This window comes from Pholcus phalangioides, unplaced genomic scaffold (assembly GCF_987345545.1).
Source record: "Pholcus phalangioides strain wild (caught in Gottingen) unplaced genomic scaffold, Ppha-v1.0 ptg000009l_1, whole genome shotgun sequence".
In the NCBI taxonomy this organism is placed as follows: Eukaryota; Metazoa; Arthropoda; class Arachnida; order Araneae; family Pholcidae; genus Pholcus; species Pholcus phalangioides.
The window spans coordinates 11273518-11546040 of record NW_028301602.1 but is presented as its reverse complement, the minus strand read 5'-3'; the positions used below and the strand labels follow the sequence as shown (position 1 = coordinate 11546040).

General features: G+C 37.0%; 9 protein-coding genes across 11 annotated transcripts; all 9 read left to right on the top strand.

Moving 5' to 3' along the window:
* Positions 1-7592: 7592 nt before the first annotated feature.
* Positions 7593-21130, top strand: LOC149081759 (uncharacterized). Its single transcript, XM_089236850.1, has 7 exons — positions 7593-7669; positions 8196-8366; positions 9629-9722; positions 12653-12837; positions 14873-15237; positions 16942-17146; positions 20925-21130. Exons 1-7 carry the CDS (start codon positions 7648-7650, stop codon positions 20960-20962), a joined length of 1080 nt encoding a protein of 359 aa, XP_089092976.1. The 5' UTR covers positions 7593-7647; the 3' UTR covers positions 20963-21130.
* Positions 21131-46292: 25162 nt separating this feature from the next.
* Positions 46293-67100, top strand: LOC149081758 (sodium/potassium-transporting ATPase subunit beta-like). Its single transcript, XM_089237184.1, has 6 exons — positions 46293-46469; positions 48994-49134; positions 57916-58035; positions 58181-58356; positions 63964-64080; positions 66734-67100. Exons 1-6 carry the CDS (start codon positions 46349-46351, stop codon positions 66974-66976), a joined length of 918 nt encoding a protein of 305 aa, XP_089093310.1. The 5' UTR covers positions 46293-46348; the 3' UTR covers positions 66977-67100.
* An 8175-nt stretch (positions 67101-75275) lies between these two features.
* Gyg (glycogenin 1) lies at positions 75276-87908 on the top strand. Of its 2 annotated transcripts, none has more exons than XM_089237182.1 (7): positions 75276-75676; positions 80735-80876; positions 84294-84468; positions 84567-84729; positions 86024-86150; positions 86326-86500; positions 86702-87908. In XM_089237182.1, coding segments are annotated over exons 1-7 (1584 nt in total). In that variant the 5' UTR covers positions 75276-75675; the 3' UTR covers positions 87503-87908. The 2 variants fall into 2 exon arrangements, with proteins under 2 accessions (XP_089093308.1, XP_089093307.1); XM_089237181.1 differs by lacking the exon at positions 75276-75676 and adding an exon at positions 77300-77476.
* Positions 87909-94963: 7055 nt separating this feature from the next.
* On the top strand, positions 94964-133881 carry LOC149081756 (uncharacterized). Its single transcript, XM_089235833.1, has 29 exons — positions 94964-95106; positions 96006-96102; positions 96290-96342; positions 97494-97590; positions 98868-98984; positions 100706-100794; positions 100896-101041; positions 101152-101267; positions 103056-103212; positions 104285-104454; positions 104562-104650; positions 106279-106422; positions 106524-106686; positions 107669-107749; positions 107844-107950; positions 116724-116807; positions 119654-119750; positions 121011-121063; positions 122250-122346; positions 123443-123559; positions 124698-124786; positions 126102-126247; positions 126424-126539; positions 126641-126815; positions 128905-129068; positions 130085-130173; positions 130293-130436; positions 130767-130929; positions 133583-133881. The coding sequence occupies exons 1-29, from the start codon at positions 94979-94981 to the stop codon at positions 133676-133678; spliced, it is 3384 nt and encodes a 1127-aa protein (XP_089091959.1). The 5' UTR covers positions 94964-94978; the 3' UTR covers positions 133679-133881.
* Positions 133882-139526: 5645 nt separating this feature from the next.
* LOC149081755 (uncharacterized) lies at positions 139527-150647 on the top strand. The gene is made up of 2 exons (XM_089237180.1): positions 139527-139790; positions 149169-150647. Exons 1-2 carry the CDS (start codon positions 139649-139651, stop codon positions 149747-149749), a joined length of 723 nt encoding a protein of 240 aa, XP_089093306.1. The 5' UTR covers positions 139527-139648; the 3' UTR covers positions 149750-150647.
* Positions 150648-157633: 6986 nt separating this feature from the next.
* On the top strand, positions 157634-200211 carry LOC149081754 (uncharacterized). The gene is made up of 28 exons (XM_089235800.1): positions 157634-157833; positions 160240-160336; positions 162025-162077; positions 162182-162278; positions 162397-162513; positions 166154-166242; positions 166351-166496; positions 166611-166726; positions 166855-167029; positions 168898-169061; positions 179619-179707; positions 179803-179946; positions 180092-180254; positions 183018-183110; positions 185992-186092; positions 186838-186934; positions 187085-187137; positions 188847-188943; positions 189111-189227; positions 194693-194781; positions 194900-195045; positions 195134-195249; positions 195367-195547; positions 196552-196715; positions 198541-198629; positions 198756-198899; positions 199026-199188; positions 199990-200211. Exons 1-28 carry the CDS (start codon positions 157769-157771, stop codon positions 200083-200085), a joined length of 3261 nt encoding a protein of 1086 aa, XP_089091926.1. The 5' UTR covers positions 157634-157768; the 3' UTR covers positions 200086-200211.
* Positions 200212-202499: 2288 nt separating this feature from the next.
* Positions 202500-237748, top strand: LOC149081752 (uncharacterized). The gene is made up of 28 exons (XM_089235795.1): positions 202500-202625; positions 204424-204520; positions 207022-207074; positions 207376-207472; positions 207625-207741; positions 209160-209248; positions 211141-211286; positions 211414-211529; positions 211629-211791; positions 212083-212246; positions 213282-213370; positions 213916-214059; positions 214303-214465; positions 217805-217909; positions 220588-220685; positions 222337-222433; positions 222634-222686; positions 223896-223992; positions 226692-226808; positions 227190-227278; positions 227381-227526; positions 227675-227790; positions 227941-228118; positions 228958-229121; positions 231782-231870; positions 231976-232119; positions 232257-232419; positions 237305-237748. The coding sequence occupies exons 1-28, from the start codon at positions 202561-202563 to the stop codon at positions 237395-237397; spliced, it is 3252 nt and encodes a 1083-aa protein (XP_089091921.1). The 5' UTR covers positions 202500-202560; the 3' UTR covers positions 237398-237748.
* Positions 233656-235382, top strand: LOC149081753 (uncharacterized). The gene has a single exon (XM_089236942.1). The coding sequence runs from the start codon at positions 233656-233658 to the stop codon at positions 235024-235026; it is 1371 nt and encodes a 456-aa protein (XP_089093068.1). The 3' UTR covers positions 235027-235382.
* Positions 237749-256482: 18734 nt separating the features above from the next.
* Positions 256483-271536, top strand: LOC149081751 (cytochrome P450 3A41-like). Of its 2 annotated transcripts, XM_089237177.1 has the most exons (14): positions 256483-256723; positions 258036-258132; positions 258488-258540; positions 260403-260499; positions 262001-262117; positions 264992-265080; positions 265190-265335; positions 265873-265988; positions 266285-266459; positions 268228-268391; positions 268511-268599; positions 270303-270446; positions 270608-270770; positions 271344-271536. In XM_089237177.1, exons 1-14 carry the CDS (start codon positions 256659-256661, stop codon positions 271431-271433), a joined length of 1605 nt encoding a protein of 534 aa, XP_089093303.1. In that variant the 5' UTR covers positions 256483-256658; the 3' UTR covers positions 271434-271536. The 2 variants fall into 2 exon arrangements, with proteins under 2 accessions (XP_089093303.1, XP_089093305.1); XM_089237179.1 differs by lacking the exons at positions 270608-270770; positions 271344-271536 and having other exon boundaries at positions 256535-256723; positions 270303-270450.
* The last annotated feature ends 987 nt before the right edge of the window (positions 271537-272523 follow it).

Below are 272523 nucleotides of genomic sequence, written 5' to 3'. Positions count from 1 at the left end.
GTAAGATAGTATGGTTCTGCGGTACAGAAATAATGATCCATCTCCTTTCCATTATAATGAATTGTTCATACCGTCTGGTCAATTTTACTGCTTTTCCTGAAGCAACAGATTTTAATTAGCGAAACAACTCGTATTTTTGTAAGATTTATAGACATTTTTGAAAACTTCTATAGCCTTATTAAGCTCAGGTTTCTTTTTTCTTACGGAGCGTTGCTTTTTCGCCAGAGGAATTTGCCATAGGAATCAGTAAGCTTACCGTATTTGCTCGAGAAAAATACGTGAAATTTTTATTCGAAAATACGGGACATTGTCAACAATCGCCAAAAAATGATGCTAGAAGTAAGCAAAGTCACCAGCTCGTGATAAAATCACAGAAAAGTCGACAATCGAGGAAAATGAAGCAACACTTCAAATTGCAGTGAATTTAAAGAAACATGACAATATGTGAAATAAATATCCTAGTTTGGAGTCATAACTATCGTAGTGTAATTTCTGAGTTTGGAAGATAATTTTAATAGTTGATTTGAAGAATAAAAGTAGAAAAAATCATTGAAAATACGTGAGAAACCAGGACATTTTTGCAAAAAAGTTGGGACAGCCAGAAAAACAAAAAATCGGGACTGTCCCGATTTCTAACGAATCAGCACATGCTGGAATGAGTGAGTGCATGTTTGGCCCTAACATGTTTATGTTGTAGAGTTGTGCTTGTTTTTTGTTGTAGAGTTGTGCTTGTTTTTTGTTCGTGCTGCCATCTGTCTTCCATTTTTGAAGTAAAGATGAGAATGCTTCAATTTTCATGTTATGTCAGTATCGTGTGTGTTAGTGCTGCCATCTATATTTTGAATTGTAAGTGAAGTGTAATGATTGAATATTTGTACTGTTGTAGGCCTGTTGCCCTCTGAGGCGAAACATAAAAACGAGGAGATCGGTTCGCATTCGCACCTTGAAATTAGGAACCACGGGAAGCTAACTTGGGCTGACATTAGTGTTCTGAGAGTTACTGTCGAACGAGCGAGCGAGAGCAATTGTATTTTGGGAAAGAAGAAATATTTTGTGTGACCACGAGAATCGAAAAAAAATATTTTCTGGGAAGATCATGATGAGAAAACTTATGTTCTTGGAAGACCGCGTGAATTATAAAATTATGTTCTGGTTAGACCATGAGAATCGTCCAAATAACGTTTTTGAAAGAGCACGAGAATCTTGAAAACTGTTTTAGAAAAACTACGAGATTAACGAAACTCAAGTTCTGGGAAAAACTACGAGAATCTCTCGAAAATCTTGTTTTGTTAATGCCACGGGAATTGAGAAAATTATGTTTTGAGAAGACCACGAGAACCACCAAAATTGTTTCTAGAAAGACGAAAACAAGTTCTGGAAAGACTACGTTAACCACGGAAATTTTGTGATGGGAAGGGGGGGAGAACACGAGAATAATGAAAATAATGTTCTGGGAAGACCACGAATAAATTAAGAGAATTTGCATATTTTATCGAATTTCAAGAAAAGAACTGAACTGAATGTAAAACCACTGCTTCCAGACAAAAATGCAAATCTTGTACGTCAAATACGTAAGTGTACACGTGTGTGTAGGCGGAGCCAGTAGAGAAACAGGCTTTATAAGCGCGCGTAAGTTAAGACGCATTTCGTTCGCTAGCACACCTCGGCGAATTTCTTGATGTCATTTCGCAGCAATCGGTTAATTTCAAATTGTAACAGTAAAAATGAGTAACCACCAACGTTTAGATGATGGAATGAGGTGGCGAATTGTGGGGAGGCTAGAAGCAGGCCAATCTCAAGTCCAGATTTGTAGAGAGTTCAATTTAACGCCCAGCGTCGTGTGTAACTCATGGAAACAGTTCCAGGATACAGGATCCATCGAAAGAAAGCCTGGGCTTCGTCGTCCAAGAGCCCCGACGGCCAGAGAAGATCGCCATTTGTCGATTATAGCGAGGCGTAACAGGAGTGCTATAGCTTCTCAGCTCTGTCGTGACGACCAAATGAGTTGTGCCGGAAGTGTGAATATTTAACAGCAGGGCTGGATGAAATCACAGGCGCCAGATTACCATGGAGACTGGAAAGTTGGGATTGGCGCCTAAAATTTCTTATATGTGGTTACTAAATTGAAGTCAAGACAACACAAAATTTTTGGAATTCATATAAGCGTAATCTATCAACATGCAAGCCCCCCCCCTTCCCGTGACATGAGTCGTCTCAAGGTTATTCGAGGCAATGCTGCTTTCTCTTGATATCTTTCCTTTTGTAGTATGACAGTAAGGCTGAGTAAACATTGCTTCGCAATACACGCGTTGACACATTAGGTTTTACTTTTATGTCTATTTTTTAAAAGAAAATTGGTTGATTTAGCAATTCACATGACAAAGCATAACACACCACACGCGATAACATGAAATTTTCCTCCTATATGACTGTTACATCTCCCATTTCTAATGTGTGTGTTATACGTACAAAGCAGGGTTTAAGCTACGGTCGCATTTTTCGCAAAATACGAAAGTAGTAGCCGCCACTTTCGCAAAAAATGCGTACAGGAGGTACGAAACGAGAAGACATCCATCAATCATTAGCATTTCAGCATTTTTCTAAAGCTTTTGCCCCCCATTTTCGCTAAAGGAATTTATCTTAAACCCTGGTGCGAAGATCTTTTTCTCCCATAAACAGGGGTTTCCAAATGCCTTTAATAGATTAGGGCTTAATTCCACAAAGCATTCAGCTCAACACGCAATAGATACAAATTTGTTATGGATCAGTATTCTATAGCAGTGGTTCTCAACCTGGGGTCATATGGCCCCCTTGCGGTCTTAGGCTATTCTAGGGGGGCCACGTGAGAAAATCAGAAGAAAGGTGATCCACGACAGGTGGTGAAGGGAGTCAGAGAGCTGTAAAGAGAAAAGCTTTAAAATTGAAACATGGTTGAAAAATATTACTACTTTCAGAATTCATCAGATCCGTCCATACAACCAGGAACATCTTAACCCTTGGGTCTATGTGGGGCACGACCCGGGTCTTCATGTCTATAATGGAGGGAGGGGGACTGCACTATATATGAGATCTGGTACTATGATTTTCATATGTAAGCTGTTACTTCCAGCTAAGTATGGAGGGCCGCCAGAGAGAGAGCAACGGTTGATGTGTTGAGAGGGTCGATTTATCGTGCATGTTCGTTGGATCGTCCTGTATTTTACACAGACCGTTTTTTGCAATATAATTTGACTCCTGGGAGAGATTATAATCCACCATTTGAATCCGTGCCTAGCCAGGATTCCAGAGATTGATCTCATTTATTAAAATTTCATTCATAATAAAAAAAATAGAAAGTACCTCACTCTTGGATAAGGGTAGAGGGGGCCCTGGATAGGACAGGGGAGCCACGAGAAAAAAATGTGATCCATAGGGGGCCATGAGCTGAAAAAGGTTAAGAAACACTGTTCTATAGAACAATAAAAAACTCTTGGTATTGAGGACTATCTAATAAATAACTGCCAAATTTGTTTCAATAATTTTAGTCCAATTGGGTTTTGGCAACCATAGTCAGACTGAACCCAAATCAAGCCATTTGCATTAACCCATTGAAAAATTGCAGTTATTGTAATCTTAATCAACTTGAAACGTGGCAACACGTAGTTTTAGATTGCCCAACCTATGCATCATACAGGCGGCGTTATTTCAAACACAATGTAAATTTAAATATAAAAAATATTTTGACCTTGAACAATGTGTTAAGGGAACATTTTTTACGAGATGTTCACTGTCTGCAATCCCTGTACGGAAACCACTTAAATTGAATTGAGGAAGACACTGGTATTCTCTTCGAATGTTCTGTCTTATTGGCTTCTCTCTGCATGAGATAATCCTTGTCATTTGGAACAATACTTAGTTTTTCTTTCCTTTTGTGCATTAAACCAGTGTTGTTACTAATATGTATGCTATTACTGATGTATGTATTATTTTGTGATGAGCTATGTTCAAACAATTAAAATTGATTGATAAACAGGGGTTTGTCCAGACATTTTTTGTAGGGTCCTGTTTGTGAAAAAAATTTCCCTTATTTTTACGAGTCATTAATTCTCTGAAAGTAATTTTTGTGGGAAGCGGAGTAATCTAGCTGAAATAATCAAAAAATTGAATGCAAATTTATAGTTTCTATTTTGTGAAGGGTCCGTTTTCTACAATTTTCTAGGAAGACTACGGAAATCTCCAAAAATATTTCCTGGGAAGATCACGAGAATCGCATAAAATGTTTAGGAAGACGATGTGAATCGAATGAAATATTTTCTGGGAAGATCACGAGAATGACAAAAACTATGTTGCAGGAAGGCCACGCGAATCGGGAAAATAATGTTCTGGGAGGATCACACGAAAATCGTGAAATTGTACCAGGTGCACCACGAGAATCACAAAAATTATGTTCTGGGAAGGCAACGAGAATCACAAAAAATTATGTTCTGAGAAGACCACGAGAATCGCGAAAAATGTTTTGGAAGACCATGAGATCCGCATAAAATATTTTCTGGAAGAAGAGGATTAATTGACGAAAATTTATGCCCTGGAAGACCTCGGTAATCTCAAAAATATGGTCTGGGGAGATCACGAGAATGATAAAAATATGTTGTACGAATGTTCCACGTGAATCACAAAAAATAGTTTCTGGGAAGAAAGGATTACTGACGAAAATTGTTAGGGGAAGACCACGAGAATGTCGAAAATTATATTCTGGGAAGACCACGTTAATGTTGTAAACTGTTGTTAGAAGACCACGTTTGTTGTGGCAATTGTGTTCTGAGAAGACCGCAAGAATCACCAAAGCTTTCTGGGAATTGCACGAGAATCGCGAGAATTTCGGTCAGGAAGACCACAGTGATCGCAAAAAAGTTTTCTGGGAGGATCACGAGACGAAAAAAAATTGTAGTACGACCACGGGAATCGCAAAATTAATGTTCTGGAAAGATCACGGGAATCACGAAAAAGTTTTTCTGGGAAAATCAGTATATGTTTAAAAATCACGTTGTCGAAGATCACGAGATTAAAATTGGCGAAAAATATGCTCTAGGAGGACTTAGAGGACGATGTACGTGGTTTTTCAAATCGAAATGATACATGGGTTTATTTTCAAATTTTACCGTTGTAATAGGATTGGAACGGATGTTCGTTCTCTCGTTCTAATGTGATGTTTTGAACTACTATACTAGGACAAACTGTTTCTCCGAATTTGCTGCCTTCGACTATGGTTCGCTTATCCCACAAGTAAACACGCTTCTGGTAGATACAAACACTTTCCGGCAGGCATCACAGAGTAATAATACTATAGAGTGCGCGCGAGGGGTTACAATGTGAAGCAAAGATCCGGAGTCACGTGACTCCAGTCGAAAGGCTGGTCAGGGAATCTCGCTGGCAATGCTTTCCTTATGGCTACTCGTATGACGATCTACACGCGCTGTCTTATTTTTGATTAGAATGGCCAACGCTTGCGCAGCTTTCGGATGTTCTGAGCGGTTTAGGAAAGGGGGACCAGTATCCTTTCACAAGGGAATACTTTTTTGCTTATTCCCCCTTCTTATAAATTAAAAATTGGAATATTAAATTGACGATGCAATGGATTTCTGACGTAATCTCAGTTTTTAACGACTCCATTTTGGATTTAATTCAATTAAAGTTCCAAGTTTTGGTAAAATTCAAATGTCATGAATCATTATTAAATGTTTTAATAGAATTTTTGGCAATAAATGATTGAAATTGTGAGTTTTATGAAGTTTTAACTGAAATATACGTCTCCGCAAGATTTGGCGAGATTTGGCGAGCTAGTGAGTTCATTCGACTTTTGCTCAACTTGGAAGAAAATATGCTTTTCAGGAGGAGAAATTTATGAAAAATATTCTATTTAAATAGAATGTGAGGAAAACTCCCCCCCCCCTCTAGACAATTGCAGTTTTGCATAAAAGTGCATAACTACCTCTAAAAATAATAGTATTTTTACCCCTCTTCACACCTGAGATAAAACTATTACAGAAAAGAAATTTTTTTATTCATTAATTTATGTTTGTTGTATGTGAAATTGCCGCTTCAAACAAGAAAATTAATTATTCAATTGATTTTTTGAGTCAATATCTGTACTAAGACCTGAAGTCATATATTGTGTACCTCAGATGTTATCTTGAAAAAGAATCATTCTAAAAACGATTTAATACCTTAAATTAAGATTAACATATGCATACTTTTGGAGCGAAGAGATTACATATGTCATATATATATATGTCACATATATATATATATATATATATATATATGTGACATGTGTAAATATTATATTATATATATGAAATATTATATCCTAAAATATTATATATATATATATACACACACACTTTAAATTATTACATATATACTCTACATGGAATTTTAATTCTTATAATTTAGAGAAATTGATGATGAGATTCTGTAATTTTCTTGAGTAAAATCTATTTTAATCCTGAAATATTATGTAAGTGTTTACAGTTTTGTGTGATGAGGTTATAAAAGGTTTTTCAGGAATGTTAGAAATGAAACTTTTTCTTATTGTTTGAATATTATTTCATGACTGAATATGGTATGAGTGTGAATGTGTTACATTACATAACATAATATGATGCATTATAATTAATTATACATTAATTATGAGTATATAGAGTAATTGTAATGTTCTGGAAAGATATATTTTTGTTTTAATAACCCCTCGTATAAATAAATTTTCGAAATTAAAAGCGACAAAGTGAATGAAGAGAATATTTAAAAATATAAATGAATTAGGCTTTACAACATATACGTTGTTCCGTTTTCCAATATTTGTTTATTTTATAGAATTTATTTTTTCAAATCTGATACTCCCTAAATATTTCACATAAAAATGAGTGAAATTCATTGAAAAAATGAAGGAAAGTTTTCATCAACTTGATCGAATTGAGTCAAATTTCGTTACAGCAACATCCTAGCTTCTGCGAAAACGCGCCAAATGTAATAGCGCAGAACCTGTTCTTTCCCCGACAATACTGCTCATCTTTTCTTCACGTTCGACAAGTTTTATGAATAGCGTGCGCGGTCTATTTATATCTTAAGTCTATGGCAGGCATCAATCTGTTAGAAATTTCTCGGAGGAATGTTTAGGAGGAGCTGTTTGGTTGTCGTAGGTTTAATCTAGTTATGATCTTATGTCTCTCGGTGGTACTTAATTTCTTACTTGCCATGCACTATGTTCCTAGTCTGCGTCCGAGAGGGGAAATAACAGGGTTCCAGCCAGTGGTCCCGAGATGAACGTCAATTTTTCTTTGTTTTTACACTAGAAATGTACTACAGTGGGGAGAGGGGGGGGGGCATCTAATATTAGATTAATAGCAGTCGTTAAAATAAATGCTGATTTTTTTAAAGCTTTCAGTCTTTAAACTTTACCACTTACGTATATACATTTTTTTATACAAAAACTCAAAACAGCAAAAATATTAATACAACGGGCAACCACCTTTGTCTTAGTATGTCGTGGACTTTAGATAACGAAGACAACCGGCTGAAAATGCCGGGGCACAGGTGCTAATTTTCTCACATGCATTCATTTGCAGTTAGCACTTCACCAGCGTAAAGATAAGCTAACCGTCAACTGGGATGGACGTTGTTAGAACTATAAGTAAGAATAATTTATTTTTCAACAATTCATGTGAAAATTAAAAATGTTATACATAACGTACTTATTTGTATAATATAATTATATACTGGAGATATACAGTACTGTATTAATACATACTGTATATAATACTACAGTCGAATCCCGTTTTAACGAATACCGTTATAGCGAAAATCTCGTTTTAACGAACACTTTTCTGATCTTCCAGATAAGTTTACATAGGAACAATGCTAAGTAACCTGGAATTCCTTTATAACGAAATTTCGTTATAACGAAGTGATTCTTCCGTTCTCTTGGCGTTCGTTATAACGGGATTCGACAGTATATATGTAATATACAGGTCACACAATTTAAGTAAAAAAAATGGAATATAATTCCATATAATACAATTCAGAAAAAAAATAATCAAAAGTAAAGGTATCTTCTCTTATCTTCATTATTCCAGTAATTATGTGTTATATATTTATATGTGTTTTCAGTACAGTGTGTTATATTGTTTATTAGAAGCCAGTGTCTTTTGAATTTGTAGGTTCTTATACATTGAAAATGCAAATTTTGTTGGTGATATTGCTATCAATCGGAGCCGGCTTTTCACTAGGAGTCAAAATCAGATACGCGTCTAGGTTCGAATGCGACAGACATTCGCTCGACGCATTACATCACGAGAAATACATTCCGGAACTGAATAATATTTTAGATGGTAAGTCTTTCTTTCTCTCTCTCTATATATATATATATATTTCTCTCTCTCTCTCTCTCTTCTTAGCCAAGGCAAGAAGAAATATGAACATTCTGCAATATGAAAATTTCAATACAAAAATAAAACATACATTATATTTAAAAAACATTTCCTTTTTATAATAATATGGTGTGGCAATCTCTCGATCCTTAGAGATATAAATTTTTTGATTGATCTTCAGAACCTTGTAAGCGACAAAGATCTGAACTTTGTGGACTCCTAAACGTGTTTGTTAGACTAAATTTCTTAAAAAGAAAGAAAAAAAAAAAAGAGTTAAATTTTCCCCAGACACTTTCCTCTAGCAATCTTAAATAATTTATATCTCTTAGAAGATTTCGTAACCTTGGGTCTTTGTTCGTTTGTTTGCGTTACGGTCCCCTACGGACCCATAGTAAACTTTATCACAGCGTTCCAGTCAAATCCCAATCTGCTGAAGTTATTTTCTTTTAAATGCTATAGGTCTAGGATGCCCTCGATTTTCTTGGGCCAAAGATGGTCTTCAGACGTTTTCTATGTAGAAGATGATTCATCGCTGTCTTACTTTCATGAGAAAATATTGGTTTACAAATTATATTAAACAAATCAGTTGCGCTAAGACTCGCTGCGTTTTAGTATGAACTGTTTACCGGTTTTATAGAAAATAAAATAGCCCATAAAATACGGGCAGGGTTCAATGCAAAAGAATTGTTAAGAATAAGGACACATTACAAAATAAGAAAGAGCAAATAATTCTTTGCCTGATAGAATCGCAAAAGAGCAACGGAAAAGGCAAATATACGGAAAAATACGAAATTCCTAACGCGATTCGACAAGTTGTGGGGCGCCGTCCTCAGATAATAAATATGGCTACTATCACGTTGACCGGGGATTCTACTTGGGTTGGTTACAAAATCTTAACAGCTCAGCGAAAAACACGTCTGTACAAGTTAAACGTCGTGGTAGCAACTGGGAGTTACGATTTGGTAACCAAACCAAGTGGAATCTGCTATTAACGTGATAGTGGTTATGTTTATCCTTTGAAGACGGCACCCATAGTGTGTCGAAATACATTAGAAATTTCGTATTTTTCCCGTGTATTTTCCTTTTTCATTGTTCTCATTTTGTGGCATGACAAAACTATGAATTAAAAAACACAAATGGGAAAAATGATAAAAACTACTATTATATAAGTCCGAAGATAAACTCATTTATCAAACTTTTTGTTTTTTTACTTCTCTTCGTAGACAGTACGGAATTCGTGACTCAAGTTACAAAGAGGACATCTGAAGCAATGATTGCTTTATTGGCTAATCTTCCCGATAGAGACACTTCTGACAAGTATAGAAAATATTATAATTTATATTTTTAATTGCTTTTCTTAACAATTAATCAGCTTTTCTCATTTATTTTCAATGCACATGTAGTCTGATGCCAACATGGATAAATGAAGAATAACGTGCTCACCAGTGCTGTTTTTATGAACACGTGTGATATTTGTGAAAAAGCCATATATACAGGATGATTATAATGAAAGTTCCCTTACTCTGTGTGAATAGTCAAAAACTACTCATTCGAATATAGCCAAATTTTCAGGATATCTTAATGAGACAATAAGAGAGAGAGAGAGAGAGAGAGAGAGAGAGAGAGAGAGAGAGAGAGGGAGGGAGGGAGGGAGGGAGGGAGAGAATGATGCAATAAAAAATTGCTAAAATTTTGACCACCAGGTGAATAAGTGGTGCTTTTTTATTGAATTGTCCTTTTTTCCATGGTCCATATAGTATATAGTGTATATACCAAGTTTCAATGGAATACTTCACCTAGAACGGGCGCAACATAGGTTTGAGTAGTTTCAGTATACTACAGGATCTTCATAATTACAGTTCCATTTTGAAATGACCATAAAAAGGGAAAACTACTGAACAAAATGTTATCAAACTCTGTAATAGTTTACAGGAGGTCATGGGATTCAACAATTTTGAATGGCGCTGTATGTAATGTTGTTAAACAAAATAAAACACGAAGACATCGGTTTAAAATGTTTTTAATCTTTTCTAAAACGTGTTACAAAGCATGTTTAATGTGGCCTCCTGTGTGTGCCTTCCATTGTTGCCTCCTCTACTGCTAATGCAACAGCCTCCTCGGTTTCCACAGAAACAGGCTTCCTTCCCCGCCCAGGTGCAACAGATAACAAACCTGGACCTCACACTTTGCCATCACATTCCTCAAACCTTGAGATGTCATTGGCTCTCGGTGTATTCGGCTTACGGTACGATACTTTTGCAAAGCACGCCGCTCATTGCTGTCGCATTCATAATAACACTTAACGAGAAAAGCACGGTCTTGCGTGGACACAGACATCGTCGACTCGTAACATTGAAAGCTCTGACGAGGGGGCTAAATTTTATAGCTGAAAAATCAAACGACGTGTAAAGTGCATTTGCATACTTCTAATTTGCACTCCTCCTGCCGTAAACCATATAGCCATTGCGATTTTGAATAACCCCACAAACAGTTTCGTTTTAGAAACGATTAAAAACATTTTAAACCGATATGTTCATGTCTTATTTCGTTTAACAATATTGCATACAGCGCCATTCCCCGCTGGTGGTGAGTTTTTGAGCATTTTTTTTGGCGAAAAATTGAATTCCATGACCTCCTGTATTAATAATTTTTATAACATTTTGTCCAGTTTAGTTTTCCTTTTATGGCCATTTCAAAGTGGAACTTTGATTATAAAGACCCTGTACTTCACCAAACACCAACTCTGGCTATATCGCTATATTGTAATTTACTGCCATTAATGAGATGGGTTGAAAATGAAGGCACTGTCTATCGGAGGTCGTCTGAAGTTTGTTTGGGAAAATATCTTACTTATATCCTCCCTCGGGTTTGAATCCGGGACCGAGGCAGCAACCTTCACGATGGTAGACGTGCATCTTACCACCGCGTCACTCGGGCAGTTTCAGTATACTGACACTGCTAAGACTTCAAAACGTTATGTCAGCGTTTCTCAACCTTTATGAACCCAAGGACAAGTGACATATCTCAGATCATTCGGCGGCATCCAACTTGCAGAATGGCTTGTGTGACCACGTACCCCATATTTTACGGGACATACCCGTATTTTTGTCCACTCCGACTTTATAGAATTGTTCCTTTTTTTTTCAACGAAGCTTATTCCAATTTTTAATCATTACTTAAAATGGTGAATGAAGATAACTTTCATAACTTATAACTTGTACTATGATAATTATGCTATGCATGTGATCGATGATGAGAGAGATATGTATGTGAGATGAGTATGATCAACGTTTTTTTCGTGAACTACGTTCCAGTAGTCCTTCATTTTCAACTCATTCATAATTTTCAGACATTTCAGCAACGACTGGTGATTTTGCCAGCTTGTGGCTATGTTTAAGAAAACAATTGGCAAAATCCCACATTTTGCCGTATTTCAGATCAGTTTCCAGTATTTGTCTCAATGGAAATGGTTCCTAGTCACGATGTGACTGTTTCTTCATGAAATTTCATTTTAGTTAATTGCTATTTGCTTTAGTCCTTTATTTCCCCATTCTTCAGCAATTTTAGTAATAATTAGCGAATCTGTCGTAAATTGCATATTTTAGCTACACTTTACTCCATATTTACCATTGCAATGGACAGTGATTTTCCCCTCAATTAGATATGGTTACTCTAACTGCGAAAGTCTAATTCATATTTGAACCCATAAGAATATTACTAAATTCAATAAAATTTATTGATAGAATAGTACCAAAATCAACAAGAACATTTTTTTCAGTTATAATTAAAATTATCAAGTCTGCCTGCGGACCACCTCTGGTCCGAGGACCAGAGTTGAGACACGCTGCGCTATAAGGACCATGGAAAAAAAGGAAAATTAAAAAAAAAACCAAAAAAAAAAAAACGCCACCTACTCACCCGGTGGTCAAAATTTGAACCATTTTTTAACTCGTCAATCTCTCTCTCTCATTGTCTCATTAACATATCTTGAAAATTTGGCTGTATTCGGATAAGCATTTTTCGAAGAAGAAACTCAGAGTACGGGGACTTTAATTATAATCACCCTGTACATTGCTTTACATTTAGCAAAGGGATTTAAAAAGTTATTCATTTCTATTTAAGTTCAACAAATAAATGCTTAATTAATATACAGCATAAAATAAATACTACGAAGAATTGAGTTTATGAATGGCCAACTTGACAACATTGACTAAACGCTCGTATTGCTTATTGCTTTGGTTTTCCAGTGAAGAGCGACGAGTTCACACAGCATTCGAGAATCTTAAAAAATCGTTCGTGAGATCAACGAGAAAGATCAAAGGCAAGTTCTCTTCCAATTGGAAGGTCTTGCTTGTTTCGAACTTCGATTTGCTCTTGGATAACGACAACTCGACCCTGGAAATTGTGCGAAGTCATGTTAATGGACTTGCAGGTAAATAAAAATCTATAGCTACGTATAAAATTTATTTTCCGTCTGTGTGTGTGTGTGTATTTTCCAAATAAAAAAAACCTATAATTTTCACAAAATCTTTCCCAAATTTTTCATATATGTATACCAAACAAGATCCAACATGTACGACACAATTGTTGTACTTTGAAACTTCGTCAGAGGCTCGACAAATGTCTGAAATCTCTTTGATGAACTGTCCTGTGACAATGACTTTAAGGCTGTTCGCTCCGTTTGCGATGATTAACAGACAATGCGTTTTTTCATGCTCATCCTTCTGCAATGGTTTGTCATATTCTCAAGATCCAAAACCTCCATTTAATTCCCAAGGCATCATTTTTCAATCCTATGTATTTTTAAGTCAATAAATAAATAAATAAATGAAACAAAAATAAAATAAAATGCTAGTAACACAAAGGGGGTATACTACATTTCATCAGAAATAATAAAAAAATTTCTTGAAAATTTATGACTAATTGCAATTTTAACAAAACTATCATCAAAGTTCACTGAAAGCACAAAAAATAAGTATAAAAAGTGTTTTGCTCATTTTTCAATGACTTGATTTAAATATCTGTTTTTTATTCATTTCTGAATGATAAAAACATTATACCCACCACATACCGCCGGTAAGTAGTAGTAATGACGCCACAATGTAATTTCTACGACGTTTGCACGCGAATTCCCGATTTTTCACCATTTCCTAGAATTTAAAAAACCAACCGCAACAAAACATTATGAAAAAAAAAAAAAAAAGCTCAAAGACATCAATATAGTACCCAGAATATTATTTCATTAAAAATTTTTTTCAAATAAAAACAAACAAACAAACGGAAATCTTGCTGTGGTGTTAAATTGACTCGACTTTAAGAATACGAAGATCAAGACGCCAGAAAATGAAATACAGGGAAGTACCGGACATTTCTACTAGTGCAGTGTTTCTCAGCCTATGGTCCGAGGCAGAGGTAGGCAGCGAAGATGCTATATGGTCCTTTGACGGTTAATTGAATGAAAAATTATTCAATTTCATATAGCACTTTTTATTAATTCGTGCCAATATAAAAACTTAGACCTTAACACTTAAAATGATAATCTTTTATCCAGAAAAATGAGGATAAATATTGATTCTAAATTCGGGACATCGCTAATTTCAACCAAAAAAAAAGTTAATTTTCAATAAATTTTCCAATTATTGGTAAAATTGCTGAAAGGCCAAAAACTTGAAACAAACGCTATTTCCAATCTCAGTAAGCAAAATCGGTGATTATGTATAATCTCCAGATCATATTGGTAAACATTATAAATCGTCGATAAATAATTCTAACTTTTCGGACATTATGCATAAACTTCGGTCTAGGTCAATGTTTCCCAAAGTGGGCAATATCGCCCCCTGATGGGCGATGAAATGGTCCAGTGGGGCGATAGAAGGTACGGGTATAAAGTGGATCGTATGGGTTCACTTGAGTTGGGGTGGGCGATGAGAGAAATAAATTTCTGAAGAAGGGAGCGATGGAACTCATAGTTTTGGAAACTATGGTCTAGGATGATAATTTCGGTGAGAAATGTTGATAAATGTGGAGAAAGCCAACATCACGAAACTGATAATAATTTTCATGTTCTTATCTTTTTGACTCGAACTCTCACTCAATAATTTTTTAATACAAAATATGTGTGAGTATCGCGTACAGGAAAAATAAGTAAACTGATCAAATGAAGAGAAGTGATAATTTTTCTATATTTAATATCTTCATCAGAGACCTATGTGTGGGATTGTGGGTAAAAGAGATAAATGTAGTAGAACTTATCAAACACTTACCGAGACGATTGGTGACTATACATGATAATCTGGTTATTATGCATTAATTATCGATTTATCCCATTTACCTCGAATCGACAAGCGAAAAGATTGGCAAAGGAAAAAAAAAAGACTTACTGTTCTGTAAAAGAACAGTTTCTTATTGTAAAATCCCAAAATTGTATTACCATAAATGTTCATAAATGCTTCTTTTTTCTTTATCAGAGGTCTGTAAAGACGCCCGAAAAATGTTAGACTCGAGTATGGGCGTCGTCGTTTCATCAATTAAAGGAGTGGTCCGAAATGGAATGGAGAGCATCGTAATGACAGCGAAAGTGGAAGCCGAAAAACGCAGGAATATGCCGGGCGCCGCTAATGATTCGGACCAAAAAGACAAAAACCCCGCACCTATAACTAAAGAAGAACTCGATAAAACCATGAAGAACATGACCGAAGATATCGTGCCGGGCTTCTTGAAAACAGTCACTCTATTAGCATTCGAGAAGCAGGTGAATTTAAGCAAACCGGTCGATGTCAAAGACGACGAGAAAGACTCTGTATTCGATGACATGTGCTTTTCTTTGCTCATGGTACGCTGCATTTTCTCTTTGAATTCATCATATTCATTCATTTCCTTCCAGTCAGACATTGTATCAATGTTTCAAGCCACAGTGATAACTCGGCTAATACACAGTAATAACGGAGTACAGCTAATACACAGTAATAACGGAGTACAGCTAATACACAGTAATAACGGAGTACAGCTAATACACAGTAATAACGGAGTACAGCTAATACACAGTAATAACGGAGTACAGCTAATACACAGTAATAACGGAGTACAGCTAATACACAGTAATAACGGAGTACAGCTAATACACAGTAGAAACGGGTAATTCGCTCCGGAATCACGTTCATTAGCCGAACTTTTAGTTACCCCCAAACACGATTTTCCTACCACACCTATGGAAAATTGTTCAATTCGTTCCAGGTACTGCCCAAAATCTAAAGACGAGAAGGAGTGCAGAATGTATTTACTGGAAGATGAGAAATACTGAAGATCTTTTTATTTTACGCTATGTTAACGGTACGTAACCAACGGTACACTAAAGCTGATGTCGATACAACCGAGTTGAGTTCGTAGGTGTCGTCCAGCATCAGTGGCGTATTTACAGGGGGGTGGGGGGGGGAGCTTAGTGGGCTATAGCCCAGGGCGGCAAGTTCAGAAGAGCGGCAAATTTGAGACACGAGTGGCTAAGGAAATTAGTGAAGTGAAGCAGGGCGAGGAAATTTGTATAGCAATACCTCAATAAATCCGCCTCTGCCCAGACAGCAAGGGACTAGGCAGTGAGTGAGCAAAAGAGTGACACCTAGAGAGTTTGCAAGTACGTGAGCGAGCAAAACAGTATGCAAGCATTGTGCAAGAATGTGAGTGATCAAAACAGTGTGAAATGACGTGTGTGACCAAAACAGTGTGCAAGCATGTGAATGACTGAAACGATGTTTAAGGAAGTATGTGAATGACCAAAACAGTGTACAAGCATGTGGATGACTGAAAGAATGACTTAGAGAGTACGTGAGCATGGAAGTGACTTACAGACACAGGTGCACTTGCAGGAGGGGAAGGATAGGCAAGTGTGTTATATAGCACGGGGTAGCGAATAATTGGGAAAATCGGGGAAAGAGTAGTCAAAATAACTAGACCAGCATGGGAGAAGGGAGGCAAAATTCGTTTAGCCCACACGCGGCATTACCATAAATGCGCCTCTGGCCCCCATCCATTTGTGATTTGATCAGCTAATTTCTGTGTCGTATACATACAAATGGAAAAGATACTCTCCTGGGGTATATCGAGATGCTCAGTTTGATGGTAAGAGTCTTACATTAAAAGAACACCTGTTCTGAGAAAAACAAGCTCGTATATGTTTTTCAATGCATTCTCTATCAGCTGAATTTGCATGAAATGATTCAAGAACTTTCAGAAAGAGAAGTTGGGGGACATATGGAAAAAAGATTCCGAGGTGGATATGAGTTAATCATGCTCGAGTGACAGTAATTCTGATGACGATGATATGCGCTAAAATCCAACTCACGACGCAGCTGCTTGATATTAGCGCGTGCATCCGTATCAACTAAAATGTTCGTTAGTCGAGAGGCAGAAAAATCGGGGGAAAAATTTTCGTTAGCCGAAAAATTCATTTTCAATGAAAACGAAAATGTATACGATACTGTATTTATTACCCTTTTGATGAGATTTCGTGCGTTATTAACTGTTCGTATTTTTCTCATAATAGATCAAAAGTCGAATAAACGCTGTAGTACATGATGACATTCCTTCTGGAAAAGAGGCAAGGGACTTGTGCCGGCGAACAATATACACATACTGGGGTGAGCGTGCGAAAGCGATGTACAAAGAAAAGCTCAAAATCAGGGCGGCGACGCCATCATCCAATGACAAGACAGACTTTAAGAAACTATGGAGTGATGAGAAGGTTCTAGGTAAAAATTCCTTAATTTTACTTAGGGGTCATTCAAGTATTACGTCAGCAGCATCGAAGGGGGGGGGGTTCCGATTTGCTGACTTATGATGATAAGGGGGGGGGGCGTTTGGATGATGCTTACGCCATCAACCCCCCCTCCCCCTTATGAAGATATGAAAAATTCTTAATGACATCATCTTCGGTGCGCCAAAAACGAAAAAAAAAGTTATTGGGCACCTGAACTAACATTCTCCCTATTGATAAGTCCCCTACACAGCCACTTTAGTGGTCTCTAAATGTTTCACGGATCCTTCAAGTGCTCTGGAACTGCGCCACTCATCACTCAAGTGATCAGTAATTATGCCACCGATCACTTTCTGGGAATGTTCCGCGGGTAACTTGAGTGCTGTAGAGCCGCACTGGGGGCCGCTTAAGTGCTCTAAAACTGTGCAATATGTCATTAAAGGGATCTCTAAATGTGCCACGGATCGTTTAAGTGTTCTGGAACTGTGCGGCGGGTTACTTAAGTGATCTTTGAATGTGTCACAGGCCTAGTTCAGCGATCTGAAAATGTGCCTGGGGCCACTTTAAATTCTCTGCAATTGCGCCACGGGTCATTTAAGAGATCTGTAAGTGTACTGCTTAGTTCATTTTTACAAAATTATGTTTGAGGAAGCAAGTCACGTCAGGTAACCTTCAGGGCCACATTTGGTCCGCGGGTCAAGGGTTTGCCGTGTATGGCTTGAAGGGTGGGTCACAATGAATTTCTAAAGAGAAATTTTGAGTTCTTCAAATAGCATTGAAATGAACAGAAATCGATTATAATAACATATAAAGGAATATTCTTTCGAAATTTTAATTTTTTTAAAATATTTTTTGTATTAAAAAATTTTTTTTTCGTCTGGGGGGGGGGGCACGAGCCCCCCTCCCACTTACGTTTCTGATCCCACCAATATGCATTAGGTGGCAGGGGGCAATGATGACGAAATTTTGCTGACAAGGGGGGGAGGGGGTCAAAAATGGCTAAAAATTTGCTTACGTAATACTTGAACGGCCCCTTACTAATAAGGTGGAGCTCCGTAATTATCGATCATCATTGGAAATAAATTATTGAAAACTAGTTTTTTGACGATGTAAAGAAAGAGAGAGAGGAACAGAGATTACTAATAGGAACAAAGGCTATAATAAGCGTTATGCATGCCTTATTATGATAATAGCCCTTTTAAATGTAAAAGATACAGCATATTATATACATAGTATCTTTTACATAAGGTTACCAAACGTCCTGATTTTCGATATCATTTTCAGGCAGGTGTCTTCAACCTTTCAGACGTTGCGGGACAAACAGGGATTTTCAGTAGAGCCGCCCTTAGGGGTGTGTGACAGGTGCGGTCGAACCGGGCCACGTGGTTTAATGGGAGCGGGTCTCACACTTCAAAACTGTGAATCACAGATCGGAAACTTCTAGTAAATGACTTCAATGGTCCTGATGGGCAACTTTCACAGACTCCTATTTTCTATCAGAATTTTTCGTCTAGAAACAAAATTCGATGGTACCACACACACCTCCCATTCTCTCTGCCATATCAAAACAAGAAAATCTAGAATAATAACTAAGAAAAACTCACCACGAAATGCTGATGGAAACAAAAACCACCCGATAGAAACAATAAAATGTAAATATTGGGATTAGAGGCAGGGCCGCAAATTGGGGGGGGGGCATGTGGGTCTTGTACCCCGGGCGGTGGGATAGAGTGGGCGTCGATTTCATCCTTCAACTGAGTCTTCTGCATTACACGGGGGCGTAAAAATGCATGCTTGCTCCGGTTGATAAAGTACAGTTTGACGCTCCATATAACAACCCCCCCCCCCATTGTCCCGTCAGAAACGGACTTTATATTCGGAGGGATCGTTGTATAGAAAGTAAAACATATATGATAGTCGTTCGATGAAAACATTTGGGACTTATTCTACCGGTCGTTATAATTAAATGGTCGCTATAGCTTGGGGTCGTTATAACGAGCGTTGCCAGTATCTGGTTGCGGCCTTGGCTGGAGCCACCCTGAATGGCATCAAATTTATTGAAGAGACAAAATAACCGAAATCACCGGATTTTTCGAAAACATTGATATTTGAGAGAGAGAGAGAGAGATTCAATCTTATCATTTCATTAGTCATAGTGAACATAGTCATAGTGAACACATTTGTATTTGTATTTGTATATGAATACGACATGGAATTTAGAAATCCTGAAATTTGTTAAAAACTTGTTAAATTTGTTAAACTAATTTGCTGTAATAGTAATGGTAATAATAATAATAATACAGTATACTCGGTTATTGCGACATCGAAGATTCCACGAAATTTTGTTGTTACAACCGAAGTTGACATTTTTAAGACCCTTTTTTTGACAGAAAATATGATCGGAGAAGCAATTAAATATTTTACATGAAGTTTTTGTTTCTTTATGATCAGGTTGATCGATTTGATCGAGAAAAATAAGTGAAATTCGGATAATTGATACGGGACATCTTTGATTCTCGCCAAACATGTTGCCAAATGTAGACATAATTACCAAATACTGTATATTGTTCATTAGCGAGGAAAATGATGCTTCAGCAAGTGTGCTAAAATGTATTTCACAGGGAAAAAAAGAGAAAATTTTGGCAGTTTTCATACATATTTTTTTATGAGCATCTTTTTTTCAGCCACCTTGGTGGGCAATTTTCCGGTTCTGGCCTTTGTATTTGTATAAACAGAGACGCCGGAACATATATGCTCATGTTGCTAAAGCAACACCAATCAGCATTCAAATATAGCTCATACCCCTTCGGTTCGGGCGATGGGAGATTTACAAAAACGGGACATTTTTGTTAAATGTGCGACGTATGGTCTTCATACATATCCAAGTGAACATTATGTTCATTACTCGAGCAATACCAAACATTTTTGACTTCCGGGGTCCCTTTGTATAAATATGGGAGATGAATATTCATAATCATACACATTATAACACCTTTATAAATTATGAAAATTACACATTCATTCCTGATTCAAAGTGAAAAAAAAAGGGACATTTTTTTAATAAAAAATAGTCGGGATGGGCAAAATACGGAAATGTTTCGTATAGTGGTCATGTCAACGAGCAAGTCAGAACGTCAAACATGCAATTAATGGGTTTTTTTCAACGTTAGATATAAATAGAACAGACGGACATTCCCTGGATGTGATCAATGATGTGATCAGCTCAAACATTGGGAATTTCTTGGGGAAACGTCATTGAAACGAAAAACAGTTATTAAAAACAAGTTATAGCTACAAAAAAAAAAATATCGTTGTATCCGAGTTAGTTACTTTTCATCGACGTTATAAGCAAAGTTCATTAACACTATTTTCTACAGGAATGAATACGGACCGCCAACTATCGACGTAATAGCCGAGTTATCGTTACAACCGAGTTTGAATGTACATTGTTAGGTATAGTAAGTGGAGGGCAACTTCATTGTACGGGTTGTTGGTTGTCGACTTCGTCGTCATGGGAAGTAGAAGCAAAAAAAAACCCCCCTCTTTTCCTCCACTTTTCCTTTCTCCATAATTACTGTAACAGCTCCACACACGTTCAATCGATACTCTTTTATTTCTTCTCTCAATGTAACTCGGTCTGTTTGATATGTCGGTCTCGGTGATTCCCGATGCAATGACATCGCACGCATTGCGTGAAGTGTAACCTATATCGCGCGCGCACATATTTCCATGAAGCTCAATATAATGATATTATTACAATTATTATTTTTCAGCGGAAACTCTGGTGAACCTGATGCAAGTTTATCCTTGAAATTTAAGGAAGACAAATTTAGGCATTTTCTTACAGATCTGAGTAGCGATGGTTTCGAGAAATTTCTTAGATATGAGATTTTATCGTAACTTTCTCGATTGTAATATTGAGGTGTTAAAATCTATCCAAAATTGAAAATAATAAAGCGTTTCTGAAAAATGTATAAAAGCTTGAAACCTATTTATTAAAATTTCTCTATGTGTGAAATTCTGTACAATTGCACATATAGAGAGAATCTTATGAAATTCTTTTTTGTACAGGGTATCCCATAAGTTTCTTAAGTTCATAGAAATTGAATGAATTGGTGTATTTGAATGCAGTTTGCAAAGAAGTTATTTCCACGAAAGGAGATTATTATTAGTTTTTTTTTTTGTGCGAAAAAATTGGTTCATTTTTTTGTCGGTAGTAGTCACTGCACGAAAGCAAATCAGAATTATGGACTTGAACTTTTTTTTTTCAATCTCTTCTGCGTCCGAAACGTTCGTAAAGCTTCACCCGGCGATTCGTGGCTGAGGTAGAACAACTTTATCACAACCGGGGCTTCTCGTATCAGACGTGAGAGCCAGTGCGAAAACAATTTTGGGGGTTCCTTAGCTCCGATTTCATATATTTTATGGGGAGGAGAATTGAGCCTCCAAAATTCTTGTATTATCACAGAATAGTCACGAATACTGAAAAATATCTATCACAAATGAAAATTTAGAACTAATGGAAGTAAAACCCCAGAATATTAGTAGAAATTCAGAATTAATGAAAGAAAAAGTCCGCAGAGTTCATGGAAATTTAGAATTAATGAGAGAAATACAGCGTACGATTTCTCACTTGTACGTTTTTCTCAGTTATAAGACCATTTTCCACACTCCCGGTCACAGATATACAGCACAATATTGCTATTCACTTATACGGCTCTCTCACTTATGTGTCTTTTCTCCTACTGCAACGACGCATAAGTGAGAGCGATCACCTGCAATTGCAGAATTGATGAAAGAAATAATTCCAGAAGTGATGAAAATTCTAGAAGTGAGGAAAATTCTAGAAGTGAGGAAAATTCCGGAATCAAATCTATTGAAGCTCACACACCTTGCTTACTGAAAAAATATATATATTATACACATATATATATATATATTAGCTTACCCGTCGCGCGTTGCTGCGATCTCAGAAGAAAGGAAATTCAAGGAAATGAAGGAAAGGAAAAAAAAATATATAAAAAAAAAAACTATGCCAGAAACTTTTGCGGGAGTGTACTCAACAACTTCATGGCGATCGGATGAATAGTGTAGTAATGCATAAAGGACAAACAGACATACATTCGTTTTTATATACGGGGTGATTATAAAAAAACTATCCCAACATATGAGCCCCTACCCATCATACCATTCACAGAAACTGAATGAAATTTTGGCATAAGGTATTTTGAGGTATGCGCTCAAGAATGATATGGAAAACAACAGTGTCACTCTAACAGTTACGGTTACAGTGAGAAAATTTCGAAAATATCAAATGGCAACACCAAGTTTTTTGTATTGGAATGGGATCTCCATACTGAAAAACACTAAATAGCGTTGGAATGGCACCTGTAGCACGAAAATCCCCGGAGCTAGGCAAGGAAAAAGTAAAAAGGACTTTGCCGTGCACCAGAGCATTAATGTTCGTTTCATTCGTCACACCGTTTCTTCGGCTGAGATCCCATCCTGATTAGTCCTCCGCAAGGTCATGTGGAAAACACAATAAAATGCTTTATTTCATGCTGCTTCTCTGTCCTTATTGGTTGTCCTCACTTTTAGCCTATCTACCGCCGGTGATTTTCATGCTACAGTTGCCGTTCGAACGCTATTTAGGGTTTTTCACAATGGAGATCACATTCTAATACAAAAAACTTGTTGTTGCCATTTGATATTTTCGAAATTTTCTCACTGTAACCGTAACTGTTAGAGTGACACTGTTGTTTTCCATATCATTCTTGAGCACATACATCAAAATACCTTATGCCAAAATTTCATTCAGTTTCTGTGAATGGTATGATAGTTAGAACCCCATATGTCGTGATAGTTTTTTTATAATCACCCTGTATATAGATAGATAGTTGATTTTTTTTATGTATATATTTTCACTTCTACTATCGTATTGCGGAAGTCACTCGGTTTGTGGGTGCGACTTCATCCTCCGCACACCCCGAAGGGCGACTCTGATACGAATAGTGCTTCACCCATCAATATATCAGCACCACAATGAAAATCTTACGTGAGCGTCAGTAACAGGAAAATTTAGAAATGAGCTTAGTTGTACACACTGAACGTTATGGGACTCTGATTTGCATATTTCGTGCAGCTCCGTCTATCGACAAAAAATTTAAATAATTACACTGGGCCACAATTTTTAACTTTTTTTTATAACATGAGTTATAAAAATAAGTGATATACGTCATTTTAAGACTAATTTTGTGGGATGCTGAATTCAACTATGAATGTAAAAAATCTCCAACACGTACAGTTTTTCTGTATTTATGATGGTCACATTTTTTGAAATACATATATACAATATGAAAAGTTACACACCTTGAAAATGGAGACAGCGTATTCTTAATAACAAACTGTAATATATTTAATACGATAGTTATATAAACTGAAGAGCCAAAAAAACTGGTACAGGCATGCGTATGCAAATAAAGAGATATGGAACCAATCAGAGTACGGTGCTGCGGTCGGCAACGCCTATATAACACATTGAACATTGAATGTCAACAGGGGACTGTTCAAGCTGGTGGAGGCTCTGCACACGGCGTGTGCAGTTGGCGTGATATGGGACCCCTGATACGTCTAGATACGACTCTGACAGGTGACAGGTACGTAAGCATCCTGTCTGATCACCTGCACCCATTCATGTCCATTGTGCATTCCGACGGACTTGGACAATTTCAGCAGGACAATGCGACACCCCACACGTCCAGAATTGCTACAAAGTTGCTCCAGGAACACTCTTCTGACTTTAGACACTTCCACTGGCCACCTAAATCCCCAGACATGAACATTATTGAACATATCTGGGATTCCTTGCAACGTGCTGTTCAGAAGAGATCTCCACCCCCTTTTACTCCTACGGATTTATGCACAGCCCTGCAGGATTCATGGTGTCAATTACCCCCAGCACTACTTCAGACATTAGTCGAGTCCATGCCACGTCGTGTTGCGGCACTTCTGCGTGCTCGCGGGGGCCCTACACGATATTAGGCAGGTGTACCAGTTTTTTTGGCTCTTCAGTGTATTATCATATCCATACATAGGTATATATCACCATGTCTATACATAGTTATATACAAAATAGCAAAAATATTTTTTTCTTCGTACACATAATCCATAGAGTACATATGTATCCGCGCGAGGATGATGTCACTCTTCTCTATCTATACGAAGGTTTTTAACAGCTGGCTGATGCAAAGATGTATTTTGGAAAGAGAGAAAATTCAACTGCCCTGAGGGGAATCGAACCCACGTCCTTTCACTTTCCTAGGGCGTTCAAAGTAAAATGATGTGGGTTCGATTTCTTGTATCTTCGCATTAGTCAGCTGTTAAAAACCTTCGTGTGCACAAAACGAAATTTATGCTCATTTTTCTAATATTTTATAAAAATAATTAATATCTTTCTCTTATGTATCGTGTTGTCATCTTTCTGCAAAAACCAACAGTAGTCACTTATCATTGAACGGTTCCACCTGCCTCCTCCATAGTTCGAATGCATTAAACAAAATTCAGATATTTAATTTGAAAAATTGGAGGAATGTTGGGAGAGAATAGCAATAACCAACGGACAACGCTTCTTTTCAGCGAATATTGTACTTACACACACGGAATTTTTTTTTTGGCACCAGGAGAGACAGGGCAGCAGTTTTCTAATTGGGTTTTGAGGACAGGGTATCCCTATAAAATGTTAATTTTTATATTATAATAACTATACAACTCTCTGCAGCATGAATGGCGTATCTGAGTTCTACATGTTGTTTGGATACTTTTTCTAATTGGAAGTATTCCTCTAGGATCAACGGTTCCTCAGTAAAATGTGGCCTAGAGACTTTCTTTAGCACCCTGTGTATTTAAAATATTTTATTCTATGAATTTACTGGAAAATCAATGAAATTAGTCCGGTAAAAGCTCCATCATTCGGGCCTGTCAAAAACCCTTGTCTATGGGGGGCCTCGCTAAAAAATGTGTGTAGGTGGGCATGTAAACTACATGTCTAAGTCTAAGGTACAAAACTATATTCTATACATTATCATTTAAATTGAATAAAGGTGACTTTTCCGGACGATAGATTGCGATGAATAATATAAAAATAGGTATTGAAATATTCCGATAGGTCGTTTACATTAAATAATTTCAGATACCTAATTGGCTTCTTAGTATAGCTATGAACTTTGCAGTGAAGAAAAACATACAATAGATTAACATTCTTCGGTGATAAATCTTACCAAAGTATGATGATTAAAATTTAAATAACGGTGAGAGAATACGATGTGACAATTTAATATTCCGCTGAAGATAATCAATATTCGTAATAATTGTGTTTTGGCCATGGGCCAGACTGAGTAAAAGGGTTAGTAATCGACTGCCCAGAACTTCCGTTCATCATCAGTGAAACTGTAATGCGATATGTGGAACATAATACCTGATATTATCAGCACAAAATGCTGTCTCTTACTCTAATTTAAATATAATACTCAAAGCAAGCTTTACGTAAAGCGAGCTATAACTGACCGTTATTAGTCATTACGTAATCAATTTTCTCAGAAAACCTAGAAGCCTCTTATACTAACAATTCACTCCATTAATTTCATAATTTATAATTTACCATGTTTATTTAGATCAATTCAGACACTTTCAATCTCTGCTGGAACTGAGTTATCTGGGAATGTGCCGAGTGTAACTTGAGTGATGTAGAACTGCACTGGGGGCCGCTTAAATGCTCTAAAACTGTGCGTGCCAAATGTCACTCAAGGGACCTCTAAATGTGCCACGGACAGCATACGTGTTCTGGAACTGTACGGTCACTTAAGTGATCTGAAAGTGTGACACGGGCCTCTTAAATGCTCTGGAATTGTGCCACGGGTCACTTGACTGATCTGTAAAACTTGTCACTTAGTTCATTTTTATAAAATTAGATTTGAGTTGGCACATCAGATAATCCCGAGGGCCAGATTTCGTCTGCGAGACATGGGTTTAACATATATGGATTAGAAAGTGGATCTAAATGAATTTATTAAAAAAAAGAAGTTTTGAGTTCGTAGCGTTCAAATAGCATTTAAATTAACAGAAATTGATTACAATAACACATTTTCTTGCGAAATTCTAATTTTTTGAAAATATTTTTTGCATAACAAAAAATAACCATAAAAAAAACCCAATTTTCTATTGTTTGAGGGGTGGGGGACACGAACCCCCCCCCCCCAATGCGCTTCCCGTACGTCTCTGATCTGAATATGCATTAGGATGTGGGGGTGAGGGTAGAGCTTCCCCCTACTCTTCATTTTTTGTTACTTTTTTTCAAGGTTTCTGCACGCACGAGTATGAAGTAAATGCGTATAACAGCGCTGATTATTTCTGAATAATGATGATAAATTATATTTATCCCATATTTTTTCGAGAAATGCGAAGTTATTTATAAAAAATCATCCTTTTATATCGACATAAATGCAGTTTTTGGAAGTCGATAGTAGCAGAGAATAATTAAAAGGCTTGTAGCAAAATGGGGAGGTTAACTTCATTTTTCTTCGATACTACTGGAGTTACCTTCGTCTAGCACCAAATGAAGGAAATATACAGAGTGAATACATAAATTCATAAGTAGTTTAAAAAATCATTAAAATTGGAGGAATTTGTATTTTTGAATGCGGTTTGCCAAAAGTTTATTCTCAAAAGGGGGGGGGGGGGAGGTGTCCTACATTTTTGTCAATGGAGGGCGCTTGCACGAAAGCAAATCACTGGAAACATGCAAATTCCTATAAAATAGGAGTCCTCGCAGGGGTTACAATAAACAGCTCATTTTTGATTTTTCCTGTTACTAGTGCTTACATAAGGCTTTCATTGGTGGATGAAGCACTATTGGTGAAGTTGTTTTACCTCAGTCATGAATCACCAGCTGAAGCTTCACGGACGTTTCAGACACAGAACAGATTGAAGAGATGTTCGGGCGAATCACTTCTCATTTGATTTCGTGAAGTGCTCTCTATCGACAAAAATACGAACCTTTTTTCTGCACTAAAAAATCTTCTTTCGTGGGAATAACTTTTTTGCGAACCGCATTCAAATAGACCAATTCCTTTAACTTTTACGAATTTCCAAACTATTCAAGAATTTATGTGGCACCCTGTATATATATATATATACAGTCACATCCCGTTGTAACGAACTCCAAGAGACCGGAGAAATCACTTCGTTATAACGAAATTTCGTTATAAAGGAATTCCAGGTTTCCTGCATTGTTCCTATGTAAACTTATCTGCGAGATTGCAAAAGTGTTCGTTAGAACGAGATTTTCGCTATAACGGTATTCGTTAAAACCGGATTCGACTGTAGATTTATATTTTTTTAAAAAGTGGACACTTCTCGAAAGTGCCAAAAATTGAACTTTTTGCTGCAATCCCTTCAATTTCACATTAAACTCAATTTTTTTATGAAATGAATAAAATTTATTCGCAAAACTGGTGCATTTGGTTCTAAATTTCACACTTTCTGCGACGCATTTGTAGGGCAGTAGATAAAAGTCCTGTGAAAGACACAATATTCAAATGTGTTGAATGAAAAAAAAGGGGGGAAAAAATGAGAAAATTTTATTATTACTTTTTTCCGTATCTATACAGGAAGCGTAGCTAAGCAAACATATTAAGATGGATGGAATGAAGCCCATTCTCGAGAAAACACGGTTCATATGTCAGTGACAGCAGCAGTAGCTGATGTTGTAGGCGGAGTGGAAATGATGTAAAAGAGAGAAATGGCTACGAGTACTTAGATAAGAGATCCCCGAGCTTTCACGGATGGCACTCAACTATATCGAACGGCAGAACTCCTCTTGAGCAGTTTGTTTTTCCTCTTAATGTTTTGTCCACTTCTACAATCATTTTACTCTGATAAGTTTCTCGAGAGAACTATTATTATCATATCATGTGCGTAAGGTTATAAATAACAAAATTTAACATATCCTGATGACACATTTATGTGATACACAAAATTTTTATTATGAAAGTTCTTCTATAAAACTTATACAGTGCTATCCCGACCTTATCCGTACAGATGGTAAATGATAAAAAAAAACCTTTCAAGTGAAGAAACAATTTTTTTTTCAAATAATTAATGAAATTTTTGACGGTGGTTTCATGGCTTTTAAATACACGTACTTCAATGAATTGAAAATAAAATTCAATAAAAAATTAATGTTTTTCCTAAAATTAAGAAATCGCAGTGTAAAAGTATTCAAGAAAAAATACTTTGAACACGATTTTCTCATATTGTAGTTTTTATAGGGTCCGTGACAGGGCCGCAACTAGGGGGGGAGCAGGTGTATCTCGTGCCCCGGGCGCTGGACTAGATGGGGCTTAAATTTTATTTTCAAATCTCTCCTTCAACATTACAAGGGGGTGCCAAAATGCGCACTTGCCCCGGGTGACCAAACATCTAGTTGCGGCCCTGGTCCGTGAGATTAAGAAGAATAGCCTTCGAACAACAATTTTTCAACAATTTTAATAGTTCGTTTTGAGGGGGTTGGTGCACGCAAATCAAAAAAAAACAACACAGTTTCCAATTTTCCAAGTTTTTGTTCTACTTGTATTAAAATGTGTTAAAACTATTTCAATATTAAACTGCTGGCAGGCATTACACATGGTAATGTTTTTCACTAAAATGCTTTTTTCTCAAAAGCATTTTAGTTTTTTGTTAGATAAGAAACATTTTTTTCGAACACCACTCATTGAAATGTCTTGAAACTTTGTGTCTCTGAACACTATGGTGTTACACGAGTTTTAGGATTTTAATTGTTGGTTATTTTTTTCTCGAATTTTAGCTTCAACAATATGCACCTTTTTCAAAAATCACCAAAATTTATCCATATCTTTTGCCAAAAATTTTAAAAAATAATTTTACTAAAAAAATCCTTGTGTTAAAGTATGTACGGTATGGTGTTGAAAGATACACAAAGTTTCAAGACATTTGAATGAGTGGTGCTCGAAAAAATGTTCCTTTTCTAACAAAAAACTTAGTTTTGAGAAAAAAGCATTTTAGTAAAAAACTAACATGTGTAATTAAAAACATTTTAATACAGGTAGAAGAAATACTTCAACACAGTTAGACGCAGAAAATTTCATAGTATTTAAAAACTGGAAAATTGGAAAATGTGTTTTTTGGAAAATTTGCGTGCACCAACTCCCCCTTAAAAGAATTAGATCGTCCCAGAAATTTACGAGTGCAGTTCATGAAATGCTCAAGTTAGAAAGCCAATATTTACAGTATGCCGGAAAAATTACATTTCCCTCTTCTAACAGGTTCTTTTTTAGTGCGTCAGTCGCAAAAAATTTGCATAAAGTACATCGAATGCGTCCCGAAATGCCAAATTCGTCTTTCTTGTTTGTTTCATAAAATTAGTATATCCTGAAACTTATTTCAAAAAATTGGGGTAGGCTGTGTCATAGACACGGCTGCAAATTCTGACCTGGATACGTTTTTTGTGTCTTGAATCGCGTGGTAAGTACATCATCGGCTTTTCGCGTGGTAAGTACTAGCATAATGAAATTATGTCATTATCATAGGCTTTGTCTTCGGAATAACTAACAAACGATACAAAAATTGTCTATTTTCATTGCGAACTGCTCGAAATATAGCGGAAAACAATTTGTTACGAACTGGAGCAGCGAGCCCGGTCACGACGTCGTGGCCCGGTATCCAGACAAGAAGATATATAGAGACCGGAGTGATATTATTGAATTGCACCTTTGCAATGTGCATCTGACGATATCATTGCTTTTGACTTGCGTTGCGTACTTCCTGAGGTATGAGCGTTTAAAGAATTTCGTCACGCAACTTTTTGCGAACGCTACCGGTATCGTCAGATGATTTAAAAGACACATCCACGTCAAAAATGAGAACATCTGACTAAAAACGGATTATTACATGAATACTTTCATGCAAATGGACATCAATTTGATCGAACAAGAGTTGTATGTCTTCTCTGGTTGATATGTAAACCTCCTTGCCTTGTCTTCTCTGTTAATATGCAAACCTACATATTGACAAATGTTCTAACTCGTTCGATTGAACTAACACTTTCAATCTTCACACTACGGGTAGAAAAAACGGGACATTTCTGCAAACGCAAAATTGCATGCTCATTTGTTTGGACAGAATGAGAATAATCGTGCTGATATCGTATTAATGAATTGTACTGTGGCCATCTTTGGCCTTGATAAGGGATGCATCAAGACATTGAATTGATGTCTCCAGCTCAGATCTGAATCGGACCTAAACCATAAATCCAATGGCCACTATTGTGGAACTGATAGCAGCTGGTTTGCAAGTTGATGGGCTTTTATTTTTTTAGCATGACACCACTATATTTTGATAGGATCAACATCAGGTACAACCATCAGGTATCACGAAACCACTGAAGAACCGACGATGTTTAATGGGCATGGCCGAATTCTTGATCAAAACTGCATTTTCCATCTTAGGTCTTCAGCTGCTAGAACCAAAAAATAGGGACCAATGAATCAGAGAAGACTGTTTCCAAGAGAACTTTTCCTATCAGGGCTCGTTTCTCACAAGTTGGATCCCCTAACATGAGTTTTCGGGACCTAGTTGGTCTTAGAGGAATTGCTAAGGAATAATGTTTTGTAAAACTTTCACAGAGCAATATTATTGTATTGGGAAAATTTTTCATAAATTTTACGGCTCTATCTGAAGTCTAGGCTGACCAGTAACTGGCCATTTCACGAAGAAGGCCAATGCATGAAATGGTCGGCCGCTTCACAGTGTAGGCAGACTTTGGCCATCAATGTCTAAATAGACATTGTATATCTAATAAGACTTAAGATATATGTCTAATAGACATAAATAGAATTTAGATATGTTATGGCATGTTTCCTTACTTAAAAAAATTTCATATTCTACAAACACCATTCAAGAATTCAGTAGGATGGAAAAAGTGAATGCGTTGGATAATTTTTGGGCACGTGCCTAGTTTGCTGTTGTGAGAAAAGGCCACCTTAGTTCATAACATGAGTGGGGTCCATAAATTGAAGATTTTTCGTAATTGTGCCTGTTAATAAAGTTTACGTGTTATACAGGGCTGGAACTGGGGGGGGGGGGCTTTACATAGGAACAAAGAACACCGTTATAAAATTATCGAATTTTAGAGTTGGGGGGAGGGGGTGGCAAAAAATTATAGTTACGATCCTGTGTCATATACTGTTCGTATAATAGCGTGGGGTTTATGAATGAGAAAAAAAAAATCGAAAACTAATTTTTTACTGATAAATTTTAGTTACTTATCTATTTTAGGAATATTTTTTCCAACATCGTAAACAATAACGAAAAAACAGGCGAAAATCGATACCCCACATCAATAGATTGAAAAAAAAAATTGTTTACGGAGAACTTTGTTCATTTTCTTCGCCTTATAAATCTACGGGTTTCATATTTCCATCGGCTTATACGTGGGTGGAAGGAATGAAGGCAGTATAAGCATATCTTTAATACTGGGAAAGGGCAATGATTAATTTTGATGAAGGGAGGGCGGACTCACGGGATTAAAAGCAGATAAAACTTAGCTCGGGAAGTGACGTCACGGCAAAGATGCATTGAAAAGGTTTTGGTGATTTTGTCGTCGATTCATTTCGACCAACCATCTACTCTTGAAGGCAGATACCGGAGCCCTAACGTCGAAAAACGAGTTCTTTTTTTTTTTACCATATCCATAAGGTAATTATTTCAATTACTTCTTGTTTCAGACTATACGTTCTAATGTATTAATGACCATTTCGTGTTATTGGAAAATGATCAGTAGGTCGTTAAGAGTGCTGTCTTTCTCACATACATCATGATTGTTATATTCGTCTCATTTCATTGAAATATATAATCGATATCGTATATCATGGTGAATATTTTTAGATATTAAGCAAGACTTTCTAATTGCAAATCGGTTTATTTTAGCTTATGGGGGACCTTTCAGACATTGCTGTTCAAAAAAATGTCTATGAAGCCCGAGGGGCCGTGCGGTATATAGATTCATGCAGTAGCGTCTTAACAGGTTCGCTCAACGGGAGGGGGGGGGGGGTTCTATATTATTGGAGAATTTTATTTATTCCGAAATTATTATTTTTTCACTAAATATGGGTAATCATCATATTGTGAAATTATGTTTTCCTTAAATATCAATTTTTATCATTTCTGAAAATTTTTCATTAAAAAGGATTTTTAATACATTCATAAATTGATTTTTTGCATTAAATATAAATTTTTTTCATCAATTATAAAATTATTTTTTCATTGAATATGAATTTTAATTATTTCTGAAATTTTTTCGTAAAAAAAAAAGATTTTTAATTAATTAATTTTTTCATTAAATATGAATTTTTCATTAATCCTAAAATTATTTTTTCATTAAAAATTAATTTTTATTATAATAATTATAGTAATTTTATAATAAAAGAGTTAATTTAAGGTCTTTATTTTCTCAAAAATTTAAGACCATATTTTAAATCGTAAAGTAACTTGTGAAATGTTCATCAGTTCAATCGCATTAAGTCTCTTACAGATCTATTCTATCCGCCTATTATTTTCCCAATGCAGCATAGCAGTGGCTTTTAACCTTTTTACTAGGCAGTACACCAGCTAATTTTGCTTCACCTTTTCACGCCCATTATAAACCTGAATTAGCATTTTTTTTCACCCATGTAAATATTCGCATAACAGAATATTTTCCATCTTTCAACCTCAAAATTGGTCTTTCGCAAACAAGAGGTACGCCCTTCGACACCCCTGGTTAACCAGTCATCTGGCTCTACGACGGCATTTTTCATCTAATTATTCCAATTTTTGAAAAGTACTTAGTAATTATTTCAATTATTATAATTTTTTTTGTTGATGAAGAACATGATGTGAAAGAGAGTCAGTTTCAATGTATTCATAAAAAAAAATTATCAGGAAAATATATTTTATTAGCTTCAGACTTATAAAAAAGGGATAAAGGAGAAATTAATTGGCCAAATGATTGGTTAAGAACCACTGCTATATAGATATAAGTATGAAATGATGGAAATTATTCATTTCTGTGCATTTGTAGTCATCATCAGTATAATATAATCATTTCTTTTCATCTGTAGTAAATCTTTCCCAATGCGCTTTCTATTGAAATAACCAAATCTCTGAAAAACAGTTTTTCATAGCCCCTAGAGTAGTTTCTTGACTTTTCTATTCCTGATGTACATTAGTAGTCCGTCGAATTGTTTCAGAGGTTTTACTAGTCCTTGGGTGTGATCGCATGCCCAGTATTTGAGGGGACATTCTTGTATTTTGACACATTTTTGACATTTCCAACATTCTTTATACAAATTGTCCCGTTTTTAAAACGATACTTATTTGAATTTATAATCTTTACTAAAATCGTCAATGAAGATAGTTTTCATTACTTATAAATTATATTGTGTTAATATATATAATAATAATAATATATATATTAATAATAATAATTTATAAATTCTCATCTCATATATTTCAGCTTTTTTTTTTGGTTAAAATTCACTGCGATTCTCACAACAGCCCTTCACTTCACACCCCTAATGCTAATTTTTCAGTAATTTTAGCAACAGTTGGTGACTTTGCTTATTTATGGCAACGTGTTTAGTGACAATCGGTTATGTCCCGTATTTCGCCTTTGAATATCCCGATTCTCCGCATTTTTCTCGAAATATGGTCACCTATCCCGATGAATTTTTTTTTTGGCTTCTTTAATCTGAAGCCAAAATACTGTAATACTGTAAACCAACTACTTCATTAGTGGGCCATCCGGGTAACGCGTCATTTCGCTTACCAAGTCACCTTTTTGAAGTATTGATTGTCCTCTATGGCATTCTTATGTTGTTGAACTTCTGATGTATCTTCACACTCCGCTTGAAGGGTCACTTTAGTGAAAGTAGGCCTTCACAATTTTCAGAAGTCAGTAACTCTTCATACAATGTTCATGATAAGCCCAATAATAAATTATTGTTGGTTTTTCTGCCGTTCGACAGAGCATGAGCCTCTACATAGGGAGGCTGATAGGACTTCAGCCTGGCTCTAATATAAGAAAATGAGAGAGCCCGGACTGGCAAAAAATCCAAACTTTTAGAGAGAGGGAGAGACAGAGAGAGATATGTATTCGGGCATCTCTCCCTACTAAACTCTAATTGTCGGTCATCAATAATTTAGAATCTTGTACACTGTATGAAACTTAATTGTATAACATAATCAACTGTTACAAAACATTATTTTAAATGGTCTGATTAATACACGAGGCCTCTATATCATCACCTCCTAGGTACAGAACCTCTAGGACAAATATCTTCAACGTTTTTGTAGTAGCGAGCACTGCCTTTACTCATCACCAAAAGAAGAGCACCCTTACGGCACGTTTGACCATACGAACGCATGGAATTAGGGTGATTTCAGTCATTTGATGCAATTTGTAAAAGGTGTTTCATTGGAACGTTGATGAAGTGCTCGCGAGCAGCAAATAGGACACGAGCGTCGAGCACACTGGGTGCTTCAGAGAGCACCATGGCGCCCGTGATGCCTGCTCAAGGAGAAAAAAAATTGATATCCTCTTCTCTCTCTTTCGATTTTGTGGTTTATCATAATTTAGATTCTACATTTTTCTTTCGAGGTGAATGTGACACATTCACATGAAAGTCATGAAAATGATATTTTTCATATTATTACAGAATATTATCGATAACGTTTTTAGGTAGAAATTGCAATCTACTATAATGCAACCCTCCATCAAAAATTAATAGAAAGTGAATAAATTTTCAAAATCGCAAATTAGTCTTTGAAATGTTTTTGTGTTCTTTAGTGAACCTGGATATTTTTTTCAACTGAAATTTCAATTAATAATCACTGGTCGAATAAGTGTAATTTTTATACCTTTCAGAGAGAGTACATTCTGATAGCCTTGAACTAATTACGAGAGTATAGTTTTAGCATAAAAAATTATAAAAAATCTACTTCTCGACTAAAAGTTGAAATAACCATATCCTGGGCTTTTTTGAAATTCCACGATTTTGGGATGGAAGACAAAATTAAGGTAGGTAATACAAATTGATATAGTTAATTTAAATTGATAAATTTTCAAGACTGAACTCGTTTGAAATTAATGAAAAGTTGGTTTTACGCGAAAAAATGAGTCAATTGGAGACAGGAAGTAGCGAGGCCTACCTTACTCCTAGGCTACTCCGTTTATCGGGTCACTCACCTCGCAGGGTCATATTTTTGATCGATTCCTTGACGAGGTTTCACTATATCGTGCGTTTTTGTCGACGAAATATGCTGTAGTTACCCTAAGTGTGAATTTTTCATTTGCGAATCCATAACGATATTACTATCAATGACAATTGAATAATTTTTCATTGAATTAGAATAAAATGATTCAAAATTGATGAATGAAATGATGTCTGCCTGCGGACCACCTATGCAATCGTCGCGGACCATAGGTTGAAAAACGCAGCTCTCTAATATAAAATATTTCATACTAGCTATAATACCCGGCACTGCCTAGATTTTCTTCAATTACTGGGAGGATTCAAAAAGCGATAAACCATAATAAAGGAATAAAGATTATACATAATACTGGCAGCATTAAAGAAAAAACAAACCATTGCAAAGGAATATGCATGTCTGAAACGCATTGGTAGGGAACCACGGTAATCAAAGTAAGCATTCCGAAAGTCTTTGTTGAGGATTAGAATCCATTGTTGCCCGACAGAGTTTTTGCCAATCCTGAAGAACTTTTAAAGTAGCCAATTTTTCTCATTCAAACCGGGTCCTGTTTCGCATATATACAAAATTTGGCGACGATCGGTCTAAAATTGTAGATCTGTATAACACACACACAGAAAATCAATTTTATATATATAGATATATTATTAATTTTAAATTTCACATTTTTACAAGAGATCAAAGCCATTTTCAAAACACATATTCGGAATTATATCTTGAAAAGAGGGAGGGGGGAAAAAGTGTGTATATATATATTAATGGTTGTTACGCTAAGGCGCAAGACAGTTTATCGTTCAACGTCTCTCAAAATTTGCATTAGAATTGAAATTTCAAAGATCGTTTCGTGCCCAATGAAAAGAAAGAAAAAATTGAATTTATTATTATTTTTTTATATATAAAACGTCGAGTGGAAGAATTCTCGCTGAATTCGGCAGAAACGTCGTCGACAAAAAAGTTAATAACTTGTTTGAAAGTCCCGAACATAAGTGGGAAGTGAAAAACCGTAAAAAAGTGATGAGATATTTTTTTTTTATATTATTACTGGAAATTAGATAAGGAGTCTCATTGAAATTCAACGGCCAGGGGCTGGAATGATATTTCTTTTTTGAAAAAAAAGAGAAGTCTTTTTGAGATTGAGATCGAGGTTATTAAGGTAGATGCTATTGGAAAATGAAATGGTTGGCTATATTGGCTAGAAAGAACCATCGCTACCATCTTGTACCCGATGATTACGTCATATAAAAGAAATCATTTGCAGTTCTGTTGTAAGAATCGATCATTTGAATTATAACTTTTTACCACGTGAACTCATATCTTTCTTTGCTCGAATCTTTTTTTTTGGTAAAAATTGATAAGATTAACGAGTTTTTCCCCCTCAATAATCATGGGTACTTAACTAGTTATTACGAAACATTTTATTAACTATGTTAGCTGCTTATCAATCATATTTATTCCAAAACGTTTACTCAAATTTCTATCTAAGAAAGAATAAAATGCTGCGAGGAATTTAAAACACAGTAGGACCCCGCTAGTTTTCCGACTTAATGTGGATCGAACCTCCATCGGATGACAGAAACCTCAAATCATACGGACCTTATTAGATTTTCAAACTAAAAAAAGAATGAATGAAGACGAGAATGATTGGAAATTAATCGTTTGCGAAATGACAATTTTAAATTACTATAAAATGCAATAAAAATATCGAACGAATGTAGTGTAAAATTATATTAAATAAACTTCTGTGTATTGAATTTACATTTTACACCATTTTGAATAATATCTAGGTATATAAAATTGATTTTCTGTTTGTGTGTGTTCTCTATACAAATCTACGATTTCAGACCGATCTTCGCTAAATTTTGCACATATACGAAACGGGACCCGACTTGAACAATTGGTGACGTAAAAAGTTTGTCAGAGCTCTGGACAAATGTCGAAACGGGCAAAAAATTGTCGGGCAACAATGGTTTCTCGGCCTCAATAATGATTTTTTGAATGTTTACTTTGGTTACCGTCGTTCTCAAACAATGAGTTTCAGACATCTTTACTCTCGTTTATAATGGTTTGTCACGTCTTCAATGCCCCCATTATATAGAGCAGTGCCGTCTAAGGCATGTCATGGCCCGGTGGACTCAAACGCAAAGAGGTCTCATGATAATGAGACCTGATTAGGATTTTTGGACAGCATCAGATAACCCCCCAGGGCCATATTTAGTCCACGGGCCTTTATGCGATTTATCATTATATGGCTTAGAGCAGTGTTTCTTAACCTTTTTTTGCCCGTGGCCCCCTTTAAACCATATTTTTTTTCTCGTGGCTCCCCTGTCTTACCCAGAGTTCTTTACCCTCGTGTAGCAGCAAGATCCTTTATACGTACTGAATTGTTTTTTTCAGTGAATTTATACTGAACGCGGAAATTTTGCTAGCAAGATTGGCCCCCAGACCACTAGCCTAGAATTTATTGATCTCCCCGCTAGTCCGAGTTCTATTCAGGGCCGTGCCAACATCATGGGACCCCCCCCCCCCAGGGAAAGTGATGCTATGGTAGTCCCATACTTAGCTGGAAATAAACAGCCTACATATTTCCTACTTAATTTCAAAATTTATTGTACTATATAAAATATAAGGTGGGGTCACTTAGGGACATGAGACCCCCGTGCATGGCCCATCACAAGAGTGGGACTGACAGAGCTGCAACCCGGGACCTGATATGTTTTCATCATTTTTTTGTTTTTTACAATATAATTTAATATAGAGAAGGGGTCTGTGAAAAATGTAGTCGGGAGCCTGCGAAAAAACACATCCTAGAGAACCTGCTGCAAAATGTAGGCGTTGAGGCCCGGGTGGGTCCATGCCCTAAGACGGCCCTGGTTTTATGGGTGGTTTTGTTGGATTCTGTAAATGGATAGTCACTAATATGTAAAAGCTTTATTTCTTCACGCCTTAATTTTTCCCCTCAGCTCTCTGCAGCCCACCAAACACCTGAAATGGCCCCTTTCTCCATTTTCTTCCGTGGCCCCCTTCAAGTATCCCAGTACCACTAGGGGGCCATATGGCCCCCGGTTTATAACCACTGGCTTAGAGTGTGGGTCGCAATGAATCTATTAAAGATGAACTTTAAGTTCATTAGCCCCTTCAAATAACATTGAAATTAACAGAAATTGATTATAATAACATATAAAGATTCTTCCGAAATTTCAATTTAAAAAAAAAAAAATTTTGATTGTAGGGGGGGGGGGCTCTATGCTCCCACCTGTGTAAGTCTCTGATACCACCAATATGCGTTAGGATTCAGAGGGGCAGAGCTGATGACGAAATTTTGCTGACAAGTGGGGGGGGGGGGGATCAGAGTTTTGCTGACTTTGCTGACAGGGGGGGGGGGGTCAAAAACGGCTAAAATTTTGCTCACGTAATACTTGAACGGCCCCATTTCCCTTTTGGCCGAATACATCAGCAAGTTTGGATTCCTTGTTTATCTTCCGACAAATGCCCCTTTCGGCCAATACATTCTAGAGCTAGACCTATCTTTAGCGTGGTGCTGTTTCGGCTCAGAAATGTTTTGACTGCTCGTTTTTGCATCCCAGTGGTGGTTCTCAAAGTGTGCATCGCGACTCCTCAAGTCATAAGCATAAGATTGAGATTTATATACACTCATGTCCATAAATTAAGGATAATGCCAGCTCCGGCTAATAAAGGTTCAGAAACAAAACAAACGTTACTTATTCATAAAGCCCATTTATTAAACAAAAGATAAAGAACAAAAACGATGGTGTATGTACGATACCATTAAAAAAAACTACGATTTTTGCTCCCTGGAGCAATTGTAAAAAATATCTCCTTTACAAAAACTTACTATTACATGGTTGGTATGATGGTTAATACATTGTATGTCTCCCATGCGATGAAATACAGTCCGTACAACGCCTAGGCATGCTGAGTATCAAATTATCGATCTGATCTTGGGGAAGATCACTCCACTCAGCAAGCAATGCTCTCCGAAGTTCCGGTACACACATGTAGGAAGTGGTTGACGGGCTGCAACTCGTCGGCCAAGCATGTCCCGCACATGCTCTATCGGATTCAAGTCAGGTAAGAATGCTGGCCATTCCATACGGGTTATATCCTCAGATTCAAGGCATTCGTTTACGATGTTTGCTCGGTGAGGATGGGCGTTGTCATCCATAAACACAAATTCTGCGCCCATGGAACCCCCAAATAAACGTACATGTTGTTCCAGAATGATGTCCCGATAAATTTGGGCTTTCATGGTTCCGGTTTGAACGTGCATATCTGTTCTGGAACCCAGTATAATTCCACCCCAGACGAGCAATGCTGCACCACCGTAACGGTGTCGTTCAATGATGTTGTCTTGATGGTAACGGGTACTTGGCGTTCTCCATATGAAAGTCCGACGTGAATCAGACTGCAAGCTAAACCTGGAAAACCCGTCGGAAAACATCACACAAGCCCACTGCGACGATGTCCACATTGCATGTTCTCTACTCCAGGCTAATCGCTGCCGACAGTGAGTTGCCGTGAGCGGAACACATCTGACAGGCCTGCGAGCATATAGACCAATATCTCCCAAACGTCTGTACACGGTTTGTCTTGAAACTGTGGTACCCGTGGCTGCAGATAACTGACGAGACAGGTCGGATGCTGTGCTCCGTCTGCTTCTTTTGGCAGTTACTGCCAAATACCGGTCTTCATTCGGCGTTGTAACTCGGGGGCGACCTGTACTGTAACGTCTACTGACATTTCCGTTATCTTGGAATCGTTGCCAAAGCCTAGAGATGACACTTTGGGCAATTCCAAGTTCCTCGGATACTTCCATCTGAGTACGCCCACATTCCAGGCGGCCGATAATTCTACCACGTAAAAAATCATCCACATGCGTCCTCTGTGTCATAACTATTCGCTTATGGCACTGAGCGCCTTACAGAACTCTTGTGAACAATTTTACTTCTTTGCCACCATTCCTTATATACCCCCCCTCTTACACTCTCGTCATTGTGACGTACTATCGGCATCATCTGGTGGCTTCCTGAAATTTGCATATCATTCTTGCAGATGTGTGTGATAATTCTACAGGTGAAATTTTTACTTTAGATTTCGATTTCCGTGTGATTCTGAATTATCCTTAATTTATGGACATGAGTGTGTATATATATATATATATATATATATATATATATATATATATATATAGTTACATTATATTTATTTATATCTACAGGCATCGCCAACCCCTTTGTCACCGGTATCGCGGTGAGCTTACGATATTCAAAAATTTTGACTATTTTTTTCACTCATACGTTCATAAGCGCTTACGGAAATTTTCATACGTACTTATTTATTCAAAAACACAATAAGAAGAATTTTACTATCTAATCGATTTTCCTGTTAAATCAGAAAATCTTCAGAAATTTTGGCTCCTATAAAATACACTCAAATTACTTGAAAAATTAATTTCTTTTTTTTAGGTATCAACTCTACAACACAAGATGACACTACTCTGGATGCTGTTTTCGATCCTACTGCACAACTTGGACGAAGTCACTCCTCTCTCGTTGTACCAGAACCCTGAAGACTCGCGAAAAATGCACAATAACCGAGATACAGCTGGTTCCGGCTTCATTCAATCCCAGTTGCTGTACTGGCCAGAGTGGGAAATGATCCCACGGTATCGTGGCTACATCCCGTACTTTGTTATGGATGGGTCCAAGGACGAGGGTTCGCCATCATCACCAAGGGAACGAACCATTGTTGGAGAAGGGAGAAGTCAAAGTCCAAAAAGGGACAATCGGAAGTTCCAAACTCAAGGATGGCGGCGTTAACCTAGAATCGCTGTCGTAGACACTTTTCTTTTGAGTTGAGAGGAAATAACGGGATCGCGTGTGTGTCTCAGGCCTCTCTATCTCTATATATATATAATATTTCCTCTTTTCTCGTTGGTGACGTCCAATTTCGTTTCAGAATATCTTTTTGATTGATCGACATACTTCCTGGAGAAGAAGGAGAAAAAAAATATATTCATGGATATTGGTAATAAAAAGACAGAAACTGGAAGAAATTATCGATCCGTACCAGAGTTTTTAGATCGAGCTGTAATAACATTCTCTCGAACTTTTTCGGGCGTGGTTCTATTTCCACTAGAAAACTTGGCTCTCGTGCAGACGGGAAGCTGCACGTGCTTGTACGCTTAATAAAATAAATATTATTGACCTGCTTTTTGCTACTTTGATCTTTGCAGTGTGTTTCCCATTTTGTTTTTCTAATTAGGCACTAGATTAACGTTAACGACCGAGTTCTCATCAAGCTACGAAGAACTGAGAACATCAATGGCGTGTGTTGCAATTACACGCATTATTCTGATATTTATTAAGAACGTCGGATGTGCATAAAAAAAGAATACAAAAATATAATAATGGTATCAGAATATTAAAATCGGTCATATAATTATGAATCGATGGCGAACTGGTGAAGGGTAATCCTGAATAATTAATGCATGACTCACTGTCGCACTACGCAAATATTGTCCATCATACATATTTATAGGTGTGAAATGTGTTGTCAGGGCTACACTTACCAGACGCGGAGCCAGGTGCAAAAATGATAGCCCAGAGATGTTTCAATAATTTTAGGGACTCCTTAGCTCCGATATTACAAATTCTGTGGGACCGAGAATCGGCATTTAAAAATTCATACATTAATTTACAAAATATGCGGGAACTGACAACATCCATGCAAAAAATATAGACAAAATTAAATGTAAATTAACAAAAAAAAAAGAAAAAAGTAATGAAAATTTCAAACTGAAGAAAATTTTGAATTGATGAAAGAAGTTGATCGATTGAAAGATGGGGAAATTGGTTGATCCCAAAATCAATTAAAATTATGAACTAATGAAAGAAGTTGTTTGAGAACTAATAAAAATTCAGAATCGATCAATGAAAAATATGAAAAATAACTGAAAGAGGTAATTCTCAGCACCCATGAAAATTCAGAATAAATCAAAGATATAGTTCCAGAAATAATTAATAACTGATTAAAACTCATAATTCCAAAATCGAGGAATTTTTTAAATTATAGAATTGATAAAAATTGAGATTCTCAGAGTTGATGAAAATTCAGAATAGGGGCCGTTCAAGTATTACGTCATCATCGATGGTGGGGGGGGGAGGGGTTTCCGATTTGCTGACTTTTGATGACAAGGGGGGAGGGGGGTTTGGATAATGCTTACGTCATCAACCACCCTTTATGAAAATATGAGTTAGGATTCAGAGGGGCAGAGCTGGTGACGAAATTTTGCTGACAAGGGGGGGGGGGGGTAAAAAATGGATAAAAATTTGCTTACGTAATACTTGAACGGCCCCATACCTACCAAAAATGACGAAAATTCAGATTTACCGAATTGATTAAAATTCGGTATTTGTGAAAGGAATCATTGTTATCGTAAGTGCGGGGCCCGGTACGATCGCTCCTGTCACACACCCGCTAAGGGCGGCTCTGAATGTGGTAATGTTTTGTTCCTAAGAAGAAAATAATATATTTCTTTAGAAATTTTAAACACCAGTGATTCTTGTCTTTTATAATTACTGTTAGTCTATATGATATGAATGTCGCTCTTCACTTGTTAATACAAGATATACGGAAGATATACTCTTATATACGCTCTAGCGAAGGAAAATCTCTATCTCCTCTGCAGCTTAGTGGTCAGAGCACTTGTCCGGCAACCGAGGGACCCGGGTTCGATTCCCCGTAGAGGCAGAGATGAGTTTTTCCTTCCTTAAAAAAAAAAAAAAAATTAACATTTCAAATAATAAATATCTTCACAACATCCACAGTCTTCCGTATATCTTGTACTGTTAGTCTGTGTGAACTATGGATTATTTCAACTATTCGTAATCAAGTTTTATTGTCAGTTGAATCGACGAATCAATCGACGTGTGCGTGGTGTGGTGGGGGGAGCACGATTATATACGATGATGTAAAGGCTGGGAAGACAATGATAATTATGTAAAGGCTGGAGGGACATATGATGGTGATGATGTCAATTCATATATATATATATATATACAGTCGAATAGTGAAAATCTCGTTTTAACGAACACTTTTCTAATCCTCCAGATAAGTTTACATAGGAATAAAATGCAAAACACTGGGTTTCCTTTATAACGAAAATTCGTTATAACGAAGTGATTTCTTCGGTCTCTTGGAGTTCGTTACAACGGGATTCGACTGTATATGCATTTAGAATTTAGATTATATCAGTCGGCTTTGTCATTCACGCTGGGGGTGTGGGGGGGGGGGTGAAAATTCCCCCGTATCCATGATCGAATACTTCGGGGGAATACTTACCCATTAAAAAGAGCCTTGATTATAGCAATATTTTTACATTCGGAACGCGTGTTCAGAGTTCATGTGGGACCCTAACGTATTTACAGAGTAAGAGTTATGAATGTTTCGTGTTCTAGCGGTGTTGTATCTGTTTTCCATACCTTGAAGTGAAAATGGCATATGCCTGAATTTTCATGTTATGTAAGTATCGTGTTGAAGGTCTGCCTGCTCTCTGCAGAGTACAACAGTCACTGCCGTATGAACAGCGTTGTTTCATCACATGGGGCTAGGCGGAGGCTCAAGTGTAGAAGGGGACTCCATGAAAACTAGTTAAAAGTTTCGAGGGCAAGCATGTAGATTGGATCGGCAGGCATTTCTAGCCAGTTAGAGCCTCAGAAAAAAGCACTTAACCTGAGAGGGGCAATGATGCCTTTTACCTATTTTTGACCGCTGTTACAATCCAAGACCAAATTGCACATTTTTTTTAAATATACGATTACTAGCTACCATAGGCGGAGATAGACTTGGAAGTCTGGAGGGGGGGGGGGGGTCACGGCCATTATTGCTGGGGGGGGGGGCAAGATGATGATGTTGATTCATCTATACATATATACATTAGATCAGTCGACTTAACCTTTGATGCTGGCCCCCCAAGCCCCCCCCCCCGTATCTCCGCCCATGCTAGATACTTGAATAACATATTTTCGAAGTTTCAAAAAATTGGACTTTATTTAACATGCTTTTATTTGTGATTGATGTAAATTGATTAACTTAATTTAATCGCAATAATTATTAATTATAGTTTGCAAAGCCTCATGTAAAATGTTACAAAGAAAAAATCGAGGAAAAATGATTTTTTTCCTATTTATAAAAAAATTATTTCTAAGGTTTATGGTTCTTATTTATGGGAAAAAAAAATTGCAGAGAAAAATCGAAAAAAAATTTCTGAAAATTTCATATTTGAAAAGCCATAAAAAATCAAATTTCATTACGAACAAAATTTAAAAAATACAAACACTCTTAAGACCTTTTAGTTCTGAAAAATGTTAATTTCACACAGAAATTTATATGAAAATTTTTATTTAAAAAGAAGCGCTGCGCAAATGTAATGTATGTCAAAAATGGTTTTGCCTATAAAAGGGGGGGGGGGTGTGACCGAGATTAATGTGTTTTTACCATGAAACAGTTATTTAGAGCGCCAATACTAATTTAAATTTTAGGAGCTGCATCTCTCCTTCGTCATGGGGATCACTAATGGCGTGATCACTGATTACCAGGGCTGCAACAAAGCACTTTGTCACCCCAGGCAAGTACGCATTTTGGCGCCCCATGTAATGTAGAACTATCTACCAGTTAAAGGGCGAGTTTGTCCAACGCCCGATCACCAGACTGACCTGCTTCCCTCTCGTTGCGGTCCTGCTCAGGAGCGTAGCCAGAAATTTCGTTCGGGGGGGGGGGACCAAAGTGACAGAACAATGGATTTGGCCATCTTTTTCCCTTTTTTGGGTCATTTTCTCACATTTCGGGGGGGGGGGGGACTTGGGGGTCTGGTCCCCCCCCCCCCCTCGCTACGCCCTTGGTCCTGCTGATTACTGACTTCAAAAAAAGAATTTTGTCTGCTCTGACTGTTAACAGACTTTTTTTTTTGGGTGTAAAAAAATGAAACCCCTGGCAGGGCCGTCTTAAGAGTATAATGGGCCCCGGGCCAACTGATTTTTCTGAGGTCATATCAAACAACTTCTCGAAAATTTCAACCAGATCTCATTTTTATGAGGCCCCTCTTCGCTCGAGGCCCCCGGGCCATGGCCGGGTGGGCCCATGCCTTAAGACGGCACTGACCCCTGGCCCGTAGCCAGAAATTTCGTTCGGAGGGAGACCACTTTAATTTCGGGGAGGGGCCAAAGGGATGGAACAATAGATTTGTCCATATTTTTCCCTTTTTTCGGTCACTTTCTCACATTCCGGAGGGGGCGCAAACCCCCCAAGTCCCACCCTCTCGTTACGGCCTTGCTCTTCCCCTTTATTGAGAAAACCCTGCACACACTACAGACAAAATAAAGACCGTTTGTTTGGCGAGCATTTATTCAAAACCTACCGACTTCGCAAGCGGCCTCTCCCGAAAGCTTGTGATCCGTCCACTTCGCCAAAATTGATGCCAAACTGGAAATTTCACATTCAAAAACTAACAATATATTTATTTTAAAAAAAAGAAGAAACAGAAATCTCTTCACAATAGCAATAGTTAAATTTTGTTTCAAAATACAAAAAGATCGCTTCTCATTTTTCTCATCTACATTTTCAAATACTTTCCTAATTTTTCCAGTAGACGTCAAATACCCACCAATCGTATCGATTAATCACCAGGTACACAGGGACGAATTACGAAGACCGCGTAGGGAAGTCGGTAGAATTGGCGGTACAAAAAAAAAAAGGGCGTCACGAAGTCCGCTCACATCCGGGGAATGCCAGGGTTGGCGGCGGCGTCGTCGTCACATTCATTTTCGCAAGTGGAGGTGGAGGATCGATTGTCGGAAAGATGGCTGAGAAGGAGGGAGAATATTCTTATTCGAAAACCAACGAAGAAGATGGAGGATTTCTACGATTCTTGTGGAACCCGAGTACCAGGGAGTTTTGCGGGAGGAATTGTGCCAGCTGGCGTAAGTCTTTTCTTTCCTCTGTCGCATATAAATTCCGTAAACACGGAATTACCGATCCCTGTGTTGTGCTGCACTTACCCCGCCCTTATTTTCCAATGTTCTCAAGGTGTTACATTGCATACTAGAGCCGGTGGCTTACCTGTATTGTTGCGTATATATTTCCCCATTGTTGTGATTCGAGAACCCATTTTTTCTCTCCCCCCAAACACTCACGATTGTTAGAATTTGCTTGACGGAACACGCGTCCGTTTGTTGGTAACGGTCGCCGCCGCTGTAAAGGTACACGGTCCGTTAAAGGTCATTTGAAAATCCACCAGTCTCCACCACGCCCGTTTGACTGTTACCTAATATAAATGTCACAAACAAGGTCCGCAAGCGTTTATTATTGTTAATTGAGGGTTATTGATGTTTTGTTATGTTTTTTGAGTCTTTGGTTCTAATGATCTCGGGTTCGAGTCCCGGAAGAGGCCGTGTTGTGTATGGTCCGGAATCGGTGGCGTGCTGCAAACGACAGTCGCGCTCTGTTTCTTCTTTTGCTTGGGAACAATAAAAATTTTATTGTAAGGTTTTTGGGGCTGTTTTTTGAAAATGAATAGATTGAAGGGGGCAATATTATTCCTATTAAATTTTTTTAAACAATTTATAAATTATAGATGATTAATGGAGGTGAAATGGGAATTGAAGAATGACTAAAGTAACAATGGGATTAGAAGAATGATGAAAGTAACAATGAGATTAGAAGAACAATTTAGGTAACAGTGGAATAAAGTATCTTTCTCCTCTCAGTGGGATTTGAAGGATAATCTAAGGAAGAGTAGTATTAAAAGAATGATCCTGGTAAGAATAATGGTAATCTGGGTAATGAAAAATGGTGCTGCTAATAGTGGGATTTGAAGAATGGTGCCTGTAACAGTGGGATTTGAAGAACTATGGAGGTAACAGTAAGAGTGGAAGAATGATCCAGGTAGCCATAGGTTTAAAGAAATGATTCAGGCAATGCAGATAATTTCGAGAGTGATCCAGGTAACAATGGAATTTGAGGAATGATGCTTTAACCATGAGAATAGAACAATCCAGGTAACAATGGGATTTGAAGAATGATCCAGGTAACAATAAGATTTGAAGAATAGGTAACAATGGGATTTGAAGAATGATCCAGGTAACAATAAGATTTGAAGAATAGGTAACAATGGGATTTGATCCAGGTAACAATGGGAGTTGGGAAATGATCCAGGTAAGAGTGGGATTTGAAGAACGTACAGACAACAGTTAGATTCAAAGAATGATCAAGGCAACAATTGGATTTAAGGAATTATGTTAAAAATGTAGTGATTCAAAGAATGATGCCAGTAACAATAAGGATAAGGGAAAAGAAGGTAATGAACTCTGAAAAATCAGAATAGCTATGCTTGTTTTTATAAAAAAAACATATCTAAATAACTCAACAGAATTCTCATCGGCGTATATTTTTAAAATTTGAAATGAATTTGAGTGTATTCAAGACTAATTTCGTTGAAGAACGATCCAGTTAACAATGGGATTTGAATAACAATATAGGTAACAATGGCATTTGAAGAACAATCCAGGTAAAAAAACGAGATATAGTTGAATTTTCCTGGTAGGGCCTCAGAAAAATCACTTGACTCGGAGGCCCATGATGCTCTTAAGACGGCCCTGCTGAGAAAGTGTGAAAAATATTTTGGATAATTTTTCCCAAAAAGATAAAAGTGTCTCTTGTGTCCTAATTTTTTCTTTTTTGTTAGAGAAGAATACATATATATTTCCTGGTTGAAGAATATTTCTTAGAATTAAAAGAAAATTATTTTTACGTTCAAATATAGTGGATCCTGTTTATAACATTTTCCAAAAAAACCGTCGTGATAAAATGTGAGTGAGAAAATGCTTAACGAGAAATATGTATAAGTAAGAGTTGGGGACCACGGGAAGAAAGTCATACTAAGCAGTAAAATGTTCTAAGTTGGATCCGTTGTAGTTACTTACCATTACAGTGGAGCATCGATTATCCAAAATAATTAAGGGACTGGGGTTGTTCAGATAACCGGTCATTCTTGAAAAAAATTGTAATAATAGGAGCAATATGAAGCAAAGAAACAGTGATATTAAACACAGATCTGTATATATTTTGTATCACATGTTTTACAAACAACACAGAGAACTGACTAAGCTGGTTTGACAAGTTCAAATTGGCCATTAAAGTAGGCATACAGTTTAGAAAAAGAAGTCCAAAATTTTTCTTTCGCGTCACTAAAAGCACTGGCTGCTAGCGGAACTTCTACATAGCCGTGAATTATAATTTACCGACTGGAATGCTTTGCATTAACCAATGTTTTGGTTGATTGGTATTCGGATAATCAATGCTGTACTGTAGTTATTCTTATTTTAATTGTTGGAAACATGATTTTTTGAATAAAAATGTATCATTTTCGAGCAGATAATTCATCAATCTTTGTAGATTCAGTATATCTAAATTACTAAGATGTATGATTTTTTTTTGTTTTTCCAGTGAAAATCACAATCTTCTACATAGTATTTTATTTTGCTCTGGCTGGGTTTTGGACTGTTATGTTATTGATATTCTATCAAACATTGGACTATTACAGACCAACATGGATTCTTGACGGTAGTCGTATAGGAACAAATCCTGGTGAGGAAATTTAATTAATACGCCGAGCTGGAAATTATATTTATTTGTTTTTTTCTACTTTATTTCAATATTATATAATGCTTTATTGTATGTTTGTGCTACTTATTGCATTTATATTATAGTGCCTTTATTTTCATGTGAACACATTGAGCGTTTAACAGTAAAGCAAAAATAATTTGCATATCAGATTCTTGTTAAAAAAATGTTTTATACACAATAAAAATGCTTAAATGGATGTGTTTGTTAGATTGATATAAATTTTTCTTCACAACAAAATATTTATCGGAACAAGCTCGCGTTTCAACATCAAAATTTTGACAAAGTTTCATGAGTATAACAAGTTTTTTGATGGGATGATTTTGATTTTGATGATATAACGACTAACTTTCTTATATGGTGACTATTATACAGTGATACTTTGGGTTATAGTGTGGTGTTTGAACTTTTGAATATCCTATATCCTAGCAAAATTCTACAATGCTAATGTAATGATTGATGGTTTGATGTCTACTCGTTGCTTACCTCCTGTACGCATTTTTGCGAAAGTGGCTACTACTTTTTTCGCTTCCTACGATTTTCTTTCGCATTTTGCAAAAAATGCGACCGTAGCTTAAACCCTGCTTGGGGGTCTGGTCCCCCCCGAAAGGTAAGAAAATTCTTAAAAAGAGGGAAAAAGATAGCTAAATATATTGTTATCACTTTTGTCCCCCACTTTCCCGAAATGCAAGTAGCCCCCCTCGGAACGAAATTTCTGGCTACAGGCCTGCATAGAAACATAGTAAAAATGTATGGAAATGCAAATAGCACAATAGGTAGTTCATTTATTGGTGTCTGACAAAGTCAAAACAAAGTATGTTTTGCATTACGTTTGCACTGGATATAAGTAGCATCTCTTATATTTGTCCAACAGTACTCAGTCTACACGGAGGTTGATCATTTTTCCTGGTAATGTTGCTCTATGGTCCTTACTTTTTCATTTGCAATAACATTCATAAAGTACTTTTTTACTTTGAACAGGGTAATATTTTGAAAACAAGAACCAATAAAACTTTTTCATGGTGATATTCATGTGTTCAGCAGGTCAAAAACATTACAAATTGTACATTTTCATGTCCAATGTAATTTCATTATTGTCCAGTGTTATTTGAGCATGGAAGTTTCCGAACTAAGAACAGTAAAAGGGGAAATTAAAAGATCGTAAAAATGATTTATAAATAATGAGCAAAGAGGGAAATCAACTAAATATTAAGATATTGAAGGTCCAAAACCTACTAAAAATTCATGATGTTTATTCTGCCTTCTATTTCAATAATGGTTTATAACTGTTTTTTTAGCCAATAGCGTGAACATGAGCTGGCTATAAATTTGCAACCACGTGGTGGAAGATAAAAGCTCTCACATAACTCTCAATGGCAGGCGAAATTGAATTGATGTCTGAAGCATGTGAGATACATTGTACCAGTAACTGTGAATAAGCTGCTGTGTGTGGGGTCATGTGGGCATCATGTTGGACTTTCATCCTGAGGATCCAGGTTCGAACCCTGTTGATGGCACAGTGGTGGTCGGCTGAAGTTGGTTTTCTGTGGTTTTCCAGTTTCAAGGCACCAATGTGTGAGCCGGTCTCCCATTTGAAAAAGTCTCTCCGAGCAGCAGGCCTACAACATGAGAATTCAAGCATTTCCATCTTTACTCAGAAAATGGAAGCCAGATGGCAGCAAACAAGCGCAACTCAACAACATAAATACATTAGGGCCACGCATACACTCAGAACAGACATTCTCTGGCATCATTTAAGCTAGATAAAAAATTCCTTTAGCAAAAAAGCGAAAATGGGGAGAAAAGCTTTAGCAAAATTCTACAATGCTAATGTAATGATTGATGGTTGGATGTCTACTCGTTCCGTACCTCCTGTACGCATTTTTGCGAAAGTGGCTACCATTTATTTCGCATTCTAAGAGTTTCTTTCGCATTTTGCGAAAAATGTGACTGTGGCTTAAACCCTGTCTGGCATGTGCCGATTTGTTAGAAATTCTGTAGAGGAATGTGTACAAGGTGCATGTTCGGTTAAGTAGTAGTAGTAACTGACAAAAAAAAAAATATTTCAACACCCCAGAACTAAAAAAATCCCCACACAGTAAGCTCAGTGAAAGTGACATTTTTTAGATGTTCACTACATGCAACTGTGGCAGCTCAAAGTAAATTCTCTGCTTGAACCATTATTAATTACATTCACATGGCTATGAATTCATAACTATCATAGTAAACTGGAAGTTTCATTCCAATGCAACCTTTTACAACACCATTGTATATAGTAAGACTTCAGACTGTGAGTAACTTGGTTTACTAGTGTTTCACAAGGTGAGAATTTTTTAAAAAATAATTTTGGACTTGATAAACAATCTATCTTGTGACAAAAGCAAAACTTTTCAAGTTTTAACAAACTTGTACTCCATGAACTACAGATGTCTTGTAATACAAGCATTTATTCATTAGAATTCAATTCGAGCAGTAAGTATTCTAGATGAAGACTATACTAGATAAGAGGCTTTGAATATTAACAGTGTCTGTAAAGTGTCACGTGATCACAACTCTTTTAATGAGTTCAGGGCCCAAGCATTCTTCGGGACAGTTTTTATTATTTTAATGAAGGACCAAATTTTAAAAAAGTACATTAATGAAAACCTTCAATATTTTAGGACCCTCGTGTCTCATGGGCCCATTTGTTGAGGTCACTGACTGCAGGGGTGTCATTCATAGCACAAGCCCATGAAAGACTGTCTTTCACTCTCTTGTGGTGTCAGTGCATACTGGCTCCCATGCTCTTCTATCATTTCGAAAAATCCATGTACATTCAATACAACAAATAAAGTAAATCAACCTGCACTTTATCTTTTGAAAGGAATAGTAGTTCGGGGGGGGGGGGGTGAAGGAAGGGAAGTGGTTGCCAATCACATTTGAGTTTACATTATTTCTTATGGGAAGCTTGTTTATATATACCAGTGTTTTGGCTTATGTCCAAGTGGCACAGTGGTAAGATGCTCACCACCACAAACAGGGCTGGATTAACCATTAAGCAAAATAAGCACATGCTTAGGGCATCAGGAGAAAAGTGGCACCACGAAAAATGATCACAGTATATTTTTTAATGCACATTTTTCCCCGACCATCCAGTAAAAAAACCCAAAATTTTAAGTGCACTTGATTGTACAGTTGAAAATTTTTATCAAAAGGTTGACCAGGCCCCACAATCAAGGGAGGTTAGGGGGTGTGGTGCTCAGAGCGCTGGACCAGGAATGTGACGCTGAGTTTACTCTATTTCCATTAAAACTTTCGGAAGGGGTGTTGAAATATATATAGACCTTCCCCCCAAGTGACTAGGTAAATTTTCATTTCTAGTTGCATCACTGAGACGGTGACACAAAAGCAGAGAAACTAAGTGGATTGTGAACACTATCTCATGTTAACGCTCAGTTTTTGGATTGGGATTTCGCTCAATTTCTTTTAATCAAGTCCAGAGCCATCTCAGCAACATTATAGGCTCTCTCCTGGGCAAAACAACATTTTCTGAGGCTCTATCCCCACCTGCTCCTATCAATTTGCATACTTACTCTCTCTCCAAAATTTTAACCAGATCAAATTGTCATAAGGCTTCTACAGCACTTATTGACTCGTAGCATCATAGGTCCCGTGAAAAATGATTTTTCTGAATCTCCTTAAAAAAATAACCTGCTTATTACTTTACATACTTACTCTTGGAAATTTTAAATAATAGATCTAATTGTTATGAAGCCCAGGGCCCACGCAGTAAAGGGGATATGGGCACCAAAATCATTTGAGTACTTAGGGTCTCCATATGGGTTAATCCAGCCCTGACCGGAGACCTGACCTATGTCCTTGCACAGAATCTGTGAGTTTGATCCTGTGCAAGGACATAGATAACAAGCTCTTCCCCATTATAAATTGTTTTATGGCGATATAGCTGGAGTTGGTGTACACTAAAGTAGTAGTAGTAGTATTTTGGTTTAAGGAGCATGTTCATGGAACAAATCATGTTCATTAACCAAAGTTTACCTATTACCAAACATAAATCTGAAGAAGTGGTTACTTTTTTCTGCTTTTTTATTTTTTGAATTTCAGTTATGGGGTGCCCAATATGCTCTAAACCGGAGGTCCTGCACCCATCTTCAAAAGAAGAGCACTCATACAGCAAGTTTAACATACAAATGCATGAAATGATGGTGATTTCAATCTCGAATGCAATTCCTCCAAGGTGTTCAATTGGAACAGTGATCGAGTGCTCGTGAGCACGAAATTGGGCATGAGCATCAAGCACTCTGGGTACTTTAGGGAGCACTGTGGTGCTTGTGAGCAATGGGTTGAAGATGCCTGCTCTAAACTAAATTATTTTTTGTGCTTTGTTGAGACATCATAAATGGTAAAGGGCACAGTTTTTTTTGTAAACTGAAGCAAAGTTACTCAGAGGATATGAATACTTTGCGCCACTTTCAAGAACTTATACTTACAGTCTACTTCTGCATCTCCCATTTAGAAAGTCTCGATACAATACAGGCCTATAACAATACAATTACAGGGTTCATATGGGTCAGGGAAAACCGGGAAGACCTGAAAGTTTTAGTAAAATAGGTCAGGGAAATGGCCCATTTTTGTTTCAAAACCTAGAAATTTCTGACAACGACCTGGAAAATTGTCACGATTGTCATCTGATCGGGAAAAAAAGATTGATAAAAAAGTAATAAAGAGAAAAAAAGGAATTCCGATAACATCGTAAATATTGATAATCCGTAAAATATCGCAAGAAACTATAGATACTGTTGAGGAGGAACAAGGATTTTGTAAGTCTGCGTGGAAAAGCATATTGCTACGACCTTATCGCAACTCTTTCTAGTGTTTCGAGAAACACCATAACTACGCATCGTAGAAAGCCATGGGTACAAAGCTCAAAAGCGATAATTTCATAAGTTGACTTTAGTTAGGAATGGCTGATGATTATATGCATGTGTATATTTTGTTTTCCACGTGGGTATTTTTATTTGAAAACAATGAGTAAGAAAACTTGTGTGGGTGGATAAAAACCAGAATCGTGAGTAGGCTGATTGAATCAAAGCAGTCAAAAATAACCTGTATAAAGTGTGGTGTCAGCTTTGCGACTTGAGCGACATTGGTAGATCAGTTATTCAGAACCATGCCAAGCATGTGAAATCAGAGGAGTTCAGTGAATAACCGCCTATTGCTAAACTCCGTTCTAGCACTTACACGAGTGCAAACCAGCTGTAGAGAATTTTGATGCAGTGAAACCAACTACATCTTTGACTAATTATGTCACAAAGGAAACAACAGTAAAGGTTTAAATCTTGTGAGCATTGAAATTGCAGAAAAGAGAAATCTTTCATTTCTTAATATTGTGTTTCATATCAGGCATATTTGAAAAGCATAAATGCGTGTAAAAAAAATCTACCATTCTGATATTGTAATTAATTAACATTATTAATTTTATAATTAATATAATTTTATAATATAATTAATTTTTGTAAATTTTTATTAATTTATATCAAGTTTTCGATTTAAAAAATAAACCTGGAATTTTTTGAAAATTTGACCAGAAAACCTGGAAAAGTCAGGGAAATTTTTTTTACAAAAATGAGTATGAACCCTGAATTATTCAGTTATTATACTTCACTCATAGTTTGAAAAAATTATTGAAAATGGCATCACCACATATAACAAGTATTACACAGAAACAAACTTCATGTTGGGTTCATAACACATACACCAAAATTCCAACATGTACTTATTCGTTAGAAATTCCGTAGAGGAATGTGCATGTAGGGCTTAGTAGTAGTGGTCTACTCTTGCAGCAATGTAATCCAGTTCAAAACATAAAGAGAATTAAAAATTATATGGAAACGTTCAAAGAAATTTTATTTGAATTGATAAATCATTTGAGTCAATGTAATAGCCTTCACATGACGAGGCCATCAAAAAATAGTCTAACATACAAAAAAAAAGATGAATTACGAAGAATGAGGATCAAAACTTAATCGGGTATCAGTTGTATCATCTCGGGAACAGTATAAATTTTCTTTGTACACAACATCAATTTGGGTTCATCAATGCTGTAAATAAAGTCATCCCATCAATGACGTCTTCCCTTTTGGGTCAATCCCAACACTTAAGTCATCAATGTAGACACTCTCACAGTTTCTTCGTCCAGACTCAAGATGGCACCGGGATGGAAATTAGTGTCGTATTTAACAACATAACATTGCTCAGGTGTCTTTTACTATAGACGTGAGGCCATTTTGCGATATCTGAGTGACAGGTACACCCTCATTGTCTGTTTTTTCCTCTTCCCAACTGTTTCTGACAATTTCCATGAGTTATTAATACATTGTCAATCAACTGCTTCAACAAAGGGACACCAGTATTGATTGGTGAGGGATAATTCTAGGTTGTGGTGTTGCATAGTTTTTCTCTAATAGGGTTGGGAATAAGGCAAATACAGCACTTATTCGTTAGTGACTTCTTAATATTCTTGGGCCAAAAAAGTTGATTTACTCTTTCATAAATGGAATAGCCTACCTCCGGGGGTTGTGAATTCGAACACAATTGACATGTTTAAAAAGAAATGCAATAAACATATTGGGATAAATCGAGAAGCTATCCATGCTTAGATAAGACAACCATAATATAACTTTCTTGAAATTGTGCATATTATATTTTAAAGGTGAAATTGACAAAACAAAGTCTAATATTAAGGAATACTGGAAAATAAGTAAAACAGTAGAGGTAAGCTGATGTCACCAATGGGACAAAAACTTTGTTCGTAAAAGAGGGGTGGCAGTTAATCAGGCATTTGAAATGCCTACTCTTATTATACAATGGGAAATTACTATTTGGCGTTAAAAGAGGGGTGGCCGCATCTGAGGGGCATTCGTTAAAAGGTTTTTTTTTGTACTATTAATGCATGCTGGTACACATGTGACATCTGATATAGATGTTTGTCACAAATTTTTCAACATGCACCTTAACAAACACTTTATTTTGGAGGAGGAAGGTAAACGTTGACATGAAAAAAGAATGTTTGACAAAGGTACAGTGACGTTTAAAAAAACAAAACAAACAATTGGTTTTTCCCTTGAAATGAAGTGTAAACCATGTTACGTACACGTTCTGAGAGCTGGAGAAGAACAAGAACTTTCCCCTTCAAGGTCCAGCAGCAGAATGATGACAACAGCCAATCAGATAACTCCACATCTCTCGGCCAATCGGGTTCTACCAGCATAACAACTGTTTACAATATGCTGCCAGCCATAGAATCAACTGACCAATCGCAAAACAATAGTGTAGTTCAAGCCACTTATGTGCATAAGTACAACCTGAGACTCCGGAAAACTTGACTTTGATCCAGTTTATCAATTCTCCTGATGATGCCAACCACTAGTGTTGGGGAAACGTTGAGAACCAACTCAAACGGACGACGGTCTTCGAACCCGAAAAAACAATTTTTATCAAAAATAAGGTTGTCCGACTTTTTTAACACAACTGTATTTGATATATTTCATTTTCAAACTGTACGCAGTGGAGCCCCATCCCTCCTATAATTGGTGAACCGGAATGTTCAAATACATATATTTACTGTGCAGACTTTGGATGTGGGTGGTTATATTACTTTTTGGGAACTATTGAAAGGTTTATCTCTTCAGGTTTATCTTTTCCTGCATTTAATGCTGTTTTCTCCCAACTTTCCTCCTATTTTTGAATTTAAATATCTCAGTGAATATTGCATTTAGAAACGTGGAATTTTTTTTATTGGCATCACAACAACTTTCTAATAAAATTTTTGGGCACGGTGTCCATATAAAAACATTTTTATTTTAACAACGTGTTTTGCAGCATGAATGACATATCTGAGTAATACACATTATTTTGATAGTTTTTCTAACTGGAAGTATTGCCTCTAGGATCAATGATTTATCAGTAAAATGCTTTATGCCCTGTTACCTAGCACCCTCTATAACTGTGATACCTCACTCGGTGCAAGGGAACAATGAAAAAGATGCATAAAAAATACCATTATTATCCTATATCTTTGATCGGCAGTGCAGAAAACAGTCTTATGGTGTGAGAAATCCCTACCTTCTTTGTGATTCAAACTATAGTAAGAAAAAAATTTGCATTGCAAATTTCAAGGTAGAAAAAGAAATGCGAACAAGACAATTTTGACAAATTAGTGAAATTACAGCCACACATGCTCTGCAACAAACAAAGAATAGTTGTGTTTAATTGGGACACCTGCCAGCCAGCAAATTCAAAATATAACATGGAAAGAAAATATGACCTCAGCTTATGTGCAAAGGCGATTGTGAATTTTCAACTTCAAACTGGCTGCAGTAACCAAAGTTTAAAGAACCCTTTGCACATTGCAAAGTTATACATTTGAGGTTTAAAGATAATTTTATTTTAGTCATATGTAGACTAGCTATTAAAACATTTGCACATGCACAACTCTTTCTCAACTGCACAATTTAGTAACAGAACTAACTAAATGCTTTAAAAGTTCTTGTATTTTGTATATATTCTTGTATCATGTGCCTGTCAGATATTTATGCTTTTCTTAAATAGTTATCTCGATAGTTATTTTGAAAAATTAAATATGGTAAGATGGGTATTTTACAAAATATCTTTTTCTTTGAGGATACCATATAATGAAATGCATTTTTTATACCTTAATGATAATTTATTTTTATTCTAAAAATGTAGGTTTAGGATTTCGACCCCTCCCCCAACCTGAAAATATTGATTCTACATTAATTTGGTTCACACATGGAAGTGGCAGGGAATGGGACTTTTGGGTTGAATCACTAGAACAGTTCCTTGAACGTAAGTATAGGCTATATTTTTATAAGAATATATGAATAGCTATGAAGAGATCAATGTTAAATTAGCCATTCATTTTCTTTGTGCTTCCATTATATATTCATTGCCATGATACAGTGTTATTAAAATTTGTATTTTTTATTTGAAGCTTACCAAGGGGGCAGACAGTTTGGTGAGCATCTTAGGACTTGCGGATTTGATGTGAAATATGAGGAGGAGCATGTTTGCAAGTTTGTTCTTGAAGACCTTGGAAATGTTTGCACTTATTCAAATTCATTTGGTTATGATGTTGGTCATCCGTGCGTCATTATAAAATTGAACAGAGTGAGATTCATTTTTTCAGTAATGTTTATGTGATGGGTATTTCTTGTACAATACTTTGACATGAAAAGTTTATCATTGTATGATTGAATTGTTTACACATGCACTAAGAGGATTTCCAGCAACCTGCAAAGGCAGAGAAAATTTTAAATATTTTACAATTGTAAATATTTGGTACAAGTCAAAGAAATACACAAATATTTGAGAAAAGTCTGGTAAAAATTCTCTCTAAAAAAACACTTGAAAAAAATGTTAAGATTTAAAATTATGTTTTTCCTTCGAAAGTTACGGTCAGGGAAATGATCGGATCAGGTCAAAGTGAATCAGATTTCACTTTGAACCCTGACTGCTGTATAGAAGTAGTGTTGCTTAGGGTATAATTTTGCATTAGTTGTTAATAAGTTAATGTTGTGATAAACTTTTCTAAAATAAGTTTACTTAGGAACAATGTATTGTGAATTCTGATATTATGGAATGAAAAGTTCATTATAACAAATTCAAAAACAAGTTTCTGAAAATCAACAAAACAGTACAGAATATTCCAAAAATGATCCCGTAAAATCGGTTTCAGAGAATTGCTGAACTGTTAGGGAAGAAGGGCTGTGTTCTTCTATGGCTCGTGAAGAGAAATTTTATCTAATATCTAATACAGTGTGTGAAAAAAGAAATCAAATTAATGTAAGCGAGTGCTTCACGTTAGGAATGTTTCATATTTCTTCTGTTTTAAAATGAGTTGCCTCGGAAGGAAACAGTTTTCGATTAAAGAAGAACTTGAAATCATTTGTGAAGGTGATGCTGGAGTAAATTAAAAAAATAAGATGCATCATCAAAATACGACATATTTCCATTAGAGATGGGACAAATATTCCGTTAGTATTTGGCCCTTTTGCCAATATTTGGTTGTGTAAATCTAAGTACATCAAACAAATTTTAGAAAAATATATTAATTGGGATTTTTCACATAAATTTAGAATTTACTGTTGATTATATTTTGTATGGTGTATATCCCTTTGTGTGAAATGTTATCTCATGGTGAATTTCTAGGATAGAAAAGGAAAACATTAAACTGAAAATAGAATCCTACTGCAATAAGGGTAGACGTGAGCATTAATTATATATATATGTTACTGAGGAAGTTCAAGCAAGTTGACCCGACCAATTCTCGAAATTCAGGCTAGGGCCAGCCAGTTCATGAAGTGGCTAGATACCTGGCCAAAGAAAAGGCATGATTCAGTCATCACCAAGTTGGCGTATTAAAAAAATAATAAAATTGGGGTCATTAATAATTATGATTAGCCATGGCAACCCTAACAATCAAAGAAATTGATTGGTAAAAGGAATTTAGGGAGATTTTTAGGTATCAGTATTTATGGGATCTCCAGCCACTTAAGGGCAATGTCTGAAATTCCGCAGAATTTTGGGAAATTGGCTGATTTCTGGCTTAAGCAGTGACACATAGGCGTATAAACAAGTCAAGTTCACTACTTGAGGATGCATCTGGACAAGATATATATTAAGCTACTGAGAGAGGCAAAATGGTAAAGAACATCTAAATAGAAAAAATAAGAAAATAAGTTCAAAATTTTGATGCATTACCAGTTAAGAGTAAATGATGGTTAAGACATTCTATTAATTAGATGTATAACTGTAACATGTGCGGGGAAAAATTGATTCTGTTAATATTTACAACACAATGTATCATCATTAAATTTGATTGTCAATATTACAGCAATGAAAATCTTTCAATTACCAGTTTTTTAACATTTATTTAAATAATAAATTGCATAATTAAAATTCAATAGCCTATCAATCATTTGAAATTACCAATAATTTTATTTTCAATAAAAACATCAATTTTATTTATAATTGTGATAAATTTTAAGAAAATTGGTATCCGGTCAAAATATTAGCAGAGTACTCGGTTATTTGACCAAATAACTATTGCCACATACAGTCGATCCCGCTTTGAATGTTTTCCCACTTAGTATGACTAATTGTTGTGAATTTAAGTTTTTTTCCTTATATTGATAATGGTAATTTTTACCTGATACAACGTTTTAATTTTTTGCTATTCCCGCACTTACAACGTTTGAAAAATTCACATCAGGCTTTTATCTCCCTTAAAAAGAACAGACTTTTTTGCCTTTTTCATATATAAAGAAAATGGTGTTTATTTGTGTGCTAACTGATTAACTATTATGTGAAAAGTAGAGGTAGGGGTTTTTTATGGCTCTTCGGAAGCCGGTTATGTTTTCGGCATAAAGAATTGACTGTAAAGTTGTTTTTTTCCTTTTTTTTCAAGGGCTTCAGGAACAATAATTTTGAGTTTTTTATTTTTCTTTCATTTTGTCCAACAATAGTACGCAGAGCATAAACTACCCTTACGACTGTTCACATACAACTGAGTGATTGAAGTCATGTCACTGAATAGAGAGACCAACAGATAAGAACTGGAAAAGTTCTCAGAAGTTAATTTTTTTTCCTTCACAGTCTTATTCGAATTTGCCGCACTAGATCAGTTTCAAAAAATGACATCCAAAAAATTATTCTCATAGTGGTACCGGACGACGTCTGCGTATAACAAAGGAATAAAATGGTGGGTTTTCTCATCCACCTCATAATTGATACAAAATCAACTCGCAAAAGAGTGGCATGGACACAAAACGTAAACAACTTGACAGATTTTTAGATGCCAGCATTAAGTAGCATTTAAAGGTGACTTTTTTTTTTTGGATAAGAAAAGTCGGATTTCCCAACTGTATTCCTTGAAATTTAATTCTTCACAGAACAGCAATACAATACCTTCATTACCTTTGAAATGCCGGCAAATGAAGCAGTAACAACGCTTAGATTTTACAGAGCACAGTTCGAGCCAAAATGTCTCGAAGCAAGTTAAAAAGAAAAGCTCCAAATATATAGGAAAAAATATAAATTTTTGTAGATAACCCCCTGTGCTTTCTAGAGTTACAACAGCAAAAATTCAATTTGCCTCCCAGCACCTTAAACAATCAAAATGTAAGATTTCTTTTTTCTCTACCTATATATACACACAGTCTATCCTGATTATAACATTTCCCACTTAGTATGACTTATTTTCATGTGTGATCTCTAAGTAATTCTCATTAAGATTTCCCGTTTAAAGCATTACCCCACTTATAATGTTTCTTCATGAAGGTTTTTGAAAAACGTTTTAAGCAGTATCCACTGTGTGTGTGTATATATATTTCTTGTTTTTTCCCTATAAACTACATTCTGTATAATGCACGTAAATATTTATTGGAATAACAAAAACATAATTTCTTGCTATTAAATCTCTGCATGTACCATAATGTTTGTTAATAAATTAAAAACATTACATAAAATATAGCTATGGTCAGTGAAAAACACTGTCTTATAATTCTTATAGACATTTCCCGCTTAAAACGTTTTTCAGCGTATAGTGTTTTAGTTGCGATTTTTGAAAAATGTTATAAGTGGGATAGACTGTGTGTGTGGGAATTAGCATCATCTCCCCAGCTTTCATTATTATGCCTCCCCCCTCCTTAGCCTTTTATGTCTATTTCCGCCTGTGGCATGATTTTGGGGCATTCATTTTCGATATGCGTCAGTTACCAGCCCACTCATATGGGAAAATACTTTTTTATGGGACTAGAATATTCACGTGCTTTCGGATGTCAAATCTTTCAAGCATTGCACGCATATACTTTGGAGGAATTTTCAGTTTCCTTCGCTTCCACAATAATTGTACAAAAAAACCCAACAAATAACCAGATTATTTTCCTCAAACATGTTAAGTAATCAAAACTTATTAAAAAAAAATCAATAATGAATTAATTTGAGTTATTTTTTAAATTAAACTTTTGCATTATTTTTATTATCTAAAACATAAATAAGTAATCTTTTCCTTTGTATGAAATTTTACTGCACCAAAATTTTTTAATAAGTGTTAAATATTGTAAAATCAATTGTAATTTGTAATTGTAATTGTAAAATTGATTGTAAATCCTTTGTAACGAAATTTTGTTATAATGAAATGATTTCTTCAGTGTCTTGGAGTTTGTTATAGTGGGATCCAATTGTATTTTTAAATGCTAAGAAATATGTTAATGTTTTAAATGCAGGGCGATGCAATGCCAATGTATCTGATTCTGATTTTTTAAAACACATAATAGAGGAAACTGCCTGAAATATCATCCAGTGAATTTAACAAGTTTACTTTTGAAAATTCTGGAAACTTATTGAACAGAAACTGTTAAAGTAGATGGAAGAAGTACCTGGTTCTTCCAATATGCAAATAGTGCACATGCCGAGAGTCTAAAAAATTTTTATATAGGGCTCCAAAATTGACTATCATATGTATTTTAGTTTTTTTTCTCACTTTTGTATAATAGCCACATTTTTTTGTATAGCCAAGCATTTTCAGAATTAGTATGCTATTTTAATCAATTTCTGTTAAAGTATTTTGTCTGCCTCAAAAACACTATATACCTGGGCTTTCCCCATAAATGCATGTTTGCCCGAACATAAGTAACGGGCCCCTTTATATATATATATATAAGATCAGTTTCCATATATACGGAAATATTGTAATGCAATGGCTTAGAAAGGAGACATAGCATGTAACCAACCCCCTTCTGCTTTTATGATTACTTGGCTGAGGTTTTAGGTAGAGGTAAAAATATGGACATAATATTTTTTCGAAGAGTGTTTGATCGGTGGTAGAACATGGTGAACTCTTTTAGCATTTGCACGATATAGGGAATGGATGGTAGCTTATTGAATTAATATACACAGGTTCTCTTGGTGCATAGATAAGTAATGATGAATGTCCATTTTTTAAAAAGACAATGAATGTCCTGATTAGAGCCCTTCAAGGAATTGTCGTAGGTTTCATACATTTTTTTTTTTTCGATAAATTTGATCAAGGTATCACTAGAAGCATATCTGTTAACAAGTTTAGATGTGGTCAAGATGAACAAAGCATGGATTTTAAGCATTGGCATTTACATGATTGCTCATTTTGGGTCCAAAGGTGGGTCTATGCGAAACATGCTTGCATTTCTTTGAGAAATATGCTTTGTTTTAGTTCTTTCATTTTCACCCATGTACAAACAGATCTGAATGCCTGGAATAACTTAGCATTTTGTTGCTATAAAATTCTAACACAATTTATATCTTTAAATTGAAATGATATTTCAGGAAAAATTGAAGCTATTCATTTCTAGTAGATGACTACCATATTTTTATGAGCACTTGTGTCTCTACAGTTGACCCTTGGGTTCAGAACTTTGTTCCTGAAATCTGTTAGCAAACCAATTTCTTCCATAGAATTTGAAGTGAATTTACGTATTCTTCAGACCCTGAAGATGTCTAATTTGAACCTTTTTAACATAACTAAGATTTTGATAATCCTGTATACTCGCATGATTTTGACAATCTTAATTTTTGTATTTAAATGGGTATGTATTTTGTACATTAAAACTATTTTTCTGAGGAATAATTGTTCAGTTGCATTATACATCTTTGTTTCCATACCATTTCATGCTAATAAAATTTTCAAGTTGGCTTTTGTTTAAGTTTTTTAATGAAATAACCTGTATGAACTTTCAGATCTATGGTTGGAAACCTGAACCTTATAGAGATAATTCTTCATTCCCAAGAAGTATGCCAGAGCGTATTAGAGCAATCTATGATCCTAATTATGTGTATGTCACTTGTGAAGGAGAGGTGATGTTGATTGATATTTATCATTTTTCTCTTTAACGTGGAAAAAATACTATGCTATCATTTTACATTGCAATTCACTATTAGGGGAATTTTATATGAAGCAACTGAAGTTTTTTAAAAATGTTATTCATTTGAACTTATTTAAAATTTTGACGGCCAATGTTCCCAATTGAGAATGTCAGTTTTATTAGTTGGAAAAAAGTATTTTTCGTTCATAAAAGCACTTGATTGTGTTTCCCTGAATATGTGAGATTCCAAACTTAATTTACAGAACCAAAAATTTGAGGGAGGAGAAACCCAAAAAGGGAGAATATAACAAGAAAATCAATTCAAATTTTGATTTGGCCAGTAAAAGGTTAATACGAGATCAGGTCTGATAGTGTTTCTGAAGCCACCTTTATTACACAATTTAATTGCATTAGAAATCCCATGCCTTTTTATGAGCACCCAAACACTATTACATCCCTGAAAGCAGGGCCATCATTTCAACTTTTTCCGGGAGGGGGGGGGAACATGTACTCAATGTATGCATATATATATTTGTATATATAAATGTACCATTTCTGGTGCATTTCTTAAGGGATTGGGGGGGGGGGGGCAAGTGCTGACCTTTGTTACTGTCCTTCATGTGACAGACAAAGAATTTTGTTTAAACAACTTTTTGATTATCCACATTTATTTGTGTTGATTTTATCCACATGAATAAATGTGGATAAAACATTGTTTCCCACCATTTATCTTATTTTTTCCCAATTTTTCTTCATGTTTTGAATTCAAATATCTCTGTAAATATTCCACCTGGAAACATGGATTTTTTTGCTGCTATCAATACAGACAGGGCAACTGTTTTTAATTGGGTTTTTGAAGACGGTGTACGTATAAAAAATTATTAAAATATAAAAACTAACTATGCAACCCCTTTTAACATGAAAAAAACATATCAGTGGTATACTTGTTATTTCGATATTTTTTCCAGGCCAGTCATTTAGGGGTGCTTTCCCCCCCCCCCCCCACTGGAAAAAGTTGAAATGACGGCCCTGATTTTTTCTAATTTAAGTATGCCGCTAAGATCAACGGTTTGTCAGTAAAATGGAGGTGCATGCCGGTAGCTATGTACCATGTATATTCATTGCCTCATTTACATGAAAAATGAAGAAAGCTGGTATTTTACTGGCATTGAGTTTTGCTCGCACATGGCACTGAAATGGTAGACATTTCCCCATTCGCCATATGAAGGATTATGATGATGGAGGTATAAACATTTTAATTTAATATTTCTCAATAAAAAAAAAAGAGCAAAATTTTTGTGCATTTCATACAAATTATTAAAAAAGTTATTAAAAATTATTAAAAAATATTAAAGTGTCAAGTTGGCACATAAATGAGAAACAAATCAACATCATATCGGAAATCTTGTCCGTGTAAACCGGGAAACCTAGATTCTTTAATAAATAATTACTTATAAAGATTATTCGGAGAGATGCTCCTTATCCATGCTGTATGGAGAAAGACGAGCAGGGGGCACCACTCACTGAGATCCGTATTACGGTATTTTACACTTGCACTTTTTTTTACAAAAAATAATTGTAATAAGATAGCAAAAATACTACTGATAAAATTTTTGTTGCTGCTACTCTTTGCTTTTAATTTATATTTTGCTTCCTGAACACGATCAACAAACAAGTTTTGATCTGAAAAATTCTCACGATCTAGATTGCATTAACTACATTATTGGACAATGGGATTGATGCTGTTACTTGATCTTTTTGATCAACACCCCATGTTTGTTTTGTATCATAATTCAAGTGCTCTCAGAAGCAGCTTTCCTCTCATCATCTTCACCATATTTCTCATGAATATCATTGGTTGGTTCTGTGATTTGATTTGTTTTTAGGTTGACTTACCTTGAAGAAAACCATCACTATGCCACTGACTAAAACATTTCCTATTAGACTTCTCACACACAATTTGTAACTTCCAGTTTAGCTGGCAAAGCAACCAAAACCATGGGCAAAGAAATTTTTTTCATTCTAGAGGTGTAAGTGAACACAGGCTATAGGAAATATAAACACATTTCAGCACTTAATTTCAGATAAATATGAATGGAATGGAATCTATTAGTTATGATTCAAACTACAATTGTAAATGTAGGGCACAGCATTAGGCTCTGGGCTCCTGATTTTATGTATATGTCAAAAAATCTTGTGCCACTCTAGCTCGTTGAATGATGCAGATGAGTTAAGCATCATAGCATTTGATTTGTACAAAGCTTAACAAAAAAAAACTAGGTGGCAGTTGAATTTCTTAGAAGCCAAGCATATTTTTCCCTGAGGCAAACCAGTCTAAAATAATGTTTTGAGTTTTTCCAGGACATAGAGACGACCTTTCCATGTTGGTGGATACACTTGCAAAAGTTGAAAATTTGTGTTGTCCCTTGACTTCAATTTAGTAATGACACCTGTAAAATTTTAGGCTCCAGTTCAAATGTTTTAGTGACCATGGTGACCTGGCACTTAGGATTTGTCAAACCTTGAATTTGTATCTTTTATCGTGAGATTTTCTTCTATTAGCACCTTTTTGAAAGATTATATAATTAAAAACTATACCTTTACTTTACATGGATTTAATTAACATGTTAATGATTTTTTTACAGAACCCAGCAGACGAAGAAAACATAGGTCCTGTGAAGTATTATCCAGAAGATGGAAAAATACCTGTGTATTATTTTCCATTCACAAACTTGGATGGTTATCTTTCTCCATTCGTTTACGTCCATTTCGAGAGGCCAGCAACAGGTGTCCTCATAAACATAGAATGCAAGGCATGGGCAGCTAACATACATCATGATCGTACTGACAGGATGGGAAGCGTGCATATTGAGCTCTTAATAGACTAAAACATACACAAAGCATAAAAAAAAGAAAGATGTTTAAAATATAAATGTGTATAAATTATGGGAAATTTATGGAGTCATAGAGGATGATGCTTTGAACATTTCACACAAAAAGCTTTTTTTTCCCCTCTCTCTCGAAACTATTTGCGATTTCACTATCGTTTTTGCTGTAAAATTTGTTTTATTATTTAGTAATATATAGGAGGAAGAGAGTCTCAGTTAAACGTGTATCGATTTTGGAACTAATTCTTATATATAGTTAGGCTTGATTGCACTTGGCTGGACTAGGCTGGTGTTGCCTTGAGAGTTTGAATTTTTTTAAATACATTTTTTTCCATTCGCAGCTGGTGTTTTCGATAGGCTACGATTGTTGTCATTTATGTGTTTAGTTTGTTGTAACTTTTCGATAAGTTTTCTTTTTTGAAAAGCCACGTGTTTGAACTATTCACATTTCGATGTGGGTAAAAAGTCTGATGTTAAAATTCAGACATGCAGACTCGTCCTGAAATCGTGTATTTATGTACAAGATCTGAAATGTTCATGTCCTTGATGTTGTGAGACATTGATTTTGATTTCACAATCATTGCCTAGTTGATTTATTTTGACCCAAAAAAGCATATATAAATTATGCTTTTCTTATTCACATTCCAAACCCTCCTAAAAAGTCTAGGATTTTGAGATCTGATATTGTTTTTAGCATTTTCTTTTTGTTGAAAAAAATAATTGTTTTAGTTGATTTTTATGGTTGTGAAGTATGTAAAGAAAACTTCCTGGACCCGGAGTTTAAACTTTTTATAAAGATAAAACTGGGAGACTAAGAAGGGGAGGAACATGCTGAAATCCATTGGCAACCCATCTAAGTGATGTTGTAATACTTGTGCACATCATTTGAAGATTGAGTTTGTCTAACAAAGAGCTTTAATTTCAAGCAAGCATCTTGTTTATTTGATATAGCAAGCAATTGCGTTTTGAGGATGGGCTGATCTCACGACTGAAATTCTATTTCTGAAAAAATGTTTAATAGAATCTTGTCAGGGATTGAAATCAGTACCACAAAACACCCAGATTACACTTTACTGTAAATTTAAACAGTTGAGCAGCTTGGTACATCACATATTTACAGAACTGGCAGCCTGTTCAGTCTTCATCTTAATAGTTGGATGTTAGTGTACTTATCGTTTTTTTTTTTTTTGTACTTTTCAACTTTTTACAATTAACTTTATCCTGCATTGTTATGCCATTTTGCCTAGACAGCAAGTTATAGCTGTTGGGCCAAGTAATGTTCACTCAGCAGAGTTGCCAATAGAGACAATGAATCTCAAACTCTGGTCTAAAGAAATATTCTTACATACTGTACTTGGAAGACGATCACCGGTGAATTTATAAAATTTTGAAAATGAATCATGCATTCCATTTTTTTTAATTATTAGATAAAATTTTATTTTTTCCTATATATTTATCACTTTCACAATATTCTCTAATGGAATCATATTAAGTTTTTCACCTTTGATTGTCAAAAGTCATTTATTCTAGTAGGTGAATATTATTTTTCGCTATTATATATACATATGTATACATGCATATATGTTTGTTTTTATTATTTTTTTTTTGTAGAAATATTTATTGTAAATATTATATATATGGAATGTTATGGGCTTTCTCTAGTTAGGAAGCCACCAGTGTTAGAAGTACTTGTTTTATCTTTCTTATAAAGAGACTATGAGCAACGCCTACTGAACGCTGCAGAGGTTATTTCAAAGTTTTAAATGCCTCTAAAACTTAATAATAAAAGGAAATATATATATATATATATATAAAGAAAAAGATGCTTTAGCTATACAAAGGAAAAAAATACAGATTTAAATAAAAAAAATCATCTTCACACGATATGTAGAAATAAGTTCACGATTTGTGTTCTAGTTTCAATCTTTATATAGAAGAGTTCTGATTGAGAAGAAAAGAACATATAACAGTTATGTATGCTTAAGTGTACTTCTATATGTAGTTCAGAAAGTTATTTCGATATAAAAAAACCATGACGGGAAAAACTACTGCCAATTATAATGTATATCCTTGATTTAAAATTTTTTATTTTTTGAATCTATTTAAGTCTCGAAGTTTATTTTTTTTAATCTCTGTATTGTTCATTTGGTTTTTATTTTGATCATGTCTTTTTGTAAAAAAAAAGATTCGTATATATTGTATGTTTTTGTTGAAATGTAAATTTATGTTTGTCAAAACAAAGTGTTTACATTGCATTTCACCAAAAGCCCCATGGTGTGATGCAAGTTGATCACTTGTATTATTTTTCATGTATTTTGTTCTGTTTTTTGAACTTGTAATCAAAAACAGAGCTAAAGTCAATAAAGGCTGAGATATGGCACAAACTGTGTTTTCCTTTTTATAATGATTTTTCTTTCTAGTGAAGTTTTCCATTGCAAAATGTTCTCAACTACCTGGAAAGTCAGGGAGATGAAAAACTGTCATTTAAAATGTATAATATTTGATAAAAGTTTGGAAAAAACGTGCAGGAAAACTGAAATTAAAAAAAAACAAAAACACATTTATATATATAAAGATCCTAAATTATATACATGCATTTCTTTCTTCAGGAGTTTTGGTCGGAGAACTGATCAAGCAGGTTTTGCTGGGAACCCTGCATTTTAATATCTGAATTTTCATCTTTAAGAAGGGATAAAGAACACAAAATATATAATTTTTTATGGGAATGCCACAGTCCTAGACAAACTTAATACAGTGGTGCCACACAATGTGAGCTTATTTTTTTAAAGGGGAACATTTTTAGTCACTAAATTTAGTTACATGTTAAATAACGTATTCCTCCTTAATGTGTGGACTACTTTACAGAAGAGGAAATAGCCCAGCAGGTAGAATATGTAAATACCGTTATATGTTTCGAAACTGGAAATTTAGTGAAAAATGAATTTTAAAAAAATGGAATTGTTCCCTTTTGAAAAGAAAGCTGATTTGAATTTTTGACCGGGTATGCATTAAATTTCTGGACTGAAAATATTGTCCCAGAATTTGAAAAAATCTTTAGTGAGGGATAAGTCGCTATTCAGTTTCTTAGCGGCTTTTCAAGACTGTTTCTTCATGCAGAATGATTCCACGATTCCTCCTGCCGCAATTCACTGGCAAACCTTTGACCCCTAGAGGCATACTTCGAATAAGCAAAAGAAGTATCCAAATAACGTGTAGAAATCAGATACGTCATTTATGTTGCAAAGAGTTGCATGGTTATTAAGATATAAAAATTATCTTTTTATACACGCATCCTGTCCTCAAAAACCCAATTAAGAAGTTGCATTGTCTCTCCTTGAGGTTAGCAAAAAAAAAAAATCATATTTCTAAGTGCAATAATCGCAGATATTTTTGAATTCTCGAAATCTCAAACTAACGGATAAGCTCATTATGCTATTCCTTCCCACCTTTTCAACGATTTTTTTAATTTAAAAATACCTCAGCGAATATTGCACTTAGCAACGTGGAAGTTTTTTTGATTCGGTATCAGGAGAGAAAGGACAACTTTCTAATTGGGATTTTGAGCAAAGGGTGTCCGTATAAAAAAATTATTTTTATTTTAATAACTATACAACCCCTTGCAACATGAATGACTTATCTGAGTTCTACCAACACCTATAGCAGATATCTGTTATCAATGGTGTTGGTTCTACACGTTATTTGGATACTTTTTCTAATTTGATGTAGGCTTTTAGGGTTAACGGTTCTTCAGTAAAATGCGGTAAGGGGAATTGTGTGATCACGCTGTATATGACTTGAGTTCGGGGCTGCCTTTTTCCCCGGTTATATAATTGAAGTTTTAATAACGCTGACGCATTTCGCGGCTCCATAGGATAATTCATCAAATTATGGAGAGGATTCGGGGGTTGAATGAGAAAAATCATTAATTCATTAAGGAAACATTTTCTGCATATTATGCGGAGTGAACTCGGAAAGAAAAGTCACCTGATTTTCGCCGGGACTCGAACCTTGGTCCTCTTGCAAACCGGGCAAGCAAGCATGCTGTCATCTACACCAGTGGCTCTCGACCTTTGGAAGCCCGCGGCCCGGTAAATGTCTTTTGTGTAAGTGAAAGGCCCGTTTATACACACAACAAACGAGAAATTAATGGGAAAAATGGAACTGCGATCACACTCGCAGCCTGGTGTGACTAGCGTTAGGGCCCGGCGGTTGAGAAACACTGATCTACACCATTGGAGATACGCCCCTCTGCTTTTCTTATTTCACGCGTTATGGCGTGAGGTGCCTCAGCAAATGACCCCCAGTGGTACGGTACAATTATTCAATCATTACACTTCACTCATAGTTGGAAAAAACTGGTGGCAGATGGCAGCACTACATATAACAAGCATTACACAGAAACAAACTTCACGCCAGATTTCATTACACGTACACGTACATTCCAGCACGTACCGATTCGTTAGAGGTCCTTCTGGAAGATCCGTCGCCAGATTTTGCATATATACCAAACAGGTCCGGGAGTGAACCGTAGGCTACTTTAAAAGTTCGTCAGAGCAGGGCAAATGCCCGAAATGGGCGAAAAACTATCGGTCAACAATTACTTTCGGAACGTTTACTTTGGTTACCGTGGTTTCCAACAATGCGTTTCAGACGTGTATATATGCCTTTACACAATGGTTTGTCACACCTTTAATTCTGCCATTATAACAGTTTATTCCAAAGCTGTATAAAGATCGTAAAAATCTCGAGCCGCTTTGGTTTATTCCTTTATAACGGTTTGTAAGTTTTCCAATCCTCCCAGTAATTGAAGAAAACCCGGGAAGAGCGCCGGGTATTTCTGCTAGCCTATATACAGGGTATCCTGTAAGGGCTAATGCGGCCTTTATCTCATCAACCACCCATCGTAGAGGTATAGTTTCAAATTAAGAAATGCTTAAAAGGCGTTTGAATAATATTCGCTGCACAAGCTAGACGTATGACGTCGCTAACAACAGAGGACAACAACTACGGCGACAAAATTGGGAATAAAAATGTTTAACGCCAGCTGATGAACTCAATGCTTGCCTCAAATCATCAACACTCTGGCACGAAGTTAAAATTATCATTATCCACCAACATGCGAGTTCAACTGAAAAATGACTCAGCACTGCTATCATTTTCACGTCAGTTGATCAAACTTGGCAATGGAAGAATTCACGTAGAGACCCAAGCACTGGACTCATTACGTTCCCAAATGGATTTTGTCAGTTGTTAAACTCAGTTCAAGAACTTGCAGACAAAGTCTTCCCAAACATTCAACAAAATGACCAAAACCATGAGTGGCTTTCTGAGAGCGATTCTGGCACCGAAAAATGACAGTGTGAACAAGATCAACGAAAAAATCCTAAAAATTATTCCGGGAGACTCCACATCTTACAAATCGGTTGACACTGTCACAGACACAGAGCAGACAGTTCTGTATTCTGCAGAATGGCTGAACTCTTTGGATATTCCGGGTGTGCCACCACACAATTTGACCCTCAAAGTCGGAGCACCTATAATGCTTTTAAGAAATTTGGAGACACCGAGACTCTGCAATGGCAGCAGACTCTGCGTGAAGAAATTGCACAATTACATCATCGAAGCACCGATTCTAACTGGATGCGCCAAAGGAGAAGACGTCTTCATTCCACGTATCCCAATTATCACTGAAGAAATTCACTTTCAAGCGATTACAGTTCTCAATTGGTTTAACTTTTGCCATGACAATGAACAAAGCGCAAGGCCGTTAGCAGTGGCAGGTATCAACCTACTTGAGCCCTGTATTTCTCAGTTTCTCACGGACAGCTAATCCCAAAAATTTGTACATCTACACTCCAGATGGAAAAACAAAAAAAATATTGTGTATCCACAAGCGATTGCTTCAAGTTCTTAATTAAAATATTTAAAAATAAAAGTGATTTTTTCTCACTTGATGCAGAAATTTTTTTGATTAAGAATTAATAAGCTATATATATATACGTATATAAATTTTTACGGGGCGGGCAACGTCGCCGGGTATCAGCTAGTTCATAATAAACATTACTTGTTACCAAAATGTTTGATTTGGTGTACGACCCACCGTGGAAGCCTTTGCGACCCAAACTTGGGTTGCGATCCATAGGTTAAGAACCCCCCCCCCCCTCCCGGGATAGAAGACAGTGTATGGCTGAACAAATACAGGGTAATTCATGTAGAACCAGCCCCACAAAATGAACTACATCACAAAAGATACTATGCATATAATTATGTGCTTCACGTATGACTGGTCTTGAAATGCATATTGTACAATATGAGTACACAATACAAGAAGTGTACGCAGGTTGTGTATATATGACAATGACATAACTGATAGTATGGGGTCACGTAGCCCGCTACAATAGCGGTTCATACCCCATTCATCAAGCCTCGCCATCTACGTAGCGAATGTAGCGTGTAGCCATGGCATTTTGTGCAGATTGTTTAGTTGTGTATATATGTTACCGCCAAAGCCCGAAATTGGCCAATTCGCGTCGGGGCCGGCCACTTCATGAATTGGCCAATTTTGTTATTGTTCCGGTCAATATCCGAATTTCGGACATTGGCGGTCAGTTTACGAAGTGACCGGTGATGATCCCTGGCTACAGTCCGATAACAAAAGACACGACTCAGAATCACCGTCTAGTTGGCGTATTTTTTTCGTGATAATTATGTCCACGTTAGTTTATATCCACGATACGTGGTAATTTTTCCCCCCAAAATTTGGCAGAAAAACTATATGTTTATACACTTAATTATTTTTATAATTTTCTCTCCCAAATTTCACTTTTTTCTCTCTCGCCACGTAGAGCTAATCCAATCATAGGCGTACGCAGAATTTTCTCGGGGGGGGGGGGGATTTCAATTTTTTTTTCTTCTCGTCGAATAGAATGCTTGGTCTCATTTTCAAAAAGGTCTCTTCGCGTTCTCCTAAAGTCATTCTTCCACTTTCTCGAGGCTTAGTTCGTCCTGGACTGGAGTATGCTGTAAGGTTTTGGAGACCATACCTACAGAGGGACATAGACTTGGTTGAAGGGGTGCAGGGAAGAGCTACACGTGTCCTTATTGGCACACGGGGCTTGAGTTATGAAGAGAGACTTCATTTTTTGAATATGTTTACATTGGATGAACGCAGGTGTCGAGGAGATATGATCGAAGTGTTCAAAATTTTCAATGGGATGGATAGGATGGACCATGAACTTTTAGTACACCGCCAATCGACTGCTTTTACAAGAGAACACCAGTATCGATTGGTGAGGGACAATGCAAGGCTATGGTGCCACAGGGAATTTTTCTCTTATAGGGTTGTTAATAAATTGGAATAGCTTACCCCCCGGAGGTAAAATACGATAAATATGTAAATCGAGAAGCTGTCCATACTTAGAATAAGACAACCATAAGTATTCTTCATGGGCATTGTATAATATTTTATCATGTGTGTATATATTGTTTACAATTTGTGTTAATTGCATTTTTAATTGGGTTGCTATATTTTTGAAATATATGACATCCATATTTTTATGGGCATCTTTTTCTCAGCCACCTCGTTGAGCATTTTGCCTGTTGTGTCGTTGTATTTGTATAAAAAGGGGTTTTTACGTTTTTTTCCTGCAAAATAACGCTATAATCTCGGCTTGTGAGTTGTGGGGGGGGGGGGGGGGGGGAGGTTAGAACCCCAAAAACCTTTGCGTACGCCAATGAATCCAATACATCTCCTATATTTATAGACATGTATCACACGTTGGCGATTTAAAAAAATGGATTTGGCACCTACCGGGCCGTCTTACATTAGCAAATCGAGTTTCGGCCAGGTATCTCCTGCCGCTTCACGAAAGTCCGAATCATTTCTGTAATACGGACTTTGGCCAAAACTCTTGGCCGATTCGCAAAGTGGTGGGTCGGTCGCGAATCGGCCTCATTTCGGGCTTTTTTGGCAGTAACATATACAATACAATTCACAACACAGTAAGAGAGATTACATCTGTAGAACCTTCATCCTAAGACCTCAACTTCCACGATGATAAGTGTTCCCAGAGTCAGGTGCATTAACCTTCGTACATGAAACAAGGTTAGGTGTCTGCTTGTCTAGTTGGGAGTTATAAAAGGGTCTTCTCTCTGTGCAGGAAAGGACCCGCGAGATAAAAATAAAAGGTCTCTGAAATATAGGCAATTCGTCGCCTCATGAGACATGTTGGCTATACAATGCTTGGTGTGTCAGGAAAGTCGCCAACATTTTGCTCTGCTCCAGTTTATCTACAACAGCAGCGGGGTCTGTGCAGTGAGATCCAAGCGAGCAAATCTCAATTCCCCCAATCTTCCAGAGAGAAAAATTTCTATTTCTTTTTTTTGTCTTGTTAATTCATTTGTGGGACGTATTTTAGTTTTTTTTTATTTATTGCATATGTGATTTTTATTTTAAAACTTCCTTGCTGTGTTGCTATTTCCGAGTGGCGCTGATCTGTCTTTACCATTTTTCTACTTTTTGTTGGCGTGGGTGTTTCTCAGGGGGCGCCGTTTTTTGACATCTCTCCGAAGAGCTCTTCGAAAAAGTGTTCCCGTGGCGTACAGTGTTCGTCCAAAAAATTTTTTCTTGAAACTAGTGGAATTTCGTTTGATGCTTTGGAAAAAAATCATCATCAGTATATCATAGATAATCATTTATCAGTAAGTTTGGAATTTCATTATTTTTTCTGGGATGATAACAAACATGAGTAAGTAATACGATCAATGTTTTAAGTCCACATTATTTATGTTTAGTCACTATCATAATGATTAATTACTCAGGCCGGAATTACACTGTAAAAGTTTTATAAAAGTTTTTTTTATAAAACTTGAAAAATTCAACCAATCATCTCGTACCGGTTACATTCACGCAAATGCACGATGTTGTATTTTTCAAGTTTTGTAAAAGATATTTTATCACACTTTTATAGTGTAATCCCGGCCTCAGTCACAGCAGAGCCGCCTTAACCAGACCCAGGGGCGTCTCAACAATTTTGAGGTACCAAAAATCATGCACCCCTTTGCTCTGATTTTATATATTTCATAGGGGGAGGGTTATGGGTATCTATTATTTCAGCATATACAAGCTGAGAAATATCCATGTAAAAAAATGTTAAAACACAATTATAAATGTAAATTAACACGTAGAATTAATGAAAATTCACCATTTTTAAGCTGGTGAGAGAAACAATTCCTGAAACTTATTGAAATTTAGAATTGATGAATGGAAAATAATTGAAAGAAAGAATTCCAGCAAAAATGAAAATTCAGAAATAATGAAATAAATTATTTCAGAGGTGATAAAAATTTAAAAATAACACCATAATTGATGGAAACTCAGAATTATATAACGGAAGAAACAATTTCATTTTCATCATGAATATTCTGAACCAATGAAAGAAATAATTCCAGAATCGATGAAAATTCAGAATTAACTGGGGGGGGGGGCAGAATGATTCTAGAATTAATGAATTTAATAATTTCGACGTTGATGAAAATTCAGAATTAATGAAAAAAAATAACTCCGCAATTGATGAAAATTCAGAATTAACGGGAAAAAATCTATAATTGATGAAATCTTAGAATTGATGAAAAAAATAATAATTCCAGAATTGATTAAACTAAGAATTAATGGAATTAAAAATTCTGCAATTGATGAAAATCCAGAATTAATGGGAGGGGGAAAAATTCCAGAATTGATAAAAATTTAGAATTAATGGAAAAAATTCTCGAATTGATGAATCTCAGAATTAACGGCGGGGGATTACAGTATCGGTGAAAATTCAAAATTAATGAATTTAATGATTCCGCAATTGATGAAAATTCAGAATTAATGAGAGAAATAATTTACAACAACTAGTCAAAGCCTCCAATAAAATTTACCGTGAGTGCGGGGCCCGGTGCGACTGCACCTGTCGTACACCCAGGGCCGTCTTAAGAGCATCATGGGCCCCCGGGCCAAGTGATGCTTGAGGCTCTAAGTGTCGAAATCTCAAAAAAATTCAACTGCTTCTCTTTTTGCTGAGGCCCCCGGACCGTGCCCGGGTGGGCCCACGCGCCCCCCCCCCCCGTAAAGCGGCTCTGAATCACAGATTAATGATTTTAATAATCTTTCCACGAGAGTGCCTTATAACGTCAGCATCTTAATTTATCGCCTCGTGCTTCATTTCAATCGCAAACGTCCATCTTGCATTTTGACACTTCACTATCTTTACGACATTTAGAAACTCGTACTTCTGTGACGTAAAGGCGATATGAGATAACTTTACGCACTAGACATGCGCTGAATAAACAATGTGGCGCTCGAACATCGCAGTTTCGTACCACACGGCTGTGGTGACGCCTAGGCATTTGGTTTAAGGGCTGGAAGCTGGCATTTTTCCCCTCTCCTTACGTATCCACGTGACAGATAGGCAATTGGAGTTCTATCTTTAGGATCGAGTCTTTTCTGAGTCTTGAGAAGTAAGAATTATTTTTTATTGATTCACAAAACAAATTCTGGTGATTACTAGTAAAAACTATTACCAGAATATATTTCAACGTTATGAATAGAATATCCATCAATTTTGTTGTTCGTGTCAATATCACTGATCGTAGCTTCTCAATAAAAACTTATGAAGCCGGTAAAAACGCGATAAGTTTTTATTAACAAATTTATAATTTTTTCCGCCATCTTTGAGATTTATAATTTCATGAAGTTTTTAATTTACACGAGATTTCAGTTGATTTTCGTATGATGACTGAATATAGTCCGAATGTTGGAAAGCAAGAAAATTTTTATTCCGGTTTGTTATCATGAATCAATTTGTGACTTACTGCATGTTTTTGGTAATGCTTATCGCATGTAGCCGATATATTTCTTTTGCACTCGTGATTCTTCAGATTTATTTCTGACTTAATTATAAATGAATAATTTCTAACTAGTGATCAGAGAAAAAAGTCTCGACCCTTATTACTGTCTAAATATACCATGGCAGTGACTTCTGAACAGTGAGTCCACTGCATTTTACGTTGCTGCGAGATATTTTAGAAGTTTCACGAGAAAGGGTGGGGGGTTACTTTATCCATAATATTATATTGGGATAAAATGATTTCCAAAACAAAATTGTGGCAATTCAGGGTCTCGAGATTTCAATCCACATTCTTTTGACAGTGTTTCTCAACCTTTTTGATGTCACTGACCCCCACTGCAGTGAAGGTTATTGCACCCCCCACCCGAGCATCAGAAGGTCAATTTCGACACCACTTTCTCATTAAATGCAAAATATATTTTATAATTTTCATATAAAAAAAATTGAATAAATTACAATTTTACGGGGCACTAAGTGTGTAATTTATTGTAATGGTAGAAAATGATCCTGCGGGACCCTCCCACAAATTACTCATGGACCCCAGATTGAAAAGCACTGTTCTATGGTTTTACTAACATTTGTGAATTCCTTTTCTACGGACTATCTATAGAACTGGTATTGAACACTAACTTTAAGATGGATTGGAACTGTAAGATGGATATTTAAAAATTAATCAGTCGCACTTTGTGCTCAGGAAAAAGTTTTTGGTAATTGTGAAGTGTGTGTGTGAGATTGTAATCGAAAAAAAATGATTGGTCTAATTTTTAGGTGTGATTAGTTATGTATTTACAAACTTTATTTTCTCAAAGGACAGATTACGTAAGTGAACATTTCAAGGCTGAAAATGGTGCAATAAACTTAAGTAATTTATAAGTTCTATTAGAAGCATGAAACGTATCTGCGTGTGATCCTGCGGGTGTCTCTTCACTCGAAAAACGTGAACTTGGCAGGAACAAACGAGACTTTGAAGGAATCGAGTGACGATTTAAAGACCTCGTAAATCGAAGTGTGCGATCTGGATGCAATTTTTTTCCGTCGTCGTCGCCCGGATGAGTGGGAAAAACAAACCTCATTCCTGCATCCTTCACCCCGTTTCAAGAAACAAGACCGACTTTGAGCTTCACAAAAATCACCGGAGGCTGAGGAATCCTCCTGAGTGAGAGAGACGTAGTAGAATAAATTCTAAAAATAATTCTCTAGCTGGAGGAGAGTCAGTGAGTAGAACAACGATATTATTTCGGGCATAATTCCAACTGGGACTTTACACACACTCAACACTTCTGTGTGTGTGTAAAAGGAAGGTATGGAGGTCAGTGCCTGACGCATTTACAGAATCGCGATGGCGTCTGAGGCCAAAGCAAAATAGTTTTTTTTTGTTTTTTTTTGAATTTTAAGTGCATTTCTTGGAAACTCGAGCATCCATTGTCTTACTTTTTCTTTCGCATCGCGAACACGAGAGAGAAAAATGCTATATTTATCATGTTTCAATTTGGGTGTTGATCTTGTCAATTTGCCGCGAGACAGTTTCGAGATACATCTCACTTGAATGCCTATAATGCGATCGAAAGTTTGAAACCATCAATTCTCTTGTTTGTACGATGCATTTTCTCAAACCCGCATTTTTATATACATTATTTTTAAGGAAATATAATCCTGACTCAAATTGCTGTTAAGTCAGTCAAATCGGGGTTTAAATACAATATGGTCGCAGGGGGGGGGGGGGCTCCCGAATTCCCCTAGAATCCGGGTTTAATCAACACCACCTACAGAACAAGGCCTCCGCACGAAGCTTGTGATGTCACTTAGGAAGGCCATTTCACCTATTGCCATTGGATATAGCAGGCCGACGCATGCGATATCTTTACCTGGGTTTGCAGTATATCCTATAGCAATAGGAGAGATGGCGTTCAGTGACGTCACAAGCTTCGTGCGGAGGCCTTGTTCTGTAGGTGGTGTTGGTTTAATCCATTTGTTGCACTATGGGTTTCCGGTGGCTTCACACACAACTGCATGTTCAATCTTTGTGTACAAGCATGCATAATTTCCCTTTCGCCTATACACGGTACAAGTACGCTTGCTGGTTATAATCACAACACAAAAACAAACGCCAACCTGAAGCGGAGCTCACCAATGTGTGAATACTACCAGGACAGTTTTGCAGGTGCGGCTTGAGCAAGAATTCATTATCAAAAGAGCATTATTTCGTTCAAGCCTGAAGCCACTTGTACAATCAGAAATGCTTATACACTCTCTCAAGCATGCTTGTACAAGGAGAATTGAAGTTACGTACTTGACAGACCCAGACATTTTTGGGGCTTTCTTGAGCCATTATTTATATACAGTATTTTTTTGGGAAAATCCCGCATCTAAAATGACATAACTACAGAATGCATTGTAATGTTGGAAATTTTTTATACAGGGTATTTCAGCACCAGGCTTACAAATTTCTGGGGGGGGGGGGGTGGGGTAGTAGAGAACCCCAATTCAGAATTTAGTTTGTTTTTTTTTTCATTCGTCACATCAACGTGAGGCCAATTTTCGCACTCGGGTTAAGATGGCCCAGCAGGATCTAAGCGTGATTGAGTGAATGAATTCTAAAAATTTTACATACCAACCAAAAATTCCTATAGTCTTCGTTTAGATTTATTTGTCTTAGGCCGGAATTACACTATAGAAGTTTGATAAAAGTTCTTTTATAAAATGTAGCCAGTAAGACTATTTGTTGCATTTGCGCGAATATAACCGGTACTATTATTGAATTTTTTCAAGTTTTATAAAATAACTTTTATAGTGTAATCCCGGCCTTAGTGTAGTTGCACTGTGTGTAATGAATTGCCTGTATTAAAATGAATTTTTCTGAAAATTTCAGTGGCGGATGAAGCTTTTATAACTTGCGTTACAAACGACACGTACGCTCTGGGAGCCCTAGTCCTCGGTCACAGCCTGAGAAACGTACAGACGTCGAAACAGTTGGCTGTCATCATCACTCAAGATGTCTCCGATAAAATCAGGTTAAGATCAGTCTATCTTTAAAAAAGATTTATACCTTATCTAAATGCTTGTTATGGACGAATATAACCGGGGAATAAATTTAAAGTCCAAGAAATGGACGATTCTTGGTCATTGTATGAGTTTATTGAACTGTAAATACACACACACACAACGGAAGACAAATGTGTATTCGTTACTAGGGTTTCCTTCCGGTCCTTGTTTGATAAAATTCGTCCCCGTTCTAGTGACAAGCGGAAACATTAAGTTCTTAAAGAGGTTTTGGAAATCCAGCCAAGTAATTTTTTTTTCTTTTCTGTTCTCTTCCTGGATGTACGGAGGCGGATACGTTTGTAGTGCCAGGGTTAAGACGCACGTTTCTCAAGCGGAATACGAAAAAGAAATATATATTTTGGATCCTTACAATAGCAAAAATATACTCGAAAATTTTTCACTACCGTCACTTGAACATTCCTCATTTGATCACTTCTGTATGATTCTTGGCTCATTACGGTTCTGCACGGGCATCGCTGAACATAACTTCGGTTTTGAAAAATTTTGAAGTCCAAAAATAGAATTGATTTACACACGCTTAACATTTCAATAAATAAAAAGTCACGTGTTTTTCTCTTTTCTCGGATAGTCAAGCAGTGGTTATTTGCCAGGGATCCATGGACCCCTTGGGGTTAATCGGAGATATTTCAAGGGGTCGGTGAGATTGGATGAGGAAATAAACTCAATTATTTAGTATATATAGCTACAATAGCGCTCAAGTCTTCTGACAAATGCAATAATGTTTGTAGCACCAACTCATTTGAATGCACTGCCCCCGACTTTCACATATGTAACGCAGAAGGAAGATATTTATAGAAACCTGTAGCCATAGGTGTACGCAGAATTTTCTCGAGGGGGTTTCAAATTTTTTCCCTTCTGAGGGGATTTAAATTTTTTCCTGCGAAATAACATTATAATCTTGGGTTTGGGGGGGTGGTTAGACCCCCCCCCCCTTGCGTACGCCAATGCCTGCAGCTGGAATTTGAGATTTTGTGTAACTTTTGTTTTTGGGGGCGGATCGATCGAAAGTGTTTTGCCAAATGTAATTTAATCAAATATAGAAATTTTTATTTAATATAAATTTATAGTGGGAATATGCAGAGCACAATGAAATTTCTAAAATAAGAAATTCGGTGGATTTTTTTTTTCGGGGGAGCGTACTTAAGGCTTTAAGGGGTGAATTCAAGCTCAAGTGGCAAGTAGTTTTGGTATTTCTAGACAGTTCAAAATTCCTAGAACTACGTTCAGTAATCTCGGGAACCTATGAAATGAATTTTCTATGAAATGAACCTATGAAATGAAGCAAAGGGATCCTCGAAATATTCACTAGGCGAAAAATCTGAATTTCATTCAAAACATGGATTGAATGTTAGTGTACCACTTGTAAAACGTTGTCTGAACACCATGGGCTTGTTTGTCTCAAGCGGAAAGAAAAAAATCATTAGTTAATTACAGAAGGGCAAGGGAGACGAAGAATTATGCCAATCTTCCTATTGAAAAGAGAAACAACCCAAGGTACAAATAGGTAATATTTAATAAACATATGGTATTACCGGTTCTAATAAGTAGCTATAAGGTAATTATTAAGGTACACTATAGGTTTTATTCTTAAACGAAGGCGAAAGTAGGAATGCATCTCTATCGCCATCGGTGATTTGTTCGATGGCTCTCAAAAATAATCTGTTGGCAGCAGCAGTTGATACCGGTTTCGGTTTAGCGCAAAGACGTGCGATTGGTGGAGGGTTGGCAAAGAACATTCCAGAGGGTTCTGCCCCTCCGGACAGTGGTTGCACAAACCTTGTACTAAGAATATAAAATTTATATTTAATTTTCTCGAAGTTTTGACCAGAGCTATGAATAGTGAGGCAATCGCAAGATGAGAGACTGGATGAAAAGTCAGTTGTGAGTAAACTTTGGAGAAAGTTGTTGGCTCTGATTGTAAATAAATCTGTCCGTCGAACCGTTTGTTTTGCAATCTCGGTCTTGTGGAAATTGTCCGGAACAATTAGGTATAGATCTTTTTTACTTTCTAAAAAATAAACAAGGGACAGGTTTCGTGGCAAAAATGTTACTTCATATCTACAATGTCCTTTACGACGTGACACATGCCACTATTACCGATATTCCACCACGACAATGACCGTAAATATAGCTCGAAAGGTATTGGACATTATCTGAATGGCAATAAAATTAGTTTTATGGGTGAAGTCAGAGCGGATTGAGTTCGATAGACGAGTCAGAAATTGTGAATTCAATGTTTTTTCAATTACGTGAAAAGAATGGAAAAAATACCCATTGACTATGGGACAAGCTCAGTCCATTGCCAGACTTGTCAAATACTTTTATAATCCAAAGGTTTTCCAATAACGTATAATAAATCGTGACATGGCGGATTTGACTATTAGTTTTTTTGCTTTCTTGTTTGTGTCAAGACTTTTCACCTGCCATGCAAGTAATTTTAATTTTTTTTCTGATTTTACAAAGCGTTGATAAGCAATCTTTTGGTCATAGTTTGTAATGAAATTTTGTTTCATTGGATAGATTTCATTGTACATTTTGTATATTAAATTTTCAAATTTATTAAGACTTTTTTAACGCCACTGTATGTATAAACAATAATTTTGTTTATACATATACAAACTGTATGTATTCACAAAACATAACAAACAATACAACTTTTAAGATGTTTTAAGGTTATTATAATCTTTTGTATTTATTTTGTAAAGGGGCGTCATCGGCCTTTATTTTATTGGCACAAAGGGACCGAGGAACACAAAGTTAAAAAGTAAAGACAATTAAAAATGTTTTTCGAAGTGGTGTCCGAAATTTCACCAACCCAACCTCATCCTTAGATTACTTTGAGGTGGCATTTTTTTCAGCTGTGCCAAATAAATTCTATAATTTAACCCTTTAAGCGGCATTGACGAGATATTTCGCCTCAAAATTTTGTGACTCGCCTGTAATGTGTTATCCCCTGTGGTGGTGGTGGTCATGTGAAACATACTGCTGTAATAAACGATTTGGAGGCATTCTGTTCATTATTTGCGTATCTTTTCTTTCACTTGTGTTAGTCAGCGCCATCTATCGGGTATTTTTTTATTTTTTCCCGTCTTAAAAAAAGTTCTCGTGACCTATCGATGGTAACCCTGGAAACAGTTTTATTTCGGTTATTTTTCCGGTTTTTGTGAATTTTTAAAGTTTCTACGGTTTTCTTGCCGACCCTGTATAATAAGAGTTTGTATCTGCGGAAAATTGAAGAAAGCCCACTTTATTTAAGAGACATTTTGAAGGGAGGTTTAGTGATTTCTGCTGTGCCGCTTGAATGGTTAAAAAGTGCTTTTTGGTACAAGTGTTTATTTACGCTATAGATTATTCTAATTCTTCAGGGAGCAGCTCGGAACAGTTTTCGACCACGTGGAACAAGTAAATTTACTCGACAGCAAAGACGAGGCGAACTTGGCTCTGCTCACTCGGCCTGATCTAGGCGTCACTTTCACGAAGTTCCATTGCTGGAGGTTGACGAGGTATAGGAAAGGCGTTTTCCTAGATGCAGATACACTCGTGAGTTGGTAATTTTATTTACATAATTATCTACATAACTTATGAGATTGTTTTAAAAGAGTGGACAATCACTGCTTATATTTTGGATTCTAAACCAGGTTTTACAGAATTGCGATGAGCTGTTCGAAAGAGAGGAGCTCTCAGCCGTACCTGATGTTGGATGGCCGGACTGTTTCAATTCCGGTGTCTTCGTGTTCAGCCCTAGCAATGAAACATTCACTAAGATCTTGAACTTTGCTGTTGCTCATGGCAGTTTTGATGGTGAGAGTAATTTTGTGTCAGGCTCATTTCATATATACCTTATAAATAGGTAAACAAACCATAGTTTTAATTTTTCAATCATCAAGTTTCTACACCTTAACCTTTTACGTACCTGCTTTTGACAAGAGTTAATGCGGAGTTGAAGCACTATATCACTATATATCTTCGAAATTGGTATCTTTAACATTTAGGAAGAACGATGAGTAGAGTAAGTTTTCTTTTCCCCCTAAAGCCGCCACTCCTTCCCTATATATGTAGTACTTCCCCTTATGTAGTACTATATTTTTTCACTCGTCACGCCGTAGCGAGGGAGAAGGCAAACAATGCGGAGGTAAAGAAAAACGATTCCTGTTCATAAGATACCAATGAAGCATCTTAGTGAGAGGAAAGTTTTCGAATGTATTTCTTCCATTTACTCTGGGCCGAGATATATCTCCCTTTCACGGGAAGAGATTTAACCCTTCGCGGTCCTATGTCGAGGCGGAATCGACATCAGGAAAACTGCTTCATTGCTATAACGGCCCCTTACGATTACAGGAAGTTCCTAGATGTCAGCTTTTTATGGTTTTGTGAATAGCTTACAAGTTTTGCTAATAAAGACTCTATAAAGTCGGCTTCTCAGCAAAACTCATAAGCTATCCCGAAAAGAACAAAAAATATCTAGGAACATTCCCAAAATCATGATTGCGGGTGGGGGAGGTGCCACTTTTAAGTGCGAACTATAAAGTACAAGTATAGGGGCGAGCGCCTCTCTCCGTTCAGTAAACATTAGTAGAAAAATTGTATTGGCATAAGCAGCGTTAGAATTGGAAAATGAGTCACTGGTCCCACGATCCAGCGAATGAATCTACTGGTCCACAGAACGAAATCTGTTCTAAATAATTAATTTTCCTAAATATATCGGCATTTAGAAGTGATATATACCATCAAGGAGGTGCAAAAGACAAAATCCACCGTGGATCAGTGATTCTACCAAGAGATTCCTCCGCATTTAATGTGTCATAGTGGGGAGGGAAGAGCGAAGTTTTTCACTACTGGTCCCACGCATCAATTTTTTTTGTCGGTGGTCCGACTGTTTAGTCAGCGGTTTCGGACCAGCAGACCACCAATGATTTCGAACGCTGGCATGAGCGAAAAGGTGGAGGTTGACATTGCCCTTCCCCCCTTTCAATGTACTGACTTTGATTTGCCCTCCCCCGTTCCATTATAATTGCCATACTGAATTTTGCAACTTGATCTGTTCTCATATTAACATTATTTTAAATTCATGAGATATTTTGTTTTTTACCAAAAGGTGGTGACCAAGGAACACTGAACATGTTCTTCAGCGACTGGAGCACGGCTGATATTGCTAGGCACCTATCGTTTATTTACAACATGAACGCAAATGTAGTTTATTCATATCTACCTGCATACAAACAGTAAGTACGATTCATGGAATTGATGTTTTTTTTTGTCATTTTATACCTAAAAAAAATGCTTCCTTTCAACCATATTTAGAAACAAATATTTTAGAAAGCGACACACATCAAGTGTTGCTGCTTAATATTTAAAAATGAGATCTAGATGTAAACATTCTTGAATGTTCAACTTCAGATTTGGTAAAGATGTGAAAATAGTTCATTTCCTGGGTGCCATAAAGCCTTGGATGCAGATGTTCAACAGTGAGACGGGAAGTGTCGAGCCTGACAGTCCTCATTCCTACGAGCACCTGCAGATGTGGTGGAACATCTTCATGAAAAGCGTTCAGCCCAATCTCTCTCAAGAATGCGTAAGGGACTTTTTTTCTTTATCGTTGTAATACATTTGATATTAAAATTCATATATTAGTGTGCTCTGATACATGTTGATATTTCATGTGAAAACATTGGTTTTTTTTTTTTTTTTTTTTTTTTTAAATTAAATGTTCAGCTGTAAGATTTTGATTCAACACTTATTGAATCGAAAATAATTGCGCTATTTGTCGTTTCAGAAAGGATTAGCGGGAGATCTCGCAAGAATGCAGGTATTTTGGCCTGCAGGAGAAAAGTATCAGAGTTCTGAAGCACGGCAGTGTGCGTGGGAAAGAGGGCAGATCGACTACATGGGAGCCGATGCCTTTTCAAATATAGAGCGGAAGCTACAAAGTGCCATAGAAAAACCATCACAGCCACAAGAAATGGATATTCCTTCCAACCCCCCGTTGAAAATAGAAATGCCATACGAAGCGGCACCAATAATCAAGCCAGAAGCCGTCGTAAAAGTCGCCACTCCACCCACGACTCCAAAAACGCCTCCTGCGACACAAAAGACTCCGGAATCCCCGAAAACGCCGCCTGCGACACAGAAGACTCCGGAATCCCCGAAAACGCCTCCCGCGACACAGAAGACTCCGGATTCCCCGAAAACGCCACCAACAGCTCCCAAAACAGTCGAATCGCCAAAAGCTCCACAATCGCCGAAAACTGGCGCAACTGCACAAGAAGCTTCAAAAGCCATCGGATCTCCAACAAAAGTTGCGCCAAAGGTGGAAGCTGCAAAAGCACCAGTCGAATCGCCGACGAAAACCCAGCCGGCGGGTAAACTTCCAGCTGCCAAAGTCGCCGAAGCAGCCAAACCTGCCGAAGCCGTTCTGAAGAAACAATCGTCCTTAGGTGAAGCGACGGCAGCCAAGAAAGGCGCAGCTGCAGCGGAACCCGCAGAGAAGAAACCGACGGCATCGAAGAAAGAACCCGCAGCACAAGCTAAAAAAGACGCACCGAAGAAAGCACCGGCAAAGAAAAGCACCAAATAGGAAACCTAGAAGAAATATTGTAATTTCAACCGCGTTGATAAATGCTCAGTCATTGAAATCATATCTTTGCAGAGATCATTTTTTGGATACGATCAAAATTAACAATCTCAATACATGTTTCGGGTTTTTCCAATTTTGTAAAGTTATGCGCGCGAGCCATCATGACATGATCTCTCGCGACATTTGAAGCAAGCTTATTTAGCATGATTTGTTTTTTGTCTAATTGCAGTTTTTGTGAGCATTAATCGATCGGTAAAATCGCGAGTCTTATGATTAATATTCATCTGTTAGTGTTGTATGTGAAGCTTTACATTCAATGTTACCGAATTCGAAATTCAGTTGTCACGATGCTGCTGTATGGGGGTTTTTTTTTTTATTAAGTCATTAAATTATTTATTAACAAGAATTGTTTGTGTTGATAAAAGTCGTAATGTCGTCGGTGAGTTAGGCCGAGATTATAAGCTATAAAAGTTTTAGGAAAGTTCTTTTATAAAACTTTGAAGACAACCAAAATAAGCCTATTGAGAGAATGTTACCGATGAGCTTATTGGTTTTATATTTTCAGTTTTATAAATGAGCTTTTGTAAAGCTTTTATAAACTTGAAAAATGCAACCAATAAGGTTATTGGTTTGCATTTTTCAATATTCGAGCAGATGTAACTAATAAGCTGCTTAGTTGCATTTGCTTGAATGTTAACCGATAAGCTTAGTTGCATTTGTGAAGTTTACAAAACTTTTATAGCGTAATACTGGCCTAAGGCCAGGATTATGCTATAAAAGTTTCATAATAGTTCATTTATAAAACTTCAGTATGTTTATTGGTTACATTCTCTCGATTGCAACCAATGCACGTATTGGTTGCATTTTCAAGTTTTATAAAAGTTATTTTGTGAAATTTGAAATGTTGCCAGTAAGCTGATCAGTTATTCGAATATAACCAATCAGCTTATTGGTTACATTCGAACGAATGTTATTAGTTCCTTTTGTCAAGTTTTATAAATTAACTTGTCAAACTTTTATAGTGTAATATATATATATATATACGCAATAAATAAAATTAGATTGAATATTCCAATATTGAGATTTGAAATTCAAAGGCTCCCTGGATTACGTTGTCGAATATTAACACTAGCTGCAATATCAGTCTAAACCTCTCGGATATGTTATTTAATAGTAGGCAAAGTCTCATCAGAGAATGGAACTATCGGTGCTGCAAGCAACGTAGCCTACATCCAAAATTTTCGGACCTTTGTGCTCTTGAATGTTTTAAGCAAGAAAACATGTTTTTATTCATGAAATAAAATACTATCTCTAATGCTGATACTCCACACTAGAGAGGTGATTGTAATTAGATTGAGGGGGAAAAAAAGAAACCACAGAGACGGGGGCGCGCGCGTCTTGCTTTTTTTTTCGGAAGTTTAGTAGTAAAAATTGCCAAAAGTTAGAATTTGTACATTCGTCTTTCCCAAAATATGAGAATAATTCAGGTAGTTGGCGTTTTTACGAATGAAACTTTCTACGTAGGGAAACGACAGTTCAGAGGTTCCTAGGAAGGCATGCAATTTACACTCCGAAGGACAGTGGAAGAATTTGCTTCGCTTCGGGACAGTCTAGAGATGCCCATGATACAGACTGTTATGGAACATCAAATGGATGAGAAACTACATTTTCTCATATGAGGTGACTGTTTCTCTCTTGAGAGCTTCGACGGCTCTAATGATGACAGTAATGTCATTAGGGAGCCATCCTAAGCATGCACAATTCAAATTATGTGAACAAAACACATGAATGACGATTTCCGAGTGTTGCAAAAAAAAAAATTCCAATATATATATATGTAGGAAAAAAAGAACCACGAATACGAGGGGCCGACTGTACACTTTTTTTTTTGAAATGAGCTAATGCCATACCTAATAACACTAAAAATGATATTCTAGGAGCTTTAAACTGAAAGCCTCCTTTCACACAATCAATAATAGTTTAATGGGAAAAAAATTGAATTTTAATCAAAATATTTTCATTGAATTTTAATCAAGAAAGGAAAGGGTTTCTTTTGGAAGAATTTTGCGGCCCGGTGCTACCGCACCTTTCGCATCGCTTTAAGTCTGGCCCTGGCAGTAAACCTCTACGGGGGCAGTGGATTTTATAGATAGATTTTTAGATTGTTTAGATTTTATTTATTTGTTATATGACTTCAGGGGCTGACGATCAATTTTTATGTAAATTATTTTATTTTGCTGCCTTCGTCTGAGGTGGTCATGTTACGTTGTTTTTAATAAAAATTTCCTGATACACCCATCCTTCGGGAACGCTTCGATATCTCTCTGAGATGGGAAGCGGGGTGTGTCCGGTCTTCAAAGGTCTAAGTGGATTTAACGGATTTTTTTTTTTTTACTAATCACCTAATCCATTAAAATCAATCTTAACTGAGAATAAACACTTGAAAGCACATTTTCTAGTGGTACTCTAAACGCTGATTTAGGACACATGTATACAACACAAATTTGGTGGAACGTGATAGAGTAATATTGCCTCTTGATGTACCGCAGGGTCGTAGTGTGCCTTCTAGGGGTTCCCTCTTGAAAGGGTTATTATTATGCAATACAAGAAGTTTTCTATCTCTCCTATTCGGCTCGGGTCCTAGGGGGCAGTTCCCCGGTTACCCCAGCCTAGTTACAGCCCTGGTACAACGATAATCCCTCTACAATGATGTTTTCTTTGTCCGCCGAGTATCGTTGTATCAAGGGTTCGCTGTACCCATTAAAAAAATGGAAATTTAACCCTTTTTCATCCAAATCATAGAGGGATTACAAAAATAGGTAACTGATCCAGGTGTTTAAATGTATTTTTAACGAAATAAAAATGAATTTATTGTTGTTTATTTTTGATTGTTGGCCAAAGAGACCCAGAGCCCCGAATCAAACATGGGGCTCTAAATTATTGAAGGCAATAACTAAATCATTAATTAACAAAGAACTAAATCATTAATTAACAAAGAACTAAATCATTAATTAACAAAGAACTAAATCATTAATTAACAAAGAACTAAATCATTAATTAACAAAGAACTAAATCATTAATTAACAAAGAACTAAATCATTAATTAACAAAGAACTAAATCATTGAATCAATTATGAAATTATCGTTTTCAATAATTCTGAATTTTTATCAATTCTGGAACTAGCTGTTTCTCTGTGCTCACCAGTTTTGGTTAATGAGAGATAAGCTTGTATATATATATAAGATACTTTTTATATATCATCTTCATTTCAGTTTGAGGGGTAAATCGAGAGGCTATCCATTCTTAGAATAAGACAACCATAAGTATTCTTTATGGGCATTGTATGATATTTTATCATGTGTACATATTGTTTATAATTTTTGTTAATTGCATTTTTAATTGGGTTGCTGCATTTTTGAAATATATGACATCCATATTTTTATGGGCATCTTTTTATCAGCCACCTCGTTGGGCAATTTGCCTGTTGTGGCGTTGTATTTGTATTTGATGACGAATGAGACATTTTTCTAAATCTAGTCTATAGATGGCAGCACCAACAAGCAGTGTTTTCATCTTGATCACATGCTCACCACAATCCACAAGAAACGTGACCATACATCCTGTATTATCACGTAATTTTGGCCATCCCGACGTTTTTGTGAAAATGTCCCGTTTTTTCACGTATTTTCAACAAAGACAACTTGAATTTTCATTCTTCATTGACATCAAAGATAATTATCTTCTCGATTCATAAATTATATTGCGATAATTAGGGGCCATTCAAGTATTACGTAAGCAGATTTTCAGCCATTTTTGACCCCTTCCCCCCCCTTCCCCAGCTAAATTTGTCAGTAGCTTAGAATATTTCATATTTTCAGAAAGGGTGGTTGATGACGTAAGCAACCTTCAAACCCCCTCCCCATCAAAATTCAGCAAATCCGAACCCCCCCCCCCCGATGCTGACTGACGTAATGCTTGAATGACCCCTTACGACTATGAATAAGAATATTCATCTCACATTATTTGGCATGTTTAAACATTTTATTCCATAGAATTCATTTTAATCCACTGCAATTAACTGACAGAGGAGTGCTTTATTTCCCCACCATTTTCAATTTTTCAATAGCTTTGGCAGTGGTTAGGGATTTTGCTTACTTTTGGCATCATTTTCGGTGATAATTAGCGAGAAAATGTGGTCAGCCAAGTTAAAAACATTCAAGGTTTTTTATTTTGGAAGGAAAAATGTCTATCTGTTTGTAGAGGGGGGGGGGGGGAGGTAGGTAGGAAAATGAACGCGAATTATGAAACAGTATATTTCACACCCCCCTACTATCACAGACAATATATTTCGTCCAAACGCCAGTGGAATAAATTCAATCCAGAGAGGGAGAGAGTTCTCAGTGTTTCATTTCCTCTCTTTTCATCATCGCGATGCTTTATTGTAATCCTATGAACCGAAATTGTTTTTCTACGTCCTTTCTTTCTGTACTCCTGTTAGCGATTCCCCCCACATATAATGTTTCTTTGTATTATATTATAGTACATGCAAGAGCGAAAGAGAGCACGTAGGATGAGGGTGAAAAGATAAATCTCTGTTGTATACTCTTTTATCTCTACTTTATTTCTTCCTTTCCTTATATTTTTTTTTTCTTTTCCCTTCTTATTCATTTTTCCTAACGTACGGTTAGGTTAGGACAAGGCTATCAGATTTACCGTCGATTCGTCAAATAGAGATCATCCAAATTGGATGATCTAAAACTATTGGATGACAGCCTAAAACACTTGTACGTGAAGGGGTGTAATTTCAACTTTAGGTTGTCTAGAGCAGTGTTTCTTAGCCAATGGTCCCCTTTGGACAACATTTTCTTCTCGTGACTCCCCCCCCCCTTCCCCATTTCTTACCCGGGCTAGCCTACCTCACCCAAAAGTGAGGTAAGTCTTTCCCACCTTTCTACTTAACGATTGAATTTGATTCAAACTAAATTTACTCATGAACAAAAATTTTATAAATAAGATCGATCTCCCGAACCCTAGGCCAGTCATGGATCCAGAGAAGGTGAGTGATCATTCGTCACAAGAGCCAAATTATCAGGGGTCATTCAGTATGTAATTAAGTATTATTAATTAGGTATTTCGTAAGCAGATTTTTAGCCATTTTTGACCCCCCCCCCATTGTCAGCAAAACACTGACCCCCTCGTCAACAAAATTTCGTCAGCAGCTTAGAATACTCCATATCTTCAAAAAGGGTGGTTGATGACATAAGCAATCTTCAACCCCCCCCCTCCCCTTTGTCACCAAAAGTCAGCAAATCCGAAACCCCCTCTCCCCCCTCGATGCTGACGTAATACTTGAATGACCTCTAACGGGAAAATAGATCTGAGTAAAATACGGAACTGTCCAACAACGAATCAATATTCACATGAGCAATAGGTCCACACCTACCCTGGGATAGTTCAGTGAGCTTTTTTATTGTGGGGTTACTATGAATGGCTATCCTATCATCATGGGTTTCACTGCAAAACGATGTTCTGGGGCCTCTTAGCTGGAAGTAATAGCTCACACATAAACAAACTTGAACTCCAAAATCATAGTACTAGATCATTCATCATGTAGGCTCCCTATGGATAAAAGATATATACAGGGCGTTCTGTGTTAACGGACCGACAAACTCAGAGGGTTCTTGGTAGGCATCAAGAGGAACAAAAGTTGCAATGGAACATGGTTTCGCAAACCACGTTGAGAGGGTGGAGATCGTGAAATACGCATGCGGAGTAAAGAGGAGACGAAAGGTGGATGTCAGTTGATCGCTGAATGCATTCGTGGGTTCGCTCACCATATCTGACGTAAGCAGCGTCGCGAAACGCATGTCGCGATCTTATAGCGCGGATTGTCGTCGCTGCGGCAGGCATCAAAAGCATACCTGGTATCTTCGATCGCGTCCGGGAATCGTTTTTACGTCGTTATAGGCTGTGCAATGACGTCAGCGGTCGCCACTTCCAACAACTCTTGTGATAATTAATCAAATAAATCTTTTTGCAGTTACTATTCTGCTTTTTGTCGAAACCTTCACGCGTTTTTCACCCTCTCAACGTGGTTTGCGACACCGTGATCCATTGCAAATTTTGTTCCTCTTAATTTCCACTAACAACCTCTGAGTTTGTCGGTTGATTAACAGAACACCCTGTATGCGGATCATAGATCATAGTTTAGGATGATCCCAGTTCCATGGACAGCTCTGCAGGTTTCGGGAAATAGTCATATTTTCTCCCACCATATTTCACTTGAAAGCTCTATTTCTTCACAGATCTCGATGGGAACCCTTCACTACTTATCCGGCTCCCCTTTAATTTGATTTTCACCCGCGGCCACCTTAGGATATCCCAGAACTGCAAGGGGATATTCTTACCTCAAAATAATTTTGCAGAAAACATAGAGAAAATAAACAAATGTAACCAAGGTGCCGCATCTGGCGACTATCTGAAGGGTATATAAACTCCATATGCCACCCCTGGAGAGTTTACAAGAAATAATTTTGTTTTCATTTAGTAGGTGGCGAGACGTGTCACGTAAGCACAGCGTGAACGTACCCACAGAAGACTCATAGGCGGGAATTTTATATCACATGCATTACCACGTAGCCAGGCGTCACGTCAGACTAGTCTGTAGGCACCTTTAGAGTTCCTTGAAACCTTAGTCTGACGGTAGACGTTCACCAGGAGGAGTCAGCCTGGTATTTCAAGGAGCTCTAGCTTGAAACGAAAAAACAATCCGAAAGAAAAATCCGTGACCTTGAACTCATCAGTACTAACTATCAATGACGTTCTGATTTCCGGGCTAATCTTTAATCTTCACCTTCTCGACGACCTCTCTCTAAAAATGCTGCACAATTCTCTGCTGTATTCGAAAATGGCGAACATTACACAAAATTGCTCCATTGAATCTTTAGCGGCAATTGACGTCACTCTCACTGATATTGCACCATTCACTCGGGCATCAATGCAATACCTTGTACATTATCATGGAATGACCCTCGACGCCGTTATAAGTGTCCCTAAGCATAGTCGATAATCATCGGGGGAAGTTGAGGAAAACAGAAATTGGACGATACACCCGCTCACATGGACTTGATGAACGTGAGTTTGATTTCAAGTTAAAAAAACAACATAACAATCATAATTAGGATTATCTATTACCCGCCTCTTGAGTGTTATTTGTTCGGTTTGAGAGACATATTGCGACACGAGGGTGAAAGACAATAATTATTACATCTGAATGTTGTCGCAACGCATGAATAGAGTTTAAAAACACGATTATATACATCACAGTTAGACATGTGTTTCGCTTTTAATTTATCTGCTGATATGCATTTGCCCCAGAAACCACGTGTTGGAGCAAGTGTTCCATTAGTACCGAAGATAAACCTCATGCAGATAGATCTCGACGTCTCACTGCGACAAGACACATCTCGATAGTCATGCGGTATCTAATGATAATTAATATATTGTCTTACAGGCAGTTATGCGGTTTCTTTGAGTCACAAGTTACTTATATTCCTGTTTGGTATTTATTAGTATCGACGATATTACTGTACGTCATTCACAGGTATAGTGTTCATTTTTGCTTTAAGCTAATTATGGTGTGCCGCATGAGAATGATTAAATAATTTTTGCACTATTATACGCCATGAAATTCTTCTCATTCATTAATGTAAGTTATTGTAAAATCCCGGAGATCAGTCAAACCTACAATTTGCCTAAATTAGCTGGTTAAAGAACGAAATGTAGACTTCAGAAACATTGTTGTTATAATTTAATTAACAATTATTAATATAATTTTTTTAGAGCGGTAGTTTCTCTGTACATTAACACTTTTGCACGTGTGAGAAAATGTTCCGTGAGTGCACGAGAAGCGGGGTCTCACAGACCCATCTTTAAACACATTTTTTACTAAATATTTATACAGCTTTTATTTCACAGAATTTGATTGATTAATACAATGATACAATTTTACCTACATTAAGGATATGAAATACATGTAATTAACCACTTTTAGTGAGAATCTAAAAAAAATAGTTCCTAGTTAGTAAGTGAGAGAAATACATAAGCTATGGGTCTCACAGACTCATGCACTCGAGGGTTGTTAATGTCATTCACAGAAATGTATTCAATAGGAATTTCAATTAATATACGATCAGTATACTATTGTATACGACAAATACTATGTGATTATATGATTGTGTACAGTATTTGCTTGGTATTAATCAATGATGATCACGGGTGATTAGCAAAACTAGCGAATTCACGCAAATTTGAGAGCTTGTTCACATCACCCTTTGAAAAAAAAACGAATTCTTACCGATTGGGTTTTGGTAAATTGATGAAAAAAAGACTGGCGTATGTGGCTTGAGTATTTTTTAGACTTTTACCAGTTCGCTCCAGTTAATCATAGACTGTATCGGTCTCTGGGATTTTACCCGCAATACAATGTGATTTTTGTTTTAGGTTTTTCGTGAAGCCTTACGGATATTGGAGAAACCTCGGAGTCCCATCGGCACCGGCTTTACCAATATTCGGCTCATTGTACGAGCATTTTACTAAGGTAGTTAATTATACTTTCATATATTGCCATCAGCTTATTTGCCTTATATTTTTAATAGAAAAATGCTTGACGCAAGGATCAAAACTCGGATAAATTATGTAACATATCTGAAAAAATTGTAATCACTATTTCACCATTATTCAGTCTTTCCTAATAATAAGACTATTAATGAATGTATTATGTTTAGGACTTGCATGAAGTTTTGATACAAAGGTACAAGAAGTATGGAAAGGTGTACGGGTGAGTTTATAATTTCAAACGCTATGTTGATGTATCAAAAACACGTATATTACATACGGAAATTTTGGACAGTTTTCTGATGACATTGGAGTAAAATCGGATCATTTACGTTGTCGAATTAACATGACAAAGGGCCCATTCAAGTATTACGTAAGCAGATTTTCAGCCATTTTTGACCCCCCTTGTCAGCAAAAGACTGACCCCAACCTCTCCTCCCTGTGAGCAAAATTTCGTCACCAGCAGAATATTTCATATCTTCAAAAAGGGGTGGTTGATGACGTAAGCAACCTTCAAACACACCCCCCCCCCTTGTCATCAAAAGTCAGCAAAACCGAACCCCCCTCCCCCGATGCTGATGTAATACTTGAATGACCCCAGACCTAAAACTACTAGAAATACCTTTTTATAAGCAATCTTATAGACAAATTATTTATGGCTTGAATTGTATATACAGGGTGTTCCATAAATTCGTAAATAGTTGAAAAATTAATATAAATTGAAGGAATTGGCGTATTTGAATGTGGTTTGCGGAAAAGCTATTTTCACGAAAGGGGATTTTTTTCGGTACAGAAAAAAAAAATAGTTTACATTTTTTGATAGAGAACGCTGCACGGAAGTCCAGAGAAGGAGTGACTGGACCCGAACCTTTCCTCAACCTCTTCTATGTCCGAAAAAGTTCGTGAAGCTTCAACCAGCTATTCGTGGCTAATGTAAAACAACTTCACCGATAGTCATAATTTATTCACCAAATTTCAACGTCGCAATGAAAACCCTTATGTAAGGTCAGTAGCAGAAAAATTCAAAAATGAGCTGTTGATCGTGCATCCTGCATTTTATGGGACTCTGATCTGCATATTGGCAGCGATTTGCTTTCGTGAAACGACCTCTATGGACAAAAATTCGAACTATTTTTTTCTGCACCGGAAAAAAAGTCCATCCTTTTTTCGTGAGACCTAACCTTTTTACCAAACCGCATTCAAATATACCAACAACTTCAATTTTCATGAATTTTTGAACTACAGTATTTACGAATTTATGGGGGACACCCTCTATAGAAACGCACGAATCTATGCTATTCCCAGTGAGTTGATTAATATGCGATTTGAATTCCCAGAAACAATTTTCCAAGCATTAAGTATTTTTCACTATAGGTATTACGAATCGAGTCGACCAGTGCTATGCGTTGGAGATCCAGATCTACTCAGAGATATTCTGGTCAAAGATTTCCACATCTTCACTGACAGAAGGGTAATAATACGTCAATCTTTATATATTATATAAAATTGATTTTCTGTGTCTGTTCTCTATACAAATCTACAATTTTAGATCTATCATCAATAACGTTTGTATATACTGTATACATTATATGTTACGGTAAATTTTTTTAGTAATTTCACTAATTTGATTGACTAATTAGTTAATTAATTATGATCTTAATTAGGATCAAGATCGTTGTGATTAATAAATAAAAAGCTTTCAAATTTATGAAAATGAGAAAATTCGCAATTTTTTAGTAATTTTCATGAAAGTTACTAAATGTCAGCTTTTACCAACTCGACTTGGTAAAACCTAGGTTTTACCACTCTTCGGGCTTTTACCGTAACATATATACACCAAATGGCAATCGACTTGAACCATAGGCTACTTTAAAAGTTCATCAGAGCTGGGCAAATGCCCGAAATGGACAAAACACTGTCGGGCAGCAATGGTTTTCCTGGGCCTCAACAATCACTTTCGGAATGTTTACTTTGGCTACCGTGGTTCCTTAGCAATGCGTTTCTGACATGCATATGCCTTTACAATGATTTGCCACTTCTTTAATGCTGCCAGTAGCCAGTATTATGTGCCACGAAGCTGGGCTGGAAAAAATCTCGGCAACGGGATAAGTCCGGTGGCAGAGCCCCTGGCGTTCATTCATTCAGCCAGTATTATGTGCCGCTGTGATGGTCTAGTGGTCATAGTGACGGACTCGCATCGCGAGGATCCGGGTTCGAACGCCACAGTGGTGGTCGGCTGAAATTGGTTTTCTGCGGTTTCCAGCTTCAAGGCGCGAATGCGAACCGATCCTCCCCGTTAAAAAGTCGTGCCACAGAGAGCACCAGGCCTACAACGTTACAAATATTCAATCACTACACTTCACTCACAATTTGAAGTATAGATGGCAGCACTGAAATATCAAACGCAACACTAGCTACACACTCAGACTGTTAGGTGCACTCACTTTGTTCCAGACTCTGCCCCGAAGCTGGGCTGGAAGAGATCTCGGCAACGGGATAAGTCCGGCGGACCGAATGTGGCCCACGGGCTATAAGTTGGAGACCCTTCGATTTAAAATGTCGCTTATTGCGGATGATTAAAAAAAATATTCCAATCAAAAGCTTAACAGATGGCTGAATTCTTATCACTGATGTGCATTTTAAAATTTAAGACCCGGGAATACGAAATAGTGACGTTATTACCATCAGTTTAGCTGTCATAAAAATTGATCTGGATAATAACAACCGATTGCAATTTATCTTTTCTAGGATTTCGGAGGAGGAGATCCTGTTCTGGATAAGATGCTGACGATAATGAAGGGAAAAGATTGGAAGCGAGTCAGGACCCTGATATCACCTGCTTTTTCTGCTGCTAAAATCAAAAAGGTTCATTTCCATCGAATATATGAGTGGCTTATTTAAATCCCCTATTATTTATTATAATGCACAGGAGTCGCTGTGGTGGTCGAGTGGTCATAGTGTTGGACTCACATCGCGGGTACCCGGGTTCGAAGTTGTTTTTCTGTGGTTCTCAACTTCGACGCGTGCATACGAGCCGATCTCCCCACGTTAAAATGTCTCGCCACAGCAGGCCTACACACAATGGCACAATTATCCAATCATTACACTTCACTCATGGTTTGAGAAACTAATGGCAGAGGGCAGCACAACTAACATTACACAGAAAGAAACTCCACGTTAGGTTCACAACGCATACACGAATGGCTTCTAGCATAGCTTAGGTCTTCTCCGATCACCTGCTTATATCTTTCTTCATTGAGACAGCGCGGCCATGATCTGGAGGAGGAGTTGCTGTGGTGGGTGCGAATGTGAGGCGATCTAAAATTTGAAAAGTCTCTCCACAGACAGCAGGCAGACTTTCAACATAATGCTTTCATAACATGAAAATTCAAGCATTTACTATACGAGCATTTTTGCATACCGCAAAATATGGAAGACATATAGCAACACATAGACAATAGCAAGAACACGTAAAAAGCAGAACTGACAATACAAATACGTTAGGGACATCCATATACGTACACTGCCACAAGACGTTCCAACATGCACCGATTCGTTAGAAATCCTGCAGAAGAATGTGTAAGAGGTGCATGTTGTGTTAAATGGTGTAGTAGTAGCAATAGCAGTGGTGTATATGGGCTTATATAGAACTTCTTGCCCATTTTTATTCATACACAATGCTTTAGAACAATGCCTTCAAACCCTATCTGCTCCTTTCAATTGTCGATTCTGAGTACGCCCCTGGTACATACATTTACCGGCCGTACTTCACTTATCTGTGTGTTTTCTCCACCGGTTTCTGCGCTTAGAATGACATAGGGTCCCGGCTGACAACCACTGATTCAGATTACTTCAAGTAAGAACCGTATTTTGAATTCACATTTAAAAAACAAAAAAAAAACATTTTGTATTGATTGTCACCTCTCTGAGCTATTTGCCTGCTACGATCTTTGTGTTCGCATTATATCAAGTACAGAGTGTTAATAAATTCGTAAATAGCTAAATTCATAAAAATTGAAGGAATTGGTTATTTGAATGTGGTTTGTGAAAAGTTGTTCTCGGGAGGGATTTTTTTTTTGGTACAGAAAAAGTTCAAAATTTTGACGATAGAGGGTGCTGCGCAGAAGTCCGACAGGAGTGATTGGATCTGATTCTTTCTCCATTCTCCTCTGTATCTGAAAAGTTCGTAAACCTTCAACAGGGAGGTTCGTGGCTGAGGTAAAATAACATAACTTCAATGTCAATATCACAAGGAACAATACCTTATGCAAGCGCAGGAGAATTCAGAAATAAGCAGCACCCTACATTTTTTATAGGATTCTAATTTGCATCTCCCAGTGATTTGCTTTCATGTAGTGCTCAATTGTTGTTGTTGTTCTATCATGCTTATGCTCATGTTTGTTGCTCCATCAACCAAACGTTGAACTAATTGTCTTTTCTGTACCAAAAAAAAATTCCTTTCGTGAGAGTAATTTCCGCATTAAAATATAAAGATTCCTTCAATTTTTATGAATTTCTATGTTATTTACGAATTTATGAAACACATTTTCGCTTTCGAATTCCACTATTTTTGTTTGTGCTTTTAGGTATCATCCATCTTGGCAGAATCGGCGAGAACTACTTGCAAAAATTTTGAGAGACTAGCAGATTCAGGGATGCCAATTGATTGCAAAAAGTATAACCATCATGATTTTAAACTTTTCAATATTTCACACAGCGTTTTACTCTTTTTATTACACAACAACCGAAATAACCACTCTTACTATCATTTTAAAGGTTGTTCGGCGGCTATACCATGGACGTCATAGCCAGGACATCTTTCGGGACAGAACTTGATTCTCACAACGATCCAGAGAACGAGTTCGTCCGGGCGGCGAGAGCGACTTTCACGAAGGACATATCACTTAGGTTCATAATATTTTGTAAGCAATTTTGAGATAATTCGATAAAAATATTTTAATTATAAGAATATGCATAATTTTGTACTAATGCAGCATAATCCCGTTTAACGTTTCAACTCCTAATCCTACAGTTATTTGTCCGTGGCTGTTGAAGCTGTTCCGTACGAGTGTATTCACTTCGACAGCGTCGAGGGTTTTTGAAAAAGTGGCACGTGACATCATCGAGAAAAGACGCCGAAATGGACAGGTATGGCTGAAATCTACTTCATATTATCCAATTTCATAAAAGTTATCCCGCATGGATTGAAATTGGTATCACAACAATTAAAATACAATGTTACGGTGCTGGGGGAAAAAGTGTAAGGACAACCGAAAAACCACTATATCTTGAAAACTTGTGCTTATAGGTTTATGAAAATGTTATGATGACTACTACAACTGGAACTAAACATTTTCTACTAAAAATGATTTTGATGAGTACTGCACATTTTCAGAAAAAAATTGTTGAAATTATAGTAAAGGTCAAAACTTGGAAAAACAGCAAGAGGAGACGCGTGGTTTATTCTGACGTCGAAGAAAGAAATTTGAATTTTTCTCATGTTGGCAAAACAGCAGAGAAAGTTTTGACCAGTCATGCGCCGTGAAATCACTTTTTTTCCCTCTGAAAGTGTGAAAATGGCAAAAGGCAACATATTTATTGGATATTGAGGGGGGAGGGGGACACTTGCTCTCGGAGAAACTGCGATGCCTAGTCATCAGGAATTTCGAGAGAACAATTAAATGATTGAAGACCGTTGGTTATAGTTCCATTAATGGGCCCGAGAATTATGAACCGAAAGCTTTCTCTTACCATTCGTCGAAAAAGACGATTACTCACGGTTTATACGGGGGGAAAACCCTCTGTATAATTCAGAAGAAATACGATTTGCCTTGCACCCACCGAACTTCGCATAATGTGGTAAAAAAAAAAATTCAAATGTCTGGTAGGCAAAACCGAAGTACAACGACCCATTACAAAACAGCACGCACCAAAAAAGAATTAATCTTTTGGTGCCAAGTGGAATGGTGTTTTCTCTCATCAAAATGAATTCAGAGGCGTATCAAGACATTTTAGCAGAAAATCTACTAGCTGAGGCATCTGTTATAACTTCTGCACAGTATTTGTTTCAACATGACAATGCTTCTGCACGTGAGTCGAGTAGCTGCAAAAAAAAGTGGCCATCTCCATTTTTTTTCACAAATGCGTTTTTTCAAAGATTTTGAGTTCATTTGATCTGTTCTACTAGTTGGAAACATGAAAAAGTTTCAAAACCAGCCAGATCCAAGCTTAAAAAGTGTCTGAAAATCGAGGTGTGCTGCAGGACTGTCCACGACAGAAAATGAGCTTTTCCCAAAAATTTTCTTTTTTGGGGATGTCCACTTTTGCAGCTACACGACACACATGTTTCAAAGTCCAGAAGGACTTGACTTGAAGTGAATTCAGTGGAACTCGTTGACTCGCTAACCAAAAGTCCTGATCTGAATCCTTAAGAGAGCTTTTGAGGGGCATTTTGGCATGAGAAGTGTATAGAAATGGTACGCAGTATGAAAACAAATCATGACCTTATGACAGCAATTATAAACAGGCTTGAAATAAGACTCCACAGTAAGTTATATATGATTCGTTTAGATCTCTAGATCGATGACATCCAGGATGATAAAGATTATAGGGGAAAGAGCGTGATTTTCTTGGCTATTAAAATAATTTTCCAGTGTCTTTTATACTTTTTCCATGTTCTCACCTTTACTATAAATTCAGTAATTTTTTTCTGCAACCGTGCAGCGCTCATCAAAATTTTTTTCACTGGCAAATGCATTTTACTTGCATTTATCACTCTAAAATTTTCAAATGTTTACATGTACAGGTTTTACATGTATATGTAAACAGAGATACAATGATTTTTCGGTTGTCCTTAAGCTTTTTTTCCACCTCAAATTACATGTATATGTAAAATGTATGCAATGAAATGATTGTTATTGTTTGGTTGTGGTATAGAGGCACAACGACTTCCTCCAATTGCTAATGGACGCCACAGAAGAATTTAGTGCATCTTCAAAAGAGACAAAAATATACAATTACCTTAATTCGGACAATAACAATGATGCCAACGAGATAGATAGAAACGATAAGAAATCGGTAAAAAACGATAAAGGTATGTTCATTATGCTCTATGTGTTTACTAAAATTTTTTCTTACTCGTACTGTTATTTGGAGGTGGGTGGGTTTGAACCCATTCTCACCTGAACTCTTCCCATCTCTAACCCCGTATCTTACCAACCCACCACTACAGCACTCTGTAAATCCCCCTTCGCTCCGGATGGTTACTGTAAACCCCTGTAATAACTTCTTACAAAGCTGTGGTGGTCGAGTGGTTATAGTGCCGGACTCGTGATGCGAGGATCCGGGTTCGAACCCCACAGTGGTGGTCGGCTGAAGTTGGTTTTCTGTGGTTCCCAACTTCAAGGCGCAAATGCGAGCCGATCTCCCCGTTAAAAAGTCTCGCCACAGAGAGCAACAGTCCTACAACGAAAAATCATTCAATCATAACACTTCACTCATAGTTAGAAAAACTGGGGGCAGATGACAGCACTACACATAACAAGCATTACACCGAAACAAACTTTACGTCAGGTTGCACTACACGTACACGCACATTCCCGCATATACCGATTCGTTGGGGGGTTCCGCAGGGGGGGGGTGCATGTGTGGTGTAGCAGTAGTAGGTAGGGACTCCAAAAAATGGCTCGGGGATCCATGATGTTCTTAGGTCAGCCACCTCGTTGGGCAATTTGCCTGTTGTGGCGTTGTATTTGTATTTGTATTTGTTACTCTCGACATACGAACGACTGATTTACGAGCCCAAATATTTGGGGCGTTACTAACAAATAATGAACTGACCTTGGTGAAATAAGGCACAAACATTTTTAATCAGACCTTTCTTGCTACCGGGGCTTTTGGCAAAAAAATCTGAATGATCTTTGGATTTGATACTTTGGGATCGGCGAACCCGGGACGCTTATTAACGAACTTTACATTCATACGATTAAGGAGGAAATTTAGATTCTCGTGGTTGGTCATAAATGAGCTATATAAAGTAGGTAGCAATAAGTCACCATTGGCAGTGTTCTTGCTTGATTATGCATGATAACTGGATTTATCATTACCGTAACATATCCATAACAAATGCGGTTCTTGACATGATTTTCATTAAATTTTTTTTTCAGTTGAGGGACTGTCACCAGATGAAGCTGTTGCCCAATGTATCATCTTCATGCTCGCTGGTTATGACACGACGTCTTCTACATTATCGTTAGTGTCTTACAACCTCGCTCTCGATCCAGATTACCAAGATAATGTCATACACGAAATCGACGAAATCACGAAGAGAAATGGGGTAAATTTCTATCGAATTAAATATTCGAAAATATTAAACTGTTTTATAGAATTTTATGAAATGCTGACGTGAAGTATAGACTCAGTCCCCCCCCCCCCCCCCTGCAGAACGATTTGACGTACGAATCGGTCCAAGACATGAAACTATTAGACTATGCGGTGTTGGAAACTCTCAGGATGTATCCTCCTGTTGTTTTGTAAGTGTAATTTTAATACAGGGTGGTAAGAAAGTTCCTTTGCTGATGTGAAGGGTCGTGAAGGAGGCTGTGATGAATAGATAGACCAGTGGTTCTCAACCTTTTTCATGCCATACCCCGCCAAAGGCATCTTTGAAATCCTTATGTCCTCTCGTACTTTCGTCGTCGGGGGGGAGCCCCCGACTTCATAGGGAAACTTCATAGCTCCATGCTGCATAACGAAGTTTTTTTTTTTTTAAATGTGAGAACCATTCTTTTTTGCTTTGCCTCCTTAAATTTTAAAGTGCTGAGGTCACCCCCCCCCCTCCTCCACTTCTGTCTACTTTTACTTGGTCAAAAGCTGCGATTCTTAATCAGAAGTCCTGGGGAAAACTTCGGTAGGTCCGTGAACTTGGATGAGAAAACAATCAACTCATTGTGTCTAATTGAGGCCTTATCGGGCTGTTAGGTCATAATGTGCCATTTCTTTCAAACGTTTTGCCCGCAGCTGTGGTGACCATCTTCAGAGGTGAGTCTGGTACTACCGACAACTATCTATAGCAAGTAAAGCCAGACAGAGCGGGGCATATGGTTGGTCTGGAGGAGAAGTTGATAAGAAGTGCAAGGTATTACCGAGTGCCAACCAATTGTCCTTCTTATCAATTTCTCCGGCTTCACTTGCTATAGATTGTTGTCGTCGCCACCCAGTAGTACCAGACTGACCTCTGAAGATGCCCACCACTGCTGCGGGCGAAGCATCGGAAAAAAATAGCAGACCATTGCCTAACAGCCCGGCAAGTCCTTATTCTCAATTAACTCATTGTATATTGCAATTTACACTATATTATTTTGTAAAGGGGTGATTTAAGTATTACGTCAGCATCGGCGGAGGGGAGGTTTCTGATTTGCTGACGTTTGATGACAAGGGGGGGCGAGGAGGGGTTTTGAAGGTTGCTTACGTCATCAACTACCTTTTTTTGAAGATATGAAATATTCTAAGCTGCTGAAAAAATTTTGCTGATGGGGGGGGGGGGGGGTCAAAAATGGCTAAAAATTTGCTGACGTAATACTTGAATGGCCTCAAAGGAATTCGTGGTCTTCATTTTATGGGCATAGGGGCCTTGATCTCACTGGAGCAAATTTTCTGTGGGAACACAAATCGTTAAAAACCCTTAGTCACACCTCCTTCACTGAAAGACAAAACTAAAAGAAAGAAGTCACACATAAAGAAATTGCTTAAAAATTAAAAATTTGATCTGACATAAAAAAAATAAAGGAGTTTGGAAAATTACATTTCTTCATAGAAAGCATAGAAAGACTTAAATTGCTCCCCTTGAAAATCCAGCTGCCCCCACGTTGGGAATCACCGGGATAGATGCAAAATTTGAGAGAAATCGGTTTCTTCAGCATGTGTGCGCTCGAGATATCTGGCATTCTGCTACTGATTATGGTCACAGAATTTCGAAAAAACGAAAGTATGAAATATTTACTCTTGACCACGCACGACCCTTCAATAAAGCAAAGAAATTTTCTGACCAACCCATTTATTTTCAATTTACGTTTTGGTGTGAATTTATTCATTTGGTGATGTTTAAAAATGGCCAAGAATTATATAATTCTTAAAATTTTTAATTTTTTTTTCTTTTCAGCATAGATAGGATGGCGATGGAAAATTATAAACTCGGCAAGACGGGTATCACCATCAAAAAAGGCATGCTAGTCTCCATACCAATATTCGCTATACATCGTGATCCAGAGAATTATGAGAATCCAGAGAAATTCGATCCCGGCAGGTGAGAGAAATGCAATTTCGTCTAATTTTCCCAATGTATACCGATTTAAAAACCAGTTTTGATTTTTATGAGCGTGTTTCTGTTTATTTTGAATTTGACAGGTTCAGTCCTGGGCGGAAAGAGTCGATGAATCCATACACGAATCTTTCATTCGGAGTTGGGCCTCGTTACTGTATAGGAAGAAGGCTCGCAATCATAGAAATCAAATTTTGTTTGGCGATTTTATTGAGCAAGTTTCGATTGAGGACATGTTCGGAAACTAAGGTGAATATCTATTCATCATACGGTGGTATCTATTGCAGTTTTCTTCAACCTTTTTACAACTACTACTAAACCAGACGCGCAACTCGTCCACATTCCTCTGCGGAACTTCTAACGAATTGGTACACTTCGGAAGATGCGTGTCCGTGTTGTGAACCCGACGTGAAGTTTTGCTTCCGTACAATGATTGTTATGTGTAGTGCCGCCATCTGCCATCAGTTTTTCCAACTATGGGTGAAGTACAGATGGATGACGATTCTTTTTGCTCGGCTAAGATACATGAAGTCAATAGGCTTTCTGGATATTATGCCGAGGTGAACAAGAAAAAGTGCCATTTCTCTTCACCTGGAATCGGAAGAGGTCCTGGGTTCGATTCCCAGTGGACAGGGCCGCAACTAGGGTCAGCAGGCTGGTCTCGTGCCCCGGGCGCTGGACCAGAGGGGGCGCAAATTTCATTCTCAAACCTTACCTTCAACATTACAAAGGGGCGTCAAAATGCGCACTTGCCCCGGGTGATCAAGTATCTAGTTTAGGCCCTGCCGGTGGAGAGAAATGACACTTTTTTTTTCTGTTCACCTCGGCATAGTATCCAGAAAGCCTATTGATTTCATACGAGTGAAGTGTTATGGTTTCTTTTTACAACTGCACACCGGTAAAAATACAGTAGCTGGAAGCGTTTCGTCGAACGGTGGAAATGGGAAAAATAATTTACGGACCGACAAGAAAAAAAAATACATAAATAGAAGAAATAATAATATGTAGTCCAGCTGAAAATACATAGAGATGAAATAACTTACGGACCGAAAAAGAAAAGTTTGCCAAAACGGCCAAAAAAATTGAAAGAAAAATTTCAGCGCGATATAAAGCGCTGCAATTTACTTCCATTCGATTCCCCTTTTAGGTTTCTATTACTGACATGGCAGTGAACAATAATTTTTTTTCGCATGATTGAAATTTCAAAATTGTTCCTGCCTCGCTCATGTAGCTGCAAATTCAAGAATTTGGCGAAATGCTTCACGCGGAGCGGCAGGAAATTCTTGCCGACCAGTGGTTGAAGAACATTGATGTAGGTCGTTTCTCGTGGTAGATCTATATCAATTAGGAATAGATAACTTCCTATAATTCATTTTTAATAACAATGTATTTCATTGTTTCTTTAGATACCTCTTGAATTTTTCAACGGTCCAGGACTTTTGCAACCGAAGGGCATCGTTCTCAAACTGGAGCGAAGAACCGATACTATGAGTGGAATATTGCAAGAAAACCTGTGATCGCTGGTCTACGTTTCAGAGTTGTACATATTTTTAATCGTTCAAACAGTCAAGGGAGAAAATCTTATTTCATTTTGCACACGTGTTCCGCCATTTTGTATTTACGAATACCGTATCATGTTTTTATAACGATCGCTCGTATTTGTGTTTCATTTCATATGATTTTCGTCTCTAATAAGTGGCCATATCGTATACGAATTCTATGGTCCCCAACGAGTTTAACCAATAATTTATTTAAGGCGGTATTCACCGACATGGTTTGAACCTGTAGTTACAATTTTTGGATAAGAGATCAACATAGATTGATTAAAACCCTGAATTTAACCAATCCGTGTCGATCTCTTATCAAAAAATTGTGACTATAGCTTAAACCATGTAGGTGAATACCGTCCTTATTCGTTTAAATATACCAAGCTACAGGAAGCAATCCATTTACAGCAATGTAAGGCATAGAAATGTGAATACAATAAGATAAAACCGGATAAAATGAAATACACAGATATAAAATACAAAAAATGAAAACAAATACAAGTCAATAAAAAATATGTATAATCAAAGCCAATATAAAATTACCGTATTAATTAAAAATAAAAACAAATAAAAGCAAACGACCATTAAAATAAAATGAAATATAAATAAACAAAAAACACAATATAATTCAGCAATCACGCATACAAATCATTTGTAGAAGAAAAAAAAAATCGCTCATCAATCGGAGAGAAGCTCTTTGAATTTACCAATAGGTGTTGCAAATTTATATCAAATTCGTCAGGTAAGCTATTATGTGAAATACAAAATCTGTTTATCGCACAAGAAAGACCAATGTAGGTCTATATGAAATAATTTATTTCACCTGGTGTCGTACCGTGTGACCAAGAATCCTATTTTAGATAACAGAAAAGAACAATCGATATTACCATTAATCAACCACCAGAAAAATTTCAAAAGAATGAAATTTCTTGGTGCATAGACAGTTCCGCACACGAGGAATTTGGGGACAAATCCGCACAGTCTACTCCCGCACTTGCGAAAACAAAGGCTCTTCTTGTCTTTCTTTTTCTGTTTTTCTCCCTGTCTCTTCCTTCTTTTCTTCTCTACCATAAATGGACCGAAGTTATAACGGGGCCACTGAAATTATCTTTCATGCATTCCATAATGGGAAAAACAAATTCAGGGATCGGTATACTTACCCTGGGTTTGGAAGAGGAATATAAATACAGTGACTTCTCCTCATGAGTTGAGCGGAGGTGGAATGAATTAGAGGGCATAAAAGAAAGATGCGAAAGGTACGCCCAACTGGAAAAACGTATCTCAAGCATTCTGCTTAGTTATGAAAGCGCGGAAAGTATTAAAAAAAAATTCGGAATCTTTAGCTTATATTGAAAAATAAGAGTGAACTTTTGTAACAGAATTTGTTTAGTATGTGTTTAAACATGTATAACCGGGAAATGCAAAAAATATTCAATGAGAAATGGTTACAATAGTTCATAATTAGATTTTACTAACCGTGTTTCTCTTTTTTCAATCGAAATATTCTTTGTGCTTTTACTTCGAAATTATTTTCGAATTCACTAACGAAATATTTTGCTGGCAAATTTCCGGTTATCATTTAACCATTATTTCTTATTTGGAGCTCTGATTTTTTCCCCCTGCATCATTTTATAGGTTTTTTTAAGACGGGAAAGTAAAAATTTCGCACTTCACACTATTTTCAATTATAATATTTATGTTGAGGATTTAAATTTCTGTTATATCAATAAGTAATTAACCTTCAAACGATTTATTCCAGAGGAAATGGGTGGAGTGGCAAAACTGTTCATTTTTGAAGAAAAACAGTTTAAATATTTTGTAAACAATGATAACTGTGTATCAGCATAAATATTCAGATTTCAGGTCTGTAAATTATTGCTCTATTTTATGAGTTAATTCTGATGCACTAAAATGTGCATTCAACATGGATGACCACTTATTTTAATTTAATTTTTACGGCAAAATACGTGTCGTGGACGTATCGCGAACTAATAAACTGGCTAAATGAAGAGAACACAAGAGATAATTTTTTTTATATTTATCAAATATACCGACTTCAATTAGGAATTATGGATAGTCACCGGTGAAAATTATAAACACTTTAAAATTCACCGAATTTACCGAGGTGGTCAATGATTATGCATAATCACAACTTCCCCGTAACGTTTACGGGTAAAAAAATATTTTGGAGTGAAATATTCGGAAAGAAAAATTGACATTCTAGTGATAAATAGTTGAACTTCAACAATGCAATGTGGATACAGCCCTTATACAACTCCTATCCACTTCAGGAATAAAAGAAGGGGTAGAAAGAAAAAATTTAAGAAGGGGCTTGATTGTGCGGAAATGCGTCCGAATTCTCCCCTCCATGCGGAAATGCCACATGCGGATCTGTTGCCAAACCCTTCCGACAAACGTTTTTAATTATCAGTCTCCAAAAGAGAAGAAATAATACGATTAAACAATCGACGTTTGGGTTTACCCAAAATTCAAAATGAACACGGCTATACGCGTTTCAGAACTATATGAAGTTCCTTCATCAGTAGCAGAAAAAAGAAAATATTGAAAAAACTCCTTATAGCGGGAGTTACTCGCTGTTGTATACAAAAGTCCAATTCAAAATTACTCTTGTCTACAACAGCGAGTAACTCCCGCTATAAGGAGTTTTTCAATATTTTCTTTTTTCTGCTACTGATGAAGGAACTTCATATAATTCTGAAACGCGTATAGCCGTGTTTGTTTTGAATTTTGGGTAAACCCAAACGTCGGTTATTTAATCGTATTATCAAACCCAAAAGGTAATCCATTTCTAGAGAAGAAATGTTTTGTGACAGATCAGCACGTTGCATTTCCGCACGTAGGGGGAATTCGGAGACATATTCCGCGCAATTAAGCCCTTTAAGTTTCCTTTATACAAATACAAATACAACGCCACAACAGGCAAAATGCCCAACGAGGTGGCTGTTTTGCACCCCTATTTTCTTTTATGCCCTTCCTGAAGTGGATAAGAGTTGTATATGGAATGTATCCACATTATATGTATATTGTTATAGTTAACTTATTTTTTATCACTAGAATGTCGAATGTTTTTGGAATATTTAACTCCAAACGCGGGAAAATTGGTAAATTAGTGATTTTGCATAATCACCGATCACCTCGATAAATTCCATGAATTTTTATGTGCTTATCACTTTCACCGGCGATTATCCGTAATTCCCAATTTAAGTCAGTATATTTGATAAATATTAGAAAATAATTATTACTTCTGTTCTCTTCATTTAACCAATCTATTAGTTTGCGATACGTCTACGACACATATTTTGCCATAAATATTAAATTAAAGTAAGTGTCGAAAGATTTTCTTCACACACATAATTGTACACATAAAACAACCATTACCGATCGAATGCATGCGGTAGGGGCAGAGATGAAAATGTTGGGGCGCGGTAGCCCTGATCGATAAGATACTCGCCTGAAGTACCGAAAGATGTTTAGAGGTGTCGTGAGTTCGGTACCCGGGATTCGTCCTTGTCAGAAACTTTCCTGACATAGGGGTACAACAGAAACGGTGACATGACCACAAAAAAGATCGCTACCGCAGGGAGCCCCACATCAAGGGGTTAGCGCACCAACCTCTCGATGAGTATGAAGAAGGCTGCCGTTTGGAATCGGCAATAAATTGTAGGTCCCGGTCTAATTAGCCCTCGTGTGCAGAAAATTACCGTGGTGCGATAAAAATGATCGAATGCCTAATTTTTGGTAAATTCAAGTAATTCATTGACGATTTATCATATTTACTAATACGACCTTACGATATACATAATCACCGAATAATGTGAAAAAGTGTTGGTACATGAACAAAATCCATTAAACTTACCAAAACGGTTATGCATAATCACCGAAGTTTTCATCGTTACCGTAACCTGTGTATAAATAGTAAATATAATACGTTGTTACATATTATGTGCTAAATATTATGCTTTGTTTGATCCAGCCCACACGATGCCTCAGTCGTTGCCAGGAGGGAGAGGTCAGACGAAAAAAAGCTTCCAAAAAATAGCTTGTCGTCGTCCAACTAGACATCAATCATGTTGAATGCACATTTTAGCACATCAAAATTAACTCATAAAATGAACTAATAATTTACTGATTTGAAATGTTAATATTTATGCTAATAAAAAGTCATCATTGTTTACGAAATATTTAAACTTTTTTTTTTCCTTGAATTGAACAGTTTTGTCACTCCGCCTATGAATTTCTCTGGAGTAAATCGTTTGAAAGCGTACGTCCTAAAATTCAACACACTTATTGATTTAGCGTATAACATGGATGTCTTCAACATAAATATTATAATTGAAAATAGTGTAATATATATGTGTATAATTCAAAATTTTTACTTTCATGTCAGAAAAAACCTTGCTTTGAAATTTTTCAAAAGCACATTTATATGATGCAGGGGCAAAAAAGTCCGAGCTCTAAGTAAGAAATAACGGTTGAATAATAACCAAAAATTAGCCTGCAAAATATTTCGTTAATTAATATCGTTTATTACTATAATGAAGAAGCATAAAGAATATTTCGGTTGCAAAAAGAGAAACTACGGTTAATAAAATCTAATTAACAATGAAGTATTGTAATCCTTTTTACAATGAATAATTTTTTATTTCCCGGTTATACGTGTTCAAACACATACTAAAATTCTGTAGCTAAAGTTTACTCTAATTTTGCAGTATAAGCTAAGGATTAAGACATTTTTTTAAAATCATGTTTCGTGATTTCACAATTAAGCGGAATGTTTGAAATGTGTTTGTCCAGTATAGCGTACCCCTTGCATCTTTTTTTGAACTCTAAATACACCTCTGCTAGACTCAGTAGGAATTCCCTGTATTTCCTCTTTCAAACCCAGGATAAGCATTCTAATCTTTGGATTTGGTTTACCCTTTATGGAATTGAATCAGTTATGAGACTAATATTGCATCAGACAAAATATACTGTATTATTGATGCCATTTCATTCACTATGAATTAATCAATGCTACGGAATAAAAGTGCCAAAAACAATCTTGAAATTGATGAGTAATGAAAATGAAATGAAAATACCATTCTGGAAAAATTTTAATGCCAACTACACTCACGTCCATAAATTAAGAATAATTCAGAATCACACGGAAATCGAAATCTAAAGTAAAAATTTCACCTGTAGAATTATCACGCACATCTGCAAGAATGATATGCAAATTTCAGGAAGCCACCAGATGATGCCGATAGTACGTCACAATGATGAGAGTGTAAGAGGGGAGTATATAAGGAATGGTGGCAAAGAAGTAAAATTGTTCACAAGAGTTCTGTAAGGCGCTCAGTGCCATGAGCGAATAGTTATGACACAGAGGACGCATGTAGATGATTTTTTACGTGGTAGAATTATCGGCCGCCTGGAATGTGGGCGTACTCAGATGGAAGTATCCGAGGAACTTGGAATTGCCCAAAGTGTCATCTCTAGGCTTTGGCAACGATTCCAAGATAACGGAAGTGTCAGTAGACGTTACAGTACAGGTCGCCCACGAGTTACAACGCCGAATGAAGACCGGTATTTGGCAGTAACTGCCAAAAGAAGCAGACGGAGCACAGCATCCGACCTGTCTCGTCAGCTATCTGCAGCCACGGGTAACACAGTTTCAAGACAAACCGTGTACAGACGTTCGGGAGATATTGGTCTATATGCTCGCAGGCCTGTCAGATGTGTTCCGCTCACGGCAGCTCACTGTCGGCAGCGACTAGCGTGAAGTAGAGAACGTGCAATGTGGACATCGTCACAGTGGGCTTGTGTGATGTTTTCCGACGAGTCCAGGTTTAGCTTGCAGTCTGATTCACGTCGGACTTTCATATGGAGAACGCCAGGTACCCGGTACTACCAAGACAACATCATTGAACGACACCGTTACGGTGGTGCAGCATTGCCCATTTGGGGTGTAATTATACTTGGTTCCAGAACAGATCTGCATGTTCAAACCGGAACCATGAAAGCCCAAATTTATCGGGACATCATTCTGGAACAACATGTATGTTTGTTTAGGGGGTGCCATGGGCGCAGAATTTGTGTTTATGGATGACAACGCCCGTCCTCACCGAGCAAACATCGTAAACGAATGCCTTGAATCTGAGGATATAACCCGTATGGAATGGCCAGCATTCTCACCTGACTTGAATCCGATAGAGCATGTGTGGGACATGCTTGGCCGACGAGTTGAAGCCCGTCAACCACCTCCTACATGTGTACCGGAACTTCGGAGAGCATTGCTTGCTGAGTGGAGTGATCTTCCCCAAGATCAGATCGATAATTTGATACTCAGCATGCCTGGGCGTTGTACGGACTGTATTTTATCGCATGGGAGCCATACAATGTATTAACCATCATATCAACCATGTAATAGTAAGCTTTTGTAAAGGAGATATTTTTTACAATTGCTCCAGGGAGCAAAAATCGTAGTTTTTATGAATGGTATCGTACATACACCATCGTTTTTGTTCTTTATCTTTTGTTTAATAAATGGGCTTTATGAATAAGTAACGTTTGTTTTGTTTCTGAACCTTTATTTGTCGGAGCTGGCATTATCCTTAATTTATAAACATGAGTGTAATTGAGAAAGAACTATTTGATAATAAAGGCAGGTTAGTTGGAACCTCGGAAGTGTTTCAGACCTTTGGATGCTCAGCTTCAGTTTAGAGTAGACGTTTTTAATTTCTGAATTAATTATCGAGGTGCTGTTAATCCTCAGTTAATCCTCAGAACAGGGACGTATGCTAAAGGAAACGCAGGGGGGACCCGTTCAAGAAAACAAAAAGTTAAAATATTTTTAAATATTTTTGCAAAACAATATATATAAAAATAGAATGAAAAATATACCTTTATATGCTATAATTATGAAAAATTAGATGAAAAAGCACGAGTCATAATTCGTACGTTTGGATTGACATTCACCAAGTAAATCCAGTCAAACTAAAGTTGAGAGAGAGCACAAATTTTAGTTGACTTAACAGGGTTTAAACATCTTGTGTTGAGTATATATAGAAAGGTTTCTTCCCATTGAATTCAGTTTTGTGCCAACTATGAGAATGTCATCACAAATATTGAGTTATCAGGGTAGTCACTTATCGAGAACCTACTGCATTTATTTTTAAACACATTAATATAATAAAAAAGGGCTGGGATTTCTCAAAACATTTTAAGAAAATGTAACGAGGAAATTGTTAAGCTCACCTAATTAATTTATTAAGTCATTAAAGTAAAAAATCACATTTAAAAATTTTTAGCGAAAAATTTAATCACGATAACAATTGCATACCCGGCTCAAAGCACGTGATTTAGGCCTCCCCCCTCCCGGCTGGAATTTCTCACGGACCGCCATCAAAAACAAATCCTACTTTCTTAAGCCAAAAAATAAATAAAAATTCATCCCATGCTGACTGAATGCCATGAAGATATGCCCAGTTTTCATCACGTTCATATATGTAAACAATGAAAGAATAGCTTCACTGCGATGAATAAGTGTATTGTTTATTATATGAAAAAAATGCTACATATCTGACAAATTTACTTCCTTGCCTATTTCACTCCAAGCTTTCTCAACAGCATCCTTCCTGGAGTAACTGGTCCTCGTATAGTCATATAATTTTGGATACTTCTCAACGAAACAGAAGAATTTCAGATTGAAGACCTCCATTTTTTCCTGACGATTTGGGTGATTTGATTAGAATCGTACTTCTTTTCCAGACCAGACCAGACTCAGAATTTTTCGATGGTGACTGGCCCTTAAAACGGGCCATTAGCCAACAAACAGGATAGGGCCCCTTGGGGACCCCGGATGAAGGGACAGACAAGTGAGTAATGTATGTGAAGTTGTGTATGTGCGTGTATGAATTGGGAAAAAAAATCTTCTTTTGCGTACTTCTTTTCAAGGTTTCTAGAATATATACTACTTTTCACGTGGGGCGCGGTAGCCCAGGTCGGTAAGATATTCGCCCAAAGTACCAAAGGATGTTTAAAGGTATCGCGAGTTCGATACCCGGTTCGTCCTTGTCAGAAAAAAACTTTCCTGACACAGGGGTACAAGAAAAATGGCGACATGACCGCAGCAAAAATTGCTACCGCAGGGAGTTCCCCATTGAGGGGTTAGCGCACCAACCTCTCGCTGAGTATAAAAACAAGCCTGCCGTTCGGAATCGGCAATAAATTGTAGGTCCCGGTGTAATTAGCCCTCGCGTGCAGAAAATGACCGTGGTGCGACAAAAATGATCAAATGATCTTTTCACGTCGCTCGAAACACCTATCACTTGCTCGGCAATCGCCGTGCGTAAAAATTGCCAAGCAATCGCGCCGTTGGCGATCTCCAACTCATTTAGTTGAGAAGTGAGGGAGAGGAGGAAAAAGAAAAGTATCCATTATATTCAATTAAGGATCTGGGAAATATTTTGAAAGTGGAAGAGAAAATTCGTCATTGGCAGCTTGATGTGTAAAGTGCGCTGTTATCTATAGTTATCAAGATAAAAGCTGTGAAACAAAGCTTTCAATGATGATTATACGATGTAGTTATCATTCACGATGATTTGCTGAACAAAAGAAGTTATCATATCTAGCGCAAAATTCAGAAAACCTAAAGCTGCTTAATAAAAAATAGAACAGAGTTATTTTCAAACATTCTCTCGGAAACATTAGTTGTTTGGAATATTCTGACAAAAGGTAAGAAGCCTCGTCTGAAGAGATGGATGCCTTCTGGTTATTGGCTTATGCATCATTGGCGTTTCTGCTATTGAAAAAACTGTACAGGTAATTATTCTTCTACTGTCTGTCGTTATTTACTCATACAGTGGAACTTTGGTTAACGAGCATAATTCGTTTAGTTAACGTGTTCGTTATCCGAATCACTCGTGTATTGAAACAAATTTTTCCATAGCGAATAATTGAAACTCGGGAGATTCGTTCCACAATTATTCTTACTTATAGAAATGGCATTTTGTCAATAATTATTTGCTGTTATCTTCTGACTCACCGCAATTTTTTTCTTTTGTGTGACTTCAAAAAAGTACATATTCATTTGCTTTTGCCTCTTTTTGAAGATTTCGCGAAAATGAGAAAGTGCATTGCCGTTTTATATAGTCATTGCTCGCACACTGCTACAGCTTTACTCTTGGTTGATTCTTTTCTACAATACCTTGAACGACTTCCAACGTGTAAAACAACTCTTTTAATCTCATTTGAAAAATGAGGGATTCCTCCTCATTTCTCTCTTTCTCAGTCAAGCTCTCGTCCATGAGCTGTTGCACTCAATGGAGATCTATCAATTCATCTGTGGTCAAGTATTATTCATGTTCCTCCACTAGGACTTGAATGTCGTCCTCGTTCAACTCCAGTCCCATGGTCTTACCGAAGCAATCTCTTTGAGAACTGGTGGCTTCATGAGCTAAACTTTCAAAGTCACGATCAATAATGCAATCAGCCTAATTTCTTCAAGCAGAATTGAGGGTTTTCTTCGTAACAATCATTCCAGGCTTTATCGATGATCTTGAAGCTGTGAACGATGTGGAAGTGGTTTTCCCGAAACTATCGGTGGGTAAGGTTTGATCCGTATTACCCGCAATTCGAAAGTACGTGTAGTGGCAAAAGCAAACAACCATCAGCTCAGTTGTGATCACGCATAACTGAGTAAACCAACCGCAAAATGTTCGTGGTGTGAATCGTGTGATGTGAATTATTGTTCATTAATCGAGTCAAAATTTGTTCACATTTTGTTTTTCGTCATATGAATCGACGTTAACTGAAGTTCTACTGCATAAATCAGAATGACTATACGGACTCGAATAGAGATTGAGATAATAATACTGTGTGTGTTTGTGTGTGTGAAATTCTTTTTTTCTTCTCATTAATTGTCGTTCAAGATCAGTGTCCATTGACTGCATGACCCTTTGTTTGGCTTGTTTATAGGCCTTCAAGGATTATTTGATGATGTTGATCACATCATTTGGGAAACTTCGGAAAACATTAGCTATTCTTCGAAATTTAGATATATTCTTGAAGATTTTTTTAGTACTTGCGAACAGTTTTTTAAAATTGGTCATGGACCAACCGAGGGCATTACGACCGTATTAACAAAAAATGTTTTGCCGGGCAAAATTCTGAGACCTACATACTTGAAAGGTTAGCGGCTCAAACAAAAAGTAATAATTTGAATAATTCACATCATTTCTTTCCGCTGCTAACCTTTTAAGTATGTGAGTAGTATGCATAATTATATTTGTACCATGTGTATTTGTAATGATAAAAAACAAATTCCACAATACTTTTTCCATCTGTGCAGGATACAAAGGGGACATAAAGCTTTAGTTTTTCACTTTCACAAGAGATCAGTTGTCCCATAAAAAACATCGATACCGTATTCCCCCGCGTCGGCGGCATGCCGAGAAACATCGAGGGAGACTAGTATTCCGGGGGAATACCCCGAATTTTCCTTCACGAAGGAAAATTTTCAAATATCTGAACTTTAATAATCAGTTGGATTCGGCTGATTTGAACCTCGTGTTTTCTGGATATTAGGACCCTTTGTCTTTTAGGAACCATGCTCAGAAATCTGAAGCCTTATATTTGCTTTCGCTACCATAAATCTTGGTTTATTGCTAATGACAAATACTTCGCACATTCGTATTCGTAGATTAGATGAGCTAACTGGAAAAATTACTATACTGAGGAGTATTTTTGTGTTCTGTGCTGCATTGATCATGTGCTTAAGATTTGAATAAGCAGAGGAAAACAAATTGAACAGTCGCACATTCTTTTAAAAAAGAAAACATGATGCAGTCGAATCCCGTTTTACACGAATACCGTTATAGCGAAAATCTCGTTTTAACGAACACTTTCTAATTCCTTAGATAAGTTTTCATATGAACAATGCAAAAACCTGTAATTCTTTTATAACGAAATTTCGTTCTAACGAAATGATTTCTCCGGTCTCTTAGAGTTCGTTATAACAGGATTCGACTGTATTGTAATAATACACAGCAAATTTTTATTCAATTTCTGAACGTGTAGAAAGACGTCAGAACACAGTATCTGTATTTTGTACCAGGCTGGAGCGATGAGTTCAATTTTTAATGAAACTCATGAAGAAATTTTCAATTTTTATTATCGTTATATTAACTTTCAAAGCAAAACACGTCTGTCTGCTATTGTGAAAACTTTACTAATGTATTTCATTCGCACATTCACGTATTTATTCAATATTCATATCGGTTTTCTTAATGTATCACGCGGTCCTCATTGACTCTTGCTTTTCCCGGCATGCCGGAAATGAACCACACTCCAACGTTCGGAAAGCTGGCGTCCCCTATTTTAGCGGCACGCCGGATAATGAGGGGAAATACGTTAATTTTGTATGGAAAAAAAAAAGTTGCTTCGTAATTCGGAAAATCGATTCTGCAGTGCACCGGAGAAAATTTTTCACGTTAATACAAACGAATCACGAGGAAAGAAAAGTAATTGCTGCTGAAATTTGTTTTTTTGAAAGGTCGCAACTCTAAAATAAAATTGAATATTTAAACTTTTGTTATCTTTGCGACCTTAAAACATATGATTGAAAAAAAAAAAATCATGCTGCAAAATATTTCCGTGTTACCTTACAGGTACCTAACGAAACCTTTCGATTATTGGAAGGACCGCGGAGTACCGTCGGCACCGGCGATCCCTATCATCGGATCTCTGTACGAGAATTTCACGCAGGTCAGTTAGTTGAGAAATTTTGATTAAAAAAATTTTTTTATCTCATTTTATTTATAAAATATCATTCAGTTCTTGTGAATATGATATTAAATCTAAGTATAAATATTATCACGCGTTATTTCCTGAAAAATTCACACGTGGCCGTTGGATTGGATTCCTTGAAAAGAATCCAACTTGGATTCCTTTTTATTAATCAATGTAAATTAAAATACAGGGTGGGCAAAAAAGTCCGTAAAAACTTCAAAAATGACTAAAAACCGGGAAAATAACCGAAATAATAATAATAATAAAAAAAACGGTTTACATAGGCTGACCATATTTCCTCGAAAGGAATACGGGAAATTGGGATTCCAAATACGGGACATCGCCAATTATTGCCAAGAACGACGCCAAAAGTGAACAGTGTAGCCAAATATTGCTGATATTGCGGAAAATCGCAATGGCGGGAAACGAAGCATTACTGCAAATTGCAGTGGATTCCACGAAGTAAAACGTTCACCAAGCAAATATGCGAAATTAATGTTATTATTTGTAGTTTTAATTATCATAATATAATTTATGAGTTCAAAAATAATTTCAATCTTTAACTTCAATAAAGAATAAAAATCTAAGTAGGGGCCATGCAAAACCGGGACAATTTTGCTAAAAAGTCGGGACGGCTAGAAAAGAAAGAAAACCGGGACTGTCCCGGGAAATACGGGTCGTATGGTCACCCTAGGTTTACAGTGTTAGCATCGCTAGGTTACGGGAATTTTTTTAAGACGGGAAAAAATCTACTAAAAACAGCCAATAAGTGGCGCTGACGTACACAAGTCAAAGAAAAGATACGGGAATAACGGACATAATGCCTCCAACTCGTTTATTACACTAGTATGTGTTCCACATGACCACCACGCCACAAGCGATAACACATTGCAGGGGGTCACAAATCCAGCAACGGCAGAGTGCAGCACATACACGGTTCACAACAGTGAACTGGTTGTGGATTGGGAGCGCAAGTTCTTAGAACCGTCTCATTTGCATATTTCCACCGAAGTCGCTGGCACAAGCGTCATCTATCAGCTGTTTTTGAGTTATTTTTCCCCGTCATAAAAAAATTCCCGTGACCGATTGATGCTAACCCTGCAAATCATTTTTTATTCCGGTTATTTTTCCCGTGTTTATTAATTTTAAAATTTCTACGGACTTTTTGCCCACCCTGTATATAAATTGATTTCTTATCTTTAATAATAACATTTCTGTTGTTAAATGATTTCGCAGGAGCTCCACCATGTTCACCAAAACAGATATAAAAAGTATGGAAGAATATACGGGTAAGTAAAAAAAATATTCGTATGACTGCATTATACACATGTGTACATGGTGCATTGCAAATAGGGGTTATGGCATTTTACTGGTAAATCGTTGATCCTAGAGGTATACTTCCAGTTAGAAAAAGTTTCCAAATTACGCATAGTACTCAGATATGTCATTAAAAGCTATATAAAATAACTGTGTAAAATTAACTTTTTATACTTTTATTGGATTTTTTTTTTGTTGGCATCAGGAGAAACCGGGCAACAACTTTCTAAGGTTTTGTGGGTACACGGGGACTGTATAAAAAGCTATTTTTTTTTTTTTTTTAGTTGAACAACCCCTTGAAACATGAATGACATATGCTGAGTACTACATGTTATTTGTGAAAACTTTTTATAATTGAAAGTATACCTCTAGGATCCACGGTTCGCCACCACCAGACAGACCAACCGTGCTACTTACCGCACGCCAACTCCAGTCATATATCGCCATACGGCACTTTCCAACCAGCAGAGTTGGGTGGGAAATGAAGGTGCCATGTATCGGTGGCCGTGCCAGGTTCGAAAGGTAAAGAGCATTTCTGATGTTATTTGGCTGGATTCGAACCCATGGACCTTTGTGGAAAACCCTTCATAGTGGAAGACGAGCATCTTACCACTGCGCCACTCCATCGCTAGGGCGGTATAAGCTAGTCCGTCTCAGGAGACATTGGCCACTGTGGAAAAAATCCAACGACATCCAAGACCAGCAAACCACCCACACCAGGCCAACGTTCAACGTCAACGGTTCGCCAGTAAAACATCATACCCCCCACGTTTGCTATGCACCCTGTATATGTATATATATATTTTTAGATTCTTAGGCCGTAACCGTCCCCCGAATGAAATTTCTGGCCCCGCAACTGGGATCAATGTTATTTTTTTTGTGAATTTTCAATAAAAAAATTTTAAAATTACGGTGAAAATAACCAAGTTTAATTCCATATGTATTAAAATTAAAAACATGAATTTACATAGTGTTTGAAGTTATTTAATTAAACATAATTACAGTGTTAGGACAACGGGATACTGATTAATAAGAGGAGCCCTCTGTAAATTACGTAATTAATCCCCCATAATATTGTATTAATTTCGATTTCTTTGAATTTTTCACCATGTCGTGTTCAGAATGTTCTTTTCTTCATTTTTCATAATTTATTTATAGATTCTATGAAACTGACAGACCAATGCTAGCAGTTGGTGATCCTGAACTACTCAAAGATATACTCGTTAAGGATTTTCAGTTTTTCGTTAATCGAAGGGTGAGTGTATATTTGTTACGGTAAATGTGGCATGATTCCGGTTATTATGCATAATCGTTGACTATTTTGGTAATTGATTTCAATCAATTTATCACTTTCACTGGCTGTTATGTGTAATGCCCAAGAGTCGTTGGCAAATTTAATAAATATTAAAAAAAAAAATGATCACACACTTTTATCGGCGATTGTGAATAATACCCAAGCGGCCTTGGTAAAAATATGATGAATCTCACTGTATTCTTCATATTTGCTGGTTATTATGCATTATCGTCATTTCTTATTAGTAAATATGATAAATCGGTCCCATATACTGCCGTAATAAGATTTATTATTTCGATGACCGTGGTTATTATTTGATAAGCCGGGGTTTCAACCGGATATAATGAACTCTGATTCGACGAATTTTTCCGGACAGTCCCGAAGTAACTCCCATAACTCTTATTTGACGAATTCTGAAATCGGTCATCGATATAAAGGACTCCTATTTAACAATTTATTTATTTAACGAATTTCTGAAGAATTCGAAGTTTTTGTGATTATACACAATTAGAGCAAATATAATAAACTCCTTTTTTTAACGAATTCTACAATCGGATCCCGATATGGTTAACCCATGTATGACGTATTATACTACTGGACCTCGATATAGTGAACTTGTATTTAACAAATTTCACAATCTTATCCCGGTATAACGTGAGATTTTATCAAAAATTGTCACTACGTATAAATTTTTTTTTTATCATTTATCAAATGTACCAACGGCGCTTGGGTATTATGAATAATCATCGGTAAAAAAAAAAAAGCGATAAATTTATCAAACTTACCTCCTCCTTCTCTTAACATATCATGACCAACCGCTCTGGAAGACATAAAAGCAGGTGCTCGAAGATGAACTGGGCCATGCTGGAAAAAATATCCAACTTACCGAGACGGTTGGTGATTATGCATGATAACCGATTTATCACATTTAACCCTGTGACACATCCTCCATTACATTTATTAGAATCATTATGAAAAATTAAATTGTATTTTTCCTTATGTGCATCAGTAATTATTCAGTGACGTTGAAGAATATCAATTCACTGGAAATTTTCAGAATTTTACGACTTCTGATCCGGTTTGCAACAGTATGGTGGCGAACATGGAAGGCGAAGAGTGGAAAAGAGTGAGGACTGTCATAACACCGGCATTTTCTTCGGGAAAAATCAAGAAAGTGAGATCACTTTTAGGTTATTTTGATCGTGTCTCCAGAACGCCGTAGTAAGATTTGAGTTTGCTGGGCTAGTACAATAATAAATCCTTAAATAGCTTAAAAAATTGAAGGAACTGGGAAATTTGAATGCGGTTTGCGAAAAATTTATTCTCACGGGGGGGGGGGGATTTTTTTTGGTATAGAAAAAACGTTTACAGTAAAATTTCTGTTGACGGACACCCCTCAGATGCGGCTAACCCTCCTTTATGGCCAAATAATAATTCCCCGTTGTATAATAAAAGTATGCATTTCAAACCTCTGATTAACGGTCACCCCTCTTTTACGATCGAGTTTTTTTTGTCCGCAAAACAGATGTCTCACTGTAGTTCAAATTTTTGTTGATAGATGGGAACTGCACGAATACAAATCAGTGGAGAAATGCAAATCTGAGTCATAAAAGGTGGGCGTACGATTAACAGCTCATTTCTAGATTTTTTTGGTTATTGGTGCTTACACAAGGTTTCCATTGTGATGGTGAGATTGGTAGAGGAAAACATTTTTGTTCACGTTGTTTTTTACCTCACCCATGAATCAAAGGCTGAAGCTTTTCGAATGTTTCGGGCATAGAAGACATTTAAGAAAGGTTCGTGCCCACCACTCTTGCCGAGCTGCGCCCTCACAAGCAACATGCAGCGCCCTCTACCACTAAAAATTTGAACTCTTTTTTCTATAAACACCCCCCCCTTCCCAAAAAAAAAATTATCCTCCGTGAGAATAACTTTTGAAATATTCCAAATCCTTTAATTTTTATGAATTTTTAATCTATTTACGAACTTATGGGATAGCCCGTATTTTTACAACCCATACTTGTCGATACAATCAAATCCCGTTATAACGAACTCAAGACACCGGAGCAATCACTTCGTTAAAACGAAATTTCGTTATAAAGGAATTCCAGGTTTTTGCATTGTTCCTATGTAAACTTATCTGGGCATTAGAAAAGTTTGTTAAAACGAGATTTTTTTCGCTATAACGGTATTCGTTAAAACGGGATTCGACTATATTAAAAAAAATCAGCAGATGAAAGTTAGGCATTTCATCCGTAAATCAACTAAATTTATATAATATACACATATATATCATACTTATTTCTTTAAAGATGTCGGCCATAATACTCGAAGCAACAAAGAACACGCTGAAAAATTTTGAAAAACATGCTGACGGAGGAAAAACTGTTGATTGTAAAAAGTGAGTATGAATTCATCCTTTACACGAAGATGACATATTTGCTTATGCATCTCACAATGTGTATATGCTACGGTAAATGTGATAAGTAAATAAATAAACGGGCGCTACATTGGTCTGAGTAGTGTCAGTGTATTGAAACTACTCAAGACCTGTGTAGCGCCCGTTCTGGAGGACGTATTTCATTGAAAATTTGTATTTATATACGGTATATGGTTCCCGGGAAAAATAAATTGAACTTTTTCCCCCCATAAATCTCTCTCCCATGGTCTCAATAAGATATCCCAAAATTAGGCTGTATTCGGATAAGCAGTTTGTGGTGGAAAAACTACCCAGAGTACACGGGAACTAATCACTGTATAATCATCCCATATGCTCTAAATGTGGTTTTTTAAGCATCGAAACTAATATCATATCTTGTATTTTTGCGTTGCTTTTACATTTTTGCACTATTTTTGTATTTCTTCATTGTTTCTGAGTTCTTTTTTGGTTTTTTGTGCTATAATGTTCCGTATATATGTGTAAATGCTATGTATGCACGCATGTTGCGTTTAAATTCACAAATATTGTGCTATAATCGTTTTTGATAAAGTTTTCTCTGATACACCACTTAGCAAGGGCAATGGCTATAATTTGCTAAAACTAGACTGACCATATTTCCTCGAGAGAAATACGGGACATCCGGATTACAAATACGAGAAAATACGAGACTTCGCCAATTGTCACCAAAAACGTTGCCAAAACCAAACAAAGTTGCCAAATATTGTTGAAATTACGGAAAAATCACAATGGCGGGAAATGATGCATTACTGCAAATTGCAGTGGATTAAAATGTATTCCACGGAAAAAAAACGTTTACCAAGGCAAATGTGGGAGATTAATATCCCATATATAGTTGTAACTATCATAAAATAATTTATGAGTTGAAAAATAATCTCAATCTTCTACTTCAATAAAGAATAAAAATTCAAGTAGGTGTCGTGTGAAATACGGGAAAAACCGGGACACTTTTGCCAAAAAGTCGGGACGGCCAAAAAAAGAGAAAATACCGGGACTGTCCCGGGAAATACGGGACGTATGGCCATAAGCTAAAACCGATGTAACCTGGGACGTGTTCGGTTTGAAAGAAAAGAAAGAAAGAAAGAAAACTGGTCAAATTACTTGCTAGCATAAAATTTGCGTGATCAAAATAAAAATAAAAAGTAATTTGTGACCATAGGTACCATTTGAAAGGTGTTTTGCCCTAATGTGCACTACATCATTTTAATGGTTGAATTCTAAGACACCCTGTATACGTTATACTATTTTTCTTGATCAGGGTATTCGGTGCTTTCACGATGGACGTCATCGCTCGATCGGCGTTTGGTACAATAGTCGATCCATATAATAATCCTGAAAATGCATTCGTCAAGTATGGAAAGATGGCTTTCACGAAAGGAGTAGCTCTAAATTTCGCTTTGTTTGGTGAGTAATTGATGTTTTATATGATCTTCTTTTTTTATGAAAGAAAAAATTCTTACGAATTATTACCATATATCATTATTTAATTAAAAATAATTATTATATTTGATTATTTTTCAAATAGTATAATTTAAAAAAAATTAGCCTGAGTAATAAAGAATACTTCTGTTCACTTTTAGTAATCTTTCCGAAAATCCACAAATTACTCAGAAGAGGCTTCTTTAATGAGGAAGCCATTGAGTTCTTCAAAAAGGCCACATTGGGAATCATCAAACAAAGAAGAGAGACTGGGCAGGTGGAGATATCTTCCATGTACTTTTTTTTGTTGCGTTATTAACACTTTTTTCAATTTAATTACGGGAATTACAATGAGTTTTTCTTTAAATATACCTATAGATACAGAACGATTTCTTGCAACTTCTGATGGATGAAGCAGATGAAATCCGTAGTCAGAAAAAATCATCAACTGCCAATGAAGAGATTCCGGAAGACGACAGCGAGAAGTCGATCAACGATCTTGGACATGATCAAGAAAACAAAAAAGTGTTTCAAGTCACTAAGAAATACAAAGGTATGCTCATAAAATCACTTATACAAAAGGGTATATACAGGGGTGATTCTGAAAGCATGAAGCAAACCATAATCTTTTCAAAATGTTTTTGTTCTCGCTCCTTCTTTCAATAAAATGCATTTTTTCCTCCTTAATGCAAGAACCCACCAAATGTGGAAACTTGAGGTTTTTATGAAAAGAGGGGGAAAAAGAGATTATTCCGGTTATATATACAGCAGATTATTTTTTATATGCTTCGCAAAATATAGAACATTACTTGCACAAACAGGTATTAGTGATTCAATAACAAAGACGATGTGTATGGAGATTAGGGGTCATTCAAGTATTACGTCATCATCCATGGGGGGGAGGAAGGGGTTTCCGATTTGCAGACTTTTGATGACAAAGGGGGGAGGGGGGTTTGGATAATGCTTACGTCATCGACCACCCTTTAAAGGGGTGAACTGTCGTCACTACGCCACTACGTCATCGACCACCCTTTAAAGGGTGGTCGATGACGTAGTGACGACAGGCGAAAACAGCGTACTTCCAGAATAGAGATACTCTGCATTCATTTAGTGAGGAATCAAAATATGAGTTAGGATTCAGAGGGGCAGAGCTGATGACGAAATTTTGCTGACGAGAGGGGGGAGGGAGTCAGCGTTTTGCTGACTTTTGCTGACAAGTGGCGGGAGGGGGGGTCAAAAATGGCTAAACATTTGCTTACGTAATGCTTCAACGGCCCCTTAGGGGACATCCATGACTAAATATTAGCTATTACAGTAGGGAGCTATTTTCGATCGAGGAACAAGTATTTGATGTCTCATTTGTTTCTCGTTTCAAAACAAGCCTCTTTTTTTTGACGAAAAATTTTAAAACTTTTTACAGTAGGGACTGCTTATATGACTTCGTTGGTAAAACTGTTGCGTCGGAGCCATGGGTGCTCGAACATCTCCAGTATTTTTTGGCATGAGTTCGAGTACACCAGAGTTTCTACAAGAATCAGAATTTTTATATGAAGCTCAGCCGATCACCACGGGTGTGACTAGAGTTGAGCAAATGTATGAATTTCGTTTGGACATGATAGAAAAATGTTGCTATCGAAAATGAATGAACAGTAATACGATTTGAATTGAAACTCAATTTACTAGACAAATGAATGTGATAAAGTTTGTGTGTATGTGGCAATTAGTTTTCGGTAATGGGTGCTTTAAAAATAATTATTATTTGATTGTTTTTCAAATAGTATAATTTAAAAAAAAAAAGAGTCTTTGGGTAATAAAAGAATACTTCTGTTCACCTTTAGTAATAGCATTTGTATATGCCAGATCCGGTAAAACTGCAGCTGCCTACGGAAAGACAAATGCCAGTGTATATGTGGTGTGGGACATATAACAAACGCATCTTGGAGCCACAATAAAACAAGTTCAAACTTAGTTTATAATGTAATTTTTAAATAATGTTTTAATGTAGGCTACGTGCTATATTCTGAAAAAGATGGGTAAAACAGAAAATAAAGGAAAGGATGATTAAAAGTTATCCTGGAATTCTGAGAAAAAGAGACATTTCGCAAATGACATAATGTCATTTGCATATTAGTTCGAAGTTGGATTCATATCCCTAGGTATTATCTGAATCAAACTTCGAATTATCCAAATCTTTAGGGGGGAGGGGGAGAAAATTAAATTAAACATGTAATTCCTACATTTTTTAGATTTAATAGGAATCTCAAAGAGAATTCCTAAAATTCAAATTATCCAAAAATTTAAATTGTCCAAGTTCACCTGTACCAAACAGTAACTGAATTGAATGATAGACCGCTTTAAAAATTCGTCAGGACTAGACAAATTCACGAAACGGTCAAAAACCTCTCTAGCAACAATAGTTTATAAGCATCAACAATGACTTTTGGAATGCTTACTTTGGTGTGACCGCGGTTCCTAAACAATGCGCTCCAGACATGTTTGTCCGTTTAGAATTGTTTCTTTTCTTCAATGCTTCCAGTATATGAAGAAAACCATATTATTGCTAGTAATAAATGAGTTTCAGAACTTCTTGCACGTATTATAGCGTTTGTAATCATGTTTCTAATATCTTGTAATTTCTCCAGGATTATCTCACGACGAAATGATTGGTCAGTGCGTGCTATTCTTCCTGGCGGGTTACGAGACCACGGCTTCAACGCTATCGTTTGCTTCTTATCTCCTGGCTCTGAATCCTGAATGTCAAGAAACTCTAATAAAAGAAATTGACGAGACACTCAAGAAAGGAAAGGTATATATTTTACTGGAAATTGTGGTATCGTGAAAAAAAAAAATCATCGGATTGAAATTTTAACTTGATGAGAAATGCTTATAATTGATTGCAGTTATATAAAAGTTAACCCTTTATGGTACACCCCACAAAACGTATTTTTTGCAAAAAAACCTTTGGTTCAGTAAATTGGTTCTGTTAGCATATTTTTAACTGAAAAAATGTAATACATACATCAACACAAAAATTTAATTAATCAAAGTGGATTTTTTAATTAACTGGAATGGTTAATTAAAACGGTCAAACATACAGTTTGCCTTTATATTTTACTGTTACCATAAACAGATAAAATCTTACTCAGCAAGGTTGAGTTGTTTCCTTGAATTTTGTTCTGAAATAACGCTAAAAGAAGTGCTTTCTAAAATACCATAAAAGTTGAGAAAAGAAATTTGTTTAATGGGTATGTTTGTCACCATGTATTTGCCATATATATATATATTCAAATTACGCTGGTCCATAGAGGGTTGAAACGCGGCCAACTCAACACCGCGCCAATGAAGCTAGAGATCACGATTTAACTATTAGTTACTGAGTAACACTGATTTAAGTTTAGTTGTATAGGGTTCATATATTCGCTACGAATATGAGTCTACATTCCTTTCTAATATGAGTATATTCCTTACGCAGTTCCACGCATGGATCTACCCGGGCACGGCCGGGGGGGGGGGGCCTCAAGAAAATTGGCGCCTCGTTGAAATTTTTCTAGAATTTACTAGGTAGGGCCTCAGAAAAACCACATGACCGGGGCCCCATGATGCTCTTAAGACGGCCCTGTCCTTACGTTAATCCCCAGTGCGTCATCCGAAATACATCACGTGAACAAACACATCGGATAAAGTCACATGATCTCTAGTTTCGTTGGCCTTGATTGAGTTGGCCGTGGTTAAAACAAGTTCAAATTTTTCAACAATAAGAAAAATTAATTTTCAAAGAAATGTACAATATTTCCAACGAATTCTTTTCCTGATCTATTTTAGAATGAATTGACGTATGAGACAGTGCAGAGTATGAAGTATCTGGACAACGTCATATATGAAACGCTTCGAATATTTCCACCAGCAATAATGTAAGTTTCCAACAGATTCATGCCAACCAGTGAACACTAAAAATATCAAGCGTGATTTGTTTGTTATTTTCATCCATGAAAGAAAAACCAAACTCTTACCTATTGACTGTATGATTCAGGACTGAAAGGGCCGCGGAGAAAGATTATCAGCTTGGTGAAACCGGTATAAAAATCCTAAAGGGTATGGTGATTTCAGTGCCGATCTATGCCATTCATCATGATCCAGAATTTTACGAGGATCCAGAAAAGTTCGATCCGAATAGGTGAGGATATTTCTGTGGTGTTTGGTCAGAACATGATATCTCCAAAAAATGTTTTTTTGATCTAAACGAAAGTCCTGCTAATTATAACTAATTAGAAGTGAGATAAATTTGCAAACACGCGCGTACAGCTAAACAACATGCTAATGATGTATGATATTTTTATTTGTATTTGTGTGTATGCTTTATTTTTGATTTTCTGACCAAACACCACAGATTTTTCGAATGCAGTTTCCAGAATTGTTTCGTATATTTAATGATTTGAAGATCATTAGGTATTCATTTTTCTGAAATTAATATGGAAATATTTTATGGTTTTTTTTGTTCATTCAGGTTTACGCAACAAGAAAAAGATAAAAGGAATCCTTACACATTTTTACCGTTTGGTGCAGGACCAAGAAATTGCATTGGGATGAGATTCGCCCTTATTGAGATCAAGTTTTGTCTCGCAACACTGCTCAGCAAGTTCCGTTTGAAGAAGTGCTCGGAAACCCAGGTAAATAGCATATACAACGTTATAATTAGCGCTGGGAATCGATTAAAAGTTTTGACTGGTCAATCAAAAAAAAATTTAATCAACTGATCGAATATTTTCTGTAATCATACAATATAATGTTAATTGATGCTACAAAATTGTATTTTGTTCATTTCATGCAGCTATTTACTAGCTGTAAACAAATGTAGGAATAGGCTAAGAAATTACTTGCTTTCTTACTTGGGAAAGCAGTTTAGTATGCTGAATATATTTTAATCAAACGATGGAGTTTTTTAACTTTTATCAGTCGTGTTGTTTTTTTTATAAAATCTGTTAGTATAGTGATTAGTTAGTTAATGATTTCGAAACTACTTTCGATCTCACACACTGTTGCTTTTTTTCCCAGGTACTCCTCCCAAATAGTTCTTTAGAAAGAGAGGTGCTTTCCGAATACGAAAACTGCTGTGTACAGTGGAGACAAAAAAATTTTGATTTTGTCTTCTAAAATCGGGTCCACACTAGCAGCTCTACCCACAGCTGCTACCCGCGTAAAAACCGATTTTGAGGTGGGCGATTTTGCGTTGCTACACCCCAAAATCAGATTTGCGCGGGTAGAAGCTGCGTAGTGCTGCTGGTACGGACCCAGCTTAAAACTCCCCTCCAACTAATTTTGAAACAAAAAAAAAACATCAGTTCCCGTTAGATCGATTTCTATTTCCTTATTCCGTAAAATTTGATCGAAATATATTGATTGAAATATTTTTAAATATGGGGCCGTTCAAGTATTACGTAAGCAAATTTTTAGCCATTTTTGACCCCCTCCCCCACTTGTCAGCAAAACGCTGACCCCCTCCCCCTCTTGTCAACAAAATTTCGTCATCATCTTTGCCCCTCTGAATCCCAACTCATATTTTCATAAAGGGTGGTTGATGACGTAAGCATTATCCAAACCAAACCCCCCCCCCCTTGTCATCAAAAGTCAGCAAATCGGAAACCCCCTCCTCCCCATCGATGATGACGTAATACTTGAACGGCCCCTATGGTAACTCATCAAAAATGTGATGTATAGGAACATAATTTGTAAGAAATCTAATCGGTTTTGTAAAACAAATCAAGTTGATTTCCAAACTTTTAATAAAAATTTTAATCGAGTTTTTTAGTCGGATATTGATCGAGTCGATTAACTCAACTAAAATGTTCAACTGCTAATAACAATTGATCGATTAACTGTCCCGATTAATCGGACCATTCTAATTATAATATATAAAAACTTAACATACTTCCAAGCGTTATTTGACAGGTAACACCGATAATTGAATAGAAGTTGAAGAACAGCATTCACTTTTGCAGGATAGTTGAGAAAACATTAACAGAAGAGTAGTATATAGTCAGACATAGTTATAACGTCACCTCTGCTACCTATTAAAAGTGACTTTATAGGTGGAGCGACTTGATAATGAATAAACCTAATTGAATAAGAAAACATACGCTCTGGGAAATACACATATGGAAATTCAAATTCCAAATTCGTTTTACGCATAAAGCTGGACCAGAACTTATCAGGATGTAGATTTTACTAATTAAAACAACAAAGAAAGACAGCTTTTTTTTTTCAGAATGAAAACATGATTTTCATTGAATCACAGTCGTGATTAAAAATAGACATTCATTGAACTTATATTCACACTATTTGAAGATGCCGATTTCACTAGATTGCTTCTCTGCATGCTTAATAATTGAAACCAATTTTTCTAATTGTCTCATAACGTTCGTTGGTTGGTGTGAGGAACCTTTTGGGGCAATATTCAACGCTGAGGGAACTCCGACTTGATATGGTTTCAGTTTCCGATTTGCACTCACTTTGATCACCGATATTTCATTAATTAAAGATTATATAAAATTTTCAGTTACCACCCCCTTTCCCTTTCCCGCTTATAGTCATTTTACGGAGCTGCTTTCCTCATAGCGGAGTTCCCATTCTACTTGTCAACTCCTCATCTTATAGTCTATTTTTACAATCAAACATGAAGTTTCATTCCTTTCGGTCACTTTACGTGAAACGGCCCGTATGGTTGTAAAATGCACCATGTAAGAAAAAAGGTAGAGAGAGAAAGAAACGAAAGAGTGATAGATATAGAGAGAGATGGTATATATCCGGATACTCTTTCTGGATATTAATGCGCAGAGATGGATTCATGAAAAAAAAGTTAGCTTGTCACCGGCGAAGATCGAACCAAAGTCCTCTTGTGGTTCGGGCAAGTGCACTAAACAATGTATCACTGGGACACAGACTTTCTCTTTCCTGATACAAGCAGAATGGTGAGACTTTTTTTTCGTAAGTACCATAGGTGGAGATAGACTTAGAAGTCTGGGGGGGGGGGCACGATGATAATGATGATGATGTGTCAATTTATATATACATATATACATTAGATCTGTCCACTTAATTTTTGACGCTTGGGGGGCAATGCCCCCCCCCCCCGTATCCCCGCCCATGGTAAGTAGATCAGTGTTATCTCCAGATGTTTCTGAATTTGTCACGAACCTCTGAAGAAGGATGATGTGTCATTTCAATTTCACAAAACAATAATAATTTTAGAATTTTTTTTTTCCCCTCAACGTGTTGAAGTTTGCAAAAAAAAAATTTTAAACCATTTATCCATTGTTTTAATAGGTACCGCTAGAGTTCGTCAAAGGGCAAACACAAGGCCTCCTTCAGCCGACGGGTATCCTGCTTCGCATTGAAAGGAGAAAAGATTGTGTCAGCTGAAGCATCTGTAATTTCCGATTGCCTGTGGTATTTCATCAAACTTTATGAATGAACCTATATGTAGCATTGTGTGTGCAAAATAATAATAATAAAACAACAACAACAACAATAATGTAAATTACTGTATTTGTTTAATTTTTTAAATAAGCATATTAGTTCGGTAAGTACTGTTATCCAAGAGAAATAAAATTTTGTGGCACTAAATGAATTACTGTCAAATTTAATCGAGTTCCATTCACTTTTCCTTGCAGCAGGACTGTCTTTACAGCATTATGGAGCAAACGGGAGAAGTAAAGTTTAGACTGGCTGCTCCACCTACCAATTCACATGCATATTTTTGAAAATCATAATGCCAAATCTGATTTTCATAGTCACCCCTCCTCCCTTTATGCATCTAGGTCCATGGGCGGAGATACGAGAGTAGGGGGGGGGGGGAGTATGGGGCATATTGCCTCCATTGCCCTCACGACGCGTTAGGGCATTGTGAGAGCAAACATTGGAGCGACAGACGAGTCTATTTTCAAACAATTATCATTATCACTGGTTTCAGCGCAATGTTGTCTTCTATTGTGATGACGTTATGCCAATCAAGTGTTTGACCTTGTACGCATACAAACATCCTCAACGGAAAAGTTTTCCATTCTTAACGCTGGTTATTATTATCATTATCATCTTATCAAAGAAGTGAGAATTGGAATATTATTGGTGTCGAGCCAGTTGTAATGGTTGATAACTTATTCCAAGGACACGTTACAGTCAGGGCCGTCTTAACAGTATCATGGGCCCCCGGGCCAATTGATTTTTATGAAGCCCTACCAAACAACTTCTCGCAAATTTCAACCAGATCTCATTTTTGTGAGGCCCCTTTTCGCTTGAGGCCCCCCGGGCCGTGTCCGGGTGGGCCCATGCCTTAAGACGGCACTGGTTACAGTCGAATCTCGTTTTAACGAACACTTTTCTAATCTCCCAAATAAGTTTACATAGGAGCAATACTAGGTAACCAACCTGGAATTCCTTTATAACGAAATTTCATTACAACGAGGTGATTCTTCCGGTCTCTTGGCGTTCGTTATAATGGGATTCGACTGTATTATTACCCGCAATTTTTTGTTTTTACTCTTTCTTCTATTTCGTCAAGTGTTTCCGGAAACACTTTGAAACAATCTATTCGTAATCACGCAGATATATTCGTACATACGAGAACGAGGGATTCTTCATTCAGGAAAAAAACATGGACGTTTTCTGGGCTTCGTCTTATGCCTTGATTGTTTTATTTCTTTTGATGTTGTTATACAGGTGAGAAACATTCTTATGCATGTTATGATTTTTTGATGTAGAGACACGAGCAACGTTCTCTCAAATTTCTATTTCATGTGTGCGGGTTCGTTTCTTCTGTGCGTGAATGACAATATGCCGTATCCACTAATGGGGTATTTCGCGAGTTCGTGTGCACCGAAGCATTTTCACCGGGTGCGGAAATTTTCCAGCTTAGATGGAACAGTGGACAGTTGTGATGCCGTATCCAGGCTTACCATACGTCCTCATTTTTACGAGTATTTTATGTGTCAGCATACGCGTTTGCAGTTCCTCCCCTTTGTCTTCATTGTCAGGTTTTCTCCTAATTCATGTGCATGGGAAGGAGGGGGGGGGGAATCGCACTACTACTAATCCGGACGTGTACCTCGTGGACATTACTCTGGGGAATTTCTAATGAACTGGTACATGTCGCTGTTCTGAGTCTTAACGTATTTATGTTGCCAGTTGCACTTATTTCGTGTTTTTGCTCGTGCTGCAATGTCTCCCATATATTGAGGAGGAGATGGGGTAAATGTTTGAATTTCAATGTAATGTAAGTATCATGTCTGCTCTCTGCTAGGAGCCTTCTTTAAATTGAAGTGACATTGCTTCTTCTAAGTTTAGCGCTGCCATCTAGCTTCTATATTTTGAAATGAAAATGGCGGATGATTATAAACTTCCTTGTCGTGTTAGTATCGCATTGAAGGTCTGTCTGCTCTCTGTGGAGAGACTTTTTCAAATCTTGCTCGAGACGTTTTGAAATCTGTTTATCTTTAATCATGAAAGTATCAATGTTAAGAACTTTGCGTACGTGGCTAGATGTGCATTATTGTCGGAGATATGCAGGTGAGCAAGCAATACAGAACTCTTTTCGAGTCCACCTGGGCATAATATCCAGAAAATAACTGTTTCCTTGGTACCTTGGGCTGAGAATAAAGCTCCATCTCTCTCTGCACTGTCCCACCTGGGGGGGGGGGCTATTTTCTGTAGTTAGGAGAAGCTATTAATGCCTCTACTGCAGCACCCCCACGCTCCAGGGCGTGAAACGAGGAAGGTAAGATCGCGTCTCTAGTAGTACTGGGATCCCCAGCGTGGTCCAGTCCCTCGGGGTAAAACGCTTACATCCCCTCTTGGGACAGAGCGTGGACCATGTCTGGTGTACAGTAGTATAGATGGCAGCATGTTTACAAGAGGGCTTGAGCTCGAGTCACGGTGCAGACTAGATGAGTTTTCTTTCCGACTTCAACTCGGCATAATATCCAGAAAATATCGGTTTCTTCCTTAATACAGATCAAATTATACCGCTGTAGATGAAGCACTGATTTCGGGTAGTGAGTTGTTGTATAGGAACGTATGGTCTACAATATATTTTGTGGCCGATAATCGAGCAATGAGTCAAATCAGCAATGAGTGTATATGATTTCTGAATAAATTTATTTATCTTCCCACTGGTTTTGGATCGGTCTTACGTTGTGGTGAAATTTTTACCAACACAAAAAGGGGAAAAAAAAAAATTGGTTCCGATCACTATTTTATTACCCCAAATGATATCAGGTGACTGACTTAATGGTTACAGGGGCTCTTGTTCAGGGATTCGAAAGTCAGCATGCCCTAGAAAAGCAGTGTTCATCAACATTTTATTAACTGCGGTACGGAGAAATTAATTGAACAATTTCACGGACACTGGCATGATCGAACCTGCAAACAAAAAATATCATTGGAGGAAAATTTCTTGTCCTTCTGTGTGATTTATTATATTTTATATTTACAGTATACTCTACAATTTATATCCAAGGAACAGCTTTGGGCTAACCCCTACTGCTACCTACCAAGTAAAAAGGAATGTATCTGTATAAATCTTCAAGTAAATTTGTTTGAAAATGGAAGTTTCATGAAAACGGGGACAATATCCCTTTCAGACCCTTGCGCGTACACAAATGTAGTGGTTGCTTTTTCTTACTGTAGACATTTTTTTTAGTCTCAGGGAGTTAAGTTCTGACTTTTACAGGATTGTGTAAGTTTTGACATGGAAATATGGATATGAATATGAACTTTGGTGGTTTTCATCGGGGGCAGCACTGAAAGTTAAACTTTCAAAGGGTTTTGAAGTTGGCTTCCAGGAGAAAGTGTCTCCGTGAAAAGTGCGATTTATTACATAAAGTTTAGCAGTAAAGTTCTGGAAAAAAACTGTGAATATGAATATGCCCTGCATCTGAAAAAACTTGAACGAAGTGAATTATTTCTTCACAAAAAAAAGTCGAAAATTTGGAAAAAAAATGCAGTTTCAACACAAACCCAACCGCTGAAGACTATATACATACTTTGTGATTTTATCAAATAATTCAAAAATGAGTGATAGGTGGTCAGTGGGAGCTACAAAGATTTTGACGATACTTCATATAACGATAAATCCCTCTGCAACGATTTTTTTTTCCAAATTTTGTTTGGAACTGACTATAGTCTAATGTTGAACACTTCTCGCTACAACGATATCCTGTACTACGTAAATCGCGAAACCATACCATTTCCAAAATGATCACCCCCTTTCTCTCGATTGGTCAAGTCAAATACAACGCATGTTTTATGTTAGGAACGTGCCGAAAGTATGACATATCTATTTTTGGAGGAAAAAGAAAATCATATATACTGTTTTATCTATTTCTGCTGCTTGTGTTTCTTATTTTAGGTATCTGATGAAACCTTTCGAATATTTGGAGAAACGGGCTGTACGATCGGTACCCGCGATACCTCTGGTTGGGTCATTGTATGCAAATTTCACGCAGGTAAGCGCTTGCACAACAAAATTTCTGATCTAAGACAGCAATGAGTACAATATTTTCAGCAAAACATTATACTTATAATACATAGATAAATATGGATTTCAGAGTGTCCATGAAACTGTTGAAAATAGATATGTTACTGCCAAAGCCCGAAGTTGGTCACTTAGCGAAAAGGCCGGCCCAGTTGACAGAGCCAATGTCCGAAATTCGGGCTTTGCCTGTTGTATGGTTTTGCAACAATGATTTTATTTGGTAACCTGTCCAAAAGAAAAACCCAATTAGAAGTTGTTCCCTGTGTTTCTCGAGCACTCCCAAAATGGAAAAAAATCACGTTTTTCAAGTGAATATTCGCTGAGATACTTGAATTCGAAAATTAGTGAAAATAAGCGAAAGAACAGCATATCAAACGTAGAATTAGCTTGTTCGTTAGTTAAAGCGGTTTTTTAAACTTTATATGCGGTTCTTTCCCTCACTTTCAGCAATTTTCGAATTCTAATATCTCAGCGAATATTGCACATGGAATTTTTTTTGTTAGGTCCAAGAAAGACAGGGCAACAACTCGTCCGTAAAAGAGGGCAGTTGACCATTAATCAGGGGTTTGAAATGCATACTATACGGGGGAAATTATTATTTGGCCGTAAAACAGGGGTGACTGTATCTGAGGGGTGTCTGTTGAGAGGAGTTTTACTGAAACTGATTTTATTGAATGTTCGATTAGCGGAGAAAAAACCGGTGCAAACAGTGTACTTTTCGGGGCATTGCATTTATTGGTTAAAAACCTAGAACTCTCCTCGGAAACCGGGACGTCTGAGATAGCCCCTAAGATAAATCCGTGTTCCTCCATTACTATTTTTATAGAAAAAGTTAAATTTACTGAAGAGGTACAATTACGCGAGAAACTTTATAGAGGGGGCCCGTAAAAAATGCTAATTCAAGGACCCGCCAATGATTCAGCCTATGAGCTCAGTTGCATTATATGAGGATCCATGACCACATCGGGATGCTGAATATTAGAACCGCAATAACATATCAAAATTGCGTTGACCCCCCATTTGCATCATGGCTTGCCAAAGAAAACATTTCTGTGTAATTTCATGCACCTGTGTAGGAATACTTGCACATCATCGTCGGTGAAAAAATAAAGAAGCTTAATGTTAACTTTTTTTTTTTTTTTTTTTTATTATAATGGTTGCATTGGGTATCTGGTCGAAATAAATGCACGACCGGCTGAAATACAGTGGATCCCGCTTATAACGTTTTCAAAAAAATCGTCATGAAAAAAACGTTGTAAGCGAGAAAACGCTTTAAACAGGAAATCTTAATGATAATTTTTGTTAGAGTTAGGACCACTAAAATAAGTCGTACTAAGCGGGAAAGCGTTGCAAGTGGGGGACGTTATAAGCGGGACCGACTGTATTTATATGCCACTGTCATGTCGGGCTATACTCTCGTGATTCGAGTTCTACAAGTTATTTGGATACTTTTTCCAATTGGAAGTATGCTTCTAGGATCAAGGGTTCCGGAGTTATTCGAAGATGAAGTGACTTTCCTATACACCCTGTATGCGAGTATGATATGAAAATCAATATAAACTGGAAGGGGTGAATCGCTACCTTTGTACTGTATGTACATTACACGCACGCACAGACAGATCGCTTCCCTCTTTATCGCGGCGGGCGAGCGTGGGGGGAAAAGAGGAGAGTGAAAACTCGCTGGGGCGGTTTATAGTTCGCCTGCCCACCTGCTTTACCGGCTCAAACCGCTTTTACCCACTTTAACCGGAATGAACATTTCTTTTTCTCGCTCGAATCGCTCACCGCTTTAGCTCGCCCCGCGTGTTTGCTGTTATTATCTTCCGATTTGTGCACGTTGTTCTTTCTCGTTTGTATATAAAATGGAAGCGGATAAAGACATTTTAATTTCTAAAGTATTTAAGAAAAGTGTCATTTGGGACAGAAGGTTGAAAGGCCATGCCAACCGCAACGTTGTTGACAAAGCATGGAAAGAGGTAGCTGCTGAAATGGCTGTTGAAGACGGTAAGTGAGAAATAAAGTTTTATTATTATTATTAGTTATACAGCTCATCATTATTATATCAAACCAAGAGTGTGTGTTAAAGGAAAATTATAGAATCGATTTAATTCGTTTAACCAACGAAACAAGTAGCAAGAAAAATTATAAACGCATGATTACAAACACAGACATACAACAGCATGTGCTAATAAACGAGAAGGAATGCCTTATTTCGGACGGCTGTGACTTCTCTAAATTTCTTCTTTTCCGTAATTTCTTATTTTGACCATATTTTTCGCATTTTTATTTGACAGTCCCTACAAGTAGGTATTTTAGCTCAAAAAACCTATTTCTCCCTGCATTTCGCGGGGGGGGGGGGGGGGGGGTCATTCAAGTACCGTATAACGTCAGCAGATTTTCAACCATTTTTGAACCCTTCCTCCCCCCCTTGTCGCGCGCTGCAAAATTTACTCAGCTCTACTTCCTAACGCTCATTGGGATCAGAGTACTGAGCTCAGTGGATCAGAGGGGTTCCGTTCACAATCCCGACAGACGAAATCCCGACAGGTCAAAATCCCGACACTGTCGAATTTAAAAATTCAATTTCGCCGTATAAGCCGCACTTCGCGATTTCTGTCGGGATTTAAATTTCTCGCGGCGAGGGGCGTTGGGGCGACGATGAGAATGATGAATTGCGATCAAATAAATTTTCAAATTTTAATTTCGCCGTATAAGCCGCACTTCGCGATTTCTGTCGGGATTTCGTCTGTCGGGATTGTGACTTGTCGGGATTTCGTCTGTCGGGATTATGACCCACACCCGGATCAGAGACGTACGTGGATGAAGGGGGGGGGGGGGTGGGTGGGCACGAGCCCCTTATGCTTCCAGACTACTTTAGGATATTTTTATTTTATAATAATTTTATATGTCATTCTACAGTAATTTCCGTTTGAAAGGGACTATAGTCCGTTTCAGGTTAACTTTGCAGTGAAGGGGAAGCTACGAGGGAACCGCATCACTCGTTGCTATGGGAACGAAAGCCTCTTAACCAATGTATCGATGCGCAGCCTCGGTAAGGTATGGCCGATTCTCGCCAATCTCACTGAGAAAAATATTTTTTACGTGTAACGTAATTGCACAGTTAAATTAGTAATAATTATAGAATTAAAAGCAAACCACTGCCGATACTTTCAGAAATTAAAGTGAAGTTTTTGAAATCATTTGTTTTGTTTTTTGATTAGAAAATGTTTTAAAATTTAGAAAAAATAATTATCTTCTATCAGCGTGTCACTTACTCTTCATTGATGTGCCGTAAGTAACATTAAAAATTTCAAAAAAAGTCATATTTTTCTGCAATATTTCCCTTCCCTCAGCTGAAATTTATTTACAAAAAAAAATCTAAACAATATTATGAAAGCAACGTGTAATTTTAAAATACTGTATATTAACCATGGCTCTCAAAAACTTGGGGATTTTTAATTTTTTCTTCAATTTATATGGAAAAAATTAATGTTAAATAAATTAAGAAGAAGCAGGTTAACTCTGTTTTCACATGTAAATGCAGGAATAGCACCAAATAATAATAATGATACGGAAAAGTTTAGAATTTTTTTACTCACTTTTCTTGCCGAAATTTCCGTCACTCGACCTCCCCCCTTCCCCGAACGGTATACGTCGATGCCACTTGTTTTCCCGACAGCTTTAGTCTTTTGTGAAAGGGGGTTTCGGATTTGCTGACTTTTGATGACAAGGGGGGGAGGGGGGGGGGTTTGAAGGTTGCTTACGTCATCAACTACCCTTTTTGAAGATATGAAATATTCTAAGCTGCTGACGAAATTTTTCTGTCAAGGGGGGAGGGGGGGGGGTCAGTGTTTCGCTGACGAGGGGGGGGGGTTGGGAGAGTCAAAAATGGCTAAAAATCTGCTTACGTAATACTTGAATGACCCCTAATACTCCCTTGAATGGACGTATGCCATTTTAACTTTCTGATTTGGGGGTAGGGGGTTTGCAGAGAAAGGCCTCTTTCACACTCAACGATTTTGTCGTGTCGTCCATTCGTACTTTACACACTCCCCGATTTGCTGCCAAGAAAGAAATTTGTTTTGTTTTTTTCATTAGTTTTTAGTTCCACCATTGTTCTATCAATTTTATGTGATTTATGAATATTAATTTTATGAATTTAATTTTTTTTTAAATATGAATTTGATGATTCGGAAGCATATTCGATTGTATTTTTGCAAAAGAATATTCAGTATAACATATTTGAAATCGGAAATTACTCTCCAGTTTTATTTTGAATCTGATCTGTGACCGATTCTTGAAATGAAATGATCTTTATTTAGAAAAAATATCTTTAAAATTATTTTCTTTTTTTCTTTATATCTTGAAATCATTTGTTTCAATAACTATTCAATTACTCTTTTATTGATTGTGAAATAATTTCTATCAGAAATTACGAAATTATTTCTCTCATTGATTTGTAAGATATTTTCCTCACTATTTCTGAAATTACTTGTTTCAAAATTTCTGAAATTACTTGTTTCAAAATTTCTGAAATTACTTGTTTCAAAATTTCTGAAATTACTTGTTTCAAAATTTCTGAAATTACTTGTTTCAAAATTTCTGAAATTACTTGTTTCAAAATTTCTGAAATTACTTGTTTCAAAATTTCTGAAATTACTTGTTTCAAAATTTCTGGAATTATTTCTTTCAGTAGTTCTGAATTTTCATCAATTCTGGAATTATTTCTTCTATATCTCTGAGTTTCCATCATTTTTTTTCAGAAAAATTTCTTTACTAGAATCAATTTTTTTCATTTATTTTAGAATTATTTCTTGGATCGATTCCGAAAATATTTCTTGCATTTATTCGGAAATTATTTCTTTCATTAATTCTTTCTTTCTTTCTTTCAAACCGAGCACAAATCAGGTCTATCACCATTTATGGGCGATTCTTTCCTTAATTGTAAAATTAACCATTTTTAAATGTTTTCAACCATTTTCTGAAAATGATCGGCGTGCCACATTAACGGCTCGGAGTGCCAAATGTGGCCCGTGGGCCATGCGTTGAAGATCCCTGTCTTATGGTATTAAAATTCTCTTTCAGTTCTGCACAAACTTCTTTCCATGCCTTTCTTGTGGCATTTCGGTCCTTTTAAATACCTAGGGATTTATCCCATAGCACTGGTCTACAACTTCTATCAGAGAAATCATGAATTCCATTCGTTCGTTCATTCTTCTTTTCACGTGCAATGTTGTCTCGAAAAAAAAAAAATCGAAGAGTACTTATAAAAATAGTACATAGTACCCTTTATTATATAAAGAAATAATAAAGAATACTATGGACGACAGACGGTAGCAAGTCGTGGCGTGTGAATGCATATACTGCGTCACGTACTCGACCATCAACACGGTGACGACACGACGCCGTCCATTGTCAGTCGTTGGGACGACTGCATAAGCGCCATCGGAAGACAAAAAGTCGTCCGTCGTTGATTTGTGAAAGGACTCTATTCTTTCTTCATTTGACTGCTCCCCTATCACGACAAAATGCCTGCTGGCACTTTTCTCGGACGACCAAAATCGTTGCGTGTGAAAGGGACCAAAGAGGGAAAAGTTTGACCGGTCTCTTCATAATGATGGGTAATAGCATTGTCCATTAATTGCGTAGATAAAATCATTTGGAAGCTATCAGTGTCTCAGCGTCATTCACCATCAATTACATCCCCAACTCTTCTCAGCACTCGGTCACTATCTCATCTTCCCACTTCTTTCATAATCTTCATTTTTCGAAACACATCATACGACATCTATACCTCATTCAAGTCATAATTATAATCAACCACTTTCAATCCATTTCTGGATGAATGTCTCCTCCAAATTTTTCCATTTTACTCTGATGCCATCCAGTTGACTACAGACACTTTTCTGATCTCGTCGATACTTCTCGGATATTTAACACCACGGGAGTACCAACCCAGAATACTTGTGGTCCATCTGTTGTTCTGTCTTGCAATATGTCCAGCCCATTTCCATTTTAAACGTTTAATTCTTGCCATGATATCATATACCTTTGTGTGGGTTCTTATCCAAGTGATTCGTTTTCTGTCTCTTCTTGTGATGCCTAGCATACATCTTTCCATGCTCCTTTGTGTTGTCTGTAGCCTTTGTATCGTCTTGCTTGTCAGTGTCCATGTTTCAGCTCCAGAAGTCAGTACTGGTAGCACACACGGGTTAAACACTTTTCTTTTCAGGCATAGTGACATGGGGCTCTTCAGAATTACACAGTTTTGCCAAATGTGATCCATCCAATCCTGATCCTTCTGTTTATTTCCTTAATGATTACTTTGTCTATGGTAATTTCTTGTCCCATAGCTTTCTACTTCGTCTATTTGAAGACGATCTTGTTTAGCATGATCGTCTTCTTCAACGTAACGGAGTTGAATATAACTTTTGTCTTTTGCAGATTCATTTTAAAACCCACCCGAATACTTGCCTTCGCCAGTTCTAGTATCATTTCTTCTAGTTCGTCTGGATTACCGCAGATAATAACAATGTCGTCGGCAAAACGCAAATGATTGAGAAATTCTACATTTATTTTAATTCCTTTCACATCCCAATACAGTTTTCTGAATACTTCTAAAACAGCGGTAAGGAGCTTTGGTGAGATGGTATCACCCTGTCTGACCCCTTTTCCAAGTTTTTCCATTATACAAATCAATCGTTGCAGTTGCTTTGTCATATATTTTCTTGATGATATTTTGAGTTGTCTTCCCTACCCCAATTACATCTAGAGCTTTAATAACAGCAGATGTGAAGACAGAGTCAAACGCTTTCTCAAAACCAGTGTAGGCCATACGCAATGGTAATTCGTATTCCTTGGTCTCTCTGTGAGTTCCTTGGATGTGATCCATTGTACTAAATTCACTTCGAAATCCTGCTTGTTCTTTTGGTTGGGCTTCGTCCAATTTGGATTCAAGCCTATATATCAGTACTTTGATGAAGATTTTATAAATTACTGATAAGAGACTGATTGGTCAATAGTTCTTGATATCTTCTTTTTCATCCTTTTGTAAAGAAGAACCGTCATTACGTTATTTCAATCTTCAGGCGCATCTGATTTTGTGACACAATTTGTGAACAAAGCAGCTAGCATACTGGCAAATTCTTCTCCTTGTTTAACAATGTCTATTGAAATCACATCTTCACCTGGGCAGTTCCACTTTTTCATGCATCTTATTAGCCCTGTAGACTTCTTCTGTCAGCGCATGTGCTGCTTTGTATACAAATTCTGCTCCCTTTCCTCTGTTCCGATCCCTTTCTTCATGTTTGTATAGAGTATATTATAAAAAAAATTCCTTAACAATACTAATAATTTCATTTCCATCTTTTGTGATGGTTCCATCTTTCCTTTTTAGTGCAAAAGTTTCCTCCTAATACACAGTTTTCGTTTTGCTGATTTTAAGCTCCTATTATCTTCCAATGCTTTCTTTGCAATATCATAATCAAACTTCCTGACATCTTCTGTAATCCGCTTTCGTACTCTGTTACAAGTTCTGCATATTCTACTTTTGATTTCCGCCTGACAGTCGAGTGGTTAGGGAACTAGCCTCTCACTGTGCAGGTCTGGGTTCGAATCCCGGTTCGCGCATGGATGTGTTTACTAACCTAACACTAACAAATTCCCTGGACGGATCATGCTGATCCCTTGAGAATACGTGAAGATCGTGTTATAAACTGAAGAGCCAAAAAAACTGGTACAGGCATGCGTATGCAAATAAAGAGATATGGAACCAATCAAAGTACGGCGCTGCGGTCGGCAACGCCTATATAACACAACAAGTATCTGGTATAGTTGTTAGATCGGTTACTGCTGCTACAATGGCAGGTTATCGAGATTTAAGTGAGTTTGAACGTGGTGTTATAGTCGGCGCACGAGAGATGGGACATAGCATCTCCGAGGTAGCGATGAAATTTGGATTTTCACGTACGACCATTTCACGAGTGAACCGTGAATATCGGGAATCCGGTAAAAAATTAAATCTACGACATCGCTGCGGTCGGAAAAAAGATCATGCAAGAACGGGACCAACGACGACTGACGCTATATGTAGCGGGATACTGACGATATGAATTGAAAATTACTTCGACCCGGCCGACGCACCACTATATGTTGCGGAAGTTACTTACGATATTTTATATATTCATTGAAATTATGGAGTATTAATTATTAAGGACATTGAGAAAATAATAACCTATCCAATTAGAGAATTACAATTTAATTTTATTCATTCATTGAAAATACTTCGTCACGGTGAATTACACTAAACTCGATACAATTTACATTCAACATGGACACTCTCACTCCACCAAATTAAACACACAATAATTATATATATAGTTTGAATCACTCACCGTCATCTCGGGGCAAGGTTTCTTGCGTCCCTTACATTGAGGGATCTCGACCCGGGGTTAGGAGGGGAGAGAGAGTAAATAAACGACTCTTCAAGCGCGACATGTTGGTCGTCCAACCTCCATCAATACTCTCTCTCTGACGAAAGCCCCGTGTGTTCCAAAACCAAGTTGGTGAAGACCACTGCTATTGGTCAAAGGCAATCGCCTGATTTCTGTAAGGGGTTTTCATTGGCCCAGAGGCGCAATGTCTGTCTGTAGAGTTGTGATGGTGTTATGTAATACATACTCAAGTGCGTCTTAGAAATACCTGGTGAGGGAAAGGAGAGCACACGTGTTGCATCCCATGTATGTATGAATATGTATAATGTGTGGTTTCTCTATGAGAAGGCGAGAGGGGGAGAAAGTGTGTGTAAGGTGCACTCGTGACACCAACGACGACTGACGAGAATCATTAAACGTGACAGACGTGCAACCCTTCCGCAAATTGCTGCAGATTTCAATGCTGGGCCATCAACAAGTGTCAGCGTGAGAACCATTCAACGAAACATCATCGATATGGGCTTTCGGAGCCGAAGGCCCACTCGTGTACCCTTGATGACTGCACGACACAAAGCTTTACGCCTCGCCTGGGCCCGACAACACCGACATTGGACTGTTGAGGACACGTTGCCTGGTCTGACGAGTCTCGGTTCCAATTGCTTCGAGCTGATGGACGTGCACGGGTATGGAGACAACCTCATGAATCCATGGACCCTACATGTCAACAGGGGACTGTTCAAGCTGGTGGAGGCTATGTGAGGGTATGGGGCGTGTGCAGTTGGCGTGATATGGGGCCCCTGATACATCTAGATACGACTCTGACAGGTGACAGGTACGTAAGCATACTGTCTGATCACCTGCACCCATTCATGTCCATTGTGCATTCTGACGGACAATTTCAGCTGGACAATGCGACTCCCCACACGTCCAGAATTGCTACAAAGTGGCTCCAGGAACACTCTTCTGACTTTAGACACTTCCGCTGGCCACCTAAATCCCCAGACATGAACATTATTGAACATATCTGGGATGCCTTGCAACGTGCTGTTCAGAAGAGATCTCCACCCCCTCTTACTCCTACGGATTTATGGACAGCCCTGCAGGATTCGTGGTGTCAATTACCTCCAGCACTACTTCAGACATTAGTCGAGTCCATGCCACGTCGTGTTACGGCACTTCTGCGGCTCGCGGGGGCCCTACACGATATTAGGTAGGTGAACCAGTTTTTTTGGCTCTTCAGTGTATATTTAAGGTCATTCTTTGTTTCAATAGTGAGTGATTTGATGGGCCGCGCACATAGTGGGGTGATTACATATTTGTACAATGTATGCGAGACGAAGGAGAGAAACAGGCCACTCAATGATGTGCGCGACTTGAACCTGTTTTTAGTTTTCACCTCGATCTGCTGATTTTCGCTATCTGTTGCAGTCCATTTTTCTCCATTTTTTTTATTTTCCTCTTAAAAAAAAAGAGCTTCTGCAGAGGGAACATCATCATCACACCTTTTCATTTCATAATTACCTCCCCCGGCCATTTTCTCTATCCTTCTCCTCCTTTACTATGTGCGGACATCTCTTCCTCCACCCCATGCGTTTTTTTTCTTCCTGGTCGCAATTCTTGTAACTCGTACCTCTTCGTCCCACTCTGAGTGCAGCCTTAAACAACAACAAGAACATGGAATCCAAGATGCCACTTAATTCATTTTTACTCTGATTTTTCTTTCAAAAATTTCACATGGTTTTAGTGATAAACAACACGAACGCTTCTACCAAGGTATTCTAACTACGGAGCATCATTATAAGAGACATTGCAACCTTCAATGATAAGGTATTACTGTGGGTTTTTAATCAGGAAGATTGAAGATGGTAGTGCAAGAGGAAAAGCAGCCTCACCTTATTTTTCCAAATCAAATACACCTAAAACTTTTTTGAAATATATTATTAATTTAATTACTTTTGCAAAAACGTTAACTGAAAAACATCAGTAAACTCCGAGAGGTTTTTATTTTATTTAAAACCAGTCAAATATTAGCCAATGTTGCATTGTTGTGGTAGTTGTGTACCTCAGATCTGTGACGTGAAGAGAAAAACTGTGTGTAGAGAACAACTGATTTTTTAATGAATTCATCACCCCAAAATTATGTAAATCCACCTATTCGCTAAGCAGGTACAGAAAAAAAAGCTCTATTTTGATGACTAGTGTTATCGTCGTATTACCTGTCAGATCTACAGGCTATACTGTAGATCTGAATCCAAATACGTTTCTCCATCGCTCTGTTTCCCATATCCTCCCACGTCAATAACTATTTACATTGACAAGAGCCAGAGAAACCAAGGAAAAATACTATTATTTATAATTTTAAAACATGTAAACAAACAAAAATGAACAAACTTAATGAACTTGCTTCCCGTCAAGACAGCCAACAACATGTGGAAAATTCGAAACATTGTAGAAGTCGGTCGCAGTTTTTTTTTAGCGATTAAGCAGTTGGAATTGGCATGAGCCAGTGCCGTCTTAACGCATGGACCCACCCGGGCACCTCGAGAGAATGCGGGCTTCACAAAAATGAGAACCAGTTAAAAGTTTCGAGAATTTGCTAGGTGGGATCTCAGAAAAATCACTTGGCCCGGGGGCCCATGATGCTCTAAAGACGGCCCTGGCATGAGCAAAATGGGTACAGTTTATCCGATATAGCTTATACTGTTTCCTTGACGATGTTAGCAAAAGGTGACTTCCCCATCCGGAAACTGAAGGTCAATGCTCTAAACGATAATCCTGTTCATAAGTACCGGATGAAAATGAAAAGTATCTGAAATGGGAATGAATTTGTTTATATAAATATGCAAATGAAACTAGTTAAATGAAAATAGAATGAGGGAAAAAAAACAAAACGTGTATGTCGTGCTTGAACACATTTGGAGAAACTAATAATTCTGTCTGTTTTTTTCAGACGGGGAACTGCGGAAAAAGTGGAAGTATCTGAGAGACCAATTTGCCGTAGAAATGGGAAAGTTCCCTCCTAGTCGTTCAGGTGATCATCCGAAATCTAAGTGGCCATATTTTAAATCGCTGATGTTCTTAGTCGGTATCGTCAAGCCAAGAACCACATCGAGCAACTTGAAAAGCAGCAAAACTCGAGCTCATCAGGACAATGAGTGTTCTGAAATGGTAGCTCACACTGCTGAGAGTAGAACAGAGCCTACTGATGATGTCCAGGAAGTGGAAACGCAAGCTTCTGACACTCAAAATACAGCTCAGAAAACACAGCTGGATGAAGCCACCGGGTTGTCTATAAAGAGGAAGCGAAATGAATTATGTTCGAGATGTAGCCAGGAAATGATACTAATCGAAGAGAAAAAAGCTTCTTTATTGGAACTCCTCATACAAGAACGCAGATGCGATGACACTGATGATGCTTTGTTTTTTCGAAGTCTTTTGCCTCATGTGAGCAAAATGCCACAACACTTGAAAATGCGGTTCCGAAATAGGGTTCAACAATTGGTTGACGAGTTCGTTTACCCAGATACTTAAGACATTCTACACGCTCCCAGCCCTAGTTTAAGTTATGGTGTTTTTTTAATCCCATGTTCCCATCAAACTCAAATAAACAAACCATTCAGACTGCACTCCATGACGATGTACAGTAGAACATCGATTATCCGAACACATCGGGACCGAAGGGTGTTCGGAAAAGTGAAAAGTTCGGAAAATCTATTTCAAAACTAATTCGATAGCACAAAGGAATAAATTGAAATTCAGCAACAAAAACCTTAAAATAATTAAATTTAACCGACTTATTTCGAAAAGTAAATGAAAAAACGCAGTGTATCACAAAAGAAGAAATTGTAAAGGAAAAAATAAAATGGGGTAAAACAAATGCACACATAAGCGCATGATAAATAACACCGTCAAACCATTCAAAAAAAAAAAAAAGGAATCTATCTTTAATTGTTTCAGCTTGCTTGTACGACATTTTGCAGTCTCATCCCGTAATAGTTTCAACATTAAAAATTGAAGCGGGTCAGCGTTAGACCGCGATTTTAACCACGCGAGACATTTTGTGAAACTCTGTTCTGCCTCACTGTGTTTTATTACATCTGCCGTTGGTTCATCTTCATCACTTTCACAGTCATTGATAGTAAGATCAATCATTACTATCAATTTTCAACCACTGAGACAAATGAACCGACCGTTCAGACTGCACTCCATGGTGATGTATTTGTGGCATTGCGCAGCGTCTCAAACGAAACTGTTTGGGGAATTTTTGTTCCTTTTTTTAGTTTACATTAAAAAAGTGCAACGCTAAATATTTTGTTCACTATTTTCTTTTTATTCTGTGTTTAATAAAATGAGTCCTGAAACCATATTTGTTTTTAACGCTTCCACCACAAATTTATTGTTGGAATAAAATTTTCAAAGTTATCATTAACTCCTGTTCAAAATCTTTGCACCTTCTCATTTTTTTTTTGTATAAATAAAGCAATCTAAACGGCTTACCTTAGAGTTATCATAAGACGTTCTTTAGGAAGAATTTTCTGTTGATGGAAGTTACACCATCTTTTATCACCCGGTATTCGATTTTCTTCAAGAAGTAGTCGAATGTCTGCTTATCCATTCGGAAAATTTCTCAGGATGAGCTTTGAGTTGAGGGAACAAAGTATGAGGCAGGCCCGTCATTCAAGGGGGGGGGGGGGCTGTCCCCCGGCTTTTGAAAATACACTAAAAATGGTATATATATATATACATACATACATTGAGTACATGTGCTTTGCCCCCTCCCCCCCCCCCCCTGGAAAAAGTTGAAATGACGGCCCTTATATGAGGTATATCACCTACTTCAAGGCGAGTCCTATTCATTTCACGGACGTTCGTCATTCTTTCATGATTAATTTTATGATAAATATTATCTGTTGTCAACAAAATACATAATACAGTAAAACCTCTCTTTTGCGGTCACCGGCGGGACAGAAATATTCGTCCTTAAAAGAGGGGGTGACCATTAACCAGAGCTTTGAAATGCATAAATTTATTGTATACGGAGGAATTATTATTTGGCTGTAAAAGAGGGTTGACCGTATCTGAGAGGTGTCCGTTAAGAGGGGTTTTACTGTACATCCTCACGTGATAGCTTCATGATGCCAACTGATCATGCAGGCGACGCTCCCGCGAGCGGTATAGTATAACCACCACCAGCAAGAATCGCGCCGGTTCACCTCGCTGTTTTCAACTGCCGTGGTTTAAGCGGGAAGCGATGGACTATGGACGTACCCTGAAGCCGAACACATATTACGGGAGTGCATAATAGAGACTAGCAACGAAAACAGTTGTTTTGTTCTACACCTCACATACTCGATCAGCGAGACAAAGCAGAGAGAGAGAGCCCTTCTCAACGACATGCGCGACTTGAACAATCCGGTTTGTTTTTTCGATATGTCAACTAATCACTAATCTTTTATTATATAACAAAAGCGAAATCGTTAATTTGTCTTAGAGAGTTAATTAACGATAATTAACGATTTCTTAATTCAATAGAGTTTTGTAACGATTAATTATCGTTATTAAAATCGTTAATTAATTATTACATAATAAAAGCGAAACCACCATTAAAGAGCGGGGGGTGGTGAGATCTTGTGTGAATTAGTATAAAGATAATCGCTATAATTAGAGCTGTGGCCACTCCCTACTGTCGCGGCCCTACTTTAGCCTCCCCGTCTTGACACATTCGCGATTGGAGGACGACGCCCCTAAACCCCTCCGACTAGTAGACCGGCAGTGCACGTCTTAAAAAGCAACACAAAATAATTGATCATAAAACGTGATAATAAACGATCAGTTAATTTTTAATGAATTGTGATTATTATTCTTGAAAAAAAACTAATAGTTCACGTTGGTTGGTGATTGATTAAAAACAGGCTTTTAATTACTTCTCTCGGAATTACTGTTCGGAGAGAAGTAAGGTAAATTAATTCATGGGTTAATTATAATTAGCAGGCTCTTAATCAGGTTGTAGATATGTATATGAATTTTAAAGTGATGGAATTAACTGCACTTTGGTTTGGATGGTATCCACTACTAAACCACACATGCACCTGCGGAACTTCTAACGAATCGGTACATGTTGGAATGACCGTGTACGTGTTGGGAACCAAATGAAAAGTTCGTTTTTTTTTGTAATGATTGTTATGTGTAGTGCTGCCATCAGTTTTTCCTAACTATGAGTGATGTGTAATAATTGTACAGTTGTGGGCCCGTTGCTCTTTGTGGCGAGATTTTTCAACAGGAAGATCGACTCACATTTGCGCCTCGATTTTGGGAACCACAGAATACCGACTATGACGCGTTTTCTCGGGACGTACATATATTTTGCGCCATCCCAATTTTTTTTTTTATAAAGATGTCCCGTTTTTTCCGTGTTTTCAATGAAGCCTACTAGAGTTTTTTTTATCCTCCTTCTGGCCCTGCGCAAATTTGAGTGCTCAAAGAGGAAAAAGTTAAGAAATGTATTCTATATAGAAGTTCAGTGAGAATATTTCCAGTACCGATGATATTATTTCATTTCTTAAAATATGTTCAAATTTCTCGCACAAAAGCGATTTAATGAGCAAAATTGCTATTCAGCTAAAGTGAGAGTTAACCAGACTGTGCGGAAATAAGACGTCAGCTTTACGGCAAAGCTTCTTCAGATATTTCTCTATTTGTTTTTAATTTTTAAAAGAAGTTTGCGTTGTGTGCGAGTGGTTTCTTTTCAACTATTTCTTATAGAAAAAATTATAGCAGTTTCATTTTTTTTTTGAACATTTCCAAATACATTTCATAATTATTATTCACTTCCTAGAACGTTCTAAAAGAATAGTAATTGCGTATAACGTAAGTTTTCATTTGAATTTTGAGTCAGATAGTATTTTATTGAAAATTTCTTTGATTAGGTACATTGATGCATTCATTGTTCAGTTTTTAATTTATTCAGATAAAATGCAAATACAAAGGCCACAACAGGCAAATTGTCCAGCGAGGTGACTGAAAAAAGATGCCCATTAACTGAGGGGGCATATTAACTGAGAAAGAGACAAAATAATGTGGAAAATTATGAGGTCATATTTTCGTAATTTAAGGTCATAATTTTGTTTTTTAGGTCAAATGCTTACATATCTCTTTAGTTTAAATGCATATCTCGTAAGATTTCTAGGTCAAAAATCCGAGCCATCATCATCGTCAATATTCTGAATCAAATATTGGATGTAGGTCTAATCTAAATTTCCGCATATTTTTCTGTCTGATACTTATGTCTTCCAGTTAACACCGGCCATCTTTTGTATCTCATCGTTCCATCTTGTCTGAGGTCACCTTCTTTGATGTTTGAAAATTTGGTTGGTTAGCTACTAATGTAGAAAATTTGTGGTCCCAGCAAGAAATCTCGCCCATTTCCATTTCAAAGGTTTTCGTCGTAAATAATTCTGTGAGGGGGCAGCATTTGCAATTTCTGTAACATTCGTGTGGCAGCAACAGCATTATCGAGTTATATGCATTGTATTCACTAAAATTCGGTTTTTAACCCTTTTACAATCACGGATGGAATATTTAGTTCAAACGCCCGTGGAGAAATTCAATGCAGTTCTCTGTATTTTCTTTCTTCTCTCCTCATCATCACGAAGCTATATTGTAACCCCATGAACCGAGGTTGTATTTTTTCTCTCTGCCCTTTCTATTTTCCCCTCACATATAATGTATTTTTCTACTATACACATGTAATAGCGAAATAGAACACGTAGGGTGAGGGTGAAAAGAGGAATCTTCTGTAATCTTTCTCTCTCTCATCGACTATACTGTTTTTCCTCTTCTATTTATTAATTTTTCTTTCTTTTCTTTCTCGCCTCTTTTTATATTTTTTAAAATGTGTGTGAACAAGGTTACCAATTTCCTATCATCGATACGTCCGATAGAAATCATCCGAATTTGTCACTAAAAGCCAGTACGTGAAGGGGTTAATCACTCTATTTTACACGGATGTCCATAAATTATTTCTGTTAGCGATCCAAAGAGATTTACAAATGTAGATGAATTTTCGCCAAACATCGCTAAGGTTCATCAAACATCTTATCAAGTTTTAAAGACATAATATATATTTTTTCATATTTATATAACTTCCCGGTATCATTCGTAGATTATGCATAATCACTGGCAAAGCAGTAAAAATAATATATATATATATATATATATATACACCAGCTATAATACCCGGCGCTGCCTGGGTTTTCTTAAATGGGGCTTTTTTGATCACGTGATATCTCACTCTTTCTTTGAGCGACATACAAACCGTGTCCAAGTTAACCAATATGGTGACTTCCTGCGCGACTCATGAAATAAACAAATCTAGATTTAAAGAAACGTAGAAATGAAATATATTTTTTTCTTTTTTCAAGGGGCGCTAAGTATTTCAATTTCTCCCCCGCCCCCCTGGAACTTCAAGTTATCCATCTCTGCCTGTTTCAGCTTCCAAAAATGCTCAGTTAAAGCTGCGGAATTTCTTCGATATACTTCACGAGCCCATAATTAATTTTAAAACAACCTAAACTATATAAATTCACGCAGTTGAATATTAAAAGACAATACCGAGGCATTAATTTTCATGCTTGAGAAGATATAAATAAAAAGCTGAAATCAATGTTATTGCATGGATATCCAGCTCAGATAATTACTTCATATTTAATTTTCTGGGCTTCGTATCTCTGAGCGAACTCAATCTTTTAAAAATCGGGAATTCAATACAATTTTTAAAATTATTGTAAATATATTGATGTGGCGGAAAAACCCGTTAAATTTCCGCATTTCTACAGTAAAATCGGCAATTTTAACACTGATTTCTATGGCGGAATCAACCTTTGCCTGACCCTCAATTGAAGCTGATGATGATTCTTTGGGTTATGAGGTTGCGTGATTTGTATAAAACGAAGGATTCAGGATAATTGATTAATTTCTTAAAATAATTATTTATTTACAACACGAAACATAAGACAAAATAAAAATCTACGGGAGCGACATGTTGAGCGCTTGATGCTTCGATCGCTTCTCCCGCGATTTCCCGGGTGACAATCGGACGGCGTCGGCTTTACAAATGCCGCCATCTGTGAGATAAAATACAAATCGAATCTCACCACAATTCTAATGTCAATTCAAAAAGTCTCGTTATTGCAGGGGCGTAGCCAGAAATTTCGTTCGGGGGGGGGGGATCACTTTAATTTCGGGGGGGGGGACCAAAGTGACAGAACAATGGATTTGGCCATCTTTTTCCCTTTTTTCGGTCATTTTCTCACATTTCGGGGGGGGGGGGGGGTCGCCACCCCCCCCCCCCCCCCCCCCCCGCTACGCCCTTGCGTTATTGGGAGGATTGAAAAAGTGACAAACCATTGTAAAGGCATATACAGTGTATAATATAGTGTGAAACGAATTGCTATTCATAGCAATTTCAGCTATAAATCAGTGATTTTTTTCCTCAATTCATGCTTTTTCCGACAACGATAGGCAGTGTTCTGCATATTTTCCCATTCTCAACGAAATATGGTCAGTCTTCCTATAATATCACTCTCGACTGCACTGCGCATAAGTGGCACCAATCAAAAATGGATCAGAGTGCAGTGCTGTCAATAGTAGTGTTTCCTGCAACTTGCTTACGGATATTTCTTTGCCGATTTTCAGTTTTTTGTCCGAAACTATTCAAGCTTCTGTGGACGTAAGATTTCTTCCGAAGAAAGACACAAATTTTTTTCAAAGGTATTCTGATGCAGATTATAAGACAAAGAAGAGAAACTGGACAGGTAAGAAGACCGAAAATCTGTTTTGGTTTCGTTGAAATATGACATATACATTTATCACGATGGCAGCTTTGATCCGTTATAATCGAGCGCAACTGTTAGGATAAAATTGAAATTATTATAGGGTGCATAGCTATCAGCATCCACCGCATATTACTGGTGAACTGAAGATCCTAGAGGCACACTTTGAATTTAGAAAAGCATCCAAAGATGCATCATTCATGTTGGAAGGGGTTGTATAGTTATTGAAATAAAAGAATTAACTTTTTACACGGACACCCTGTCCCCAAAAATCCAATTAGAAAATTGTTGTCCTGTCTCTCCTGATGCAAAAAAAAAGTAACGTTTCTAAATGCGATATTCACCGAGATATTCGCATTCAAAAAATGGAGAAAAGCTATGACGGGGATAAAACACGTTTTTTTTAATACCATATAACCAATTTTATCTCCATTTTTTTTATCTCAGGAGGGACTTGAATGACGTATCTGCGTGCTACACGTTATTTGGATATTTTTTCTAATTGAAAGTGTGTATCTAGGATCACTGCTTGAGCCAGTAAAATGAGGTGCTTGCTAGTAGGTAGTACTACATGTGGTAGCTATATGCACCCTATATATACAGTCATACTCGATGAATCGGATATATATATATATATATATCACACACACACACACAACGATTCCAGCACACAATATTCGAATTATGGGGAAAACAATTCAATTGAGGAGTGCTATTTAAAAACAGTTTTTTACATATTGCATCAAAATATATTTATACTTTGAGTGTTAGAATCAAAAGCAAAAACAACTAGATGCAGCACGTAAATAAATCCAACTATTACGTTATTTAAGAATTAAATGAGCAACAGAAAAATATTAAAATAAATTTTCTATACCATCAAGTGAGAACATGTATTGCTTTACACATCCTTTTTAAAGGATGATAAATTAGTATTGTGAGTGATTTCTGGTGGTAATGTATTATAGAATGTTGGGATAGGTAAAATGTTTCTTCAAAAGTGTTTTATGAGGTAACGTGATTGATTTTATAAGTGAATGTTGCGAAGGAGACATTTCTTTGTAATGTTTCGGAGGAGATTGCACCTAATATTGCGAAGGAGACTATCCCTAATGATGAGAAGGAGATTTACGTACCCCTTAAAATGCGTAGAAGATTCGCAATCTCCAACAAATGCGTAAAAAGCTAGAGTAACCTTTTGAGTACAGTATATTGTGCCAGAAATTTTTGTTCTTCCGATGTTTACAATTTTTTTTTAAAAATTGTCAATGATGATTTTTTTTTTGCGTACCCTTGAGTAGTCTGTCACGTATCACAGGTTGAGAACCAATGTGTGATCTACGTTTAAATTTTACGTAGTCAGATATTTAGAAAGCTTAAAAAAACTGATGTTTGCGAATAGCATTGAAAACCGAAGCAAAAAACAGAAGATATTACCATGTGAATTTTTTATTTATGTGGGTGCACAATCATTTTATTATCACAATAGCTCTAGTTTATGCGATAGGCCTTATACTTATCATCCGCACCAAACAATGTAAAGAGAACGCTGGCTTAACCTTGAGTAACATTTAGGAAAATGATAAACGTAGCTGTTGATTAAAAAGGATGTTGCTTCCCGAAACTTCATTCGGTTAAATTTGGAAAATCCTCTATCGCCAGAACTATTACTTCTTCTACTGATTCTCTATCATCAGATCTAAATTCCCTTCTAAAAGAGATGGATATTTTCTGGTTATTGGCGTATGGATCACTGGTGTTACTATTATTGAAGTATCTGTACAGGTAAGGATTATTTTTTGCGTTATAGCAGTGGTTCCCAACCTTCTTCCCGCCACCTAAAATCTAGAAAAATCGTGATGCTCCCCCCTCAAAAGAGACATTTCGGGAAGTGAGGGGGGGGGGGTCATATGTGTTCCAATGCAGGTCTCCCGTCTCGCCAAATGATCAAAATTAAAATATTGAAAAAGTTAATGCTGCTTCGACCAATTCTGTGAATTCAAAATGCCTTTTGAATCTTAAAACTTAAAATTTCCTTGGGAAGAGTGTTTCTCTTTCTCAGTTCTCCCCTCAAACCTCAAATTAACCTGTGTTCTCCTCCTCCATCAAAGTAGGTCCTACGTATACTCCTGCTCAGTTTCCGTGACGTATGCTTAATTAGTATTCTTATTATTCAAAAATATAACGTGTTGAGGAGGAACGTGGATATCGACGTGGAGGAAGCCCAAAAGACCATTCACTTAGTCTAAACCAGAGGGTTTTCAACACTTCAGACATTGCTGGCTATAAAAATTCCACTAAGCTCAAGGTCCAAAAAAGTCGTACCGCAGAATATCGATTCCGCAGTGGCGTCCCAAAGTGAACCAAATGGGCGCTCAGGACTTCACACAAGGGAGCTCTACGTTATTAGAGAATTTTATTTATTATGAGATTGTTTTCTCCTACGCACTTTCATTTAGTCCTGAGAAATTTAAAAAAATAATAAAATATGAATCTTTAGTAACTCGGGAAATATTTTTCATCAGTTATGAATTATCATGTTTGCGAAATTATTTTTCTACCAATTCTGAAATGATTTTTCAATGATTCTGAAATGATTTCTCAATGATTCTGAAATGATTTCTCATTGATTCTGAAATGATTTCTCATTGATTCTGAAATGATTCTGAAATGATTTCTCATTGATTCTGAAATGATTTCTCATTGATTCTGAAATGATTTCTCATTGATTCTGAAATGATTTCTCAATGATTCTGAAATGATTCTGAAATGATTCTGAAATGATTCTGAAATGATTTCTCATTGATTCTGAAATGATTTCTCATTGATTCTGAAATGATTTCTCAATGATTCTGAAATGATTTCTCATTGATTCTGAAATGATTCTGAAATGATTTCTCATTGATTCTGAAATGATTTCTCATTGATTCTGAAATGATTTCTCATTGATTCTGAAATGATTTCTCATTGATTCTGAAATGATTTCTCATTGATTCTGAAATGATTTCTCATTGATTCTGAAATGATTTCTCATTGATTCTGAAATGATTCTGAAATGATTTCTCAATGATTCTGAAATGATTTCTCAATGATTCTGAAATGATTTCTCATTGATTCTGAAATGATTTCTCATTGATTCTGAAATGATTTCTCATTGATTCTGAAATGATTTCTCATTGATTCTGAAATGATTTCTCACTGTCTGATTCTGAGGTAATTTCTAGAATAAGTTTTAAAATTTTTTTTCTAAAAATAATTTTGAAATTATTTCTTTCACCAATTCTGGAATACAGTTCACTGAGGTTTTTCTTTTTTCAAACCATTTTTATAAATTCTGCAATTATGTGAGCTTTTTCGTCCACGGGCAACTGCAAAAAGCTTCGCGAGGGGCACATGTATCTTCGCGGGTCATGCATTGAAGGTCCCTGTTTTTGAAGAACACAGCATCCATGAAAGAGAAAATAAAAGGATATGTGAAAAGTAAAGTTTGATATTTTAAATGCAATATTTATTGAGATATTAAAGATGAAAAAGTAAAAAAAAAATCTAGTTGAATTATCCTGATTTGGAATATTCGTATTTATTTGTGTGAAATCTCCATTTTTAAGGAATTCACACAAATGGATTTGGAGTATATTTCATGCTAGCAAAAATACCCGGCGCTCCCCGGGTTTTCTTCAATTACTGGGAGGATTGAAAAAGTGACAAACCATTATAAAGGAATGAACTGTAATACTTTGCAGAATTAAAGAAGTGACAATCCATTGTAAAGGCGTATGCATGACTGAAACGCATTGTAAGGGAACCACGGTAACCGAAGTAGACATTCCGAGTCTTTGTTGGGGCCCAGGAACCATTGTTGATGGACGGTTTTTCGCCCATTTCAGGCATTTGCCGAGATCTGACGAACTTTTAAAGTAGCCTACGGTTCAATCCCGGTCCTGTTCGTGACTTTATTGTGTTATTAATATTTATACTAATCTGAGTTTTGGCGCAGATACTAATGCCTTGAGCACATCTTCCCATTAATTCAGTACTACAGGTCACGGAGTTAATTGTGGATTTTCAAAGTAGTTTGCCAATGACATTGAACATCGGAGATGTAATTTATGATACTGATGATATGAAATATAATAAGAGGCCTGTTGTAGTGTTGTATTTGTAAATATATGTAAATGTGTTAACTCGCAGGTACCTGACGAAACCTTTCGAATATTGGAAAGAGCGTGGAGTACCATCAGCTCCTGCGATCCCAATACTTGGATCTTTATACGAAAATTTCACACAGGTCAGTCGGATTTATTATCTTACACGTAAATTTTTACATCCAACGCGAATGTAACTAGATATGCGCTTTTCAAATGACAAGGTGCTATGTGTCAACAAATATACACGATATGTTATACTGTTGTTTTTCCATAGCTTAATTAACACATCACAGGCGGGGTACTGAGATCTCAGTCCAATCTTGTCTGACTGGAAAATCTACAAAAACTCACTCTTTAGCTGCAGAAAGTTGCCGAGTGAAGGATCCTTTCACATTTTTAAAACGGGAAGCAAAAAAAGATGCCCGAATCAGAGCTTTTTTCCTTCAGTTCAATTTGTCTAATGCAAGTTGGTGAAAAAAAATATGTGCGATATATAATGGATAAAAATAGAGAATTTCTCTTTTGGGTTTATATAATCTACTTACTAAGAGGGAGAAAAAGTAAGATTGAGATTAAGGTTTGCGTGAGGATAAATTCTGACTTCGACAGAGTTTCACTACAGTGTAGTCGTGCTATTGTTGCGCTTAAAAGGAAACTACAGCACATTTTTTATACCAACACGCTGAAATTCTCCGGTATAAGAAGTTGTAGTGTATCTTATATCATTAAGCAATCATTAAAATGTTTCCGTACATCCCCTTAAACCATGTTTTATGTTAAACAGCGATTTATGTCTGACCCTTTAAAAAAAATCAATATATTTACAACTCTGGCGAAGAGTGAGATTTTTGGTTGACCCTTCGAAGTTATAACTGTATGATTGACACCCCATGTTGTACTGAAATGGTGTTTAGTGTATATGATGATTTTTATTAAATTTTTCATTTTTCTTAAATGTTTCGTTGTGCTGTGTAACTTGTACTCAAATATGTAAACATGCCATCTTTCTTATGTGTTGTTCTTCCTCAATATATATTTTTAAATTGTTTTAAATATGTTTAATCTTTTCATTACGAATCATTCGGCTTAAAGCGTTAATAGAAAAACTTTAACTTCATCTCTCTATTATTAGCTCTTAAAGAAGCAAGTCAGTGCCAGTTTCCTCAATTGCATAATAATCACACTATAACACAATACTAATCTCAACTAATACTACTACTAAACCACACATGCACCTCGGTCATATTTCTCTGCGGAATTTCTAACGAATCGGTACATGTTGTTGGAATGTACGTGTTGTGAACCTAATGTAAAATTTGTTACTGTCTAATAATGCTTGTTATGTGTAGTTGCTGCCATCAATTTTTCTAACTAAGAGTGAAGTGCAATGATTGAGTAATTCTACCGTTGAAAGACCGTTGCTCTCTGTGGCAACTGATAACAGCAGCCTATTCATTTTCCACACGTGTTGTGCAAACCAGGGAATATAAAATAGAAATGGTCGTAGGAATTTGAGTCAAATGAAACCTACTTTCAAAGCGTGAATTCTAGAAGCTTTTCAAAGCTTTTGAAAAAATGGGAGGGAAATTAAACGTCCACCCAGAGAGTGTTATCTACGTTGCATTTGGAAAAAATTTATTGAGTGGCTAAAATCACGCAAGACAGAATCTACCTTATTGTTTCTTTGCCTATTATGGGTACTCAATGGAGCCACAAAAAACTGTTTAAACCATGTATTCTTTTATCAGTATCCATTCAAACAGATTCGTGACTGTATGAGATATGTTTATAAGAAGTTCTAATTTTTTTTTTTCATAAATGATTTCAGGAGCTCCATCAAGTTCATCTAAAAAGGTACAAAAAGTACGGAAGAATTTATGGGTATGTGAAATTTCGTGTTTACGATTTCTTTCATAATTAATAAGATATTTAATGGGATTTATTTGAGGGAAAACTTATTTATGACAATTTTATCTTTTTTTCAGTTTGTACGAATCTAATAGACCAGTGTTAGCAGTTGGTGATCCCGATCTGCTGAAGGATATATTCGTCAAAGACTTCCATGTTTTCCCAAATCGAAGAGTTAGTGAAACATTTATCGTATTAAATTTTTAAGTATCCCGTAATGATGACGTGAATTTATGCCTCATCGAGTAACATTTGGAGAACATAGAGAGATTGATTAAAAAAACATTTCTAGCCTTTCACGGCAGCTGATTCAGTGATGAACAATATGATACCGAACTTGACAGGTGAAGAATGGAAAAGAGTGAGGACTATCGTAACACCGACTTTTTCGTCTGGGAAAATAAAGAAGGTGAGATAAAGTAGATATAAGATATTAGTGCCTAGTTAATTTCTTCCAAATATTTCGCCATCGATTTTCAAAAGGCAGGTCATGCGTCTGTATAAGGTAAGAAAGAAAAGGTATTAACTGAAAAAGTATAAGAATTTTTAATGAGGTTTTAAAGTATTATTTTTCATAATATTGATCATCTGCGAGAATTGTTTTGAAAAATTCTGATTTCTGCTTTTTTTTTTAATCGTCATTTATCATCTGGCCTTATAGTTTTCCCCACCATTGCATACTTCCACGTACACTTGCACTGATATTATGAAAACACTATTGGATAAATTTCCATCAATTAGGCAGATGAAAGCATAAAAATAATTATACTCATACTTTTATAGTGTAATACCGGCCTAATACCCAAGCGTTGCTGATAAATGTGATAAATACTGAAAAATTACAACTTTTACTGGTGATTAGGGGCCGTTCAAGTATTACGTCAGCAGATTTTTAGCCATTTTTAGCCCCCCCCCATCAGCAAAATTCAGCAAAACTCTGACCCGCCCCCCTCTGTTAACAACATTTGGTTATTATAACAAATACAACGCCACAACAGGCAAATTGCCCAACGAGGCGGCTGACTTAAGAACATCATGGATCCCGAGCCATTTTTTGGAGGCTGTCTCATTTGCATATTTCCACTGAAGTCGCTCGCACCAGCCCCCCCTATCGACGGTGTTTTGTTATTTTTTCCTGTCTTGAAAAAATTTCCGTAACCTAGCGATGCTAACCCTGCAAACCGTTTTTTATTTCGGTTATTTTTCCGGTTTGGTTTTTATGAGTTTTTGAAGTTTCTACGGACTTTTTGCTCACCCTGCTTATGTTACGGTCGGTCAATGCCATAAATCTCTTTATATCCGTAATAACCAGTAATTATGCATAATCACCGAGCATTTTGGTAAGCTTGATAAATTTCCATAAATTTATTATTTTAGCAGCGATTATGTATAGTATCCAAACATGATTGGTAAATTTAATAAGTACTAAAAAATTATCACTTTTATCGGTGATTATGCATAATACCCAAGTGTCGCGTCGTTGGTATGATAAATCGTATTATATGATATACTACACATGATAATTCATACATGAATTGTATCATTATATCGGGGTACGGACGTAAAATTTGTTGTCGTTATATCGGGGTCCGTCACACATACTAGTGTCGTCTACTGCTACTTCACCAAACACCAACTCTGGCCATATCGCTATAATGCAATTTACTGCCATTAGTGAGATGGGTTGGAAGCGAAGGCACTGTCTATCGGTAGCACAGAGTAATAATAATATAGAGTGCGCGCGAGGGGTTACAATGTGAAGCAAAGATCCGGAGTCACGTGACTCCAGTCGAAAGGCTAGTCAGGGAATCTCGCTGGAAATGCTTTCCTTATGGCTGTTCGTATGACGATCTCCAAGTGCTGTCTTATTTTTCATTAGAATGGTCACCACGTGTGCAGCTTTCGGATGTTCGGAACGGTCTAGGAAAGGAGGAACATTATCCTTTCACAAAGGAATACTTTTTTGCTTATTTCCCTTCTTATAAATTAAAAATTGGAATATTAAATTGACGATGCAATGGATTTCTGACGTAATCTCAGTTTTTAACGACTCCATTTTGGATTTAATTCAATTAAAGTTCCAAGTTTTGGTAAAATTCAAATGTCATGAATCATTATTAAATGTTTTAATAGAATTTTTGGCAATAAATGATTGAAATTGTGAGTTTTATGAAGTTTTAACTGAAATATACGTCTCCGCAAGATTTGGCGAGATTTGGCGAGCTAGTGAGTTCATTCGAGTTTTGCTCAACTTGGAAGAAAATATGCTTTTCAGAAGGAGAAATTTATGAAAAATATTCTATTTAAATAGAATGTGGGGAAAACTCCCCCCCCCCTCTAGACAATTGCAGTTTTGCATAAAAATGCATAACAACCTCTAAAAATAATAGTATTTTTACCCCTCTTCGTAACGGTTATGTGCATATGCTGATAAATACAGCAAAAGCCAACATGAACTAAGCCGATGAAAAAAAATCTCTCTCTATCTTCGCATTTATTATTAATTTAATTTTTATGGCGAAATATGTGTAGTGCACGCATCTCATACGGGCAGAACGAAGTTGTTGAAATAAAGTGATATTTCAGCATGGATTTTTTCCATATTCATCAAACTTACTAACTTCATTTTGAGAATTATTCGATTCATTCGTAAAAAGTGATAAATGCTACGAAATTCATCAAACTTACTAAAAATATTGGTAATTATGCATATATTTACCAACTATTATGCATAATTTCTGAAGATAACGCGCACTACGGATTTATCAAATTTACAGTAACATAAACATTATATATTTGTTGTATACAATATTTTGTTTCCTGTGTGTGTATGGATATTTAGAAAGCTATTAAAAACTGTGCCAAAAAAATTTATTTCATGAAATTTATACTGTTTATATTCACTTCCTTCAAATATTATATATTCAATTAAAATTTAAAAACCCATGTGTTAAGAAATTATTAAGAATTATCCCTTAATGGAAAATAAAAAAATTCCGTTTTCCAATATTTGTTTATTTTATAGAATTTATTTTTTCAAATCTGATACTCCCTAAATATTTCACATAAAAATGAGTGAAATTTATTGAAAAAATGAAGGAAAGTTTTCATCAACTTGATCGAATTGAGTCAAATTTCGTTACAGCAATTTCAAATTTCGTCCGTCCTAATCTTCGAGTAATTATTCGCTTTGAGGTGCTAAGAGCACTAGTTAAGTGTTGTGGGTGGACCCCCGCACCTTTATGACGTTGACGGAGAGAGGTACAGTTTACGTTGGTTGGCATCGCTGTGCGGTGAAGGAGTTCTTGAAACACCTGCAGTGCTTTAGGTGCTGGCGGTTCGGCCATCTTGCACGGAAGTTCAAGAGACCGGAAGTGTGCAAAAACTGCGGTGAGACTGTTTTTGCACAAGGCTGTGAGCTGCAAAGGCGATGTCAGCTGCCTGAAATGTTGTCGGGCAAATCGCGAACGAAGTGCAGGCCTACCTACAGGCAATCATCGTAGTCATCGTCGCGGGCAGCGTAAATTGTTGCGGGACGTGAAGTCGGGGTTGTACAAAGTGAACATAAGTTACTTCGAGCTGTAAGCTCGAAGCCGTTGTGGTATTTCTGATACATCCGGTGAATACTAATAAAGCGTCGATGAGTCTCTTAAGGAGGGATCTTTTAATTTTAACAGACCCAAAGGATGGGCTTTTGCCCTCCAGACGTGACCATTTAAACTTTAGTTAACATAAAGATGCGAGTTGCATCTTCGCTCAGCCCCTCGGCTGATTCGGCTCGCAACCGCAACTTTCGATCTTCTGACTCAAGCGTATGCCCTTAGGGGGCGGGTCGAGCGATTCAAATGACTTACCAAGACAATTGGTAAGTATACGTGTAACCGGTTATTGCGTATAGTAACAGATTTATCACATATGCACTGCACATTGTACAGTAGCATATAGCACTCGCATTAATAGTTATTCCGTAAACATTAATGGATAAAAATTTACGAATTCCACGGATTACTAAAGTATGAAATTCACTCAAAGTTTTTCTGTTTTTGAAGATGTCGTCTATAATGTTGGAGGCTGTGGATGTCACCCTACAAAACTTTGATAAACATAGTGCAGAGGGAAAGGCCGTTGATTGTAAAAAGTAAATATCCACTTATGATTCTTTTCAAGTACAAAGAAAATCAAATACTAGTCAAAATTGGTAAAGATTAGCTTACTTTTACTAAATTATCTTTTTTTTGTGGTGCAGAGTATTTGGCGCATTGACGATAGACGTTATCGCAAGATCAGCGTTCGGTACAATAGTCGATTCTCACAACGATCCCGAAAACGTATTCGTCCGTTATGCGAAGAAGGCCTTCATGGATGAAGTAAATTTCAACGTAGCTTTGTTTCGTAAGTAATTGATATTCTGATGGATTCTTCATTTATGAGGTATTTTTTATAATTGAGCTTGAAAGTATATTGCGGCTTTTCTTATACTCTTATAATCTTATCGTTCACTTCCAGTGATCGTTCCTAAAATCCACAAACTCCTCAGGAGAAGCATTTTCCCTAGAGATGCCACGAATTTCTTCCGTGATGTCACGTTGAAAATTATCAAGCAAAGAAGAGCTACAGGCCAGGTGAGAAAAGCCAATCTCCCACACTTCCATTTCCTCTGATTTACCTTCAAAAATTTCTTTCACCTGCAATTTTTGGTAAAAATATTTGGTCATATATTTCAAATTTTTTCTTAATGACACTCTTTCAGAAGCAGAACGACTTTTTGCAACTTTTGATGGATGAAGCAGATGAAGTCCGAAACCAGAAAAACTCATCAGCTGCCAATGAAGAGACTCAGGAAGACGACAGCGAGAAGTCAATCAACGATCTTGGTCACGATCGGGAAAACAAAGAAGTGTTTCAAATCACGAAGAAATACAAAGGTAAACAGTTTAGTTGTATTTGGTCTTAGGAGGTCACGGTCCAGAGGGCGATATATCTCCCGAGGGAAAATCAGCCAGATACCCAGATAAGCCGTGGGCCCATAACTTGACCTAGGGATCTCAAATTGCGGGATGTAAAGGCTCTACGCTCTACACCTGTGGACGTTGATCCGTTACTTAAGACTAAAGCACTGGCAGGTGTCCATAGGTTTGCTATAAGATCTTGACTCTGTATCCAGAAATGCTGGCACCATACCTCGAATATTCAAATCTGCAGACAATCGTCTCGGGCTCTTATACCTGTTTCGCTTCGTCAGATCTATACTGTCGAGATTGCAATGCCTGGCCTTCTGTTGAAATATTCCGCATTGCCGTCAAGCTAGGTCGAGAGGTGCATCCATACCTTACCGTGGACCTATGAAAAGACCCTTCCAACAGAAGACAAGATGAGACAAGTTGGTGTTGCAGATTGGCTGATGGTTGGAGACAGAGTACAGTGATGAAGGCGGATGGCTCGGGATGTTTTCGTTGGTCTCTTGTTGGCCCGATCCGCCCGGGCTCCTTGGCGGGGGTTTCCCGGGACTTTGGGGGTGTTATTGCCGTGAGTTGGAGGCGATGGTGGCCTTGGCGGGGTTGGGTCCTGTGGCTTACGGGCCGGGGATGCCTGCCGAGCATGGACATCAAGAGAGTTTTTCCAGCATGGCCCAGCCGCTAGGTAGTAATCTGCTTCGGAACTTGGCCATGTTTGGTGTTAGTGTTTGTAGTCCTTTGCGTGGGTCGGAGGTCGGCCCGTGGTCTTGGTTGCTAGTGGGGCTTTTTCTTTTTTCCAGCATGGCACAGCCGCAAGGTAGCCTGCTTATATCCCACAAGGGACAGAGCGGGGGCCATGTTTTGTGTTTGCATACCTTACCGCGATGGAACGTCCTACGTACTCAAAGGCAATCAATATGGTGCAGAAGTATGTATGTGATCTATAGAAAGATTGGCATCACTATTCGTAATCATACAGTTTGGAAGTGAATTCCAAAATCACATGAAAACGAGGGAAAGTGCAGAATTCTTTAAAAATGGAGTTTATTAATTGTTCTAAATTCTGAGATGCTGCTCCCGCAACTTTCAACAGGGAATATTTCGGCGTATAGCTCACTTGGAAACATGATTTTTTATTCTCGGGTTCAGTAGAGACACGGCATCAATTTCCATCAATTTCCATCAATTGAAAGTAAGAGGACGGGAGCACCGTTTAAAAAATTAAATTTCGTACCTCGGTACATATAGAGCAAAAAAAGTAAAATGAATGGCATTGATGATTTTTATCGCATCACGGTCATTTTCTGCACACGCGGGATAATTAGACCGGTAATTATCTATAGCCGATTCCAAACGGCAGCTTTTGTTTCACCCGGGTTCAAACCCCACCGTCGCCATAGTGGTGGTCGGCTGAAGTTGGTTTCCTGGGGATCCCAACTGATAAAAAGTCTCGCCACAGAGAGCAACAGTCCTACAAATAAGAAATCTTCAGCCATTACACTTCACTCATGATTATAAAAGTTGATGGCAGATGGCAGCATTATAATTTACTAGCATTACACAGAAACAAACTTTACGTTAGGTTCCAACATGCACACGCACATTCCAACACGTACCAATTCATTAGAGGGAAGTTCCGCAGAGGAATACGTAGAGTGTGCATGTCTGGTTTAGTAGTGGTAGTAGCCTTTGTTTGAATCACCGAGAGCTTGGTGGGCTAACCACTAGGCGTGAGACTCCCTGCGGTAGCAATCTTTTCACCTGTCATGTCTCGCCATTTCTGCTGTCCCTGTGCGTTAGGAAAGTTTCGAATAATTTCTTGCATTTGTATTGAATAGGATTATCTCAGGATGAACTGTTGGCACAATGCATAATATTCTTTCTGGCTGGTTACGAGACTACAGCTTCGGCGCTTTCTTTTGCTTCTTATCTGCTCGCTCTGAATCCCGAATGCCAAGAAACCCTCATAAAAGAAATTGACGAGACACTCAGGAAAAATCAGGTAGGCACATTCTACATGTTCTGCGTTTGAAATTATAATATTATCATGAAAGGGTTTATGTGATTAGAATGAACTCCGTGTCACATTGATCAAGAATCATATTCGAAAATTATCATTTAGTTACATATTTATAAAATAGAAAAGTCTAAATCATTGTTTCCCTCCCTGTTGTACGCGATGGCCCATTTTGTGCGGGGGGGGGGGGGGGTCCTTTGAAAAATAATCATCAATGCCAGAAAAAATGAGTGAAATGATGAAATAAGAACACAATTTAGCTTTTTTGAATATCGTACAACATAGAGGAGGTTTTGTATGACAGAGAGAGAGAGAGGGAAGCCTCTCCTACGTATTTCTATAAGGACCGAGGACATTATAGGACCTAGCGAGAATCTGTGGTGGTGGTGGTGGGGGGGGGGGGAAGTGAGCCTGTTGCGAATTTTTAGGATGTGAAGAAAGCTTTTAAATGCAAAGTTCACAAAATTTTGAAAATTGTATTCACCCCAATAAGCAACTTTAAGCCTTTGACATTTTTTTTGGCCACAATTGGCAACTTTACTTGCTTTTGACAACTATTTCTGGCAATAATTAGCAATTTTCCTTGCCTTTAATTGCAAATCGTTTTGGCTATAAATGCCAACTTTACGTTCGTTTTCTAGTTTTTGTGACTATAGTCGAAACTTTTACTTATGTTTGATGCGATGTTTTTTGCCGATAATATGCGATATCTCGTGCAGAATCACGATTTCCCGTATTTTTATCGAGGTGATATGATCAGCCCCAGGTATAGGTCATAGTCTTAGGTCAGGTTTTTTACTCCCAGACCACGTAGTCGGGAATGCGGGTTAGTTAATGATAATCACAACAGTACTGACGGGGAATTACCCACCTCTGACTTGGATGGCTTCTCGATTGACAACAAACCACCGGGCAAATTAAAATGTGTGTTAATAAATGCCAGGAGCTTGGGTAACAAGAAAGATTTTTTAGAAACTATGATAGTTGTGGAGGACTTGGATCTTATAGCCATTACAGAATCTTGGGCAAACGATGGGGATGAATCTTTCTTACACATCTCCGGATACGATACTTTTTTGAGGAATAGATCTGATAGGAAAGGGGGTGGAGTGTTGATATACGTGAAATCCTGTTTGAAGGCTAGAGAGTGTAACGTGCAGAGAAGTGATATTGAAACCATATGGGTTGAACTTGAGAACAAAAGACGTCATAAGCTTATTGTTGGGGTTTGTTAAATTCCACCGAATAGGGATCAAAACTATATCGCCAAAATGCATGATGAAATTTCCTACATGTGTAAGCGAAAGAGGGTTCTCATACTAGGGGATTTCAATTACCCGGGTATTGATTGGGAGAACCTTTCATCTGGAAATCAGTATGAAAGAGACTTTCTTAAGTTGGTGCTCGAAAATTTTCTGTATCAGCATGTATCAGAAGCCACTAGGGGTACTGCTATTTTGGATTTAGTTCTTACTAGTTCTGAGGATCTAGTTGAGCATGTTTCGGTGGGGGAAGAGTTTTCTTCCAGTGATCATCGTATCGTCAGATTTCACTGTAACTTTTCCTCGGGTGAGGTTGATAACAAAAGACTGGTTCCTTGTTTTCGGAGAACTAACTTTGATGTTTTGCGAAGAAGGTTAGCGGAAGTTTTCAAAGACCGGTTGGAATCAGTAGGGGTGGTAAGTCAATGGGAAGAATTTAGTACGAAGCTGTCCTCTGTTTTGCACGTCGTCATACCCTTTGTTCGAAAAAAGCGTGTTTGTACATCACACCCTCTATGGTTCACGGATAGCGTGCGGAACCTTTATCTTGAAAAGAAAAGAGCATTCAGAGAGTATAAAAGTGGACGAGGTGACCTATCATTGTTTACTGATAAAAGAAGACTGTTGAAGAAAGCGATAAGGGATAGTAAAAAGCAAGTTGAATCTAGGTTGGCAGATAACATTGGCTCTGACCCAAAATCATTTTTTCGATACGTCAATAATGGATGTAAGGGGACAGTTGGCCCCCTCTCGATAGGAGGCTCAAAAGTAGAGAGCAATGTAGGCATGTGTAGTGCTTTCAATGACTTTTTCGCGTCGGTTTTTAATGGAGATAATGATATTCGATATACGGGTGTTGCATGGGGTAATAAAACCCTCAACGATATTCAAGTGGAAGACGTGGAGGTCCTAAATCTTCTAAGAAATGTATGTGCAAGCAAAGCACCAGGACCAGATGATATCTATCCCAGGGTTCTCAGGGAAGGTGCTAATGAATTGTTGGGGCCAGTCGCACAGATATACAGGAGTAGTGTTGCTGAGGGTATCGTCCCGAGAGATTGGAAACTGGCTAACGTTGTTCCGATATTTAAGAAGGGTAGTAGAGAAGTGGTGTCTAATTATCGTCCAGTGAGTTTGACGAGCTCCCTCTCGAAAATTTTGGAAATTATCATCAAAAGGCAGTTTGTGAAGTGGATAGACGAGAATAATGTATTGTCGGATAATCAGCATGGGTTCAGGAAGGGGAAGTCATGTGTAACTAACCTCCTTTGCTTCTATGATTACGTGACTAAGGCTTTGGGTGAGAGCAAAAATGTCGACGTTGTTTACCTTGATTTCCAGAAGGCATTCGATCGGGTCCAACATGGCAAACTCTTGAAGCGTTTACACGAGATTGGAATAGGGGGCAACTTGCTGAATTGGATAGAATCGTGGTTAACCCTTCGACAGTTACGCATATTCAGATAAATCCTTCGAAAATGGGCAGAGCCTGTTCAGGAAAGACGATGCTTTCCCCCATTCTCACCAGCAGGTAGCCGGATTTTCGGTAATTGGGGATCCTCCCATCGCAACAATACCTCAACAACATGAATAGACCTATTGTAGGTTAGCCACAATGGCCTCACTGAGTGTTTAAATGTTTATGAAACCTAGGAAATCATTTTTCCCCGATTTCTTGGAGAAAAATGAGAAATTTTCATTTTCATCAATTTCTTTCTATTTTTTGGATTCATGCAAAAAGATCATTATTTTACTTGAAAGATAATCATAAATAATTATTATTACATGAAAATCTCGAGCGTCAACGTTTTTTCATTTACAACAGAGTATTCGATTGAAAATAATGAAAACTTCGAGAATTCCAATAAATTCTATAAATTTTCACTTCTGAAAAACGCTCAATGTTTACTAATTTATTTTTTTTAATCAAGTAATAGTAAAAAAAATTAATAAAGAAATCAAAGAACGTAAGTGGAAACGTACGAAGAATTTTAATCATTTTTTTTTTAATTCTTTGACGAAAATTATGTGCGTCTTACTTGAGGCTTCGACGACAATATTTTTCCACGAAAACTTTTCTTTTTTCCTTTCTAGATGTGGCTTATACATCCTTACCGGAATTTACGGGGATTGAATCGAAAGTTTCGTGAATACTCAATATAAAATCAATTTCTATTGTGTGACACACATTGTGGACATTCAATGTTTACTGGATAAATGTCAGTCTATTAATTTATCTGTTGGTATTCAGTATGCGATGATACGAATATTCATATATGTACGCTATATTTAAACTTCCGTAAAATGTTTTGAAAAAAAAATATTAATAATTAACAGTTGTTTAGTTACCATACAAATGAAATAATTTTTTCGTGGATAATTTTGTCTTCGACAAAGTTTCGTGAAATGTTTGTCTTAAGCTGCCCCAATTATTTTCAATATACAAGTTAGTTTTCACCAACTCTTTATACTAGGTGTCCTGTAAGCAGGACCGGAACTAGACGGGTGGGGGAGTGAACTGCCCGGGTGGCAAAATTTAGGGGGAGGTAGTTTTAGGTGGTAACAAGAGCACATTTAAAAAAAGTATATCGAATTTTAAAGTTGTGGCGGTGGCAAAATAATGTTGGCTCCGGGCGGTAAAAATTCTAGTTACGGTCCTGTCTGTTAGTACTAGCTCTGCCCTTATCTCGTCAACCGTCCGTCGTAGAGGTATGATTTCAATTTAAAAAACGCTCAGCAGGCGTTCAAAAATTCCCCTGTACTAGTTTTGAGAATGAAAATACAGTGTGTAGCAAAATAAAAAAAATTAAATTTTTATACCGTTCTCCGTGCTTTCAATTAGAAAGTTGTTGTCCTGTCTGTCCCGATGCCCAACAAAAAAATTCCATGGTTTCTAAATGCTATATTCACAGAGGTATTCGAATTCGAAAAACGGAGGAGATTTCGGAAAAGAACAGCGTTAAATGCGGGAAAACAGTTTTACACGCTTTTAACTCTGTTCTTCCCCAAATTGCCTCCACTTTTCGAATTTGAATATCTCTGTCAATATAGCACTTGGAAACTTGGAATTTTTTTGTGGATTGTTCGTGTCGCACCAACACTCTTTGATTTTGGTGCCACATTATTTTGTTGAATATATTCTGCAGCAAAGTCATTGATCTACGTTACTATGTTTTCAATAACTGGTTCATAAAAAAAAAAAAAAAAAGGTTTAACTAGTTGAATGAATTTGAAACGTTGTATAGTGGGACCTATATGCCTGGGTTCCCACTAAAATGGCGTACTCGAGGTGGTGGTGGAATTTTCAATACAACACGACTGCACTAGTCTCTTACACTCTGGAGTTCATCCTAAGATTCGGATGAAACTGATGAAAACGAGCAATCGTTCTCCGAACTTGATATTAACATCTCTCATCGAATTCATCTTCACTCAATAGAGCCAGTATTATTGTACTTATGGGGGGGGGGGGTTTGCTTTTACTCGCCTGTCAAATAGTATGAATGTTATACAGAATCATCAAAAACCATTGTGAAACACACATGGCTCAAAAAGTAGAAAAGAAGAGCGAGGAGAAAGGAAATAGGTGGGAAAGTGTGATATCACGAGACAAGCATTGTTTGAAACAACCAAATGCTTATTTGTGTTTACCTCTGGTGTTGGCTATAACAAGCCACGATGATAAGAGGCTTATACTAATGGGCGGATACAGATAACTTCACGGGTACCAAATGAGAAATTCTTGTCTTTTTCTTGAAATTCTTCCTCTTCCTAGAATTTAGTTCTGCCTTGTTCAGTTATGATCAGCTCTGGTCAATACAACCAATTTATTTTGAATGAACTGCTTGCTTTCTTCCATGGGCGTCCGCAAAACCTACCTTTGGGGAGGGGTAAAAAGAGACACTGGTGGGATTGAAAAGAAGGAGTGTCCACAGAGTCTCTTCCAAAAAAATTGAGTTAACTCCCTAATCCAGACTGATCCGTGGTCCCGTCACATTTGTCAAGCTGTTTTTTCTTTCAAACTTAGGCCGTAAGAGTTGAAGAAAAAAAAAACAAGTTTTTCTTCGTTTTATTTGAATGCATTAACACCTTATATAGTTCTCTTTGTATAACCTTATAATCTTCGGACATCAGTATAAATACCTTTCCAGCTCAATCGAATTTCCTATTCAGTTGTGACATTATCAGGTTAAAAAAAATTGTAAATAAGATTACAAAAGCTAATGCTATACAATTGATCCTAGCTGATAAGACAGTTAAAAAATTTTCGCCCATGGCCCAGGATAAATACGACAGATCACCAATGATCTTTACTGAATAGAAACAGGACGTGAAAGTTTTTGTGGGAGCTTTCTTTACTTTTTAGCACGCAGACATATAGTATAAAAACAGTGAGAGAATAAAATAATGCGAGGAAAGAACGAACACAAGGCTTTTCCTTTTCATTGAGTGTAGCACTCACTACGAGGAAAAAACAGATCTCTGATAATACAGATTCAAGAATTGATCGGATAATCTGGTATTCAATGCTCTGCCCAAAGTATATGCACCTGTTTCTTGGGCATTGTAAAATATCTTGAGCATGAGATTTTTTCTTTGGTGACAATGAAATCCGAAATTTTGACACACCACACGCTTTCCACCTTATTCTTCTTTCTACCATCGCCCAACTTCTATTCGGTGATCAACTTCACAAACGGTCTTTTTTTTCGGAATACCGAACGGCCGTTTCATAAAAGTTTCATCGTACTTTCAAAATGTTATTATTTTGAGAGCGACAGAATTTTCCAATGAACTGCATCGTATATCACAACCCATGTAAGTGGGCATTCTGTGATCCACGCAGTTTCGCTACAAGAGCACTTTTCTGAACACAATATTGACATTTATCAATCACAGAAATAACAGACAAGACTACGCCAAAGAGATGAATGTGATCATGGGCGTAGGCAGGATTTTCTCAGAGGGAGAGAGGTGCGTTTCACAATTTAATATTTCCTTGGGGGGGGGGGGGTTACGTTTTTTCCTGCAAAATAACACTATTATACTGGCTTATCGGGGTGGTTAGACCTTCCCTTTTGCGTTAACTCAGGAATGTGATAAGTTAGGATTGGAAGATTGTGCAGGCTTGGGAAAGTGTCACTTCAAAAACTTCACAGAACTGACTGCAATGTACGACCTAAAGTTCCAGAAGTTTAAAATAATTATGGTAATATTCAAGTTCGATGCTCGCAAAGAACGTGAAAGATGTGTAATGGATACTAAAATTTCTATGTTTTTGGAATACATCAGCAGTGTAATAAACTCGATTTATAGAGTGTGAGTTTATTGAGGAAATGATATGCATAGATAATAACGAGAGATTGTAGTTGAAAAAATAAAGAAATGCTGAAATTGCGAAATTCCTTACATTTACTCATACAATATTGTTTGTCGAGACCGATACAAAAGAATGTGTTTGATTGTGACAGACTGTGATCAATGATAGTTGAGGGGAGAGAGTTTTTCCATTCGACTATAGATAGTCAGAAGATGCAGAAATAGGATTTAATTTTTGGGGACGGTTTATATTATGTTAGAGATATAGGATGGATGGCTTAGTTACAGTATCATACTTGACCACGGATAATTTTATATAGCATAGTTTAGCGGAAAATAAGTCAGTTTATGATGAGAGGGTGAAGGAGTGTGGGGGGGGGGTCCTTTCTTTACTACGAAAAAAAATTCAGCTCAAGAGGTGTTAGTTTAACGTTCATAGTTATTTTGAAACATAAATTCTGTATCATATCCATTTCTAAACTAATCATCACCCGAAAGTTTCAAAAATAAAAAAAAAATCAAATATAGAAGAAATAACTGAGTGAAAGGGAAAAAAAGCGATACTCAATTTTCGGACTGAAAAAAAAAATACTTCAGACCACAGAAACATCTTCAAGAATTAACTTTCCCTACAACCCTTTGCACCACAAGATAGCAATTACAATGCAAGGGATAATAGCATTGTTACCGTGTGCTTTCTGTATTGTGTAGCTGTATAGAGCGTCCTACAATGTCATGATCTCTTCTGAATACTGGAGGAGGAGCTCGTCAACTGCAGGGGCGACAGATTTACACAAAGAAAGTAGGGGAAGGCAACTGATCAGGTCGGCCGGATATATACGGCGCTGCCCAGATTCGCCACAACATTTTTGAGCGGATATATACGGCGCTGCCCATCGAAGGGTTAAGAGATAGGTCGCAACGAGTTATGGTGAACGGGGAATTCTCTGGTTGGACAGACGTCACAAGTGGAGTTCCTCAGGGAAGTGTCCTTGGCCCCATACTTTTTTCACTTTTTATCGACAAACTCGATCAGGGTATCGATGGAATTACTAGCAAACTCGCAGATGATGTGAAGCTAATGGGGGTAATCGGAAATGAAAGCGATAGGGAGTTGCTCCAGACCAACTTAAACAAGATTGCAGCATGGGCAAATGAATGGAGCATGACGTTTAGCGTAGATAAGTGCATGGTCGCTCATTTTGGTTCGAACAACCCACGGTTCTCTTACGAGTTGAATGGTGTCACTATCCCGGATGCAACTAGAGTCACCGATTTGGGAATTCTCATTGACGAGCGACTTAAGTTTTCTGAACATTGTTCAGCGGTTGTCAAAAAATCGAATAGAATGCTTGGTCTCATTTTCAAAAAGGTCTCTTCGCGTTCTCCTAAAGTCATTCTTCCGCTTTTTCGAGGCTTAGTTCGTCCTGGACTGGAGTATGCTGTAAAGTTTTGGAGACCATACCTACAGAGGGACATAGACTTGGTTGAAGGGGTGCAGAGAAGAGCTACGCGTGTCCTTATTGGCACACAGGGCTTGAGTTATGAAGAAAGACTTCATTTTTTGAATATGTTTACATTGGATGAACGCAGGTGTCGAGGAGATATGATCGAAGTGTTCAAAATTTTCAATGGGATGGATAGGATGGACCATGAACTTTTAGTACACCGCCAATCGACTGCTTTTACAAGGGGACACCAGTATCGATTGGTGAGGGACAATGCAAGGTTATGGTGTCGCAGGGAATTTTTCTCCAATAGGGTTGTTAATAAATGGAATAGCTTACCCCCGGAGGTAGTAAATTGTAACACAATTGACACGTTTAAAAAGAAATACGATAAACATGTTGGGGTAAATCGAGAAGCTATCCATTCTTAGAATAAGACAACCATAAGTATTCTTTATGGGCATTGTATAATATTTTATCATGTGTATATATTGTTTGTAATTTGTGTTAATTGCATTTTTAATTGGGTTGCTGTATTTTTGAAACATATGACAACCATATTTTTATGGGCATCTTTTTATCAGCCACCTCGTTGGGCATTTTGCCTGTTGTGGCGTTGTATTTGTATTTGTATTTGTATATTGTTGCTTTTTTTACCGGAACACCTTGACGGGCCGGAGTGTGTGCATCTCTGGTATACATGCATGGCTTGGATGCATTTTCAGCGAGTACGCAAGGCGCAAGACTTTCACGAATTTACAGAGTGCACTTGGAGAATGGAAGTAGGGAACCTTTGGTTTAAGGGGTCTCCTACCTTTTAACATGGTAAAAACTGTCTTATGTAGAAATATTATTAAAAATGCTATTTATCCGTTGATTTATTTCAAATTTTTACCACATGCATTTGATTCTGTATTATATCCTATGCTAGTACAAAATTTTACATACCTCGAATGCGCAATTTTTTTACAAATTAAAAAAAAACAACATTAAAAACAGCTTGCGCGCATGCTAAAATAGCATGACATCATTGAAATTGAACAAAAATTGATTCAGAATAAATCTGTTCAGTTCATAAAATGACAAAAAAGATTTGAGTTCCATTCATAAATAACTGGATGATAAATTTTTTTAAAATTTTATAATTTAAAATTTAATTTTGGAAAGATTGAGAAATGATAAAATCTCAATCTCTTTCACCATTTTATGAACTGAACAATTTCCTTTACTTTGAATAATTTTTTATTCAATTATATTGATTTCATGCAATTTTATCACGCGCGTATAAGCTATTTTTAATGCTTTTTTTTTTTAAAACTGTAAACAATTAAGTATTGGAGATATGTAAAATTTTGTACACTGGCAAAGGATAGCATATATAATCGAATATATGTTGTAAAAATTTGAAATAAATCAATGGGTATAAATAACGTTTTTAATAATATTTCTGCATAAGAAATTTTTTTATCATGTTAAAACTTAGGAGACCCCTTAAATATAACACTGGTTTTTCAAGGTTTTCCTCACACGGAAAAGTTTAGCTGTTGATAATTAATTTTTGGGTGCGGATTCCAGATCAGATCTTAAAAAAAAATGGTCATCACGTCTAAGTTTTTTTTTGTTATATAGTATTTGATATTGAATTTCTTTCAAAATTTACATATTTAGGCTATACGTGTGAAATGATACTAGGAATCACATTTCTATTTTTTGCCATCTGAAACTTACAGGATGGGGACACTGATTTTATCTCTAACTTCAACCGGATTCTCCGTTATTTTAGTTGAAAGAGAAACGAACGTTGTATGTTTATGTACAACGCTTTAGACAATAAATGGACTTAAGTCAATGTCGCAGATGCATTAATATTCTAAATGAGTTTTGCTGCCCCCACTTGACATTAAATTGGGGCTGATCAGTGGTGTACCCAAGGAAGGGGAGCTGCATAGAGGACTTGAGCCCCTCCCAAAGCGATCAAAAATTAAAAGTATTTTTCAATATATTTATAAAAATTAAAGAATCGAAAGACTAGTAAAATATGTATCTTTATCAGCTATTTTAGTCGATTTTTGTTAATTTAAATGCTTTTCTGAAGGTTAAAAACTAAAAATTCCTCTGAAAGAAAATCCTTGTGGACCCCCCCAAAAAACTCTTTGTTTACAACAATAAATACATTGTAGTTTGGTATTACGAATATACCAATTATCTCCATTTTCAAAATGCATTTTAATAGTGCATGTGTATTTCAAAAAAAAAAAAAAAAAAAATGAAGCATACAGAAAAAACTGTACGTGATCGACATTTTTTGCATTCATATTTGAATTCAGCACCCAAAATTAGTTTAAGAAAACTGATTCCACTCATGCTATATAAAAAAGTTGAAGCATTGTTGACCAATTGAATTAGTGTCTCTCCCTCCTGTAACAAGATAATGAACACGGACCAATAAAATGCAAACGTTTTTTGTTATCTTCTTTTAAATGTTTTTATTTCTTCCCCCTGATAAATTGCAGAACAAATTTACATACGAGGAAGTTCAGAGCATGAAGTATCTGGACAACGTTATATGGGAAACAATTCGAATATTTCCACCGGCTACATTGTAAGTTTTCAGTCAAATTCTGCTGATCAGTATGAAAAATTTTAGCTTGTTTCAAACATGTTTTGGTTGTTATTCATGTCTTTCGTATCATTTAGAATTGAGAGGAGAGCGGAGGCAGATTATGAGCTCGGTAAAACCGGCATTAAAATACCGAAAGGCATGGTCATTTCGGTGCCCGTGTATCCCATTCATCATGATCCAGAATTTTACGAGAATCCCGAAAAGTTCGACCCGAATCGGTGAGAGAGATCTTCATATGTTATTTCAATCTTTGTCTCGTTTTATTCAAGTATCCGAAAGGTAGACAGGCTGATAGTACGACTGAAATTTTTACACCGCAGTTGCCGGTGCTTGGATTCCTGTTTTTACTGTTTGTCTATTTAGGTTCTCCCAAGAGGAAAAGGACAAGAGGAACCCCTACTCATTTTTACCTTTTGGTGCCGGCCCAAGAAATTGCGTTGGGATGAGATTCGCCCTGATTGAGATCAAATTCTGCCTTGCGGTACTGTTCAGCAAGTTCCGATTGAAAAGGTGTTCGGAAACCAAGGTATGTGCAAGAAACTTCAATGTACTTAAATCATTAATTAATTAACAGTTCACAGAGAGAAATTAGCATTATTATATGTTGGGTGATGCCTTGAGTCCCTTGACCCCAAATTACTAGTGAGCCGTTGATCCTAAAAAAGGCATACTTCCAATTAGGAAAAGTTTCTGAATAACGTGTATAACTCAGATGCGGCATTCATATTGCAAGGGGTTGTATAGTTATTAAAAAAGTTAACTTTTTATTTTTTCACCCTGTCCTAAAATACCCCAGGAAGTTGTTTCAGTGTCTCTCATGAGGTTAACAAAAACATTTCATGTTTCTAAGTGCAATATCGCTGAGATATTTGAATTTAAAAGTCGCTGAGAGAGAGAGAAAATGGGTGAAAGCACAGCATATGACGCGTAGAATGGACTTATCCTTTAGTTTTTCTTTCCCTCATTTTCAGCGACTTTTGAATACAAATATCTCAGCGAATATTGCATTTCAAAACATGGACTTTTTGGAGGCTCAGGAGAGACAGGACAACAGGTTTCTAATCGGAATTTTTTAGGACAAATCAGATTTTCATTTAGGGTGACCGAATAGAAAAATCAATATTTTTTATTTTAATAACTCTACAACCCCTTGCAATATGAATAATTTATCCAAGATCTAAACGTTATTTGTGGATACATTTCAAAATTGGAAGTATATGCCTCTCTAGGATCAACGGTATTTTGCGGCCATGGGACTTGAGTGTAAACGAACCATGTATACAGTGTCCGCGGCTTATTAAAATCACTTTTACCGGTCCGATTTTGAATTTGTAATGAAAAGGTAGGCTTTTTTCGTTACACTTTTTTTCCTGGAGCTACAAAGTGGCTCCAGGAACACTCTTCTAACTTTAGACACTTCCGCTGGCCACCTAAATCTCCAGACATGAACATTACTGAACATATCTGGGATGCCTTGCAATGTGCTGTTCAGAAGAGATCTCCACCCCCCCCCTCTTACTTCTACGGATTTATGGACAGCCCTGCAGGATTCATGGTGTCAATTACCTCCAGCACTACTTCAGACATTAGTCGAGTTCATGCCACTTCGTGTTGCGGCACTTTTGCGGGGGCCCTACACGATATTAGGCAGGTGTACCAGTTTTTTTTGGCTCTTCAGTGTACAAGCATATACATTAGGACATGAATAATTCTTAAATAAATGTTCACGGGGAAATAATGTTTAGATTTCTTATTCCTATTTTTCTTATTTATTTCAAAATCATGACATAATTACACATCAATTACGAAACACCAAGGGATTACATGGACCATGCTGTTGATTACAAGAAATTTTTCAATGTGAACATGAAATAGTAATTCACAATAGTAATTTTTTCTATTAGATATCGAGAGTTCAAACTATTTCAAACATTTTTTAAAATTGTACTCATTTTGAATGTTTTGTAGATTTAATGGGGCGAACTTATATTGTTTAGGGGCTAGGTATATGAAACTTTCGCATAAAATGAGGTTTAGGGTTCACTAATATCTGGTTTTGTTAATCACTGGATTAATCACTGTACGTTTTTCAAACAAGTTAAAATTTCAATAAACAGTCATACATACTTTATAGAAATAGAAATGTCTGATTGGTAAAATGTTTAAATTTTTAAATAATGAATCAAACTAACTCTTTCAATTTGATTTGAAAGCATTTTTATAAATTTGTTTTAGGTCCGGGTCATTTCACTCTAATGTTAGTTAAATAATCTCCTCCATATGTTACAAGGCCATAACTTAAGTGTGATTGAATCCATGCGCAATAGAATGTCAATAGAAATCTGTGATTTACTTTATATTTTGGATGATAAAATTTGTTTGAGAAAACCTCATTTTTTTTAAACATCTGCTATATGGGTTTTCCATTTTAGATTTGAATCCATATTTAAGACCTAAGTATTTTATAAGAATTAACTCTTTAACTTTCTTTCTTAACTGATTGTTTTGGTTTCCCGTGGTTCCCAAATTCAAGGCGCGAATGCGAGCCGATCTCCCGTTAAAAAGTCTCGCTACAGAGAGCAACAGGTCTACAACGATAAAATATGGACGAGGTGTACGTGGGGTTTAGTAGTAGTAGTAGTCTGTTTAGCCGAGTTCCTGTTATTTTTCAGTATCGTTTTCCAAAAATTTATATAAAATTTTATAAACGATAAAATCAAAGTTTTTCCGCCGACATTTTCAGGTAGTAAATTGCCCATAATGGCGATAGACAAGAATTGTGCTCGGATTAGAAGTGGGAGATCTCTTTTTCTAAATCCCCTGTTTCTTTTGAACCGCAAGTTCTTATAATCTTCTCCTTTGCAGATTTCCACCGAAGACGCTCGTACCAGCGCCACCTATCGGCTGTTTTTGAGGTTTTTTCTCCGTCTTAAAAAAATTCCCGTGACCTAGCAATGCTAACACTGCAAACCGTTTTTTATTTCGGTTATTTTTGCGGTTTTTATTCATTTTTAAAGTTTCATCGGGCTTTTTGCGCTCCCTGTATAATAATAGCTGAAGTTCTGCGGCAAACTTAAAAACATCAATCGATATTATGGCGGAAAATTTCCTATGGCCTATGAAAAATCATATTATATTTTGTTCATTTTGATGCAGATAGTTTTTCTCACGTAAATCCCTCAAATACATTGGTAAAGTAAAAGCGATTGTTTTTGACGTGGTTTTTGAAAAATATATATAAGGTGATGCTGTGCCGTATTGATAATGGTCTTTTCTAATGTTTTTGTAGGTACCACTAGAGTTCATCAAGGGTCAAGCACATGGCCTTTTGCAACTAAAGAGTATCTTACTTCGTGTGGAACGGAGGAAAGATGCTGTTATTTGAGAAACATTCGTGAATGCTAACAGCACTTAATCGAACATGTGATCAAGAAATCGATCTGGGTGTAATATTTTTTGTATAATTATACGATGAAAATCAGCTAATTATTTTTAATTAATAAATAAATTAAAATAAAATAACTTTTTTGAATAAATATTTTTGAACATCCATCATAGCTTACTGCTTTTTTTTTTGATTCACTATTATTAAATTACCGTAGTGTTATATAATGAATGTTTTCTCCATCTGAAAACATTTAGCGCTTTCATTATTACGTTAGTATCTTAATTGCGCATGAAAAATGCATGGGAGAGAAGTCTATGATACATTCCAAAAATTTAAAAAAAAAACTAATTGACATAAAAATGTGTGTTTTGCACTAAACTATTTATCATAGTTATAAACTCTTTTTTGATTAATTTAAAAAAAATCAAAATTTCCTTCTCACTGATAACGCTAAATCATAAAAAAGAACTGAACAACATACAAAAAAAGTGACATAAATAGTAAAGATGGCGTAACAGATTAACGACATTTGAAAACCTTTGTCTGTATTCGAGAAATGGCCGTCTTTGTATCTTGTTATGCCTGTTTGCAGCTAGTTGCTAAGCACAATGCAATGCAATTTGATATATATTTCCTCGTGGTACTGTAATTCGCGAAATGGAATATGCGTCCATGGTCAAAAGGGCGCAATGAAAAATATTGAGAAACATTGGTTTAGAGTTAGACGTAGCCCGTGCTCAAAGGGTGCTCACAATGAAATACCCACAGCTGAATAAAAAGTTTCCTCTTCCATTTCCGATAAAGTTAATTTTAGTGAAATGATATACCTAATTGCCATTAAAACTATTTTAAATGATTAGTTGTAGCTGAAATTCTTTAATTTACCAACTGTAAAATGTACAGGCCTCTCTCATTCAAGCAGTAAAGCCGGTATTACACTATAAAAGTTAAGAAAAGTTCTTTTATAAAACTTGAAAAATTCAACCAATAAGCGTATCGGTTACATCCGAGTGAATATGACCAATAGGCTTATTGGTATGATTATCAAGTTTTATAAATGAACTTTTCTATAACTTTTACAGTGTAATCCCGGCCTATATAACAGATTTTTTAAAAAATTATTTTGGTTTTCTCTAACAAACTGACAGTTTACTGCCTAAAAGTATAACTTACCCCAAAAGGGAAAAGAAACTTGAAAGTACAAATTTATTTATAAACTTGATGCTGAAATGGAGGTATAGTCGAACCTCTTCGAGACAAATTTGCCAAATAAAATTTTCGCTTAACAATTTAAGCGGCAATTAGAAAACACTGAAATTCCCTCCAAAATGCCATAACTTTTTAAATGAAGATTTTCAGCAGATGTAAACTAAGGGGTATAGGGAAAAAGCTTCCATTAAGAAAACCAACTTTACAAAATATCTGGGCTCTTTGGGCCAATGCCAAAATGAGAGACTTTTATGGATGCGAGATATCTCGTCATTGCCGCTCAAAGGGTTAATATGAATTAAATAATTTTCACATTGGACATAAATCAATTCACTGTTTAATTGCTTGATACAAAATTCGTTTAGTACGAAATATTATCTGTATCTTTTCGATTTCGTAAATATGTTCGACTGTATTTTGTCTTGTGTTTCTGTATTGGTGTGGTAATACACGCAGACTTGAGTAATACATTTGGTAAAACATTTTAGCTTTATTTATTTTTTATTTTTTTGAAAATTGATTGAAAAACAAAACTAAAAAAGAAGCAATTACTATCTTTAAAAAAAATTTACATTTCGAAGAAAATACTTATTGAATAGATTTTCACTTATTAATTCCAGCCGCAATAACTATAAAGTAAAGTTTCTTTGACTGATTTTTTTTACGTTTCTCCTGAGTCACGTGTTCGCGACAGTATCATATCTAAGCACAGCGTGCTAATAACGCGAGGTACCGATGTAAACAAACTACGAAATATAGCTTAGGTAAATGATATTTTTTCCTCAACCAAAATAGAAAACAAGTATGGACGCTAATCGAAAAAGAAACTTTTACAACGCAAATTTCGTGTGACGTATTTCTGCAAAGACATGAGGTGTGTGGAAACATTTGCATGATTCATATTTTTGTAAGAATTGAAAAAAAAATCAAAATTTTTTAATCATTATTTCAATTTTCATGAATAATCAGTCATGGCTTTTTTTTCCATCTCGCACTCCCCGGTTAAGAACCACTGCTTTAAAGCCTTAACCCATTAACGCCGGTTGGTTAGATTTGCCATTCTAAATTTTACGTTTCTTCTTTGCCAATAAATGGTGGAAGTGGTTCCCTTCATTATTTTTTGTTTTTAAAAAATCAAAGTCGTCGTTAAAAATGGGTTAAAATAATAAATATATGCTCTATGACGTAAAAACAGTGAAATGTGAAAAAAAAAAAAAATGCTAAGTCATAGAAACCCCTCGCTCTAGTGATCAATATAGAAGAAAAAAGCATTCGAAACTAGAATGAATTTAAAACTACAACTTTCACAAATGGATCAAATTTATTCAATTTACGGCCAGAGATTGAAAATTTAAAGATTCTAAATTGAAGGTTGTAAATTTAATTACTTTTTATCAAACTCGACATATTCACAATTAAGAACACGTGAGGGGGAAAAAAGTATGCGTGTAAAAATGAAGGCATTGACACGACCTTGTAATGTTGTGATGTAAACATTACGCAGTTCTCGATGTCATGGATTTAAACGTCGTCGCTACATGGTGGGAGGGATTCGCCAACAATTCACAACAGTTGGCGACTAAAGAACACTGCCAAGTACCTTGCTGGCTAGTGTTATGAAACAGAAATTGTGAGAAAAGACAGTTTGGATGACTAAAACGTCTTAACGCATTCAGGCTGGCTCTTATCATTCCTACTGAATATGGATATTTTCTGGACGTTCGCGTTCGGATCCTTGACGTTTCTGCTATTAAAATATCTATACAGGTAATGGTGTTTCATTTGATAACGTTTCAAAGATTACCGTATGTTTATCGGCACGATGAAGACTTAGGAGTTAAAAAAAGAAAAAAAGAAACAAACTCAAATTTAAGTTTCATGTACAATGTTTCATAGTACAATGTATAACCTCTCTTTTGCGGACGCCGATGGGACAAAAAAATTCGTCGCAGAAAACCTTCGACTTAGGGCCCTAGAAAAAGCGGCATTTAGATTCCCCCATGAATGCAATCAAAGCCATTTGGTTTATTAATGAATATACTCTGTTTAAATTTAAGGGATAAAATTGTGAGAGGACCGGTCAAATATCCCACATCTTAGTCTGGAAAGCGTGTGTGTGTATTAAATAGGTAAATGTATAAATAATGCTTTTTTTTGGAAATATTTTCGCTTTTTATTTATTTAAATTGATATTATTTGACATGGATATTAGGATGCACCGAATATTGATTTTAAACTGGAAAAATTCATTATTTGAAAAATTCCTCTTATTCCCGGCGGTTTAACCGTGGTTTTCAGTGATCCGAGTTCCTCTTCTCCACCATTACCCCGGGTAATTGAGGTTCTACTGCACATAATTCGAAGAATTTAATACAATTACTGTTGTACTCGAACATTAAAGGCCTGAATATATAAAAACAAAGTGAAATCTGAAAATAATAAATGTCATGATACTATCTCTCTGTGTGTGTGTGTGTGCGCGAAAAACATGTCTTACAGGTTTATTTCGCAGATACTTCACGAAGCCTTTTGACTACTGGAAGGAACGTGGAGTGCCATCAGCACCAGCGGTCCCTATAATTGGATCACTGTACGAGAACTTCACTGAGGTTGGTCAATTACGAATTTCAAATAGAGATAATAGGCCTATATATTTTTATGCCGAACCAGTTTCTTGAAAACTATATAAACTATGCTTTCAGAATGGCTATTTGATGAATTGAAATTACTTCGAATGATATTTTTGTGTATTATTTCAGCCACTACATGAAGTTCACCAAAAAAGATACAAAAAGTATGGAAGAGTGCATGGGTGCGTAAAAAATGTTCATTCAGGCAATAAATGTTTTAATCAGAGAAAGCAGAATGCATACACAAATATACTCAGGCCTGTGCAGGATGATTTAGAAAAGCATCGTCAAACTGAAAGGGCGCGATTCAGGCATACGATAAGAATCCAAAATAGCCGCTACAGAGAGTTGTGGCGTCACACATTTTTAAATTAATCCTGAACTCAGCCAGCATGAAGTCGCAATTCTGACAACATACATACGCTAGGGCTACTCGGAACAGAGCTACACATACAACTCGGAACACACATTCCGGCATGTACCAATTTGTTAGAAACGCCGCTGAGGAATCCACCACGTGCATGTACGGTTAACTAGTAGTAGCAGCAGCAAGCATAAAGTCCATGCGGAATTTCTAACGAATCGGTACATACTTCAATGCACATTCTGAGTGTATGTGTGGCCCTCTAACGTATTTATGTTAGAATTGCGACTTCATGCTTGTTGAGTTCGGGATTACTTTAAAAGTGTGTAACGCAGCAGCTCCCTGTAGCGGCTCCGCGTGGAGTTTGCGTACTTATGTTCCCACGTGATTTTGGATCCTCATCGTATGCCTGAATTGCCCTTTCAGTTTTGCGATACATCTCTGAATCACCCTGTATAAAACCCGGTTTGTTTGAGTTTAGTGGGAAGGGTGTTGATGGAATTTGTTTTATTCTTCTATGATTCATTCCAAAATAAAAATGTATTGAAATTCTTTTTGAAAACAGAGATGCAAAGGGGTGCTGTTAGCATATTTTTAATTCAAACAATACAATTACACAGCAATTTGATTAATTACAGTCGGTTTTTTTTGATTAGTTACAATGAACAATTAAGGGTAGAACATAAAGTCTGTCCTTATTTTACAGTTACCTCTAGACAGATGAAATCTTAGCAAAATTGAATAATTTTTATACCTAGAATTTTATTTCCGATTCCCTCAATTTGGTGCGATTTCATAAATCTGAGCACGTAAAATTTCAGTAGCTCTCAAGAAATGACACCGACATGGAACTCTTCCTAGATGAAAAGACATAATATGCAGACGCATTCACCAGCCTCACCAATAAATGACAACAATTGTGCAAATCACAACTAATCAACCTATTTGTTTGTATACGGTGTTGGCCGGGATTAAACTGTAAAATTTTTTGTAAAATTGCTTTTATAAAACTTGAAAATATAACCAATAAGCTGATCTCGATTGTATTTGCTCGATTACATTCGAGCAAATACAACCAATCTGCTTATTGGTTGTGTTTTTAAAGTTTTATAAAATCACATTTGCAAAACTTTTATAAAACTTGAAAAATACAACCAATAAGATCATCGGTTGCATTTGCTCGAATGTAACGAATTTGCTTATTGGTTGGATTTTTTAAGTTTTATAAAAGAGCTATTATCAAATTTTTATAGTGCGTATGTAATCCCGACCTTATTCAGTTTTCTCCTTCCCCTTCAGTTTCTTTTGCTTGTTTTTCTCGTTTTCCTTTCATTTTTATCAATGTTTTACACACACACGAGTATAAACACACAAAAGATGTACTTTCTAAAATACTAAATAATTGAGTAAAGACATTGGGATGGGTTTTTTGATCATGTATTTGCCATATTAAAATATACATCGAACTATAGAGAGTTAAGTTTTGTGGTGAAAAATTCGTTTTCTTATTGTGTATGTTCACATTAGGTTCTATGAGTCTACCAGGCCAGTATTATCAGTTAGTGATCCTGAACTGCTGAAAGACATTTTTATCAAGGATTTTCAGTTCTTTCCGAATCGACGAGTAGGTTGAATTTCTACAAAATCGATTACCGAATTTTTTCCCATCATAGCATATGGTAACGGAGAATAACCGTTGATTATTCCCCGTTGAAATTCCAATTCTTGCAAAAATGTATGTAGCATGTTTTTCAATCAATTTCAAAATTATTAACTTTATATGAATTTCAGGAGTTTACGTCAGCAGATAACATGTTGGACTGTATGGTGTCGAATATGAAAAATGAAGAATGGAAACGAGTGAGGACTATCATCACACCAGCTTTCTCATCAGGAAAAATCAAAAAGGTGAGGTCAATCAAAAAGAAGGTTGCTGGGTAAACTACAAATAGGAAACTTTTCTGTACTTGATATTGTTTAATTGAAGAATTGATTCAGTTCCAATTGAAGAATTGATTCAGTTCCAATTGAAGAATTGATTCAGTTCCAATTGAAGAATTGATTCAGTTCCAATTGAAGAATTGATTCAGTTCCAATTGAAGAATTGATTCAGTTCCAATTGAAGAATTGATTCAGTTCCAATTGAAGAATTGATTCAGTTCCAATTGAAGAATTGATTCAGTTCCAATTGAAGAATTGATTCAGTTCCAATTGAAGAATTGATTCAGTTCCAATTGAAGAATTGATTCAGTTCCAATTGAAGAATTGATTCAGTTCCAATTGAAGAATTGATTCAGTTCCAATTGAAGAATTGATTCAGTTCCAATTGAAGAATTGATTCAGTTCCAATTGAAGAATTGATTCAGTTCCAATTGAAGAATTGATTCAGTTCCAATTGAAGAATTGATTCAGTTCCAATTGAAGAATTGATTCAGTTAAATTAAAGAATCGATTCAGTTAAATTAAACACACAGAGAGCAACAGGCCTACAACGTTACAAATATTCAATCATTACACTTCACTCACAATTTGAAGTATAGATGGCAGCACTGAAATATCATACAAAACACTAGCTACACACTCAGACTGTTAGGTGCACTCACTTTGTTCCAGACTCTGCCACGAAGCTGGGCTGGAAGAGATCTCGACAACGGGATAAGAACGCCAGAGACCCTGGCGTTCATCATCATCAGTTAAATTAAACAATTTATCCAGTTCCAATTCGGAATCGCTCCAGTTGAATTAAAAAATTTATTCAGTTTCAATTCAGAATTTACTCAGTTTCAATTCAAAATTTACTCAGTTTCAATTCAGAATGGATCCAGTTCCAATTGAACAACTGACTCAATTCCAATTGAATAATTGATTCAGTTCCAATTGAAAAACAATTGATTTAGTTCCAATTGAAAAACAATTGATTTAGTCTGATTGGAGAATCGATTTAATTCAAGTAAAGAAATATCAATTTAGAAAACTCAATTATCCGCACGCGGGTAATCAAGTTCTGCAGAACATAATGTGCAATAAAAATGGTCAATATCAAGTAGATACGCAAACGTATCACTTTTTTTTTTCAGAAATAAATCAAAAATGGGAGAGCAGTAACAAAAATTCAAAGAGCCATTTAGTCAAGAATTTAGGAAATGCTTTTTAAGGTTTGAATACATGATCAATGTGAATCAAACGAGAGTTTATGAAGGCTTCTCAATAAGCCATTATAATTATTTTAATTTTTTAGGGTCTTTCGTATCAAGTTTTATGTAGCTGAAATGTTCAGTAACCATAATAGGAGGCAGATTATAACGACGGTGAAATGGAAGGGGAAAAAAATTAAATGATTAGAATATATCACACTAATAAGGGGAAAAAAAGTGGAATGAGAGGGAAAAAATATATATAAAGATAGACTTCTTTTTTTTGCAAGCAACAACAGCACAACCTTGAACATCATCAAATCAAGGCCATGTTGACAGCGTGAGTATCATCAAGGAAAAACAATTCAGAAAAGAAGCTGAAGAGTAACCAAAAACACATAATGAAAGAGAAACCTTTACACTAAGACAAAAATACATTTAGATATTTCAACATCCAACACAAGAAATTGTTCAATTAGCGGAAGAAAGTTAATTTGATAAAGGAAATATAGATTAAGAAAAATATTCGTGTCTTTTCATTTGTCTTCGTAGCTTGAAAAATGCATCAAAATAAACGTATGTCTCAATTTTAAATAACGAACAATATAGGCAATGATCAATCTAAAAAAATCGTAAATTTCACAAGGACTTGCTTTTATTATGGACAAATATTAATTGGTGACATAATAAAGGTAAGAGAACCCTCTCACGGTAAAAGATGACTAATCCGAGCAACTTAAGCATTAGTGAAGCGAATTCTCCAAGTTCTTCCCTTTTTTCCCCTCCAGTGCATTAACGTATAGTCAGTACAAAATCTTGATTCACCTTCAGATATATTGAAGAATTATTAGCATGCAAACTGAGCACCAAACTTGATCCGTAGAAAAAAATCGTTTAAAAAAAGTGTATGCATATGAATTTCTCTCGAAAATTTAATTACAGAATACTTCTAGGAATTTTACAAAATGTGGTGGAATTTATTCAGTTAATCTTATTTTTTATGCGAATATTCATGTAGCTTTATTTAATCGTGTTGACATGACGGAATGTACGGTATTTCTTAGTTTATCCGCCGAGACACTTATGTTTTGAAAAATCTAACTTTAAAGGCTTCCAGCACAAACTCCAAAGAATGGGAGGGGGGTGCATTGATTTTTGTTTTAAAAACACACGATTCCCAAGAAAATGACTATGAACTATATTGTAAAACATTAAAATTTAAAATAAGTAAATTATGTTAACGGTAAATAATAAATATTTTTTAAAGAAATATTTGTTTGTGGAATGCAAATAAACATTATTTAAATGAAAATTATAAATTTTTTTCCTAGAAAAATGTTGCATATACACTAATGCGACATTTACTTTCGTATTTAAATTACACTCATGTCCATAAATTAAGGATAATTCAGAATCACACTATCGAAATCGAAATCTAAAGTAAAAATTTCACCTGTAGAATTATCACACACATCTGCAAGAATGATATGCAAATTTCAGGAAGCCACCAGATGATGCCGATAGTACGTCACAATGACGAGAGTGTGAGAGGGAGGTATATAAGGAATGGTGGCAAAGAAGTGAAATTGTTCACAAGAGTTCTGTAAGGCGCTCAGTGCCATAAGCGAATAGTTATGACACAGAGGACGCATGTGGATGAGTTTTTACGTGGTAGAACTATCGGCCGCCTGGAATATGGGCGTACTCAGATGGAAGTATCCGAGGAACTTGGAATTGCCCAAAGTGTCATCTCTAGGCTTTGGCAACGATTCCAAGATAACGGAAATGTCAGTAGACGTTACAGTACAGGTCGCCCCCGAGTTACAACGCCGAATGAAGACCGGTATTTGGCAGTAACTGCCAAAAGAAGCAGAAGGAGCACAGCATCCGACCTGTCTCGTCAGCTATCTGCAGCCACGGGTACCACAGTTTCAAGGCAAACCGTTGTACAGACGTTTGGGAGATATTGGTCTATATGCTCGCAGGCCTGTCAGATGTGTTCCGCTCACGGCAACTCACTGTCGGCAGCGATTAGCCTGGAGTAGAGAACATGCAATTTGGACATCGTCACAGTGGGCTTGTGTGATGTTTTCCGACGAGTCCAGGTTTAGCTTGCAGTCTGATTCACGTCGGACTTTCATATGGAGAACGCTAGGTACCCGTTACCACCAAGACAACATCATTGAACGACACCGTTACGGTGGTGCAGCATTACTCGTTTGGGGTGGAATTATACTGGGTTCCAGAACAGATCTGCATGTTCAAACCGGAACCATGAAAGCCCAAATTTATCGGGACATCATTCTGGAACAACATGTACGTTTGTTTAGGGGTGCCATGGGCGCAGAATTTGTGTTTACGGATGACAACGCCCGTCCTCACCGAGCAAACATCGTAAACGAATGCCTTGAATCTGAGGATGTAACCCGTATGGAATGGCCATCATTCTCACCTGACTTGAATCCGATAGAGCATGTATGGGACATGCTTGGCCGACGAGTTGCAGCCCTTCAACCACCTCCTACATGTGTACCGGAACTTCGGAGAGCATGCGGGAATGTGCGTGTACGTGTAGTGCAACCTGACGTAAAGTTTGTTTCTGTGTAATGCTTGTTATGTGTAGTGCTGCCATCTGCCCCCAGTTGTACTAACTATGAGCGAAGTGTTATGGTTGAATGATTTACCGTTGTAGGACTGTTGCTCTCTGTGGCGAGACTTTTTAACGGGGAGATCGGCTCGCATTTGCGCCTTGAAGTTGGGAACCACAGAAAACCAACTTCAGCCGACCACCACTGTGGGGTTCGAACCCGGATCCTCGCATCACGAGTCCGGCACTATAACCACTCGACCACCACAGCGGCTATAAGTGTCAGATGGCTTAACCACAGTACTACACAGCTTGTTGTTTTTTTTTTAAACTGGGTTTACGTAGACTGTAAGGATATATGGAATATTGGGAACTAGCTTGACTCCCGTATTTGTACAGAAGTAGTGCGGTTGGTCATTGCAGTCTGTCAGGATAAGAGTGAGATATTTAGCTACGGAATACAAGGCACGTATTCAAACTGGATTTAGAAGGACCGTAAGGATACTTGGAACATTTGAAATTAGTTTGAGTTTTGTACTTGCACAGAAGTCGCGTTTCTTTGTCACTCCGGGATTCGAACCCGGGTCGTCAGGATGAGAGTCAGATATCTTAACCACTGGACTACACAGCATAGCTAGTAAGTTTTTGTAAAGGAGATATTTTTTACAATTGCTCCAGGGAGCAAAAATCGTAGTTTTTATAAATGGTATCATGCATACACCATCGTTTTTGTTCTTTATCTTTTGTTTAATAAATGGGCTTTATGAATAAGTAACGTTTGTTTTGTTTCTGAACCTTTATTTGCCGGAGCTGGCATTATCCTTAATTTATGGACATGAGTGTATTTCTGAGCTTATAGCTCAGTATTAATTTATTGTTTAGAATAAACTTCAATGTTTGTTGTTGCTTATAGAGCGTCCCATACTCCCGCCAATGTGAGAGTAATTTCAAGAAATGCACAGTAATCAATAGAAAATAAATAATATAAGATATTACTAGTTTTAAACCTCGCCACAATAATATTCGATATAATGATAAATCCTTCTACGGCGATATTATTTAAACTCTTGTTTGGAATTTCCCGTAGTCTAATGTTTAATATCATAATAATATCGAGACCTTCTCCCGATACAACGAGATCCTCTACTACGATAAATCCCTCCATAATGATATTTTTTTAAAGATATTTTGAAACCGCTACAACGATATTACAGTATTTACTTGTATATAACACTCAATATTATCTTTGATATGTCTAAATTCCTTGCAGTGTTTGTTCGATCAAGGGTGTTTAATAACCTCGGTAGTTTGCACGATCCACCCTCCGAAATTGTTAGTAAACTTATCAAGAAGCTACTTAAATACGGTAAACCACATTACAGCGTGGAACAGCCATCCGAATTTTATCAATCTTTATGTAACTTTTCGTTGCGAATGAATACTTATCAATGCATTTTTATGGTGCTATCAACAACTCCAATCCAGAAGAGATGCCAACAGCGGCATAAATTTAGTGGTGACAGAAGATGATGCCACCTCTCGATATAACGATAACCTCTCTACAGCGAGAGGTTTTTTTTTTGGTCCTCAGAGTATCGTTATATCGAGGTTTCACTGTATATGTTTAATACTCGTTTTATTTTTCTTCAAAGATGGTGTCCATAATATTAGATGCAGCAAATGTTTCATTGAAAAACTTTGAGAAACATGGCGAGGGGGGAAAACCTATTGATTGTAAAAAGTGAGTATTTATGTCTTTCGTGGGAAAATTAGATCGAGAAAATTTCCATTTCATTTTGAATTATTCCTGTGGCATCAAAAAATAAACTGTTTTCAAATCTTAATACTTTTTTATGCAGGATATTCGGGGCTTTCACGATGGACGTTATCGCACGATCAGCGTTTGGTACAGTAGTCGATTCTTACAATGACCCGGAAAATGTATTCATCAAGCATGCGAACATGGCTTTTCTGAAAGGAATATCACTCAGCATGGTTTTGTTTTGTAAGAAATGTAGATATTTTATCTTTAAAATTCTTTAGGAAATTCATAATTGCGTGAAATTTTTAAATTTTATTTTTCAAAATTTCAGTTCTTCTTCCTAAAGTATATAAACTTCTCAGACGAAATATTTTTCCGACTGAAGCCACAAATTTCTTCAGAGATGTCACGTTGGGAATCATCATGCAAAGAAGAGCCACTGGTCAGGTGATGTCACCTCTATATGTTTTTCTACATTTTTTAAAATAAAAATTTATTCTGCTGTTACAGCTAGTTTGATAATTTTTTCAAATTTATTGAAGTTTTTCTTTGGTTCATCATCAGAAACAAAACGATTTTCTACAACTTCTGATGGATGAGGCGGATGAAGTTCAAAGAGATAGAAATCCATTGACTGTGTGTGCTAACGAAGGAACCCTGGAAGACGACAGTGAGAAATCCATCAATGATCTCGGCCATGATCGAGAGAACAAGAATGTGTTTCAAGTCAATAAGGAATACAAAGGTTAATATGTGCATAATAAATAATTAGCTATGGTGTTGCAAATCATTTGAATCATACTGTGCATTGCCACATTACCGTACATGCACCTTTTTTTGAATTTCTTACGAATTGGTACATCATGTCGGAATGGGTGTTCTGAGTGTATGCGTGGCCTAACGTACTTATTGTTAGAAAGATAATCGCCCTCGCCCTGGTTATGGCGCTGCATGTCCATGAACCGAGAGTTTCTAGTTATCAGCGTGCGTGCGCTTGTATATTTTCACTCTCTTATAATTAAATAGCCTTATCTTGTCTTGGCCATCGACTTGTTCGCACCTCTCTCTTTAACATTTATGTTATCAGAATTGTATACTGTTACGATCTGTAGATGATAGGTGGCACAATTTGTTATGACTCTCAAAAATATCGAAATCTGTTGGCAAGAGCAGATGATACCGGTTTCGGTTTAGCGCAAGGACGTGCGATGGCGGAGAACGCGGAGGGTTGGCAAGAACATTGCAGAGGGTTCCGCCCAAAGCTGTATTAAAGATTAATCTTAAGCCGCTTTGGTTCTGCCCCTCTAGACAGTGGGACTATACTCGCCACAAATCTGGGAATATGAAACAGAAATTTGTGGAATATTCTTTTTCTCGAAGTTTCGACCAGAGCTATAAATAGTGAGACGATAGTAAGAGGAGAGATTCCAGATTAGAGAGATTTCGATGAAAAGTCAGTTGAGATTGAACTTTGCCAGAAAGTTGTTAGCTCTCTGATTAGCTTGTAAATACGTGTAAATTTCTGTTCTGTAAATAAATCTGTGTTTGTCCGTCGAACCACTTCTTGTTTTGCAAGTTTTCTGGAAATTATACTGAACAGTACGTTTTCGTGTTCTTACTGGTCTCTTGATATATCCTATTTTTCATGTTTTCAAGTAAAGATGTTAAAAGAATTGAATTTTCATAAACATTTGAAACATTCATTGCTGTTTTTCACTTGAATCGTACTCAGATGTGTATTTTCCACAGGATTATCCCGAGACGAACTGGTTGCGCAATGCGTGCTGTTCTTCTTGGCAGGTTATGAGACTACGGCTACTGCGCTTTCTTTTGCTGCTTATCTTTTGTCGGTGCATCCCGAATGCCAAGAAGTTCTGATTGGAGAAATCGATGACACACTCAGAAAAAACAAGGTACTGTATCCCAGTATGTACAGGGTACATCACTAACAGCACGCAATGCATTTTACTGAGAACCTTTGATCCTACAGTCATACTTCAATTAGAAAAGTATCCAAATAACTTGTAGAAGTTGGATGCATCATTTTCCTGTTGCTAGGGGTTGTAAAGTTCTTAAAATTAAAAAAAAAAATTTTTTTACATGGACACCCTGTGCCCAAAAACCCAATAAGAAAGTCGTTGCCCTATCTCTCTCTTGCTACTAATAAGAATAAATAAATAATTTGGGCAGAACACGTTTTACCGCATTTATCCTGTTTTTATCCCCAAGTTTCTCCAATTTTTGAATTCAAATATCTCTGTTTGTATTGCACTTACGTGGAATTGTTTTTTATTGGCATGACAAGAGACAGGGCAACAACTTCCTAATTGGTTTTGTCCGAACAAAAAGTTCATTTTTTTAATTTTAATTTTTAAACAACCTCTTGTAGCATGAATGAAGTATCTGTAATTGGAAGTATGCCTCGAGGATCAACGGTTCGCCAGTAAAATGCTGTGCATGCTGGTAAATATGCAACCTTTATATACAGGGTGTCCTGTAAGTGCTAGCATGGTCTTTATCTCATCAATCGTCCTTCGTAGAGGTACGATTACAATTTAAAAATGCTCAACAGGTGTTCAAAAATTACCCTGTAACAGTTTTGAGAATGAAAATACAGTGTGTAACAAAATATAAGATCTACATTTTTATATGGTCCCCCTGTGCTCTAACTTCCAATTAGAAATATGTTGCCCTGTCACTCCTGAGGCCAAAATTGTTTTTTTTTTTGGCAATATTATCAACAATATATCAAGTGCAATTTTCACAGAGATTCAAATTCGAAAAACGGAGGAAATTGGGAAGAACGCCGTTAAATGCGGATGAAACAGTTGTTCCACCTATAACAGGAAAGAACTTTCCTTGCTAATGCTAATGATAGCAAAACGTTGCCCTATTTTGCTAACTTGCAATCCACGTATCCCTCGAATGTGTGTGTGTGTGTGGGTTTTTACTTTCTTTCAAACTGGGTGTAACTACGGTCTATCGCTTCGACCAATATACTATTGAATGAGTTGTGTCGAATGTGTGCATGCTTACCTAACTTAACAGTGAGTATCTGGTGTTGTACGTGAACATTTAGCACTGCCATCTATTTTTAAAACGATGAGTGAAGTGTGACGATTGAATATTTTGAATATTTGTACATTGTCTTACTGCTCTCTGTGGCGAGACTCTTTAAATCGCATTCATGCCTTGAAGTCGAATATGTGAGTTGCAACCTTGGTTTTCATTGCAAAAAAATATTTCCTCCAATTTTTGTGGCAGAGTTCTAGGACACTCGGTAGAACTGCTAGCCACCAAACGAACAGGTTAATGATTATGTGGTTGGTGTTGAATCAGTTTGGAGTCCCAGGTTGGGAGTCCACAGGTTGGAGTCCCAGATGTCCAACTATCACTGTGATTATTGTTTTAATCGTTTTAAACGGCCTTGACGAGATATTTCGCCTCTTCAAGAGCCTGTTACACTGTATTAGCATTGACAAGCCTGCATGTTGTAAAGTCGTTTTCTCAATGAGACACTTTTCCCCTCTATTGTAGTTCTCCCCACTACTTTTCTCTTATTTTGCACGGGTTAAATCCAGTGGAAACTCGTCATAACCAAATTGCAAAATTGCGTAAAATTTAAACGTAATTTCTTATCATTTAAAAAATAAAAAAAAGAAATGAATTATATCATTTACGTTATTTTTTATGACAATGATGATAATGATAATGCGATGATTCTCTAATTTAATGCAGAATGAACTAACATACGAAGCAGTGCAGAACATGAAGTTTCTTGAAAATGTCGTATGGGAAACACTTAGAATATTTCCACCAGCAGTATCGTGAGTTTTTTCCTCGAACTAATATGAATGATAGCAGTTCTGGTAAAATTCATCTTGGAATATGATTTGCAATCGCAATTTTCATTACTTGCTCATTACAAATATTTTTTTACTTATATCATTTAGAACAGAAAGGAAAGCGGAGAAAGACTATGAGCTTGGTGAAACCGGAATAAAAATACCAAAAGGCATGATAGTTTCTGTGCCGATCTATCCCATTCACCATGATCCGGAATTTTACGAGGATCCAGATAAGTTCGACCCCAACAGGTTAGGATATTTTTCCAGTCTCCTGTCCAATAGGAAAAAAACCTGGCAAATTAACATAAGTTTTTAAAAAACAATTGGCAGCATTATGTCATTGATTTTCCTTTTTTTTTTCTCGTGGTAATTTAGGTTCACGCAACAGGAAAAAGACAGGAGGAATCCCTATTCATTCATACCGTTTGGTGCAGGACCGAGAAATTGCATCGGGATGAGATTCGCTCTGATTGAGATCAAGTTCTGCCTTGCGACGTTACTCAGCAAATTCCGATTGAAGAAGTGCCCGGAGACTAAGGTAAAAATTAAGGACCACGGATTCGTGATTTTACTTTTTTCTTTCGGCAGTGAGGTAACTCAGTTTCAACTCTTCGAATACAAGAACAAGATATTTCGGCTCAGAGTAGGTACAAGAAAAATTTGAGCTCCCCTCTCTCTTTCGAGAATCTTATTTGATAACCCCGTAGATGGGGAATAGATTCCCCCCCCCCCCACTTTACATCTCAGTGTTATTGTATTTTCTCCCTCGCTACGGTTTGACAAGTAAAAGAAAAACAATATGTTTTTTATATAAGAGGGAAGGCGGATAAGAAGGGGGGGGGGGGAACCTGCCACACTTTTTTTTTCCAACTCTTACGGACGAGATGTCCCGCCTAACTTGATGCCTCTTATTTCGACAATTCCGAAACATCTCGTCTCCTTGAGATCATCTTATTTCGGCAATGACGAGTTCAGATAGTGTGTTGTGGTTTTTCTTGGTCAAATATGATTTCCATCTCCTCCAACCTGTCAGATAAACTGCCAGTGGGCGGAGTCAACTTTTTTTCAAAGTTTGATAGCGAAAGGGAAGATACGGTGCTTTTTTTTCTTTCATTTCTTTCCCTCCGGGATAGTATAGGAATATGCGTACAGTTTAAACAATAGAAAACGACAGAGTATTGCTCTTTCTTGTTTTTTTATTTTACATTTTTCCCAAAGTTGGCGAGAACTATGAGCTGCATATGGGAAAAATATTCCTGAAAGAAGAAAACTCAGTTATAACAACATAAAAGAAAATTACTGTACCTCATCTAACATCTATCATGTTTTTATAATTTAGGTACCTCCAGAGTTTGTGAAAGGAACAACACAAGGTCTCCTCCAGCTGAAAAGTAACCTGCTTCGCATCGAACGGAGGGAAGATTCTGTCAGCTGAGACATTCATAATTGTCTAACAGCACCTAATCTATCTTATGACCGCACAAGTGTAGCAAAGGGTATTTTTAATTCTCAATGATTGTGATTCAAATTACATAATTAAATAAGTCTTTTTTTAAAATAAAAGATTTTCGGTAAGTTTTTTTTTTAAAATCACGGAAACAACAATGTTGTTATGCACGAATATGCTATTATTGTCTTCAATCATGAGCATTCCTGGTCATTTTAAAGCCAAAGATCGGTACGATAACTATCACGTGTACTTTCATGTCAAGTTTTGTAATTACATATATTTTCATGCTTATATACTGCTGAAATTTACTTCACTGCGTGTCTATATTCACGCTTAAATGTATACTATTATTAAAGAGACTGAATTTTTTTATGCGTTACATTGCATTTGCATTCAAATGTTGTTTACACGTCATGTATATAATAATATTTGTAAACAGAAGTAAAATAATAAATATTTCTTTTAATTTCGATTATGAGAACATTTGTCTTTCTAAATGAGTGTTTCTGGTTTTCACAATTGCAAAAATTTCGGATTAACGAAAGAACATTATAACTGTTAAAACAGTTAAAATGTGAAACAAAAATTGTGAATAGCATTCTAATAATTTTATGATACATCGAAATTTTCAATCGAAAAAAATTGAATCCGTAAAATAATTCCGATTCACTAATGTGAAAGTTTATGGGGGACAATTTTTGGTAAATTTTTAATATAATTCATAGAGTGAGGGATTCAGCATCATATTCATTTTAAATTTCCACTTCTCAGTGAGCAATATCCGATAGTAAAAAACTTATCAATTTTTAACAAAATTCTTTGAACAAAATAATAATTCCCAACTAATTTGCTGCTTTTATAGTAAATGTTGGGGAAGAGGACTTATTTCTCCACCAATTTTCGAGGGTTTACCAGGTTTTTTAAAATTTATTAAACATTCATCAAGAGTTGGAAGAGAGTTTCTTAGAGCAAATATGGCCACCGTTGGTACCGGTTTCATTTTGTTTCAGAGTTACCCTAACACCAGCGGTTGGAACCATCAAGATGTGTATTCAGGGTGTATTACTGGGTACTGAATTGAAAGATTTTTTTGAGAGCTACGTAATCTGAGATTTTTTTAATAGATCAATGAATCCAACTCACGCTTTTTAGGGATGCTTATTGCTGTTTATATATTTCAGAACCTACGGGATGTTGAAAACGCAGTTTTTATATTTTAAAAAATAATGTTAAAGCGCGAAGACAGCGAAGATATGGATGGTCAGAGTTGCTAGGCTCGGAACGTTCCAGGATAAGTTTTGATGCTCAAAATACCGATACATATTAACGTCCTCTATGCCTGTTGAGGGCATATACTCAGGAGTGAAAACGGGTGAACGGGAAACTTGTGAGGCTTTCCGAGAAATCGTCGCAATCACTATCACTTACGGGAAAAAGCACAGGAATCAGTGTTGAAATTGTCAATTTCACTGTGGAAACGTGAAAAATAAGTAAGTTTTCCCATACGTCAATAATTTTAGAAAGTGAATTGAATTCTTAGTTTTTCGAAATCCCAAGTTCACCAAGGCTGGTATTACATAATAAAAGTTTGATAAAAGATCTTTAACAAAACTTGAAAAAAAAACAAAAAACAACGAATTAGTCTATTGGTTACCGAATGTAACCGATACTCTTATACTGATAAAGGCAGTATAACTCACATAGTATGATACTTTTGAGTTGGATATAAGTGCTGCAACATTGATTTCAACATTTAACTTATATTTTATAAATTATGAAATTGGAAGTTTACGCTAAAAATATTATATTTTAATATTCAACTGTATTAATTTATACATGTATTTATTATAATTATTTTTTTAAATTTCTGATCGTCCATAAATTGCATACAAGTCCACAACTTTGACCAAAGTCTTTTCATCTCTAAAACAGACAGGTCGATATCATTGGACAAGTTTTTTTTCTAGTATATATCTCAATCTAATCACCGAGGGAAGAAATTTATCCACTTTTATCTTCTTCGATTTGGATTTCTTTTCCCCCTCCATCAGTATACTAGAAAGTCACCATGTTGGTTACATTGGATGCGCGGTTTGTGTGTCCTCAGAGATCCACCGTTGAGGGACGAAAATACCACATGATCCAAAAAGCCTCATTTATTTTTGAAACATGCTATTTTCGAGACTGTGAATCTGTACTTCCACTATTGCAGCTGATAAATAAAAATCCACGTTCAAATATGAAAGAATGGATATTATGAAAAATTGACATGACCTTGTGGACTGCAATCATTCTAACAGCAGCAGAGACAACGTCACTACATCACGTGATTCACTTATCATGCAAGTCAATTGCTAAGTAGGGAACAAACTGAATCAGAGAGCTTCAAACCTCTATTTAGGAAGAGTTAGACATCTCTCGTCTTTTTATAGTACAAGTCTCGACCGGAAAAAAAAACACATGGATATTTTCTGGACATTGACGTATACTACGTTGGCATGCCTGCTATTGAATTATCTATACAGGTATCAAACTGGGTTATTCGTTACCGTTCCATTTATTAGCGTACATAGTAGATATGCATGATTCCATTTACACAGAAAAAATAATGAAAAGATGAAAGATATTTAAGGGAAAATTTCAATTAATTAAATATATTTTTTTAAAATCAGGAGATGGATTTTTGTCAAAAACCCTTAACAAAATTGTCGAAAGTTTTATCAGTGTACGTCGATTTCAAGAATAATAAGGAATCATAAATCGATTAAAGCTTTTAAACAGAATTTATATCTTTCAGAAATCACGTGGGAAAACTTGATTTCATGAAAAAGTTCTCCTCCAAAAAGAAAACCTGATTGAAAGTTTTATATGGAAATTTATATTTTTTACTGGAACTTGAGTTGATATGACTGAAAATAATTATTTATTTACAAGAACGGAATCTATATGTTTGCTTTATTCAACTAATTTAGTGGGTTTCAACCTGCGGTACGCGTATTCTTGGGGTACTCAACGGCCGATTCAGGGGTACGAAGAAAATCATCAGCCTTAGTTGAGAAAATGGTTTTAGTAATAAAGGAAGGCCACCAAGAAATTAATTTTAGTTGGATATACGAGACAGTAAACAAGCTTTCTTAGCACTTCTAGATATGTGAGAGCCTTCTACGTATTCCAAAGGACACGCTTTCCTTGACGCTTGTTTAGAAGTGAGAAATACATTCATATTTACGGATAAATGGGCATTCTACATATTTCAATGAGCACGCACGCTTACATATTTTTAGGAAGTAGGCTAATCTCTAACAGGCTGGTTGTTTACTGGAAGCTACGAACGATAACAACTTGCGACTATGTGCGCGAGGCCTGCTATATTAGTTTTTCGCATACACGGGATTTGTTATCGCTCGGTGGTACTTTCCAGTGGAAGGCCGGTCCTAAGCATTTCAAGGAGTACGCAGCGAGTGTGTCTTCGGCAAAAACAGTCGGCCCCGCTTAATCGGATACCAACGATTCCAGCACACAATGTCCGATTGAGCGGGATATCCGATTATACGAGGAACAATTAAATTGCCAATTTACAACGTTAGTATTGTTTGTATATTGAAAACTGATGAAGGATCAATATTAATAAAGCTGCTGAAAAATAATCAAACATAAAAAATTAAATGAAAATTATATTTAATTACAATGATCGCAATACCTAAGATTTTTACTGTTCATTAGGAAAGTTTGTGTCCTCTATTGACTCACCAGAGATCCATTAACTCCAAATGCTGCATTCAATAAAAACATTGTTTATAGTGGTTGATGTGTATCAACAGTTAACGTGTAATTCACGATGTTCGCGCGCGCGCGCGCGATTAAGCGAGAAAAAGTCGTTGAAATTATCATATTAAGCGGGGAACTTTAACGTTGTATATGTGAGAGAAATTTTGGTGTCAGAGAATTTTATCTGTTCAAGCGAAGTATCTCTCCGTTTATTCGTCATCCAATTAAGTGGGGTATCCGTTTACCCGTTATCTGTTTGAACGGGGCCGACTGCATAGGAACACGGCTGACTAGACATTCAATTAAATTGACTAGACAATAATTGTTTAGTGGGCTATGATAGGAATAAGCGAGCCTTTCGTGCATTTTAAGCCATACTCGTCTCCCACGCATTTGGAGAGGGGGGGGGGGGAAGGAATACGTAGTGCATGTCTATAGGGGCACGCAAGCCTCTTAAGCTTTTCTAAATGGTTGTTGAGGTTTGAAAGATTGGTAGCTGTTGATGTAATTTAACTCAGTATGATGATATCTTGAATACCGTACGTTTTTTCACAGGTATCTCACAAGACCTTTTGATTACTGGAAAGACCGTGGAGTACCATCCGCTCCTGCGATCCCCATTATAGGATCTTTGTATGAAAATTTCACTCACGTGAGTTGAGAATTTTAAATCCACTTATATCGCACATGAAATGTTTTAAGGTAATACTGAGATCATGCGCTAAGGCCTTGCGGAGTTTCAATGATTTTTTCTGAAGACCGTTTAAAATCGAAAGATCACAAATACCTTTGCAATATTCTACTTGGTATTTTGACCATATTAAAAACGGTGCTGATCGTTTGGTTAATTGAACAAATCGTTTCTTAGCTTATCTCATTATTTGATTTTATCAAATAGACAGCATGTTTTTATATAGTAGTATTCATGTTTTAAAAATAAAAATAAACATTCGATTAAATAAAACGGAAAATGAATAATATATGAAAAAAGCGGAAAATATATTGAGTTAAGACTTGAAATTGAAGCAATGAAAGCAACATTGAAAGATTTTTATATGCATGTATGTATAAGCTGTTATATATACCCGCGGCTTCACTCGCTTGAATTTAGTAATCCGAAAATTCTTCCTTGAAACCCCTTTAGGGAGTGAATTTTGAGAAATCCCTTCTTAGCGAGTCTTTGCATCATAAAATGAAGATGCTGACCAAATTTCAAATTTATAGTTTCAGTGGTTTTCACTCGGCATGATTTCTCTACATAGCATTTCAACCCACCCCCCACCCTTATGACCCCCCTTAAGGATCGAATTTTGAAAAACCTTCGTAGAGTGTGTCTTTACGTCATAAAATAAAAATACTGACCGAATTTCATATTCACAACTCCAGTGGTTTCGGCTAGGCGATGATGATGAATCAATCAGTCAGGACATGTCATTTTATTATATATTATTTTTTCCCATTTGAGCTAAAATCCCGCATTTTTGTTATTTAGACATTTTGAGGCATTAGAATGGAATGTGTGTAATGTGTACGGTATATCATGAATTGCAATTTTTTTTTCCAATGTACAATACATTTCATAGATCCACTGAGAAAGACTTTCGGAAAAAGAGATTTGAATCTAGTCAACTTAAAGAAATTGATCGAGAACTGAAGAAAAGGGCTTTTTTTGTCATACATTTGCTGAACCATAGGAAAACATTGCGAAAGAAGCTCATGGTTCACATCGAATAATACGGACGGATTACAACATCAAGTAACGAAATGTTTGCCCAAGGGGGAGGGGGAAGGAGCAAACCTTTTAGCGCACACACGCACGCACGCGCGCGCGCACACACACACACACACACACACACACACAAACTTTAGGCGGAAAAAAATGAAATTATTAAAATAAATTAAATTGTCCGAAGTCCCGATATCGAAAAACGAATTTTTTTCTATACTATGATATTGGTCCGTTTCGTTCCTTGCAAAAGCGATAACAATACCAAAATGATAACATTAACAGTGATTCTAATAAGCGGCTTCTGCTGTAATTCAAATAATGGGATTCCGTATATGAAACAGATGGAAAGGGGCAAGGGAAGAAGGAACTTACAAGTGGCACGGAACTTGTATGAAAATACCGTTGATATCTGTGCATTCGCAGTGAATGCAGTCAACACGTCCATAAAACCAACCTATTAGAAATCATCAACCTAATCTGAAAGTAACCCTATATGGATAGGTTGGCTTTAGCGCGGACTAAATTACGAGATGTGTGCGAGAAAGTATGAAAACAAAGCATGCCCGATCGAGTTACAGGAATTTAGCTATAACAGAATCCGTAAGAAATGCAAACAGATACGAAAGAAAAATACGTGGAAGTTTTTTTCAACAACTCTTCGTTACAATCATAGACTTAAGATATAAACTATCTTAGTATAAACTTACTAGTATTATTACTCTGTGGTTACAATGTGGTAATATATTTGGCTGAAAAGACTCACTCAAAATAAATTAAGTCACGCGTCCAAATTGTTATACAGATTAGGCTACATTAGCTGCTGTACAAAATTGGATTTCCATCCGTTATATTTATTTCAAGATGGAGGAAACATTACTGTTACGAAAATTATGTAAATAGTCCTAGTTTATCATTTATCACCTGTAAATTGTCATTAACACATTTCTCTGTAAATCTCGCCGAATTGACGACAAACTTGGAGAATTCAGCTACAGATCCGATAAGTTGGCGACGTTGGGACGCCAAAGGAAGAGATGGGATCTCGCGAGAATATGGTAGAACTCTCTGGAACCTTTCTTCGCCTTCATATAAAAGCACCCCCAAAGCGGAACTAAAAGGTAGTTTTGTGACGAGTTTTGAAGACGAAGTTTTTGAAGACGAGATCTCTTGCATGTGAAAAGTTGCTCTCTGGCCTGTTTCGTCAAATCGCTGCTTGTAAACAAGTGCAAATAGCTGTTCTGTAAAATAAATCTGTGTTGTGTTTGAAATTGCTTTGTGCTTTGCACTCTCGGATGCTTGTGAGAGATATTATCCGGAACACTACCATCAGAAACTTTATACCTACTTTTGTTTCAGTCTTCACTTATATAATGTTCTTAATATAGCAAACATATGTAAAACAACATTTTATTCGTTTCTATTAGGCACAGCACGAAGTTTTTCTAAAGTGGTACAAAAAGTATGGAAGAGTTCATGGGTATGTTAAACTTTTGTTGTAAATTGTTTTTATAAACTTTGTGTGCAATTGTATTCATATCGTGTATGGAATGACGTAATTCAATAATGTTGAGAGATAAAAAAATTTGTTTTGGTCAGATATTAGTTGATATTCTCTTCATGCACATTTATACATATCAATACTTCTATAAAACTATTCAACTGAAAAAAATCACTGAACACAAACTCAAACCTATATAGTTTTTCCCCTTTTACTAAGTGAAATACACAATTTTTCATTTTTGTGATGGAATTTCATCTTTTATGCAATTTTATTGCAGAGTCTTTGAATCCTCCCGGCCAGTTTTATATGTAGGTGAACCTGAATTGCTGAAAGATATACTCGTTAAGGATTTTCAGTTTTTTTCGAATCGAAGAGTAAGTGAACATGCATCATGATCAAATGATAAATTATCGTCATCAAGTCTTATACGAAGTATCAGATAAGATTTAGAGATAATATGTATAAGATAAGATACATATAAGATATTCACATTCCACATTCTTAAATATAGTACATATTTTATCAGGATGTGAAGTCAGCCGATTCAATGTTAGACTGTATGGTGTTGCACATGAGAGGTGAAGAATGGAAGAGAGTGAGAACTATCATAACACCAGCTTTCTCTTCAGGTAAAATCAAGAAGGTGAGGGATAAGTTACAAATGTAAATGCCACAACAGGCAAATTTCTCAACGAGGTGGATGAAAGAGTTATGACCATAAAAAATTTTGATGACAAATATCACCAAAATACTCAACATAAAAGCATATATCACCAAAAAAATAATAATTGATAATATATTAATAAAAAACTCTCTATAAAGGGATTATGGTTGTCTCATCTAAGTATGGATAGCTTCTCGATTTACTCCAACATGTTTATTGCATTTCTTTTTAAGCGTAGCGTGATTTAGAATTCACGACAATACCCGGAGATAAACTATTCCATTTATTAACAATCCTGTTAGTGAAAAACTCCGTGCGACACCACAACCTGGAATTGTCTTTACTAAACTATACTTTTTTCTAACTAAACTATACTGGTGTCCCCTTGTCGAAGCAGTTGATTTAAGGTGTATTAATTACTCATGGTCCATCCTACCCATCCCGTTGAAAATTTTAAGAATTACATAAGAGTGGGACATTTATCAAACACACAACTACGTTTCTATTTATGTCAGAATATCTGAGTACCGGAAAAATGTCGGCATGTAGTCCATCACCCTGCTTCATATCTGGAAACCTGCCAAATTAAAGTGATCCCCTAAAAACAAACTGATACGAAAATTTTTTCAATTCATGATCTCATATTAGCAATGGTCCCGAACAGTTAGCTATTCCTAAATGGTGTGCCGCTAAATATTTTAAGGATAAAATTAGATTATATAAAAGCGCTGTAATATTACTAAAGCAATAACTCTTGGTTAATTAGTGTTGCAACACTTCAGGGCTTCACTGAAGTTCCATGTGATCGTTCCATGAGTTATTCAAAATTCTAATATCATTCCAGAAAGTATAGCTATAACGTTCTGGAATTCGTAGTCTAGTATAATACGGATCAGAACATATCAAGTAAGTTACATAATGAGTAGTTTAATTAGTCACTATGGTTGAGGCCGGATTTCAATATCAAGTCATTTTATTTATATCTTGGAATTCATCCTAGTATCAAGCAAAAAGTTAAATTGCTGTAGTTTATGGCGACTGCTCAACATGGGGGCGAACCAGTCTTAGCACTAATGTACCATTGATGATTTTATGGAAACTAATTTTTAAAAAATCGAATTAATATTGTTTCTCTTAAACTATCTCAAGTATAGTTTTTTAAAAAAAAGGTCTTATAGAATTAATTATTGTATAATTATTTATACTGTAATTGAATTTACTTATTTTGAGTCATTCGCTTTTGAACAAGAAGAAAATCCTTACACATTTCGCGAGAAAAGATTAATGAAATTTTATTTTTTTTGAAACATTGTTATTGTAAAAACATTCAGGCTATAAAAATTGGCGATAAATTCGATTTGTAAATGAATCAAAATTCGTACTTTTACCTTTTAAAGATGGTCTCCATAATACTGGATGCAGCAAAGATCACCCTAAGAAACTTTGAGAAACATGGTGAAGATGGAAAAGCAATAGATTGTAAAAAGTAGGTTTTGTATTTTGTATTTTTTATACCAGGGCTGGACAAATCTATTGCCCGAAATACCCGGGCCGTATAAAAATTTCAACCGATTAAGTATTTTTTTTTCGACCACATGCGCAACGTGGGTATATAAAAAACATTTTATTTTTAAACTTTCGTTTTTTTTAATTTTTTCATCGATGATATGTGTGTGCGATGCAAGTGTTTCTACACATATGCGTGAAATTGCACAGCAAAATACTTTCTTTGACATTCATAATACAAATATGTAGTCAACGGGAATCTTAATGGCAACGACTAAAAATAAAGAATCATATACACACTGCTCAAAACAATGGGGGAAAATGTAGTTTTATTTAATTGTAATTTTCAAACATTTCAATTCATAAAATATTGACAAAAACATTGTTAGGTATTCACAAAGAGTTGTGTCACAAGAGTTATAATCATCAACAAATAAATAAATTTAATAACTTCAAATAAATAAATTTAATAACTTCAAATAAATAAATTTAATAACTTCAAAAAAATAAATTTAATAACTTTAAATAAATAAATTTAATAACTTTAAATAAATAAATTTAATAAATAAATTTAATAAATAAATTTAATAAATAAATTTAATAAATAAATTTAATAAATAAATTTAATAAATAAATTTAATAACTTTAAATAAATGAATTTAATAAATAAATTTAATAAATAAATTTAATAACTTTAAATAAATAAGACACATTTTTCCTGGTTTTGAGCAGTGTACTATAACTGGCCTGTTCTGAAAAAAACGGGAAACCTCACTTACTCGCGAAAATACAGTGAAACTCCTCTAAGACGGCCACTCGGCGTTCAAAAGTGGCCGTATGCGGAGGTATCATATATTGATGATAATTGATGCTAACTAATTATATGTGATAATATGATATAATATGCATAAATGACAAACATGTTAATAGTGACGTAATTAATGCTATATAAGATATGTAAATAAAATGATGAAAAATATTTTGCTTGAGGTGTATATGGAATATAATATGTGTAGCACGAAGTGTCCATTTCACCTATAGTCATTGGATATACTGCAAAAAAGGTAAATATTTCGCAAATGTTGGCCTGCTTTATCCAACGGCTGTAGGTGAAATGGACGACTTCAGTGACGTCAAAGCTTCGCGCGGAGGTTTTCTGCTATAGAGGGCGTTGACAAGGCCCAGGCTTTTAGTGCCAATAGGTAATTTTATTCATCACTTTACAATTCCACATTATAAGGAATTTTAAAATCTGTTTTTCAAGATGTCCCGGTTTTTATCGGTGAATTTGCGTAATGTTCTGGGTTTTTTTTTTTTTATCGGGATTTGTCCCGGTTTCTCAGTCGCATGATCTGGCCATTCTACCCTTGTGTGTAGATGAATCCCGTGCCGTAAATTGGCTGTGATTCTATAAGCGAGGTGAATTGTAACTTGGTGACTTCTTTCCCGACGCCAAGAGCGCCGAAAAACTATTAGCAGTTCGACGAATTTTATATTTTCAATTGATGAAAATATTCCTTTTGAATTTTCGTATTTCTTTCAAATTTCGGCTTTATAAAATAAAATAAAAAATGTATGTATAATAATTTTCGAGATACTTTATGCAAATAAATCAATTTGTTTTTAATTTTTTTTTCAAGTACGTAAATTTAGTAAAAATATTTTACGTTCATATAAAATATTCATTTTTTTTCAGGCATCTATTATTTAAAATTACTTAATTTTTAGAGATTTGTCCAACCCTCTTTTATAGGTTAAATAATATGCCTATGTATCTATGTGTGTCTATACATCTGAACAAATTTTCACGTGAAGAGAATAAATTCGTTTGTATTTAAATTACTATAACAGTTTTTTTTTTCTTTGGATAAGGATATTCGGTGCTTTCACGATGGACGTGATAGCACGTTCAGCATTTGGTACAGTACTTGATTCTTATAATGATCCAGAAAACATATTCACCCAACATGCGAAATTAGCTTTTACCAGTGGACCATCGCTTAGCCTTGTTTTGTTCAGTAAGAAATGTGAATTGATTTCAAGATCGCCTTTTAACACAGGCTGACGCGAGGTTTGTTAAACCTTCTACTTTTGTGATGTATTTTTCAAAAAAATTTCAGAAAATCCTAATTTTTCCATTTTTAGTGTTTCTTCCTAAAGTTTACAAACTTCTTCGGAGAAGTATTTTTCCGACAAAGGTAACGAATTTCTTCAGAGATGTCACGTTGGAAATCATCAAACAACGGAAAGCGACAGGCCAGGTCAAGAAAAATCCGCTTTATATTTCGAAATTGTTATAAATGAAACTTCACATTTCATCACAAAATACTAAAGTGTTAAAATTTTTTATACCCTTTCAGAGACAAAATGATTTCTTGCAACTTTTGATGGATGAAGTAGATGAAGTCGGAAATCAAAATTCATCAGCTATCGTCGAGAAAACTCAAGAAGAGATGTCAGTCAATGATCTTGGACATGATCAAGGAAACAAAAATGATTTTCATGTTAAAAAGAAATACAAAGGTAAACATAATCAAACGAACTAAACCCTTTTCCTTCTACCTTGGCTACGCAAAGCATGGGTCGCACAACGCACACCATCATAAACGACATCGTGCTCTGTGCGACCCGTGCTGCCAAGGAAGAAAGAAAAGGGGTTGGTCCCTTTGATTTTTATAAAGATGTATATAATTTGAATCGTAAGCATATATACCTTCTGTAAGACTGTAGATAAGATTATCTGGTTATAGTCGCAAAAACTTTCTGATTTTCAATTTCGGTACTGGAATCATTTTGCACATGTAATTTCATCAGGATTATCTCAAGACGAACTGGTTGCGCAATGCGTGCTATTCTTTCTGGCGGGTTATGAGACTACCGCTTCAGCTCTTTCATTCGCTGCTTATCTACTGGCTGTGAATCCTGAATGCCAAGAAATTCTAATTGGAGAGATCGATGAGACACTTAGAAAAAATCAGGTGCAGACGAATACGCATACTAAAGTTTTTTATTTCTTTAAAATAATTAGAGATTCACTTTCTAGAATTATCACTTGTCGATACAATAGTTGCATAACACGACAATTCAGGCATCTGCTTTTCCCACTTTGAAACATGGAAGAAAGATGACAGCACCACAAAATCACAGAACACGTATAACTCTAATAACATAATTGCATTACGGCCACACAATTAGTCACAACACACTTCTCGGAATGTAATAATTCGTTTGAAATTCTTCTGAAGAATATGTTTACAAGATACAAATACAAATACAACGCCACAACAGGCAAATTGCCCAACGAGGTGGCTGAACATCATGGATCCCCGAGCCCCTACCTACTACTACTGCTACACCACACATGCACCCCCCCCGGGAACCCCCAACGAATCGGTACATGCGGGAATGTGCGTGTACGTGTAGTGCAACCTGACGTAAAGTTTGTTTCTGTGTAATGCTTGCTATGTGTAGTGCTGTCATCTGCCCCCAGTTTTACAAACTATGAGTGAAGTGTTATGGTTGAATGATTTACCGTTGTAGGACTGTTGCTCTCTGTGGCGAGACTTTTTAACGGGGAGATCGGCTCGCATTTGCGCCTTGAAGTTGGGAACCACAGAAAACCAAGTTCAGCCGACCACCACTGTGGGGTTCGAACCCGGATCCTCGCATCACGAGTCCGGCACTATAACCACTCGACCACCACAGCGGCTATACAAGTAGTATTAGAACTATTTTCAGTCAGGGAATGGATTTTCATTATCGGAGAATCCTATTCTTTTATGTTGATACATTTAAATGAAACAGCAATAAGAAGAAAAGACCCTTAGATTGTAAGGAATTAAGTATCTGATGTTTTTTGACGAACAGTCGTTTCTGAAAAGTCTCCTCATCGCAACACTTTATCAATGATCTTTCTCTAATAAAGTTTTAAGTAAAAACATTGATAAAAACATAAATTAATAACTTTTTATGTGGTATTTACGTAAAGCAGTTTCTTTTCTTATATATTCTAGAATGAACTGACGTATGAAGCAGTGCAGAGCATGAAGTATTTGGATAACGTCATATTGGAAACCCTGAGAATATTTCCACCGGCAATATTGTGAGTTTATACGGAACTTCAGCACGATAAAAAATAGCGCAATTTCCGGTAAATGAGCCACTGAAGTGTACAAGCTGCATCTGGAAAAATGACCGAAGGAAAAACAAATCTTGTAGAAATATGATGCAGCCTTTTACACCCAATAGCTTCGTATAAGCCACGTGTAAAAATAATATAGTAGAAATAAAACTTAATTTTGTACGTTAAACTGACCATTCAAGATTTCTTTGAGAACTTTATAATGTCACTGATTGGGCATTGGAGATTGTCCTACAGTGAGGAAATATTTTTAACCGTAACGAAAAAATACATGCAAAAATTTTGTTGAAAATTTATTACAATCCATCGAAAAAAAAAGTTACAGAATTTTATTTAAAAAAAATTAAATATTCCGGGTTTGAAATATTCCTCACGAAAAAAAACTTTTTAAAACTGCATAAAGCCGTGGCTTTACAACGAAAAATCACAGTAGATTAATTCAAAATTACTTTGAATTTTGTACTAATTATTTCAATTACCAACTCCTCCTCTATTATGTAATTCAGAACAGAAAGGCAAGCGGAGAAAGATTATGAGCTCGGGAGAACTGGGATAAAAATTCCTAAAGGTATGATAATCTCAGTTCCGATTTTCCCGATTCATCATGATCCAGAATTCTATAAAGATCCAGAAAAGTTTGACCCAAACAGGTGAGGATGTTTTTTTTTAAATTTTTATATACAAAAATACTGTATATGATCACGAAGAGTTGTTAGTTAATAAGGATAAAAATATTTTTGTAAAAAATAGCATATTGTAATGCGTCATAGTCTGTATAGATGGCGCACCTTCCTCATGCTGCTTCTTATGCTTATAGTTCTTTTCGTAGTGCATCACATCATAGTACCAATGTCATATTGATTTCTGGCTTTTGTATTCCTATGCACATTTAGATTCACTCAACAAGAGAAAAACCAGAGGAATCCGTATTCATTTATACCGTTTGGCGCTGGACCAAGGAATTGCGTTGGTATGAGATTCGCCCTGATCGAGATCAAGTTTTGTATTGCCGCATTGCTGAGCCAGTTTCGATTGAAGAGGTGTCAGGAAACCAAGGTACACTACAACAGTGGTTTCCAATCGGGAGCACACATGCCCCCTCCCCCACACAAGCGGTCCTGGGATTATCTAAAGCTCCGTTTACATGTGCAATGTTGCGGTAGCATTGGAAGTTCTAGCACCCGCTTGACAACTTTTTTCCCCCGCAGGGAAAGAAATGGGGAGCAGGAATTGCCCCTTCTCTTTGTTGCGGCTACTTGGGGAGTAGAGAACCTGCTTTTCTATAATTCTCTGAGCAGGGAATGGAACCAGCCGACCCAAGTGTCCTTTTGCAACATTTGAAAAGTGAGGTTGAAGTGCCGGTCCATGTTAACGGTTTTTGTGAAAATCCTTGAAGCCCATTTTAAACCCGCTATTTCTATTTCCCATGCAAACCGGGCTCATGGTAAAGGGTCATTCAAGTATTACGTCAGCATCGGGGGGGGGGGAGATTTCGGATTTGCTGACTTTTGATGACAAGGGGGGTAGGGGGGTTTGAAGGTTGCTTACGTCATCAACCACCCCTTTTCCCCTTTTTGAAGATATGAAATATTCTAAGCTGCTGACGAAATTTTGCTGACGGGGGGGGGGGGGTCGAAAATGGCTCCTAACTGTACGGGGAAAACCAAGTGTAAAGGGAGCCATGACAGGTGATTGGGGGCCACATAGAGCTTTGAAGGGAAAAAATACATATACGTGAAATGAAGCTTTTAAATGAAGTATGGGGGGGGGGAGTGTGTAACTACTGAGGGAATCCAGCAGAAGTGTCCATAGTACGAATTTCATCTTAACGCATAGGTTAACCGTGTGGGGGGGGGGGGGGTTGAACTCATGTCCATAGGGGTACATCATGGGCGGAGATACGGGGGGGGCGTGGGGGCATTGCACCCCCAGCGTCAATGGTGGAGTCGACTGATCTAATGTATATATGTATACATGAATTGACATCATCATCATCATCGTGCCCCCCCCCCCCCCAGACTTCCAAGTCTATCTCCACCTATGGGGTACATGATGAAATTTGGTGCAATGATTTTCGGGAGTAAAGATGTAAACATGTAAGCTGCCATTTACATCTTAGTACGGAGTCTCCACAACTGATTCTTGCCCATGATGTTGAGATCAGAGCTATATACTAAGGGCTGTTTCATCCCTTTGATGTCACACTTGCCACTTTAGCTCAGTAGGCATGGTCTCGGAGCTAATACATGACGTCACTTCTTAAATACCTATTTTTTTACCAGTCGATATCAGCACTCGCAACGTGTTGAATTGACATGGCTTTTTTTAAACATTTAAATTGCTCATTTTGCTGCTTCAAATCAGTGACCTCTCGTTCATGTTATTTTTATGATCTTTTTATAATCTATAAGCTAAAAAATGGATTAAATCCAATAAATTGTTGAAAAGTTATAATGTCTTTTCATGTTAACATTCAAAATAATAATAATAATCATAATAATAATTATAATTATTTCCAAAATTTTATAGTAGAATTTTATTTGCATTTGCCTCCCATGTTTTTATGTTGCAGTTGTATTGATAATAACAAGGCTTCTAAAAGCCTTGGACACCTAATTCAAATGAAAACAAAAAGATAATCAAAAATTGTATATTAAAAAGGTCAAAACATAATTGAAATAATGTCTCGAGTTGGCTTTCAATCAATGCAATAAAAATTAACTAAAGTACGTGACTCAACTTAAATGGATCCAAGAAAAATATTCTCAGTGAAATTTACTTCTAAGCAAATACAACATTTCTTATTTCAAATGTTTAAATGGTTGAACAAAGCAAGTCAATAAATAAACAGATTCTAATGACGAATGTTGTTAACCTAAGAAAACCTGAAAAATGACCATAAAAATGGCCCAAAACTCGAGAAAATGCCTCAAAAACTGAAAGAAAAATTTCCCAAAAATGACAAGAAAATGCTGTTAAAATAACAAAACAAATTTCTTTAGAAACTGAACCAGTGATTATATGAACTGGAGGTCAAAGGGAAAAAAATTCCTATACCAGTATGCATTGAAAATCCCATTCATTCTCAACATTAGATTTTATCAAAAATTGCCCATGAAATTTTTCGAATAAGCGATTCATAATTTATGAGTGGGTTAGGAAATCTACAAGAACAAATATAAATTTCTGAAAGACAAGATAAACTTCATCATCAAGACAGCATCGGCAAATGTTCTTGGGGATATTTGAAATTCGGACGGAGGAGGGGACTGAGCTACTCACAGTGTTAATTTCGCTAAATTTCAAAACTAGACGTTCCCGTAAAGATATCAAAAAATTTTCTGCAGCAATAAGTCCGCTTTTTTTTACATTAGTTTTTAAAATTTCATGATAGCAAATTGGCTTACTATACTTTTTGCACACTGCCTTTTTTCGATAGCATCAATAAGCTCCATACTTTGCTGCAAGAACGGAAGGATGGGAACCAGAATGCTGAAGATTAATCTTATGTATGTCATCAGTTCTTCCATATTCCCAAGGCAAAACAAAGCTTGCGAAATCTTATTGCATGCGGCATTCTTACGGATGAAAATAATTTGATAATAACACAAATTTGCAGATTTCAAAATTCCCCCATGTAGTACATGCAAGTACTGCACCAGCTGCCTTTTGTATAATGAAAATTCATATCTCTCAGCATCCCATATAGCATTAGAATTTCTTGAATTCGCTTTCAGTTATTGTTTGGTTGAGTATGTTCAGCTCTAGGAATTTTTACTGAGTACTAAATTTATCTGGAATTGATTCTAAACTTTGTTTGCCATCTGTAAAGGAAGATACAAGTTAAGTGATGGAAGTATTGCATTTTTGTTTTGCTTAAAATTCTTTTAGCATACTTTTTATTTTTAAAACAATTTAAAAAGTGAAAAAATAGCCTAAAAATGCCCTAAAAGTAAAAAAAAAAAAGAGCAAAAAAATGCAAATGTCATCAATGTCCGAGCCTTGCTAATAACAGTAATCGAAAAGATAATTTTGAAAAGAATTCAGTAAAATTGGCAGTACAGCGATTGCAAACTATTGTAATTAACGGGATAGCAAAGCACTCGGTTCTCTGTTTGAGTAATGACGCGAAGCACGTATAGCCCTAGTTGAGATGGCCCTACATGGAACCAGGAGAAGAGAGGGAGGGGGAAGCTCTCGCTATCTAGCTCAAGGATCCGGAGACCGACCTCATTTGGCCAATGTGCGAAAAAAAATTAAGAAACTGTACTACAAGGGTTTACTGGGATATTTATACTATTCAATTTGATCCAGATTGTAGCTTGTAAACGTTAATATCACATGCTTCTAACTAAATATCTGTTTTTTTCTCTTTCGTCCATGTTTGTTATTTAGGTACCACTAGAGTTCCTGAAAGGACAGGTACAAGGTATTCTTCAGCCAAAAAGTAACCTGCTTGCTATTGAACGGCGGAAAGATTGTGGTCAAATGAGAAATTTGTGATTTTTCGAGTGCGTGTTTGGCAGGAGTACAAATGTACCAACGAACGATATTTGTTTATTATTAGTGCTATTATGCTACTAGAAACTGTGCTAGAATGTGCCAATTTTTTGTGTGATATTTTTTTGTAATAGTTTTTAATTTAGAATTTTATTTGTATAATAGTTATTTTTATCTTCAAAGCAACAAACTCACTATTATATACGGGCTAGAGTGTATAATCGTAATTCATCAACTAATAATTCATAATTACATACTGCATTCAATATTTTTCACGAATTCCTGTGTTTAATAAAATATATACCTTGTGCACATTACTTCTTTTTTATCACGAGCTGCCACATTCCCTCTCTCTCTCTCTCACCACTCGTACTTTTATTTTTTATCCCCTCATCTTTTTGTGCAGTTAAAAATTACACAATAGAAGAAACTGTAGTAAAACGGCGCGTTTCGAAACGGCCGCTCCGCAAACGTTAAAACGGCGTTCCTGTTGAAATTTATCGGGATAAAAAGAACACCATACATGCAAATGTAACCTGGAGGAAGAAGGAACAGTATACAATCACAGTGAATAAAAGGCGCGGACGCTAGCCCTGTGAATTTATTCTAGCGTGCAACCGTTCTAACAGTTGTAACGTACGGGATAACGGCGCACTTTAGTAATACTGAAAAAGCAGACATGCGTAAATGAAATGCATGTCTGCTTTTTCAGTATTACTAAAGTGCGTCATTATCCCATACGTTACAACTGTTAGAACGGTTGCACGCTGGAAAAACTTCACAGAGCTGGCATCCGCGCCTTTGATTCACTGTGTCGCAGATTTGCTTACGGTTTCTTCGTCTTTCCCAGGTTACATTTGCATGCATGGTGATCTTTTTCTCCCGATAAATTTCAACAGGAATGCCGTTTTAACGTTTGCCGAGCGGAAGTTTCGAAACACGCTTGCGCCTTTGCGTTTCATGTTAGAACGTGCATTCTTTGATGACAATTGTTTGTATTGGTGCGTACTACCACCTCTTAATACAAATACAAATACAACGCCACAACAGGCAAAATGCCCAACGAGGTGGCTGAGAAAAAGATTCCCATAAAAATATGGATGTCATATATTTCCAAAAAAAAAAAAAATTATAGCAACCCAATTAAAAATGCAATTAACAAAAATTATAATCAATATATACACATGATAAAATACTATACAACGCCCATAAAGAATATTTACGGTTGTCTTATTCTAAGAATGGACAGAGCTTCTCGATTTACCCCAACATGTTTATCGTATTTCTCTTTTAAACGCGTCAATTGTGTTACAATTCACTACCTCCGGGGGTAAGCTATTCCATTTATTGACAACCCTATTAGAGAAAAATTCCCTGCGACACCATAACCTCGCATTGTCCCTTACCAATCGATACTGGTATCCCCTTGTAAAAGCAGTCGATTGGTGGTGTACTAAAAGTTCATGGTCCATACTATCTACCCCATTGAAAATTTTGAACACTTCGACCATATCTCCTCGACACCTGCGTTCATCCAATGTAAACGTATTCAAAAAATGAAGTCTCTCTTCATAACTCAAGCCCCGTGTGCCAATAAGGACACGCGTAGCTCTTCTCTGCACCCCTTCAACCAAGTCTATGTCCCTCTGTAGGTATGGTCTGCACAACCTTACAGCATACTCCAGTCAAGGACGAACTAAGCCTCAAGAAAGCGGAAGAATGACTTTAGGAGAACGCGAAGAGACCTTTTTGAGAATGAGACCAAGCATTCTATTCGCATTTTTGACCACCGCTGAACAATGTTAAGAAAACCTAAGTCGCTCGTCAATGAGAATTCTCAAATTGGTGACCCTAGTATTGCATCCGGGATAGTGACACCATTCAACTTGTAAGAGAACCGTGGGTTGTTCTGTTTTCCACATCTTTTCTGAATCACATTGTATACAGGTATTGATTGATCTTTACCTCTCTCAGAATGCCTCTCTGCATATCAGGCTTGTCATTTCAACTTTTTCCGAGGGGAGGGGGGCAAAAAACATATACTTAATGTATATTCCAATTCTAGTGTATTTTTGTAAAGCCGGGGTTCCCCCGCTCCCTTCCGAAATGACCTGCCTGCTGCACATCTCTCTCTCTCTCTCGATACCATACGTTCAAAATATGTAACAACCTATTCTCCATGGTCCAGAGTCGTTGAGGTGACGGTGCTCGGCCAACAAGCTGATGTTTGAAAGGCTGCATATGAATGTGATAAGTCTATAACGTGATGTAAACGCAAACTACGGTCGGGGTAAACGGCAGGTTAATGAAATTTCCTTAGAGGCTGTCAATAAGATTTGCTCAATGGTTCCCAACATTTTAATTATTGTCGTGAAATAATTTAATAGTTTCAAAGTCAGATATTTGGAAAATTTGTAAATGTTTAAAAACAGTAGTTGAGGATCTCTGGAGCGAATGATCTACTGACATGACCTCGTGAAATTTCTGTGAGGTACATAATCATCTTGTTATCGTCGTAGTTCTTTCTACATTGTGTGATAATCCTGTACTTATCATTCGAGCGAAAAAAATGGAAAAAGGGCGGTGTCTCACTCTTGCGCAACATCCAGAATAGTGAAAAACGTAGCAGTTGAGTAAAACAGAAGTTGATTCTCGAAACTTTATTCGGTGAATTTTAATTCATTCTTCGGAACAGAATTTACTCAGAAAAAATGGACATCCTCATGATATTGGCGTATGGATCACTCGTGTTTCTAGTATTGAAGTACCTGTTCAGGTAATGGCGCTTTCATGCGTTTATATAACTGTAATATATGAATATATATATATTACCCCGTATATATAGTATTTATATTCAAAGAATGAATTAGCAAACATTTTAGAAAAATCCATAATAAAAGTTAACATAGCGTCTTTTCGGATATTCTTATTTCTTTTACATTAGAGGTCCTTGGGAAGATTCCAGTGAGTACGGGAAAACAATTAACTCAATATTTCCATTCAGTAAAACCCTTGTTTTGCGGACACTCGTGGGACAACAAAAAACTGTCCGTAAAAGAGGGGGGGGGGTGACTGTATCAGAGGGGGTTTCTGTTTAAAATGTATTGTATAGTATCAACAATAACTTAAACGGTTCTTTATTTGCAAATAAATAAAATTCTGTCAATATGAGATGCGTTTGAAATACATAGCTATTGAAATACATAGCTATGACATAGATACTCAATTAAAGTTATAAAAGAAATGTTATACAAAGTTTTTACATACTACTGAATTAACATCTTTTGGAAAAACTGATCAAAACCGATGTTTTGTGCTCCTTCAAAATGTATCTCAAACTGCGAGACTAAATCCAATGATTTTCCGTCATTGTATTTGCAGGAAAATTTATTTAATTTCAATGCATTGGATTAATTTGTAAGAGCATGAACTCCAATTTCTCGTTTTTCACTGTATTTGAGATTAGAGACATCAATTTTTTTCTCTTGGTGATAGAGATCGACGATCACTAGAGCTGGCCATATACACCGTGGGAAAATATACGATTACAACCAGCAACACGTGATTTCAGCTTGTAAACGGACATCAGAGTTTAAAAAACATTTACGACCTCCGAGCCAAAATTTCATTCAAAAGTTGATCAAATATTCGAACTTTTGCTACTATCTTCGTGAGCATATTTCGAAGCAAAATTGAAATTATTGGTGTCCGCGCAGGGGTTTTAGGCAAAAGGTACGAATGATGAAAATATTGTCCGTGACCGTTTATATCTGAGGGTGATTGTTGAACCGGGGTTTGAAATACATTATTTAAATAGACTTTTCGTTGGGAAATTTTTATTTGGCCGTAAAACAGCGGTGACCGCCGTTAGAGAGGGTTTTGCTGTATAACATACTGAGAAATATTCTGACCTCCCCCCCCCCCCCCTCCGGGTTTTAACCAATTGCTACAAGCTGTCTGCAGAACACAAAAAATAAAAACCCTTATATATATTTTTTATGTCACCACACATTCGACACCACTTATTGACACATCAAAACATTTTGCAATTGCTCTCAACAGTAATTAAAGTTCAACTTTCCAAAAGTTGTATAAAAGAGTACCAGCAGCTGATAAAGCGTATTGTTAATCTGTCTATTAAAATATGGACTAATCTTGATTCTAGTGATAATCGCTTGTTGCCCTAGCTTGCTTGTAGGTATATAACAGGGTGCCGATTCCAATAGATGCCTTGTATGTTTGAGATTCCGCAAGGAATATTAACGTGGATATCGGCGGGGTATTTCAGTACTTCAGCTAACTGTCGATCGTAAGAGATGTTTTTTCGCTACTACTGATGTTTGCCAGTGACATTGAATTTAAGCGATGTGGGAATTTGTAATGCTGTTTGAGAAATATGCTGCGATGTAAAATGCGTTAACTTACAGGTACTTGATGAAACCTTTCGAATATTGGAAAGACCGTGGAGTACCATCAGTGCCTGCGATTCCCTTGATTGGATCTTTGTCCGAAAATTTCACACAGGTTAGTTGGCTTCATTATCTTGCATGTAAATTTCTACTCAAAATATGGAGTATGTAATTAGCCATTCAGAACTCACCAGCGAACTTTCTGAATGAGGTATTTTTAAATAACTATCTAGTTTGTTGAATCATGATTTAATTTTCTTCTTCTGGACCGATGAAAATTTTATTAGTAGTGATTCTGTTCATAAACAATTTCAGGAGATGTATCTAGTACATCAAAAAAGGTATAAAAAGTATGGAAGAATTCATGGGTAAGTGAGATTTCATATTATACGAAAATCCTTGACTTGAATTATACCTTAATTTTTTTGTTATATATTGTTACGAACTATCGACGATAGATGGCGCGATTCGTTCGATGGCTCTCAGAAATATCGAAATCGGTTGATACCGGTTTCGGTTTGGCGGAAATGACTGTGATTGGTGGAGAACTGGCAGGGCGTGTAGAGAAAAATCTAGAAAGTCCCGCCCCTCCAAACAGTGATTCAACGCCCCTCCAGGCAGCCCGTATGGTGGCGCTGCCGACTAGGAAACTGTAAACTAGAATCTCGTGGAATGTTCTTTTTCTCGAAGTTTCTCCGTGGTTATAAATACCGTGGCGCTCACAAGATAGCAGGCTCAGAAAAGGCTAGACAGGCACAAGGAGATTCAGTCAGTTGTGTTTAAACTTTGCGAGAAAGTTGTTAGCACTCTGATTAGCCTGTAAATACGTGTAAATTGCTGTTCTGTAAATAAATCTGTGTTTGTCCGTCGAACCGCTTCTTGTTTGGCAATCCCGAAGTCTTGTGGAAAATTATCCACAACAATATTCCTAATATTTAATATGTTAAAGATTCTTAACCGTTTAAACGCCGAACTATCAACGGGATTTCTTTCGTTCTGGGATTCGATGTCCTTCTACATGTCTATTGATAGATAAAATTTGAAATTTCAAGAATTTTTTTTTTGCTTTGTTTTCTACGATGAATGGAACATTGGCGCATGGGGAGAGGTAAAAGCGGAAACTAATGTTACTTGTAAGATACACACACAGTCAACGCGCGATTTTACGAACCTCCAATTAACGAACACGCTCTTTTTTTACGAACTGGTCCTCTGCTAATTGGGTTTTTGAGGACAGGGTGTCCGTATTTTCATGTTTTAATAACTATACAACCCCTTTCAACAGCAATGACGTATCTGAGTTCTACGCATTGTTTGGATGCTTTTCCTCATTGGAAGTATGCCTTTAGTACTCTGGAATTATGGAATCACTCCGTACAATCATGCATGAATAACACTACTCGTATATATGTGTAGGCACGAACTATACGGAACGTAATTCATAATTAAGCTAACACTGTAAGTTTTCTTTTTATGTATTCACACATTGATTTACTAAAGAGTTTGAAAGAAGCTAAATAAAAATTTAATTTAAATGTTTTTCATGGAAAACAATTTATAAGGATTTTTTATTTCAGATTTTATGAATCGAACAGACCAGTGTTATCAGTTGGAGATCCCGATCTGCTGAAGGACATCTTTCTCAAAGACTTCCAGTTTTTCGTAAATAGAAGAGTACGTGAAACATCCATCATATTAAATTTTGAAGTGCGTGACGTATTCGTAATTAAAGTGACACTACCCAGAGCCATATTTGCAGCGTAATCTAATTTGATCATTTGATCATTTTTGCCGCAACACGGTCATTTTCTGCACACGAGGGCTAATTAGACCGGGACCTACAATTTATTGCCGATTCCGAACGGCTTGTTTTGTATACTCATCAAGAGGTTGGTGCGCTAACCCCTTGATGGGGGACTCCCTGCGGTAGCAGTTTTTTCTGCGGTCATGTTGCCGTTTCTGTTGTACCCCTGCGTCAGGAATGTTTTCTGACAAGGACGAACCGGGTATCGAACTCGCGACACCTCTGACAATCCTTTGGTACTTTATGCGAGTATCTTATCGACCTGGGTTACCGAGCCCCAGCGCGATCTAATAACCAGAATAACACCAAATGTATTCAAGGGAACGATGAGGACGTAGAAAAGGATTCCTTTAACCCTTTATATACGACCTTCTTCTGGAAAGTAGAATAAGAAGAAAATTATAATAGATTAAAACAAAAGTATAAATGTAATGATAATAATAAATAGTTATCACACACGTAAATTATTTGATAGGTAACTTTAGTTTAAATTAAAGACAAAAAGACATCGTTTTTGAAACAATTAGTCAATTCAAAACAAATTATCTAACCTGGTACTTTGAAGTAACGTCAGGATATAAAGGGTTAAAATAATGGTTCCCCAAATTTTGTTCCCACGCGGCTCTCTTTCTTAATTTATGGTTTATCTACGACTCCTCAATAATTTGGTACGCATTTTCACTTATAAAATAACGACTTTAAAGCATAAATAGGCACAAAAATCAATATCTCCACCTCACCGCAACGCCTCTGACAAAGGTTGGCTCACTCTCGTTGGACCCGCGACGCACACATTGAGAAACACTGCTTTAAAAGAAAAGAATAGGCCAGTGTTGGATACTGCCGCAGTTATTTTCGTGAAAACGGCTCCCGTATTAAGTAGATTGAAATTGAATTTTTCGCACTATAAAATGGTGAGATGGTGATCTTACATTTTGGTCAGATACGTCAGCAATGTAAAAAATAAAAATTGTAATGCTCACCCATACTTGATTCAGGCTGTCGCATGCCCTGATTTGTCCAAGTTTGCTTGCGTTGCCTGCAGGGTGATGCCTCCTTGCCGCAAATTACTGACGAACCGTTGATCCAAGAGTCATACTTCCAATTAAAAAATTGTCCAAATAACATGTAGAATTCAGATGCGAAACCAGTGTTTCGAAACTCTCAGACCGCTCTTCGGACCTATATTAATCAAAAACCAACGTTCTATGCATCATAATGTATGAGAGACTCGCCAAATTTATGCGCCAACACAAGAATCCGATTGGCCTGGGTAAAATACTACACAGGCATATTTGGGAATGAATTAGCCGATAAACTTGCGATGGAGGCCACAAAACTTCGGGTGCGTCCATCGGGCGCGTAGAGAGGATGTGGTTTGCAGGAGTGGCAGACCAATTGTAATACATGTGCAGCAAAGGATGCCTACAAGATTCAGCAACGAGTTCATTGGCGTTTGAACGTATGGCCTAGAGAGGAAACAATCGCTATCAATGAGCATGGCCCTTTTCCGGTGTATCTTTTGCGTTTTAAACGCAGAACAGGGTATGCATCAGTGGTTCAAATGGTTCGCTATGGCACTACAATCACCACGTGTTCCCAGACGAGAGACTTCCACTTTGGAAAACCGCCGCAGTCCAGAATGCTGGCTTGGAAGATAAGAAATCTAGACAGCCCTCTGAACTTTCAACGTTTACAGAAGTTGATTCAATTCCTGGACAGTAACGTACATCGACTCCATAATAAGACGAGCTGTGGGATCAAGTGGACGACATTCGCGCTCGGAGGACCCGTCTTATGAGCCAACAAGAGAGGTAGCACCGTTACCTGTTAAAAAGTATAATTTACGCCTAAGAAGACAAGTGTCAACTGTTCCATCCTTTTCCGGCGGGTGTGAATGAAATGGAGATGCCAGCCACATGGGCGTCAATTTATATCTTATTCCAGCTTGATTGCTTATACTGAAAGTCAATGACATTGGTATATTCTAGATTGGATAAATTCAATTTCAGATTCTATCATATACAATACAAGATTATTCTTCGATTATCTACATAAGGACAATGTTACGATTACGGACTGATTACCTGTGGATGATGTTATGATCGCAATTTTTATTCCAGATTCTTTATTGTACGAGTATATATGAAATATCGTTGTTTATTATTTTCACATAAATTAATAAATTTCCGGATACACTCATCCCCCGGGAAATCTTCGATATCTTTCTGAGATGGGAAGCCTACCGTAGGCACGAATTTGCATTTTTAATTCTTCACTGCGCTTTTAAGCGAATTCTTAGGTACGTAGACAACAACAGCGTCACATTTTCTTCTATCGGTGACGTTCGGAACAAGTTTTTTTAGCGGAATCCTCTTCCCAATGTCGTCATTAGCTCTCAAACTAAGTTTGATGTTATTTCCATTGTGATATAGACCTAAAAATGGCTCTGAGTATACTCTCTGGTCTCACTTTAATCACAAACACCCTGTATATGCCTCGTAAAGATGTCATGTCACTGTTAACTTACAGTCTAGAAAATACTTAGCTTGATAAAAACTATTTCCAGACATTTACGGCAGTTGATTCAGTGATGAACAATATGATACCGAACTTGACAGACGAAGAATGGAAAAGAGTGAGGACTATCGTTACACCGGGTTTTTCATCTGGGAAAATAAAGAAGGTGAGATAAAGTAGATATATAATATTAGTGCCTAGTTAATTTCTTCCAAATATTTCGCCATCGATTTTCAAAAGGCAGGTCCTGCGTCTGTATAAGGTAAGAAAGAAAAGTATTAACTGAAAAAGTATAAGAATTTTTAATGAGGTTTTAAAGTATTATTTTTCATCATATTGATCATCTGCGAGAATTGTTTTGAAAAATTCTGATTTCTACTTTTTTTTTTAATCGTCATTTATCATCTGGTATTATAGTTTTTCCCACCATTGCATACATCCACGTACACTTGCACTGATATTATGAAAACACTATTGGATAAATTTTCATCAACTAGGCAGGCGAAAGCATAAAAATAATTATACTCATACTTTTATTTATTTAAAGATGTCGTTACTGATATTGGAGGCAGCAGATGTCACCCTGAAAAACTTTGAAAAATATAGCGAGCAGAAGAAAGCCGTTGATTTTAAGAAGTAAATATTCACACTTATGCTACCTTTATGGTACAAAATAAGTACAATTCTGTTAGGTTTATGATTATATTTTTCAATTTTTTTTCTGTGTGTGTGGTGTAGGATATTTGGAGCTTTCACGATGGACGTCATCGCGCGATCAGCGTTCGGTACAATAGTTGATTCTCACAACGATCCCGAAAACGTATTCGTCCGTCATGCGAAGAAGGCCTTCATGGACGAAGTAAATTTCAACATAGCTTTGTTTCGTAAGTAATTGATATTCTGCTTGATTCTTCATTTATGAGGTATTTTTTATAATTGAGCTTATTATTAAGTATATTTAAGTATATTGTGCGGCTTTTCTCATGCTCTTCAAATTATTGAGCAATGGAAAATCTTTTCGTTCACTTCTAGTGATCGTCCCTAAAATCCACAGACTCCTTAAGAGAAGTATTTTCCCTAAAGAATCCACGAATTTCTTCCGTGATGTTACGTTAAAAATTATCAAACAACGAAGAGCTACCGGCCAGGTGAAAAAATAAAGCATTTATAGAGTAGTATTACATATTCAATACCAGTAATTGTTTTCTGAAAAATTTTCCCCAAAGTCTGTAAAAAGTTTTGGTTAAAAGAAAAGTGTAACATACTTGTTTTTTATTTTTTCAATTATGCTCCGTCAGAAACAAAATGATTTCTTGCAACTTTTGATGGATGAAGCAGATGAAGTCCAAAACCAGAAAAAAAACTCATCGACCGCCAATGAAGAGACTCAGGAGGACGACAGCGAGAAGTCAATCAACGATCTTGGACACGATCGAGAAAACAAAAACGTGTTCCAATTCACAAAGAAATATAAAGGTAAATACAGTACCTATTTCTCAATAAATTAGAACATTCCAAAAACACATGAACGCAATTCACGTAGTGCTAAAATTGGAACTTCGAAGAGCGAATGCGAGCCGATTTCCCATTTGAAAAAAATCTCTCCACAGAGAGAGGCGCAGCTTCAATATATATACTGCTACTACTACTACTTAACCGTACATACACATCGTACACATTCCTCTACGGAATTTCTAACGAACTGGTTCATGAATATGCGTGTACGTGTTGCGAACCTAACGTGAAGTTTGTTTCATGTGTTATCCTTGTTATGTGTAGTGTGTGTGCTACCATCTGCCACAAAACTTTTCTAACTATGAGTGAAGTGTAATGATTGAATAATTGTACCGTTGTGTAGGCGGCCTGTTGCTCTCTGTGGCGAGTCTTTTTAAAGGGGAGATCGGCTCGCATTTACACCTTGAAGAAGTACAGAAAGCTACAACACACAGTAGAATCACGTTATAACGGACTAACAGTGGTTGTAGGTTGTCAGTTATGATGAAATGTTTGTAACAAATAATTCTTATAGGGGTGTAAGGCTGAAGGTTGTATCAAGATAAAGTAGTTAGCTGTGAAAAGTATTTATTATATACATCAAATAAAAAAAATAGCCTCCAACATAGGTTGAACTGGAAAACATTGCAGTATATATCTCGGTAAATCGCGAATGTGTATCCCTACTACAATACATGCTACAAAATATTTTAGGAAAATGTCTGTTGCTCTTTGTTTAAGAAAAAAAAGAAACAAATACATATCAAGAAATGAAACTCTGTATCGCTTCCAAATACAGCCCTTGTATTTAATTTCAACAGGACTGTCCCAAGATGAACTGTTGGCACAATGCATATTATTCTTTCTGGCGGGTTATGAGACTACAGCTTCGGCGCTTTCATTTGCTTCTTATCAACTCGCCCTCAATCCTGAATGTCAAGAAACCCTCATAAAAGAAATTGACGAGACACTCATTAAAAACCAGGTACATTTCGCTACTTTCTTTGCAATGGCATAACGTGAAACGATTATGTGGTTCAACTGACAAATATTCATGACTGACATTCGCAAGTGATCATAAATGCATGTTTCAATAATTTTGATTGTCTATTTGAATATGTCTGTTGAAACCTCAAACATCAGAATTTGTTTAATGCACAAATATTTATTTTCTCTCATTAGACAAATAATTACTAGCTTGGAACATAAACCAACGATGGAGACAATGAAAACATTTATACAGGGTGATGCCCTATATCCCTTTGCCAAAATTTATTACTACTACTACTAAACTATACGTGCACTATGTATGTCACTCAAATACACTCATGTCCATAAATTGAGGATAATGCCAGCTCCGGCAAATAAAGGTTCAGAAACAAAACAAACGTTACTTATTCATAAAGCCCATTTATTAAACAAAAGATAAAGAACAAAAACGATGGTGTATGTATGATACCATTCATAAAAACTACGATTTTTGCTCCCTGGAGCAATTATAAAAAATATCTCCTTTACAAAAACTTACTATTACATGGTTGGTATGATGGTTAATACATTGTATGTCTCCCATGCGATGAAATACAGTCCGTACAACGCCTAGGCATGCCGAGTATCAAATTATCGATCTGATCTTGGGGAAGATCACTCCACTCAGCAAGCAATGCTCTCCGAAGTTCCGGTACACATGTAGGAGGTGGTTGACGGGCTGCAACTCGTCGGCCAAGCATGTCCCACACATGCTCTATCGGATTCAAGTCAGGTGAGAATGCTGGCCATTCCATACGGATTATATCCTCAGATTCAAGGCATTCGTTTACGATGTTTGCTCGGTGAGGAAGGGCGTTGTCATCCATAAACACAAATTCTGCGCCCATGGCACCCCTAAACAAACGTACATGCTGTTCCAGAATGATGTCTCGATAAATTTGGGCTTCCGTGGTTCCAGTTTGAACATGCAGATCTGTTCTGGAACCCAGTATAATTCCACCCCAAACGAGCAATGCTGCACCACCGTAACGGTGTCGTTCAATGATGTTGTCTTGGTGGTAACGGGTACCTGGCGTTCTCCATATGAAAGTCCGACGTGAATCAGACTGCAAGCTAAACCTGGACTCGTCGGAAAACATCACACAAGCCGACTGTGACGATATCCACATTGCATGTTCTCTACTCCAGGCTAATCGCTGCCGACAGCGAGTTGCCGTGAGCGGAACACATCTGACAGGCCGGCGAGCATATAGACCAATATCTCCCAAACGTCTGTACACGGTTTGCCTTGAAACTGTGGTACTCGTGGCTGCAGATAGCTGACGAGACAAGTCGGATGCTGTGCTCCGTCTGCTTCTTTTGGCAGTTACCGCCAAGTACCGGTCTTCATTCGTCGTTGTAACTCGGGGGCGACCTGTACTGTAACGTCTACTGACATTTCCGTTATCTTGGAATCGTTGCCAAAGCCTAGAGATGACACTTTGGGCAATTCCAAGTTCCTCGGATACTTCCATCTGAGTACGCCCACATTTCAGGCGGCCGATAATTCTACCACGTAAAAAATCATCTACATGCGTCCTCTGTGTCATAACTATTCGCTTATGGCACTGAGAGCCTTACAGAACTCTTGTGAACAATTTCACTTCTTTGAGACCATTCCTTATATAACCCCCCCCCCCTACACTCTCGTCATTGTGACGTACTATCGGCATCATCTGGTGGCTTCCTGAAATTTGCATATCATTCTTGCAGATGTGTGTGATAATTCTACAGGTGAAATTTTTACTTTAGATTTCGATTTCCGCGTGATTCTGAATTATCCTTAATTTATGGACATGAGTGTATGTTCCTCTGCGGAACTTTTAACGAATTGGTACATGTTGGAATGTGCGTGTCCATGTTTTGAACCTAATGTGAAGCTTGTTTCTGCGTAATGCTTGCTATAGTGCTGCCATGTGCCTCTTATTTTTCGAACTATGAGTGAAGTTTAATGATTGAAATACCAAAATTTACTGGAGAACTGTTGATCCTAGAGGAGCATACTTCCAATTAGAAAAAATATCCGAGTAAAACTCAGATACGTCATTCATATTGCAAGGGGTTTTACAGTTATTAAAACAAGAAATTAACTTTTTATTTGATCACCATGTCCTAAAAAAACCCAATTAGGAAGTAATTACCCTGTTACTCATGAGGTTAACAAAGAAAAAAAAATTATGTTTCTGACCGCAATATTCGCTGAAATATTTGAATTTTAAAAAAATCGCAAAAAAAAAGTTAAAAAAAGAATAGCATAATGAGCTTGTCCGTTAGTTTACGGCGCATTTTCAGTGATTTTTGAATCTTAATATCTCAACAAATATCTACTTAGATACGAGGAATGTTTTTTGGGGGGCTCAGGAGGAGATAGATCAACAACTTTATAACTATGTTCTCTTAGGACAGGGTGTCCGTATAAAAGTTATTTTTTATTTTAATAGCTATTCAGCCAATTGCAACATGAATGACTGAGGTTTACACGTTATTTGGATACGTTTTCCTAATTGAAAGTACGCATCTACGATCAAGGGATTTAAGGAATCTCCCTGTATATAAATATTGTACAAAAATCTCTTATGAGTTCTGCTTCCAAATATCTTTCCGATTTAATTGCAGAAACAATTCACATATCAGGAAGTTCAGAGTATGAAGTATCTGGACAACGTCGTATGGGAAACATTACGAATATTTCCACCGGCTACAGTGTAAGTTTCTGGCAATTCGTACCTGTCAAGCATTATCGGGGGGGGAAATAAAAATTGCGTACTTCAAACATGTTTCTTTTACTCATGCGCTCACTCCTCATTTAGGATAGAAAGGAGGGCGCAGGAAGACTACGATCTCGGTGAAACTGGCATAAAAATTCCGAAAGGTATGGTCATTTTGGTGCCTGTGTATTCCATTCATCATGATCCGGAATTTTACGAGAATCCGGAAAAATTCGACCCGAATCGGTGAGAATGATTTTCATACGCTATTCTAAGCTTTGTCTCATCACATCCAGGTGTCAGAAATTTAGTCATGTCGATAGGAACGCAGAAATATACATCAAGTACTAAGATTCGTTCTTTTGCATCTTTTGTCCACTTAGGTTCTCGCAAGAGGAGAAAGACAAGAGGAATCCTTACTCGTTTATACCGTTTGGTGCCGGTCCAAGAAATTGTGTTGGAATGAGATTCGCCCTGATTGAGATTAAGTTCGGCCTCGCGACATTCTTTAGCAAATTCCGAGTGAAGATATGTCCGGAAACCAAGGTATGCAACGAATCTTCAAATAAATACGAATAATTAATTAGTATTCGAAGAGTTGGCATCAGCATTCACTTTGGTGGGAGGTTTAGAAATCGTAAGACAGGGTGATCTGTAAGTGCTAATGTGGCCTTTATCACATCAACCGTCGGTCGTGAAGGTATAGTTTCAATTTAGAAAAAATTCTCAAAATATTACTGTAAGGTTCAGGAGAAAAGAGGTTGGAAAAAGGCCGAGGAGAAACAGGAGTCGTGAGAGAGAAAAACGAGAACGATTTGAGACATTCGGAAAGAGAGGGGGGGGGTGCGAAAGTTTGTACCGAAGGGACAGGACGGTTTCGTGGAGGTGTTGGATAATAAATTAAATAAAGTGTTGTTTTCTTCTTTTTGGGAGTCTAGAATCCAGTTATTTCGTCCTGGAATCGTAGTGGAGGTACGGCCGAGGACCTACGACCGATAAGAAGTCGGGAAAACTTTACTGGCGCAGTCGACAGGATAGGGTCGTGGCTTCAACGACTCAATATTGTGAGCTGAATTCGAAGAAGAGCGTCCTAGCGACTGTGGAACCACCCCGGTTCGTATAGAAGGATAGCAGCAGCGTCGAGCTCCCACGCTGTTTTTTTTTTTTCGTGAAGTCAACCCGACAACCGGTGCTGAGAGGGGTAATCCTGCCTAGGGAAGAGAAGCAAGTGTTGTGCGGCGGTATCGAGACGATAAATAAAGATGGTGTATTTGGCAAAAGGGAACAAGGAGGATCTGGAGACCATGGCCGCCAACTTAGGGGTAGCAGTCCGACCGGAGTTCAACTTATTTAGCGAAAGTTCAGGATGGAAGAGGACATAAGTCTGTACCTGGTGCTGTTTGAGCGGCAAGCTCGTCGCGTGGCCCTGGTACGGGAAGATTGGTTAGCTGAGCTCTTGGGACTTCTTCCCTACGAGATGAACCAGTTAATTGCCCGCGAACCGGAAGAGCAAGTACAGGACTATAACCAAGTTAAAGAATTATTATTGCGGAGATTCAAACTCACCCCAGAGAAGTTCCGACAGATGTTTTCTTCGTGCCACAAGAATCAACAGGGCACTTGGAGAGACTTCTACCACGAACTGTGTACCTATTTTAATGGGTGGACGGCGGCTTTGGGGGTCACGATGTTTGAGAAACTAAGAGATTTAATCATCACCGATCGAATGAAAAACGCGTCCCAGCAGATTTTAAAGAACACTATCTGGACGAATGGAATGATATGGTGTCACCAAGTGAGCTATCGGAGAAACTAGATAGATTCGATGATGTGAAGAGGACTCTGAAGACACCCTTTCCTAGTGACAGGACGAGAACCCCAAGACCGGTTCATCAAAATCCGAGATGGGAAGCCAGCGAAAACCAGAGGCTTCAGGGTGAGTCCTTCTTACCTAAAGCGACGATGGGTTCGAATACCAGAGAGAGGGCCGCAGTCACTTGTTATGCGTGTGGAGCAGAAGGCCATATAGCAAGGTTTTGTCCTGCAAGAGTCCAGCAGGAGCCATTGAGTCGGGCCCAGGCGAACTCTGTCCAGACAGAAGAGGGGGACACGATTGAAGAAACCACAGTCCTAACAGCACATATCACGGTGCCAGCAGCTGGTGTTTGTGCGGACATTGACACACCGCAGACCGTGAGTTTGAAATGTGGTCAGAAGACAATAAGAGGCGTAGTCGATTCCGGGACCCAGATCTCAGTCGTTAGATCGGATTTGGTTGAGATCGACGACAGTGAAGGCGAGGGGAGAATAAGGATCAAGTCCGCATTTGGCGAAAGTGAGATAGCCCCTCTGAAAATATGTATGATGAAGATCAGCGACGGCAAACACGGGTACGTGCCGATTACTTGCGCAGTGTCGTGTCGTTTGATAAATGAAATGTTAATATGTCCGACGGCATACGACGCACTCTTGGGAAATGTACTAAGTCCGATCAATGAGCCAAGCCGTAAGGACGGTGTGTGTACTTCATCTGCCGATTCCGGTGCCGATGGCAAACAGAAGGCCAACAACGGCAATAACAACAATTTTTGCATACCTAACGAAGAACTTGAAGAGAGGATCATATCCCAAGTCGAGAGCTACTTCACCGACTTCAACATCATGAAGAACAACTTTCTACTGAAACAAATCCAGAGAAACAGGGAGGGCTACATCAGCCTGAGGTTGGTATCATCTTTCAGGAAGGTCAAGATCCTGACTAAGGACTGGAGGGTCGTCCGGTACTGTCTCAGGAACTCGAACAAACTCGAAGTCAACGGAGGAGGCACTAAAGTGCGCCGGATTGTGCCCGTACCGGCTTTCGAGACCAGATGCGCTAAAATGATCCTGGTCTGCAATATGCCGTCCGAGGAAATGACACCAGAGTCAGTGTCGCAGTTTATATCAGAACACGGAGAAGTCGTCGACGTGGCAGTCGTCAATCGAGGATCTAAGATACCGGATATCTGTACGAGGCGCTGTCTCTACGTCAACAGGAACATGGTGAAGAAGACGTTCGCCGTCGTCAAGTGCAAGACCAATCAGGACGCGTCCGCATCCGATGGTCAATGCTGCCAACAGGAGGAGATCGGCACCGAACCGGTTCCCGGCTAGGCAGGAAACGTCCAAGCAATCGAACTGGCGATTGTTTTCGTGTCCATTTGCCAAAGGAATCAACAGAGCTACGAACCGGCAGTCGAAGACCGAGAAAACCAGAAGCCAACCGGCTAAATCTTCAATCGCCAACAACGGCGTGCCCAGGAATCAGGGCAGGGAAAGGTCATCCTTCTCTTATGCCGGTGGTGACCACCACCCCATGAACTCTTGGATGAACAACCGTTATTTGAAATTCAAGGGTGGTATGGCCGCCGTCGCCAAAGTAGCTGCTGCTGCACGATACAACGCTCGCCTACCGGATAGCGTCATGCGTTGGCCTGGGGGACCCGAAAGGGTGATATGCAAGGTGGTGCCGACGCTCTGTCACGGTAGCCGTGAGAAACCGAGTTACGCGCTCTTGAAGCATCATCGTCATTTAAAAATGATGGATGTGCTTTTCGATGATGGGACGTGTAAGGTTCAGGAGAAAAGAGGTTGGAAAAAGGCCGAGGAGAAACAGGAGTCACGAGAGAGAAAAACGAGAACGATTTGAGACATTCGAAAAGAGAGGGGGGTGCGAAAGTTTGCACCGAAGGGACAGGACGGTTTCGTGGAGGTGTTGGATAATAAATTAAATAAGGTGGTGTTTTCTTCTTTTTGGGAGTCTAGAATCCAGTTATTTCGTCCTGGAATCGTAGTGGAGGTACAGCCGAGGACCTACGACCGATAAGAAGTCGGGGGAAACTACTATTACGATCAAAAGCTATCCCGCACACCAATTTTGAGTAAATAAAATACAGTGTGTAATAAAATGAAAAATCCAGTTTTATACGGTCTCCTTTGTTCTCTAACAACCAATTAGGAACATGTTGCCTTGTCTTATCAGAGGTGAACAAAAAATTTTAAGTGAAATATTTGCTGAGTTATTCAAATTCAAAAATCGGACGGAAATTGGTAAAGGAAAGCGTGATGGAGGGGGAAAGGAGTGTTGTCCTTTTTTTTTTTAGTAGTTTTTGTTGTTCTTTCATAATCTTTCTCTGATTTTTGAATTCAAATGCCTCAGTGAATATTGCACTTATAAACATGGAATTTCTTCTGTTGGCAAGGCAACAACTTCCTAATTGGAAGTTAGAGAACAAGGGGGAATCGTATGAAAATTTAGATTTTTTATTTTGTTAACACTGTATTTTAACTCTTAAAACTGGTACAGAGCTGTTTTTGAACGCCGGTAATTGTTGAGCATTTTTTGAATTGGAATCATACCTTTAAAATGGATGTGATTGATAAGATAAAGGCCGTGATAGCACTTACAGGACACTCTGTATATCCAAAAAATGTCTATTTCCTAGTCTGGAACTGCCGATAGTTCAACGCTGAACTTTTCTTGATACAACGATGAATTCGTCTATAACGGCGTTTTTTAAGAGCTCTTGAAACCCTACTAAAATTATATTTTTTAATACGCTTAAAACGTTCTTCAATATGAAACTTCATAATCTTCATATTGCCATATCAGTCTTCATATTGTAATATCTCGCAGGCGTGGATCCGGGGGGGGGAATATAAATACAATTGTCCCTCCCAAGCTCAAATAATATTGGTAAATATTCATCTCTCGTAAAATACGGGACGATGTAACGAGTCTATACAAATGAATCGCCCCTTCCAATACACACCCCTATATCCGCGCCTGATATCTCGTGGTATAATGTTGCATTTTTTAGACAAAAATAGAAATTTCGGCAAATTTATGATTCGATCAGTATTTTCACAAACCCCAGATGAAAATAACGGTCTTTACGCTAGTTTGTGTGATTAAAAATCACTTTGTTACAATTGTAGTGCTGCCCACACGATGGCGCTGGCGAATCTTCCCAGCTTGTATAATTATTAGCATATTTTCTGCTGGTGGCATCACAACAGAAATCGGGAGTCAAAGGCGTCTGGCTCGGTTTGCTGATCTTGTCCTACTCACCGACGCGCGTGTCTGTGTCACACCATGCGCGTCGGTGAGTAGGACAACATCAACAAACCGAGCCAGACGCCTTCAGTGAGTAGGACAACATCAACAAACCGAGCCAGACGCCTTTGACTACCGATTTCTGTTGTGATGCCACCAGCAGAAAATAGACTAATAATTATACAAGCTGGGAAGATTCGCCAGCGCCATCGCGTGGGCAGCACTACACAATTTTTCAAGTATTGATTGATAAAGTTAAAATCTTTTTGTTGTATTTGGAAAGTCTGCAAAATGTGATATTTTAACGATGGAGTTTTTTCAACATTTTATGCATAGGTACCACTGGAGTTCAAGGTTCAAGCTCAAGGCCTCATGCAACCGAAGTGTGTCGTACTTCGTGTGGAGCGGAGGGAAGATTCTGTTATCTGAGACATTCGTGACTGCTGAATAATTAAGCCGGTCGTCCACTGGTAGCGACTACACGCGGCAAGCCACGCGAGCGGCAACAGCCGACGTTGAGTCCGACAACCAAAGGCGCGTATATTCCCAATGTAAGCGGAGTCATCGCGATTCCTCGCTCATATGCTGATGTCGCTCGCTCAAAAATGTTTCCAGTGGATGATGCTCTCTTACTTTTTGTGCAATGGGATCAATCTTATTAATAACTGCGGGCGATTGGTTTATCGCTTCAAGTCGCTGCCAGTGGACGACCGGCCTTGGACGTGCGAATAATAAATTAATCGGGTACAATGCTTCGTCGTTCATAATAAATTAATTTTTTTGATTATCCACCATAGTGTTGCTAGATTCATTTATGAGCGTTAAATTAATGCGAGGCGATTCTCTCTACAGACAGAACAAAATCAGGGATACAACATTAACAGATTCTTGCAGAATACTAACATGCAAAATAATCTGCAGCTTTTTTTCACACACACACACACGCGGGCACACACACGAGACCCATTTCAACTTGTATCAATTCGTTATAAGTTCTTCAGATGAATGTTTACATATGCATGTGTGATTTACTGTTGAGCAGTGTTACTCGAAAAAGTAATATTGAAGAGTGATTTCATTACTCTACTGAATTTGGAGAGAGAGGGGGGGGGGATTTTTTTTATTGTTGAAAAATGATTTCAAATTACCAGTATTAACATTAGCATGTTAATGTTTGCAACATCTAATATTTTGGACACGTTTTTTTCTTTTTTTAACAAAGCTTACTTGAATTCGTAATTTTTATTCACATTGCCCTAGAAGACAATTTGTGTGATTTCTGAGAGATTACAATAATCATGGCTGTAAATATAGATATTCGAGGCACGTATCTTCCATGGCGAATAATTTTATTCCGTGAAATGAATAGGCTATATATAATATATAATTCACACAGCAGATTTGCCTTATATTCATGAAGCAAATCTGCCTAAAAGCAGATTGTTTTAAGAATAATTTTTTTACATTATGCTTTCCACAATTGGGGACTTTTAAGCAACATTTGGCACAATGTTCTCAATTTACAAAACAACGTACAGTAGACTCTCGCATGACAGATATCGGTGATTAAATAATGGAGTAGAGATACCGGTGATTCCATAATCGAGAAGATATATTGGTGATTCCATAAGGGAGGGGAGATAGCGTTGATTCCATATTCAACGAGAGTAATCGCTAATTCCATAATGGAGGAGAGATATCGGTGATTCCTTAATGATGGACAGATCTCGGTGATTCCTCAATGATGGACAGATATCGGTGATTAAATAATGGAGTAGAGATACCGGTGATTCCATAATCGAGAAGATATATTGGTGATTCCATATTGATGGAAAGTTATCGGTGATTCCATAATGGAGAAGAGATATTGGTAATTCCATAATGAAGAAGATATATCGGTGATTGCATAATGGAGGGGAGATATCGGTGATTCCATAACGGAAGAGAGATAGCGGTGATTACATATTCAACGAGAAAATTCGGTGATTCCATAACGGAGGAGATATTTCGGTGATTCCATAGCGTAGAAGGTTATTGGTGAGTCCATAAGGGAAGAGGAGAGATAACGGTGATTTCATAATGGAGAAGAGATATCGGCGAATCTATAATGTAGGAGAGATATCGTTCATTCCATAATGTAGAAGAGATATCGGTGATTCCTTAATGAAGGACAGATATCGGTGATTCCATAATGGAATAGAGATATTGATAATTCGATAATTGAGGAGAGATATTGGTGATTCCATAATGTATTAGACATATCGGTGATTCCATAATGGAGGTGAGATAGCGCTGATTCCATATTGCACGAGAGAAATCGGTGATTTCATACTGGAGATGAGATACTGATGATTCCATAATGAAATAAACATATCGGTGATTCCATAAGGGAGGAGAGATAGCGGTGATTCCATAATGTAGAAGAGATTCCGGTGATTCCATAATGTAGAAGAGATTCTGGTGATTCCATAATGGAAGAGAGATATCGGTGATTACATAATGTAGAAGAGATATAGGTGATTCCATAACGAAGGAGAGATAGCGGTGATTCCATGTTGGACGAGAGAAATCGATGATTCCATGTTGGACGAGAGAAATCGGTGATTCCGTAATGGAGAGGAGATATCGGTGATTCCATATTGATGGAAAGTTATCGGTGATTCCTTAACATAGAAGAGATTCCGGTGATTCCATAATGGAAGAGAGATATCGGTGATTACATAATGTGGAAGAGATATCGGTGATTCCATAACGAGGGAGAGATAGCGGTGATTCCGTATTGAACGAGAGAAATAGGGGATTCCATCATGGAGGAGAGATATCGGTGATTCCATAATGTATTAGAGATATCGGTGATTCCATAATTCAAGAGAGATATCGGTGATTCCATAACGGAGGTGAGATAGCGCTGATTCCATATTGCACGAGAGAAATCGGTGATTGCATACTGGAGATGAGATATTGATGATTCCATAATGAAATAAACATATCGGTGATTCCATAAGGGAGGAGAGATAGCGGTGATTCCATAAGGGAGGAGAGATAGCGGTGATTCCATATTGATAAAAAGTTATCGGTGATTCCATAATGTAGAAGAGATTCCGGTGATTCCATAATGTAGAAGAGATTCCGGTGATTCCATAATGTAGAAGAGATTCCGGTGATTCCATAATGTAGAAGAGATTCCGGTGATTCCATAATGTAGAAGAGATTCCGGTGATTCCATAATGTAGAAGAGATTCCGGTGATTCCATAATGGAGAGGAGATATCGGTGATTCCATATTGATGAAAAGTTATCGGTGATTCTATATTGTAGAAGAGATTCTGGTGATTCCTTAACATAGAAGAGATATCGGTGATTACATAATGTAGAAGAGATATCGGTGATTACATAATGTAGAAGAGATATCGGTGATTCCATAACGGAGGTGAGATAGCGCTGATTCCATATTGCACGGGAGAAATCGGTGATTCCATACTGGAGATGAGATATTGATGATTCCATAATGAAATAAACATATCGGTGATTCCATAAGGGAGGAGAGATAGCGGTGATTCCATATTGATAAAAAGTTATCGGTGATTCCATAATGTAGAAGAGATTCCGGTGATTCCATAGTGGAAGAGAGACATCGGTGATTACATAATGTAGAAGAGATATCGGTGATTCCTCAATGATGGACAGATCTCGGTGATTCCTCAATGATGGACAGATATCGGTGATTAAATAATGGAGTAGAGATACCGGTGATTCCATAATCGAGAAGATATATTGGTGATTCCATAAGGGAGGAGAGATAGCGGTGATTCCATATTGATGGAAAGTTATCGGTGATTCCATAATGGAGAAGAGATATCGGTAATTCCATAATGAAGAAGAGAGATCGGTGATTGCATAATGGAGGAGAGATATCGGTCATTCCATAACGGAGGAGAGATAGCGGTGATTACATATTGAACGAGAAAATTCGGTGATTCCATAACGGAGGAGAGATTTCGGTGATTCCATAATGTAGAAGGTTATCGGTGAGTCCATAAGGGAAGAGGAGAGATAACGGTGATTTCATAATGGAGAAGAGATATCGGTGAATCTATAATGTAGGAGAGATATCGTTCATTCCATAATGTAGAAGAGATATCGGTGATTCCTTAATGAAGGACAGATATCGGTGATTCCATAATGGAATAGAGATATTGATAATTCGATAATTGAGGAGAGATATCGGTGATTCCATAATTCAAGAGAGATATCGATGATTCCATAACGGAGATGAGATACTGATGATTCCATAATGAAATAAACATATCTGTGATTCCATAAGGGAGGAGAGATAGCGGTGATTCCATATTGATAAAAAGTTATCGGTGATTCCATAATGTAGAAGAGATTCCGGTGATTCCATAATGTAGAAGAGATTCCGGTGATTCCATAATGTAGAAGAGATATCGGTGATTCCATAATGAAGGACAGGTATCGGTTATTCCATAATGAAAGAGATATATCGGTGATTCCATAATGAAAGCGATATATCGGTGATTCCATAGTGGAGAAGAGATTTTGGTGATTACATAAGGGAGCAGAGATATCGGTGATTACATAATGTAGAAGAGATATCGGTGATTCCATAACGAGGGAGAGATAGCGGTGATTCCATATTGAACGAGAGAAATCGGTGATTCCATAATGGAAGAGAGATAGCGGTGATTCCATATTGATAAAAAGTTATCGGTGATTCCATAATGTAGAAGAGATTCCGGTGATTCCATAATGTAGAAGAGATTCCGGTGATTCCATAATGGAGAGGAGATATCGGTGATTCCATATTGATGAAAAGTTATCGGTAATTCTATATTGTAGAAGAGATTCTGGTGATTCCTTAACATAGAAGAGATTCGGTGATTACATAATGTAGAAGAGATATCGGTGATTCCATAACGAAGGAGAGATAGCGGTGATTCCATATTGAACGAGAGAAATCGGGGATTCCATTATGTAGGAGAGATATCTGTGATTCCATAATAAAGAAGAGATTCCGGTGATTTCATTAGATTTCATCCAGAGATATCAGTGATTTCATTATGTAGGACAGATATCGGTGATTCCATAACGGAGGAGGTATAGCGGTGATTCCATATTGAACGAGAGAAATGGGTGATTCCATAATGGAGGAGAGATATCCGTGATTCCATAATGTAGAAGAGATATAGGTGATTCCATAATGAAGAAGAGATATCGGTGATTCCATAACGAAAGAGAGATAGCGGTGATTCCATATTGAACGAGAGAAATCGGGGATTCCATCATGGAGGAGAGATATCCGTGATTTCATTATGTAGGACAGATATCGTTGATTCCATATTGATGAAAAGTTATCGGTGATTCTATATTGTAGAAGAGATTCCGGTGATTCCATAATAGAAGAGAGATATCGGTGATTCCATAACGAAAGAGAGATAGCGGTGATTCCATATTGAACGAACGAAATCGGTGATTCCATAATTTAGAAGAGATACCGGTGATTCCATAATGCAGAAGAGATATCGGTGATTCCATAGTGGAGGAAAGATATCGCTGATTCCATATTGATGGAAAGTTATCGGTGATTCCATATTCTAGAAGTGATATCGGTGATTCCTTAAGGAAGGAGAGAAATCGGTGATTCCAAAACGAAGGAGAGATAGCGGTGATTCCATATTGAACGAGAGAAATCGGTGATTTCATAATGAAGAAGAGATACCGTTGATTTGATTATGTAGGACAGATATCGGTGATTCCATACTGGAGATGAGATATTTTTAAATTTCATAATGGACATGAGATACCGGTTTCTCCATAATAGAGGAGAGATATCGTTGATTCCATAATGAAGAAGAGACAAAATTGATTCCATAATGGAATTGAGATATCGGTGGTTCCATAATGTAGAAGAGATATCGGTGATTCCATAATGAAGGACAGATATCGGTGATACCATAATAGAGTTGAGATACCGGTTACATATATATCTCAATGGGGAAGAGATATTGGTGATTCCATAAGGGAGGAGAGAAAGCGGTGTTTCCATAATGCAATAGAGATATCGGTGATTCCATAATGGAGTAGAGCTATTGATAGTTCCATCATGGAGAAGAGATATTGGTGATTCCATAATGTAGAAGAGATATCGGTGTTTCCATAATTCAGGGGAGTTATCGGTGATTCCATAATTGAGATGAGATATCGGTGAATATATAATGTATAAGAGGTATCGGTGAATCCATAATGTAGAAGAGATATCGGTGAATCTATAATGTATAAGAGGTATCGGTGAATCCATAATGTAGAAGAGATATCGGTGATTTCATAATGGAAGACACATATCGGTGATTCCTTAATGGAGAAGAGATTTTGGTGATTCCTTAATGGAGAAGAGATTTTGGTGTTTCCATAAGGGAGGAGAGATAGCGAAGATTCCATATTGATGGAAAGTTATCGGTGATTCCTTAATGTAGAAGAGATTCCGGTGATTCCATTATGGAAGAGAGATATCGGTGATTCCACAACGAAGGAGAGATAGCGGTAATTCCAACGAGAGAAATCGTTGATTCCATAATGGAGAAGAGATATCAGTGGTTCCATAACGGATGTGAGATAGCGCTGATTCCATAAGGGAGGAGAGATAGCGGTGATTACATACTGTAGAATAGATTCCGGTGATTCAATAATGTAGAAGAAATTCCAGTGATTCCATAATGTAGAAGAGATTCCGGTGATTCCATAATGTAGAAGAGATTCCGGTGATTCCTTAATGGAAGAGAGATATCGGTGATTACATAATGTGGAATAGATATCGGTGATTCCATAACGAAGGAGAAATTGCGGTGATTCCATGTTGGACGAGAGAAATCGGTGATTCCATCATGGAGTAGAGATATCGGTGATTCCATAAAGAAGAAGAGATTCCGGTGATTTCATTATGTAGGACAGATATCCGTGATTCCATAACGGAGGAGAGATAGCGGTGATTCCATATTGCACGAGAGATATCGGTAATTCCGTAATGGAGATTTTTTTAAATTCAATAATGGAGAAGAGATATCGGTGATTCTATAATGGAGTAGAGCTATTGATAATTCCATAATGGAATAGAGCTATTGATAATTCCATAATGGAATAGAGCTATTGATAATTCCATAATGCAGAAGAGATATTGGTGATTCCATAATGAAGGAGAGGTATCGGTGATTCCATAACGGAGTAGAAATACCGGTGATTCCATAACGGTGTAGCAATACCGGTGATTCCATATTGATGGAAAGTTATCGATGATTCCAGAATGGAGCAGAGATATCAGTGAATCCATGATGAAGAAGAGTCAAAAGTGATGCCATAATGGAATTGAGATATCGGTAGTTCCTTAATGTGGAAGAGATATCGGTGATTCTATAAGGGAGGAGAGATACCGCTGATTCCATAATGGCCAAGAGATATCGGTGAATCCATAATGTAGAGGATATATCGGTGATTCTATAATGTACAAGAGATATCGGTAAGGGAGGAGAGATAGTGGTGGTCCCATATTGATGGAAGGTTATCGGTGAGTACATAAGGGAGGAGGAGATATAACGGTGATTTCATAATGGGGAAGAGATATCGGTGATTCCTTAATGAAGGACAGATATCGGTGACTCCATAATGGAGTAGAGATATTGATAATTCGAGGTATATTGATATAACTGAGGAGAGATTATCGATGATTCCATAATTCAAGAGAGATATCGGTGATTCCATAACGGAGGTGAGATAGCGCTGATTCCATATTGCACGAGAGAAATCGGTGATTTCATACTGGAGATGAGATATTAGTGATTCCATAATGAAATAGACATATCGGCGATTTCTTAATGGAGAAGAGATTTTGGTGATTCTATAAGGGAGGAGAGATAGCGGTGATTCCATATTGATAAAAAGTTATCGGTGATTCCATAATCTAGAAGAGATTCCCGAGATTCCATAATGGAAATGGAAGTGAGATATCGGTATACATCCACACCATAATGGAATGGAGAGAGATCCACATTGATGGAAAGTTATCGGTGATTCTATATTGTAGAAGATATTCCGGTGATTCCGTAATGGAAGAGAGATATCGGTGATCACATAATGTAGAAGAGATTCCAGTGATTTCATTAGATTTCATCCAGAGATATCGGTGGTTTCATTATGTAGTACAGATATCGGTGTTTCCATAACGGCGGAGAGATAGCGGTGATTCCATATTGAACGAGAGAAATCGGTGATTCCATAATGGAGGAGAGATATCGGTGATTCCATAATGTAGAAGAGATATCGGTCATTCCATAATGTAGAATAGATATAGGTGATTCCTTAATGAAGAAGAGATATCGGTGATTTGACTATGTAGGACAGTAAACGGTGATTTCATAAGGGAGAAGAGATAGCGGTGATTCCATAATGTAGAAGAGATATCGGTGATTCCATAATTCAGGAGAGATATCGGTGATTCCATAATTCAGGAGAGATATCGGTGATTCCATAATGAAGGACAGCTTTCGGTGATTCCATAACGGAGTAGAAATACCGGTGATTCCATATTGATGGAAAGTTATCAGTGATTCTATAATGGAGCAGAGATATCGGTGAATCCATGATGAAGAAGAGGGAAAAGTGATTCCATAATGGAATTGAAATACCGGTTATTTCATAATGGAGTTGAGATACCGGTTATTCCTCAATTGGGAAGAGATATTGGTGATTCCATAATTGGGCATGAGATATTGATGAATCCATAATGTAGAAGAGATATCGGTGATTTCATAATGGAAGAGACATATCGGTGATTTCATAATGGAAGAGACATATCGGTGATTTCATAATGGAAGAGACATATCGGTGATTCCAAATGGTTGAGAGATATCGGTGATTACATAATGTAGAAGATATATCGGTGATTCCATAACGAAGGAGAGATAGCAGTGATTCCATATTGGAAGAGAGAAATCGGTGATTCCATAATGGAGGAGAGATATCTCTGATTCCATAATGTATAAGAGATACCGGTGATTCCATAATGTATAAGAGATACCGGTGATTCCATAATGGAGTTGAGATATCGGCGATTCCATAATGGAGTAGAGCTATTGATAATTCCATAATGGAGAAGAGATAGTGGTGATTCCATAATGTAATGAGGTATCGGTGTTTCCATAATTCAGGAGAGATATCGGTGATTCCATAATGAAGGACAGGTATCGGTGATTCCATAATGAAGGACAGATATCGGTGATTCCATAATGGAGTTGAGATATCGGTGAATCGTTAATGTAGAAGAGATATCGGCGATTTCATAATGGAAGAGACATATCGGTGATTTCATAATGGAAGAGACATATCGGTGATTCCATAATGGAGAAGAGATTTTGGTGATTCAATAAGGGAGGAGAGATATCGTTGATTACATAATGTAGAAGGGATATCGGTGATTATATAATACAGGGAAGATATCGGTGATTCCATAATGGAGGAGAGATTCCAGTGATTCCATAATGGAATAGAGATATAGGTGATTCCATAATGGAGGAGAGATATCGGTGATTCCATAATACAGGAAAGATATCGGTGATTACATAATGGAGGAGAGATATCGGTGATTCCATAATACAGGAAAGATATCGGTGATTCCATAATGGAGGAGATATAGCGGTGATTCCATAACGAAGGAGAGATGTCGGTGATTCCATAACGAAGGAGAGATAGCGGTGATTTCATATTGAACGAGAGAAATCGGTGATTCCATAATGGAGGAGAGATATCGGTGATTCCATAATGTAAAAGTGATTCCATAATGGAGAAGAGATATCGGTGATTTGATTATGTAGGACAGATATCGGTGATTCCATAACGGAGGTGAGATAGCGCTGATTCCATATTGCACGAGAGAAATCGGGGGTTCCATACTGGAGATGAGATATTTTTTAATTCCATAATGGAAAAGAGATATCGGTGTTTCCATAATAGAGGAGAGATATGGGTGATTCCATAACGTAAGAAAGATAGCGGTGATTCCATAATGAAGAAGAGACATAAGTGATTCCATAATGGATGTAGATATCGGTGATTCCATAATGTAGAAGAGTTATTCCTCAATGGGGAAGAGATATTGGTCATTCCATAAGGGAGGAGAGATAGCGGTGTTTTCATATTGATGGAAAGTTATCGGTGATTCCATAAGGGAGGAGAGATACCGGTGATTCCATAATAGACAAGATATATCGGTGATCACCATACTGGAGATGAGATATTTTTTAATTCCATAATGGAGAAGAGATATCGGTGATTCCATAATAGAGGAGAGATATCGGTGATTCCATAACGTAGGAAATATAGCGGTGATTCCATAATGAAGGAGAGATATCGGTGATTCTAATAATGAGGAAGAGACATCAGTGATTCCATAATGGAAGAGAGATATCGGTGATTCCATAATGTAAAAGAGATATAAGTGATTCTATAATGAAGGACAGATAAAGGTGATTCCATAATGGAGTAGACATGCCGGTTATTCCTCAATAGAGAAGAGATATTGGTGATTCCATATTGATGGAAAGTTATCGGTGATTCGATAAGGGAGGAGAGATACCGGTGATTCCATAATGGACAAGATATATCGTTGAATCCATGATGTAGAAGACTTGATGTAGAATTCTATAATGTGGAAGAGATATCGGTGATTGCATAATGAATGACAGATATCGGTGATTCTATAAGGGAGGAGAGATACCGGTGATTTCATAATGGAGAAGAGATATCGGTGCATCTATAATGTACGAGAGATATCGTTCATTCCATAATGTAGAAGAGTTATCTTATCGGTGATTCCTTAAAGAAGGACATATATCGGTGATTTCATAATGGAAGAGACATATTGCTGATTCTATAATGGAGAAGAGATTTTTGTGATTCCATAAGGGAGGAGAGATAGCTGTGATTCTATATTGATGGAAATTTATCGTTGATTCCATAATATAGAAGAGATTCCGGTGATTCCATAGTGTAGAAGAGATTCCGGTGATTCCATAGTGTAGAAGAGATTCCGATGTTTGCATAATGGAAAAGAGATATCGGTGATTACATAATGTAGAAGAGATATCGTTGATTCCATAACGAAGGAGAGATAGCAGTGATTCCATATTGGAGGAGAGAAATCGGTGATTTCATAATGGAGGAGAGATATCGTTGATTACATATTGATGGAAAGTTATAGGTGATTCCATATTGTAGAAGAGATTCCGGTGATTCCATAATGGACAATATCGGTGAATGCATAATGTAGAAGAGATATCGGCGATTCTATATTGTAGAAGAAATATCGGTGATTCCATAATGAAGGACAGATATCGGTGATTCCATGAGGGAGGAGAGATAGAGGTGATCCCATATTGATGGAAGGTTATCGGTGAGTCCATAAGGGAGGATGAGAGATAGCGGTGATCCGATATTGATGGAAGGTTATCGATGAGTCCATAAGGGAGGAGGGGAGATAGTGGTGATCCCATATTGATGGAAGGTTATCGGTGAGTCCATAACTGAGGGGGGGGGTGATACCGGTGATTTCATAATGGAGAAGCGATATCAGTGAATCTATAATGTAGGAGAGATATCGTTGATTCCATAATGTAGAAAATATATCGGTGATTCCTTAATGAAGGACAGATATCGGTGATTCCATAATGTAGAAAATATATCGGTGATTCCTTAATGAAGGACAGATATCGGTGATTCCATAATGGAGTAGAGCTGTTGATAATTCCATAATGCAGAAGAGATATTGGTGATTCAATAATGTGAATAGTTATCGGTGATTACATAATTCAGGAGAGATATCGGTGATTTCATAATGAAGGGCAGGTATCGGTGATTCCATAATGGAGAAGAGATATTGCTGATTCCATAAAGGAGGTGAGATAGCGCTGATTCCATATTGCACGAGAGAAATCGGTGATTTCATAATGGAGAAGAGATATCGGTCAATCTATAATGTAGGAGAGATATCGTTGATTCCATAAAGTAGAAGAGATATCTGTGATTCCTTAATGAAGACAGATATCCGTGATTCCATAATGGAGAAGAGATATTGGTGATTCCATAATTCAGGAGAGATATCGGTGATTCCATAATGAAGGACAGGTATCGCTGATTCCATAATGGAGTAGAAATACCGGTGATTCCATAATGGAGAAGAGATATTGGTTATAGCATAAGGGAGGAGAGATAGCTGTGATTCCATATTGATGGAAAGTTATCGGTGATTCCATAATTGAGAAGAGATATCGTTGAATCCATAATGTAGAAGAGATATCATTTATTTCATAATGGAAGAGACGTATCGGTGATTCCATAATGGAGAAGAGATTTTGGTGATTCCGTACGGGAGGAGAGATAGCGGTGATACCATACGGGAGGATAGATAGCGGTGATTCCACATTGATGGTGATCGGTGATTCCATAATGTAGAAGAGATTCCGGTGATTCCATAATGGAAGAGAGATATCGGTGATTCCATAACGAAGGAGAGATATCGGTGATTCCATAACGAAGGAGAGATAGCGGTGATTCCATAACGAAGGAGAGATATCGGTGATTCCATAACGAAGGAGAGATAGCGGTGATTCCATAACGAAGGAGAGATAGCGGTGATTCCATATTGGACGAGAGAAATCGGTGATTCCATAATGGAGGGGAGATATTGTTGATTCCATATTGATGGAAAGTTATCGGTGATTCCATATTGTAGAAGAGTTTCCGGTGATTCCATAATAGAAGAGAGATATCGGTGATTCCGTAACGAATGAGAGATATCGGTGATTCCATAACGAAGGAGAGATAGCGGTGATTCCATAATGGAGGAGAGATAGAGGTGATCCCATATTGATGGAAGGTTATCGGTGAGTCCATAAGGGAGGAGGAGGGATAGCGGTGATCCCATATTGATGGAACGTTATCGGTGCGTCCATAGGGGAGGAGGTTAGGTAGCGGTGAGCCCATACTGATGGAAGGTTATCGGTGAGTCCATAAGGGAGGAGGAGTGAAACCGGTGATTTCATAATGGAGAAGAGATATCGGTGAATCTATAATGTAGGAGAGATATCGTTGATTCCATAATGTGGAAAATATATCGGGGATTCCTTAATGAAGGACAGATATCGGTGATTCCATAATGGAGTAGAGATATCGGTGATTACATAATGGAGTAGAGATATCGGTGATTACATAATGGAGTAGAGATATCGGTGATTACATAATGGAGTAGAGCTATTGATAATTCCATAATGCAGAAGAGATATTGGTGATTCAATAATGTGAAGAGATATCGGTGATTCCATAATGAAGGACAGGTATCGGTGATTCCATAATGGAGAAGAGATATTGCTGATTCCATAAAGGAGGTGAGATAGCGCTGATTCCATATTACACGAGAGAAATCGGTGATTTCATAATGGAGAAGAGATATCGGTCAATCTATAATGTAGGAGTGATATCGTTGATTCCATAAAGTAGAAGAGATATCGGTGATTCCTTAATGAAGACAGATATCCGTGATTCCATAATGGAGAAGAGATATTGGTGATTCCATAATTCAGGAGAGATATCGGTGGTTCCATAATGAAGGACAGGTATCGCTGATTCCATAATAGAGTAGAAATACGGGTGATTCCATAATGGAGTAGAGATATTGGTTATATCATAAGGGAGGAGAGATAGCGGTGATTCCATATTGATGGAAAGTTGTCGGTGTTTCCATAATTGAGAAGAGATATCGTTGAATCCATAATGTAGAAGAGATATCGGTGATTTCATAATGGGAGAGACGTATCGGTGATTCCATAATGGAGAAGAGATTTTGGTGATTCCGTAAGGGAGGAGAGATAGCGGTGATACCATAAGATAGGATAGATAGCGGTGATACCATAAGGGAGGATAGATAGCGGTGATTCCATATTGATGGTGATCGGTGATTCCATAATGTAGATGACATTCCGGTGATTCCATAATGTAGATGACATTCCGGTGATTCCATAATGGAAGAGAGATATCGCTGATTAATGTAGAAGAGATATCGGTGTTTCCATAACGAAGGAGAGATAGCAGTCATTCCATATTGGACGAGAGAAATTGGTGATTCCATAACGAAGGAGAGATATCGGTGTTTCCATATTGGACGAGAGAAATCGGTGATTCCATAACGAAGGAGAGATATCGGTGATCCCATAACGAAGGAGAGATAGCGGTGATTCCATAATGGAGGGGAGATATTGTTGATTCCATATTGATGGAAAGTTATCGGTGATTCCGTATTGTAGAAGAGTTTCCGGTGATTCCATAATGGAAGAGAGATATCGGTGATTCCGTAACGAAGGAGAGATATCGGTGATTCCATAACGAAGGAGAGATAGCGGTGATTCCATATTGAACGAGAGAAATCGGTGATTCCATAACGAAGGTGAGATATCGGTGATTCCATAACGAAGGTGAGATATCGGTGTTTCCATATTGGACGAGAGATATCGGTGTTTCCATATTGGACGAGAGATATCGGTGATTCCATAACGAAGGAGAGATATCGGTGATTCCATAACGAAGGAAAGATAGCGGTGATTCCAAATTGGACGAGAGAAATCGGTGATTCTATAATGGAGGGGAGATATTGTTGATTCCATATTGATGGAAAGTTATCGGTGATTCCATATTGTAGAAGAGTTTTCGGTGATTCCATAATGGAAGAGAGATATCGGTGATTCCTTAACGAAGGAGAGATAGCGGTGATTCCATATTGAACGAGAGAAATCGGTGATTCCATAATGGAGGAGAGATATCGGTGATTCCATAATGTGGAAAAGATATAGGTGATTCCATAAGGAAGAAGAGATATCGGTTATTTCATTATGTAGGACAGATATCGGTGATTCCATAACGGAGGAGAGATAGTGCTGATTCCATATTGGACGAGAGTAATAGGAGGATTCCATAATGGAGACGAGATATTTTCTAATTCCATAATTGAGAAGAGTTATCGGTGTTTCCATAATTGAGAAAAGATATCGGTGTTTCCATAATAGAGGAGAGATATCTGTGTTTCCATAATAGAGGAGAGATATCGGTGATTCCATAACGGAGAAAAGATAGCGGTGATTCCATAATGTAGAAGGGATATCGGTGATTCCATAATGAAGAAAAGCTATCGGTGATTCCATAATAGAGGAGAGATATCGGTGATTTCATAATGAAGAAGAAATATCAGTGATTCCATAATGAGGGACAGATATCGGTGATTCCATAATGGAGTAGAGACACCGGTTATTCCTCAATAGAAAAGAGACATCGGTTATTCCTCAATAGAGAAGAGATATCGGTGATTCCATAAGGAAGGAGAGATATCGGTGATTCCATATTGAACGAGATAAATCGGTGATCACATAATGGAGGAGAGATATCGTTTATTCCATAATGTTGAAGAAAAAATTTGCATTGGATGGAATACAGTACAAATAAATTTATCAAAGGAAAATGGGAAAAAGTGAAAGGAAAAAAATAAAATTGACTAAAGGCGGATACGCACTACACTGACGTGGCGTGTTACTTCACGTGAATGCGTCTGATATAAAGTTCCACCAATGAGTCTTCTGTAGGTACGTTCACACTGTGCTGACGCAACGTGGTAAAGTCTGTGATGATGTAATCTGACATAACACGGAAAAATCCGTGCACACTACTCTGACGTGACGTGGGACAACGTAGAAATGCGTGCGATATAAATTCCACTTATGAGCCTTCTGTAGGTACGTTCACACTGTGCTGATGCGACGTGAGAATGCGTCGGTTCATGAAATCCGACGTAACACACCTTATTACGTGTCACAAAAAATCATGTGTTGATGATGGAAGAGCAATGATCGAACACGTTCGGTCAAATTTTCTGCTCTATGACCCTACCCACCGAGAATGCAGAAATCAAAATGCACGAAGAGAAGCTTGGGAAGAGATCGGAGAAAAACATGAAGTTTTTCAGGTCAGTAAACAAATTATTTATTTAGTCTTTGAAATTTTAAAATTTAACAAGTGTATTTGAATATGAGATAAATAAACATATAGGCTACGTTACGGTAAATTTGATATATGCGGTTATTATACATAATAACTGATTATTATGTACTTACTAATTGTCTTGGTGAGATTGATAAATTGCCCTAAATTTACATCACTTTTACCGGTGATTGTTCACAATACCCAAGCATCATTGGTAAATTTAATAACTAATAAAAAATTGAAGCTTTTACTGGCTATTATGCATAATAACCATGCCATAAAAAATTATAAAACATACTATATGATATACATAATAATTCATACATGTATTGTATCAATATAACGGAGTACGATAGTAAAATTTATTATCATTATATCGGGGCACGATCGTAAAATTTGTTATCATTACATCGGGGTACGCTCGTCAAATTTGTTATTATATCGGGGCCGATATATTCATCAGACACAACTCATTTGGAATTTTTTTTCATATTTATAAAATTCCCCAACTATACTATGGAATTATTATTTTTTATATGCAAATTATCAAGAACAATACATTTTGCACGGCCGTCATTTCAACTTTTTTCAGGGGGGGGGGCAAGAAACATGCACTCAATGTATTTATAAATAAATAAATATATATATACTATTTTTAGTGTATTTTCAAAAGCCAGGGGTGCAACGCCCCCCCCCCCGACCTCCCAAATGACGGGCCTGACATTTTGGAAGAGGCGCAGACATGTAGGAAACATTGAGGGGAGATGAAAATCATTTTTCTTCCTGTATATATCAACCCCATACGCGAAAGAGACGAAATGCTGCATTGCATTGTACATTAATTAATTATTGGGGGATGGAGGGGCTCAGCCTCCTCATAAAATGTATTTGAGGAGGTCTCATAGCTACAGTCCCCACCTTCCAGCGTCTATGATTTTGAATTTTATTGGGGCTTGCATCTCGAAATTGACCTTCAACACAAGAGAGGTCGGTGATATCAAAAAGGTTGAGAAACACTGCAATATAACGACCAATAAATGTCATTAAATCGATCAAAACAAGGGCGGAAATGAGCTTCCCCCCCCCCCCCCAAAGAAATGGATAAAATTCGTTTTTGAGTGTGTTTAAAATTTCTCTGTTTCCCCTTTTTTTAGAGTACAAAATGGCGGCCAAAGTACGATTCTCGGCCGAAGAGCACAGAATGCAGCCGACAGAATAGCTGAAAGTTGCACGTCATGTCAGAGACGTTGTGAATTCAGATTCGGGGAAATTCTGTGATGTAGGAATTCCACGTCACAGAATTTCCACGAATGAGATTTCACAAATTCGACATCGTAGTGTGTTTCGGTTTTAATGCATCACACCAATGTGCACACCATATAATGTCTGATATGATGCCGCGCCATCTGACGTCACGTGGTTACACGTCACATCATAGTAGTGTGTATCCGCCTTAAGACGCGTGCCATCTATTCGTCATTTCAAGAATTTCATCACAAGAAAGCAATTCAAATTATCAGGCCACAAAGGCTATAATATAAAACTTTAAGGATCAAAAACAAATATTTCGCGAAGTACTAGCTCCATGGGTTGAATTTGATTGAATGGAATTTTTAATAAAATCTGAATAACTTCGAACACATTTTGAAATTCGTCAGTCGAGGTTGCTCTAGTAGTTACCATGTCTAAAAATCGACTGAATTAACTCTAAGTTGAGTTCATTTCAATATCTTATCAATCTAGAAACAAAATACTGTATTTGTTTAAAGAATGGAGAAGAGCTCTTAATAAAAAAGCTAGTATTATTTTTTTGTTCAAAAGTGATGATTAGTGTTATTCATAAATATATATGCCTTTTTTAAATAATAATAAATTGAATTTTCTGTGTTACATTGCCTTTTATTTGAATCATAGCGATTGCACCGAAAGCTCATAATTCTAAAGCATAAACACTAGGGCAGGGCAGGGTCCCTTAACTATTTTCTTCCGCGACCCGAAATCAACAACACGTCCCATCGGCCTATTTTTAGTTTAAATTTTTTATTAAATATTTCCGATTAATGAAATGTTTTGTTCTTGAAACTAATGAAACCGGTTCATAGTGTCTTAACAAGCAGGATCATAAAGGAGGCAGGCATCTTCATCTGCGAGTGAAGCAGAAATAGACATCTTCAACTTAGAATGCAGCGAATACAGGAGGACCCAGAGTGATGTTCCGAAGAAGCGAAAAATTGTTTAGGCGCATCGGATCATTCCGTATTTTATTCCCTATATAATTTAGCTCTGGGTGTGGGGAGGGGGGGGGGAGGGGTGATAATCTCCATTGTATCCCCCACCTCCTCTGGATCCGTGCTTGGACCTGGGCTGCCAAGCCTGAGCCCTGCTTGGTTAGGGACCAACTAGATATGCTCCATGATCAGCTACCGCCACTACCAATTCGCTTGTATTGTATAATTAAATTCAATACAAAAAAATAGCAAAAAAGCAAATACTACATACTGATCACGTCATTAAGTACAGAAATGTTTGTCAACAAGGGAAGGAGAAGATAACACATTCTAGCGTTCCTACATAGTCTTGCAGCCTGATAACGATAACTTAAAGGGGAAAAAACAAGTTTGGTTAAACTTTAGCTTCAAAATGTTCAGAAAACAAAAAACTTTCAATAGAACAAAAAATTGATAACATTATCCATTATCTGTAGTCCCTATAATTATGAACAAATATTTTCCCATATTATGATATATTGATCCGATTCCATTGTTTGCAAAATAACATTATCCATGATTCTAATGAGCCGCAACAAAAGCAAATGTGTGGGTTGCTTTCGTCTCTAGAGCTCTTACAACAATTTTCTAAAATCTCAGGCACTTACGCCTATTTGCATTAAATGGGGGTGGGTGCTGATAAGAAATAATACTAATGGTTAAATATTTAAAAAAAGAAATACAAGTTCTCAAAGTTAAGAAAATATCTGAATTCTACAGAATATTGCCTCTAAAATTCACGAATATACGTGAAAAAATTGTCAAAACAATTCAGGCGTTGACGGCAGGAAAAATTAAAAAAAAACATTTTTACAAAAAGAGTTTGAAAATGGGCAAAATAAGGCATTTATGGCATTTTGGCTCTACCAATATTCATTTTAAGAATGAAACAAAAATCGGCCTGACGTGCTATTGCGTCATAGCCAGATGACTACTAATAAATAGATGTGGTGCTGAAAATATTGTTGCCATGGAATATTACAAGCACGTTTTCAGAAATCATTACGGATGTTCCAAAGACTAATGTTGAAAGTAAAAAAGTAAAAAGATTATTTTTCCGGGTATGAAAGGTTATTTTATTTCGCTCTTTATTTACAATAGAGAGATCCGGTTCAGCAGATGACGATGATAATATAATACGTATCTTATCTAGTCTCGTATTGCGCGTGAATTGGCGAGGAATCAAAACGTCATCCTCAAGCAACGATTGCTCCGTATTTTGTCAAGCTCTCTATTAGTTCTATCGTTCATAATAGCTTATAAGAGCGTGCGCGTATTTCACACTTCACTCCTTATTCGGTTTTTAAAGTCGTGGCGGAAGAGACAGCTTGAGGCGAAATGGAGGTTTTTTGGACGGTGGCTTATGCGTCTTTTGCGTTAATTCTGCTGCAGTACCTTTACAGGTAATTTGTGGTTCATACTTCAGTCGGTGCTCGTTTTTACGAACTCGCGCGGACTTTAACAATTGCAGTGAAATCTCGATATAAGGATAGTATAGATTATAAGGATAGTTTATGCTGTTGTTGGCATCTTTTCTAAATCAGTTTTGTTAATAACACTAAAAAATGCGCTTTTGAATAGTTCATTCGCCACAAAAAATTATTATTCATTTAGTTGATAAAAAAAAATTATATGTGTAATGCTCCTGTATAGAGGCTTATCGCATTACACTGTTGTGTATCACTCAAAAAAATAGCGATACCGAAACCTTTATCGACACTTTCGGTGACCGGGTGGTACGGAATAGCGATACCATAGAGAGAGACGACCTCGGCAGAACTAAAATACGACGAGTTTTGAAATATATTAAAGGATGCTTTGAGCGATGTACTAAAAAATATCGTTGTAGTGGTTCCAAATCTTCTTAAAAATATCGTTGTAGAGAGTTTTATCATAGTGAAGGATATCGTTGTATCGAGCGGAGTTCAACATTAGACTGTAGGGGATTCAAAACAAGATTTGAAAAAAAAATATTGTTGCAGAGGGATTTATATATCGTTGTGTATCGTTGTAGCGACGTTTCACTGTAGTTTGAAAATAGGAAAGACGTTCAGAGAATGACATATTGTTTCAGAGCCATCTAAAGGACATCATACGCCCCCGGGCTAAGTGATTTTTTTGAAGCCCTCTCCTCGTTACAAATCTACAAATACCTGCCAGAAAATTTACATGTTTTCGAAAATTGTGACCAGATCTTATTATCACGAGGCCCATAATTATTATCTTGAGAGCTTCGAGCCATGCCTGGGTGGGTCCATGCATTATGACGGCACTGTGTTGTTTCTGACCAGAGGACTAATTCGTGAAATCGAGCGTCGATTGGAAATTAAATATTAATTCTTCCGTAAAAGTTTTAGAGAATCATTTAGCATGTCTATGTTGTATTTTAACTTTGAGATTTCTGTGCTGTATGAAAGAGTATTTAATATGAATTGATTTGTGTTTTAAATCAATTTTTCAAATTTAAACTTAATGAATTTCAATCAAAAAAATCAGTGAATTGCCAAGTTTGAATATTTTTTTAAAAATTAATTAAACGCCAAATGTGTCTAAAGCTTAAAAAATAAAGTGGGAAATCTAACAAAGTAGTTATGTATTAATTACTTATATAAGTTATATTATATATATTATATTATACCCATAAGTTATTATGGGTATAACTCCAAAATCATGATGATAATAACAATAGATGCTATCTTTATTTTCATTCATTAGGTATCTAATGAGACCTTTTGAATACTGGAAGAAACGTGGAGTGGTATCAGTACCCGGGATTCCCTTTATCGGGTCGTTATATGAAAATTTCACGCAGGTGAGATACAAATGTTGATCAAGTGACAAATTAGTTGAAATTCAATCGATGGCACAGTTAAAAAAAGGGCAAAAATTCAGAAAATTGCATTTTTGAGTTATGCAAGCCGCGTGAGAACAGTGGAAGATGCTTCTACACATTTCAAAAGAGCAACAACACTATGCTCTCTTATACGTTCTATACTTTAATTGAATCGGGGAGTGGATTCAATTAAAGTTTATTCAGTTCCATACAAAGTGAATCTTTAAAATGCAGATTATTGCAAAATATTGAATTTTGAGTTGTTGTCTTTCTGAATCCGTCGAAATTGAACAAAATCGTGTAAATACAGTAAATGAATCAAAATTATTTTCAGGATCTTCATGAAGTTTTACAAAAGAGATACCAAAAATATGGAAGAATTTATGGGTATGTGAATTTATCTTTCATTCAATTTTTTTCAAATGTTTATAATCGTATTATGGTCTTAAATATCGTATTGGAATTTTAAATAAACGGGTTGTCGTGAAGTATATAAAGTGCGTTGCTGCAAAAGAATGAAGTGAAACCAATTCGTGAAGTGGCCGAGAGCCACTTCATGGAGCTACCAATTAGCTCCATGTAACGAGAGAAATTTGAGAGAAAAAATGATAAAAATGAAAAATAATTTAGCTTTTTCTGTCGAATTGTGGGGAAAAAATTATTACTGCATCGCCACTGCAGTTTTATGGGTTGTCATAGCTAACGTGGACATTTTTATCACATCATGAACAAAAACATACGCCAACTTGGCGATGAACCCAAATCATTTTTTTTGTCATCAGAATTTGGCCAGGGATCTCCGGCTACTTCGCAAACTGGCTGGAAAAGCTCGAAATTTGGGCATTAGTAGGATAAATTTACAACGAAATTGGCCAATTCGCGAACTGGCCAATTTCGAGCTTTGGCAGTAACATGTACACAGTAGAACCTCTCTAATCTGGACAACCATAACACGGACATTTTCACCAAGAATTGTTTTTCATCAACCGGGAACTTTAATGTTTTTTCTTCACCCAAAATTTCGTTTCGGCCTTTTCTATTGCATAGAACATTTTCTATCTATTTTTTTTTTTTTTGTACCACATTTTCGCAATTTATTGTTAATGCTCTCTGCGGTTTTCAGGGAAGTGGAAACAATGATTGAACCTGCTTGTTTCAATGAATGTAATTTAGTCAGAAAGTCAGAACTTTTCTTTCTTCGTTTCATTTCTACACGGGCTGCAGCAACACCCCCAAAGAAGAAAGCCTCTACAGACACCAAACTTTTCTCCAAGAATCGTCATCTTTTAATAATTAGTCTCTCATTAATTATTTTCAAATGTAAATAAGCTATTCTCTTAATATTTTTCAAGATTACAGTTGCATTTCGAGAAAACGCGAGGAAAGAGAAAGCAGGATGTTACGGTAAATGTGATAAAATCAGTTACTATGGCACAATAGCCGGTTGTTATCGTCTTGATAAGTTGTGTATCGCTTTTAACGGCGTTTATGCATAATACCCATTATTTTATTTTCAATGTGATTAGCACGTATTCCCAAGAGATCTTTACGATCTGTCCAGGGAATTTTTGTTAGTGGACATCCGTGCCCGAACCCACACCTGCGCAGTCAGAAGCTAGCTCTCTAACCACTGGACTACCAGGCGGCAAATATTTCAGCAAATATTGCACTTATTTATTTTTATTATATTTATTTCAAATAATTACAAAAAATAAAACATATCATTCATATAACTTGGAAACTTATCACTTAGAAACATTAATTTTTTTTTTTGGTTGGTCTTAGGAGAGACAGGACAACAACAGTCTAGTTGGGTTTTTGAGCACAGGGTGTCCGTATAAAGAATTATAGTTTCCTAATGGTAATAACTATACAAGTGCCTGCAATATGAATGGTTTTCTGAGGTCAAAACGTTATTTGGATATTTTTTATAATTAGAAGTATGCCTCTAGAATCAATGGTTCACCAGTGATTTGCAGTGTGTCCTGTTTGCCATGCACTCCGAATATTGCTTTATTTATTTTGTTTCGAAGGTGACTGAGAATTAAAGTGCTCGAAGAGACATATTACTGCTTTAAATATGAAAACTTGAAAAATGAATAAAACTTCCTCCATGACACTGAATTGACACCGGATCCTTTAATCCGGAATCACCTGGGTCCCGTGGAGTCCGGATTAGAGAGGTTCTACTGTATTACATATATTTATATCCTATCGGTGAATTTTTTATTCCTATTTCATTGTCTCAGTTTCTACGAGAGCAATCGTCCAGTGATATCTGTTGGCGATCCTGAATTGCTTAAGGATATACTCGTCAAGGATTTTCCATTCATGCCCAACCGAAGAGTAAGACCCATTTTTTTCTATTAACACAATAAAAGTATATGCATTTTCAATAGAGAAACGGAATATTCAACCTTATGATAATCGCCAAAAAATCACATGGTATTCAATGGTGTTTCTACACTGAAGAGCAAAAAAAAACTGGTCCACCTGCCTAATATCGTGTAGGGCCACCGCGAGCACGCAGAAGGGCCGCAACACGACGTGGCATGGACTCGACTAATGTCTGAAGTAGTGCTGGAGGTAATTGATACCATGAAATTGCAGGGCTGTCCATAAATCCGTAGGAGAAAGAGGGGGTGGAGATCTCTTCTGAACAGCACGTTGCAAGGCATCCCAGATATGTTCAATAATGTTCATGTTTGGGGATTTAGGTGGCCAGCGGAAGTGTATAAAGTCAGAAGAGTGTTCCTGGAGCCACTTTGTAGCAATTCTGGACGTGTGGGGTGTCGCATTGTCCTGCTGAAATAGTCCAAGTACGTCGGAATGCACAATGGACATGAATGGGTGCAGGTGATTAGACAGGATGCTTACGAACCTGTCACCTGTCAGAGTCGTATCTAGACGTATCAGGGGTCCCATATCACGCCAACTGCACACGCCCCATACCATCACAGAGCTTCCACCAGCTTGAACAGCCCCCTGTTGACATGTAGGGTCCATGGATTCATGAGGTTGTCTCCATACCCGTACACGTCCATCAGCTCGAAGCAATTGGAACCGAATCTCGTCAGACCAGGCAACGTGTTTCCAGTCCTCAACAGTCCAATGTCGGTGTTGTCGGGCCCAGGCGAGGCGTAAAGCTTTGTGTCGTGCACTCATCAAGGGTACACGAGTGGGCCTTCGGCTCCGAAAGCCCATATCGATGATGTTTCGTTGAATGGTTCGCACGCTGACTCTTGTTGATGGCCCAGCATTGAAATCTGCAGCAATTTGCGGAAGGGTTGCACGTCTGTCACGTTTAATGATTCTCGTCAGTCCCGTTATTGCATGATCTTTTTCCGGCCGCAGCGATGTCGTAGATTTAATTTTTTTACCGGATTCCCGATATTCACGGTACACTCGTGATATGGTCGTACGTGAAAATCCAAATTTCATCGCTACCTCGGAGATGCTATGTCCCATCTCTCGTGCGCCGACTATAACACCACGTTCAAACTCACTTAAATCTCGATAACCTGCCATATTGTAGCAGCAGTAACTGATCTAACAACTTTGCCAGACACTTGTTGTGTTATATAGGCGTTACCGACCGCAGCGCCGTACTCTGATTGGTTCCATATCTCTTAATTTGCATACGCATGCCTGTACCAGTTTTTTTGGCTCTTCAGTTTACAATGAAATTTGAGAAATCCTATCAGTTTATATCCGTGAAAATTCACAAAAAATGTAATTATTTCAGTTTTTTTTAATTTTAAAATTATTGTCAAGAATGATTTTCTTAAATTAAATATCCGTGAGGTTTACTACCATTTATTTATTTTTTAAATTTTCTAATTTCAAGGATTTTGCATTTGGAGACCCGATGCTAGATAAAATGGTATCGAATATGAAAGGCGAGGAATGGAAAAGGGTCAGGACAATTATGACACCAGCTTTCTCCTCTGGAAAGATCAAGAAGGTGTGGTTATCGATGATAAGATTATAAGTAATATCAAAGACGAGCTGATAAAATGAAATTAATAACGTAATTGGTTTATACAATAGTAACTCTTTCGAGCGATTGACTGTAAAATGAATACAGTTTATATAAGGTACGCTTAGGCAAATGAAAATTGAAGTAAGTACAACCAATTATGATTTTTAAAATTGAATTGATTTCTGGGAATGTTCTCTTTCGGAACTTTTCTCTATTGTGCTTACTCAATTCGCTAAAATGTGCTTCTTATTCTACTGCTCGGTGCACTAGTTGCTCGTACAGGTTGTTCCAAATTGTTATCATAGCAGATATCGCTGCAACCTTTGACTTTAGTTTACTTCCAATTAAAAAAATGTTTTCGGATGATGTACAATTACAAAGTTAATTTGAGGAGTCGCATGCATAAAAAATAAAGAAATTAACTTTTTACACAGAAATTAACTTTTTGACCGTCGTGGGATAGGTTAATTTTACCCTACTGTTGACAGGTCGGGGTTCTCCGGATCCATACAGTGGGGTCAGGCTTCAGCTTGGTGCACGTTCTGCACTAAGCCCTGGAGTCAGCGGCGTTAGCTATGTAGTGAAAGTTAGAATACAAAGGGACCGTAGAAAATTTAGTTTTTTTTTAATTTTCTGGCTCACTTTACTCTCAAAACAAATACAGGCAAAGGCGGATTTAACGGCGGTCGCCCCGGACGCTCGCCCGGAGCCCGACTTCTGAAGGGCCCCGAAAAACCCAAACTTTACGCTTTTTTTCTAATTTAAGGGCCCAATGTTTTCTTGTAGTGTTAATATGTAGATAGTGTTAAAAACCATTCCGGAAGTAGAGGTGGTGACTGGGTTCTTGTCAAATCTCACAAATAAAAATTTTGTAAAGATGTTTGTTAAGCAACTAACCGAAGTTAAGGCTCGTCGGGAAACAAAATTTGGAAAACAGTACTACGTCTACCTTTCAATAGCCCAACGTTGAAAGTTAAAGAATCATTAGAAGTGATTCTGTCTGGGAGAATTCACATTTCCTTCCTCTTTTTCTCATATAATCTCGATAAATATTTACGGAGGGGAGGGTATTATTAATCGTTTGGGCTTTTTATGGGTTAAAATGGATTTTTTTTCGTTTGTTTAAACTTCTTTCATTTATGAATTACAGTAGAACTTCGGTTAGCGAGCTTAATTTGTTCCTCCAACGTGCTCGTTATACGAATCGCTCGTTATTCGAATCAAACTTCCCCATAGGAAATAATGGAAATTCGCATAATTCGTTCTACAATTATTGCATTCACATAAAAGTGACTAATAAAAATGGTTTCGTGCTTGCTTTGTTCGATAATACAACACAATAATAAATAATACAATAAAATATGTATGATATAATAACGCCATAAATAAACATGCAATACGATAATGATTAACTTACTCTAAACGACGAAAGACTATTGTTTTGGACGACTTCGGGACAAACTTTTTTCTGCAAAGGATTCTCTTTTTCTGACTGAAAAAGAACATATCTAATGACCCTTGCTTTTGCCTCCTTTTTAAGATTTCTCAAGAATGGGGAACTTGCATTTTTCTTGGACAGATCCATTTCTCGCACACTGCTACAGCTTTATTTGATTGGTTCTTTTCTACAGAATTTTGCACAGATTCCCGCATTTTACACATCTCTTTCATATTATTTGAAGTGAGGCACTTTTCTCTTCCTCAGAAAAGGTACCTTCCATAACATCTTGCTGTTGCAGGCAATGGAGGTCCACCTTTTTGTCTACAGCAGTGTTTCTCAACCGACAGGCCGCGGCCCAGTATCGGACCCTAACACTAGTCACACCGGGCCGTGAGTGATTCGCAGAGTTTCGTTTTTCCCATTAATTTCTCGTTAGTTGGGTGATAGTGATAGTGATAGGAACCGAGAGACACCCAGGCTCTGTCACACTCAGTGATATAAGCACATTGTCCCTGGGGACTCGGGTGACTCCGGGGAAACCTAACCATTTGGTTAGGTTAGTTGTGTTAGTTGGGTGTATGACCGATCCTTTCATTTACGCAATAGAGATTTGACGGACCGCGAGCTTCCAAAGGTTGAGAACAACTGGTCTACCGTCACCTCCTGGCCAAGCAGAATTTATTTTAAAAAAAACAACAACAGAACTCATACGCGTGGTTACAATGCTACATCTAGTTTCGTATCGTAACTAGTCAAACCCGTACACGGGTGTTCATTTTTCGGGTAGGCCTAAGGCACGCTGACTGGAGCCTGTAGGGGAGAATATTGCTCACAATTCCACAGTACGCATATGAACGAAAGCGAAAAACCATCATATCAGTTGTGATGACGTGACAATAAATAAACAAAGTAAAAAATTTTTGCTAGTAATGCGAATCATCGCTCGTTAATCGAACCAATTGTTTTTTCCAAATTTTTGCTCGTTATGCGAATTTCTCGTTAACCGAAGTTCTACTGTATTTATGATAATCATTGTGTGAAGGATTTTAAAACACAATCACACACACAGCTGGCTATAGGTTCCACATGCCCCACTCATCGAGGCTATTAGAAACGTTCGCAAGTTAAAAATGAAATCAATCTTGAAAATTATACGCTGCAGGAAATCAGTTTAAAACAATAGCTCTGAAAAAGTATTTAAAAAGATTTGGCAAACCTATACTGCCATATTTTCAAGAAGTTGCGTTGACTTCTCCAACGTAGATGCTGGGTGTATGACACTGAGGTACCTCAGTGCACCTCAGTAGTTGCTGTAGGTTTATTATTCGTAGATGGTTATCAATTTAAATAGAAAAGTGTTTAAAGAAAAATCCCCTATAAAATTGTTATTGCATATATATTTTTTCATTAACAAGATGTCATCCATCTTGCTGGAAGCAGCAACGATTACATTGAATAACTTCGAAGTACACGCTGCAAATGGGAAGCCAGCGGATTGCAAGAGGTATGTTATAATTAAACATTTATTTTATTGTTTGAATTTTGTTTTTCAAAGAAAATAAGACAAATAAAAAAGATGGATATCAATTAGTGTGTTTTCACTCATTGGATAGAATTTTTGGTGCTTTTACGATGGACGTAATCGCTAGATCAGCTTTTGGTACGATTGTCGATTCCCACAATGATCCAGACAACGATTTCGTGCAAAGTGCGAGGTCGGCTTTCACCAGGGGAGTATCATTCAACCTTGTTTTATTCCGTGAGTCTTATTTCGATTACATTCACAAATATTCCGATTTACATTTGCAGTATTAAGAAAATGAAGCTTGAATTATAACGATTTTTTAAAATTTATTTTTTCTTAAGATATTTTTTCTAATTGATTTCCGGTCCCTCTACTCTCTTCGTGCGTATGTGTGTTGTTAAAATTTTGGACAGATGTATATATAATATGTAAGATGTATATATATATAAATTTGGAAAATACCAAACTGGACTCGAACGTACACTACTTCAAAAGTATGTCAGAGCTGGAAAAATTCCCGAATTGTCTAAAACCCATCAGGCGAAATAGTTCTTGGACCTCAACAATGACTTCTGGAATATATACTTTGATTACAATGGTTCCCAAACAATGCGTTCAAAATATGCCTTCCCCCCCCCCCTTATCACATCTCCTATGCTCCCAGTATATGGTGAAAACCTGTTCACTATGCAGTTCAGAATTCGCACAATTTTACATTCGAAACGCACTATAAAATGCAATATTAAAGAAATTCTCCTTTTCTATTTTCAGTTCTCAGTCCAAAACTGTTCAAAGCTATTGGTGCAAGAATTTTCCCGAAGAAAAGCTCAGATTTCTTCATAGGTGTCACAATGGGAATTATTAAACAGAGAAAAGAAACTGGACAAGTAAATAACATATTCCTTATGATAAACAGCTTTTCATACCACCAACGGCCATTTTTTTTCCCGAAAAAAAAAGGTGCGGTGATAAGAATTTTTTCTAAGCTTCCATGCTTGAATTACCGTTAAAAAGCTACTATTAATTTGAAATTGCATAGCGTATCATTGTAAAACAATAAAATTTCAAATATTTCAAAGCCATACTACGGAAAACGCATGCAGACATTATTTCATCCACGGCATTTAGTGGTTATATAAAAATATTGGGATTAGTATAACTACCGAATTTATTTCTTCAATAGCGACACAACGATTTCCTTCAACTCATGATGGACGCTGCAGATGAAGCCGAAAATCTGAAGGATTCGTCCTTCTCCAATGAAGACACCTTAGAAGACGACAGTGAAAAGTCAATTAATGATCTTGGTCATGATCGAGAAAACAAAGAAGTGTTTAAAGTCACGAAGAAATACAAAGGTGGGTTAATGTTATCTAATCTATCTATTGCGAATATACAGGGTGTCCTATAAGTGGTAATGCGGCTTTTATCTCATCAAGCGTCCGTCGCTAGAGCTATGATTCTAATTTAGAAAAAGAATGCTCAAAAAATGTTTACTGTACCAGCTTTGAGAGTGAAAATACAATGTGTCACAAAATAAAAAATTGTTGCCTTGTCTTTCCTGAGGCCAACAGAAAAAAAAGAATTCCATGTTTTTAAGTGCAATTTTCGCTAAGATATCGGAATTCAAAAACTGGAGAACAGTTATGAAAGAACAGAAAAAAATAACGGAAAAAGTTCCTTTCTCTCATTTATGCTGTCCTTTCCGAACTTTTCTTCGTTTTTCGAATTCGTATGTCTTGGCCAATATTGCATTCAGGAACTTGAGTTATTTTTTATTGACCTCAGGACAACAACTCAACAACTTTCTACTTGAAAGTTAGAGGAGGAGGGGGGGGGGGAGAGACCGTATAAAAATATAGGTTTTTTTTATTTTGTGAAACACTGCATTTTCACTCTCAAAACTGGTACAGGGTAATTTTTGAACGTTTTTTGAATTGAAAACTATATCTCTACGTCAGACGGATGATGAGATAAAAACCGCATTAGCACTTACAGGACACCCTGTATAAAACGCAGCACAGGCTGTCCAGATATATGCCTATCGTAAACACTTCAAGAGTTGACTATGTTGTTGGACCAGATCAAATGCCTTCTGGAAATCAAGATAAACACCACTGACGTTTTTGGCCTTACCCAAAGCCTTATTACAGCACATAAATTCATATACATTAGACCCCCCCCCCCCCACATCTCCATACATGTTTATTAGTGAATAATGTATATCATATAGATGGCTTCTTTCTCAGCCCGAGATATCAAGGAAACAGTTATTTTCCGGATATTATGCTGAGGTGAGCTCGGAAAGAAAAGTCATCACGTCTCCGCCGGGACTCGAACCCAGGCCCTCTTGCATACCGGACAAGCATGCTACCATCTGCACCACTGGAGACACATGACTCTACCTTCCTAATTTCACGCACTGTGTGTTTCCTTGATATCTCGGGCTGAGAAAGAAGCTATCTATATCTCTCTAAACCGTCCCACCCGGGGGCCATTTCCTGAAGTTAAGAGAGGCTACTACTGCCTCTACTTCAGCGCCTCACGCCACAGTCCGTGAAATTAGGAAGGCAGATTCATGTGTCTCCAGTGGTGTAGATGGTAGCATGCTTGTCCAGTATGCAAGAGGGCCTGGGTTCGAGTTCCGGCGGAGACGTGATGACTTTTCTTTCCGAGCTCATCTCAGCATAATATCTGGAAAATAACTGTTTCCTTAATATATATCATCTTTCTCACACAAGTTTTGTTACATTCGGCGCTAATCAAATATATCCGTAATTCGTTTTTCTGCATCATATGTGTGTATTATACGGAATTTTCTTTTTATACATATGTGCGTCATCAATATTGTCTCATATTATATTTTTATTACTATTACTTTTTAAATTGAGGATTGGCCTTTGTTGTGGCGTTGCAATATGCATTTATATGTAAATATGTGAGATGTATACAATAAAGTTCCCGACATGATCCTGCTCCCCATGACAAAACTCCCAATAGCCAAAACTGGCGAGTTTTGCTGGCAGAGCCAGGACCATATAACGTATGAAAGAAGAAAAGCGAATAAATGTATACGAAAAATAAGAATTTTTTTCCCATGAATTAATGTTTTTTAATATTTGACAGAGCTCTCCCACAACGAGCTGATTGCACAGTGCATCCTATTTTTCTTGGCGGGATACGACACGACGGCTTCAACGCTTTCTTTTGCTTCTTATCTGTTGGCTCTGAATCCCGAATGCCAAGAAACTTTAATACAAGAAATCGACGAGACACTCACTAAAAACGACGTAAGAGATATTCCAAATTTTTTACCAAAAATCCATTGTAAATGACGGATATAGATGGGTTTTCGAACTAATATCTAATGATGGTATTCCAACGTGATAATTTGTATTATTGGTTTCAGAATAAACTCACGTATGAAGCAGTACAGAGTATGAAGTATTTGGAGAACGTCATTTGGGAAACACTTCGATTGTTTCCACCTGCCGTTGGGTATGTGTTACAAAAAACGTATTCTGTACTTTTTTAAAGTAGATTTCTATTAATTTTAGGAAACTAAAAACTGTCGAATTAATCGACGGCCATTCTTAAATACGTGTTCAAAATCAAAATAATCTGTAATAAATTTCGAAAATCCTATGAAACGAATCAAATATTATCGGAAATTATCATTCTTCCTTTGCTTTATTTTGTGGATTTTGTCAGCATTTTGTCGTGCAGTTATTATTTTATGCTAATGAAGTCTAATCAAACGACAACTAAAAGTCTAGAGTAGGGGTTCTTAACCATATGTGTTCCACGGACCTTTATGTCGCTAAATCAAAGGCCACGAAACCCTTCACAAAATAATATTTCGTGCATAGCAATGTAAAAAAAAAAGTAATTTTGTTTACATTTTGCTCTATCTACTGAATATTGTTATGTGAAGTAGTTCGTGGCCTTCGATTTAGTAGCCCAAAGGGTCCGTGCTACACAAATGGTTAAGAAGGGTATACTCACCCCTACTCAGGGACCCCTCTCCTCGTTGAAAACTCTCCAAGGAGTCTGTGTACCCCATATTAATAACCCCATTCTATAGCTAATTCGTAGAGGTGCTCAGTAGTCTTTATTATGCTTCTTAGACCAGCGTTTCTCAACCTATGTTTTGCGGATCAACTCTAGTTCGTGATGATGGCGTTGGCAGACTTGATAATACGTGATTCTAACTGAATGAAAAATGATTCATTTGATGTAATTGATATTAATAATATCTCCAAATGGGTTCAAGTCAAAATTCTACCTCCATATTATTAGGTTTACCACCATAACATCATCAAGGAAAACTGGCGATCCTAAATATGGGATATCACTAATTGTAGTCAAAGGTACGATTTACGACAATCTGACTAATTACTGCAAAAATGGAAGAAGAATGGGAAAATAAAGGGCTGATACAAATCGCAGTAAACAAAAATTTATCATTTTTTGTCATCTATTCATATGACTAGATGACCACATTTCATTGAGAAAAATAAGGGTAACCGGGTTCTTAAATACGGTAAAATACGGGAACGTCGTTAATTACCATCAAAAACGTTGCTATAAGTCGACAATCCCCGATTATAGTTAGAATCGTTGAAAAATTAAGGAAATAACATTGAACCTGACAAAAATATGTAAGATGAATAGTTGTGTATTTACAGCTATAATGATCATAATAAGTAATGAAAACTCCATTTATTCACGATTTTAGTAAACATTACAAATTTAAGTAAGTATTCGGAACGACTTAAAATGCGGTATGTTCCGTAATCCGGGACACAATAGTCCGTCGAATTTTTTCAGACATTTTACTGGCCCTTGGCTTCAGAAAGGTTGAAAAACGCTGTAGGAGGCCGGGATTACACTATAAAAGTTTGATAAAATTCCTTTTATAAAACTTGAAAAATCCAACTAATAAAGCTCATAGGTTACATTCTAGCAAATACAACCGATCAGTTTATTGGTTGTATTTTTCAAGTTTTATAAAAGCACTTTTACAAAACTTTTATAGTGTAATCCCGGCCTTAGACGATTTTCGAATGTGATACCAATGATAGACCTCTGTGCAAACTACACAGAGCTTCTAAGCGGCTCTGAATAAGATAAGCGAAATGTTTAGTACTTTAGTCATTTTAATTTAAAATTTTTATTGATTACTATTACTTTTAATTAAGTCTTGAAAGGAAAGCAGACGAAGACTACAAGCTTGGCAAAACCGGAATAACTATCCCGAAAGATATGATCGTTGTAATACCTGTGTATGCCATTCATCATGATCCCGAATTCTACCCTGACCCAGAAAAGTTTGATCCAAACAGGTGAGACTATTTATTCCACGACTGTTTGATCTGATCGCAGAATGGCAATTTGTCATTAAACACGAGTGATTTTAACAATAGAATGGAAACATTTTTACTGTCTGTTCTATGTTGTTTTCTCTATGTATAATGTACGGCGCTATTGATTTCATGTAATCTAGATTCACGCAACAAGAGAAAGATCTGAGGAATCCTTACACTTTCCTTCCGTTTGGTGCTGGACCAAGAAATTGCGTTGGGATGAGATTCGCCCTCACAGAAATCAAGTTCTGCCTCGCAACGTTGTTCAGCAAATATCGAACGGAGAGGTGCCCGGAAACAAAGGTAAATAAATAACTCACCCGTTGTTTTTAATCCTTTCAGACCTTGAGCATCCATTTCGATACTCAAAAAATACATTAAAACATAATTGTTAGCAAATCTTTATTTTTTCAAATATTTCAATTTTTTGTGAAGAAATAATTCACTTCGAGTTTTTGCAGCCGAGATGATGCAGGGTATATTCATCTTCATATAAATTCTTTTTTCCAGAATTCCATTGCTAAATTTTGTGCAATAAATCACACTTTTCCTGGGGCCTTTTCTCCTGGAAGCCATTTTAAAAAAAAACCCCAATGAAAGTTCAACTTTTTGTCCTCCCCTCTGATGAAATTCCCTCCCCAAAAATCCAAATAATCACTATATTCTAACTCAAAGCCTATACAATCCTTTAAATCAGAGTCAAATTCCATGATGTCAAAAGAAAAAATTCTACAGTAGGAAAAAGCAACCCGCACATTTGTGGCACCAGGGTCGGAAAGGGAATAAAATATTAAGGCATAAAATATGAAATTGTTTTCAAATTGGGCAATAAATATTTGTGTTATTAATTGAAACAATAATCATTTATTTTATCAGGTACCAATGGAATTTTTCAAAGGTCAAGGACTCCTTCAACCACGAAGTATTCAACTTCGCATCAAAAGACGAAAAGATTGTGTTCACTGAGAGACACTTTTGAGAGTGGTTTAGAGAGAGTGTATAGAGTATAAATTGTATGCAATTTGTAAATATGTATTATTCATAAAAACATAAAACTTTTACTAATTTTCTTCTGTTTTGAATCAATTGGATGACTCGATTTTCTTTGTGGCTTTTCCCATTAGTGTGTTACGCCTAGAACACGCATCTTTTTCAATTGAATATGTTTTTTTTTTTGTAAACAGTTACGAAACGGTAAAGCATAGGACAGGGTTCCCAATTTACAGTTTCTCTAGAAATCCTCGATAACTATAAGGCTGTTTAACGGAACTCTTGATGATAATAAGGCTGTTCCACAGAGCTCAAACAAATAATTCAATATTTATCAAAAAAAAAAAAAAAGGAAAAAAATCGCGTCCCTACCGCCATCTTAACACATTGTAGCCCTAGGGCAAAATAAAAGAGTGGGCTTATATTCATCGCCTATTAATCGGGTCCGTATACGGGATTGACCTTTGGCGAGACCACAAAAATTTTCAGTTACCACAAAAAAAGTTTGAGAGCATTGAAATTAACAGGAATTGTTTAAAATAGCATATATAAAAGGTATTTTCTTTTGATGTTCTAATTTTTTTTAAAGGAAATATTACTTTTTTTCAATATTTAGTCTGGTTGTTGGGGTTCCCCCCCCCCCACTTAAGTCTCTGCTCTTCAAATACATATTTATTCTCATAAATCATGCTACCAGATCTCATCGTGGAACCCATATTCGACTGAGGCCTTCGTAAGGCCCACACAAGGGTGTGGGTCTATCAGGACTGCAGCCCAGGGGGCTCGAGATGACACCATTTTCGTTTTTCCCACTATAAATTCATAATAGAGAGGCAGACCCGTGAAGAGTCCTGTGCACAGAGTAAGAATAATATAGAGAGCGCGCGAGGGGTTACAATGTGAAGCAAAGATCCGGAGTCACGTGACTCCGGTCAAAAGGCTGGTCAGGGAATCTCGCTTTCAATGCTTTCCTTATGGCTATTCGTATGACGATCTACACGCGCTGTCTTATTTTTGATTAGAATGGCCAACACTTGCGCAGCTTTCGGATGTTCTGAACGGTTTA

Excerpts from the sequence above, each read along its gene's own strand:
- LOC149081754 (XM_089235800.1), top strand. The coding sequence starts at position 157,769 with ATGGATATTTTCTGGTTATTGGCGTATGGATCACTGGTGTTACTATTA. Across the intron at positions 183,111-185,991 it reads GGAGGAAAGATGCTGTTATT|ACGCATTCAGGCTGGCTCTT; the intron begins TGAGAAACATTC and ends TAAAACGTCTTA. Across the intron at positions 188,944-189,110 it reads AGTTCTTTCCGAATCGACGA|GAGTTTACGTCAGCAGATAA; the intron begins GTAGGTTGAATT and ends TATGAATTTCAG.
- LOC149081758 (XM_089237184.1), top strand. The coding sequence starts at position 46,349 with ATGGCTGAGAAGGAGGGAGAATATTCTTATTCGAAAACCAACGAAGAA. Across the intron at positions 46,470-48,993 it reads GAGGAATTGTGCCAGCTGGC|TGAAAATCACAATCTTCTAC; the intron begins GTAAGTCTTTTC and ends TTGTTTTTCCAG. Across the intron at positions 64,081-66,733 it reads ATGTCACTTGTGAAGGAGAG|AACCCAGCAGACGAAGAAAA; the intron begins GTGATGTTGATT and ends ATTTTTTTACAG.
- LOC149081751 (XM_089237177.1), top strand. The coding sequence starts at position 256,659 with ATGGAGGTTTTTTGGACGGTGGCTTATGCGTCTTTTGCGTTAATTCTG. Across the intron at positions 258,541-260,402 it reads AAATATGGAAGAATTTATGG|TTTCTACGAGAGCAATCGTC; the intron begins GTATGTGAATTT and ends TCATTGTCTCAG. Across the intron at positions 266,460-268,227 it reads AGTCACGAAGAAATACAAAG|AGCTCTCCCACAACGAGCTG; the intron begins GTGGGTTAATGT and ends AATATTTGACAG.
- LOC149081756 (XM_089235833.1), top strand. The coding sequence starts at position 94,979 with ATGCGGTATCTAATGATAATTAATATATTGTCTTACAGGCAGTTATGC. Across the intron at positions 106,687-107,668 it reads GGACATGTTCGGAAACTAAG|CTGCAAATTCAAGAATTTGG; the intron begins GTGAATATCTAT and ends TCGCTCATGTAG. Across the intron at positions 119,751-121,010 it reads TGTACGAGAATTTCACGCAG|GAGCTCCACCATGTTCACCA; the intron begins GTCAGTTAGTTG and ends ATGATTTCGCAG.
- Gyg (XM_089237182.1), top strand. Across the intron at positions 84,469-84,566 it reads TCCTAGATGCAGATACACTC|GTTTTACAGAATTGCGATGA; the intron begins GTGAGTTGGTAA and ends ATTCTAAACCAG. Across the intron at positions 86,151-86,325 it reads TATCTACCTGCATACAAACA|ATTTGGTAAAGATGTGAAAA; the intron begins GTAAGTACGATT and ends GTTCAACTTCAG.
- LOC149081759 (XM_089236850.1), top strand. The coding sequence starts at position 7,648 with ATGGACGTTGTTAGAACTATAA. Across the intron at positions 7,670-8,195 it reads GGACGTTGTTAGAACTATAA|GTTCTTATACATTGAAAATG; the intron begins GTAAGAATAATT and ends TTGAATTTGTAG. Across the intron at positions 8,367-9,628 it reads ACTGAATAATATTTTAGATG|ACAGTACGGAATTCGTGACT; the intron begins GTAAGTCTTTCT and ends TTCTCTTCGTAG.
- LOC149081752 (XM_089235795.1), top strand. The coding sequence starts at position 202,561 with ATGGATATTTTCTGGACATTGACGTATACTACGTTGGCATGCCTGCTA. Across the intron at positions 211,792-212,082 it reads TGTTAAAAAGAAATACAAAG|GATTATCTCAAGACGAACTG; the intron begins GTAAACATAATC and ends TAATTTCATCAG. Across the intron at positions 231,871-231,975 it reads ATATTTCCACCGGCTACAGT|GATAGAAAGGAGGGCGCAGG; the intron begins GTAAGTTTCTGG and ends CTCCTCATTTAG.
- LOC149081753 (XM_089236942.1), top strand. The coding sequence starts at position 233,656 with ATGGTGTCACCAAGTGAGCTATCGGAGAAACTAGATAGATTCGATGAT.
- LOC149081755 (XM_089237180.1), top strand. The coding sequence starts at position 139,649 with ATGGAAGCGGATAAAGACATTTTAATTTCTAAAGTATTTAAGAAAAGT. Across the intron at positions 139,791-149,168 it reads TGAAATGGCTGTTGAAGACG|ACGGGGAACTGCGGAAAAAG; the intron begins GTAAGTGAGAAA and ends TGTTTTTTTCAG.